The 288,358-nt window shown below is 37.5% G+C and overlaps 2 protein-coding genes across 2 annotated transcripts; one reads left to right on the top strand and one right to left on the bottom strand.

The window, feature by feature from the left end:
* The first annotated feature begins 127,436 nt into the window (after positions 1-127,436).
* Positions 127,437-235,658, top strand: ABCB5 (ATP binding cassette subfamily B member 5). Its single transcript, XM_065883968.1, is given in 30 exon segments — positions 127,437-127,489; positions 129,616-129,670; positions 131,327-131,477; positions 133,815-133,869; positions 141,477-141,668; positions 141,754-141,925; positions 144,585-144,706; positions 144,787-144,888; positions 144,890-144,956; positions 146,293-146,406; positions 146,717-146,827; positions 148,918-149,043; positions 150,326-150,529; positions 156,288-156,458; positions 175,553-175,714; positions 179,594-179,734; positions 192,424-192,567; positions 193,527-193,631; positions 193,826-193,903; positions 198,239-198,322; positions 207,803-208,006; positions 210,756-210,856; positions 211,945-212,085; positions 222,640-222,796; positions 225,784-225,814; positions 225,817-225,980; positions 227,789-227,824; positions 227,827-228,000; positions 233,659-233,805; positions 235,461-235,658. Coding segments are annotated over 30 exon segments (3,762 nt in total).
* A 23,279-nt stretch (positions 235,659-258,937) lies between these two features.
* On the bottom strand, positions 258,938-261,444 carry SP8 (Sp8 transcription factor). The gene is made up of 2 exons (XM_065884136.1): positions 261,424-261,444; positions 258,938-260,437 (listed from the first exon to the last, which is right to left on the bottom strand). The coding sequence occupies exons 1-2, from the start codon at positions 261,442-261,444 to the stop codon at positions 258,938-258,940; spliced, it is 1,521 nt and encodes a 506-aa protein (XP_065740208.1).
* Positions 261,445-288,358: the final 26,914 nt, after the last annotated feature.

Raw genomic sequence — 288,358 nt, 5'->3', positions numbered from 1 at the left:
TTCTCCTCCTCCTGGGCTGACAATTTTGGTGACTAACAATACCACCATTATCTGCAGATGTGATGTGGGCACACTGCTAATCTGTCCTTATTTCTTTAGCCCTCATATGGCATATATGAGGCTCATGTACAGTCATGTTCTCCTTCTGAATTCATAGAAGGACAGTGCAGATACAAGTCCCCAGAGGCTGGTGTCAGGTGCCAAAGAGAAAAATGGAAGAGGTAGCCCATTCCAGCAGTGATTTAAACATTAAACATTTTGATGTGTTTTTCTAACATGAATTACATATTAGCATAATTCTTAAGTACTATATATTGTACATAGCTTTAACATTTTTATAACAACCCAGCATCAGTTATTATTATGAACATGAACTACTGCAGGATCCATTGAGTTATGAAAGCTATTGAAGTGTACACAATGACATGCACTTGGGCCTGAGAATGAAACAAAAACTGACCAGGCATTTTGCATGTCATTTCAATTAATCCCTACAACCACTCCACAAGTTAGATTATACAATTTTCATTTTACACATGATAACACAGACATAGAGATTTTAAATAGCTCGCCTAAGGTTATAACGCTAATCAATAGGTTGTAAGTGGAGATTTTACATGCAGGACTCTTTGTCAAAAAAAGCCACACTCTCGATCAAGATGGCGGCATGGGAAGACGCTTAGTTCGCGTCTCCCCACAACTAGGGCACCTGCTGGACACTGGTGGGGGACATTAGAAATACAAGGAGATGGGAGGAACCCCCAAATGAACCAGTAGCACATGAGGGACTGAGTGGGGAGGGGAAGTGGAGGCTGGACAGGACCAGCGCCCCTGAGGGGTGGCTGAGATGGGGGAGGGGTTCCCATGCTTGGAGGGACCCTTAGCGGCTCAGATCAGGGGGGAGCCCGCTGAGCGTTTCCCCTGCCTAATTGGACGGGGAAGTCTGCCCTGCTCTAGGCCGGGTCTGCCCTGCTCTACGCCCTCAGAGGCCCCCTCGGGGCCGTGTTGGTCCTGGGGACGTAGGAGGAAGGCTGGGGCAGAACAGGAGAGGCAGGTGGGAGGGGCCCTCTGGGACCGGAGGAGCCAGAGAGGAGCAGAGGGCGTTTGCCCCACCCACTCAACCCCGGGAAGCCTTCTGGGCTCCCAGGTGGGGTCTCTGGCCCTTTGAGACCAGAGGCATGCCTGGGCCCCTTCTGTTCCCTAGAGCTTAAGCCCCACCTCCCACACCCCCCAGGGCCTTTTCCAGCCCTGTGGGTCCTAAGCACAGGCCCTGCTCACCATCCAAACCCCACCCCTGCTTAGGCTCCGCCCTCCACAGCCAAGGCCTTTTCCACCTTTTTTTTTTCTTCTCTTTTTTACTATTGGGGTTCTGTTTTACCTTCTGGTTATGGTTTCATCTATATTTTTATTTTTATATTCTTTCTAACATATCTGTTAGTTTCCTAGTCTAATTTTATTTCTTACTCTTTGTTATTGTTCATTTTCTTTCTTGTCGCCAGAGCAGCTTGCAGGATCTTGGTTCACGAGCTGGAGGTCAGGCCAAATCTCCTGCAGTGGGAGCTCCGAGTCCGAACCACTGGACTAACAGAGAATCTCAGACCCCAGGGAATAATCATCGGAATAACATCTCCCAGAGGTCCTCATCTTGGAGCCAAGACCGAGCTCTACCCAACAGCCTACAAACTCCAGTGTTGGAAGCCTCAGGCCAAACAACCAGTAAGACAGGTACACAATCCCACCCATCAAAAAAAACAAAAGTGAGATGACAAAAAAATATGTCACAGATGAAGGACCAAGGTAAAAAACTATAAGACCAAATAAATGAAGAGGAAATAAAGATCAGAGCAGAAATAAATGAAATAGAAATGAAGAAAACAATAGGAAAGATCAATAAAACTAAAACCTGGTTCTTTGAGAAGATAAACAAAATTGATGAACACTTAGCCAGACTCAACAAGAAAAAAACGGAGAGGTCACAAATCAATAAAATTAGAAATGAAAAAGGAGAAATCACAACTGACACCGCAGAAATACAAAGGATTATAAGAGACTACTATAAACAATTATATGCCAATAAAAATGGACAACCATGAAGAAATGGACAAATTCTTGGAAAGGTACAATTTTACAAGACTGAACCAGGAAGAATTAGAAAATATAAGCAGACCTATCACAAGTCATGAAATTGAAACTGTAATTAAAAATCTTCCAACAAACAAAAGTCCAGGACCAGGTGATTCCACCAACAAAATCTATCAAACATTTAGAGAAGAGCTAACACCAATCCTTCTCAAACTCTTCCAAAAAACTGCAGTGGGAGGAACACTCCCAAATTCATTCTACAAAGCCACCATCACTCTGATACCAAAACCAGAAAAAGATATCACAAAAAAAGAAAATTAGAGACCAATATCACTGATGAACATAAATGCAAAAATCCTCAACAAAATACTAGCAAACAGAATCCAACAGCACATTAAAAGGATCATACACCATGATCAAGTGGGATTTATCCCAGGGAAGCAAGGATTCTTTAATATACGCAAAGCAATCAATATGATACACCATATTAACAAACTGAAGAATAAAAACCATAGGATCATCTCAATAGAAAGTTCCCTCATACCCCATTGTATGCAACCCTCTCACCACCCCTAACCATTGGCAACTACTGCTCTGTTTTCTGTCCTATAGTTTTGCCTTTTCCAAAATATCATATCAATGGTGCATATAATATGTAGCCTTTTGAATTTGGCTTTTTTCACTCAGGTCAATATGTGCATCAGCAGTTTGTTCCTTTTTATTGCTGAGTTGTATTCCATTGCATGAATATACCACAGTTTATACATTCACCAGTTGAAGAACATCTGGGTTGTTTCCAGTGCTTGATGATTATGAATAAAACTGCTGTAAATATCTGTGTACAAGTTTAGAATGCACATATATTTTCATGTCTCTTGAGTAAAAACATCTAGTACTGTGATAGCTGAGTCATATGATAAGTGTATGCTTAATTTCTTTTTAACATCTTTATTGGAGGATAATTGCTTTACAATGTTGTGTTAGTTTCCGCTGTATAACAAAGTGAATCAGCTGTATGTATACATATATCCCCATATCCCCTCCCTCTTGCATCTCCCTCCCACCCTCCCTATCCCACCCCTCTAGGTGGTCACAAAGCACCGAGCTGATTTCCCTGTGCTATGCAGCTGTCCCACTAGCTATCTGTTTTACATTTGGTAGTATATATATGTCAGTGCTAATCTCTCACTAGTCCCAGCTTACCCTTCCCTCTCGCCATGTCGTCTAGTCCATTCTCTACGTCTGCATCTTTATTCCTGTCCTGTCCACTATGGAGAACAGTTTGGAGGTTCCTTAAAAAACTAAAAGTAGAACTACCATATGACCCAGCAATCCCATTACTGGGCATACCCTGAGAAAACAATAACTCAAAAAGAGTCATGTACCACAATGTTCACTGCAGCACTATTTACAATAGCCAGGACATGGAAGCAACCTAAGTGTCCATTGACAGATGAATGGATAAAGAAGATGTGGCACATATGTACAATGGAATATTACTCAGCCATAAAAAGAAACAAAATTGAGTTATTTGTAGTGAGGTGGATGGACCTAGAGTCTGTCATACAGAGTGAAGCAAGTCAGAAAGAGAAAAACAAATACCGCATGCTAATGCATATATATGGAATCAAAAAAAAAAAAGGGTTCTGAAGAACCTAGGGGCAGGACAGGAATAAAGACGCAGATGAAGAGAATGGACTTGAGGACACGGGGAGGGGGAAGGGTAAGCTGGGACGAAGTGAGAGAGTGGCATGGACATATGTACACTACCAAATGTAAAATAGATAGCTAGTGGGAAGCAGCCTCATAGCACAGGGAGATCAGCTTGGTGCTTTGTGTCCACCTAGAGGGGTGGGATGGGGGGTGGGGTGGGAGAGAGACGCAAGAGGGAGGGGATATGGGGATATCCCCCATGTATGCATATGGCTGATTCACTTTGTTGTACAACAGAAACTAACACAGTATTGTGAAGCAATTATATTCCAATAAAGATGTATTTAAAAAAAAAAGCCACACTCTATATTGCTTTCTCCCTGATGTCTGACATTAAATGGAGTTTTTAAATTTACTTTTCTTTTTAATCTCTCCCTATGTTGAAATCCTGTTTGTTGCTAACAATGTATGTGTGTTTAGTAATACCCCAAGCCTTCCTTTTTAATTTGCTGCTTCTAACAAGTAGTGAGCTAGGGAGAGCAAACAACAATTCTGTTAGATGTGTCAGGAGGAAATATGCTCTCGCCAAGGACCTGGTGTACTTGCTCTATGAGCACAGGAGTTTTAACACATGGACTATGTGAAGTCTCCTTTTGAAGTATAAGGCCTATATTTGCAAACTTCATGGTTTTCAGACAGGTTCTAAAGAGTGAAATTTACCAGAAAAGCAAATTTCAGCTAACTGAAACGTTTCCATCCACATTTATATTTCTTTCCTTCTGCTGGGAATTTTCATGAATGTTTGCTATTGTTGTTTATGATAACAGGCTTAAAAATGTAACAGAATGGTCTTAAAAGATGATACTTTTACAGATATGCTGTGTAAATGTGGTGGATTTAAATGAGTCACTTAATGATCTAACAGAATTGCTTTTAAGTTATTTTAATTTTTCCCCCATTACATGTTTCTTCAGTTAAATTAAAAATTTTCCAAATGCTTCTTACTCTTATTTTATTCAGTAATTTCATTAAAACCTCTACTGATTAAGCAAAAATAAAATATTACTGCCTTTTTGTGGATCCTTTTGAGAATATTACTAAAATATAAAATCAGTCAGTATCATGAACTATTGCTTTTATCAGAAGGAAGTGACTATACTGTTTGCAATTTCCTTTTGGATCTTTTTCTTCCCCTTAGTTGTTTTTTTTGTTATTAACTTTTTTTCAGTTATACATATAAGTAATAATGAATAATTATTAAAATTTCAAATGCTGCATTAAAGTAAGCAGAACAAGGTAGGTCATTTTCAACAATTTCAATTTTGTTCAAGTGCTATGCCAGGTTCTAAAGATCCAAAAATAAATTAAGAGATGATTCCTTTCCTCCTGACAAAAGGAAACAAAGGCAGGATAGTCTGATGGTTATGATTTACAACCGTGGAGTTAGACACATCCGACATGGAATTCTGACTCAGGCATGTGATGGCAGAGTATTTTTAGATGAGACACTCCTGAGTCTCAAATTCCTCATCCATAAAATGAGAACCAAATTAGAACAATAACAGTACGTCCCTGAAGTTGGTAGTTTTATTGCTTCAATTACCTGAGATATGGTAGGAGGGGGGGCATTGTCTGTATGGATAAGTCTGTGGATGCTAGAATTCAATTGTAACGGTTCCCTCCCTGGCTTTCCCACTCACTTGCCCTTGAAAATTTATCATATCCAAAGATCCTTTGTTTGCAAAGTAGGAATAATAATAAGTGTATTCTATAAGTTATTAGTCTGTCTGTATTCGTTCACTAAGGCTGCCACAATAAAACTCCACAGACTGGGTGGCTAAAACAACACAAATTGATTTTTTTCTCACAGTTCTAAAGGCTAGAAGCCCAAAATCAAGATTTTGGCAGGGTTGGTTCCTTCTGAGGCCTCTCTCCTTGGCTTGTAGACAGCCATCTTCTCCCTGTGTCTTCACCTGGTCTTCCCTCTGTGTCTGTGTCCTAATTTCCTCTTCTTACAAGGACACCAGTCATATTGGATTAGGGCTTACCCCGAAGACTTAATTTAACTTTAACTGCCTCTTTAAAGACCATCTCAAATACAGTGATAGGCTGAGGAACTAGGGGTTAGAACTTCAACATATGACTTGGGGATGAGGGTGGGAGACACAATTCAGCCCATAAAACTGGCCTATAAGAAACACTCAATAAATGCTGGCTGTCATTGTTGCTGCTGCTAGTTTTATTATTATGATTATCACTATCATCATCATTATTATTATTAAATAATGTATTAATCTCAAAAGGCAGTAAGGCACCAAAACTGATTTAACAGTAAGCTGTTTTCTTATAATTTTTTCACAAACAGGGCATTTTAATCATAATGACATTTAAATAGTGTTATCTGCCACATCATGTGGTTCAGGAGAATTCTAAGTTCAAGCTTCTGGTAGTTTCCACATTATTTAAAATACTAATAGGGTAAATGTCAAAGATTCAATTCATATTTAGGCCAATGGCTTCATTTTGTTCAGTGGTTGCAGAATGTACCCCAAGCCTGGTTCATCACATCACAAATAAAAGCCACTGTTTCACCATGGGAACAGGGCAAGAGGGTATGCACGGATCAGCAGAAATCTATTGGCATGACCAGGAAAACAACCCAGAGTGCATGCCCTTCCTCTAAATGAATAAATTATTTCTTACCAGATCTGTTTTTTAGAGTGAGATGCAAAAATGCTTAAGAAAAGAGTTCCCCCCCAAAGGAACAATAAGTAGAAAATTAGATTTTGCTTCCATTTTCCCTTTTTAAAGCACTTAAACTAGAAAAATGAAATTATTGACATCTATAGAAACATTTAATGTCTAAACACTTTACTCGTTATTCCTCTTATAATTTCCTTAAAAGATATTGAAACAATTTGCCCTGAGAGGATTAAGTGGGGAAAAGGCTCCATTTTATTTTCAGATATGGATACACACACTTCATTTTACCAATAAAAGTGTCAAGAATCAGCTCCATTTTGAAAATGGTTTGCTCTATAATAAATATAGATGACAGACTTATGTGTATCAATAGCCTACCTTCAAGATTCTCAAATTACTGTAATTTGTAATCATTGACATTTACATAGGAATTTAGATGATAAAGAAAAGAAAATTAAAAAGGAATGATTCTCTTCCATCAAAAATAAACTGAAGGGCTTCCCTGGTGGCGCAGTGGTTGAGAGTCCGCCTGCCAATGCAGGGGACACAGGTTCGTGCCCCGGTCCGGAAAGATCCCACATGCCGTGGAGCGGCTGGGCCCGTGAGCCATGGCCACTGAGCTGTCGCGTCCGGAGCCTGTGGTCCACAACGAGAGAGGCCACAACAGTGAGAGGCCCGCGTACCACCAATAAATAAATAAATAAATAAACTGAATATTTGAATTCATCTCCTCTGTCCACATATACTTTTTTATGAAGCCACATTAAATCAAAATAAGTACTGCTTATAAAACAAGCCCTAATGATATGTTCCTAACTTGATTCTGCTACTAGCAGAAAATAACTGAGGGAAATTTCTGTAAGCTACAGTTTTATTGGACAATATTATTTTATATTTTTATGAGTCTCATATTCAACACAGAAATCTCCAATGATTTGGATCACGATGCAGAATTTCTTGAGGTATGATTGTCCCTCTCTAGCCAAAAATAGAAAAGAAAAAAAAAATCACTAAAATAGGGCCCCTGGCAAATGCTCTAGACCTCCTGAGCTCAAAATCTGAGCCACAAAGTAACAGTCACCAGACTTCACCCCGACAGTAAACAGTAACTCTCAGAGTTGGCTCCAAACTTACACAGCTCTGCAATACATCCAGACCGAAATGATAGTGCAATTTTCCCAGCTGGAAAATTACATCAGCGATTAGGAAATAATTAAGATATACCCTGCTTCATCCTAAGGCAGGGACACCGAGCAAGACAGTGGAATTCTAGGCAAATTGTATTTGCCTCCACATTATTAAAGCAACTTTTAAATATGCCTTATTATAAGCAAATGTATTTTTTAAAGGACCTGAACAACAGAACAAATTCTACAGACACAAGGTTAACCATAGTCCCTGCCTAATAACATCTCTCTATATTTAGCATAAATACAGAGTTTTAGATTTTTGCATCAACCATAATAGCTACTCATTTTTAATTCTTACCATTGGTAAATGCTTTAAGAAAATAATCTCTTTGTTACAAGGCTGCAAGCAGGTAAAGAAATGGAAGCCCAAGAAAATTAGGTAACTAGCCTGAGGTACCACATTCAGTAAAAGGCAGGACAAGAATTTGAACACTGCTCCATGCAATTCCCCAAGCCTGTGCTGTTTCTGCTATGCTCAGCTTACAATGTTACTATCATCCTCAAATTTTTCAAGAGAGAACATGAATAAAGACGCAGAAGTTGGCTTCAAGATGGAGGAAGAGTAAGACGTGGAAAGCACCTTCCTCCCCACAAATACATCAGAAATACATCTACACGTGGAACAACTCCTACAGAACACCTACTGAACGCTGGCAGAAGACCTCAGACCTCCCAAAATGCAAGAAACTCCCCCACGTACCTGGGTAGGGCAAAAGAAAAAAGAATAAACAGAGACAAAAGAATAGGGACGGGACCTGCACCAGTGGGAGGGAGCTGTGAAGGAGGAAAGGTCTCCACACACTAAGAAGCCACTTCACGGACGGAGACTGCGGGTGGTGGAGGGTGGACGCTTCGGAGCCATGGAGGAGAGAGCAGCAACACAGATGCGGAGGGCAAAGCGGAGAGATTCCCGCACAGAGGATTGGGGCCGACCGGCACTCACCAGCCTGAGGGGTTTGTCTGCTCACGCACTGGCCGGGACGCGCGGGGGCTGAGAGATGAGGCTCTGTCTTTGGAGGTCGGATCCGAGGGAGAAGACTGGGGTTGGCTGCGGGAACACAGCCTGAAGGGGGCTAGTGCACCACAGCTAACCGGGAGGGAGTCCAGGAAAAAGTCTAGAGCTGTCAAAGAAGCTAGAGACTTTTTCTTGCCTCTTTTGTTCGTGGTGCACGAAGAGAGGGAATTAAGAGCACCGCGTAAACAAGCTCCAGAGACAGGCACGAGCCGCTGCTATCACGACGGACACCAGAGACGGGCATGAGACGCTAAGGCTGCTGCTGCAGCCACCAAGAAGCTTGTGTGCAAGCACAGGTCACCATCCACACCTCCATTCCCGGGAGCCTGTGCAGCCCGCCACTGCCAGGGTCCCGTGATCCAGGGAGAACTTCCCCGGAGATAACACATGGAGCGCCTCAGGCTGGTGCAACGTCATGTTGGCCTCTGCTGCCGCAGGCTTGCCCGGCATTCCGTACCCCTCCCTCCCCGTGGCCTGATTGAGCCAGAGCCCCCGAATCATCCACTCCTTTAACCCGGTCCAGTCTGAGGGAAGAACAGATGCCCTCAGACGACCTACACACAGAGGTGGGGCCAAATCCAAAGCTGAATCTCAGGGGCTGTGTGAACAAAGAAGAGAAAGGGAAATCTCTCCCACCAGACTCAGGAGCAGTGGTTTAAATCTCCTAAAGAACTAAAGAGAAAATTAAACCTTTACAGAAAAGCAAAAGCTTAGAGAATTCAGCACCACCAAACCAGCTTTACAACAATCAACTTGATGTACCCTGCATCACTGGAGTACCTGAATACACAACCAATCATCCCAAATTCAGGAGGGTCTTGGTGCTCTGGCCAGGCGTCAGGGCTGTGCCACTGAGGTGGGAGAGCCAAGTTCAGGACATTGGTCCACCACAGACCTCTCAGCTCCACGTAATATCAAATGGCAAAAAACTACCAGACATCTCCATCTCAATGCCAAGACCCAGCTCCACTCAACGACTAGCAAGATACAGTGCTGGACACCCTATGCCCAACAACGAGCAAGACAGGAACACAAGCCACCCATTAGCAGAGAGGCTGCCTAAAATCATACTAAGTTCAAAGACACCCCAAAACACAGCACCAGATGCAGACCTGCCCACCAGAAATAAGATCCAGCCTCATCCACCAGAACATAGGCACTAGTCCACTCCACTGGGAAGCCTACACAACCCAGTGAACCAACCTTAGACACTGGGGGTAGACACCAAAAAACAACGGGAACTAAGAACCTGCACCCTGTGAAAAAGAGACCCCAAACACAGTAAGTTAAGCAAAATGAGAAGACAGAGAAACACACAGCAGATGAAGGAGCAAGGTAAAAACGCACCACACCTAAAAAATGAAGAGGAAATAGGCAGTCTACCTGAAAAAGAATTCAGAATACTGATAGTAAAGATGATACAAAATCCTGGAAATAGAATGGAGAAAATACAAGAAACATTTAACAAGGACCTAGAAGAATTAAAGAGCAAACAATGAGGAAAACACAATAAATGAAATTAAAAATTCTCTATAAGGAATCAAGAGCAGAATAACTGAGAAAGAAGAACAGATAAGTGACCTGGAAGATAAAACAGTGGAAATAACTCATGCAGAGCAGAATAAAGAAAAAAGAATGGAAAGAATAGAGAACAGTCTCAGAGACCTCTGGGACAATATTAAATGCACCAACATTCGAATTTTAGGGGTGCCAGCAGAAGAAGAGAAGCAGAAAGGGACTGAAAAAATATTTGAAGAGATTATAGTTGAAAACTTCCCTAATATAGGAAAGGAAATAGTTAATCAAGTCCAGGAAGCACAGAGAGTCCCATACAGGATAAATCCAAGGAGAAACACACCAAGACACATATTAATCAAACTATCAAAAATTAAACACAAAGAAAAAATATTAAAAGCAGCAAGAGAAAAACAAGAAATAACACACAAGGGAATCCCCATAAGATTAACAGCTGATCTTTCAGCAGAAAGTCTACAAGCCAGAAAGGAGTGGCAGGACATATTTAAAGTGATGAAAGGGAAAAACCTACAACCAAGCTTCTCTACCCAGCAAGCATCTCATTCAAATTTGATGGAGAAATTAAAACCTTTACAGAAAAGCAAAAGCTGAGAGAATTCAGCACCACCAAACCAGCTTTACAACAAATGCTAAAGGAACTTCTCTAGGCAGGAAACACAAGAGAAGGAAAAGACATACAATAACAAATGCAAAACAATTAAGAAAATGGGAATAGGAACATACATATTGATAATTACCTTAAATGTAAATGGATTAAATGCTCCAACCAAAAGAGACAGACTGGCTGAATGGATACACAAACAAGACCTGTATATATGCTGTCTACAAGAGACCCACTTTAGACTTAGGGACACATACAAACTGAAAGTGAGGAAATGGAAAAAGATATTCCATGCAAATGGAAATCAAAAGAAAGCTGAAGTAGCAATTCTCATATCAGAAAAAATACACTTTAAAACAAAGACTATTACAAGAGACAAAGAAGGACACCACATAATGATCAAGGGATCAACCCAAGAAGAATATATAACAACTGTAAATATTTACGCACCCAACATAGGAGCATCTCAATACATAAGGCAAATACTAAAAGCCATAAAAGGGGAAATCGACAGTAACACAATCATAGTAGGGAACTTTAACACCCCACTTTCACCAATGGACAGATCATCCAAAGTGAAAATAAATAAGGAAACAAAAGCTTTAAATGCTACATTAAACAAGATCGACTTAATTGATATCTATAGGACATTCCATCTAAAAACAACAGAATACATTTTCTTCTCAAGTGCTCATGGAATATTCTCCAGGATAGATCATATCGTGGGTCACAAATCAAGCCTTGGTAAGTTTAAGAAAATTGAAATCATATCAAGCATGTTTTCCAACCATAACGCTATGAGACTAGATATCATTTACAGAAAAAAAAATCTGTAAAAAACTACACACACATGGAGGTGAAACAATACACTACTTAATAACCAAGAGATCACTGAAGAAATCAAAGAAGAAATCAAAAAATACCTAGAAACAAATGACAAAACACTACGACCCAAAACCTATGGAATGCAGCAAAAGCAGTTCTAAGAGGGAAGTTTATAGCAATACAATCCTACATTAAGAAACAAGAAGCATCTCAAATAAGCAACGTAACCATACACCTAAAGCAATTAGAGAAAGAAGAACAAAGAAACCCCAAAGTTAGCAGAAGGAAAGAAATCATAAAGATCAGATCAGAAATAAATGAAAACGAAATGAAGGAAATGATAGCAAAGATCAACAAAAATAAAAGCTGGTTCTTTGAGAAGATAAACAAAATTGATAAACCATTAGCCAGACTCATCAAGAAAAAAAGGGAGAAGACTCAAATCAATAAAATTAGAAAGGAAAAAGGAGAAGTAACAACTGACACTGCAGTACTACAAGGATCATGAGAGATTACTACAAGCAACTCTATGCCAATAAAATGGACAACCTGGAAGAAATGGACTGAATCAGGAAGAAACAGAAAATATAAACAGACCAATCATAAGCACTGAAATTGAAACTGTGATTGAAAATCTTCCAAGGAACAAAAGCCCAGGACCAGATGGCTTCACAGGTGAATTCTATCGAACATTTAGAGAAGAGCTAACACCTAAACTTCTCAAACTCTTCCAAAGTATAGCAGAGGGAGGAACGCTTCCAAACTCATTCTATAAGGCCACCATCACCCTGATACCAAAACCAGACAAAGATGTCACAAAGAAAGAAAACTACAGGCCAATATCACTGATGAACATAGATGCAAAAATCCTCAACAAAATACTAGCAAAAAGAATCCAACAGAACATTAAAAGGATCATACACCGTGATCAAGTGAGGTTTATTCTAGGAATACAAGGATTCTTCAATATAAGCAAATCAATCAATGTGATGCACCATATTAACGAACTGAAGAATAAAAACCATATGATCATCACAATAGATGCAGAAAAAGCTTTCGACAAAATTCAACACCCATTTATGATAAAAAACCCTCCAGAGAGTAGGCACAGAGGGAACTTACCTCAACATGATAAAGGCCATATATGACAAACCCACAGCCAACATTGTTCTCAGTGGTGAAAAACTGAAACCATTTCCTCTAAGATCAGAAACAAGACAAGGTTGCCCATTCTCATCACTATTATTCAACATTTTGGAAGTTTTAGCCACAGCAATCAGAGAAGAAAAAGAAATAAAAGAAATCCAAATCGGAAAACAAGAATTAAAGCTCTGACTGCTTGCAGATGACACAATACTATAAATAGAGAATCTTAAAGATGCTACCAGAAAACTACTAGAGCTAATCAATGAATTTGGTAAGGTAGCAGGATACAAAATTAATGCACAGAATTCTCCTACATTCCTATACACTAATGATGAAAAATCTGAAAGTGAAATTAAGAAAACACTCCCATTTACTATTGCAACAACAAGAATAAAATATCTAGGAATAAACCTACCTAAGGAGACAAAAGACCTGTATGCAGAAAACTATAAGACACTGATGAAAGAAATTAAAGATGATACAAACAGATGGAGAGATATACCATGTTCTTGGATTCAAAGAATCAACATTGTGAAAAAGACTCTACTACACAAAACAATCTACAGATTCAGTGCAATCCCTATCAAACTACCACTGGCATTTTTCACAGAACTAGAACAAAAAATTTCACAATTTGTATGGAAACACAAAAGACCCCGAATAGCTAAAGCAATCTTGAGAAAAAAAAAAAAAAAACGGAGCTGGAGGAATCAGGCTCTCCAACTTCAGACACTACTACAAAGCTATAGTAATCAAGACAGTATGGTACTGGCACAAAAACAGAAATATAGATCAATGGAACCGGATAGAAAGCCCAGAGATAAACCCACGCACGTATGGTCACCTTATTTTTGAAAAAGGAGGCAAGAATATACAACGGAGAAAAGACAGCCTCTTCAACAAGTGGTGCTGGGAAAACTGGACAGTTACATGTAAAAGAATGAAATTAGAACACTGCCTAACACCATACACAAAAATAAACTCAAAATGGATTAAAGACCTAAATGTAAGGCCAGACACTGTCAAACTCTTAAATGAAAACATAGGCAGAACTCTCTGTGATATAAATCACAGCAAGATCCTTTTTGACCCCCCTCCAAGAGAAATGGAAATAAAAACAAAAATAAACAAATGGGACCTAATGAAACTTAAAAGCTTTTGAACAGCAAAGGAAACCATAAACAATGCGAAAAGAAAACCTTCAGAATAGGAGAAAATATTTGCAAATGAAGCAACTAACAAAGGCTTAATCTCCAAAATTTACAAGCAGCTCATGCTGCTCAATATCAAAAAAACAAACAATCCATTCCAAAAATGGGCAGAAGACCTAAACAGACATTTCTCCAAAGAAGATATACAGATTGCCAACAAACACTTGAAAGAATGCTCATCATCATCAATCATTAGAGAAATGTAAATCAAAACTACAATGAGATATCATCTCACACCGGTCAGAATGGCCATCATCAAAAATTCTATAAACAATAAATGCTAGAGAGGCTGTAGAGAAAAGGGAAACCTCTTGCACTGTTGGTGGGAATGTGAATTGATACAGCCACTATGGAGAACAGGATGGAGGTTCCTTAACAAACTAAAAATAGAGCTACCATATGACCAAGCAATCCCACTACTGGGCATATTCCCTGAGAAAACCATAATTCAAAAAGAGTCATGTACCAAAATGTTCATTGCTGCTCTATTTACAATAGCCAGGACATGGAAGCAACCTAAGTGTCCATCAACAGTTGAATGGATAAAGAAGATGTAGCACATATATACAATGGAATATTACTCAGCCATAAAAAGAAACAAAATTGAGTTACTTGTAGTGAGCTGGATGGACCTAGAGTCTGTCATACAGAGTGAAGTAAGTCAGAAAGAGAAAAACAAATACCATATGCTAACACATATATATGGAATCTAAAAAAAAAAAAAAATGGTTCTGAAGAACCTAGGGGCAGGACAGGAATAAAGACACAGACGTGGAATGTGGACTTGAGAACACAGGGAGAGGGAGGGGTGGGTTGGGATGAGCTGAGAGAGTGGCATGGACATATATACACTACCAAATGTAGAATGGATGGCTGGTGGGAAGCAGCTGCATAGCACAGGGAGATCAGCTCGGTACTTTATGACCACCTGGAGGGGTAGGATAAGGAGGCTGGGAGGGAGACGCAAGAGGGAGAGGATATGGGGATATATGTATATGTATAGCTGATTCACTTTGTTAAAAAGCAGAAACTAACATACTATGGTAAAGCAATTATACTCCAGTAAAGATGTTAAAAATTTTTTTTTAAAAAGACAGAAGTTTGAAAAATCAATGTTGTGACTGGGGTCTGCTTTAGCACATAGGCTAAGTTATGCATACATTTGATAACATTAAATATAGGTATAACTACATGGCACATATTTTTTTTAAGATATTTTGTTTTTATAATGAGACCAGCCCTTCACTGGTTCCATCCAATACTCTACTTCTTTCTAGTTTACTAATACCAGTTTATGACATGGAAATCTCTTTATAAGAAATTGCAAAGAAAATGTGGATATGAATTCCAAAAATGTAAACAGTATTTCTTAGTCAGAATCAGAAGTTTCTTTCAGAGCAGTCTCTTTTGTCTTCTTTCCTTTATCCCACATTTACTGAATCTTTTCTATTTTGATAGTTCTGTGATTATGCATTATTAAATATCAGGTGGCTAGAAGAAGAAGAGCCTAATGTCAATTCATACCCAGTTACTATGTAACTTGGTTTGTATCTATTTTGAGTACATACAGTTCTTTTCTACATGGAGGAAAACAATGATTGTTTGTAAGCCATATATAAACTAGAATTTAAATATTAAACAAAAAAAATGAAAGTGCTATCGAATAAATTCTTAAAACTTTAGGTAGATCTAATTTTTATAACCTATAATCTGTTTCTTATAATATTTAGAAACAATACTAACATAAAAAATAACTATGTAAAAGTGGGAATTATATGCTAGAACAGTTATGGAGTTTGATTAAGTTAATCTAAAAATATATTTTGATAAAATAAACTAGAATTTATTACCTAGTAATAGACACTCCAGAGAAGTCCAAAAGGATATTACAATCTTACCCACTTTGAAACTAGGAGAGTCTACAGGAAATTTTCAGAACATCTATGTACCTAATTTTTAAATTCCCATGTAAATTTCATTCCTTTTTCAGATATAAAGAAGTACTAAAATTTATAGTTATAATAGTAAAACAAAAATATAAGAAATAGACATATAGACAAATAAAATAGAATAGAGTACCCAGACTTCCAGTCTCCAGAACTACGAGAAAATTAATTTATGTTGTTTAAGCCACTCAGTCTATGGTACTTTGTTATGGCAGCCCCAATAGGCTAATATAGGTGCCAAAACTAAAGGACAGTCTCTTTAACAAATGGTGCTGGGAAAACTAGATATCCACATGCAAAAGAATGAAGTTGGACCTTTAAATTATACTATATACAAAAATTAATGCAAAATGGAACAAAGACCTAAACATAAAACCTAAAACCATAAAATTTTTAGAATATACATGGGAAAAACTTCATGACACCGGATTTATCAAGGATGTCCTGAATATGACACCAAAAGCACAGGCAACAAAAGTAAAAATAGATTGTACTATATCAAACTTAAAAACTTCTGATCATCGAAAGACACAATCAACAGAGTAAAATGGCAACCTACCAAATGAGAGAAAATATTTGGAAATCATATATCTGATAATGGGTTAATATTCAGAACATAAAAAGAACTCCTACTACTCAACAACAACAAAATAACCTGACTAAAAAATGCACAAAGGACTTAAGTAGACATTTTTCTGAAAAATATATAAATGGCCAATAAATTTATGGAAGTATGCTTAACATCACTAATCATTAACAAAAATGAAAATCAAAAGTACAGTGCAAAATCACCTCACACCCATTAGGATGGATACTGTTAAAGAAAAAAAAAAACAACAGAAAGTAACAAGTATTGGCAAGGCTGTGCAGAAATTAGAACCCTTATGAATTATTGGTGGGAATGTAAAATGGTACAGGTGCTGAGGGAAACAGTATGTCAAATCCCTCAAGAGTTAAAAACAATTACCATATGATTGAGCAATTCCACTTCAGGGTATATATCTAAAAGAAGTGAAAGCAGAATCTCAAAAAGATATTTGTACATCCATGATCATAGCATCACTATTCATACTAGCTAAGAGATAAAACAACCCAAGTGTCCATAGGCAGATGAATGGATAAATAAGAATGTGGTATACGTATGCGATTGAGTATTATTCAGCCTTAAAAACAAAGGAAATTCTGACACATTACAATATGGGTGAACCTTGAGCACTTTATGCTTAGTGAAATAAGCCAATCACAAAAGGCAAATACTGTATGATTCCATTTAAATGAGATATCTAGAGAAGTCAAATTCATAGAGATAGAAAGTAGAAATCAGGAGATTGGGATTGATATATATACACTACTATGTATAAAACAGATAACTAACGAGAACCTACTGATAGCACAGGGAACTCTACTCGGTGCCCTGTGGTGACTTAAATAGGAAGGAAATCCAAAAAAGAGGGAATATACATATACGTATGGCTGATTCACTTTGCTGTACAGCAGAAACTGACACAGCAGTGTAAAGCAACTATACTCCAATTAAAAAAAAAGAGCAAGTAGAATGGTGGTTACCAGCAGCCTGGGTAGAGGGAAATGGACAGTTGTTGTTTAGTGGGTATAGAGTTTCAGTTTTGCAAGAAGAAAAAGTTCTAGAGACTTATTGCCTAACAAAGTGAATATACTTAACATTATTGAGCTGTAAGATGGTTAAGATGGTGTTATGCATTTTTTACTACAATAATAAAAAAATACAAGAAATCCACAGGATCCTTTTTTAAGCATAAAGTTAACATCTACCTCAATAGTGTTCCAGGAAAAGCACATTGAAAAAGAGAAAAATCTCTATAAAAGAGACCACTCCATGGTGAAATGGTCAGTGGTTTATACTCCAGATATAGATTAATCAGTCCCATTTTTACATAAAATAAGTTTAATATGTTGGGAAATGCTTCTTTGCCTTGGTCAGAGGTGGGGAGAGAGAGAATTTAGACCGAGGAAACAATGGTTCATTCAGCACTGAAGGCAGCAAGCGTTGGCCTCTTTCTCCCTCTCTTTTTGTCCTCTAAGATATTTAACAAAAGTGTGATGTCACACAGATCTTACTGAGCTGAATAACTATGGGATCCATGGTGACCTTAACATCTGAATTCACACTCCTACTCAATGGGTAGCTTTTTTCAGAACAAAGGCTTTTTTTACATATTTGCTACAAAGCACAGCAAGATATCAGGGAAAGAATATGTGACAGCTGAAGAAAATGACTACCCAGAAAAATTAATAATATGGCAATTTATGGATGAAACACACATACACACTGGCTGCACTGGCTATAATATAATTAATTTCTAGCTAATTTCCAAGGAACAATGAATCACATGTGATTTGCAAATACTGGGCTTTTTCTATCATAAACACCTACAGATGTGTTGCTATTTGGAATGTTAATATGGACACATAATAATTATCCTTTAGTCTGAAGGCACTGCTGGTAGGTCAAGAGAAAGGATTGAAGACACAGGAAGATACATCCAAGGGGGATGTGACTTTGAAAAGGAGGAAGAGTAATACACTCTGTTTCTTTTCTATTGTTTTTTTAATTCTTTCCTACAAGAAAAGTTATCACCATCACTTACAGAGTTCAAAAGACTCTACTGGATTTTTTGAAGGCTTACCATGTGCTGTGTCAGGGAAGCAGACAGGAATGTACATGACTATAAAACTAAAGTGTTGGAACCCAGCCAGCCTAGCTCTTTAACAAATGTCAAGTTCTTTTTGGTAGATATTGGAAACCTCTCATATTTAGAGGTAGAAGGGGAGGCAATAGTCCCCACCCCATCCCTCACTTCCAAAGGGTCTTTTTCAATAAGAGAAATCTCAGACCACCTTCTTCCAAAAGCAAAGGCATTTATTAGCAAGTAGTTGTGACCACTCTGAAGCTGCAGAGTTCTCTCCAACCTAAAAAATAGCCAGCAGCCCCTTGCATGGAATGCCCACTGAAAAGGGGACTCAAAGTCGAATCCTGTAGTTTGATCCCCATCTGCTAGGGCAAAGAGGTCTGCAAGTCCACCAGAGCACAAACCTGGAGTTCGGCTCCACTGACACTTCTGGGCTACTGGGTGTCTTCGCTTATATATTTGTTCAGGCCAAGGTAGTAGGTCCTGTATTACCATTCCAACCAACTGCATAACGTAAATATCATTCATTTCAATTTCACCAAAAACATTTTATTAATTAACTAATGCTAAGGCATTTATTTAGGATAAGGAACTCATCTACTAATTAACTCTCCCTAAAGTGTTGACTATAGGTAACTTGTACTTAACCACGTAGTACAGTATTTAGCATGAATTATCCCACAGACAGTATAACCAGAGGAGGAAGAACTGGAGCTGGGACTTGAATCCAAACTAAACTGAAGACTTTCTAATTGCTAAGTCCTCCAGCTTTAAGATAAATAAGAAAAGAAAAGGAGAGAAGAGTAGGAAAAAGAAAGAGGAGAGAAGAAGAGAGGAGGGGTGGGGAGGGGAGGGGAGGGGAGGGAAGGAGGAGGAAACAAAAAAGAAAAGAATGATTTTCTTTTCCCCCGTGATTTCAGCATCTATTCATGAACAATAACCAGGATGGTTGTTTTATTTGTGTAGGTGGGTGGAGTAGGTGCAAATGGGAAAATATTTCTAGCTAAGAATATCTGATTTCTACAGAAGCCTTTATGTGACTTCTTTATAAATAACTAATGTATTGGGTGATTAAACAAGAATAACTGAAAAATTTAGGAAAACATTTTCTTTCCTTCTTTTCTTCTTCCCTTCCTTCCTACCTTCCATTTTTAATTAGAAAAGTACATGTGGCCATAAACACAGATACACAAGTAAAAGCTGAGACTAGAGAGCAGAAGAATCTCTGATTGATCTGAAGGAATCTGACCTGTGACTCTATGTGGCTGGGAATTTTTTTTCTAATAGACTCTCTTGTACATAGTGGCTAGATCTAATACTTTCTCATCTCCCCTGAAACAGTCTCCAAAATTTGGAAGAAATCCTTTAGTAGTCAGCATATCAAGACACAAATCATAACATAATGAGGCAAATAAACTGATGCAAAAGTGATATTTGCACGAAGAAGCAGGTACTAAAGCCCCATACTACTGCCCCCAGCCCCACAGGCCACCACAAGATTGGTGGCGTCAACAGAGGGCCCCCTTTCACCAACCCTACACAATGTTCAGGGTTTCTAGGGGACGTTCATACTTGGGCCTGGGGCTGGAGTCATGGAACTGGAAAATATCAAGTGTTCTCCTCGTCCCCCATGTGAGATCTTGGAAACACTAACACAAAGTGACTTCATTGTGGTCATTGTCCAATCGTAACTTTGTTAAGTGTGACCAACACCTCCCAGAAAAGTGGGTTGCTAATTTTTGCCTCAGAGGAGCTGAAGAAATCCCAGATTGACAATATTCAGCACCAGCAAGGAGAGTGGTATTAACTTAAATAAGGAACAGACAATTTTCTGTTGGAGGCAAAACCCAGAACTTGTTGAAAAATTACAGGCTGTCACCATATGTTTGCTAAATTTTTGTGTTGTGTCTGCTTTGGGCCCCAAAGTAAATTCTTGATACTCAAACAATGACAAGTTAGAAAAACAACAATGGGAAACCACAATCCAGATCTGGTATTAAGGGAGAGCTGATCATCTCCCCAGCCAAAATACGGACAATGCTTTAAAAATTTAAGGAAAAAAGACAGAAATAGAATCCTACCACAGCTAACACTCTGCTCATAAAACATAGAAACAAAAATTTTTTTTTCAAGTCAGGAGATGAAACTCTCTACTTTAAAACCTAGATGACAAGCAGATGGAATTATAATGCTCCTTTTAATCCCCAACTAGCTGACTCATTGCTGAAGGGTATGGTGATGTTAGTTTATAACAGAGCCACCCACTAACACAGAAATTAGCAAGGAATGATGATTTTGCAGTGGAAGTAAAATTAAGATATAAGGGGCTAGGTCTAAAATTTCATTACTACCAGCATCAGATACTCTAAACTACTCTCTAGATAAAATCAACTAAAATCACAAACAAATATATATGTATAATTTTAATTTTAAATGTATTACTGAGTTAAAAACTAAGAAAGGAACAAAAGGATCCCCCACACAGCTGCACAGGAAACTTGGGAGACAAGCCAGATAGCTTTTCTCTCTGAGAGTTTCTGCCCAATCCTGGACAAATGAGTTTTCTCTAAAGACTGACCAGCATGCTGGGGGCAGGTGATAATGCTTAGGAATTGCTCAAAGTAGAAAATCCAATAAGGTTTCCTATCAGTAGTATAAAGGTGAAGAATAAATAAAACATGCTACCCATAAAGTGGTAGCCAAGAAGCTTACCTGTCTTAAGCCAGGACATAGGTGAGGATGAGGTAGGGGGCACAGGAAGGAGAGGAGAGGAGTATCTCTCCTGAAAATTCATAACCACAAAGTAACATTCATGGATCTATAGTTGAATTTATAACACCTCTGTTGTCTGAAAGATCTTAGGTAGAGAATAAAACTTAAATAATTTAATGAAATGCAAAGGTCATTGAAAGAAGCAAGTGAAAATCTAAGGAGAGAATTGGTGAACTGAAGGAAATATTCAAATAAATTATCCAAAATGTAGAGAAAGAAAACTATGGTAAATAAAATGAGAGGTTAAGATGGCATATGTGTAAGTGCTCCAAAGGAAATAACAGAAGAAACTGAGATGAGACAATACTAAAAGAAATTAAGGCCAAGAATTTTTCAGAAATATTGAAACACACTAATCATGAGAATGAGAAACAGCAACTATGAATTTAAAACCTGGGTGCAATTCCAAAAATTGTTAAATTTAACCAATAAAACTTTAAAACTTCTATATGGGCAAAAAACTAAGGAAAGTAAGAAAATAACAATAAAGGTGCAAGAAAGGCATTAGGGAGAAACAGAAAAGCTGAGGCAAATAGCCCGTAATAAAATGATACAACCAATCAACAGATATTACTGATCATTATAAACATGAACTAATTCTTCATGAAAAACAAATTCATCACACTAAATTAAAAAAAGTTTTAAGGGCCTGTTAAATTTTGTTTATAGGACCCATATATCATAAACAAACAAAATATTGAGAGCTAAAAGAATGGAAAAGATATAACAGGCAAATCCTAAGCAAAAGAAAGCTGGAGGAACTGTATTAAAACCAGGTAAAGTAAATATAAATGCAAAAAATATTATTAAAGATAAAAATGGTCACCATAAAACAACACTAGGGGGACCTTCAAGATGGCAGAGGAGAGAGATGTGGAGATCACCTTCTTCCCCACAAATACATCAGAAATACATCTACATGTGGAACAACTCCTACAGAACATCTACTGAACGCTGGCAAAAGAACTCAGACCTCCGAAAGGCCAGAAACTCCCCACATACCTGGGTAGGGCAAAAAAAAAAAAAGACACAAAAGAATAGGGACGGGACCTGCAACTCTGGGAAGGAGCTGTGAGGAGGAAAATTTTCCACACACTAGGAAGCCAATGGCGGGTGGCAGGGGGGGAAGCTTCAGAGCCACAGAGGAGAGCACAGCAACAGGGGTGCAGAGAGCAAAGTAGAGAGATTCCTGCACAGAGGATCAGTGCCGACCAGCACTCACCAGCCTGAGAGGCTTGTTTGCTCAGTGGCTGGGGCGAGTGGGGGCTGGGAGCTGAGGCTTGGGCTTTGGAAGTTGGATACCAGGGAGAGTACTGGGCTTGGCTGCGTGAACACAGCCTGCAGGGGCTAGTACGCCATGGCTAGCCAGGAGGGAGTCCAGGAAAAAGTATGGACCTGCCTAAGAAGCAAGAGACCATTGGTTGTGGGTGTGCAAGGAGAGGGGATTAAGAGCATGGCCTAAGCGAGCTCCAGAGACCTCCACGAGCTGCAGCTATCAGCGCAGACCCCAGAGACAGGCATGAAACGCTAAGGCTGCTGCTGCCGCCACCAAGAAGCCTGTGTGCAAGCACAGGTCACTATCCACACCTCCCCTGCTGGGAGCCTGTGCAGCCCACCACTGCCAGGGTCCCATGATCCAGGGACAACTTCCCCGGGAGAACACATGGTACGCCTCAGGCTGTTGCAACGTCACGCCGGCCTCTGCCGCCGCAGGCTCGCCCTGCATTCTGTACCCCTCTAACCCCCCAGCCTGAGTGACCCAGAGCCCCCTAATCAGCTGCTCCATTAACCCTGTCCTGTCTGGGTGAAGAACAGATGTTCTCAGGCAACCTACACGTAGAGGCGGGGCCAAATCCAAAGCTGAACCCCAGGAGCTGTGCGAACAAAGAAGAGAAAAGGAAATCTCTCCCAGCAGCCTCAGGAGCATCAGATTAAATCTCCACAATCAACTTGATGTACCTTGCATCTGTGGAATACCTGAATAGAAAAGGAATCATCCCAAAATTGAGGCGGTGGACCTTGGGAGCAACTGTAGACTTGGGGTTTGCTTTCTGCATGTAATTTGTTTCTGGTTTTATGTTTATCTTAGTTTGGTATTTAGATCTTATTATCAATGGTAGATTTGTTTACTGATTTGGTTGCTCTCTTCCATCTATTTTATATATTCTTTTCTCCTTTTTTGGAGTGTGTATTTGTATGCTTCTTTGTGTGATTTTTGTAGAGCTCTGCTTTTACCATTTGTCCTAGGGTTCTGTCTGTATGTTCTTTTTTTTTTTTTTTTAGAATAGTTTTTAGTGCTTGTTATCATTGGTGGATCTGTTTATTGGTTTGGTTGCTCTCTTCTTTCTTTCTTTTTTTATTATTTTTTATTTTTAATAATATTTTAAATTTTTTATTTTAAGAACTTTATTTCATTTTATTCATTTATTTATTTATTTTTCTCCCTTTTCTTCTGAGCCTGACATGTGGCTGAATTGGTGCTCCGGCTGGGTGTCAGGCCTGAGCCTCTTAGGTGGGAGAGCCGAGTTCAGGACATTGGTCCACCAGAGACCTCCTGGCCCCACGTAATATCAAATGGTGAAAGCTCTCCCAGAGATCTCCATCTCAACACTAAGACCCAGCTCCACTCAACAACCAGCAACCTACAGTTCTGGACACCCCATACCAAACAACTAGCAAGACAGGAATGCAACCCCACCCATTAGCAGAGAGGCTGCCTAAAATCATAATAAGGTCACAGACACTCCAAAACATACCACCGGATGTGGTCCTGCCCACCAGAAAGACAAGATCCAGCCTCATCCACCAGAACACAGGCATCAGTCCCCTCCACCAGGAAGCCTACACAACCCACTGAACCAAACTTAGCCACTGGAGGCAGACACCACAGACAACGGGATCTATGAACCTGTAGCCTGCGAAAAGGAAACCCCAAACACAGTAAGTTAAGCAAAATGAGAAGACAGAGAAACACACAGCAGATGAAGGAGCAAGGTGAAAACCCACCAGACCAAACAAATGAAGAGTAACAGGCAGTCTACCTAAAAATGAATTCAGAATACTGATAGTAAAGATGATCCAAAATCATGGAAATAGAATGGAGAAAATACAAGAAACATTGAACAAGGACCTAGAGTAACTAAAGAGCAAACAAACAATGATGAACACAATAAATGAAATTAAAAATTCTCTGGAAGGAATCAATAGCAGAATAACTGAGGCAGAAGAATGGATAAATGACCCGGAAGATAAAATAGTGGCAATAACTATTGCAGAGCAGAATAAAGAAAAAAGAATGAAAAGAATTGAGGACAGTCTCAGAGACCTCTGGGACAACATTAAATGCACCAACATTCAAACTATAGGGGTCCGAGAAGAAGAAGAGAAAAAGAAAGGGACTGAAAAAATATTTGAAGAGATTATAGAGAAAAAAATATATAATTTTTGAAGAGATTATAGAGAAAAAATATTTGAAGAGATTATAGTTGAAAACTATATATTCTCTTGAAAGACCAAATGGTGGATGGGATAAGATGGGGTCTGGAATATGCCAAAAATTGGCCATCAAGCTGCCTTGCAGATAAGCATAGAAATGCAAGTTTTCAAAGGACTTCTGAGTTCTTCCGTCATTAAACAAGGTCACAGAAAGCACATGGTAACTAATGTCAGTAAGATGTTGATATACAACCCTTGGGTGAGATAGAAAATGGCAGACAGTAAGGATAGATAGAATGGTAGAGAGGATTCACATGGTTCATACTTCAAAGAATTTTTTATGTCAATCTTACTATGGAGTAAGCAAAGAGAAGCTTAAGGTGCAATAAATATTTTTTGAGCAAAAAGTGATATAAATCTTGTTTTTGTAGGTAGCTATCTCTGCCAGAAGGCAGATCATGATGAAGAGGGTAAAAGGAACAAGATCACAGAAACTTATTAGGATATTGGGAAATGGACCCAATGAAATAGCAATGGGGAGAAAATGATGAAGCTAAATTAATGGAACATTTTGGTGTTAGAATTGAAAAGACCTGGTGGCTGGTTAGATAGAGAGAGACAGAATTTAAGGATGAGTCCAAGAAACAAGGTTTTGGAAACTGTAGGTAGCGACCTACTAACTGAGATTGAAAAATACAAGAAGTTTAAGAAGTGTGGTATTGGGAGAAAGGGAAAAAGGCACTTGGAAATGTGAACCTGGAGCGAAAGAGGAGGAGACTTGGGGCTGGAATAAAGACTTAGAAGTCCCGTGTGTGTGTGCATGTACCATGGGAGCAGATGAAGTAAAAGGACCAAGAAAATAAGTCTGAGGAGCCCCAGTATTCAAGAGTTATGACAGATATCCACTTCATTCTTTGGCTATTTTGCATGTAATGTAGGGATATTAATGCATTCACTTTGTGGTGACATTGAGAGAATTATTTTAAATGACTTTAAATGGCTATCAAATAGAGAAAATTATTATCTACAATAGGTTTAGCAGAACAAATAATAGCCATGTTTAATATCTGCACACCAAATGAGATATTAAAATTCTTGCATGATGTGTTGTGTTGCAAAACAACATGTTTTCAATGTACCTCTATCCCAGGAAATCCTCCCTTTCTTCATCTATTTTGTAGGTACAAATAATCTGGAGCAGGTGAGGGACAGGGATATTTGGAGGTAAGGGATGAATGAAAATGGCTTTTCTCCCCCTAAAGATCTTCTACCAAACACTAAGGGGAGGGGGTGCACAATACTGAGGAATTGGGAAAGGTACAATAATAAAATCTAGTAACCTCCCAAGCACTCTGCTACACTTTGGCTTTACAAAAAGTCATTCAGTCTATCTTAATAGGCAGGAAAGAAGTAAGACATTAAATACAAGTCACCTCTTTGGTTTTTTTTTAGTCTCCTAAATAAATAGAACACTACAGTAATAGGTACAACAGAAGAAAGCCAGTTCAAGATTATTCTTCCCCCATGATATTTCATTTGTGGTTTTTATATTAAGTTAAACAGGCATACATAAAATTTTTGCATTTTTTGATAAACCGTGAAAAATTCATTTGTTCATTCGTTCAATCAATCATGTTTATTGGGTGCCTACTATGTGCAGAAAGCTGAACAAAGCATTGGAAAATCAATGGCGAACACGTAAAACAAAATCTCTATGTTGATATCTAGGACTACAAACATTCTCTTAATTAATAAATAAGTAATATCTAATTAGAATGACAGGCACTACAAAGTAGAAGAGCAGGATGCAGTTACACATATTTTGCAGAGATTTCACCTAGTCTGGAGAATCAGGTAAGATTTCCTTGAGGGGACTTCCCTGGTGGCACAGGGTTAGGACTCCGTGATCCCAATGCCAGGGGCCCAGGTACGATCCCTGGTCAAGGAACTAGATCCCACATGCATGCCACAACTAAGGAGCCAGGAAGGCTTAACTAAGAAGCCCGACTCACTTTGTTATAAAGTAGAAACTAACACACCATTGTGAAGCAATTATACTCCAATAAAGACGGTAAAAAAAAAAAAAAAAGATTTCCTTGAGGTTGTGTCTTTTGAGCTGAGCTCTGGAAGATGATTAAGATTTAATGAAGTGAAAAGTTGCATGAGAACTCATCAGACAGAGGGAACAGCATGTGTAAAGACAATGAGGTGGGAACAAGCACAGTATATTCAAGAAAATGAAAGATCCAAATATGGCTGAAGCTCAGTGAAACACGAGGAAATTGGCCGAGGATGAGTCTGATGAGGCTGAAAAGGATCAGATCTTGTAGAATTCTGCATGTCAGATCAAGGATTTGGTCTTATGGTATACTGGTTAGTCTTCACATTATCTGCCCAACTCTGTTTTTCTTCAGGTTGACCCCTGCAGACTAAATTACTCAGGTTCCTTGCCCTCCATTAGATTTGGCCCACAGGAGACAATGACAGGAGAGTTGAGATTGGAGAAGAAATGAAAATCAAGGTACTCCCTCCCTGTGTCACCGGAGTATCACTGGTGGTATCCTGTCTCTCCACAATTACAGTTCTTGCTGTGTGGAGCCTCCTTGTTAGGCTAGCTCTCAGTGAGCTTTGGTAATATATCTCCTTTCCCTTGATCCTTCGATCTGAGGGATGGTAAACAACTTCTACTTATGTCTATCTTTACGTTCCTTAGTATCTCTTATTGCTCCTCCTAAATGTGACCACTGTGTCAAGTGGATCTTTTATTAAAATCTTTAAACTTGTATCATTTAAACTGATGTCCATTTCCTGCCTGAATAGTGACTGATAATTCAACAGAACAGCCAAAATCCACTTGCATTTTTCAACTGACCATTTTGCTGCAAGAAAAATGGATTGTATTGGGATTATCAAGAGTTATGTGAGGAGATCCGTTAGGAAGCTACCGCAGGAGTCCGAGGACATGATACTGGCAGCTTTAAGTAGGGTGCTGGCGATGGAGAAGAAGAAACAGGACAGACTTAGAGCTGTTGGGAAGAGAAAAAGCAAGATTTAGTCATTGATGGGATTCGTGGGTAAGAAAAAGGGAGGGTTCACTGATAACTCTTCTGAGTAACCCAAAGAAATAAAATGTTGGTTGAATAAATAAATAAATGCTGCATTAGCAAGCACATATACAATAAAAATATTTATAACATTAATAAAGATAACTGAACAATTTTGAATTAAAAAAAAATTTTTAACAGGCAAAAGAAAAAAGCCAAAAATTGTACTTTAGTACCAACCAACTTTTACAGAGTGTCTATGTGCAAGGCACTCTGAAAGGTACTCAAAAGAATCAGCATAGAAGAGTAGGTGGGAACTGGGCTCTGAAAGCAGACTACCTAGGTTTAATTCATAACCATGGATTTACAGGACAGAAGGAGGGAAAGCAAGAAAGGAGAAAAGAGTAAACAATAGGGAGAGAGAGGGAGAGGTAGTTAAATATGAAATTTTCCTCTGCCTGTCCTAGCAACCTAACTCCTTGGGATATGTAAAGTTGTAGTCCAAATGGTAAGTAACCTAGAGGGATTTTTTTAGGTGATAGGCTAATAAGAAACAACTTTTTGAATTTGAGGCCCATGAAGTGTTCTGAAATGATTTTCTATTGGCTAAAGTTAATTAACTTATTGAGCTCCCTTTTTGTATCAGGCACTATGCTAAGTGCTTTACAGATATAGAATATTAATTATCTCATTATGCTTCCAGTAACTCTATTTCCTTTCCCAGAAAGGAAATTCTGCAGACAGAAATGTATCTGAAATGTTTCTGGTTTAGTCCTACCTAATGAAAGACAGGTTTTGCTACACTCTTCTGCACACAAGACATTTAAAGCCTTCCTTTATTCTGAAATATCAATACCTTTTAAACCTTTAGTTAGAAAGGGCATTAGGAATTAATCCAAATTCTCAACCCCCTCCGTACTTCAAAGATACAGAAACTGAGTCTTAGAATACTAAGTAACTTACTCAAGGTTAAGCAACTGGAAAGTGTCTGAGATGGCACTTTAATTAAATACCCCACCATTCCCTTAAACATTCAGTAAAATGCTTAATATCTTTCCCCAGTTCTCTAGTATTATGTTTTGAAACTTTAATTATAACCAAATTTAAATCAAATTATATTTTGTTAAATTATTTTTCTTCCATCAACATTCTTTTTTGGAGATTACCTAGATGGCTATGATATTTGAACATTTAATCTAAGACAGCTAAGGAAAATAACACATTATAAGCCATGGACCTACATTATTTGCTGTGTCAACAACACATAATATTCCACTTGGAAAAGTAAATGCAACTGAAGCTGAAATTAAGTAAGCTTCTAGGAAAACCAGTGCATTTATTTTATATAAAATTGACCACAGATAAATTCATAATCTTTTATAAACTTCAGTTTTAACTGTTCTCTTAATTTTATTAAAATTGTTCATCTTTGCTCTCAGAGGGTAGGCTTGGTAGAAGTCATTTTTTAGCCATATGTTATTTGCATCCTGTGTTGTAGAGACAGCTGTGTATTGACTAAATCACCTTTCTTTTTCCTTGTGGGCACACAGCTCTCAAGGTACATTTCCCAATCTCCCCTGCCACTGTGGGTGAAGGGACAAGTAACTGAGTTCTACATAAACGAATGTGGGAAATTTTAGTTTTGAATCTCTCATTTTCCTGCCTCCAAATTATTTTTAGGCCATTGACAGAGAATATTAGAGGTAGAAGGTTCTATTTTTTTCAAGGATAATTTGCTTCTGTCTTTTTTTTTAATATAAATTTTTTTTAATTTATTATTGGCTGCGTTGGGTCTTCGTGGCTACGTGCGGGCTTTAGTTGCGGCGAGTGGGGGCTACTCTTTGTTGCGGTGCACGGGCTTCTCACTGTGGTGGCCTCTCTTGTTGCAGAGCATGGGCTCTAGGCACGTGGGCTTCAGTAGTTGTGGCACGCAGGCTCAGTAGCTGTGGCTCGCGGGCTCTAGAGCACAGGCTCAGTAGTTGTGGCGCCTGGGCTTAGTTGCTCCACGGCGTGTGGGATCTTCCCAGACCAGGGATCGAACCCGTGTGCCCTGCATTGGCAGGCAGATTCTTAACCACTATGCCACCAGGGAAGCTCCTGCTTCTGTCTTAACTATTAGCTGATGTAAACAGATCCATACAGCTTCATATTCCATCTCTCACACTCCCTTTCTTTTCCTCTCTTTTCTCTTCCTCGCTTCATCTTTTTTACAGTTCATGAGAAACTTTGTAATCCATATCCATTGTAACAGGCATTAATGCCGGCCCAGAGTCATGGGAAGGAAGCAGCTTTTATCTTTGGTGTCTCTCCATTTCTGCTTTGTTCATCTCTATTTTATGCATTATCACCTCCCTCCTCTCTCAGGCTATCAAGATCATCCTATACCTTTTCCTCACTCCCAGGCATCCCCATTATGGATCTTTCTTCTTTATCAGGGAGACTTGAAATCATATGGATCACATGTGTACATGTATATATTTGATTGCATCACTGAATAAAATTATCATTTCTTATAAAAAGAACGTTAGAAAAAAAAATTTCCCCTCATTTCCTCAATATTTCTGTTGCCAAAAACTTATTCAGAAAGCAGAGCCTTGTGTGCTAGTAATGTTCACTTATATCATGGGTCAAATGACAAATGAAATTATTATGGAACATCTATTCATTACATCAACAGAAATGGAAAATCAAAATTCCCTTGAATAGCTTAAAATCTAGGAAGGTTCTTAATTGTTTCAGGCTCCATTACAGACCACAGAAACCTGTTATACAGAAATGGACATATTACCAGCTACTCTGTGGCTTAAAAATTGTAGGATAATCTGGAGAATCAGAAGAAGCCCCAGGTATCATGCCTAAGAAAGTTCCCAGCCCAAGAATCGTTCCACTTCTGCTGTTGGGGATGTTGCATGTGCCACTAGAAAAAGTTCCTGAGCAAGAAACTGGTTACTTAAACCCATGCTTGACTCTGACATCATCTGAATAGCAGAATTATGGTCTCTATCCCTATTAGTTCCAAATTCAAGTCTCCCATGAGTGTACCAGATTGGAAGAACCCAAATGACAACTGGAACCTTATCAATAAGGATAAGTTTTGGTTTGTTTTTATTTGTTTTGTTTTATTTATTTTTTAACCTCTAGACACTGCAGTACTGGAAGTCACAGGAGTAAGAAGGTGGAATCCATGTTTAAAAAAACAATCCAGATGATCCACCACAAAGGCTTACTATGATTTTACCAGGTGAATAAAGAAGTCAAAGCACAGACTGAAGAAGTTATACTCTCCCAACTCAACCGTGAATGTTGAAAAAGACTGATTTATCTGCTGTGCTACAGAAGATCACATGTAGGAACCATATCCGAAATCACTAGAACCAAGGGAAATACGCTTTGGATTCAAACTCATTTGTTAAAAATTATGAATGTGATCCTTGAAATTATTTACACAAACATACATTATATTTCTTTAAAGCTAATACAATGCTTCAATCGTTTCCTTATTTATATTCAATCAACATTCTTTATAAAATTTGAGTCTATTCTGATATGTGTTTGCCAGAGAAACATTTAAATTCTCGTTTGCTGCTGTTACTTTGCAGTCCATAATATTTTTTTTAATTTAATATTTTAATTTAATATCTAATTTAATATTTTAAATTTAATATTTAATTTAATATTTTTTAAATTTTTTTATTTATTTTTTGGCTGTGTTGGGTCATTCTTGCTGCCCACAGGTTTTCTCTAGTTGCAGCGAGTGGGGGCTACTCTTGGTTGCAGTGCGCAGGCTTCTCATTGCGGTGGCTGCTCTTGTTGCAGAGTATGGGCTGTAGGCATGCAGGCTTCAGTAGTTGTGGCACATGGACTCAGTAGTTGTGGCTCGCAGGCTCTAGAGCGCAGGCTCAGTAGCTGTGGCGCACGGGCTTAGTTGCTATGTGGCATGTGGGATCTTCCCAGACCAGGGCTCAAACCCATGTCCCCTGCATTGGCAGGCGGATTCCTAACCACTGCGCCACCAGGGAAGCCCCAGAATTCCATAATTTTAATTAATGTATAATATTTTGGTACTGTATGCTTATTATTTTAATTTTTAATATTTTAAAATATTCCAAAGAGATTAATAAGAATATATATTTTAGGTTCCTTACTTCTTGGTTTGAACCATTTTCTCTCATTACGTGCTGACATAACATAGAGCAAATTGGGTAAATGGAAGATGAAATTATACCCATAAATACTCCTAAAATCATAAAACTCAACTTTGGCTTATTTAGGGCAAAAATTCTGGAACAGAACATAATGAAGTTTTTATTCTGCATAAAAAATCATTTTAAACATGAATAATTTCTCTGAAAACATAAAAAAAGGTATTTTCCCAGGGAAAGTATACAATATTTCCTAAATGTGAATCTTAGTAAACACTAAAAATGGTTAATTTTCTCACAATCTAATCTATTTTGAATAATGATTTCTTCAGATCTATGAGTTTTGTTAACTTTCAAATAGTCACCTAGAAAACTGAAAAGTTGACACTATCAAAAGACTAGCTGAGACAACAGGAAGCTCTGTGGTTCAATGAAAAGTCAGATGTTATTAACAAGTATGGACTGCAGCTGTAACACATGAATCATTATTATAAGGAGCTGAAAGTCTCACTGTTCAGTGCAGGAAACTATTAGTCTAATTCAACCTCAGTTAAGTGGTAAAGAGTTGGCAATGAGCCAGCTGCAGAGCTGGATGTAGTTATAGTAATAAACTAAATTTTTCCTTTATAAAACATAAGCAGCTATGGCACATTCCCACAAGGACAGACTAATCATACTGAATACAAGGACCAAAAATATAGGATTGGAAATGTCTAAATTAAAATTCTGCTAAAATTTTCTACTGTCTTCAGAAATAGAGATCTGAAAAGTCACATTAAAAAACTCAAAAAACCTTCCACAATGTTTACGTGTCAGCAGCATGGAAAATATCAGTTTCATACACCCGAACACCAAATACCACCTTATGTATAATCTTGGGTTATTGTTATTTCTGAATAGTGGGGCTATGACTGATTTTTAATAAAATTTTTGCTTAACTCTATTTTCCACAATGAACAAATATTTCTTTATAAAGAATAATCTACAAAGTAGAAAACAGCTATTTGCAACCCCTTTCAAAAATGCCAGGTTTAAAATATCAGTGAAAAAACAGAACAAAAACATTGAAGAAATAGTATTTTTCTAATTTGAACTGTAATAAAATTATTTCAATATAAATACAACAGATTTGCCCTTAGGAAGAAAATAAGGAGCACTTTTATTCACAGCATATTATTTGACTGCAAAAATCCTGTCAAACAGGTGAAGTGCTACGTTTTTCATTTTACAAAGGAGATCATAAAAGGTCTAAAGAGAATAAGGGTTTCGTCCAAGGATAGAACAACTAGTAAATGGCAAAGACAGATTTCCAAAGTCACTGCTCTATGTCATTTATGCTAATACTAAACCAATGCTAAATAAAAGGTAATTTCAATACCCTCTCCCTCAGCAAACAAAAAATCTATAAAAATATTGTAATTTTTCCTTGAAATCACATAATATAGTGGGAAATGCTTTATCTATTACGTGAGACACTCTATAACTGTTTTAAATGAAAGAGAGTCCTCCCAAGAGATGCTTTGACAATCTAGGCAATGATACAAGAAAGAGGGCAGAAGATTTCTCAGTATGCTCCTCCATTCCCAAGTAACCAATGAATTTATTCTACAGGATGTTGGATACAGATCATCTCTGCATTGTGTTCTACCCAAAGAAGAGACTCTAAAGGAAGAAATCTGGCCAAGTAAGAAAAGCTCTAAAGACTGCTTGAGGCAAATGGCATTTTGGCTGATTGGCCTCTTTAATCGTCCTTAGAGCTCCGATCAGTGTTGACTAATGTTGATGAACAACTAATCACAATATCATAGATTGACTTAACCTAACCTGGTTGATAAAAACCCCAAATACATTTCAGGGAGCATCTGAATGAACAGACATCAGTTTATAGGAGATTTTCTAGTGTAAGTTGTAACAGTCTCAAAAGAGATTAATTAATAGAAAGTACACTAGAGGGCTTCCCTGGTGGCGCAGTGGTTGAGAGTTCGCCTGCCAATGCAGGGGACACGGGTTCGTGCCCCGGTCCGGGAAGATCCAACATGCCGCAGAGCGGCTGTGCCCGTGAGCCATGGCCACTGAGCCTGCGCATCTGGAGCCTGTGCTCCACAACAGGAGAGGCCACAACAGTGAGAGGCCCGCTTACCACAAAAAATAAAAAAAGTAAATAAAAAAAAGTTTAAAAAAAGAAAGTACACTAGAGATGAAGCATTTTAATTCTGGAAATTACAATATGCATCTAACTGTTCAAGTTCAAACTTTCTTAAAACTTAAAGTCATAAAAACAACTCACTGAATTCTGCCACATCCTGATTAATACTATTCTATACACAACTGAAATAACAAATGGACTCTTTCCAGGCCATAGTTGATTCTAAACTTTAAGAGAAATCTGACTTTAAATTTTCAAATGAAAAATCCATCTTTAAAATAGTCAAAAGGCTTCACATAAATAAAGTATATTTTCTACTGACAGCCAATCACTGCCAGAAAATAGCATCTATTACCAAGGCAAATTAAACATTTAACCCAGGAACAAGCATATTTTACTTGCTGTGTTTTGGGATTATGATTAATCAAAAATTCCAAATAATGTATACTATGTGTAGTTTCTGAAACCAGTCATTTTCTGGGAGGACCTTCAAGATGGTGGAGGAGAAGGACATGGAGAGAACCTTCCTCCCCACAAATACATGCAAAATACATCTACATGTGGAACAACTCCTACAGAACATCTACTGAACTCTGGCAGAAGACTTCAGACTTCCCAAAAGGCAAGAAACTCCCCACGTACCTGCATAGGGCAAAAGAAAAAAGAAAAAACAGAGACAAAAGAATAGGGACGGGACCTGCACCAGTGAGAGGGAGCTGTGAAGGAGGAAAGGTTTCCACACACTAGGAAGCCCCTTCGCGGGTGGAGACTGCGGGTGGCAGAGGGGGGAGCTTCGGAGCCACGGAGGAGAGCGCGGCAACAGGGGTGCAGAGGGCAAAGCAGAGAGATTCCCACACAGCAGATTGGTGCCGACCAGCACTCACCAGCCTGAGAGGCTTGTCTGTTCACCTGCTGGGGTGAGCGGGGGCTGGGAGCTGAGCCTCGGGCTTTGGAGGTCAGATCCCAGGGAGAGGAATGGGGTTGGCTGGGTGACCACAGCCTGAAGGGGGCTAGTGCACCACAGTTAGCCGGAAAGGAGTCTGGGAAAAAGTCTGGACGTGCCTAAGAGGCAAGAGACCATTGTTTTGGAGTGCAGGAGGAGAGGGGATTCAGAGCACCACCTAAACGAGCTCCAGAGACAGGCACAAGCCGCAGCTACCAGCGTGGACGCCAGAGACGAGCACGTAGCGCTAACGCTGCTGCTGCAGCCACCAAGAAACATGTGTGCAAGCACAGGTCACCATCCACACCTCCCCTCCCGGGAGCCTGTGCAGCCCACCACTGCCAGGGTCCCGTGATCCAGGGACAACTTCCCCGGGAGAACACATGGCGCACCACAGGCTGTTGAAATATCACGCTGGCCTCTGCTGGCATAGGCACGCCCTGCATTCCGTACCCATCCCTCCCCCCCGGCCTGAGTGAGCCAGAGCACCCTAATCAGCTGCTACTTTAACCCTGCTCTCTCTGAGCAAAGAACACACGCCCTCAGGCAACCTACACACAGTGGCGGGACTGAATCCAAAGCTGAACCCCAGGAGCTGTGCGAACACAGAAAAAACAGGGAAATTTCTCCCAGCAGCCTCAGAAACAGCGGATTAAATCTCCACAATCAGCTTGACATAGCCTGCATCAGTAAAATACCTGGATAGACAACGAATCATCCCAAAACTGAGGCGGTGGACGTTGGGAGCAATTGTAGACTTGGAGTTTCCTTTCTGCATCTAATTTGTTTCTGCTTTTATGTTTATCTTAGTTTGGTATTTGGACTTTATCATCATTGGTAGATTTGTTTATTGATTTCGCTGCTCTCTTCCCTTTTTTTTAATATATGGATATATACATACGTTGTCCTTTTTATCTTTTTGTGAGTGTGTATGTGTATGCTTCTTTGTGTGATTTTGTCTGTATAGCTTTGCTTTTACCATTCGTCCAAGGGTTCTATCTGTCCATTTTTTTTCTTTTTTTTAAATACATTCTAATTTTTTTCATTTGTAATAATTTTTATATTTTTTAATTTAATGATTTTATTATTTTCTCTTTCTTCCCTTTTTTCTGCTGAGCTGGGTGGCTGACAGGGTCTTGGTGCTCGGGCCGGATGGCAGGCTTGTGCCTCTGAGGTGGGAGAGCCAAGTTCAGGACATTGGTCCACCAGAGACCTCCCGGCTCCACGTAATATGAAATGGTGAAAGCTCGCCAGGAGATCTCCATCTCAATGCTAAGACCCAGCTCCACTCAATGACCAGCAAGCTACAGTGCTGGACACCACATGCCAAACAACTAGCAACACAGGAACACAACCCCACCCATTAGCAGACAGGCTGCCTAAAATCATAATAAGTCCACAGACACCCCAAAACACACCACCAGACGTGGTCCTGCCCACCAGAAAGACAAGATCCAGCCTCATCCACCAGAACACAGGCATCAGTCCCCTCCACCAGGAAGCCTACACAACCCACTGAACCAAACATAGCCACTGAGGGAAGACCAAAAACAACGGGAACTATGAACCTGCGGCCTGCGAAAAGGAGACAACAAACACAGTAACTTAAGCAAAATGAGAAGACAGAGAAACACACAGCAGATGAAGGAGCAAGGTGAAAACCCACCAGACCAAACAAATGAAGAGTAATATGCAGTCTACCTGAAAAAGAATTCAGAGTACTGATAGTAAAGATGATCCAAAATCTTGGAAATAGAAAGGAGAAAATACAAGAAATGTTTAACAAGGACCTAGAATAACTGAAGAGCAAAGAAACAATGACGAACAACACCATAAGTGAAATTAAAAATTCTCTAGAAGGAATCAATAGCAGAATAACTGAGGCAGAAGAACGGATAAATGACCTGGAAGATAAAATAGTGGAAATAACTACCACAGAGCAGGATAAAGAAAAAAGAATGAAAAGAATTGAGGACAGTCTCAGAGACTTCTGGAACAACATTAAACGCACCAACATTCGAATTATAGGGGTCCCAGAAGAAGAAGAGAAAAGAAAAGGGACTGAGAAAATATTTGAAGATATTATAGTTGAAAACTTCCCTAATATGGGAAAGGAAACAGTCAGTCAAGGCCAGGAAGCACGGAGAGTCCTGTAAAGGATAAATCCAAGGAGAAACATGCCAAAACACATATTAATCAAACTATCAAAAACTAAATACAAAGAAAAAAATATTAAGAGGAACAAGGGAAAAACAACAAATATCACACAAGGGAATCCCCATAAGGTTAACAGCTGATCATTCAGCAGAAACTCTGCAACCCAGAAGGAAGTGGCAGGACAAATTTAAAGTGATAAAAGGGAAAAATCTACAACCAAGATTACTCTAACCACCAAGGACTCATTCTGATTTAATGGAGAAATTAAAGCCTTTACAGACAAGCAAAAGCTAAGAGAATTCAGCACCACCAAACCAGCTTTACAACAAATGTTAAAGGAACTTCTCTAGGCAGGAAACACAAGAGAAGGAAAAGATCTACAATAACAAACCCAAAACAATGAAGAAAATTGTAATAGGAACATACATATCAATAATTACCTTAAATGTAAATGGATTAAATGCTCCAACCAAAAGACATGGACTGGCTGAATGGATACAAAACCAAGACCTGTATATATGCTGTCTACAAGAGACTCACTTCAGACTTAGGGACACATACAGACTGAAAGTGAGGGTTGGAAAAAGATATTCCATGCAAATAGAAATCAAAACAAAGCTGAAGTAGCAATTCTCATATCAGACAAAATACGCTTTAAAATGAAGACTATTACAAGAGACAAAGAAGGACACTACATAATGATCAAGGGATTGATCGAGAAGAAGATATAATAATTGTAAATATTTATACACCCAACATAGAGGCACCTCAATACATAAGGCAAAGGCTAACAGCCATCAAAAGGGAAATCAACAGTAACACATTCACAGTAGGGGACTTTAACACCCCACCTTCACCAATGGACAGATCATCCAAAATGAAAATAAATAAGGAAACACAAGCTTTAAATGATATATTAAACAAGATGGACTTAATTGATATTTATAGGACGTTCCATCCAAAAACGACAGAATACACATTTTTCTCAAGTGCTCATGGAACATTCTACAGCATATATCATATCTTGGGTCACAAATCAAGCCTTGGTAAATTTAAGAAAATTGAAATTGTATCAAGTATCGTTTCCAACCACAACACTATGAGACTAGATATCAATTACAAGGGAAACTCTGTAAAAAGTACAAACACATGGAGGCTCAACAATACACTACTAAGTAACCAAGAGAACACTGAAGAAATCAAAGAGGAAATCAAAAAATACCTAGAAACAAATGACAACGAAAACACCATAACCCAAAGCCTATGGGATGCAGCAAAAGCAGTTCTAAGAGGGAAGTTCATAGCAATACAATCCTACCTCAAGAAACAAGAAACATCTCAAATAAACAACCTAACCTTACACCTAAAGCAATAAGAGAAAGAAGAATTAAAAAAACAAAGAGGGCTTCCCTGGTGGCCCAGTGGTAGAGAATCTGCCTGCCAGTGCAGGGGACATGGATTCGAGCCCTGGTCTGGGAAGATCCACATGCCACAGAGCAACCGGGCCTGTGAGCCACAACTGCTGAGCCTGCATGTCTGGATGCTGTGCTCCACAACAATAGAGGCCGAGATGGTGAGAGGCCTGTGCACCGCAATGAAGAGTGGCCCCCCTTGCCAGAACTAGAGAAAGCCCTTGTACAGAAACGAAGACTCAACACAGCCATAAATAAATAAATAAATAAAAATTTAAAAAAACAAAAAAAACCCCAAAGTTAGCAGAAGGAAAGAAATCATAAAGATCAGATCAGAAATAAATGAAAAAGAAATGAAGGAAATGATAGCAAAGATCAATAACAATAAAAGCTGGTTCTTTGACAACATACACAAAAGAGAGAAACCATTAGCCAGACTCATCAAGAAAAAAAGGGAGAAGTCTCAAATCAATAGAATTAGAAATGAAAAAGGAGAGGTTAACAACTGACACTGCAGAAATACAAAGGATCATAAGAGATTACTACAAGCAACCATATGCCAATAAAATGGACAACCAGGAAGAAATGGACAAATTCTTAGAAAAGCACAACCTTTCAACACTGAACCAGAAAGAAATAGAAAATATAAACAGACCAATCACAAGCACTGAAATCGAAACTGTGATTAAAAGTCTTTCACAAACAAAAGCCCAGGACCAGATGGCTTCACAGGTGAATTTTATCAAACATTTAGAGAAGAGCTAACATCTATCCTTCTCAAACTCTTCCAAAATATAGCAGAGGGAGGAACACTCCCAAACTCATTCTATGAGGCCACCATCACCCTAATGCCAAAACCAGACAAAGATGTCACAAAGAAAGAAAACTACAGTCCAATATCACTGATGAACATAGATGCAAAACTCCCCAGCAAAATACTAGCAAACAGAATCCAACAGCACATTAAAAGGATCATATACCATGATCAAGTGGGGTTTATCCCAGGAATGCAAGGATTCTTCAATATATGCAAATCAATCAATGTGATACACCATATTAACAAATTGAAGAAGAAAAACCATATGATCATCTCAATCGATGTAGAGAAAGCTTTCAACAAAATTCAACAACCATGTATGATAAAAACCCTGCCGAAGGTAGGCGTAGAGGGAACTTTCCTCAACATAAAAAAGGCCATATATGACAAACCCACAGCCAACATCGTCCTCAATGGTGAAAAACTGAAACCATTTCCTCTAAGATCAGAAACAAGGCAAGGTTGTCCACTCTCATGACAATTATTCAACATAGTTTTGGAAGTTTTAGCCACAGCAATCAGAGAAGAAAAAGAAATAAAAGGAATCCAAATCTGAAAAGAAGAAGCAAAACTGTCACTGTTTGCAGATGACATGATACTCTACATAGAGAATCCTAAAGATGCTACCAGAAAAATACCAGAGCTAATCAACGAATTTGGTAAAGTAGCAGGATACAAAATTAATGCACAGAAATTTCTTGCATTCCTATACACTAATGATGAAAACTCTGAAAGAGTAATTAAGGAAACACTCCCATTTTCCATTACAACAAAAAGAATAAAATACCTAGGAATTACGTACCAAAGAAAATAAAAGACCTGTATGCAGAAAACTATAAGACACTGATGAAAGAAATTAAAGATGATACAAACAGATGGAGAGATATACCATGTTCTTGGATTCAAAGAATCAACATTTTGAAAATGATTATACCACCCAAAGCAATCTACAAATTCACTGTAATCCCTATTAAACTACCAATGGCATTTTTCACAGAACTAGAACAAAAAACTTCACAATTTGTATGGAAACACAAAAGACCTCGAATAGCCGGAGCAATCTTGAGAAAGAAAAACAGAGCTGGAGGAATCAGGCTCGCTGACTTCAAACTATACTACAAAGCTACAGTAATCAAGACAGTATGGTACTGGCAGAAAAACAGAAATATAGATCAATGGAACCGGATAGAAAGCCCAGAGATAAAGCCACACATATACGGTCATCTTATTTTTGATAAAGGAGGCAACAATATACAATGTAGAAAAGAAAGCCTCTTCAATAAGTGGTACTCGGAAGCTGGACAGCTACATGTAAAAGAATGAAATTACAACACTCCATAACACCATACACAAATATCAACTCAAAATGGATTAAAGACCTAAATGTAAGGCCAGACACTATCAAACTCTTAGAGGAAAACATGGGCAGAAGACTCTATGACATAAATCACAGCAAGATCCTTTTGACCCACCTCCTGGAGAAATAGAAATAAAAACAAAAATAAACAAATGGGACCTAATGAAACTTAAAAGCTTTTGAACAGCAAAGGAAACCGAACAGAAGTCGAAAAGACAACCCTCGGAATGGGAGAAAATATTTGCAAATGAAGCAACTGACAAAGGATTAATCCCCCAAATTTACAAGCAGCTCATGCAGCTCAATATCAAAAAAACAAACAACCCAATCCAAAAATGGGCAGAAGACCTAAACAGACATTTCTCCAAAGAAGATATACAGATTGCCAACAAACACATGAAAGGATGCTCAACATCACTAATCATTAGAGAAATGCAAATCAAAACTACAAGGAGGTATCACCTCACACTGGTTAGAATGGCCATCATTAAAAAAATCTACAAACAATAAATGCTGGAGAGGGTGTGGAGAAAAGGGAACCCCCTTGCACTGTTGGTGGGAATGTAAACTGATACAGCCACTATGTATCAATTTGGATGTATCAGTATGGAGGATCCTTAAAAAACTAAAAATAGAACTACCATAGGACCCAGCAATCCCACTATTCGGCATATACCCTGAGAAAACCATGATTCAAAAAGAGTCATGTACCACAATGTTCACTGCAGCTCTATTTACAATAGCCAGGACATGGAAGCCACCTAAGTGTCCATTGAGTGATGAATGGATAAAAAAGCTGTGGCACATACATACAATGGAATATTACTCAGCCATAAAAAGAAACGAAATTGAGTTATTTGTAGTGAGGTGGATGGACACAGAGTCTGTCATACAGAGTGAAGTAAGTCAGAAAGAAAAACAAATACATGTGCTAACACATATATATGGAATATAAAAACAAAATAGTAGTAATGGTCATGCCTAGGGGCAAGACGGGAATGAAGACGCAGACCTACTAGAGAATGGACTTGAGGACATGGGGAGGGGGAAGAGTAAGCTGGGACAAAATGAGAGAGTGGCATGGACATATATACACTAACAAATGTAAAATAGATAGCTAGTGGGAAGCAGCCGCATAGCACAGGGAGATCAGCTCGGTGCTTTGTGACCACCTAAAGAGGTGGAAGAGAGATGGAAGAGGGAGGAGATATGGGGATATATGTATACGTATAGCTGATTTATTTTGTTATAGAGCAGAAACTAACACACCACTGTAAAGCAATTATACTCCAATAGAAATGTTTTTAAAAAATAGTCATCTTGTTAATAAAATGAACAAGGACAGAAGCTATGAAAAATGATTAGTGGAATAGAAATACAAAGCGCTATGGGAGAGAAATTTTTCTCTTTATTATCTTCTCTTCTACAAAGCAATTTGCACCCTTTCATGCCACGAATTTAACATGTATCCTTTGTTTCCAAACTGAGCCATTCCCAAATTTTGTAATTATGTTCATCCTTCTGATAGGAGAAACCCTGTGAGTGCAACGTAGAGTAGACTTTGAGGGGAAAATAATAATGAAAGACTTAGAATTCATCACACTTCAGCAATAAAAATGCATTATGTGGATCAGCCTACTCTAAATGTTTTTAAAGCCATTTAGAAATAATACCACCAATTATCAGAAGAAGGCAGATTAAAGTGAGCTGTTTCTAACCTCTCAAATTAGCAACAGCAACACCAAAAAAAATCAGGTAATTTCCAATACTAGTGCTAACCGGAGGAAATAATTGTTCTCATATATATGGTGGGAATTTAATTTGGTCTAATCTTGCTGTAAAATAAAATTGACGATATTTACCAAGAGTCTTGAAAATATTCATGTACTTTGATCTTGAATTCAACTGAGGTATGAAAATTAGAACATTTATACATGAAGATGATTGTTGCAGAACTACTTTAATAGAAAGAAAGATAAAAGAAAGAGGGGGAGGAAGAGAAAGAAAGAAAGAAAGAAAGAGAGAGAGAGAAGAAAGAAAGAAAGATGGAGGGAGAAAGAAAGAGGAAGGGAGAGAGGAAGGGAGGGAAGGAGGAAGGAAGAAGTAAAGAAGGAAAGAAAGGGAAAGAGCCAAGAGTAGATGGTATATACCCATTAAAGATATAAAATTTGGGAAAATGAATATCAAAATAAAGTTAAATATCAGGATCCTAAATTGCACACACACACACACACACAACTACAGCTTTATGAAAAAAAGAAAAAAAACTACAGACAGGAATATGTCATAATCTTAACAATGGCTGGGTTTGGATGGTGATGAGGCTATTGATAATTTTTATTTGTTACTGTTGTTTATATTTTATGTGTTCTGTTTAATAAACATGTAACTTCTAGCTAAGAAAAATAAACAAAAATAAATAAAGGAAGTGAAACGATGCAATCTAAGTAACAATGCAGTCATAAATTCAACTTCCATCCCCTTGTATGAAAGATAGCACTATTGATTCTTAAGGCTTATATATCAAATTTATAATCCCTTAACATATTGATCCACTTCATAGCATTGATCAGTAATTAAAAAGAAAGACAAAATAAAATTTAAAATTTCACGAGGTATAATGAGTTAGCAGAGAGCAAGTGACTAATTTTGTTTTGCATTTCATGTATTGTATTGAATACTACTAAATATTTGATATAACTGCAGTAATTTTTATCAGTTGGTAAAAGCCAACTCTGAAGAAAGAGTCAAGATTTGATATCTCTAATAGGAATGTTTATTTTTTACTCTTCAAATAGCAACCAAGCTCTGTTCCTTTTAGATTGAGATTTGTTCACATTGCTTAAAGCAGCAGCCTAATGCATATATAAAAGTATGGTATTAAAAAGAAAATTATTTGATCCATTTCAGGACCAAAATTGATTTATTTTAATATATACTTGTAGGGACTTCCCTGATGGTGCAGTGGTTAAGAATCCATCTGCCAATGCAGGGGATACAGGTTTGAGCCCTGGTCTGGGAAGATCTCACATGCTGTGGAGCGGAGCAACTAAGCCCATGCACCACAACTACTGAACCTGCGCTCTAGAGCCCGCAAGCCACAACTACTGAGCCCATGTGCCACAACTACTGAAGCTCACATGCCTAGAGTCCATGCTCTGCAGCAAGAGAAGCCATCGCAATAAGAAGCACACGCACTGCAATGAAAGAGTAGCCCCCACGCACCGCAACTAGAGAAAGCTCGCGCAGAGCAAGGAAGACCCAACACAGCCAAAAATAAAATAATTAATTAATTAATTCAAAATATATATATACTTGTTAAAAATTTCTGTAGATACACAGATATCTAATGATGAATACTAGTTTACTCTATGCTTTTTCATTTCTCAAGTTATATTTGTAATAATTTGATGATATTACAATTATATTCTTTTTCAGGGAAATCTAGGAAGAGCACTTTAGAATATGATTAGTAATTATTTCCACTGAAGATACTAAGCACTGAAATAGTAATTACAGCATAAAGTATTTAGGCCAAGTTAAGAATCTTCTAATAGTATTAAATAGAGACTTATGAGGTTAAATTCCTAGAGAATCATAAAACTAAGGTGGTTTATATTCCAATGATTATATCTAATGGAAATTTTTGCTAGATTTAAGATTCTCTTTCCAGGGGTTGCTTGCTTATTATTGAGCAATTAGTCTAACGTACATAACTGACTCCTTATTGCAATCTTAATCTCTACCTCTGTAACTTCCTCATAGACTTGGACTTTTTGTCATTATCTTGTGAATTTTTATGAGGGCATTTTAGTAATATTTTAAGGTTGAATTTTGCTTTGTATAAAAAAGTATGATTTTATTGTTTGATTTCACTTAATTTTCACAACTTTTGAAGGTATCACATAGATTCCTCTGCCAAGTGGCATTTTTAAAGGTTGTGTATATATAACTGACATTTGAGGTTTATTTAATGCAAATCTAGTAGTTATCAGGATGACCAGTCATGATAATCATGCTGGTAAAAATGGTTTTCAACTCCTAAGTAAGTCATTAGAGTCCTGCAGCCCAATGAAGGAGTGAAATAAAGCTCTGGGAACAGGAGCAAGTCCCCAGGGTAAGGTCATCTTGAAGTGGTAAGGGAAAAGGAAAGACAGGGATACTAGCAGTAGAGGCACTTCTCCCTCAGTCTTGAGGGGATGCTTTAGTGTTGTGTTGAAGGAACATGCTAGACTGTGATACACGGGAGCAATTCTGGCACAAACAAATGTTGATTAAGTCGCCCACTGACTCTGTGTTGTTTATACTTCAATACACAGTCTATGAGCCCCATGAAAGGAGAGGCTATGGTGCTTTTTGGATTCACATTATATCTTAGTGATATAGTAGTTCCAACTACCCTGTTGGCAACATTATTATTGAGCAAATTGATTCCACTTCATCTTTAACATGCTGTCATTGTATTTACTTTAAAATCTAGATTGTTTACATTGGTTCATATTTATTATTGCATCCCCATCCCCAGGACAGCTATATCTGGCATTAATCTGCAAGTGGCACCGGGAAACAAATACAACCACTCCATCATACACAGTCACACATACCCAAAACAGCCCTGTCAAACTCCAAGCTCAATAAGCAAATAAAATTTAAAAATCATGTAAAAATACTGCTAAAGGAAAATAGAAGGGACCTGGTCTTCAAGCTAATCAATCCTCTGTATTACATAGATAGGTATGTATATAATTAAATTTTGCTTTTTGCTTGTGATAGTGATTTCAAATTGGCCTAAAACCTTGGAGATGAACAATTCTCACCTATTCTCAAGTTTCATGTGCTAAGGATTAACTCTGAGTGCCTAGAGGTGGTGAGAATTCATCCTAAAGTAGGATTCTAGGATTTTTTTTTTTTTTTTTTGTGGTACTTGGGCCTCTCACTGCTGTGGCCTCTCCCGTTGCGGAGCACAGGATCCGGACGCACAGGCTCAGTGTCCATGGCTCACAGGCCTAGCCGCTCTGCAGCATGTGGGATCTTCCCGGACCGGGGCACGAACCCGTGTCCCCTGCATCGGCAGGTGGATTCTCAACCACTGTGCCACCAGGGAAGCCTGGATTCTAGGATTTTTAACCAGAGCATGGGCAAGGGCAATGGCAGCTTGTACCCTCCATATAACTACACTTGTCCTTTTCACATTTGAATGTTAAATTTATGAAAATAAAAAATCAAAATGTTTAACTGGAATATTTATTATAATATGCAAAGGAATGATAAGATTGAGTAATACACTTACTTCAGTACTACCTTCAATGTAGGTTCACAACTGAAAATATAATTATAATGGCTTTATACAAAAGCACTAACGTAAGGAAAAACTAGTTAGGGATAAATAATGAAAAGAAGTTTCTACAATTCAAATGCAAGAAAAGATCATTGGAGGTTGAAATACCTACAGTCTTACAGAACTGGCCATACTAGTCACGGTAGGCTAACTGCTATAACAAACAGTACCAACATCACTGAAGCTTAACACAAGATTTATTTCTTGTTCCTGTCACATTCTCTTGCAGTCATTCAGAGACCCAGGTTTCTTCTAATTAGTGACTCTACCATCCCTTAGGACCTCAAAGTTCTTCAACTTCTTCCCTGAACCCACTGCCTCCCACTGCTAAATGATGGAAGAAAGCAAGTGTGGAATAATATAAATGTTATTTACGTATATACACACACACATATATATACATATATTTATTTAGGAGTCAAGGGATGTTTCCAACATACACTGAATTCTAATTCAAAGTATATTTTTATTATTATGTGGCAAAATCTAAAGGTTTTTTTATAAAGTAAGACAATATAAAGAGAGCCATTAAATAATTAACAATACCACTACTGAATTTCACTGATGTGGCAATAGGTTTGTGAATTGGCTGAAATGTGATACCTAAGATCCCTTCCAAGTTAAAATTCTATTACTCTACTTCATGAGTCTGACTTCCCTCAAGTTCCTCAGTTTCAGGTAATCATTTACATTTAAGTCAATGTGTATTACACATGGTTTTGCTGAGGAAAAAGTTATGGGTATGCTGAGAGGACTCCCTCAGGCTTCAGCAGTCACAAGCATCTGTTACATTGATCCCTGTGTGAAGACCAATATTACCTACCATTTCCTATACATCCTCTGAGCTTGAAATAGAGAGAATTACTAAGATAAGTATACAAACAATACTTAGACCTGATTTTTTAAGTTTCATACAGCAAGATGACAGTTCCGTTTTTTACAGATCATCAAGTTTGCAAAAATCTAGAGAAATTCACAGAAAAGCAAAGTGAGGCTTTGCTTTTATCCATGGGCCATGAAATTTTGCAATATTTTTGCTCTGAAATTTTGCTTGTCTGTGAAATATTCCCAATATGTTTGACCTAATGGAATACACTCAGAAGACTGCTGCCCAAGGATTATTCATTGTTATGGGCTGAATGATGTCTCCCTAAAATCCATATGTTGCAGTCCTAACCTCCCAGTATCTCAGAATATGACTATATTTAGAGACAGGGCCTTTACAGAGTTAAATTAATTAATTAGAGTTAAATGAGCTCATTAGGTGAGCCCTAATGTCATATGACTGGTGTCCTTATAAGAAGAAGAGATCAGAACAGAGACATGCACAGAGGAAAGACCATGTGAGGATACAGAGAGAAAACAACCGTCTATAAGCTAAGAAGAGAAAACTCAAAAGAAATCAATGCCACCAATACCCTGCTCTCAGACTTTTAGCCTTCAGAACTCTGAGAAAATAAATCTCTGTTGTTTAAGCCACCTAGTGTGTGCTACTTCATTATGGCTGTCCTAGCAAGCTAACACACCCATGTTTACCTAAAATCCTGCACCTCAGTGTCTTCAAACAGATGCTCTCCCAACTCCTAGGACAACTTTGCTTTTCTCTAGAGTGGATTAAGGAAATTGTGAATGAAGATAGACATCCTATCCAAGGGACTTGAATGAAAGGTCACTTAAAATTAAAAATTATTTATGGTGGGGCCCATAGTATCCCAATTAAGATGACACTCTTCCAGGCATCAATGCAGAAACAGTCCTCTAAGGCAAGCTCTAAAATATAAGACAAAATTCCCTCTTAGAAAGTCTTTGTACCAGTAGCCTCTTCTCTTGAGAAGGACCCCTTTAAAGGACTTGATTTCAGAGCAATACTTGGGTCTAGACAGTCTTATGCTAGGGACCCCAACAATTTGCAATTTTAAATTTAGAGGCTGCTTCTCAAGGTGACCTTATCTTTTGGGCAAAATGCACCAAAGCAGAATTTGGTAAACCACACTGTTCACCAAGAACATCACTATGAACACTGTTCACTATGAACAGAGAAAGAGGAGGAACAGGTGGCTGGGAAATTTTCAATCTGTGTCCCTTAAGAAGGGATAATTTGTCTTACTGCTATCCAAAAAAGCAGAAAGAAGGAGTAAGTCCTGAATGGGAACCTTTTTAATGTTTTCTTGTAGACCACAGCAGTGTTTCAAAGAGTGATCCTCTTAGAATTCTAGATTCAGTAGATGCTCCTCACTAGAAGGGTTTCATGATCAAATGGATTTTGAAAATACTGCCCTCTCTATCACACACTTAGGGACTCACAATTTACAGAGATATATATAAGGCCCTAAGAAATCCTGCAAGTAAAAAAATAAAAAACAACCATTCAAGTCTGTAAAACCCAGAATTTCTCAAACCTACCTAACCATAAAACCTTTATTAGAATTATTAGCAAGCACCGTGTGATATACAGTTTGGGACTAAGTTTTGAACAGGGAGACATGAAGAAACCCTACTATAAAGTGATGAACCAGATGAATATACATATACTAGAGTTAGAATGTCAAAGGAACTGAAATTCCCTTCCCTTAATAATATTTAGTTGTTTTGAACAAAGCAAAAATATACCAATATTTCCGTCACGACCTCTCAAATGCTTATTTGATTATATATTTAACTGCATACACTATACTAAATGCTAAAGCACATACATGAACTTACAATTCAGCCTTATTTTTTATTTCCAAAGAATGTTTGGCATTTATTTGTAGTGGAGTTAATAGCCCCTCTGAACCGGGTTAAGAGGCAACATGAAAAACAAAGAAGGAACCTTCTGTAAGCATGACTTGACTCCAATTACTTCTAACTGAGTAAGCTAAGTAGTTCTATAAATATCTGTCAAAAATATGACTAGCTCTGAGAGGTTTGGCCCTTACCCCTTGGCAACCATTTTAGCTTTGTGATTACTTATGCCAAAAACAGTCAGCCCAAACTGTACATACTTCAGACAGAAAAGAAAAAAAAATACTTATCCAAAATGGTACCAAGTGAGGTGTTACCCTTTTCATATAAATTGATAGTTTTACAGTTTTATATGGATTATTTTCCTAACAGCCTTGACTGTAAAGGGTAGCAGAGCAAGTAAGATATATTTGAGGTGTGAAATTAATATTGGATTGATTTTTGTTTAATTTTAAAATATTTAGCCTGCATTTTTTAGAAGAACCTGCCTTTGGAGATTTATTCACATTTGTCTGAAAAAAACCAGGTATTGTCAAAGCTAGGAAATATATCCAGGGTGACTCATCACAATGGAGTAGATGAATGCTAACAATTTCTAAGTAGCAGAGACCAAACTGCTTCATTACTTCAATTAACTCCAAAGATTCATAAGCAAATGAGCCAGTTGCCACTGTTGGTTCCATGACATTTTAAGACTGTTCAGAGACAAACTGAGTCTGGCCTATTTCTTGATAAACATGTCCCAATCCCACCCAACCAAATATAACCCAGTCAAAGGAATTTCTCCAATATCTTATCATTGCTGAGGAATGACCATTCCACTTAAAAGTTCAATTAATTCTAATTACTAATTACAACATTACTATTTTGATTCATTTTAAGAAATTGTACCAGTTATAAAATCAACATGAACCTTAAATAATATATGTTCCTTTTTCACCAGTAAATCTTATAACTGACGACATCTTAAAGTAAAAGAAATAGAGTTCCATTATTTTCTTCTCTTTAGAAGTCTTTTGAACAGCATTGAATTAATGTTATGTGTTGGTTCATGACACAAAGTCATTAGTCTATATATGCACCTAGTAACAGAACACCAAAATGCACAAAGCAAAATTGATAGCAATGAAAGGCAAAAACGACACTTCAACAATAAGAGTCAGACATTTCAATAACCCACTATTGATACTGGACAGAACAGCTGGACATAAGGTCAACAAGGAAATGGGAGACTTGAATAAAACTCTAAACCAAAAAGGCCTAAGAGACATTCATAAAATATTCAATACAACAACAGAATAAACATTCTTCTCAAGTACACATGGAACATTCTCCAGGACAGACTATATGCTAGGCCATAAAGCAAACCTCAGTAATTTGAAAAGATTAAAACAATACAGAGTATGTTCTTTGACCACAATGGAATGAAATTAGAACTCAATAGCAGAAAAAATATTTGGTAAAATCACAAATACATGGAGATTAAACAAGTTACTCCTCAATAACAAATGGGTCAAAGAAGAAATCAGAAGGGAAATAATAAAATATATTGAGAAGAAAACAGAATGGAAACACAGCATAGCAAAACTTAGAGGGAAATTTATAAATGCCTAAATTAAGAAATAATAAAGATTATAAATCAATAACCTAGTCTTCCTCCTTAAAACACTGGAAAAGAAGAGCAAACAAAAACTAAAGCAAGCAGAAGAAATAATAAAGATTAGAGCAGAAACAAATAAATAGAGAACAGAAAAACAAGAGAGAGTATTAATGAAACTAAAAGCTAGTTATTTGAAAAGATCAACAAAGTTGGAAAATGTTTAGCTATATAGACTTAGAAAAAAAATAGAATACTCAAATTACTAAAATCAGTAGTGAAAGAAGGGACATTACTTCTGACATTATAGAAATAAAAAGAATTATAAAAGAATACTATAAATAATTAAATGCCAACATATTAGATAACTTAGAGGAAGTGGAAAAAATCCTGGAAAGACACCCTCTAACAAAATTGACTCAAGAAGAATACTCTGAAAAGTGAAAAATATTGTTGAAAGAAATTAAAGATGATCAAAATAATTCTCTGAAACAGAATAACAAAGTAGAAAAACTCTTACTTCCTGATTTCAAAATTTAACTACAAAGCAATAGTAATCAAGACAATGTAGGAGTGGCACAAGGATAGACATATAAATCAATGGAATATAACTGAGAGTACTGAAATGAAAACATTGTGTCTATAGTCAACTGACTTTTGACAAAGGTGCCAAGACCATTCAATGGTGAAAGAATAGTCTTTTCATCAAATGGTGCTGGGACAACTGAATAGCTATATGCAAAAAAATAAAGCTGGACACTTACCTCACACATTCACAAAAATTAACTCAAGATGGATCAAACACATAAATATAAGCGCTAATACTATATAAAACTTTTAGAAGAAAGCATGGAATAAGTCTTCAGGACCTTGGATTTGGCAATGGATTCTTAGTTTTGACATCAAAAACATGAGCTTAAAAACAGATAAATTGGACTTGATCAAAAGTAAAAACTTTTGTGCTTAAATTAAAGAACACAAAAAAGAAAGTAAAACCCCACAGAATTACAAAGAAATATATATATACATATATATACACACAAACGTGTGTTTTGCAAATCAGATATCTGACAAAGGACTCATATCTAGAATATATTTAAAAAAAAACTCTTACAACTCAATAAGACAACCTAATTTAAGCAACAGACAAAGGATCCAAATACACATTTCTCCAAGAAAGATACGACAATGGCCAATAGGCACATCAAACGATGCTCAACATCATTATTCATCAGAAAAATGCAAATCAAAACTACAGCGAAAAAAAAAAAAAAAAACTACAGCGAGATACCAATTCATCCCCACTAAGATAGCTAAAATCAAAAAGTCAGATAATAACAAGTGTCGGTGAAGATATGGAAAAACTGGAATCCTCATATACTGATAGTGGGAATGTAAAATGATGCAACCATTTTGGAAAACAGCCTGGCATTTCCTCAAACAATTAAACGCAGAGTCATCATATCACCCAGCAGTTCTACTCCTAGGTATATACTCAAGAAATACAAATATATATGCACACACACAAAATTGTACATGAGTGTTTATAGCAGCATTGTTCCTAATAGCTAAAAGGTTAGGAACAACCCAGATGTTGATCGGTGGACAAATGGATATCCAAAATGTGGTAAATTCAGTCAATGGAATATTATTTGTCCATAAAAAGGAATGAATACTAGTACATGCTACAACATGGATAAACCTTGAAAACATTATACTAAGTGAAAGAAGCCAGTCGTAAAAGTCCACATATTATATGACTTCATTCATATGAAAGTTCAGAGTAGGGAATCCCATAGAAATAGAAAGTAAATTAGTAGCCCTTAGGACAGGAAGGAACGGTATGAGGGCTAGGCAGGTGATAGCAAAGGGTACGGGGTGTCTTTTTGAGATGATGAAAATGTTCTAAAATTGACAATGATAACTGTCACATATATCTGTGAATATACTAAAAACCACTGAATTTTATACTTTAAGTGGGTGAACTGTATGATACATGAATTGTATTTCTGGAAAGCTATTTTAAAAATTAATAATAGAGCAAAAAATAGTTAATAATATGGCAAATTGATAAAAACTGACAATACAGAAAAATGTACTAATGGAATAATTAGACCATTTCACAAGCATAATGAGAGATTTGAACATATCTCTTCCAACTATTGATAAGTCAAGCAGATAAAGAATCAGCTTACTATAGAAAATTTCAACAACCTAACTAAATAATACTGAATAAATGGACCCAAATATTAGAGTATACATTTTTCTCAAGCACACATGGAACATTTACAATATCAATGATGTATAATGCCATAAAAAAGCTCCCCAAAGTTGAAAAAAATGTGTCACACAAAATCCCATTCTGTGACTAGAATGTAATTTAGAAATTAATAACAAAAAGAAAGTTAGAGCCCATATATTTAGAAACTAACTCCTTGGTCAAAGGAGAAATCATAATAGAAGTTTAAAAAATATTTCCACATATTTTATCCATTTCTAAGAAATATGAAATATGATAAGGCTATAAACACTACCTATAACACAATAAAATTTTTCACAGATAAGTATATTAGAGCTTTGCAGTTTCTCAAGAACTGCTGGGCTTACAAATACCAGTACCAAAACACAAGTAAGAATAAATTTCTATCTGATAGGAAACATGAATGGTTCTACAGGTAAAAAAGCTAACAAAGCCAAACATTTTTTTAGCTATTCTTATAAATACATAGTTCTCCATATCTATTTCCATGGGAGAACTGTCAGAGAGTTCCTGATTTTTGAGATCACTCTCCCAGCAGCAATTATTCCAAACAAAAAGATACTCGGATATGAAGAGCCTGAATAAACAAGGCTTTATAAATAAAATTCTTTTCCTAAGATTTTCCTTTCCCCACCTAAATCAGTCAAAGTTTAAGTACACCTATTTTAATAGGCCTCCCAGAAACAACATCAGAACTTCAACAAGCAGAAACAAAACAATATTTTTATTTCATGGGGCATCGGTTGACACAATGATTGCATAAATGCTACAGATATTTTATTGACCAACTTAAAATGTATTTTCCCTGGTAAAACTGGTATGTTACATACAGACAAAGTTGTACAGAACTAATACTTAAGTACAGATAATTAGGAATACTACTAAGTTAAAATATTTTTCTAAGTTATGTGGATACAACTTCCAAAGTTATTTTTAGAACAAGAGTAATTGGCTAAAATATATCCAGTATATATCTGATAGATACAACTTTAGCTACCAAACTAACATTTCTGGAGTCTAAATTGTCTTCTGACATTTAGAACAAAACTTTAAAAAAGCTAGATGCTCAAACTGTAGCTATGGAACATGGTAGAATTTTTGTTCCATACATGTATCAGAAATATGAAGTATTATATGGAATAAAAATCTAAGAAAAGTTAACAATATTGTTACTATATTAAAATTCTCAGTAATGTTTCAAGACATATGATGAGAGAATTATTTATAGAATGTATTGGTTTCCTCTGGACAATTCTCAAAGTCAGGTATATCTGTCTATTCATTGCTTTACCATCATATACACTAGAGCTTATGCTCTTAAATACCATACATGTTATGAGCACATTTCACTTCTATTTACTCTCTAATGAATGCTGCTAATAATGATGTCATGTTACCATTAACTATTTTCTTTGTACCAGGCTTTGTGTCATGTACTTTACATGATTTATCTCTAATCCTCATGGCAACATAACAAGGTATTAGTTGTTATTTCATTTTAAAGAAATCAAATCTGAGACTACAAAAGTTTTATTAGGTCATCTACCCAGTAAACACTCAATCCCTAATCTGTAGTTCTCTTGAGAGTCCAGAATCTTTCCTCCATTCCATGATTTAATTAGCATTTCCTTGCTCATCAGTCGGTTATAAAACCAAATCCAAATAAGTATGTCTATACCCAAGTGTGTGAAAAATATAATATACACTTGACAGTCTTTTAGACTCCAGAATAAAACACAAGAATTCTGTTGATCTTGGGCTACAGACTCCTGGTCTTGCTTTTGGCTGGCTGTGCCTACCAGTGAATATCCATGTGTTCCCTCAGGCTTCCTTTATGGAGTTGGGGCTGTTGATTTACTTTCAAATAGCTTCCTGTTCTCAGGAAATTGTGTGTTACACTCGGTTTTGAATAACTTTAAAAGGTGAAATGGTGCAAGTATCATTTTCAATTTATGTTTTTCCAGCCTTCAGTACCCTCTTCTAAAGCAGCAGCTCTCAAATTTTAATGTGCATAATAAAGTGTGCCGTGGGACTTGTTATAATTGCCGTACCCCAGACCTTTCTCCAAGATTCTGGCTCTGTAGGTCTGGAATGGGACTGGGGATTTTTTTTTTCCAAATGATTCTGATGCAGGTGGTGTTCAGATGACACTCTGAGGAAAAACATTGGATTTTATCCTTCTCCATGGTAAACTGAATATGATTATAATCATATTTAAATAATAAGAGTGGTGAGAAGATGCGCTCCAGGTTTGGATTAACAGATGGTTATGTTCTACTTCTGCAGCTTTCTAGCTCTGACCTATGACAAATCTCTTAAACTCACTGAGCCCCAGTGTTGTGAGGATTTAATAAGATCAAATGTTAAAGCCCTTAACCCAGTGCCTACTACTCAACAAAGCCCTCAGAAAACATTTGCACCCTGTCGTTCATTCCACCCTTTTAAAGCTCAGATCTTCGCACTCCATATCTTGTTTTCTTTCTCCTCTACAATATGACTAAGAGCAAAATACTGTCTGCTAGAAATGCTACAGCTCTAAAATGCTGTCTGTCTTCTTAAACGCCTATGCATTGAAGCAAAGCTACTACTCATTTCCTTGATGATTTATCTTCTACTCGTCACTAGTTGAATTTTCCACTGGCACCAGTTCGTTTTGACATTTTGAGCCTTCTGTGGGCAATAATGACATTTATTTGCAAAAAAAAATCATGATAGAAATTCAAAACTTAAAAAAACAATGTATAAGGTACTATGTTCCAAGCAGTAGGAATTCACCTGAGCTTTGTCATAGAGACTTACTGCTTTTCTGGTTCCTTGTGAATATGGCTGGCAGACAGCTTCAGTCATCATGGCCTGACCAGCTTTCACTCTGTCTTCAAATAGATGTAAGTTACCTTCTATTACCAGACACACTTCATGAGACATAAGTGCCTTGGAAAAGGCTAAAAGAGTACATTCTCTACACTGCGTAACAGCTGTGCTATGGAAGAGGACAGCAAAGAAATGTAAAAGGTTGGGTAGTTTATACTTTAATCTTCATGTATATACATCCTTGATATAGGGTCAGGTTCAGGTTGGTAAAATACAAAAGAATATTCTCTCATTTATTAACTTCTCACAGTCTCTGGACTTTTCATCTTAAAGAAGCTCTTAATTTAAAATGATTTTCTAATGGAAAGCAAATGATAGTAAACTTTAAGAAAGAATAGAATGGTATAGTCATTAAAACATTATTGAAGGAATATGAAATACTTGTTTGAAATGACTACTGGCATAGCCAGAAAGGTTTTTTAACCTTTCAGTTAACTTTATAGCTGTAATTCTTGTTTCTAAATTTAGATTTCACCAGCATCAACAGAAAAATATAAGAAAATTAGCCTCAGTGTAGGTTTGATATATATTTAGGATTCGTTTTGCCACCTTTCACTTATAGTTCTCCTATAGAAAAAAAATAAATATTTGGAAACAAAAATGAGATCAAATTATCTTTACTAGTACTTTATTTTGTAGCTTATTTCTTTCAGACAATAACCTACTCTCTTATTTCATCCAGAACTAAGTCTGAACCCTGGTTCTGCTGCTTCTAAGTTGTGTGCCATTGGCAATGCTACTCAGTTTCTCTGACCCTCCATTTTCTTATGTGTAATACAGAAATAACATTAATTTGCTCATAGAGTTATTGTGAGGATTAAATTAAGTAAGCATCTATGACCAATGCTGGAACATAGTGGGCACTCAACAAATAAGAATTGTTAACACACTATGGATAGTTAAAAATAAACTAAATAACAATAAAGACCAATTACAACTACAAAAGAAGACAGGCAGAGCATTTTCACACAATGTCTAGTTGTTTGACGACTAGATCATAAAAACTTAGTTGCCACAGGAAACTTAGGAAGTCAAAATGTATGCATTTCTTTAGAACCAAAAGTTTGAGCTTTTGCTGTTTTAAGGTTGAGGTCATCACATTAATCTTTGGTTTTAATGAATTTATTAGTGTTTGTTACTACAATCACTGTGTCTGAAACTCTCCCCTATGAGTTTACCTCCAGAAGAATACAGCATACCTACCACTTCATTAACGTGGAGGTCTTGAGATATGGAATATAGACTACTGTACCATGATACCTAGGATTTAAAAGCATATTTCTCTAAGAAGTATTATAACTATAATAAATTAAAGATACAATTTTCAAATTTTTAATTGTGTACAGGCAAAATTACTGAAGCTGCAAAATATGCAACAGCTTGAAGTTTAATTGCAACTGGAAAACTATGCTTTGGAAACTGTATGTGGATGGAAATATTTATGAGTTAGCACCAAGAGCTGGCACAGTACATTTGCTATGGAATAATTTTAACTGTAACCTTGTTTTACATCGCATACCTTTATGGGAGAGTTGAAGAAGTCTATACATTTACTCTGCATGCTGAGGTTTCTGTTTTTGTTTCAATTCCAGATATGCTTGAGAAGCTTTTAGTAAACTTTTTACAGGAAAATGATCAAATGAAACAAACTAGGGACATTTTCCATATAAAAATGACATGATATTTCACATGATGTATTGTTTCATATATCATCAATTTTGCACCAGATTTTGGCAAAGGAAAAGATCCTGCCTCAAGAATTTTTATTTTTTGGACCACAAGCAAAAATCCAAAAGTAAACAAAGACCAAACCAAAGAAGAAGGCATAAAACAATAAAAATCAGAACCATGACTTGCATGTAAATAGGAAAAAGAAACCATATAATAAGTTTTCTGCTCATTCTGATTATAATCAAAGTTTGTCAAAACAGAGTGGTCTTTCTCACAAAAAATTCAAAATCCCTAAGTTTACTCTTAAATATGAAAATAGCTACACTTTGGAAATATTATTAATCCTACGTGTTCACCTCTGAATGCATACCTCAAAAATACTTAATTTTAGAAATATATCTTATAGAAATATCATGGGTCTACCAAAGATGTTCACTCATATTATTAAAATAGAAAAAAATATTTAAAATCTGTATTTGTCCAAAGTAAGGAACTGATGAATGACATACATTCACAGTACATTATTCTGTAGCCATTGAAGACTTATATTGTAGGAAAATATAATGACATGGGGAAACTGGCATATGACTTTAAGTGGAAAAAAAAAATAATTAGCTGATCCTATTCTTGTTTAAAAAATGATACTTATGGGACTTCCCTGGTGGTCCAGTGGCTAGGACTCCACGCTCCCAATGCAGGGGGCTCTGGGTTCAATCCCTGGTCAGAGAGCTAGATCCCACACGCTGCAACTAAGGGTTTGCATGCCGCAACTAAGACCCGGCACAGCCACATAAATACATAAATAAAAATATTTTTTTTAAAAAAAAATTTAAAAAATGGTACTTATGCACCAGAAAAATGGTTTTTAGTTCTCTTCACCAGTGTTTTTCTCAATGTGATATAAACTTACAGTAGTTTATTTGCATTGAAATTAAATGTATTTTCTAAGATTTCTAGCAATGTATACATTATCTATATGATAATAAAGTATATAATAATTAAAAATAAAACCTATATAAATAGTGGCAAGTATCTTTTTAAAGATAAGTAGACTACTTCTCTATTGACATTTCTGCTTCCAAACTCTGTCAGAATGTCCAGGTGTGTCTAACTGAGACAAATCACTAGAAGAGCCAAGTTATGAATCAAGGAGGAAACCTGAACAAAGGCCAAAAGCAAGTTAAGAACTAGAGAACCAGAGCAAGGTTGGAATTCAGGGAACCTGAGAATGTTACACAGGTCATCCCAGTGATCAAAGGGCCAGAAGGTGAAACCCAAGAGATAGAAGGCAATTGTTTCCTGCCCAGTTCCATCTTCCACATTAAAGGGTTTCCTTCTCCCTCAGATTTTAACAGAATTCTAGGCAAGCCCTAATTTTCCTGAAATTATATTAGGAAAGGCAACTTTAAAATAAATACATGAATTATGGTCTTCTACAGATATATGCTCAGAAGTGGGATTGCAGGATCATATGGTAGCTCTATTCTTAGTTTTTTAAGGAACCTCCATACTGTTCTCCATAGTGGCTGTACCAGTTTACACTCCCACCAACAGTGCAGGAGGGTTCCCTTTTCTCCACACCCTCTCCAGCATTTACTTTGTAGATTTTTTGATGATGGCCATTCTGACTGGTGTGAGGTGATACCCCATTGTAGTTTTGATATGCATTTCTCTAATAATTAGTGATGTTAATCATTTTTTCATGTGCCTCTTGTCATGTCTTCTTTGGAGAAGTGTCTATTTAGATCTCCTGCCCATTTTTTGATTGGTTTGTTTTTTTGATATTGAGATGCACGAGCTGTTTGTATATTCTGGAGATTAATCCTTTGTCAGTTGCTTCATTTGCAAATATTTTGCCTCATTCTGAGGGTTGTCTTTTCAACTTCTTTATAGTTTCCTTTGCTGTGCAAAAGTTTTTAAGTTTCATTAGGTCCAATTTGTTTATTTTTGTTTTTACTTTCATTACTCTAGGAGTTTTAGAGTATCCAGCCTTACATTTAGATCTTTAATCCATTTTGAGTTTATTTTTGTGTATGGTGTTAGGAAGTGTTCTAATTTCATTCTTTTACATGTAGCTGTCCAGTTTTCCTAGCACCACTTATTGAAGAGACTGGCTTTTCTCCATCATATATTCTTGCCTACTTTGTCATGGATTAAGTGACCAGAGGTGCATGGGTTTTTCTCTGGACTTTCTAACCTGTTTCATTGATCTATGTTTCTGTTTTTGTGCCAGTACCATACTCTTTTGATGACTACAGCTTTGTAGTATAGTCTTAAGTCAGGGAGCCTGATTCCTCCAGCTCCATTTTTCTTTCTCAAGATTGCTTTAGCTATTCAGGGTCTTTTGTGTTTCCATACAAATTGTAATTTTTTTGTTCCAATTCTGTAAAACATGCTACTGGCAATTTGGTAGGGATTGCATTGAATCTGTAGATTGCTTTAGGTAATACAGTCATTTTGACAATACTGATTCTTCCAATCCAAGATAATGCTTTCCACCTTTTTGTGTCACCTTTGATTTCTTTCATCAATATCTTATAAGATACATGCACCCCAATGTTCATTGCAGCACTATTTACAATAGCCAGGACATGGAAGCAACCTAAATGTCCATCGACAGAGGAATGGATAAAGATGATGTGGTACACATATACAATGGAATATTACTCAGCCATAAAAAAGAACAAAATAATGCCATTTGCAGCAACATGGATGGAGACCTAGAGATTATCATACTAAGTGAAGTAAGTCAGAGAAAGACAAATATCACATGATATCACTTATATGTGGAATCTAAGAAAATGGTACAAATGAACTTATTTACAAAAGAGAAATAGAGTCACAGATGTGGAAAATAAACTTATGGTTACTGGGGGGGAAGGGGGAGGGATAAATTGGGAGATTTGGTTTGACATATACATACTACTATATATAAAATAGATAACTAGGGCTTCCCTGGTGGCGCAGTGGTTGAGAGTCCGCCTGCCAATGCAGGGGACACGGGTTCGTGCCCCAGTCCAGGAAGATCCCACATACTGTGGAGCAGCTAGGCCCGTGAGCCATGGCCGCTGAGCCTGCACGTCTGGACCCTGTGCTCCACAACGGGAGAGGCCACAACAGTGAGAGGCCCGCGTATCCCAAAAAAAAAGATAACTAATAAGGACCTACGATTATAGCACAGGGAACTCTATCAAAACTCTGTAATGGGCTATATGGGAAAAGAATCTAAAAAAGAGTGGATATATGTATATGTATAACTGATTCACCTTGCTGTACAACAGAAACTAAAACAACACTGTAAATCAACTATACTCCAATAAAAAAATTTTTTAATAAATACACGAAATTCTGGAGGAAACCAATGGCCTAAATTTAAATTCTAAACTCCAAAGCAAAACTTCAGTCTCCAATTCCAGAGTGGTTTTGGTGTGCATATTATGAAGAGAATATGAAGTTGTACACTGCTTGGGAATACACCTGCTAATGTGCCCCCAAATTATAAGGACTCTTCCAATATTACTAATAGCTATAGTGGGAGATGATTACTTAATTAATTTAAAATTTTTATCTCCAGATTAAAATAATCTCAATTCAATTAAATTTTCTTCATAGGCTGACAAGTGGTTTTGTTTCTTTAATTCAACCCTGAATTTCTCCAATTTTTCTGAAAATAAGATGTCCAAAATTGAAGCTAGCACTAGTGCATTGAATATCACAAGGATTCCATTCCCAGCACTTTTTTTTTTTTTTTTTTTTGCAGTACGCGGGCCTCTCACTGTTGTGGCCTGTCCCGTTGTGGAGCACAGGCTCCGGACACGCAGGCTCAGCAGCCATGGCTCATGGGCCCAGCCGCTCCGCAGCATGTGGGATCTTCCCGGACTGGGTCACGAACCCATGTCACCTGCATCGGCAGGCGGACTCTCAACCACTGCACCACCAGGGAAGCCCCCACTCCCAGCACTTTTATGATAATTAATCTCAGATTATGAATAGGCAACAACTTTTAGAACAACCTGTGTGTAGTTACAGATAAAACAGAACGTGTAAATCAGATGATAATTTCAACTAGTGATTGTTATTTATTAAGTTGGTAATAGTAATGATATAGTTTTATTTCATTACATCTGTGATAAAAGTATGACCCAAAGGCTGGCTCTTCAAGCAGAAGTTTTCCAGCTGGCTTCCCAGATATTCCCAGCTTTCCATAGAGTCCCATTATCCCCCACTGGCAATGCTCAAGGGTCAGAGCTTCTTCTTCAAGCATTTGACCCCTCGTCCTAAGGGTCTTTCCTTGTACTTCTTATGAGACCTCCTTCACAGCTCATTTCAGTAGAGCTACCCAAAACAGCTACTTAAAGTGCAGAGGCCACTTTTCTCTCTGTGTGGAGATCTCAGGGTACAATATATTTCACCTAGTACAGGCTGGCTACTCAATTTATCTTAGTATAGGTTAACATATAAATCCAGGATTTACAGCCATCTCCAATTATACTCGACATTTGAGCATCTGTGCTTAATCACACACCTGCTGAGCCAACCTGACTAATTTCATATAGTCCACTAGGTGGCAGAGGTGTTTACAAGGAAGTAAAGATGAACAATGCCCAAGTCTCCTTAAATAGTTCAGCAAGCAGGAAATGAAAGAGAACCTAATTCGAGAAATATATGGTATTTATAAGTTACATAATACATATGTATTAAACTGTAAAACCACACACACAAATTTGAATTTTAAACAAGATACAAAAGTCCACCACAAATAGCAACAGCTACCTGGCTCAGCTAACACTGCTTGTGTTTAATAATTATTTAAATAAAATGGGCCTCTTTTTTTTAATTCTTAAAAAAAGCTGACATTAAGAGGTAAATGGCCACTGTGTAAGGTCCCAGTTTGGCATTGATTCTGACTACAGCATTGCTCAAAATATTAAATATGGGAATGCTATAAAGATTATTAGCCAGGAAGAGGCTGAAGAGGCAGATAAAAGAAAAAATATTCATGGCTTCATTGATATTGGCCTAAGGCACCATGGAAACTTTTCTTAATTTTTCTTTTTCATTATATAATTTGTTTATGTAATTCCTAATTCTGCATGACCTGTCATTATGGAGCAATAATAGAAAATATATCCAGAGTAGGTTGTGGCTTCGCTTACAGAGGTAAAGATGAAAACCCCATTTAAAAAGAACAATGAAATAAGAAGAGTGAGGAGAAACAGAGTTACATAAAATGGCTACTCAGAGGACACAGAAGGGCACAGAATAGGAACTTCAGGTTTCAACATTCAGAAGAAGATTCGGGGTGGCCAAGGATAAGGAAATAATCACAGAGATATGGGAAAGATTGAACCCTGAAGACCTGCATCCAGACAGATATGAGGAATCAACACTTTTCTTAGCACACAAAGTAGGACTTAACAAGGTTTCTTGCAACACGAGTTGAGAGTAGCAGTAATACGTGTGTATCATACTTTGATTTTACGAATGAATCAATATTCAAAGTGATTCTTTTTTTAATGTATTCTATAAATGGGAAAACACTCAGAACCATATTGCTAAAAACATAACATGTAAGATGTCATAACAACCAAAATATCACATTATTAAATTACAATATGTAAATTGTGTAAAATCACAATATTATTAAAGCTCAAAATATTGTCATTGGAAATTAGAAAGCAGCTTGGATTCTAGAGCTCTCAATCAGAAAAAACATTGGGTCCTTTAAATTGCAGTTTAGAATAAACAAATGCAGGGAATAACCAAGGATGACTATGTAACATCTAATTATAAACTCACTATAATTAAGAGACCTTGTAAGCCTTATAAAGAATTCTACGGCTTGAAGCCATAGATTACAGGGTAAACTCAAGTAGAGATTAGTTTACTTTGTAGAAGTTATTTCAGTCCTCTGCATGTCATTTTAGCCAATTTGTCTAACACTGATTACTAACCCTCACTTTACCTGGCTTAATTTATACAAGCTAACAACACAACAGTCCTATTTTCCGACCTACAGTCTGCTGGGAATGTTTTTCCTAATTTTTGAAAGTCTTGCAAAGGCATAACAATTAAATATATTCATCCAAGCATGTAAGAAATTATTTGTATTGAAAAGCATAAAATCACATGCAATAAAGGCTAGGAAAAACTGAGATAGTTAATCACAGTTAATCTTATCTTCGAATTCAAATAATTGATGTATAGCCAACTAAAAGTGTCTGATAAGCATTACATGCAAAATTCTAATTAATGCAAAACTTTTATATTTTATTAGAAAAAAATCAAGATTTTTGATTACTCAGAAGAGTATAGCATGTTTAAGGTGTTCCACTTATTTATTCCTTTAAATTATTATTGTGTATGAATGAATTTGATTAGCACATTCACATAACTGATTTCTTACTAGAAGGAAGAAACTAGAAAAAGTAAAACCCTACCTTCCCCCCAGTGCAGAGGTGAAGAGACAGCTCTCCAGGGGTACTTGTTTTCAGTCTGACAGGAAGGAAGCATTCAGAGAATCCAATTCCTGTAGCTACTACTATCAGTCTCCACAGCCATAATGGAAGTCTCTCGCCCTTCCTTGCTTCCAGATGTCCTAAAAAGTCATAGATATGCTTTCTCATTGTTTTAAAAATGCAAAAATAAAATACATGGATTAATAAAATATACATGGTGGCCAGAAATATATATTCGCTTATATACGGTGGCCAGAAATATATATTCGCTTTTGCTTAAGTCTTAATTTGAAGGCATGTTTTCTCTCTTGTTCTGAAATAATTTCAAACTTACAGAAATGTTGCAAGAATTATACAAAGGACTCTTGTACCCTTCACTCAGATGAGTGGTCATATTTGCATAATCTCTCTCTCTCACTCTCTATTTATTTGTATGTGCATGTACACGTAAAAAAATTTCCAGAACCAACTGAGAGAAAACCTTATACATTGTACTTCATTACCCCTTTAATACTTCAGTGTGTATCTCTTGAGAAAAGGACATTTCTTACAAAGCTCTAGTACAATGAACAATTTTAGGAAATTAACATTGATGCTGTTATCTAATTCACAATCCATATTCAAATTTCACCAATTATTTAACAACATCAACTCAACAAGCAGACTTTACAAATAAATTGGACATTCTATCTTCTTTAAAATACAATGGACCGGGCTGGGGGAAGATGGCAGAAGAGTAAGACACTGAGATCACCTTCCACCCCACAGATACATCAGAAATATATCTACACGTGGAACAACTCCTACAGAACACCTACTGAACGCTGGCAGAAGACCTCAGACCTCCTAAAAGGCAACTAACTCCCCAAGTACCTGGGTAGGGCAAAAGAAAAAAAGAATAAACAGAGACAAAAGAATAGGGACGGGACCTGCACCAGCGAGAGGGAGCTGTGAAGCAGGAAAGGTTTCCACACACCAGGAAGCCCCTTCGCGGGCGGAGACTGCGGGTGGCGGAGCGGGGAAGCTTCAAAGCCGCAGAGGAGAGCACAGCAACAGGGGCGCAGAGGGCAAAGCGGAGAGATTCCCGCACAGAGGATCGGTGCCGATCGGCACTCAATAGCCCGAGAGGCTTGCCTGCTCACCGGCCGGGACAGGCGGGGCTGGGAGCTGAGGCTCAGGCTTTGGTCAGAGCGCAGGAAGAAGAGCGGCAGCGTGAACACAGACGGAAGGGGTTAGCGCACCACGGCTAGCCGGGAGGGAGGCCAGGGAAAACTCTGGAGCTGCCAAAAACGCAAGAACCGTCTTCTTCCCTCTTTGTATCCTGGTGCGCGAGGAGAAGGGATTAAGAGCGCTGCTTAAAGGCGCTCCAGACCTGCGCGAGCCGCGGTTAACAGCACGGACCTCAGAGACGGGCATGAGATGCTAATCCGCTGCTGCCGCCATTAAGAAGCCTGTGTGCAAGCAAGCACAGGTCACTATCCACACCTCCCTTCCGGGGAGCCTGGGGAGACCGCCACTGCCAGGGTCCCAGGATCCAGGGACAACTTCCCCAGGAAAACGCACGGTGTGCCTCAGGCTGGTGCAACGTCATGCTGGCCTCTGCCGCCGCAGGCTTGCCCTGCATAGTGCCCCTCCCTCCCCCCCAGCCTGAGTGAGCCAGAGCCCCCGAATCAGCGGCTCCTTTAACCCCGACCTGTCTGAGCAAAGAACAGACACCTCCCGCGAACTACACGCAGAAGCGGGGCCAAATCCAAAGCTGAGCCCCTGGAGCTGTGAGAAAAAGAAGAGAAAGGGAAATCTCTCCCAGCAGCCTCAGGAGCAGCGGATTAAGTCTCCACAATCATTGATGTACCCTGCATCTGTGGAATACCTGAATAGACAATGAATCATCCCAAATTGAGGAGGTGGACTCTGAGAGCAAGATTTATTATTTTTTCCCCTTTTCCTCTTTTTGTCAGTGTGTATGTGTATGCTTCTGTGTGAGATTTTGTCTGCATAGCTTTGCTTTCACCATTTGTCCTAGGGTTCTGTCTGTTTTGTTGTTTTTTTACTTAAAAAAAATTTTTTTTTCTTAATAATTATTTTTTATTTTAATAACTTTATTTTAAATTACTTTATATTATTTTCTTTTATCCTATTTCTTTCTTTCTTTTTACTTTTTCTTCCTTTTATTCTCAGCCGTGTGGATGAAAGGCTCTTGATGCTGCAGCCAGGAGTCAGTGCTGTGCTTCTGAGGTGGGAGAGCCAACTGTAGGACACTGGTCCACAAGAGAACTCCCAGCTCCATGAATATCAAACGGCAAAAACCTCCCAGACATCTCCATCTCAACACCAAGACCCAGCTTCACTCAATGATCACCAAGCTACAGTGCTGGACACCCTATGACAGACAACTAGCGAGACAGGAACACAACCCCACCATTAGCAGACAGGCTGCCTAAAATCATAAGTCCACAGACACCCCAAAACACACCACCAGACGTGGACCTGCCCACCGGAAAGACAAGATCCAGCCTCATCCACTGGAACACAGGCACTAGTCCCCTCCACCAGGAAGCCTACACAACCCACTGAACCAAACTTAGCCACTGGGGGCAGACACCAAAAACAACGGGAACTATGAGCCAGCAGCCTGCAAAAAGGAGACCCCAAACACAGTAAGATAAGCAAAATGAGAAGACAGAAAAACACACAGCAAATGAAGGAGCAAGATAAAAACCCACCAGACCTAACAAATGAGGAGGAAATAGGTAGTCTACCTGAAAAAGAATGATGATAGTAAAGATGATCCAAAATCTTGGAAATAGAAAGAAGAAAATGCAAGAAACATTTAACAGGACCTAGAAGAAATAAAGATGAAACAAGCAATGATGAACAACACAATAAATGAAATAAAAACTACTCTAGCAGGGATCAATAGCAGAATAACTGAGGCAGAAGAACGGATAAGTGACCTGGAAGATAAAATAGTGGAAATAACTACTGCAGAGCAGAATAAAGACAAAAGAATGAAAAGAACTGAGGACAGTCTCAGAGACCTCTGGGACAACATTAAATGCACCAACACTCAAATTTTAGGGGTTGTGGAGAAGAATACAAAAAGAAAGGGACTGAGAAAATATTTGAAGAGATTATAGTTGAAAACTTCCCTAATTTGGGAAAGGAAATAGTTAATCAAGTCCAGGAAACACAGAGAGTCCCATAAAGGATAAATCCAAGGAGAAACATGCCAAGACCCATATTAATCAAACTGTCAAAAAGTAAATACAAAGAAAACATATTAAAAGCAGCAAGGGAAAAATAACACACAAGGGAATCCCCATAAGGTTAACAGCTGATCTTTCAGCAGAAACTTTCAGCAAGCCAGAAGGGACTGGCAGAACATATTTAAAGTGATGAAGGAGAAAAGCCTGCAACGAAGATTACTCTACCCAGCAAGGATCTCATTCTGATTTGATGAAGAAATTAAAACCTTTACAGACAAGCAAAAGCTGAGAGAGTTCAGCACCACCAAACCAGCTTTACAACAAATGCTAAAGGAACTTCTCTAGACAAGAAACACAAGACAAGGAAAAGACCTATAATAACGAACCCAAAACAATTTAGAAAATGGGAATAGGAACATACATATCGATAATTACCTTAAATGTAAATGGACTAAATGCTACCACCAAAAGACACAGATTGGCTGAATGGATACAAAAACAAGACCCTTATATATGCTGCCTACAAGAGACCCACTTCAGACCTAGAGACACATACAGACTGAAAGCAAGGGGATGGAAAAAGATATTCCATGCAAATGGAAACCGAAAGAAAGCTGGAGTAGCAATTCTCATATCAGACAAAATAGACTTTAAAGTAAGGACTATTAAAAGAGGCAAAGAAGGACACTACATAATGATCAAGGGATCGATCCAAGAAGATATAACAATTGTAAATATTTATGCACCCAACATAGGAGCACCTCAATACATAAGGCAAATACTAACAGCCATAAAAGGGGAAATCGACAGTAACACATTCATAGTAGGGGACTTTAACACCCCACTTTCACCCATGGACAGATTATCCAAAATGAAAATGAATAAGGAAACACAAGCTTTAAATGATACATTTAACAAGATGGACTTAATTGATATTTATAGGACATTCCATCCAAACACAACAGAATACACATTTTTCTCAAGTGCTCATGGAACATTCTCCAGGATAGATCATAACTTGGGTCACAAATCAAGCCTTGGTAAACTTAAGAAAACTGAAATTGTATCAAGTATCTTTTCCAACCACAACGCTGTGAGACTAGATATCAATTACAGGAAAACATCCGTAAAAAATACAAACACACAGAGGCAAAACAATACACTACTTAATAACGAAGTGATCACTGAAGAAATCAAAGAGGAAATCAAAAAAAAAAAAATACCTAGAAACAAATGACAATGGAGACACAAAGACCCAAAACCTGTGGGATGCAGCAAAAGCAGTTTTAAGAGGGAAGTTTATAGCAATACAATCCTACCTTAAGAAACAGGAAACATCTCGAATAAACAACCTAACCTTGCATCTAAGGCAATAAGAGAACGAAGAACAAAAATAACCTGAAGTTAGCAGAAGAAATCATAAAGATCAGATCAGAAATAAATGAAAAAGAAATGAAGGAAATGATAGCAAAAATCAATAAAAATAAAAGCTGGTTCTTTGAGAAGATAAACAAAATTGATAAACCATTAGCCAGACACATCAAGAAAAAAAGGGAGAAGACTCAAATCAATAGAATTACAAATGAAAAAGGAGAAGTAACAACTGACACTGCAGAAAAACAAAAGATCATGAGTGATTACTACAAGCAACTCTATGCCAATAAAATGGACAACCTGGAAGAAATGGACAAATTCTTAGAAATGCACAACGTGCCAAGACTGAATCAGGAAGAAATAGAAAATATGAACAGACCAGTCACAAGCACTGAAATTGAAACTGTGATTAAAAATCTTCCAACAAACAAAAGCCCAGGACCAGATGGCTTCACGGGCGAATTCTTTCAAACATTCAGAGAAGAGCTAAGACCTATCCTTCTCAAACTCTTCCAAAATATAGCAGAGGGAGGAACACTCCCAAACTCATTCTACGAGGCCACCATCACCCTGATACCAAAACCAGACAAGAATGTCACAAAGAAAGAAAATTACGGGCCAATATCACTGATGAACATAGATGCAAAAATCCTCAACAAAATACTAGCAAACAGAATCCAACAGAACATTAAGAGGATCATACACAATGATCAAGTGGGGTTTATTCCAGGAATGCAAAGATTCTTCAATATACGCAAATCAATCAATGTGATACACCATATTAACAAATTGAAGGAGAAAAACCATATGGTAATCTCAATAGATGCAGAGAAAGCTTTTGACAAAATTCAACACCCATTTATGATAAAAACCCTCAAGAAAGTAGGCATAGAGGAAACTTTCCTCAACATAATAAACGCCATTATGACAAACCCACAGCCAACATCGTCCTCAATGGTGAAAAACTGAAAGCATTTCTACTAAGATCAGGAACAAGACAAGGTTGCCCACTCTCACCACTCTTATTCAAAATAGAAGTTTTAGCCAAGCAATCAGAGAAGAAAAGGAAATAAAAGGAATCCAAATCGGGAAAGAAGAAGTAAAGCTGTCACTGTTTGCAGATGACATGATACTATACATAGAGAATCTTAAAGATGCTACCAGAAAACTACTAGAGCTAAACAATGAATTTGGTAAAGTAGCAGGATACAAAATTAATGCACAGAAATCTCTGGCATTCCTATACACTAATGATGAAAAATCTGAAGGTGAAATCAAGAAAACACTCCCATTTACCACTGCAACAAAAAGAATAAAATATCTAGGAATAAACCTACCTAAGGAGACAAAAGACCTATATGCAGAAAATTATAAGACACTGATGAAAGAAATTAAAGATGATACAAATAGATGGAGAGATATACCATGTTCTTGAATTGGAAGAATCAACACTGTGAAAATGACTCCACTCCCCAAAGCAATCTACAGATTCAATGCAATCCCTATCAAACTACCACTGGCATTTTTCACAGAACTAGAACAAAAAATTTCACAATTTGTATGGAAACACAAAAGACTGAATAGCCAAAGCAATCTTGAGAACGAAAAATGGAGCTGGTGGAATCAGGCTCCCTGGCTTCAGACTATACTTCCAAGCTACAGTAATCAAGACAGTATGGTACTGGCACAAAAACAGAAATATAGATCAATGGAACAGGATAGAAAGCCCAGAGATAAACCCACACACATATGGTCACCATATCTTTGATAAAGGAGGCAGGAATGTACAGTGGAGAAAGGACAGCCTCTTCAGTAAGTGGTGCTGGGGAAACTGGATAGGTACATGTAAAAGTATGAGATTAGATCGCTCCCTAACACCATACACAAAAGTAAGCTCAAAATGGATTAAAGACCTAAATGTAAGGCTAGAAGCTATCAAACTCTTAGAGGAAAACATAGGCAGAACACTCTATGACATAAATCACAGCAAGATCTTTTTTGACCCACCTCCTAGAGAAATGGAAATAAAAGCAAAAATAAACAAATAGAACCTAATGAAACTTAAAAGCTTTTGCACAGCAAACGAAACCATAAACAAGACCAAAAGACAACCCTCAGAATGGGAGAAAATATTTGCAAATGAAGTAACTGACAAAGGATTAATCTCCAAAATTTACAAGCAGCTCATGCAGCTCAATATCAAAAAAACAAACAACCCAATCCAAAAATGGGCAGAAGACCTAAATAGACATTTCTCCAAAGAAGATATACAGATTGCCAACAAACACATGAAAGGATGCTCAACATCTTTAATCATTAGAGAAATGCAAATCAAAACTACAATGAGATATCATCTCACACCGGTCAGAATGGCCATCATCAAAAAATCTAGGAACAATAAATGCTGGAGAGCATGTGGAGAAAAGGGAACACTCTTGCACTGCTGGTGGGAATGTGAATTGGTACAGCTTCTATGGAGAACAGTATGGAGGTTCATTTAAAAACTACAAATAGAACTACCATATGACCCAGCAATCCCACTACTGGGCATATACCCTGAGAAAACCATAATTCAAAAAGAGTCATGTACCAAAATGTTCATTGCAGCTCTATTTACAATAGCCAGGGGGTGGAAACAACCTAAGTGTCCATCATCGGATGACTGGATAAAGATGTGGCACATATATACAATGGAATATTACTCAGCCATAAAAAGAAACGAAATTGAGCTATTTGTAATGAGGTGGATAGACCTAGAGTCTGTCATACAGAGTGAAGTAAGTCAGAAAGAGAAAGACAAATACCGTATGCTAACACATATATATGGAATCTACAGGAAAAAAAATGTCATGAAGAACCTAGGGGTAAGACAGGAATAAAGACACAGACCTACTAGAGAATGGACTTGAGGATATGGGGAGGGGGAAGGGTAAGCTGTGACAAAGTGAGAGAGTGGCATGGACATATATACACTACCAAACATAAAATAGATAGCTAGTGGGAAGCCGCATAGCACAGGGAGATCAATTCGGTGCTTTGTGACCACCTAGAGGGGTGGGATAGGGAGGGTGAGAGGGAGGGAGATGCAAGCGGGAAGAGATATGGTATCATATGTATATGTATAACTGATTCACTTTGTTATAAAGAAGAAACTAACACACCATTGTAAAGCAATTATACTCCAATAAAGATGTAAAAAAAAAAAAATACAATGGACCACCAGAAGTTATAAAGAGCCATTTTATTTCCCCGAAGGCACTAGGTACCAACATAGATTTATAACTATGAACAAACATAATAGAATGTCTTATGTCTATACAGAAAAAAAAAATTCTTTAACTATGGTAACACAGCCTAGCTACCTACTAGAAATGGGTAACTAGGAGAATATACAAATAACAGAATTAATATGTAATGAGCTCTTTTATTATATGATAGTCATGGAAGAAAAGTAGAAAGGTCCTTGTTTTTCTCTTGGAGCCTTAATGAATGAATTCAAACACATTTACAGTCTGTAGAATTCTGATCTCACAGATTCATAAAGTTAATTTGCCTACTGCCATTTTTCAAAGTTTAACAGTGTGAAGATCTTCCAGTAGCATAGCAAAGGCTAAAGAACAAGTATTTTCTCAAAGTTTGAGTACAGTACTTGTGGGAAAAGAAGACTCCCTTCTGCTGAAGCATTCTTAGGGCTTAAAGTAAAACCTACCCTTCATACCATGACAATTTACAATGAAATCACCAATATGGGAGAAATGGGATTAACAATTCAATCAATAAGGGGACTGCTAGGAGCAATCTATTTTAAAAAAGAAACAAAACACAATATTCTTTGCATGGCTGTACAGACTGCTCAAGAAACCTTGCAAGATGTCACAAAAGATAAAAGTACTCATGTTAAGGCTGATTCCAGGACAACTATACAAGATGCAGACATCATGGCCACTTCTCTGAACAGAGACTGGTGAAACAGGAAATTCCAGCAGCTTTCAGTAAAAGACAGTCAATATTTAACTTTGTAAATGCATAAATACCACATTTGATAAACGCTCTTATTAAAGTTAGAGCATTCTAGTCAAACAAATACTAGAATGAAGTTTAACCTAATGTACAATAGTAATGAGAGGGGGCATAGGGCTGTAAGGAGCAAATATGAGTGGAAATCTCAGTTCTCTTACTTCTTCACCTAAATAAAATCTTTCTTTTCTATTTAAACTTTCAGAATTTCAGCCACCACAATACCTGATTTCTCCATATCTGCAATGGACTCTCTTAAATGTTAATAAAGAAAAACAACTGAGTCTGTATCTACTGACTGCATCACAACTGTATTGTACAATATGTATGATGTATAGCTTAATATGCTCTATGTACAATGAGTTCTCAAATATTTCCAAGAAAAAAATAAAGAACCTATGCTCAGTGGGTATTTAGCCAAGGAATTTTCACCATAACTGCTACTGTACTTTAGAATTACATATATATAAATATATATATAAACTTTTCTACCAATTCAAAATTTAAAAGATTAATTTTTAAAGGTATGTCATGCTTTCCCTTTAAAAAGAGATTATGTATTTCAGTCAATTTTTCTTAGTTTAATAAGAAAAGTCATTCTTATCTATTTCTGACTCAATTTTAACAATTACTTGGGGTTTTTTGTTTAGTTTTTTTTTTTCAATTAGAGAATGCTTTTAAAAACTACTAGTTGGGAATTATGTAAACAATATTTATAATCATTTCATTTCAATCCCCTCTGTGTGGTTATGTATGGAAGTCTTTTATTTATTTTGTGCAATTACATTATATATATTTTATTAAAAATATTTTGTTTTTAACAAAATTACATTTAGCTAAATTACAGATAAAGATAAAAATTTAAAAGGGCTTGGCAGATAATTCACTTATAATGTTCATCTTATGGAAATAAGGAATTTTAAATAAAGACAGAAAAAAAAATGTCCAAATCAAATGTGATACCTCATTTGTGCATGATGTTCACATGAATAATGTGGAAGAAGAAATTTAAACACTGTATATAAATTTTAATGCTTAGTTCATTCTTAGCTTCAGTTTTAAGGATAATTAGGTTTTAATTTGAAAAATTCTTCTTTTAAAATGTATTGTCAGCTGACGCTATTACCAACAACTCTGGACTAAAATATTCCTGGAGCAATCCCACCTCCTGACAGCCCATCCTACACCCTCCCTGCCTAAATCATCCAGCTAATTCACATCTTTAAATTGTAATATTTAATCCCGAAGTCAAAGTTTTAAAAAAGAATGGCCAACTAAGAAAAAAATTCAAAACTCCTTGGAATAGGGAATGTGAAAACATGGTAAGAGCTGCTAGGCACAGATGAAGGGCTTTTTTATTTTTTATTCAGAGTAGAAAATCATTAAACACTCCAAGAAGAGTCAGAGACAGCCTTGACTTTCTATGCTGTTTTTTAAAGCTTTACTACATCTCCAAGGAAGGGAGCAGCTGCCTTTAACATTTATTTGGTGGTGATTTACTTGGAGCAAAAACTGAGGGCACCTACTGAGCAGAATAAACTAAAAGTGCAACATTCTCTTAGATTCATCTCCCCGGATTTCAAATTCCCACTTCTTCCTTCTGCTTTTCAAACTTGTATCAGTAAGAAGCACCTGGGGTAGGAGTTGACTTCACTACAAACTAGTGGGGCTTATGAGCAAAACAACCTAAATAAAACAAGATGAGTTCTCTGCTTACCAGGCTTCTTAAGCTGCTCTGACCAATTCTCTTCTCCAAAATGTACCTGCAATTTTAAGTAAACTCAAACCAATTATTTCTGTGTGCTTTCTGACTCATAAAATAAATCAAATTCCTAATATAGATCATCATTCTCTTTGCTGTGCTTTTTTCTGAAGATGAGAATCTTTACATTCTGTTTTCAAAGGTATAAATTTCATTAATGTGGGTAACTTTGTCATGGAACCATTTAGGGAGGAAAAATCTAATGAAGGATGTTCTACTGCACCTGGACTCCAAAACAGACATAGTCTGTATGAATTCCATCAGAGTATTTATCAGCATTATGTGCTAGAATCTGACAACTTGATTTTGAATTCCAACTCTAATGCAGGAAAGATCCCAGAAGACTAAATCTCTTTACCTCTGTACCTCATTCATACATCTCTTTACCTCATTCATACATAATACTTGGCTCATCATGTGGTAAGGGTGAAATTTAATATAATGTGTATAACTTTCATAGCATATAATAGTATTCAACCATGCTTCTGGCTGCAAGTACCAGAATTCCTGAGTAACTGCACGTTGAACTCATACACCAAGTTGCTGAAGGTGGGCAGTTGCACACATGGGCTCAATGACTCAACACTATGAGAGTCACATCTCAGACTCATAACCTTTTTCTTATGTTTGTAAACTCATGGTTACAAGATGACTTCCTTAGTTCTGATCATCACGTTAATGTTCTTTAGCCAGCCCCATCCCCAGGTTTCATTAACTGGAAATATGCAATCCCTACCAAATTACCAATGGCACTTTTCACAGATTTAGAACAAAAAATTTTACAATTTGTATGGAAACACCAAAGACCCCAAACAGCCAAAGCAATCTTGAGAATGAAAAACGCACCTGAAGGAATCAGGCTCCCTGACTTCAGACTATACTACAAAGCTACACTCATCAAAACAGTATGGTACTGGCACAAAAACAGAGATATAGATCAATGGAACAGGATAGAAAGCCCAGAGATAAATCCACACACCTATGGTCACCTAATCTATGACAAAGGAGGCAAGAATATACAATGGAGAAAAGACAGTCTCTTCAATAAGTGGTGCTGGGAAAACTGGACAGCTACACCTAAAAGAATGAAATTAGAACACTCCCTAACACCATACACAAAAAATAAACTCAAAGGCTTCTCTGGTGGCGCAGTGGTTGAGAGTCTGCCTGCTGATGCAAGGTACATGGGTTTGTGACCCGGTCCAGGAAGATCCCACATGCCGCGGAGTGGCTGGGCCCGTGAGCCATGGCCGCTGAGCCTGCGCGTCCGGAGCCTGTGCTCCGCAACTGGAGAGGCCACAACAGTGAGACACCCGCGTACCACAAAAAAAAAAAAAAAAAAAAACTCAAAATACATTAAAGACCTAAATGTAAGGCCGGACACTATAAAACTCTTAGAGGAAAACATAGGCAGAATACTCTTTGACGTAAATCACAGCAAGATCTTTTTTGATCCACCTCCTAGAGTAATGAAAATAAAAACGAAAATAAACAAATGGCATCTAATTAAACTTAAAGCTTTTGCCCAGCAAAGGAAACCATAAACAAAACAAAAAGACAACCCTCAGAATGGGATAAAATATTTGCAAACAAAGCAACCAACAGGGATTAATCTCTGAAATATACAAACAGCTCATGCAGCTCAATATAAAAAATAACTGGAAATAGATCACATGCTTAACTTCAAGAGAAGTGCCCAAGGGATAAGGGGTGGAAGTGGGTGTTAGAAAAAATAATTGACAGTATCTACCATATTATTTCCTTTAAAGAATTGTAAAAAGTATGTTAGTAATGCTAATACATCCCCCTAAAACAAAATATTTTTTTTCACTCTACATAGTGTACATTTATTTTTGTCCTGAGCTTATTTACTTTATCAACTCCCATAACCCTCCCTCACCCTGATCTCAGCAGCACATGATAGCATGTGTTGTTTCACAAAAGCTGATTAATTTGTCTTCTGTAAAACTTGGCACAGTCATCAGAACAATAGAGGGGACCTGTTCCAGGATCACCCTAAGGAAGAAAAAAATCAAATATATCCAATTATTTTATTTAAGCAATTTCCTAAAATTCTATTTTTTAATTACTTAATTATCAAATGAAGCAATTTAAATACAGTGTTTCTCAATGCTTTGTGACAACCTAGAAGGTTGGGATAGGGAGGGTGGGAGGGAGGCTCAATAGGGAGGGGATATGGTGATTCATATACATAGCTGATTCACTTCGGTCGGTGTACAACAGAAACTAACAGAATATTGTAAAGCAATTATAATCCGATAAAGATGTGAAAAACAATAATAAATAAATACAGTGTTTCCTTTAAATAACTACTCCGTAATTAGTTGAGTGAGGTAAGATGTCCTGCCTGAGGCTGCAAAACCTGACTCTATGCCTTGCACATTGCTTCTGCTAGCTCACACATGCTTAACCTTTATTGCCATCTTCTGGAGGATTTGCTTTCATATGCAAATAGTTAATACTGGGCCAATACAGTTCCTCTGGAACTGGGATCTGGAAACACAGGCCCATTTTGGTGTCTCAAGTTAAAATATAGGTCAAATGCCATAACCACAGAGCACCTTAGCCTGGGCCATGGAGGCAGTCACCTCAGAGTGCATTTCAGAAATAACAAAGAGAGCCACTTGCCCAGAAAAACAAGTGCCCATTCATAAGCAAAAGCTTGTATTTCCACTATTAGAGTTCCATCTTAATAGTATAAAACTGAACCATGGCAAAAAATAGGTACTACTGGAAATGGTGATCTTTTTACTGATATCAATCAACTCCACTTTAGTGTAAATGTGTTTGGAGTGCTTTCCTATTATATGATAGATCATGAATGGGGGCAGGGGTGAAGAATACAATACATGAATAACATGAATATCATATCTCTGAACATCACCTAGCACAGCCCTGCTGCCCAAGAGGTAGACAAAGAAGACATAGTTTGAATCTGGAACTGCTTAGAGGAGGGAAAGACCAAGCTGTGAAAACAAACAGAATGATAATTTGGCAGCCAAGGCATGGCATCCAAGGGACTATGGCACCACAGTTTGTAAGCAGTTCGCATCTGGGAATCTGACCTCAATTCATTGATTATCCATAATACAAGCTGAGCAGTCATGGGAAATCCAGTGATGGCAGTGGTCAAACTTCTGGTAGAGAGGCTGACCAGAGAAGTCCATCAGCATAGAGTAGCACCTCAGCCACCTAGCCAGGGCTCAAGGGTAAATACCAGTCTCTGAGCCCATGGCTATGAAAAGTAGAACAAATGCTCAGCCCTAGAGTTATTAGGGTTTTGAAAGTATATTATGACAGGAAACAGACTTAGGACAGTGCAGTTCAACCTTCTTGCTTCTCGGTTTACAAAAATGGACACAGCTGCTCACAGAATTGGCTCTGGGCACTCAGCACTTCTGTAACCCTCCATCTCCACATACCAGATGGGACGATTCAATGGAGAGAAGAAACCAGAGACTGGTTCTCTGAATGGCACACAAGGGCAGAGACAGAGGGAAGGAAGTAAGAGAAACTTGAAGCTCAAACTCAGGTCAGCAAGGGACCTACGGTTGAGCACAAGGCAGATGGCTCTCATTATGCAAGGAGGAGGCCCAATACCTATAGTGTCCTTTATTTAAAGGACATACTCGTATTGTTCAAGCATTCACTCATGAAAAAATATTTACTGAATCTGCACTACATGAGGAGCATAGTGTTCAGCACTACAGATACACCATGAACAAAATAGGTCTCTTCTGTAAACTATTACTGACATTAAGTAACAAATTCAAATCTTTTCTTACATATTGCAGTAAGTACTACACGGGAAAAGAACAGAAGGCTTGTCCTAAGAAAGCACAATAGGGCCAGGTGGCCAACTACTTTGGGTTAAGAGACCAAAAATGATCTTTCTAAGGAAGGTGTATTCCAAGAACATGCAACAGAAAAACATAAGAAATTCTTTTTTAATATTTTAAATAAATTTAAACTTTAATATTATATATCATATATGTGATAGTATAGATGTATCAATAGTAATATATAATAAGATATAAAGATACATTACTATAGAGGGATTATTGTCCAATGACAAACGGCAAACAACTAAAATCAACTTTCAAAAGACTGGTTTTGCCATGAAATAAAACACACTACTGCTGGATTCTTAAAGACATTTCCTCTCATGTAAGAGAAGACTTAACCTTTCATAAGAGACTCGGAAGATAAGGAGGGAAGAGAAAATCCCATATATGACTTATATATAGGTGTATCTACTTCTAAAACATCAATATTTAATCTTGGTTACTATTTATGCAATCTGAATATAACAGCTAAAATCTGGGCAAACAGGCAGACTCAAATAGGCACCTATGTTCAAGATCAGAGGCTACCAAGTTGATAGAAGAATTCTGAGCACTAGTGGATGCACCTAGCTCTGGTAAAAATATCAGAGTAATTTCAAATAGCATTTACAGAATAAGCAGACAAACTTATTTGGGTATAATGTACAATCAAATTCACAATGCTGTCAATTCCCAAAGGAGGGTAAGAATTCTAAACTCTGAATGACCTAACTGGAGGATAATGGGCCTACAAATTTTGCTTTTATATACAAAAGTTTGTAAGCATATAGAAGGAAATATGAAGGGGTCCTCCTGGGGTGCAGATTAAATGGTGTGTTAAATGTGTGAAAATTTCACCAAGTATACACTTATGATTTGTACTAACTTTTCTGTTTGTGTATAATATGTCAATGTCAATTAAAAGTGGTTTGTTTGGGGTTTTTTAGTCTGAGAGGGAAAAAAATCAAGTCCAGGAAAATAGACCTCTTTCATGGGACACACTAGAACAAAATCTTAAAAGGAAAATTTAGAGCAGCTTTTACAAAATTGTGAATCAGTGAGTAAGCCGTCGCCAAGCATGTTACTTATTTTAAATAATGGGAGAATATTCAAGAGGTACACAAAAGCTAATGAAATGAGAGGTCATTGTATTTATCTAAAATAAAATTTCACCTTAACTGCAGATTTTAAAAATCAGTGTCATCCTTTAATCTGTGTTCTTATCATAGCTTTATCTTCACATATGGTCTTCATTTACACACACCTGTAAAGTTTTAAATTTGCTCTTTTGCAATTTGAATCATTGATGTCTAAGGCAAGTGCTCATAAAACTATAAACACTACACTTGCATCTTTCATCTATCAAGTAAAAAATAAAAGGAACAGGATGCTTAGTCTATAAGAACAATGGAGGAAAATCTGAAGTTGTATTTACTCAACAGTTATGAAACAATCTAGGTTAAATTAAAATGTATTTCTCTTTCTCGAGACTCATTTTGCTATTCTTTTCTCTACTTTTGTATTTTGCAGATATTTTGAAACATGAAACAACTTCTTCCAAATGTTCATCCTAATTCTTTTGGGTATTTCCCATTTACTAATATATTTTTGATACCTTAATCCACTTGAAATTTTGGATTTCTAAATCACAGGTAATTATATAAGGATAAGGTTCTCTTCATTCTATCCTCATGGATTTTTCTTAGATACATACAATTGATAATGATTACTCCCTCTAAATGTATAATAGCGATGAAACTCTTGAAAAGAATTAGGGTCAAATTTAGCCCCTAAGTAGTATATCATTACTCTTAAAGAACTTTTCAAACAATAACCTAGGACATAAGTTATACAGATTCACAACAGTCATTTAGTTGTGAACAAAAGATAAAGGGAAAGAAAGGGGCAGAGTTTGCGTACAATGGAAAATCACAGTTTTCAATATCTGTGATTTTCTTAATGAATAGAGCCTTAAATTCACTGGAGAAAAAAAAAAATCCCTGAGCATTTGCTCATGCAGCGATTTGTCCCAAAAGTTACTTCACATCAGATTATACAATCCTTCATTCACTTTGTGAAACCAATTACTCATGGTCACTCAGTTTCAATTTCTTTCTTATTGGACCCTAACAGAGGCATTCACCAGGCCTATTGTTCTCAAAGGTTAAAACACCCTGTGAGCCATGACATCACTTTGAAAGTATGTCCTGGTCATAGGAACAAACTCAGCAACATGACTCCAGGAAAGGGAGGGGGGGAGACCAGAATTTTAATCTGATCTCTGCTACTATCTAGATGAGAAAAACTCAGCTAATTGTTCCATCTCAAGCCTCTGCCTCACATATAATTTTTTTAATAAAAGAGCAGTTGTCTAGCATAGCAGTTCATAAAATGTATTGCAAAGCACTAAGTTGCTTCACAAAAAGTTTGGGCAATACTGAGACCTATATAGCCCTCTTGGAAATTCACAAGGAACATTAACACAGTAAAAAGTTCTGAGAATTCCTGCAGTTCTGTTTAATTTTGTTCAACCTATACAGAATATTTTACATTTTTTACAACCTAACATCCCTAAACATCTGTGAAACCTGCACTGAGAAACTCTGCACTGGTGATTTTCGAATTATGTTCCGTAAAATCCTCTCAGGGTTTGCCAGCAACCAGAGTGAGGGGAAGCAAGGTGGTGAAGAGGAAGCAGTCAGCAAGTAGGATATTGGGTCTTCCACCCCACTTCAATCTTTCTACTTTGGGGCCTCAAAATACAATATCACTTTGAATAAAAGAATCATTACTTTAGAAATTCTTTTGTTTCTAAAATTCTCTGACTTAGAAATAATTTTCTAGTCTGAATTGACAAGTTGAGCTTATTATGGGATTACCCAGAAAGGGTCCACAGTATTTCCAAGACAGGTTCTTGTGGTAGATTGAATTATTATTCATGTCATTCCCTCCTCACCCTTGCCATGCTTTCCTAGAGGCCAAGTTCACTTCTCTGTCCCACTGATTTGGGGCTAGGTCATGTGGCCTGCTTTGGTTAATGGGATGTGAGGGTCCAATGTACTTGTGTGGTCTACCCCCTTGACCTCTCTTCACCATAAGAAGAGAAAGCCCCAGAAATTAGAAGAGACATGAAGCCCAGCTGATACCTACAAAGCAATAGCCAACCCACAGCCCTCATGCAACATGAACAAGAAATTAATGTTTATTACTGTAAGCCTCTGAAATTTGGGGATTATTTGTTGACACAGCAGAAGTTGAAACTGTAAATCAAATCTAAGTTGATCTGACTCTAAGTCATATGCCTGCAATGTTAGCCTTGAATAGCTTTGGGCTAGAAAATAAAGTTTAAGGTAGGAATTGTTAAATTCACTATTAGTTTTGCAATATATTTGTATAACTTTAAGAAAGTACAATAATGCTATATTTCCTCACTCTATACCCAGTTCCCTTTCCTCACCCTCCAAAGATAAATGTTTTACCCACCATGATTTGTAGGACAATCAATGAGTAACCAACATTGCCAATAAAATTCACTGTATATAGTTTTCAATCATGGGAATCAAATGATTTTCCCTTTGTTTATAAAGCCAAATACTGCTTTTGGGTTGGGATTTAATAAGAAAAATTCTAATATGCATTATCCATGGCTATAATTGTTTTCAGACAGCTTAATTACATCAAAATTAAAACTCAGCTAAGTTTAATCAAGCTGTAAATCAACAAGAGCATTCCCAACCAACACACATGAAAAGCAATCCAGAAAGAATTTTTTAAAAAGCTTATATTCACTTGCATCCTAAAAATTGAAACCACATCTACTAAAAACAGGTATACAGGGAATGAATAAGCTTTCACTTTTCTCAAGTTCTTTAAATTTACAGGAGACTTATATATGAAAATAATGTCCCATAGTATATGGAATGACCATGAAATTACTATACTTAATAGAAAATACAGTTGGAAAAACACTTAAAGAAAAAATTCTACTGGTGAGGTATCAACCCATGGTCATGTATAAAGAAACGAAAAATGAAAGGCTTCTGAAAGTAATCGATCCTTATGGAGTTAAACGTGTGCACAGAAGGGCCATACAATTAAAAGGAGAATTATATAAGAATGATAAGACAAAACAGCACCAAGACTTAAAATTCCTAAGCAGTGAATACTAGTAATACATGTGAACTTAGAGTTCATGATTCTTTTGAAAAAGAATGAGAAAAGGATCTGTGATCTACAGGAGGAGAGGAATTTCTCTCTTACTTAAATAATTTAAAATGATACTAACTACTATTTATTCAGCACCAAGAATGTGACAGTAAAGAGTTGAATGTAAGTAGGAGACAGCAACTTGGCACAGTAATGATACACTCATTTTACAGATGAACAAATGAAAACTTCCAGGGTTTAAGTAACATGTTCTCACAACTATTAAAAAATGGATTTGCTTAAATATAAATTAAAATGATAAACACTTAAGATTAACTAAGAAAAAAAGAATACTCAACTAAAATCAGAAACAAAAGAGAAGACATTATTATAACTAATACCACAGAAATAAAAAAGATCACAAGGGACTATTATGAAAAATTATACCAATAAACTGGACAATCTAGAAGAAAAGGATAATTTCTAGAAACATACAAGGTACCAAGACTGAATTATGAAGAAATAGAAAATATGAACAGACCTATAACTAGTCAGGAGGATGGATCAGTAATCAAAAACCTCTCAACAAGGGAAAAACCCAGGACCAGATGGATTCACTGGTGAATTCTACCAAACATTTGAAGAATTAATACCAATCCTTCTTAAACTCTTCCAAAAAACAGAAGAGGGAACCCTTCTAAACTCATTTTATGACGTCAGCATTACCCTGATACCAAAGCCAGAAAACACACTACAAAAAAGAAAACTTAAAAACCATTATCTCTGATTAATGCTGATGCAAAAATCCTGAACAAAATACTAGCAAACCAAATTCAACAGTGCATTAAAAACATGATATTTCGGCTTCCCTGGTGGCACAGTGGTTGGGAGTCTGCCTGCTGAGGCAAGGGACACAGGTTCGTGTCCCAGTCCAGGAGGATCCCACATGCCACGGAGCGGCTGGGCCCGTGGGCCATGGCTGCTGGGCCTGCGTGTCCAGAGCCTGTGCTCCACAACGGGAGAAGCCGCAGCGGTGAGAGGCCCGCGTACTGCAAAAAAACAAACAAACAACAACAAAAAAAAATGTGGTATTTATTCTTGCAATGCAAAGATGGTTCAGCATACAAAAATCAATCAAATGTAATCACCACATGAACAAAATGAAGGACAAAAAATGATCTCAGTTGATGCAGAAAAAGCCTTTGACAAAATTCAAAGGCTTTTTCTGCATCAACTGAGATCATTTTTTTAATTAATCATTTTTAATCATTTTTTAATCATTTTAATCATTTTTAATTAATGATCATAATAAAACAATTATTTATGATTTTAAAACAAACTAGAAATAGAAGGAAATAATATCAACATAATAAAGGTCATATATGAAAAGCCATATATGAAAATTTCTGCAGATCCATTGCACAACAATATGAACACACTTAACACTACTGAACTGTACACTTAAAAATGGTAAAGATGATGAATTTTATGTCATGTGTTTTTTACAACAATTTTTTAAAAGTGGAGAGAGAACTCATGACCAGTTTTTTTCACAGATGTTTTCCTGCAACATGCACTGGGAGGTGGCTGAAACGAATAAACAGTAAGCAGTCCAGGTGGAACGAAGGACGTGGTCAGATAAACAAGTATCAACAGTTATATGTGTTAAATGAGAATAACATGAGAGGAAACCAGAATTGTTACATGAGTACCAATATATACAGGAGCCTGTAGTTCAGATGTCAGGATGTGTACCTTTATAATAGATTTAAATGACTCAATGCTTTTTCTCTTCAAAGATTTAGTACTTACTTCATTATTATCACTGTATTAGTTTGCTAGGATTGCCATACAAAATACCACATTCTAGTGTTTTTACTCACAATTCTGGAGGCTGAAAGCCCAAGATCAAGATGTCAACAGGTTTGGTTTCTCCCAAGGTCTCTCTCATTGGCCTGCTGATGACCTCTTCTCAGTGCATATGCATCCCTGATGTTGCTCTCTGTATGTTGGTGTCTGTATGACACCAGTCAGATTGGATTAGGGCTCACCATAATAGCCTCACTTAACCATAATTACCTCTTTAAAAACCCTACCTCCAAATACAGTAATATCCTGAGGTAATAGGGGGTTACGACTTCAGCATAGGAATTTAGGCAGAATACAATTCAATCCTTATCAATCACACAGTTTAATCTCCTAGTTAATTGTACATGTGGTTTTTCCTAAAGAAAAACAGAAGAGCTATGGACAAATAGTTCAGGTCATATGCTGTCAACCAGGGAAAACAGGAGAATGTAATTATTTTCTGCTCTCAGCATCACCAGCCACTTACGCTTCAAACCATATTTTTGAGGCATTCACTATAGGCAATTTCACAAATTATACATTTCTACAGATGCAGCTTTTGTTTGTTTGGTTGGTTAGTTGATTGGTTAGCTATTCTACATTTTACTCAGTAGCAGGAATAAAACATCAAAAAGCAGGCTGTCAGGGCCAAGTGAAAGCTTGGAAGAACAACATCTCTATAATTCTGCAAGACTGTTCCCAAGAGATTTCACCACATCCTTGGGGAAGTCTGAAAGCAAAACTTTTCCTCAAAAGGTTTTAATATTCTGGCCTCCAGACTTACTCTGGACTGGGAAAGTCCCTAAGTATTTTTAAATGAAATTTAAAAGAACTGTAGAAATATTTCAAAAGATTTTTTTAATATTCTAAATGAAAAGGCAATTTAATTCTGACCCCTGGAAACCAGATATATTTTCTCTTTTCCAGGTTCATTTTACAGTCATTTCTATAATACACTCAACAGCCATTTATTTTCTCTTCTGAATTTTTACCTGATTTAAATTCTTAAGAAAATTATATTCTTGCACACACTGACTAATTTTCTCAGTTGTCACTGATATCAGTAAATATTTATAAAGACCAGCTGGGTAAGCTGCATTAACTAAATAAATATATTCTTGACAAAATACAGCTCAAGAGCTATTTTTAATTTAAGAGGCTAAATGGTATATTTAAGCGAATATTAATGTGCGTGTTCATTTGTTGGTTTAGTTTCTATTAATGTAAATTCACAGAATTGAGGAAAACAACCCAATTCACAGCTTTGTGTAATTTATGAAGAGCTATGTACTAAATATATTCCCTTTTCAATAATATAAGATCTGGCACATTTTTCAATCTATAAAATAGAAAAATATAGGATAATAATTTAGAACAATTTCTAAAGGGATGAGAAAATGAGATTGTTCAAATTTAAATATAATCTGAGAGACCGGTTCACCATATCCATTAGAACATCATTGTTTATACAGATTTGATGTTTCCAACCATTGTATTTTTAAACGTACAATCAAATTCATGAACTTTACACCCCAAATACTGGTTACAAAGGCCCAAATTTTTTTCCACCATTTTATCTTACAAATATTGATCTACATTAAACATTATTTTAAAAGTTACATATTTCTATTTGTAGGTTAAAGTGCTTATTAAATATTTCATTTAATCTCTCTACTACACTAATAACATTCTTAAATACTTACTACATTAAAGAAAAAAGCCATTCTAGTTCAATGGGAATATCAGCTACAGAACTGAATATCTATAATAGAACATTCAAGTGAGGTGATCAGAATGTTAAATTTCAAATAGATTGGTATAATATCAAATTTTCCTCTATCAACCTAGAGATACTGGCACACAATATTTTTCTACCTCCCTGAAAAGTTCAGGAAACAAATAAAGCAATGTCATATTAGTATTTAAAATGATAACATCAAGGAAATAGTGATGATGACCTATATGTTGCTCCCCTTTTTTTAACTTTCCTTGAAGACAAAGAAGAACCAATTTTTTATAACTCCCAGATTAGATTGGACACTGGTGTCCATTAATACAGCATAAAATAGGGGATAGGATGAGTTGAGAATAGATTGTATTTAAATGTCAACTTCCACCTAACTTTCAGAACACTGATGTCTTCTTGGCTTCTGAGATCATCCTAACAAAGTAAATATGAGAGCACTAATACGAGGAAATATTCCTGCCAGACAGTCTAAAAACATGAGAAGACAAGCCCATGACAGCCATTAAAATAAGCCTTCATTCTCTACATAAGACTTACATAAGGCAAACATTTTCATCTCCTAATTGTTTATCTGCCACCCAGTGTACTTCTGGACTATCTTTTATCATCAATTTTTTGGCCTGATGAAACATAAATTAACTTTAGTACCAGATTTCTTTTTTATTGAAATTATATACATATATATTATATATTCTTTTTTTACATTCTCTTCCATTATACGTTATTACAAGATATTGAGTATAGCTCCCTGCGATGTACAGTAGGTCTTTGTTGGTTATCTATTTTATATATATTAGTGTGTATATTTTAATCCCAAACTCGTAATTTATCCCTCCTTTCCTCCCCTTTGATAGTCATGTTTGTTTTCTATGTCTGTGAGTCTGTTTTGTAAGAAAGTTCACTTGTATCATTTTCTTAAGATTCTGCATATAAGTGATATCATATGATATTTGGCTTTCTCTGGCTGACTTACTTCACTTAGTATGATAATCTCTAGGTCCATCCATGTTGCTGCAAATGGCATTATTTCATTCTTATTTATGGCTGAGTGATATTCCATTGTGTGTATATATATATATATATATATACATATACCACATCCTCTTTATCTAGTCATCTGTCGATGGACACTTAGGTTGCTTTCATGTCTTGGCTATTGTAAACAGGGCTGCTATGAATATTGGGGTGCATGTATCTTTTCAAATTTTCTCTGGATATATGTCCAGGAGTAGGATAGCAGGATCATATGGTAGCTCTATTTTTAGTTTTTTAAGGAACCTCCATACTGTTCTCCATAGTAGCTGTACCAATTTACACTTCCATCAACAGTGTAGGAGGATTCCTTTTTCTCCACACCCTCTCTAGCATTTATTTGTAGATTTTTAATGATGGCCATTCTGACTGGTGTGAGGTGATACCTCATTGTAGTTTTGATATGTATTTCTCTAATAATTAGCAATACTGAGCATCTTTAGGTGTGTCTATGAGCCATGTGTATGTCTTCATTGGAGAAATGTCTTTTCAGATCTTCTGCCCATTTTTTTGATTGGGTTTTTTTTTGTATTTTTTGTTTTTTGATATTGAACTGTATGAGCTGTTTGTAGATTTTGGAGATTAATCCCTTGTCAGTCACATCGCTTGCAAATATTTTCTCCCATTCTATAGGTTGTCTTTTTGTTTTGTTTATGGTTTCCTTTGCTGTTCAAAAGCTTTCTAGTTTAATTACTTCCCATTTGTTTATTTTTGTTTCTATTTCCATTACTCTAGGAGATGGATCCAAAAAGATATTGCTGCAATTTATGTCGAAGAGTGTTCTATGTTTTCCTCTAGGAGTTTCAGAGTATCTGGTCTTAACATTTAGGTCTTTAATCCATTTTTACTTTATTTTTGTGTATGGTGTTAGCAAATGTTCTAATTTCATTCTTTCACATGTAGCTATCCAGTTTTCCCAGCACCACTTACTGAAGAGGCTGTCTTTTCTCCATTGTATATTCTTGTCTCCTTTGCCATAGATTAATTGACCATATCTGCGTGGGTTTATTTCTGGACTTCCTATCCTGTTCCATTGATCAACATTTCTGTTTTTGTACCAGTACCATACTGTTTTGATGACTGTAGCTTTGTAGAATAGTCTGAAATCAGGGAGCCTGATTCCTCCAGGTCCGTTTTTCTTTCTCAAGATTGCTTTCACCATTTGGGGACTTTAGTGTTTCCATACAAATTTAAAACTTTTTTATTCTAGTCTGTGAAAAATGCCATTGGTAACTTGATAGGAATTGCATAGAATCTGTGAACTGCTTTGGGTAGTATAGTCATTTTCACAATATTGATTCTTCCAGTCCAAGAATACAGTATATCTTTCTATTTGTTTGTGTCATCTTTGATTTCTTTCATCAGAGTCTTATAGTTCTCAGAGTATAGGTCTTTTGCCTCCTTAGGTAGGTTTGTTCCTAGGTATTTTATTCTTTTTGATACGATGGCAAATGGGACTGTTTCCTTAATTTCTCTTTCTGACCTTTCATTGTTAGTGTATAGAAATACAACATATTTCTGTGTATTAATTTTATCCTGCAACTTTACCAAATTCATTGATGAGCTCTAGTAGTTTTCTGGTAGCATCTTTAGGATTTTCTATGTATAGTAAGTATCATGTCATCTGCAAACAGTGACAGTTTTACTTCTTCTTTTCCAATTTGGATTCCTTTTATTTCTTTTTCTTCTCTGACTACTCTGGCTAGGACTTCCAAAACTATGTTGAATAAAAGTGGCGAGAGTGGACATCCTTTTATTATTCCTGATCTTAGAGGAAATGCTTTCAGCTTTTCACCAGTGAGTATGACGTTAGCTGTGGGTTTGTCATATATCATGTTGAAAAACACCGAGATAAAAATATGGAGCCACATAGAGTACATAAGAAGGTCAAAGAAAAATACTTTTGTATGTTTTTTGCCATTTCTTACTTTCTTGAGTGACAAGTTGATTGGATTTTATAACTGATTTCTATGCCTCTATTTCTCCATTAAAATATTAACAAGTCATCAGTGATTCTACCTTTGGTCAGAAAACCTCTCCTGCCAACACTCCTATCTAATCTTATAATGAAAAAAATTACATGTTTACATATAAGAGCTGACATGCTGACTGTGTTTGATGGTTGGCAGGAATTGGAAAGGAAACACATTATCCAACAACCACAGTACTAACAAAACAGGCTCCTTTTGCAAGATTTATCCCTAATTCTTTTGGGGTTAGAGAGCAAAATGTGATAAGAAGGATTATTGCTTCTGACACCAGTTGTATTCCACTTGTCTCTCTGTAAAGGCTCTCCTGTTATCTCAGCGATCATTTTGATGTCTGACTCTAGCCCAACTCCCGCCCTGCCCTCCAGACCAACATTTCATCTTTTCAACCTAACAGTTGACACATCCAACTGGATGTTCAGCTAACACCTCTGGCTCCAAAATGTTCAAAATGGAGCCTCTCGGGCTTCCCTGGTGGCGCAGTGGTTGGGAGTCCGCCTGCCAATGCAGGGGGGACACGGGTTCGTGCCCCGGTCTGGGAAGATCCCACATGCCTCAGAGCGGCTGGGCCCGTGAGCCATGGCCACTGAGCCTGCGCGTCTGGAGCCTGTGCTCCGCAACGGGAGAGGCCACAACAGTGAGAGGCCCGCGTACCGCAAAAAAAAAAAAAAAAATTGGAGCCTCTCATCTCTGCCCTCCATCTACTTCCCTTTCCCCTATCTTAAGAAACCTCCTTTCGTACTTTTCTGTTTCCTATTTGCCACCACTATCCGTCATCTGTCTTTGAAGTCATGTATGGGTACTTCTTCCATCTAGATGCTACATCAGCCTGTCTTTACCAAGCTAAGTTCCTATTTTTGTGTCTACTATTGTCAAAGCCCTCAGTCTCTCCTTGAAGCAATTGGTCCTATATTCTGCTATAAGATATGTCTCCCTACAGCACAGCTGTCCCAGGCTACCACTAGCCCATCTGGTGCTTTTGTACAAATCAGAAAAGACACCCCATCTTCAACACACTTGACTTATCTGTCAGGAAACCTGTCATAACATATTTACAATGACTGGTCATAATAAATATAGAAATACACAGAGTTATCTTGTGAATGGCACCCTCTAAGATTTTCAGTGGACAATCTGCACACAATACTGGGCAGCCCTTATGACCGTACCATCCCTCAACTCTACACATTTTAACAACCTCATCACCTGTGAAAATAAATGTACACCTGTCAGCCTAGTACAGGAAATTCACCATGCTTGGCGTCAGCCTGAATCTCCTGTATTATTTCCTATTTCTCACCTCCTTACATACCTGTACTCCACTCCAGCTGGCACACTTTCTCAGAACTGACTCACCTGCCTATCATCTTGCTTTTAATCCTTTGTCTCCCTGGTATGCCCTCTCTCCCTCTTTTCACCTATAAATATTCCATCTATTTTTCAAATGTCATTTCTTCCACGAAGCCGTATGTTTTTCCAACCCCAAACAGAAGTGAGCATTCTCTCCTTTGAATCTCGCTGAACTTTGTTTATACCTCAGTTACAATATGTGTAATATACTGCCTTTTATTAGAGTTATTGGCTCATTTGATTGATTCTGTACTAGATGGTAAACATCTTGAAGTTCTGGATATTATGTTCGATTTTATGTCTTCTTCAGGGTCAAATCGAGGATTTCATGCAGAATAATTTTTTTTTAATTTGTTTAATTGAACTAAATTAGTACGCCTCACTCCCAATAAATATGCATTCGATTTTTGTGGGTAAAAGTCTTCCTTATTCCTTAGGAACATTATCAATAAGGAATTTTTTTTAATTTAATTGCCAAAAAATTAGAATAAATAATAATATTTTTACTCTCCTTATCTACATCATATTCAACTTACTTCACTTCCCCATTAGCTGGATAACAGTCCATTGCTATAAGATATATAACCCATAAGTCATATGCTCACTATTTTATTTTGTTCAACCAAGCAGTGTTAAATATGATTCCTTTTTTGTCTTTGTCTTATAAAGTTAGCCTATCACTGATTATATAGGTCTCATTCCTCCAACATCTTCAGTGTAAATACATAAGAAAAGTCTATCAAAGAGAGTGGGTGACGAGGTATTTTCTTATTCAAAAAGGAGCAGATCCAGCTCACAAATAATTATGGGACAGGAAGCACCCTTAATCCTCCACCTGCTGTGACTACTGTGCCACTGTGGATTTTAAAGAGCTCAAGATCTCAACTGAATTGAGATCTATTCATTCATTTTAACATTTTGTTGTTAAAGCTATACAGAGACAGTGCTAATGAGGCATCATTATTATTTGATTCAATTCGGAAAACATAAATATGTGATAAATACATGATTTTTAAAGACTATGTCTCTCAGGCCCAAGGAACCCTAAGCATGTGTCAGAAACTGGGCCCTGGATGTCTATTAAAAATTGTGATGATCAATGACACACAGATACAAATGCAAGCAAGACTGACAATATTTATAATTTAAAATCATTTTAAAGTCCCTGCTATGCCATACTTCTTTCATTGATTGACACCAGCAACCAAATACAGACACTTGCATTCAATTGCCCTCTGAGATGAGAGCAAAGAAAAGGTTCACTTGCACCAATAAACTCATTTTCTACCTGTTTATCAACTTGAGGATACATCTTCCTTTTTTGTTTTGTCTCTTAGGAAGATCAGAATTACCTGAGATTAAACTCTTACTTTCTAGGCCCAAAAATACATATGAATGCTGGCGTTAAGGAACTCCAAGGGTGGTAATTTTCAGTCACAGGGATTTGAAGTTCACCTGTTTATCATTCCCACTCATATCTGAAATTCCTCCACAGCTTCTCTAACATGTGGTCATCTAATCTCCACTTTAATGTGTCTAGTATTAGGAAGCTCACTGTTACACAAAGACACCTTTTCCCTGAATTCAAACTTCAGAAAGCCCTTCCTAATGATGTACTGAAATCTACCTTTTTGTCTAACTTCCCTTTCATTCCTACTTCTACTATTTCTACTCTCCAGAGCTACAAAAATTTTTTTAACTCCCATTTAAATCATGTTCCTCCTCTGAATATTTAATTAAAACTGCCTTGCCCATCCTTAGATTTTAATCCTAGCTCTGCAACTTACCAGCTTTATTTGTCTTTGTATGTCTTTAAAGACACTAAAGACCCTGGAAAAGTTACTCAGTATCTTTAATCCTCAGTGTTTTCCTCTATAACAGGGAGATGAAAATAGGATCCATCTCATATGGTTTACCTTAAGGATTTCATGAGAAAAACACTTACAGAAGTGCTTAGCACATTTTCTGTACCCGCTTTGATTATTGCAAACACCTCCTGTTTTTATATGGGAAGCCCTCTTTCTCTCAGTCCATCACCATCCCTCCATTTTTGTTTTTGTTCAAATTGCTCTTTCACAATGCTTTTTCCACCTGCCCGGCAGACAAAGAGAAAATGGCAGGGATGGTGCTATGACCTCACACAATTCTAGTGACTCCTAGTAATACACTCAAGTCTCATTTGTTCCTTTGAGGTGTACCTTCTCTGTAGGCTGGAGCTCAGCACAATGTTAAAGGAGGTCACAATGCTGATTAGCACTGACCACTCCCCTCTTGGAATTTCCACTCAAGGCTCCTCATCCCAGCCATTAATCCCCTCTCAGAGCTACAGAAACTAGACTGTCACAGATACTCTTTCTCCTCCAGCTTCTCTGAGGCCCCAACAGAGAAGAAGTTAAGTAAACTCATATGCTCCATGTTCTTTTTTGTCAGGGCCCTTGCACTGGTCAGCTAATCTAACAAATTTTGTTATTGAGCTAATGAGAACTAATGGTTTAATATTTTGCCTTTCCAAGTAACAAAAAAATGCTATATTTTAGACCAACAACAGAAACTTGACATGACTTTAAGTCTTGAAGAACACTTGATTTTATCCTGTAAGTATCTTAACAACTATGCTTATAAGTTTATTTTTCTTAGTACTTTAAATTTACCTTAATTTAATGTTCTGTGTGTGTGTGTGTGTGTGTGTGTGTGTGTGTATGCTGGGCATCACAGATCCCCATATCTGTTAATAAGAAGTGGTAACTTCCTTAGAACACCAATGACGGCAATCTAAGGCAATGGTCAGAGATGGTTTTCTCAGCAAGAAATCTTGAGAATTTTTGTTCCCACAGAAGTTCACACCATATATTGCTTAGTCTAACCTTAAAACAAATTAATTCTGATCCCATGCTATGAACATACTTATACATAAAAGAGATATTTCACAACTGCTGCTGTTGCTTTTTGGAGGTGAATGTTCACTGTCAACATATGATTACCTAAAGATTAAGAAATTAACCTAAAAAGAGAAAGGAAGAGATGAAGGTCAAATGCCCTAAAGCTAGAAGTAGTGAGCCTCTCTTTCCTCAATATTTTCCAATGCTTTCTTAATGCCAGACTTCAAAATGAATCATCCAAGAAACTGAAAAGATACTTATCATCAAACAGACTTTTAACCAAAGTCAACAAAAGCACAACTTACTGGCATATTTTATGTATCTCCAAAACAGGAAGGGACTGAAATTCCTCTAAAAGTTAGACTATTCTCTGAACAGCATCCCCTCAACCTTTTGCATTTAGAGGTTGTCCATGCTAAATATGAGATCACTCTTCAAAGTAAATTTACGGTAATATGTTCAAATCGAGTTTGCTCACATTAGTGGCTGGCTTTTCTGAGAAACATCTTCTATTGGCTTGTTTTCTATTTTGAGGGAAATGGCAAATTTCAAGAAGCCTATCTTAGGGGACTTCCCTGGTGGAGCAGTGGTCAACAATCTGCCTGCCAATGCAGAGAACCTGGGCTCAAGCTCTGCTCTGGGAAGATCCTACATGCCGCTGAGCGGCTAAGCCCACGCGCCACAACTACTGAGCCTGCGCTCTAGCGCCCGGGAGCCACAACTACTAAGCCCACAGGCCTAGAGCCTGTGCTCCACAGCGGGAGAAGCCAACGCAATGAGAAGCCTGCGCACCACAAGGAAGAGTAGCCCCCGCTTGCCACAACTAGGGAAAGCCCCTGCGCGGCAACAAAGCCCCAAAGCAGCCAAAAAAAAAAAAAGAAGCTTATCTTAGAGAAATTTAAATGGAAATAAAATAAGAAAACCAATCAGTGACTTGAAGAGTTGTTTCAGCTATTAAACAAGACACTTTGGGTCTTCTGTGCCACTCACCATAAAGAAACCATTTGTGTTGATCAAGTTGATAAAGACTAAGGCATCAGTAAAGTTCATCTTTTGTTTTCACATTCAAAATTCTCATTCGTAAAACAAGGAGGAACATGATTATTACTCCACAAAAAATTGTAGAAACGACACAGACATGTCATGAACAAAAGACATTAAAGAGACCTTTTCTATGGAAATTGGATGGGGGTGTGGGTGGAAGACGTGAGCCAATAGGAATATTTAACTGGGGTCAACCAGTTAACTGGGCTTGCAATCTGATGTCAGAGATGTTTCTTAAAATAATCAAAGAATAAAATACTTAAGTATCTCACATTCTTAAATACTTTAACTTCTAAGGAGATTAAACCACATTTTGAGTCAATATTCTACACATCCTAGATGTGCCATTGTTTTCAAGAATATGACAATTTCCTAATGTAACCGAAAGTGGGGTCTGGCTGCTAGCCGCTCAAAAGCCAATAAAGAGGCCAGGTTGGTGGAAAGGAAAGTTTGCTTTATTTTGGATGATGGCAACCAGTTGCGGGGGGAGGATGGACATCTGTCCAAAGGCCGACTCCCCCTGCCCCGACAATTAGGGGGCAAGAGCTTTTATAGACAGAGGGAGGGGGCTACATGCAGAAACAATACAATCAGCTCTGCAGTCATCTTGAAATTGGTCCTCAGTGGTCTGACCAGCATCATCTTGATTGTTTTAGGTACAGTTAATCTTCAGTTCCAGGTTCGTTTGTTTCCATTCCTTTGAGGCCACTTCTCGGAACTGTGGCAGTTTATGTCATGGCTACAGCCTGGTCATAATGTAGTTAACTTCTTCTACCTGGTGGGAGTTTCATTATCTATAAGACAGCTCACAGGATATGGCTCAGAATACTATCTATACCCCTTAAGGAAGAACTGAAGGTCCTTGACTATGCTTAATGACTAAACTATTATTATTTGGTCTCCTTTGACTGTTTTCCTTTGTTTCTGCATTTTCTCACTTCTCTGATTAAACTTATTTTGGGCTAAAGTTTTTCCACAGAGAAAAGGCAGGCTGAGGACATGGGGCAGCAAGGACTATACGGTCCTGCTCCATTTCACTAACACATGTGTTATCTTACTCTCTAGAAGCCCCTCTTGACCTCAAGGTTCCCTTCCCTTTCCCCTTTAGAACATGTATCAGGGGACTTTGCACAGTTACATGCCACCTTAGGTCAGCCCCAAGTTGCTGAGACCTTAAATCTGATAAGGGATTACACAATGGCAGTAACCTATTCTTCAGCTCATCTTCTTACCCCTGACAAGTAAAGTATTGGAAAAATCCTTAGGGAGTCAGCAGTCTTTGAGTGTCACATCAACTATGCCACCTATTAGCAGTTTGACTTTGGGGAAATTACTATACTTCATACAACTTCAGCTTTTTTTTTTGGCTGCTCTGGGTCTTTGTTGCTGCACGCAAGCTTTCTCTAGTTTCACTGAGTGGGGGCTACTCTTTGTTGCAGTGCATGGGCTTCTCATTGTGGTGGTTTCTCTTGTTGTGGAGCCCAGGCTCTAGGCATGTGGGCTTCAGTAGTTGTGGTGCATGGGCTTAGTTGCTCTGCAGCATGTGGGATTTTCCCGGACCAGGGCTCGAACCCGTGTCCCCTGCATTGGCAGGCAGATTCTTAACCACGTGCCACCAGGGAAGTTTCAACTTCAGCTTTTTGAGTGTTTAATGAGAATAATACTTTGCTCATTTGCTCATTCAGGAAGTATTGGGGTCTACTAAGGCCAGACATGATCTTCAAAGCTGGAGACACCTCTTGATACCAGACCCCGCCTCTCACCTTGAGAAGTTTATGATTTAAAAGAGGATGCAGAGGACTTCCCTGGTGGTGCAGTGGTTAAGAATCCGCCTCCCAATACAGAGGACACAGGTTCAATCCCTGGTCTGGGAAGATCCCACATGCCGCGGAGCAACTAAGCCTGTGTACCACAACTACTGAGCCTGCACTCTAGAGCCCATGAGCCACAACTACTGAGCCTGCATGCCACAACTACTGAGCCCACGCGCCACAACTACTGAAGCCTGCACGCCCTAGAGCCTGCGCACCACAACTACTGAGCCCACATACCACAGCTACTGAAGCCCGCGTGCTCTAGGGCCCACGTGCTGCAACTACTGAGCCCGTGCTCTAGAGCCCATGTGCCACAGCTACTGAGCCTGCATGCCACAACTACTGAAGCCCACACGCCTAGAGCCCATGCTCCGCAACGAGAAGCCACCGCAATGAGAAGCCCGTGCACCACAACAAAGAGTAGCCCCCACTCAACATAACCAGAGAAAGCCCGTGCACAGCAACAAAAACCCAATGTAGCCAAAAGTAAGATAAAATAAAATAAAAATAAAAAATAAATATAACATTTTATATAATTTATAATAAATATTACTAGTAGAAATAATCAATATAAATATTCTATTCACGGTAAAATGTTTTATAGATTAAAAACTGACTAAAACGTATCTTACTGATAGAATATATAGCTACAAAAGCACAGCAAGTAACAACTGTACTTTATACAAATAAACAATAAAAAATTAAAGTTAACAGTAGTTAAGCCTCAATATCTTTTCACTTAAAAATACTTATACGGCTTCTATAGTTCCAGGTACTACTCTGAGAGCTTTAAAAAAACATAGTTTACAGGCACACCTCAGAGATATCGCGAGTTCAGTTCCAGACCACTGCAATAAAGTGAATATTGCAGTAAAGTGAGTCACACAAATTTTTTGGTTTCCCAGTACATATTATAAAAATTATGTTTACACTATACTGTAATCTATTAAGTATGCAACAGCATTATGTCTAAAAAATGTACATACCTTAATTTAAAAATACTTTAATGCTAAAAAATGCCAAGGCAATTATAATAGTAAGATCGAAGATTACTGATGACAGATCACCATAACAAATATAATAATGAAAACATATGAAATATTGCAAGAATTAGAAAATGTGACACAGAGACAGGAAGTGAGCAAATGCTGTTGGAAAAATGGTGCTGATAAACTTGATCAACACAGAGTTGCCACAAATCTTCTATTTGTAAAAAATCTGCGAAGCGCAATAAAGCAAATGCAATAAAATGAGGTATGCATGTGTTAACTCTCACCATAGGATTAATCACAGACTTATCACAGGACATTGTAAAAACATCCTATGAGTTAGATGCTAATATTATCCCCGTTTTTTAATAGATGAGAGGAGTAAAACAGAGAAAGTTAAGAAACTTATCCCAAGTAACACAGCTGGCAGTGGCAGAGGCAGTTTTGGAATCCATCAATCTAGTCCCTGAGTTTGCTCTATGTACTGCTTCCTTTCTAATAAAACTTTATTATTGATTAGAACATTAAAGAAGACTCACATCTTCGTATCACAATTTATATCTGCAAATTTTGACACAAGCAAATTGAGCTTGTTAGAAATAATAGCCACAAAACTCACAATGCAAAAGCTAAAATCAGTGTGACATGATATGAACAAAACAACTATGAATTAATAATTTCTGGGAATTTACACAAAAAACCGTTGATTATTTTTGAAGAAAATAAAATGAGCTTTTAAAATGACATAAGTATGCTATACGAAATAGTTATCTACAAGTAAAATAGGTTTTATGCAGTTAGCTTGTCTATATGAGTTGGGATGGACCAAGTAAAGCTATGGTAACAGATGACAAACACATTCCAATTACTTCAGTGGTTTGAAGCTGAAAAGTTTATTTTTCATTCATGCTATATGTCTACCACATTTTGGCAGGGGTTTCTGTACCCACTGTTCTCTCTTGGGACTTTCTGGAGTGTCACTGATTGAGGTGACAAGTATCATCTCTCTTATTTCTTTGGCCACGGCAAGTCATCTGGCCATGGCTACCTTCAAGCAGGTGGGGAAATACCATCAGAAACAGAGGGGAACTACTTATTAGTGAGAAGTTTTCAGTCAAGATTTATCAGCACACAGCTCCCAGATAAATACACAAAATCAGTGCTCAGATTAAAAGATAGAGAAGCAGGATGTGTCTACAGGTAGGCAGCCAACATTTTCTGCCACCATCAATGCTAGAAATAATAATAAACATGATAACAATAGCCAACATTCATTGAGAACTCACAAAATGCCAGTCACTGTGTTATGTATGCATTTAATCCCAAAATCCCACCAAGAAAGTGTTTGTCTATTTTCTAGAAAACAAAACTGAAGAATGGAGAAGTAAAATACCTTTCTAGACCTTAGAACTGGTAACTTGTTGGAGCTAGGACAATAAACTAGACAATCTGATAAATACCCCCTCTTAGAACTGCTCCCCTAGACTACTTCCCCTATAGTGTTTCTCTTCTGAATTGCACAAGATTCAGAGTTTAGAGCATTTTATTTCTGGATACTGCAGGCTTTGCAACTATATTCATCAGTGGATCTTGACTGCAAAGTAGAAACTGACCCTGGTGGTTTAGCTATAACTGGAAAAGACAACTTCCACAAAATTTTCTCATAAAGCCTGTTGCCAAGATCGTTGAGAACAGCATGTGCTTTTCCAGATTACAGTGCTAAGAAGGTCGACGTTGCTGAGGGCTGCAAGTCCTAACGAAGCAGCACGTCTCCAGGAGAGGGATATTTCCGCTGGCCTCCACAAAAGCCTGTGCAATGGTTTCTTGGGGAGCAGCTGGCTAAGACTGTTGGGAAACCACACTGAAGAGATTCATGCTGTTGCAAGGGCCATCAACAGGAAATGGTCACTAGATTGCCTTAAATCCACTGAGCTCACAGAGGGCTGCTGCTGCAACGGGCTGGACATTACCATGCTGTCCATTCACTTGAAGACTAAAGGACCCCTTCTGTTCTAAAGGGGGAGTAATTGAAGAAAAAATGAGCTTCTGCCTAAATAAATTGTATTCAAATTACTCACTTACCCACACCTGGGAATTTACACCAATCATACCAAGAAAAAAGTAACTATTACAGTGTCTGGTATCTGCGGAGCTGTAAATCTCTTCAATAGGTGCTTCTCATGGGTTGGCAGGTGCTGATGTTAAATGGCCTCTAGCAAACACATGCAAACACACACACACACATACACATACTCTCTCTGTCTCTCTCTCTCTCCCCATGTCTTCCTTTTATGCCCCAAGTTCTTTCAATTACATTGGATCTCTTTCTGCACCTCCACTGGGTCCTTTCTCTCACCCTTGGGGTACACAAAACTCTGAGGAGATCCTCAGAGCTATTAGATCAGGCACTTCATCAGGCCATGGCTGGTCTGCTACTCCAGCCCCAAGATAACCAAGGGGCTTCTAACAGTATTCCAGTCTCCCCTGGCTACACCTTGGAACCCTGGGACATGATGAACCAATTCCCTTCTGCTTGGGAGGTGGGAGTGAGGGAATACAGGGCAGGATTTGGGTCTCTCTCATTAACTCTTACCTCATCATACATTCTTTGATTTTGGCATAATCTCCATGCCTTATTACCTCAGGACTTTGGATTCTGATATCCAAAGCCAAGCACTTGGACTTTAAAGCACCTTATCTGTCTCAAGCACTTGGCTTCCAAAAATTTCATCTCGGCTCTACATTTCAAAATCCATTCATCAATCCAATTGATGTTCCTTTCAAAGCTACACATGTCCTCCCTCTGTGGGTGGTGTACAAAGAAAATTATATTACGGAAAAAAGGTAATGGGTTCCACGCTGCCCTACAGAGGAACAGGAAAGCGGGGTCAAGAACTCTGACAAATGTATCTCAAAATATCATTTGCTGGATATGTGTTCTGGAATGCTGTTGTTTCTCCTATTTTGAGGTTACTCTAATAACTGTAATAGCTACATTTATGTAGCATTTACTATGCGTCAGCACCTTAGATGACTTTACCCTCTAATCCTCACAAAACATTATGAGTTGGAACTTTTATCTCCGTTCACAGATAAGGAAAGGGAGTCTTGGATATGCTTATTAATTTGGCTAAGTTCACATAGGTAGTAGATGGTGGAGCCAGGCACTATGTGAGTCCCTGAGTGTACAAAGATTAATGATACAAAGATGAATAATACAAAGATGAATGCACCAACAAGATGTAGACATCAGACACTTAAATGGACCCTGATAGCCCATGTGGCTAGGACTGTTACTGAGGTTTACACACATAGGCAGGGCATTTGACTAGGATTATGGCTGACTTCCTAAAGACATTAAGACCTGAGGTGATTCAAGAAGGCTAAGCAGGAAGTTTAGGCAAGTGAAAGAAATGAGAGAGGAAGAAAATAAAGGGTATTTCAGGCCCAAGAAATTGAATCAACAAAAGCACAGAGGCAAGCTTAAATAGAATGATTTGCTCCTTATTGAGGCCTATTTCTCCAGTTACCTTCTGCTGTGTAACAAGCCACCTGAAAACTTAGTGTCTTATAACAGCAGTTATTTTGCTTACGAACCTGCAATTTGGACAGGGCTTTGTGGGAACCGCTTATCTCTGCACTGCCTGGCTTCATCTGGAGAGCTTAAAGGCTAGAGCTAGAATCAATGAAGGCTGTCTCATATGTGAGTTGATAATGGCAACAGCTGAGTCTGTGGCCTGATCAACCTAGCCCTGGCCTGTCCCTCTGGCTTCAGCTTCTTCACAACATGGTGGCTGGGTTACAAGGGTGAGCATCCTGAGAGAGAGTAAACCAGGTAGAAGCCATATCACGTTTTTTGACTTAGCCTTGTAGTCATGCAGTGTCACTTCTACCACCTTCTCTTTTGTCAAGACAGCCACAAAACACCATCCAGTTTCAAACAGAGGAGCAAAGACCTCAACCCTTGAGGGTGCATGGCAAAGTTTTGGAGGAGCATGTAGCACTGGAAATAGGGTTGTGATCATTTTTTCAATATACAATTGGACATAACTATAAACATGAAAGAACAATATACAATGCATATAGCCCTCTCCCATAACAATTTTGTCATTCCTGATCTAATCACACTATTAGCTGGATGAGATCACTGATTGACTCATATCTTTCTTGGAGGAGGTTAACAGCATTAAGCCAAGAAAAGAATTTAAGTCATTCACTATCCACACAATAAGTTGGGCACAGGGAGATACTGTCATCTATCCACAAAATCCAAATAACACATTCATGAACTGTAGGCAACAAGGACTCAGCTAAAAATTGTGTCCAAAGGCTTGAATTTGACTCTTCAATTAAAAGACCATTTGAACCTGTTTGTCCCAGACTGCCATGGGTGCCTCTCTTTCTCTAGGCAGTAATCTGTACGTCTTGACCAAGAATCCCTAATGATTCTGCAGTCATTTCAGGAAGGGTTTTATCATTTGTGGAAATGTCTTCAGAACGGTTTGAACACTTTTAGCTTCATCTCACTTACGGAGTACAACAATCACAGCCCCACGCCATTTAGTCCTAAAGTTGTAAGACGCTGAGGTTTCTATGCCCTACAGGGCTCAGAGTACAAGTGGCTCGGTATTTCATGCCCTGTTAATAAAATGTAAAGTGGCTTTTCTCAGGCAACTTGGAATGAAGCTAAAAAGATAAGAGCCCTCTTATCTAGAAGAATTTCGCTCTGAATTTTCAGTTTCTGTAACCATGTCCCCTCCCACTCCCATGGACTCATAAGAGACCCAGACTAGAGCACCAATGTTTTCACCACGGTCTCCCACAGTGATGAGATTAGAAATAATGGTGAGCAAATGCAGACAGGAACCCTGTTACCAAGGAATTTACATTCTAATAGGAGGGGCAGAGGTTTACCAAAGTCACACAAATATGGGGCGTAATTGAGAAGATAAATACTACGAAGGAAAAGCACCTAATGCTACGAGGAAAGGCTACGTGGGGAAGGCTTCCCTGAGGGAAGTGACAGTTGGGCTGAAGCTACAGAATGAGTATGCGTTAACCTGGAGTCCGCGGTGAGAAGGGGAAGAAAGGGACGGAAGGGCGTTCCAGACAGAACAAAATGCGCTGGGGCCTCGCAGGCCGGAGCCTGGTGAACCCCAGGACAGAAGGCACAGCACCCAGGCGCCTGGAACTGTGGGACTAGGGGAGCCTGGAGGGCCTCTGTCCTGAGGACAGTGAGAAGCCACTCACATGCTTTAAGCCGCTAGGCTTGTACATTCACTGCGGTCGGCATCACATAATTCTCAACTAGAGAAAGCCAAGCGGGAACGGCGCGGGAGCTGGCGTTGAGCGTACATGTCTTCTGCCACAGCCCACCACTTGGACACCACCGCTGCCGTCCGCTTTGTTTAACAGCACATGGCCTTCTTACCGTGAACTCCTCTGCCAGGGTCTTCAGTGGTCCACACCGCTGAGTAGGAATCCAGCCACCTCAGGACTGCAACGTCCGCGTCCGTCCGTTCGCTGTGGCGGGAAAGCGGACGCCGCCGGCGGAACCGGATGTTGAGGACACGCCCTCTGTGAGAGGAGCTCGGGCTCTCAGGGTGAACGCGGCGAGCGTTTGTGGCCTTCCGGAACGTGCTGCTCGTCTTCCCCTGTGGCTTCTGCATCATCTTGGTCCTTGGCGACACGTTTCGTGGCTTCTCTGCCTGAGGACAGGATGCCAGAGTGGTCGCCTGCGAAACTGAGAGGCTTGTGAAAGTCCGAAAAGCCAACGGCTCCACGTCTGCTTCGACCCCAGCAAGGTCCGCCTGCCTCCCGGACGGAGGTGAGGACCGACCGGTTGCCGCATGGGGCTCAAGAAGCGCCGCCTTCTCTACTCGCTGGCCGCCCTCTGCACTCTCCTCAGAGCACCTAGGTAAAGGAGCTGAAAGTCTGAAAGTTGTTTTGGTTTGTTTTGGTTTGTTCCTTTTTTCCCTCATGTTCTCAGATCTTTATTAGGTGACATTTGGGCAAAAAAGAAAATCCCTGAAACTGTCGCGCACTTGTTTCAGGACAAGTGGAATAGAGGCACCTTTGCTTGCAGACGTTTCTCTCACTGAGGTGAAAGCCTAGCTTTGATTTTTTTTTTTTTTTTCCTAAAGGGGAGCTGACTGGCTGAATACATCAGAGCACAAATTCAGATTATGTCAGAAATGGTCAAGCAGAGGAAGGCAAGTCTCTGGGGACGAGACAAGCAGAAGCCCCTCCTCTATAGGAAGACAGACAGGTGCCAGTTTTATGTTGGGCGCGGGGAAGCGGGGGAGGGGTTATCTCTGCTCTTTCCAGATCGAGATTTGGCGGGAAGGGAACATGAAAAATGGCGAAAGGACCGGGAGAAAGTAATTACACGGGGAAGAAAACCCAAATCACGCAGCTCGACGAGTCGTGATCCTTCGTTGGTACCTGACCCCAGTACCCAAACAGTTCATCTTCCTACTGCGAAATGTTCGTCACATCATTCTTCTGCTCAGAAACTTTTAGAGGCACATTCAGGAAGGAGAATAAATTCCTCCTCTTTGTTATTTCTGTTTCTATACAATCTGTCTCCTCCACAACCAACTCCCAGTCTTCCCCAAAGGAATCTTCCCCTTCACCGGAAGTCAGTATTTGTTTCCACCTCCTTGCTTGTGCTCATGTCACTACTCCTCGTAGGAATCAGCTTGCTCTCTTCCTACCTTGGTCAGCTCTTACTCATCATGAGAACATCATCTTAGTCACAATCTGTGGAAACTTCCACAGCGACTCCAGTTTACATTTATTTCTCTCAGATCTTACAGCTCCTGTTACCTATACCCTTCCTATTTGCAATCAGTCACGAATGAATGCACACTCCTTTGCTACTCTGTAACTATTCACATAGGTGTGTCTTGTCTCTTCCAAGAAAAACACAAGATCCTTGTCAGGAGCCACACGTGTTTAATCTCTTGATGAACATTATAGAGTTCACCTGAGTGGGCAATTCCATTTCGTAAGCAACAGTGACATCTAGTGGTTGAAAGTTTGCATAGATTCTTCTGACTTTTTAATAGTTGCATTTATAAGGAGAACGATATAGATTAAGTAATGAACCCAAATGATTCCTATCAATTACGCTTGCTCATGAAGGGACTTCAAATGCAAATTTATGATCTCTGCCTTCCCAGTGCTTTCCCCGCTCTCCTGTGGTCCAGTGGCCCACAAACTGCTGGTAAGGGGTCCCTGCATGTGCTCCTTGCAAACCACAACTTCCCTTTCCCGTAGGAAGATCACTTGAAGCTTTCATGGTGATTATGCGATTTTTAATTCTGTGCTTCCTGTTGAGATAGAGGTTTATGTGCATAAATATTTATTTTGGAAATAAAATATGTAATTGAGGAAGAAACTTGAGATGACAAATATGATAGCCAGAGTAGAAACTCATTTCAAAGCCAAATGGGAGAGGCACTGTGGTGTAGAGGAAAGCTTGTGGACTTTGGCTTCTGAGGGACTTGGGATCAAATGCCAGGTCTTTCCGTTAAAGTCATGTGGTAGTTATGACAACTAACGTCTCTGGGACTCATCCCAAACAATGAAGATGACATATACCTTGCCAAGCTGCTTTGGAGAGGATTAAATAGAATCATGCACCAAAAAATTCTGGTCCAGAGTAGGTAGTCAATAAATGATAGCTACTATTATTATTATTTACATTTTGCTAAGAATTATTATCATCATGTTTCCAATTTGACATCTTTTAAAAACAAAATCCTGGTTTTTAAATTTAGGAACATCAGTAACTGATTTTGATTCTGATTAAAATTACCTCATCTCTCTTGGTTTCAGAGGCTTCAGCTATAGAAAAATGAGTCTGGGAAAACTACTTTAAATCTCTGAAAATGAAATAGAAATTTTAATCTACCATAGACATCAAAATTTGAATAGTAATGAAGGGTTTAGAAGAACTGAAGCAGACTGAAATTATCTTTATATAGAGAACTTGAAAAACAACCTCTTTAGCTCAAGTTATAAATTGTGAGACAACCTGGATTTCTGGAGGGAGAAAAAAGCACTAGGAATAAATATGTAAACAAGTTTATCACAAGAAAATATTAAGTACTTATATGGAATCTTAAAAAAAAATGGTTCTGATGAACCTAGGCTCAGGATAGCAATAAAGACTCAGACGTAGAGAATGGACTTGAGGACACAGGGAGGGGGAAGGGTAAACTGGGATGAAGTGAGAGAGTGGCATGGACATATATACACTACCAAATGTAAAACAGATAGCTAGTGGGAAGCAGCCGCATAGCACAGGGAGATCAGCTGGGTGCTTTGTGACCACCTAGAGGGGTGGGAGGGAGGGAGACGCTAGAGGGAAGAGATATGGGAACATATGTATAAGCTGATTCACTTTGTTATACAGCAGAAACTAGCACAACATTGTAAAGCAATTATACGCCAATAAATAGGTAAAAAATAATGATATTAGAAACATTGGGAAAAAAAATATTAAGTACTGACTTGTGTGGCCCCCCTGTGGGCAAAATGTGAATAACACCCTTTTTAAATGTATGTGGTTTTTTTTTTAGAAAATATCGTTTGAGCTTTACCTGAACCCTAAGGTAAAGCAAGAACTTGTTTCAAAAGTTTACCCTTTTTACCTATTATATGGAACTTGGAAAACTTTTTTCCATATAAGGGATGTTATATATGGTGATTTATTTCGCTGTCAATCCCAGATTAATGCCACAGTTAAGCCTCAACTATACAGCCCCACAAATTGTATTAGCCCAGGTAGCAACAATGGACAGTGATGTTTCTTCAAGAGTGTCAAAGAACAATAGAATTTCTGGGTTTGAAGAAATTTGAGATCTCTATTCTAAATTCCAACTGAGCATACCAAAAACACACCTTCCCCCAGTTGCTGCCCTAGCAAAGGGAGCAAATAATCCCCTCTCCACCTAGATCAGACATAACTCTCTTCTCCTGCTGAGAATTATAAGAGAAACAGCAAGTCATGGACAGAAGACCTGGTCTCAAATTCTCACTCTTTTTTCTGTTATAGGAGAAGGGAGTAGAGAGTGGGGATTATCATCCCAAAATCCCATAAGGTTAAACAAAGGTCTCTTTTGTGCTCACATTAATGACCACTGCAGGGTGACTGCAACTGCATTCCAAGTCTTTTTTATTCTGTGAACTTGACTGAAATAGCAGCCACTGACAGGGACATGGTAGTCTGGTGGCAGAAGGAAAAAATAAATTGACCAATGAAATGCCTGAAAATTTCTGCTTGGAAGTGGCATGGGCCTCTTGCACTCACACTCCTCAATCAAAGCAAGTTATAGGGCCAAGCCTGATGTCAATAGAAAAGTAAGTATACTCCTCTCATGGGATAGAGCTCCAGAGAAGGGCAAAGTAGGGAAGGTCAGCAAATATTTTGAACAAATACTGAAATATATTGTCTTATGTGACTGTAAACAGATCACCTGTGGTCTCTTAGTCCTAAGACTCAACCCCAAAATTGCCAGTAACAATCCTCTCCAGCCTAAGCTCAGGATTGTGGTAAAGATCAAGTAAGACTATGGATATATTTTTATGTGTGTGTCTGTTATTTTATCCTTTTCCAGAGATTCTGTACAGTAAGTCTCATGTGGAACTCTACTGTCTCTATTTTTTAAATGTTCCTGTGCATCTCAGAACCCAGAGAGCTTTTAGAAAATGCATAGTTCTGGGCCTTATATAAGCCAAAGATTCTGAATCACCAGGACTGGAATGGAGTTCCAGATATTGTTTTTGGTTTTTTTTGTTTTGTTTTTTTTTGTGGTACGCGAGCCTCTCACTGTTGTGGCCTCTCCTGTTGTGGAGCACAGGCTCCGGACGGGCAGGTTCAGTGGCCATGGATCACGGGACCAGCCGCTCCGCGGCATGTGGGATCTTCCCGGACCGGGGCACAAACCTGTGTCCCTTGCATCGGCAGGCGGACACTCAACCACTGCGCCACCAGGGAAGCCCCAGATATTGTATTTTTAAAAGCTCCTCTGAGATTCTGACTTAAGACCAGGCAGGAAAACCTGAGCTATAGATCCTTTTCAACAACAAAATCCTGCAACCTGTAGTCAATAACTTCCCCTTTTTTTTCAGGGAGCAGGGAATTTTTATTGATTGCTTATATAACTTTCTGTTAGAAACTTCATTTTTTGTATCAATCTAATACAGATTGAGTTGACTAATGTTAACCAGGGAAGAACAGGTATTGATTTGTTCATAAGAAAGTCGTAATGAAAGTTTGCTCAGCTGGGGAAAGAGATGGGTGACAAAAAGTAAAGAGGAAAAGTAAAGGGGAGAGATACTTAAAGTGACTATATAGCACTGAGTGCAGAAATAACAGTAATGACAGCACCTATGTATTCTGTGATCACAGGCTCTGGCTTAACATGAAGCCTCATGATAGCCTTATGAAGTAGGAAATATTATACCTATATTAATCTGGGTGCCAGAAAAGTTGAGTCACACAGAAATGGTAAAGCATGATTCACATTCAAGTCTGTCTAACTTCAAAGCCACAGCAGTACCCAGATGTCAGTGTCACATACGCCTTCCAGGAAATTCCATCAAAGAGGCCACAAAAGGAGGGGGAGCAAAGAGTAACAAAATCGTCAAGGAAGTAGTATTTGCCAGGTGGCAACATCTCAGTGATCTCCCCTCATTGCTGTGTCCCAGAGGCTTCCGCTCCACTTCCAGACTTCCCTTTCTGCCACTGTCACTGTGAAGGCAACACTCAGACTGATGACCACAAGTGTTGCCACACTTTGTCATTTACTGTGTGCTTTCACAACTATCTCATTTACTATCCTCAAAAACAGTATTCATCAAAATGCAGAAGCCAAGATTGAAGTGATTTATCTACATCAGTATTTCCAAATGTAAGTATTATTGGTCTGGATAATTTCTGTTGCAGGGGCTGTGTCCTATGCATTGCCTGATGTTTAGCAGCAACCATGGATTCTACTAGATGAACTACCACCCCCAATTATAACAAAATGTTTTCAGATATTGCCAGATGTTCTCTGGAGGAGGAAGGGGGGGGGCGGCACAAAATTACCTCTGGTTCAGAACCACTGGCCTAAAGTGATACAACAAACAGGTAGAAATTACTGTCAAACCCACACCTTCTGGCTACAAACTAATGTATATTCCATTGCATCCCTGAAGCCTCCCTAGAAACATAAAATTTTGGAGCCCAGAGTTTTTAGTAACATCCAGGAAACTCCTTTGTTTAGCTACTGAGCAAGCTAAAGCATAGAGATATGAGGTGACTCTCACAATTTTATGGCTCAAAATCATTTAAAAATAATTTTAAGCATTCCTAAGGTAGTTGTGAAAAGTCGTGTTACTGATGCCCATCATTTGATAAGGGCACATCTTGTCCTATGGCTACATCTGTTAGCTATCACATCCCTCACAGAAGAGTACATCTGTCATGCCAGTCTTTGGATCATGACTCTCCTTCACTTTCCACCCCACACTCCCCACAGGATCCAGCAGTGCTGATTGAGTTACCAAATTAGAATAGTGACTTAATGGCATTGATTCTTATGGATGAGCTTCCTTAAACTAAGATTTTTTTTTTAATCAGCCAATAAACAACATCTGATAGCAAACAAAAAACTAGCTGGGGTATCTTTCTTTACAAAATCCAGGGACCTCTATGAGACTTATAGACACAAGGTGTTTTAACAGTGGAGAAATTGAGGTCATTCCCAGAGAGAGAAAGCTTCATTGGAACAGCAGACTTGTCCAAGAGACGTTATTCTGTTCCCCACTCAGAACATGCCTCCAGTTGGAGGTTATTTCCTCATAATCATTTTTGACCCTTTGCTGAGATCAAGAAGAATATTTATTCTTATCATTTTAACATCTAATATAGTCTTTACTAGCCTTGGAGCAACTTGAAGACAAAGGCTCTCCTTCGTTTATTATATACTACACTCTCAATAAGCAACACAAACTAGGTGGCCAATAAATATTTATTAGGCAGCTTAAAAAGAAAAATTAGGGCTTCCTGATTGACTTTCATGATCCCAGTATCCATCAGGAAGCATTTTTCTTCTCCAGATGAGATGGACCCAGAGATAGAAGAAGCTTATGAAAAGTTTTGTTTGGAATCAGAGCATAGGTGAAAACAGTAAAATTAAATTTCAGCACATCAATTTTATAAAGCAGTTTAGGTTATGGTGATTTAGCAGAACACAGGAAAGCAAGAAAATGTGTCACACATACCAAATTAAGGATGTTGAGTTATGTTACTAATGTATGCAACTTTAATTTTAACACTCTCTGCCAAAATAAACTTTATTCCCTATAACTTAAAAAAAAAAAAACTTTCAGAATTCTGCCTCTTTGTTCCCACCCAGGAAAACCTACAGGTAAGATCATCCTAATCCAGTGAGCACCTTGGGGTTTCTAACACGAGTGCTTTGGCCCACCAGACTTTCATATCTACTCGTAGGGTGAGACTTGGGTAAAATAAACTAGTCCCTAGTCCCAGCAAACCCAGAGACTTTGTTTTTTTGCTTAAACTATTTGGCCCTGGATTTCTGTCAGTTGTAACCTAGAGTCCTAACTAATATGTTAGGAATATTCAACTTTTAACACATAAAATTTGCAGAGTAAACCAGGTAGGTAACCTTGTTCAGACTACCAGTGCTAAAACAATTCTTGCCATACCATTGTTGCCTTTGATGTTGAGGCCTTTCGGTCACCTACAGAAGTTCCTATGGTGCTAGAAGCCAGACTTCCAAGAAACATAAAATCTGTTGTAGGTGTTCCAGGAAGGTAAAAGGAAAACCACGTTTCTGACCAGATGAGGACGTTTGGAAAATGGAGGAATGCCGTGCTCAAAGAGCCTTTCTTCTAAGCTTCTCTGACTCTCCCCTCCTGTCCCTTTTGTCTACATTCTGATATACTCCACGCCTGAGCCCTTTACCCAGTCCCACTTTTCTCAGAGATTCTTTAGATAGCATTAGCTCTGTGTGAGAAAGTATCCCGTTCATCAAGAAACTAACCCAATCTTAGCTCCTCCCCTCACCTTCATGCCTGTAGTGGCAGCTGTTGAGATGTAGCCATTCCTTAGATTTACAAGTTTCTCAAGCAGGTCTTCTCCATCCTTAACTCATGATATTCAATTCTTTGCTGCTCCAATTATTACTTCTTTGGTCACACACAGAATTTCAGAACAGATGGACCTGGATGCCAAATGTTGCTGTAAAGTTTAACGTTTTTCTTGCTCTAAATTTAAAATGTCACTATAATACTCAGTCTCTGAAGAATTTAAAGCTATTGTTTTTAAAAAGTGCCCTATAACTCCTGGAGAAGTAGTAGTACATTAACACATTACCTAAAAATAGAGTTAGTATATAGAAAACCACCCACCCACATATGCTACAAGTACATCTAATATATGAATACAAGAATTGGTCTTGTTTTATAGCAATAGCACAAGAACTTATATGTTAGTCATGTATTTTTATTTTCTTTATTTTCTGATGCTTTGACACCTTGGGGCCTTATTGACCCTAGAGGGACTACCCGTCTATGGTTAGCTAATTCCTAGAGATAGCAGACAATTCATCCTGGAGTACTCCTTTTATATGCAAGCCATATAAAATCCAGAGCTCATACCTTTAGCCATCTCCTTTATTAGGCTATCACATGCTGAGCAAGCCACTATCCTGCCCTAATCACCACAAGGAAGGTAAGGTGCCAAGACAACTAGAGACAGCCCCTACACCCCAGAGTCCACTGAAATTATTCACGCTGGCCAATTCTAAGCCTGCTTATCCTGCTTTGCCTTGCCTTTTTCACAGAAACTACAGTAAAGGCTCTTGCACACAGTTTCCTCTGCCTGCTTTCCAACTCTGGTGCTTTCTTGGGTGGCACTGATGGAGAAGTATGCTTCATGTTTCTAGGGATCTGTGGGTATGAACTTCTTCCTTCATGAAAGTCATTTATGTGTCTATATGTCTTACCATATCTGAGTAAAATAAATCCTGGGTACATTTAAAAATACATCCTAATCCTATTAACTATTCAGCAAAATAGCTTCTAGTAGTAAATGTATTATTAATCTAATATTTTCTACAATATTCAGAGGTTTCCTTGTGAAACATTTTCTTTTTAAGTAAGACTTCAAGAGAGGAAAATTCAACCCCACTGAGACTATTTTGGAATGAATCACTTCCATATTCTTTAGGAAAAACTCAGTAATAAAGTTTATTGAGTTGGATTAGTGGTCTAATAATCTCTATAATCTCTTTTTGATATGAATAAAATACTGTGAGTCACCTAAGGAAAAATAATTTTCCCTTTTGTAGATTAGAAGTGATTTCAGAAATTTTTACAAAACTCAAGGGGAAAGGCATTGCTTCGAACAACTTCCCTAATTGTTCATTCAGAACTGGTGGTTTATCTTGTAATTTATTTAGGAAGGAGCTATTAAGAAGCAAGTGACCCTCACATGTGACTAGCTAGTGTTTCCTCCCCTGGAGGAAATTAATCTTGAGACAAATTATGCATTTTCTTTTAGTTGGTGTTTAAATGAGAATGGAGTTCATGGCCTGGATGTGGACAAAATATATTTATAAATGCCTGGCTGCCTGGCTGGGAGATTTTACACACAAGAGCTACATTAATGTAACCTTTCATAATTCATATTATGAAATAAAAACATCATTGTCCCAGAGAAGTTATTTTTCCTCCATTTAGAAGAGGAACTTGAAAAACATTCTGTATATAAAAACAACCAGGGGTAGAGCCAGGTGCCCATTCCTTTATGCAATGGACCTCAAACTCTAATTTGAATAAAATCACTTGTAGAGCTTATTAAAGATGTGTATTCATGGGCCATACTCTCCAGAGATTCTAATTCAAAAGTCTGAAGAGAGGGTCAAGAATCTGCATTTTTATCAAGAAGTCTGTATCCTGACACAGGTGTTCCAAGAATCACAATATAATATTCACAGGGAAACCACTAGCCTGCTTTGCCTGCTTTAGAAGACTCATTGTTGAGCCATGTATGCAGTCAGCTGCCAGCTTTTGGGTTCTAAAGTATCTCCTAGTAGCAGCTTCTCTCTAAACATCGGGTTGATAATATTAAGTTCATGTATATAGTATATATACATTTATAGGTAGGTAGATCTAGATACCTAGATATAGATGTGTTACTGATACCACCTCATCTGATCCAGACATAAATGGGTAAAATTTCCAGCTCAGTCACTTACTGACTATCCAAGTCAGACCAAGTTAAACACTTTGAATCTGCTTCCTCATTTTTTAAATGGAATTATAATGCCACTTCACAAAATTGTGATGAGGATTAAAGGAGCATTTGTATATAATGCATTTAACCTAGTACCCAGCAAAGAACAAGGATAGGAGTGGAGACAATACAACCAACCGATTGATGTTTTATACATTTGTAAAGAAATTGTTGTATGGTTTCCAGAGCTCTTTCAAACACATCATTTAATTATATCCTCACAATGTGCATGTGAAGTAGAGGGTACAGATTATTGTTCCAGTTTTAAAATGAAGTTTAATCTTAGTCTACTGCCATGATCATTTGATCATAGGCTCAGTGGGAAAAAATGAGCCTCAAAGTGGTTGAGAGAGTAGGAGTTTCTTTTGCCTTTTGAAGTCAGGGAATTAGTGTGCCCCTTAATGCTTCTTAAAACTTCAGAGCTCAAGGTGAATTTCAAATCTGTAGAATGGCAGAGTAGTAGTGGTTAAGAGCATAGCTTTTGGAGTAGACAAATTTGGCTCTGCCACTTTAATAGTGGTGTTAACTTGACAATGTTATTTAAGTCTTCTAAGCCTCAATAGCTTCTTATAAAAATGAGACTAATAATGCAATGATTAAATAAGATAATTTTCACAATAGCAATAATAATATCTAATATTTATTGACGCCTCCATAAAATATTTTGTACAGTGTATAGCAGAGTAATGCTCAGAATAGAGCTAGTATATAAGAAACCACCCACCCACACATGCTACAGGTACTGCTAATGTATAGGAACGGTTATTACTGTTACTAACAAAGAGTAAAGCAATAAATTTTTTATTAGTGTGAACAGATAGCTAATGGATGAATTATTAGTCAGTATTATAACCACTTACTTTATTAGGAAACAGAGAAAACATGAGGAAACTATGTAGCTAGGCCCAGATCACAAAATGACTCCATGGCAGGGTCAGATTTCTGCCCTGTCCAAGACCTTGTCTCTTCTCCAGGGATCACTGCGATCCTTTCATTTTACTCAAAAGAAAGACTTTCACTTGGAGAATTCCCTTGTAGAGTTCCATGGCTTTATACCAAATGTTTGGGATCTGGAAAATTACCTTATATACTCTGATGTTTAATATTCTGAGTTTCTGTTAAACATGGAGTTTTTGCTGAGTTAAAGGCCCACACAGTTCTTACAGGTTCCAGTTTGGAACCAACCCTAAATCTTTTGTGGCTTTGAGTTAGTCTTGGCAAAACACTTCCAGAGTGGGAGGATTTTTTAATGGGTTTCTTTAAAGAGTCACTTTAAAGCATTCATTTAGGCTCAAACCAAAGTAAACTGACCAATCTATTCCCATGGATTTTAGAGGAACAAGGGTTAGAATTCAGAGGAAATGTGGTAAGCAAAGCCTACTGAGAATTTGGTTGATACTGCAGGCCATTAAGTGACCATGGTGTCACTAAAAGGAACTTTCTCACAAAGGAATTTTCTCACAAAAGTTCCTACTGTGTTATGCTCCCATAATATTAGAAGTGTTTTGAATATATATCTGTATATATACACACATAATATTTATACTTTGTACCAATGCCAAAGGTTGTCATAAAGTTGATATTTTGCTGAATATCAAACTTCCAGTATAAAAGAATAACTCTAAAAAATTTTTATTGACTATAGCAGTGAAAATTTAAAAGTCTAACATGACAGTGAAGAACCATAATTTTCCAAACACTGTCAGCTGCTAATAGCTCCTACAGTTATTACAGAGCACATCTGCCTTAGTAGATATTTTTCTAAGTAAAAGACAAAGATATTTTCCCACAATATTTTTTTTCCCTCTTCTCCATAGTTTTTATATTCTTTGTTAGATCTGAAAATTGTATATGACTTTGGAGCTTTTTCACCCTCAGGAATATTTGAGATGGGAAACTGATATTCTGCTCTTAATTCTTTCTCATAAGTTATGAAGAATGGGGCTTTTTTTTCCTGAAAGAACTCATGGCTCAAATATATTTTAAAAGTTAAAAAATATGTCTTACATTGGTGACATTGTTTAGTATTAGAATGAATGTTAGTATCCAATAATTCTATAAAGATTAAAAGAATAATACCATTTTATTTCTATTGTACTCTATCTTTAAAATAATGTAATAATTGTTTTTAATAGTTTTCCTAAATCTATCTAGCTAAAGTACCTTCTCTTCTTTTAACATTCAGTCAAATTTCTTACTTTGTTAACTCTTATCTTTTTTTAATTGAGATATAATTGACATACAGCATTGTGTAAGTTTAAGGTGTACAACATGTTGATTTGATACCTTTATATATTGCAATATGATTACCACTGTAGCATTAGCTAACACCTCTAACACATCATTTGTAAAGATACAAATGAGAACATTTAAGATCTAATCTCTTAGCAACTTTAAAGCATATAATACATGATTGTTGACTATTGTCACACTACTGTGCATTAGATCTTCAGAACTTATTTATCTTCTAACCACAAATTTGTACCCTTTGGCTATCATCTCCATCTCCCCATTTCTCCCACTTCCCAGCCCTTGTAAATAGCCATACTACCCTGTTTCTATGAATTAGCTTTTTTAGATTTCACATACAGCATACCTCAGAGATATTGCAGGTTTGGTTCCAGACCATTGCAATAAAGCAAGTCACACAAATTTTTGGTTTCCCAAAAATTATGAAAGTTATGTTTACACGGTACTAGAGTGTATTAAACGTGCTATGGTATTATATCTTTAAAAACATGTACATACCTTAATTAAATAATACTTCATTACTAAAAATGCTAACCATCATCTGGGCCTTCAGCAAGTTGTAATGTTTTTGCAATACTGTGATCAGATATAACTGATCATAGGTCACCATAACAAAATACAATAATAATGAAAAGGTTTGAAATATCACAAGAATTACCAAATGTGAAACAGAGACATGAAGTGAGCAAATGCTCTTGGAAAAAAAATGGCACTGATAGACTTGCTCAACACAGGATTGCAACAAAACTTCAATTTGTAAAAAACTCAGTATCTGCAAAGTGCAATAAAGCTAAGTGCAGTAAAACGAGGCATGCCTATATAAGTAAGATCATGCAGTATTTGTCTTTGTCTGACATCTCATTTGGCATAATGGGTCCATCCATGTTGTTAAAAATAGCAAGATTTCCTCCTTTTCCATGGAGGAAAATATTCCATTGTATACATATACCACATCTTGTTTATCCATTTATCCATTGATGGACACTTAAGTTGTTTCCATATTTTGGCTATTGTGAGTAATGCTGCAATAAACATGAGGTGCAGATATCTCTTCAATATGCTGGGTTTTTTTTCCTTTGTATATCTACCCAAAAGTGGGATTGCTGAATCATTATGGCAGTTCTACATTTAATATTTTGAGCAACCTCCATACTGGCTTTAGTATCAGGGTAATGCTGGTTTTGTAAAATGAGTGTGGGTGGGTTCCCTACTCTTCAAATTTTGGAAGAGTATGAGAAGGATTGGCATTAATTCTTCTCTAAGTGCTTGGTAAAATTTACAGGGAAACCATGTGTTCCTGGCCTTTTCTTTCTTGGGAGGTTTTTGATTACTGATTGAATATTCTTACTTATTATTGGTCTGTTCAGATCTTCTACTTCTTCATGATTCTTGATTGGTTGTCATGAATCTTGATAGATTGTATATTCTAGGAATTTATCCATTTGTTCTAGGTTATCTAGTTTGTTGGTATGTAATTTTTCATAGTAGACTCTTATGATCTTTTGTATTTTGTGTTATTGATTGTAATAACTCCTTTCATTTCTGATTTTATTTATCTGAGTCTTTCTTCTCTTTTTCTCAGTTAGTCTACCTAATGGTTTGTCAGTTTTGTTTATTTATTTATTTTTTTGGCCACACTGCACGGCAGGCGGGATCTTAGTTTCCCTGACCAGGGATCGAACCCACGCCCCCTGCAGTGGAACTGCAGAGTCTTAACCACTGGACCACCAGGGAAGTCCCAATTTTGTTTATCTTTTTAAAAAATCAACCCTTAGTTTCTTTTTTTCTGTTGTTTTTCTAGTCTCAATGTCATTTATTTACATTCTGATCTTTCTTATTTCCTTCCTTCTACTAGCTTTAGGCATAGTTTGTTCTTTTTCTAGTTCCTTGAAGTGTACAGTTAGGTTGTCTATTTGAGATTTTTCATTGTCTTAGTGTAGGCATTTATCATTATAATCTTCTCTCTTAGAACTACTTTTGCTGCATCCTATAAATTTTGGTATGTTGTGTTTCCATTTTCATTTCTTTCAAGACTTTTTAAATTTCCCTTTTGATTTCTTCTTTGATTCAATGTTTGTTTAGGGGTATGTTGTCTTAATTTCCACATATTTGTGAATTTTCAAGTTTTCTTCCGTTATTGATTTCTAGTTTCATACTATTATGGTCCAAAAAAATACTTGGTATTTCAGTCTTCTTAAATTTGCTAAGACTTGTTTTGTGAGCTAACATATGATACATCCTGGAGAATGTTCCGTGCATGCTTGAGAAGAATGTGTATTCTGCTGCTGTCGGATGGACTGTTCTGTGTATGTCTGATAGGTTCATTTGGTCTAAAGTAAAATTCTAGTCCAATATCTCCTTATTAATTTTCTGTCTGGATTATCTATCCACTGTTGAAAGTGAAATACTGAAGTTCCCTACTATTATTATATTGTTCTCTGTTTCTCCCTTTAGATCTGTTAGTATTTGCTTAATATATTTAGGTGCTCCAATGTTAGGTGTATACATATTTACAATTGTTATATCCTCTTGATGAATTGACTTCTTTATCGTTATATAATGATTACCTTCTTTGTCTCTTGTTACAATTTTTACTTAAAGTCCATTTTGTCTGATATAAATGTGGCTAACCCTGTTCTCTTTTGATTTCCATTTGCATGGAATATCTTTTTCCATCCCTTCACTTTGCCCCTTGTGTGTCCTTAAAGGTGAAGTGAATCTCTTGTAGGCATATACTTGGGTCTTGCATTTTTTTCTTTATTCTGTCAGCCACTTTATGCCTTTTGATTGGAGAATTTAATCTGTTTACATTTTAGTAATTATTGATAGGTGAGGACTTACTAATGCCATCTTATTGTTTTCTGGCTATTTTGTAGTTCCATTGCTTCTCTCTTACTCTCTTGCTAGCTTCCTTTGTGAATTCATGATTATCATAGTGGTATGCTTTAATTCCCTTCTCTTTATCTGTTGTGTATCTACTGTAGGTTTTTACTCTCTCGTTGCCATGAGGGTTATTTAAAACATCTTTTGCCAGTTATTTTAAGCTGATAACAACCTAACTTTGATCACGTCTAGAAACTCTACCCTTTTACTCCTTCCCCCCTTTTATGTTTTAATGTAATAATTTAACTCTTTTTATTGTATTGCATATCCATTAACTAATTATTGTAGCTATGGTTATTTTAATACTTTTGTCCTTTAACCTTTATACTTAGAGTTAAGTAGTGCCACCATATTACAGTGTTGGACTATTCTGAATTTGACTATATACTTAACTTTACCTGTGGTTTTTATATTTTTATATATTTACATGTTACTAATTAATGTCCTTTTATTTCAGCTTTAAGAACTCCTGTCAGCATAGGCAGGTCTTGTGGTGATGAATTCCCTCAGCTTTTGTTTGTCTGGGAAAGTTTTTCTCTCTCCTTCATTTATGAATGACAGGTTTGCCAAGGTATTCTTGGTTGGCAGTTTTCTTCTTTCAGTGCTTTGAATATATCATCCCACTTTCTCCTGGCCTGCAAGGTTTCTGCTGAAAAATCTGCTGTTAGCCTTATGAGAGGGTTCCCTTATACATAAGGAATTTCTTTTGTCTTGCTGCTTTTAAAATTCTCTCTTTGTCTTTGATTTTAGACAATTTTATCATAATATGTCTTGGAGAAGATCATTTTGAGTTGAAATTGCTTGTAAACTAATGTGCCTCATGAACTAGAATGTCCAATCTCTCCCCAGATTTGGGAAGTTCACAGTCATTATTTCTTAAAATAAGCTTTCTACCCCTTTCTCCCTCTCTTCTCCTTCTATGACTCTAATAACACATAGATTATTTCTCTTGATAGTATCCTATAGTTCATGTAAGCCTTCTTCACCTTCACTCTTTTTCATTCATTCATTTATCATTTTATTTTCATTTTTTCTTTGTTATCCTCTGGGTGGTAATTTCAAATGACCTGTCTTCTACTTCATAGATCCTTCCTTCTCCTTCATTGATAGGCTGTTGACAGTTTCTATTTCATTTTTTCCATTCATTGCATTCTTCATCTCCAGAATTAGTTTGGTTCTCTTTTTATGATTTTTGTTTCTTGTATACTTCTCATTTGTTCATGTATTGTATCCCTGATTTTGTTGAATTGTCTTTCTGTTTTCTAGTAGCTCACTGAGCTTCCTTAAAACAGTTATTTTGAATTCTTTATCAGGGAACTCTCAGACCTTCATTTCTTTGGGATCACTTACTGGAAAATTATTGTGTTCCTTTGGTAGTGTCCAGTTTCCTTGATTTTTTATATTTCTTGAAGTCTTACATTGCTGTCTTTGCATTTGAAGAAGCAGCCACCTCTTCTAGTCTTTACTGACTGACTTCAGGAGAGAAATATACTCTCCATCAGCCCTGTTAGGGATTCTGAGGTTTTCTTAGACCTTTTCTGTGGGTATGTCTACTCCACACTTCTTACTCCCTCTTGGAGGGAAATTCTTAAGACTGTATGCCTTCTCTTGATCCTGCAAAGCCAGACCAGGTTCTGACAGCTTCTCATTTTCTTTATTTTCCTAGGGCACTTCTCAGTTTTGTGTGCTTTTTCCCAATCCTGTAAACTTGGGTCAGCTTTCTACACATGTGCATACATGCTCCCTAGCTATTTGCAAAGCCTTGCTTCCACCATCCTCAGGCGTGTACACAGGGAGCCGGCCACAGGGTTGGGAGGTAGTAGAGTGTGGGTGAGGCATGCAGAATGTTGGGGGTACCCACGGGCCAATTGGGGAGATCTGTAGGCAAGGTATCTGAAGCAGCTTAAGAGCTGGCTTCTTGATGGAGTCTGCCATATGGCTAGTAGGATCTGCATCCCTTCGATATGTGCCATTCTGAGCTCTGACTGCTATTATCCCAGCTACTCCCTGTCCCTTAGTCATGCAACACACCTCAGTGTTCTAGATGGGGCAAGAAAGGAATTGGTATCTTTAACGGCCTCCTGCATAGCTGAGAAAGTTAAACTATTCCTCTTACCGTCTTCAATCCATTCAATCTCAGATTTTTGCTCCGACAGTGAAAGGAACTTTTCCGCTGGACTACCCCCAGACATCTCCAAAGGCACTCTTGTCTGTGAGTGATTGTCTAAATCAGTGTTTTTTGGATGGAAGATGGTAGAAAGCTCCTACTTCACCATTTTGATATCTAACTCTGCCTTCACCTGTATTTTTTAAATCATGATGTTACACTGACATCTTGTGGTAATTGATATGGCTTGTTTGTCCTAAACTGACAAAATTAAGCAAGTAGTGACATAATTCAAAAAGGAAGAGAGATATTATTGAGTTGTAGACATTGTGCTTAGTGCTGTAGTAAGAATTAAATAGCTTGCCCAAAGTTATATGTGTGGGGAATCCAGAATTTGACTTTAGGTAGTTTGACTCTAGCAGTGTGCTTTCCAACATGATAGTGACTAGCCATATGTGGCTTTTTTAATTTAAATTATGTAAAGCTAGAAATTCATTTCCCTTAACAGCCACATTACAAGTGCTCAATAGCTACACATGCCTAGTGAGTACCATCTTGGACAATGTAGAGAATATCTCCATTTTTCCAGAAACCTTTATTGGACAGCCCTAGAAGCAAAACTTGACATCTCTACTACACCACTTCATCTGTGCTTTTATATAACATTGTCAGAGTATTAAAGCAAGTTTATTCTCAAAATTTTAATTAGTCCTTCTCTGCAGATGACTATTACAAGTATGTATCTAGCTTGGCAATTTTCCTAATTATCAGTGCCACATTTCCATCTGTATGGCAGATTTGTTCACTTGGACACTCTAATATAAACCCAAACTTTCATTTTTAAACAGAATGTCACTTTTTCCCCCAAACCAGCTTCCTCTCCTCACTTCCCCATTTCCATCTTTCCTACTCTTTTATTCCCAGTCTCTGAAGTTTAGTCATTGAACTTTTATTTTTGATTCCTTCTTTCTTGTCCTCTGAATCTGTATCTTGTCAACCTTTCCTTAAAAATATCTCTCAAATATGACTTTCTTACTGCTATCAAACTAGACCATAATGGGTCTGCCTGAATCTTGTCTTTTCCCAAGTCCTTACAGTCAACCCTTGACATCAGATTAAATATATCAAATATCAATGGCCCTGTCACTCTCATTCTCAGAAAATTATAATAATTGCCTGAAAAATTGGGCAGTGCCTTCTACAATCTTATCTACATTATCTCTTTCTTGATTTTGGCATGAACTGTTCATTCTAACCAGACCGATCTCATGCCTCTATTGTGAAATAATTCACCTTTGCATTCCTGAAATTATGTTCTTGTTCCTCCTCCACAAATCTCCATTTATTGACATCTTAACCACCCTCCAAAGACTAACCTCAGGGCCCTTCTCATCTGTGGTAAAACCATTTAGGTCATAATGTTCTTTGTAGATGCTGGAATAGTCACTCTATGTACTATTCATCACATAACTTCCTGTCTTGCTGGGTGTGATAGTCAGGATTCTCCAGAAAAACCTATTTTTGTCTATATCTATATCTATCTGTATCTGTCTATCTAGAGAGACAGAGATTGGAAATGGGGAGCACTGATTTTTAGAAATTGGCTCACATGAATGTGGTGGCTGGCAAGCCCAAAATCCTCAGAGCAAGCTAGGAGGTTAGAAATTCTAGCAAGAAGTTGAAATTTTGAGTCTGAAGACAGTCCTTGAAGTAGAATTATTTCCTTTTTAGAGGACCTCAGTCTTCTCTCTTAGGGCTTTAACAGATTAGATGATGCCCACCCACGTTATGAAGGGTAATCTGCTATACTCAAAATCTACCAACTTAAATGTCAATCACAACTAAAAAAATACCTTCACAACACCCTTTAGATTGGTGTTTAATCAAAAAACTGGGTGCCATTGCCTAGCCAAACTGACACATAAAATAAACCATCACATCAGATATATATAACTTTGGAGCTCTTATATATAATTCTCAACTCTGCAATCTAGGTAGACATGTGGAGGGAAGAAGATAACAGCATTTGAGGAAATGCAGTAAGACAAAGTATAAATATTAGAGGATATGTAAACAATTGGAGCTTTTTTTTTTTAATTTTATTAGAGTATAGTTGCTTTACAATGTTGTGTTAGTTTCTACTGCAGCAAAGTGAATCAGCTATACGTATACATGTATCCCCTCTTTTTTGGATTTCCTTCCCATTTAGGTCACTACAGAGCATCGAGTACAGTTCCCTGTGTTATACAGTAGGTTCTCATTAGTTACCTATTTTATACATAGTATCAATAGTGTACATATGTCAATCCCAATCTCCCAATTCCTTGCACCCCCCCCTTTCCCCCTTGATATCCATATATTTGTTCTCTCCGCCTGTATCTCTACTTCTGCTTTGCAAATAAGATCATCTATACCATTTTTCAAGATTCCACATATATGCATTAATATATGATATTTGCTTTTCTCTTTCTGACTTACTTCACTCTGTAATGACAGTCTCTAGGTCCATCCACGTCTCTACAAATGACCCAATTTCGGCTTTTTATGGCTGAGTAATATTCGATTGTATATATCTACCACATCTTCTTTATCCATTGCTCTGTCGATGGACGTTTAGGTTGCTTTCATGTCCTGGCTATTGTAAATAGTGCTTCAATGAACATTGGAGTGCATGTATTTTTTTGAATTATGGTTTTCTCTGGATACATGCCCAGGCAAGGGATTGCTGGACCATATGGTAGCTCTATTTTTAGTTTTTTAAGAAACCACCATACTGTCCTCCATAGTGGCTGTACCAATTTATATTTCCACCAACAGTGAAGGAGGGTTTCTTTTTCTCCATAACCTCTCCAGCATTTATTATTTGTAGACTTTTTAATGATGGCTATTCTGACTGATGTGAGGTGATGCCTCATTGTAGTGTTCATTTGCATTTCTCTAATAATTAGCAATATTGAGCATCTTTTTGTGTGCATATTGGCCATCTGTATGTCTTCTTTGGAGAAATGTCTTTTTATGTCTCCTGCCCATTTTTTGATTAGGTTGTTTGTTTTTTTATGTTAAGCTGTATGAACTGTATGTTTGTATATTTTGGAAATTAATCCCTTGCCAGTAGCATTGTTTGCAAATATTTTCTCCCAGACCACAGGATGTCTGTTTTGTTTATGGTTTCCTTTGCTGTGCGAAAGCTTTTCCATTTAATTAAGTCCCACTTGTTTATTTTTGTTTTTATTTCCATTACTTTAGGAGAGGGATCCAAAAAAAATATGCTGAAATTTATGTCAAAGAGTGTTCTGCCTATGTTTTCCTCTAGGAGTGTTAGAGTATCTGGTCTTAGCATTTAGGTCTTCAATCCATTTTGAGTTTCTTTTTGTATATGGTGTTAGAGAATGTTGTAATTTCATTCCTTTACATGTAGCTGCCAGTTTTCCCAGCACCACTTATTGAACATACTGTCTTTTCTCCATTGTATATTCTTGCCTCCTTTGTCATAGATTAATTGACCATAAGTGTGTGGGTTTATTTCTGGACTTTCTATAAGCATGCCCATTCTGGCCACTTTTATTCAACATACATTTGGAAGTCCTAGCCACAGCAATCAGAGAAGAAAAAGAAATAAAAGGAATCAAAAATTGGAAAAGAAGTAAAACTGTCCCTGTTCACAGATGATATGACACCATACATAGAAAATCGTAACATACTACCAGAAAACTATTGATACTACAGTCATCAACGAATTTGGTAAAGTTTCAGGATACAAAATTAATACACAGAAATCTGTTGCATTTTTATACACAAACAACAAAAGATCATAAAGAAAAATTAACTATATCACATCTTATACACTGGAATATTACTCAGCCATAAAAAAAGAATGCAATTTGCAGCAACATGGATGGACCCAGGGGTTATCATAGTAAGTGAAGTAAGTCAGACAGAGAAATATATAATTAATATGTGGAATCTTAAATGATACAAATGAACTTATATACAAAACAGAAATAGACCCACAGACAGAAAACAAACTTATGGTTACCAAAGGGAAAGGGTGGGGGAGGGATAAATTAGGAGTTGGGGATTAACATATACACACTGCTATATATAAAATAGTTAACCAACAAGGACCTACTGTATAATACAGGGAACTCTACTCAATATTCTGTAATAACCTACAAGGGAAAAGAGTCTAATATATACGTATGTGTAACTGAGTCACTTTGCTGTACATCTGAAACTAATACAGCATTGTAAATCAGCTATACTTCAATTTAAAAAAAGAAAGAAATTAAGAAAACAATCCAATTTGCCACCACATAAAAAAAAATACCTAGGAATAAACCTACCTAAGGAAGCAAAAGATCTGAAAACTATATATGCTGATGAAAGAAATCAAAGATGACACAAACAGATGGAAGGATATTCCGTATTCTTGGATTAGAAGAATCAACGTTGTTAAAATGACCATACTGCCGAAAGCAATCTACAGATGCAATGCAACCCCTATCTAATTACCAATGGCATTTTTCACAGTATCAGAAAAAAAGTTCTTTTAATTTCTATGGAAACACAAAAGACCTTGAAGAGCCAAAATAATCTTGAGAAAGAAGAGTGGAGCCAGAGGAATCATGCTCCCTGACTTCAGACTATACTACAAAGCTACAGCAATCAAAACATTATGGTACTGGCATAAAAACAGATATTTAAATCAATGGAACAGGATTTACCACAATTTTCTTTTTAATTTAAATTATACAAGGGGGCTTCCCTGGTGGCGCAGTGGTTGGGGGTCCACCTGCTGATGCAGGGGACGCGGGTTCGTGCCCCAGTCCAGGAGAACCCCACATGCTGCGGAGCAACGTGAACCATGGCCACTGGGCCTGCACATCTGGAGCCTGTGCTCTGCAACGGGAGAAGCCACAGCAGTGAGAGGCCCACATACCACAAAATAAATAAATAGATAGATAGATAGATAGATAAATTATACAAGGTCCCAGGTGTTGCTGATTCTGCTGGTCTTAGGACCACACTGAGTAGTGAGGCTGCAGTATGGAGAAAAACTGTGTGTGAGTTCCTTAGGAGATGGGAAAATATCTTTTTATTTTTATAAACTAGCAGCCACATCATATAAGCTCAAAATTTGTTTTAATGAATTCATGAAGGAATAGGTAAATAAATATAATCTAATAGGGTAACTATGAGTTGTAATACAAGTCAGAATGCTTCAATGAACATAATACAGCTTTGAGCAAAGTTCAGAAAGAAATCAGAGAAGGAGGTGATTATTTACAGGTAACAACAGTGAGATAATTAAATGAATGCTTTTCATATAGGATTAATCAATGAATATTTGTTGTGCAAATGTGCCATTGACATTGAAAAGATTTATTTTACTTATTATAATTACTAACTCAGCTAACTAAAAAATATTATGGGACTAAACAATAGAAAACTGGGTATATAGACACTACCCATCTTTAAAAAGAGTGTTTTTTTAGATTTCATATATGTGCATTAGCACATGGTATTTGTTTTTCTCTTTCTGACTTACTTCACTCTGTATGACAGACTCTAAGTCCATCCACCTCATTACAAATAACTCAATTTCATTCCTGTTTATAGCTGAGTAATATTCCATTGTATATATGTGCCACATCTTCTTTATCCATTCATCTCTCGATGGACACTTAGGTCACTTCCATGTCCTGGCAATTGTAAATAGTGCTGCAATGAACATAGTGGTACATGAATCTTTTTGAACTATGGTTTTCTCAGGCTACATTCCCAGTATTGGGATTGCTGGGTCATATGGTAGCTGTAATTTTACTTTTTTAAGGAACCTCCATATTGTTCTCCAAGGTGGCTATATCAATTTACATTCCCACCAACAGTGCAGGAGGGTTCCCTTTCCTCCACACCTTCTCCAACATTTATTGTTTATAGATTTTTTAATGATGGCCATTCTGACTAGTGTGAGGTGATATCTCATTGTGGTTTTGATTTGCATTTCTCTAATGATTATTGATGTTGAGCATCTTTTCATGTGTTTGTTGGCAATCTGTATGTCTTTGGAGAAATGTCTATTTAGGTCTTCCGCCCATTTTTGGATTGGGTTGTTTGTTTTTTTGATATTGAGCTGTGTGAGCTGCTTGTATATTTTGCAGATTAATCCTTTGTCAGTTGCTTCATTTGCAAATATTTTCTCCCATTCTGAGGGTTGTCTTTTGGTCTTGTTTATTGTTTCCTCTGCTGTGCAAAAGCTTTTAAGTTTCATTAGGTCCCATTTGTTTATTTTTTATTTTATTTCCATTACTCTAGGAGGTAGGTCAAAAGATCTTAAAAAAACAGTGCTGATGAACCTAGTGGCAGGGCAGGAAAAAAGACGCAGACGTAGAGAACGGGCTTGAGGACAAGGGGAAGGAGAAGCTGGGACAACGTGAGAGAGTAGCATTGACATATATACACTACCAAATGTAAAATAGTTGGCTAGTGGGAAGCTGCTGCATAGCACAGAGTGATCAGCTAGATGCTTTGTGATGACCTAAAAGGGTGGGATAGGGAGGATGGGAGGGAGGCTCAAGAGGGAGGGGATATGGGGATATATGTATACTTATAGCTTATTCACTTTGTTGTACAACAGAAACTAACAACATTGTAAAGAAATTATACTCCAATAAAGATATAAAAAATAACGATAAAAAATTTTCAAAAAGAAAAGCCATCTGAGAACTAAAAATAAATAAATCTAAATTGTAACGAACTAAAAAAAATTTTTTAATTAAAAAAAAAGAGTGTTTATTTGCCTCAATGAATTTTCTTTGCTCACTTTGTTACTCAAGTACAGTATGACAAGAACACAATGTGCTTTACCTGGAAATTCACCATTGTTGTAATCAGATATTAAGGCGTGATCAGAAAATAAGCTTAGCAAAACACGGTTCTGAAAGAGCAGTTAGTTATTTGTTGAGGGGGGAAATTACACATAATTTTGGTGTAAATGAAGAGATCATGCACTTACCAAGGTAGGCCTAAATTGTTTTGGTTCCTTTTTATGAATTTATGAGTTTTATTATATAACTGTTAATTTCTATAAAGTGTAATGATTGATAGTGTTTAATTACTTACATATACGTTAAATAACAGGAGATGGTATAACATCAGTACAGCAATTATGAAGATTTCTTGTATGAAGTTATGACCATTGGTTTCCAAAACAGGAAGCATATGCCAATGTATATGTATCATGTCTTCTTCTCAAGTGCTAAAACCATTTCTGACTCATTGTGATCATTTCTTCATGGAGAAACATACTATTTGAAAGTGTATTTTACAGGTTTTTACAAAGGCTTAGGAAGTATTTAATTAATTACTAATTTCACTCTAGAGTTTAAATTTGTATTTGTTATAATCATCCTAATATAGGTAATATGTTACATGGTCTAACAAATCAGATTGAGGCAAAAACATCTCTGCATGTTTGCAATGAAATGATAGTTTATATTGATAATTGCAACTTAAGACAAGCTAAGATCCTAAAGTATCATCTAAAGGAATAAGACATTATGTTTAATATAATTTTAATAATGAGGTTTTTTACTATTCTAATTTTTAAGAGCGGTTAATTCATATATGGTAGAAGCTCTAACTGCCTTATATTTGGTGAACTAAAAACTTTAGTCCTTCAAGCTGCTGGCTAACAGAAACTACTGCATCAGTTTTTTTACAGAGAAAACTAAGCAATAGTTAATTTAAAGATTTTCATCAGTAACAATAAAATCAGGGTCAGAATAGGAATAAAATCTAATGTTCTGGGAAAACATGCATTTTTCATGGAGTCTGGATTTCCTCCTTTTATTCCATTTCTAGAATTTTATTAGCTCCAAATCTAAGCCCAGAGTTAAGCAAAGAAGTTATAAATTCATAAAAAACTCTGAGTTGGTGAGTTAGGTAACCAGAAACTTCATTTGGAGTGGGGGGCAGGGTGAAATTCAGAAGCATGCTTTTTTAGACGCTGTTAGGGATGTAAAGAATGCTTTATATCGACTAAGTGATAAAAATTCACATCATCATGATATACTTGTTAATATTTTATTTCAGAAGCGTTACATTGTAAATAAGATGGCAAATTCTGAAAGAGTTGAAGAAATGCAAGAAAATTATCAGAGAAATAGGTAAGCTTTGCCTAAATTCTACAAAAGCTGTTCTGCAACTTCAAATACACCTTACCCTTTTCTCAGCTGTAGCAAAAATGTTTATACTTTTTTTCCAAAAATAGCAGGGCTGTTTGCATTTTGCTGGACTTCAACATAATCAGTGTTACAAGTGGTTTAATAGTAAATTTAGGAAGTGTAATAGCTACAGGATTTACTGATTTAGTATTTACTTCAGATATTTATTCTTCTGAATTTCTTATAGTTTACCAGCATATAGAGAGAAAATACTTGAATATTTATGTTTTAGTTCTCCACGAATCCTTCATTCCATGTGGTACATAACAAAATATTGGATTCTGATTATTTTTTCAGTAAATAGGTGTCTATGTGTGTGTTCATATGTGTGTTATAAAATTTCCTACACCTATAATTCATTAATTTAGAGATTTAAAATGGAAATGATTTAAAATCTTTAATTTCCACTTTTACCATAATAATTGTGTTATGTTTTGATGTATAAACTGTAAAACAGTAGTGAACCCCTCTAGATCACTAGTTATTTAATATTCCTGAAACAAAATTTATCAAAACAAGATAACTTACTAGGTCTTAAGCTTTAAAATCCACATCTGGGTAGGGAGAAGGGCTTGTAGCCTTTATAATCTTGAAGGAATATTTTTTTGTCATCTATGAATCATCTCAGAGAAAGCTGACCCAATACATAAGTAAATTATTAACTTCAGATGGAATAAAATTAAGTGACTTGTCATTTATCAAAGCCACCAGAACAATATGTTATAAAGCTGAAGAAAAGACTTGGAAGTTCATCCTTCTGTGACGTCTCTCTTGGAAAATTTAATCTGATCCCCTATACCCTTCTTTTAAAGTTTCATAATCTTATATGTATGTGTGTGTGTGTGTGTGTGTATAATTGACAGATTACAGATTTTCTGAAATCAATGGACAAAAATTTACATTCTTCATCTGGAACTCCTTGAAATGTGAGCTAAGAAATGAAATTTTCAATGGGGGACCAAATTCTCAGTACATTTGTTTAATGTGTGTTTAATAGAACTTCTTTCATTTAAACCTCTCAGTTGCTCTTGAGTAATTTGTTACAAAGGGTTTGAAAATTCTAATCTACCACCTCATACCCATTAGGAAGGCTACTATTAAAAATATAGTAATAAAATAAAACAGAAAATATGAAGTATTGTTGAGGATATAGAGAAATTGGAACACTTGTGCAGGGTTGGTGGGAATATAAAATGATGCAGCTACTATGGAAAACAGTATGGTGATTCCTCAAGAAATTAAAAATAGAATTACCACATGATCCAGCTTTTCTACTCTTGGATACAAAAGAATTGATAACAAGGACTTAGAGAGATATTTGTATACCCATATTCATAGCAGCATTATTCACAATAGCCAAAAAGTAGAAGAAACCTAAGTGTTCATTGCTGGTGAATGAATGAACAAAGTGTGGGATATATATATATATACACACACAATGGAATAGTATTCAGCCTTAAAAAGGAGGAAAATTCTGACATGTGCTACAACATGGATAAGACTTGAAGGCATTATGCTAAGCGAGATAAGCCCTTCATAAAAAAAACAAAATACTGTATGATTCCACTAAAATGAAGTACCTATAGAAGTCAGATTCCTAGAGACAGAAAGTACAATGATGATTGCCAATGGCTATGGGGGATGAGTTATTTAATGGGTATAGAGTTTCAGTTTGGCAAGATAAGAGTTCTATGGGTGGGTGATGGTGAAGGTAGCACAACGGTGCGATTGTACTTAATACCACTGAACTACACACTTAAAAATAGTTAAGATGGTAAGTTCTATGTTATGTGTCTTTTATCACAATAAAAAAAAAATTCTACTCCAGATGTGTGTTTTCAGTTGTTACCTAAATAATGTAGAGACAACCAGTGATGACTTAAACTTTCCCAGTGATTATACTAAAAATCTTTGTACTGTCTATCATTAAGTTTGCTTTTAAAATGTCAGTGTTGATATGAACTGGTTACCAATGTGTGAAATTTGACACTTCAACACAATTTTAATTAGAAAATTTTGCAAATTATATTCACATGGTAATCTTTCCATTGTAAACATTTGTTTTCCAGAAAACTGCAAGAACTGCCCAAAGTAAGACAGCAAGTTGTTGGACCTATTGAGAAAGTAAGTGAAATTAGTTAGAAAATATGTCTATGTATCAGAAAATTTTAGAGAATTGTCAGAAGTGCATAGAATGGTTGTTTTTGTTTGATAATTTACATCTATTTGGGGAAAAGGGGAATTTTAAGAAAAGAATTCATTAAACTATTATTTCCAATAGGAAAAATATCAATATATATAAATAACCCATAAGTTCCACAATAAGAGATAATAAAAATAACATAATATCCATACAATGATCCAATTTTGCCCAAAAAAGCATGTATATGTGTGTATGTGTTTGCAGGCAAGTGTGTGTGTGTGTGCTGCATAAATGTTATCAGAGGTTATTTCTCAGTAGTGGGGAATTATGAGTGACTCTTCCTATTGTATGTTTACATTTCAGTATTTTCCAATCATAATACATTGAAATGAGTTGCTTTTATTATTTTTAAAATGTTATAAATCCTTTTAAAATAAAAAAAATCACATAAATATTTTATAAATCCTATGCATCAAAAAGTGTGGCAGCACAATTCTTTGGGACTATGTTCAAGGAACATTTTCAGACGTGTTCCTAAAACATCACCTCCACCGACCCTAATCTCTATGTCAGCCTGGTTGTCATTGTCATTAGAAATACATAGGCAGCAGTGCCTGTTTTTTCAAAAGTCAAAAATTTAAAAACTTGGAAAGTAGCAGAGCATGACAAGCTTTATCAAGGAGATAACACACTATTCTAGGGGAAGGTGGAGGAGCAGATACCTTCTTATCGTCTGTAGTACTGAGTACAATGCTATGGCAGTTACTCCATAAATATTTATTAGCTATTGCATGAGTGAATGGAAAAACATGAAATTTTCTCAATATCCATTCATAAAATATGTACTAAGTTCCTTTTGCTGCTATTCAAATCTAATTTTATTTCAATACCTTATATGTTTTATCTTGACCTCTCTCAGTAAGATAAGTAATCCACTTTTTCAAGTTTTGTTCATGTTTTGGTTTTGGAATAGTGCTGTAGGGACCCATTATAGCATAGAATACAAAGTGTTCACTATTTGACCTTCAGGCATTCCTTTCTCATTCCAAACAGCCTTAAAATTATCATAGACCCTTACTTACAGGATAGATGTTGTCCTGGATACAAAAAATTTGAGGAATTTAAAATAAGGATGAAAAATACGATTCATTACATTTGGTGAACTAATTTTTACTAGATAGTTACTGTTCTCTGCACTTAGTTGTGTCATTGATGTTACGTTGATACACCTAGGGCACTGAAAATTTGAAGATCAACTTTCATAAGGCAAGATATTTCATTAAGCCAAGATATTGTCATTACAGACTTTTCAAATATCATAATTTATTTCAGAATCAACCAAATGGAAGGAAGTTTCTGATTTATATGCACAACTGACCTGACTTGTGTCACAGATCTACAATTTGTACTGATTTTTCTACCTTATTTTTCAATAGTTTCTCCAAAGTACATTGTAAATCTTTAAGATCAGGGGCTTTTTTTTACTTTATATATAAATACTTATCCATGATCTTATACATTTATTTGCCCTCTTAATTTGTAAAATAACATTTACTTGATGGCAAAAACTGTAGGTTGGTTTTTGGTGTTTGTTTTTAACAGCTGTCATGCTACCATGTTTTATTTGTTTTCCTCAGTTTCGCTTTGCTGATGGACTGGACATCACACTCATGATCCTAGGATTACTAGCATCACTAGTAAATGGGGCCTGTCTTCCTGTAATGTCACTGATTTTAGGAGAAATGAGTGACAGCCTTATCAGTGGATGTCTAGTCAAAACCAACACAAGTGAGTACAATATTTACTTTTCTATATTGCTTTTATTTCTATATTGCTTTTATTCTATACTTTTCTATATTCTATATTGCTATAGTCTATAGGGACTCAAAAGCATTAAATAAAACAAACATTAAACTCATAATACAGATTATTTTCTTGTCAAACAATATCTATATAATATTTAAGTCCTTTATACTTCTGTATTGCCAGGGACCAAAGAACCAAAATCTGTATTTGTCAAAATTCTTCAAAGAAATAGAACCAATACAATGTGTGTGTGTGTGTGTGTGTCTGTGTGTGTGTTTATGTAGAGAGAGAGGGAGAGAGAGACAGATTTTAAGAAATTGGTTCACACAATTATGGAAGCTGGCAAGTCCAAAATCTGTAAGGTGAGTTGGCAGGCTGGAGACCGTCTGTGCCCTGTGGCCTCTCCCGCTGCAGAGCACAGGCTCGGGACGGGCAGGCTCAGCAGCCATGGCTTATGGGCCCAGCAGCTCCACGGCATGTGGGATCTTCCCAGACCGGGGCATGAACCCGTGTCCCCTGCATCGGCTGGTGGACTCTCAACCACTGCGCCACCAGGGAAGCCCCCTATTTGACTTTAAATACTAATTCATACCCTCTTATTTTCCACCCAAAGCCTAATTTTTCAAATGCCCTAGTCTTGTTTAGGTGAATAAATCCATAGCTTCCATCTTCCATGTGTCTTCCTGTCTACACAGTTATTAATTTTTTGATATTTTAATGACAGAAGGTAACGATGCCACTTCGTTAAACAAATGGAACTGCCAATTCATTGAGCAGATATTTATTGATTGCTAAATATGTCTCTCTCTCTCTCTCTCTCTCTCTCTCTCTCTCTCTCTGTGAATGAGTGAGTGAAGAAAGGGAAGGAGGGAGGGAGGGAAGGAGGGCAGGAGGGAGAAAGAATAAACCTAGCAACCTAAGGCAGTCTGTTTAGGAGTACTCCTTTGGTTAGGTTTGCTCTATAATTGATTGCTTTGTCAGTTTTAGATAGAATAGTCAATACATACCTGACTGATACTACTGAATTTTAATTTTGTTTTTGTTTAAGCCTTCTCCATGTTTCTTGAGTTTCATTGTGTGTTTTTTCAAATGTAATGAACACATAAAGAGGTTGATGAAGATTTAGATAAATGTATGGATATTACTGGTATAACATTATTAAAGAGAAGTGAAGATATTAAGGCATATGTCGTCAACCTTCTAGCATTTGTTTTCTAAAGAATAACAGAGGAAGATTTTTTTGCTCCTACCATTGAAAATATGAATAGTAACTATCATATTGATCAGAGGCCCATTTTTATGCCAGCACCGAACTTCTGCACATTCTACGTCTATTAATATAATCTCCAAAATGACATTATGTCATTTTAGTGTGACTGTAGGAACCACTTTTAGAAACAATATGTATTCTCTTTATTAACTCAGTTAAATTTCATTAAAACTTTCTACTGAGTTTTAATACTTCTATGTCAATTCTGATATTTGTGATAAGCTGCTTTAAAAATGCTTCCTGCCACAATTCCAAAAATGGAACAAAGGAAAAATGATTGTTTGCACATAAATAAAGATCATAGACATCATCATATGTGATGATACTGTGGTTATGTAAGATACGAAGAACATGTTGTCTGCAATTTATTACAAATGTTTATTATGGCCAATTAAGAAAGAAAATTATGATAGTTGATATCAACCACTGTTTTGTGCTTCTGGTAAAATTACAACCTTGGTATACTAATTAATGTATGAAGTAGATTTTGCTAGAATATATATAGAAGAGTTTACATTGCAAACTGGTAAACCAAGGATTATTTAAATACCATTTTATGATGTTGCTATCCTTGTTATACCCAACAAATTTCGATGAGCTTCTTTTAAATTTTTCTTGTGACTCCTACCTCTACAACTTTCATTTGTGTTCTTGCTTTTCTTGGACTTTCTAAATTACTCCCTGGAGTATCTCAAACTGAATTCTAAATGCATCATTTTGACAGGAAAGGAAAATTCTATTACTATTACTTACGTACCTGTTACCTGAAATCAGAGATGTCCTAAAGAATTCTTTCCACTTATGAGCTACATGGTTAATATTTCCTTATAATTTTTCATGTTGCATGTGTGCTTCTTGAGACCGGAGAGAACAATTTCAAATTTTAGGTTAAAGAATAGAAAATAAGATGATCATTAACCAGTGTGTAGTCATTAAGTCCATTTTCTTGAGAAGGGACCATATTTGGTTTGGAGGGCTATGTATAAAAGACATCATGGCCAATTATAAATTTATTAATTTCCTTTATAATTAAAAAAACTTTTTTACAGCAAATTATTGGAACTGTACTCAGTCTCAAGAGAAGGTGAATGAAGATATGATTGTGTAAGTCCAAATGAAATGTTAATATCATATTCATTGCATGCTGCTTTATTCAATATTTATAAGGAAGAAAGCTGAAATGTTTGATCATTAATATTGCATATAAATGAGTAAAGCAAACATGTCCTCTTCTTTTGTTTGGTATAGAAAATATAATTACACAATTATAATTGTGTAACTATAATTTTTTCTCTACTTGAAAGGTATATAAGTTCATATGCTTTCAGTTTTGACAAAATTGTCATCAATAGAAATGTTGTTTTGGGATTTGCATTTTTATATAAATTTTGTTTCCTAGAACTGAAGGTACATAACCTAGAGGTTAAATGACTACTTTTTCCTTTTTAAAATTTTTTCTTACAAAACTTACAGAAAAATGCCACTTCTGTAAACTTTAAAAGCCAGGAAGATGTGTGCAACAAATAGTAAAATTAAAAAATAAATAAAAAGAGTAAAGTTTTATTCAGGCTAATTTTGGAGACTAATTATTCAGACTATTATAGTAAAGTTGTATTCAGACTACAAATTGTAAAGTCTGAAATAGATAATTTATAGGGACATTTTGTTTTTGTTGGCTTGTATATTAAGCAATATGCTTTACTTTGTCACATGTGTTGAGTTTGTTAGAGAAATGCAAACTTACTGAGTATATTCGCTGGATTTCAGTAGTGTCTCACTGAAACTAACAGAGTCTTATCAGACCTAAGTGATCTCTTAATCTTTTCCCCAAAAAATGAAGCCTCCATCCTACGCAACCCCAAGAGACATCCATCACATTGTAGTGACACCCTCTGGGCCATAATTCTTGACCTTCCACACTGTTAGCCACAGCCTCATGTGACTACTTAATCTTCAATTAATTAGATAAAATTGAAAATTCAGTTTCTCATTCTCAGTCACTTGCCAAGTGCTCAAGTCACATATGGCTGGCTGCCATATTGTACAGCACAAATATGGAACATTTTCTTCATCACAGAACATTCTATTGGACAGTGCTGCTCTGGACTACAGTGTGAATAATGCTGCCTCAAGTTGTGCTTTGCTGTAGTCTCAACTTTCTTTGAGGGAAAGTTTCTATTTTTTAGCACTTTTTACATAAAGTGTATTTATGTTGCATCTTTTAAAAATTCCTGATTAGGATCCAGGAACTGCCTTCTGCTGAATTCTAGTCTTACAATATTAAAGCAGGGTTCTGATGTTATAATCATTAAGTATGAGTTTCTTACAAAAAAGTTTGGAACTTTTAAAAATAGGGGCATCTATCTTAAAAACAGATAATAAAAGGGAGAATAAGGTATGTCTATGTAATCTATGTATGGTTATTAAGAGATTACTAAACTTATAAGGAAACATTCTTAACGTTTATAATGTTGTATTTGTTATGCTGTTGTTTCTCAAACCAGTGTACTGTTTTGGAAATATTTGAGGTATATGGTGAAGGAGGGTTCCATAGTCAAAATGGTTCAGAAAACACTGTATATGACAGCCTCCTTGGATACACTTAGGACAGATAAGCATACTTAAGGCTCAATATAATCAAAGTTTTCCAAACCTGTTTGACTATGGAAACTAAACATCCTGCTGAGCTAATGTTTTGATGAACACATTTCTGGGAAACCTTGTTTTATATAACTTTTTTGGTGGGGATAAGATAATACCTCTTACATCTATAATAATCAAGAACTGAAAATTTTTATTTTACCTATTTTCCAAATACAATGACTCATGGTTTTATGTAATTTTAATGTTTTAATGTTGTCTGTGCCTTTGTCTTACTTATCAGACAATTATTCTGAAAATAAGATTCCTCCTTTGCAATCAATCCGCATTTCCACCCCAGACCCAAGCAACTTCTTATCTGCTATCTTTAAAGCTTTGCATTTTTTAGACATTACATGTGCTTGGAAACATACATGTAGGGTTTTGCACCTGGCTTCTTTTATTAAGTGTAATGATTTCGAGGTTCATCCATGTTATGATGTATATCAGTAGTTTATTCCTTTTTATTGCTTAATAATAATCCATTGCAAGGATATATCATATTTTGTTTATCTGTTCACCAGATGATGGATTTCTGGAGTGTTTCCATTTCTTTGCTATTTAAAAATAATCTATGAACACTGATATATAAATCTTTGTGTGGACATATGTTTTTATTTCTCTTGGGTAGATACCTAGGAGTAGAATTGCTGGGTCACGTGGTAAGTTTATGTTTACCTTTTAAGAAACTGCCAAACTGTTTTCCAAAGTGGATATATCATTTTACTTTCCCACCACGATGTGTAAGTGTTCCAGTTTCTCCACATCTTCACCAACACTTGTTATTGTCTTTTTTATTATAGCTGTTGTGTAGGTATGACGTGGTATCGTATTGTGACTTTAATTTGCATTTCCCTAATGAGCATTTTTTTATATACTTTTTAAGCATTCATATATTTCTTTGGTGAAGCGCATATTAAGATATTTTGCCTGTTTTATTGTGTTGTTTGTCTTAATGTTGAATTCTGAAAGTTCTTTGTAAATTCTAGATACAAGTTCTTTGTCAGATATATGATTGGCATATATTTTCTCCTAATGTGTGGCTAGTCTTTTCAGTTTCTTAAAGATTTCTTTTGAAACAGAAAAGTTTTAAATTTTGATTAGGTACAGTTTACCAAGTGTTTCTTTTATGGATTTTCCTTTTGGATTTAAGAATTCTTTGCATAGGATCGTGAAGATTCTCGTCTACATTTTCTTCTAGAAATTTCAACATTTTAGCTCAGACACTTAGGTCTATGATCCATTTTGAGTTCATTTTTGTGACTGTTGTGAGGTAAGGGCCTCACTTCTTCTTTGCACTTCTTTTTTTCATTTGTCCCAGACTGTTTCTTGAAAAAACTATTTTTTCTACATTGAATTGCCTTGGCACCTTTGCTAAAATTCACATGCCCATAAATGTAAGGGCTAGCTTCTGTTCTCTCATTTTTGTTGCATTTATTGACAGTCTATCCTTATGCTGGTATCACACTGCCTTGAGTACTATAGTTTTATTAGAGTTTAAATAAATAAATAAATAAATTTTTAAAAATCAGGAAATGAAAGTCCCCCAACTTCAATCTTCTTTTTAGACATTTCATTTCCACATATATTTCTACACATATTTTGGGATTACTCTTCAACTTCTGCAAAATAGCCTGCTGGGAGTTTGACAGGGATTAATTGAATCTATAGATTAATTTGGGAAGATTGTCATCTTAACAACATTGAGTCTTCCAATTCATTTATTCAGATCTTCCTTAATTTCTGCCAACAATATTTTGTAATTTTCGGTGTACAAGTCTTTATTTTCTCCTTTACATTTGATCTTTAACCCAGTTTTCTCTTACAATATTGCAAACATTTTCCCCACAACATTAAAAAAAGTTCAGTAAGATTTCTATTAAACCTATAGTGTTCTATGCTGTCCTTGAACAGTCCCTCTTATTAGAAAACAGTCAATTATCGTTATTGTAATAATTATGTTCTATTAAAGTCATCATGAACACTGAATGAGCAAATACTGAACCATTGCTTCCTGGTTTCTATGAACCTCCAGTCACAACATTTTCATCAATCGATTATCATTGAACTCACGGTCATCAGCACTATAACTCATGTCTGAACGACGCTTAACTAACACATGTATTTTCATGTGCCATAGGGCACATCACTGCTTCCTTGGACTTAGGAACACTAGACAGCACTTCAGCATGCTTCTTGAGAGTCGTTTTAAACAGTGAAAACATCAACAAAAGGCACAAAAATTAGAAAAACTTGCCACTACCTAGATGACAAAAATGACACTTGTTTACAGTATGAGGGCACAAACAAAAAAGCATAGTGTTGCCTTGTTCAGCCTGAGCTGGGAGTACCTGTGTTGGGTGACTCAAAATTTTTGCCACTCTACACATGTCCATAAATAACAATGAAAACAACAAAAATTGATTTTTGGATTACAAATAAATTTCATTGAGCAGGCACATTTGCCAACACAGAATCTGGGAATAATGAGACTCAAGTGTATGGTCCTCTGTGCTTTTCTTGGTACTTAACTCTCCTGGATTTCCAACTACCTCATTGGCCACTTCTCAGCTTTCTTTATTGGCTCTTTGCCTTCATCTTAAACTCTACCATGTTTGGAGAGTCCCTGAGCTCAGTCCTTTGTCCTCTTTTTTATCTATACTTTATTCTGTGTCCCTGTGGATGATCTCAGCCAATACTTTGTTTTAATTGCCACCTATAAGCTGGTGACTTTCAAATTTCCATCTCCAGCCTATACCCCTCTCCAGCACCTCCGTCTCTCATTTTCAACTTCTTACTTGATAACCACTTTGATGTTTAATATGCATGTCAGACTTATGTCTAAATCAAAACACTTGATATCTCCTGCAAATCTGTCCCTGTCTCAGTCTCCCACATCTGTAAATGGCACCCCATTCACTTAGTTGCTGAAAACAAAATCTAAGGAGTTATCCTTACTTTCTTCCCTTCCTGCATTCCTCACATCCATTACATTAGCAATTCTTGTTTGTTGTTGTATTTCCAAAATATATCTAGAATCTGTCTACTTCTTGGCAATCAGCTTCTACCATCTACATCCAAGCTTCCATCCTTCTCACCTTGACCACTGCAATAACCTCCTAAGTAAACTGTCTGTTTTGCTTTGTTGTAACCTCCATCCATTCTCCACAGAGGACCCAGACTAATATTTTTAAAAGTTGAATAGATAAGAACATTCTACGCTTAAATGGTCTTATGTTTCTCTTGGAAGAAAACCTGTACAACGCACCATAGCTAAGAGCCCTATGATATGCCAAATTCTCCAGCCTCATAATTTCATAACTCTTTGGACTTCTTTTCTTCTGGGAACATGCTAAGCTCTTTCCTGCCTCTGACCTTACTACTTGCTGTTCTCTGTCCCTGGAATGCTCTTCTTCTTGCGTTTTTATGGCTGGCTCCATTTCTCCTTTTGGATCCCAGCCATAATATCATTTCCTCAAAGAAATTTTTCTTAATCACTCTTTTTATCTTCACTAGCTCTCCCAACTCACCTTTACCCACCAGTTATTCCATGACTTATCACCCTGTTTACTTTGCACATAAAACAACCTAAAATTCTTTTTCTTTGTGTGTTGTCTGTCTCCTCACACAGGAATGTAAACTCTTCATGAATAGGGACTTCTTATCTTGCTCTTGACTGTATTTATTTCTAGAACTTCATACTAGTGGGCACCCAGTATAGGTCTATTAAATGATTACATTTCTTTTTCTTTTTAACTGAAGTAACATTGGTTTATAATGTTATATAAGTTTCATTATAATTATAACAAAACATTATAATTCAACTTCTGTATACTACAGCATACTCACCACCAAAAGTTTAGCTTCCATTCATCACCACACAGTTGACCCCCTTCACCCATTTCACCCTCTTCCCATTCCCTTCCCCTCTGGTAATCACTACTCTGTTCTCTGTATCTATGTGTTAGTTTTTTGTTTTGCTTTGTTTGTTCATTTATTTTGCTTTTTAAAAATATTCCATATATGAGTGAAATCATGCAGTATTTGTCTATCCCCATCTGACTTATTTCACTTAGCATAATATCCTCAAGGTCCATCCATGTTGCTGCAGATGGAAAGATTTTTTTCTTTTTTATGGCTGAGTAGTATTCCTGTGTGTGTGTGTGTGTGTATACCACATCTTCTTTAGCCATTCATCCATCGGTGGGCACTTAGATTGTTTTCATATCTTGGCTTTATATATTTTTGGATGTAAATAATGCTGTAATGAATGTAGAGGTGCATATATCTTTTCAAATTAGTGGTTTTGACTTCTTCAGATAAATACCCAGATTGGAATAGCTGGATCATATGATAGTTCTATTCTTAATTTTTTGAGGAATCTCCATACTGTTTTCCATAGTAGTTTCACCAATTTAAATTCCCACCAGCAGTGCACAAGGGTTCCCTTTTCTCCACATCCTCGCCAACACTTGTAATTTCTTGTCTTTGTATAATAGCCATTCTGATGGAAGTGAGGTGATATCTCATTGTGGGTTTTTTTTTGTTTTGTTTTGTTTTTTGCGGTACGTGGGCCTCTCACTGTTGTGGCTTCTCCCGTTGCGGAGCACAGTCTCTGGACGCACAGGCTCAGTGGCCATGGCTCACGGGCCCAGCCACTCCGCGGCATGTGTGATCTTCCCAGACCGGGGCACGAACCCGTGTCCCCTGCATCAGCAAGCAGACTCTCAACCACTGCGCCACCAGGGAAGCCCTCATTGTGGTTTTGATTTACATTTCCCTGATGATTAGTGATGTTGAACATCTTTTCATGTGTCTCTTGGCCATCTGTATGCATTCTCTGGAAAAATGTGTACTGAGATCCTCTGCCTATTTTTTAGTTGGGTTGTTTGTTTTTTTCTTGTTGATGTTTATGAATTCTTTATATATTTTGGATGTTAACCCTTTATCGGATATATGACTTGCAGATATCTTCCTCCGTTCAGTAGGTCATCTTTTCATTTTGTTGATAATTTCCTTTGTTGTACAAAACATTTTAGTTTGGTGTAGTCCCATTTGTTTATTTGAAAGGTTGTCTGATTCTAAGAATTTATCCATTTCTTCTAGGTTGTCCAATTTGTTGGCAAATAGCTGTTCGTTATATTCTCTTATAATCCTTTGTATTTCTGTGGTATCTTGTGATTTCTCCTCTTTTGTTTCTGATTTTGTTTATCTGAGCCTTCTCTTTTTTCTTAGTGAGTCTAGCTAAAGGTCTGTCCATTTCGTTTATCTTTTCAAAGAACCAGCTCTTAGTTTCATTGATCTTTTCCATTGTCTTTTTAGTCTTTATTTCATTTATTTCTGCTCTGATTTTTATTATCTCTTTCCTTCTACAGACTTTGGGCTTCATTTGTTTTCTTTTTCTAGTTCCTTTAGGTGTTAAGCTAGATTATTTATTTAAGATTTTTCTTGTTTATAGGCCTACTTCCCCTTAGTACCCCTTAGTATCACATTTGCTGCATTCCATAGGTTTTGTTATGAAATGACTACATTTCTTATCTGGTCTCCAACTGGTAGCTATTTAGAATGTTTTCAATTTTATGTATTATAATTAATGCTATAATGAACAGTCATTTAGATTAATCTTTGTACATATTTCCTTAGGGTAAATTCCTTAAGTTGAATTTTGGATTTTAAGTATATGTATTTAAAGAGTTTTATAAAATGCTTTTGACTACTATCATTTCTTTACCCTCCTTTTCCACATACAGCTATCATAATTACATCAATGTAACATTTTCAAATGAAAGTATTAAAAATATGGACAGAAGCTGTAAGTAGCAAATATGTTTTGAAATGCTAATCTTTGCTAATAGTATAAGAGAGACATACTCTAAACGTCTTACAAGGGTAACCTAGATTCCTACATCAGCATACTTCAGTCTTTCTCATGGTGGTTTATTTTTAGTTATCTTATAGGCTTTAGCCCAAATACTCTTAATCAAATATTATGACAGATTTCATTTTTTTGGTAACAAGGGAAAAAAGTTGTGCTTCAGTCTCACTAAAATTTACAATAATCTTTTTTTCAGGTTGATCCTGTATTATGTTGGAATAGGAGTTACTGCCTTGGTTTTTGGCTACATACAGATTTCCTTTGGGGTTATGACTGCAGCTCGACAGACCAAGAGAATTCAAAAACAGTTTTTTCATTCAATTTTGTCTCAGGACACCAGCTGGTTTGACAGTTGTGGCATCGGTGAACTTAATACTCGCATGACTGAGTAAGAGGATGGATATGCATTTTATCAACTTTGTTCTCATATATGATGTATAAATGACTTAACTGCATTTATTTTCTTGTTTCAGTGACATCAACAAAATCATTGATGGTATTGGAGACAAGATTGCTCTGTTGTTTCAAAACATGTCTACCTTTTCTGTTGGCCTGGCGATTGGTTTGGTGAAGGGCTGGAAACTCACCCTGGTGACTCTGTCCACATCACCTCTTATAATTGCTTCAGCAGCCATGTTTTCTAGGGTAGGCAAGATGACTAATGTAGTGTTAACTGGAAGCAGGAATGTGAACTAGATATTTTACTGAGTTTGTATAAAAAAGAAGGCATTTCTATTTTTTTTCCTGTGTCCCAAAATAGGAAGGAATATTAACTACCTTTCTATCTTCAAGTTATTTGGCTACAGTGAGGTTTGGTTTTAATACCTTACTAACATTTTAAAACATTCCACTTCATTTAGAACCTAATGCCATTTCAAATAATAGCATGGATAAAGCTTTATGCTGTTATACATTGAATGCTGGGAAAGCCTTGTGTTGTCTAAATTCCCAGATAAATGTGTTTCAGTTCATTTCACTAGAACAGAATGAGACAATCCTAAAACAGTAAACACCTGAGCTATTATGTGACTATTTTATGTCAGCCATTTCAAGTTTATATTTTTATAAAGCTCTGAATTAACATTTAAAATGTCTGCTAATGTATATTTTTGTGTAGTATGTAAATCTCTTTCAATTTTTTAAAACAAACTTTGTATTTACATTTAAATTATATTTTTAGCACTGTTATACTGTATTAATCTTAATCTCTTTACAAGATATTAATCTATTTACAGCCTGGTTTTGAAACCAATGCTCTTTGTGCAAGGCAAAATATATATATCTCTGCCAATATAGTTCTACCAATGTGTATACCCATTTCCTAGATTGGAGGCACAGTGTATTCTTAAGAGATGGAGTTTTGTTTTGTTTTGGGGTTTTTTTGGAGTTAAAAAATTTTCAAAGCCAGTTGTTCTTTATGGAAGTCAAAGCCATAAAATTCGCTGAGTTTATTTGCTAGCAACATACAAATTCAACCAAACAAGAATTTTCAGCAACAAAAATATTCTGTGTTTGAATAATTCCTTCACAATAGACTTGCAGATCTTTATTTAGCATGACTTCTAGTGTTGACCTTGTAACCCTTGTCAAAATCTTCATCCCCAGCTTATTTGAAATGAGGACCCCCCAGTAGGAAGATTACCCACAATATGTTACTAAAATCAGAGACTTAACTGCCCAAGAAGTGAAGTGGACAATGAGATTTAAAAGGACAGCAGTGGGGAAACTAAAGTCTGCTATTGTTGTTAACTAATTGCAAGTAGGAAGCAAGTAAAGTCAAAATTATCTAAATGACTAAAGAAGCCAGGCTGGATGGTTTCTAGCATCCTTCAGTTCAATTTAATTGGGCAAACACATATTGAATACTGGCTATGTACAAGGTTTTGTGCTATGTGCAGCTTCCCCTCCAGTGATAGCTGTCTTTATTAAGTGAAATCAGTAAATAATGAGTATTACTCAGTTTATACTACCTTCTGCTTTAACAAACATCTGTGCATGTCTTACATAAAATTAGTTCCAATTATGTGGAATGTATTTTGAAAATGGATAGATTTGTTATATGAGCAAGCTGTAGTTACAGACTCACAACTCTGAAGACAATTTCCTTTCTTCCTTTCATTGAATTCTTATGCTAATTACTAAATTAAATCCTTTACCAATTAAAGGAATAGTAAGTGGGGTGTATAATAAAGAAAAAGGCACATTCTGTATTAAAATTTTTGATAAATCTGGTAAACCTGACGAATATCACCAAGAATGATAGTCTCCTCTCTCTCTCTCTCTCTCTCTCCCTCTCTCGCTCGCTCTCTCTCTCTCTCTCTCTCTCTCTCTCTCTGTCTCTCTCTAAAATCTCACATTTTACTATGTGGCGATACAGCATTTACTAGGCAGGCTGCATTATATAGTATTAGTTTCAGGAGTCATATTCCTCTTCATGCCACAACTCTGTGACTCATACTCTCTGGAAGTCTTGTTTTTTACATAATAACAAATCAAATCAAGTCACATCAGGCACACTGATTTCCAGGGTGCACATAAGAACTGTGGCCCTAATATCCTTCTCCAAATCAAATTTTTCCAAATTGTATTAATATAGATACTCATTTTCTAAGCTTTTAAAAGCACAGAGAAAAAACAGTGAAGCTCTATTAGAAGGAAAAATAGAGATTTAGACTCTAGGTTACGTTAAGCTAAGCTTGTTCACTGCGGTGAGGCTTTAAAAAGTCAATACCTGTGACCATTGGTTTCCTCATTTGCAAACTGATGGGGTTAGAATAAGTGATAAGTACCTTTTCAATAGTAAAATGTTGTTATTCTAGATTCTACCTGAATTGAATTCTCTGCACCTTGTTACTACCCCAGGTTATTCTTTTTTTTTTTTTTTTTCCTGATAATCAATCACACTTTAATTTTTTACTGGGGTATAATTTACAATGTTTTGTTAGTTTCAGGTGTAAAGCAACATGAATCTGTTATACATATATCTACTCTTTTTTAGCTTCTTTTCCCATATAGGCCATTACAGAGTATTGAGTAGAGTTCCCTGTGCTATACAGCAGGTCCTCATTAGTTATCTATTTTATATATAGTAGTGTGTATGTGTCATTCCCAATCTTCCAATTTATCCCTCCCTTCCCCTTCCCCCTTGGTAACCATAAGTTTATTTTTTATCTGTAACTCTACTTCTGTTTTGTAGATAAGTTCATTTGTTGCCTTTTTTTAGATTCCACATATATGTGATATCATATGATATTTGTCCATCCCAGGTTATTCTTTGGTTAACTGTGGTCTTTGTTTATTACAGATAGTTATCTCATTGTCCAGTAAGGAATTAAATGCTTATTCCAAAGCTGGGGCTGTAGCAGAAGTCTTGTCATCACTCTGAACAGTCATAGCCTTTGGGGCCCAGGAAAAAGAAATTCAAAGGTCTGTTCCTTTAATTATGATAATATCTGTTTGGTTTTATTTTCCCCCAAGGCTATTATATTGTGTTTTGTCTTTTTAAGATATACTCAGAATCTAAAAGATGCAAAGAATGTTGGCATGAAAAAAGCTATAGCTTCGAAACTCTCTCTTGGTGCTGTGTACTTCTTTATGAATGGAACCTACTTTTTGGTATGGAACCTCCTTGATTCTTAGTGGAGAACCTGATTATACCATCGGAACTCTCCTTGCTGTAAGTCTTATTTGAGAACAAAGGTAACTGGCCTGGATAATATTTTCTTACCTAGAATTTATTAAAAATTTCTCTCTGAATGACTGAATGTTTGAAGATGAGTGTTTTTAATAAACAAATATTTGTTTCCTTCAAATGATTTGTATGTACCTTTAAATTATAGTTATACATTGGCAGGATTTACTCATCCTGCATGCTTAGTGTCTTCTAAAAGCATGATGTTTTTAAAAGAATCATAATTGAATTCTCCACTGGGAGATAGAGTTGTCTTAATCCAGAAGTCAAAAAGAGCAGCCCCTAGTGAGACTGCTTCCTTTCCATCTTGCTGAGATAAGAGAGAGCTCTACATTCACCTTGCTAAATGTTTTCTTCTGGAAATATTCTGTAGATTGGAATCTCCTGCTCTCCCTCTGTCCTTTCAGCATACAATAATTTTAAAAACAGACTATACACAGCTCTGTCCAACATCAATTTAGAGTTTTTTAAACTCTTAATGGTTATACGTTAAATTGTAATTTTTTCAGTTATGCTCCCAAGTTTCAATAATAAACAGATCAGCTCAGGATTAAGAACCATTTGTCTTGCTGAACTAAATTGATCTGGTCTGTATACTTTAGTTCTCATTTGGCCTTCCCATTGTATGTAGATTTCTTTTCTGTCAACTAAAGTCATCTTTTGAACTTGAGACTTTCATTTTTAAGTCTTTAAGCTATTCATTTATTTCTGATAAATGAAACTTGAGCATGAGGAATTTTTAGCACATTTTTCCTCCTCAATTTATGTGTGACTGTAGGTGTATGACTTGCTAAGCTTTAGCTTCCTCATCTATAAGACAGGGAAAATAGCACTTAGCCTGTGGGGTTCTTTGCTTATTTGACTTTTGGCAGAGATGTGTCTGTCTGAAAATGAACAGGTGTCCACTAATATATGAATTCAGAAAAGTTTGGGAAAAAATAGTACAGCATCTCTAAGACAATGAAATCTATAATATCCTTTTCTTTAAAGTTAAGGAGTTAACCAGCATGCAGGGAAGTACAGCTCACCTCCTTACCCACCCAGGTTCATGTATGTTCAGCACTCCTCAGTAAGCAGATTTTTCTGCTCAGCTTCCCAACAGGTAATAACGACAAGATTAGGGGACAATTAGAAGTCGTTCAACATTAGGAAAAGGCCAACTGCACTTGGATTAACTAATATTTCCTTTTTTGGCAGCATCTTCCATTCTTTCCTACCTAATTTCTCTAATATACCTCTGAGTCTCAACCAAGTATACACTTCATTCTGTTGTCCCTCTTATATAACTGTGAAGGATAAATATTATTTTTTGTTCCTGTAGGTTTTTATTAGTGTAATCCATAGTAGTTATTGCATTGGAGCAGCAACCCCTAGCTTTGAAACCTTCATTATAGCCAGAGGAGCCGCCTTTAATATTTTCCACATTATTGATAAGGTAAGACTCCTAACTGCCTTGAAAGATAACTATCATTACTGCAAGAAGGAAACCAAAAAACAGGCACTTTCATTTCACTTAAAAAGATGGGCAAAATCCATGTTGCCCAGTTGGCTATGGAAAGACAGATTATTTTAACTCTTCAACAAGGAGATTGTGTTTTATTGAAACTTCATATCTAACTCAATGCACTTCTAAAGCAGAAAGGAGAACACTGTAAAAGAAAACCCATCTTTATACTACTTTTAGGATATAGAGAGTGCCAGCCTAGTTTCTCTAAGATTTATAATGTCCTCTTTGTTTTTCCAAGAAAACTGCTATAGATAAGTTTTCAACAACAGGCTATAAATTGGAATGCATAGAAGGAAATGTGGAATTTAAAAATGTTTCTTTCAGTTATCCATCAAGACCATCTATCAAAGTAAGTAAAATTTAATTATGGAAATGTACAGTTTTCTAATATTACCTTCCACTGGCTAGGATCTCCTCATATGAGATTGTTTAGGATCACTTTGACCAAGATTTGGCTACTTTGTTTAGAGACTAGAGGGGAGAGAGAGAGAGACAGAGAAAGAGAGGGAGGGAGGAAGAGAGAGAGGAAGGAAAGAAGGAAGGATAGATTCGTAATGGACAAATAACTCTAGAAGAGCTAGTTACATTTTGCAGCCTCCTCTCTATATTGACCTGACTAAAGCATTTTTGACTTCCTGGAATTCCTTCACTCTGGATTTGGGAGCACAGCAAAAATGTCTTGGATTGATGTTGCCACCTACTGGTGGTCCCTGGATGTTTTCCCACTCAGCATAGATAACTCATTTGAACTTTCTAAAGTTTCTAACCTGGGGGAATTGTGCATATATTGTGTCTTTCCATTATCCCTTTCCTAGGACTTTTACTACACCAGCATTTTTGCCTCAGTTTCTTTCTCTCTCACTTTTACACAGGCACACACACACTCAGCATAAAGTGCATCCTTCTCCCTCTATCATTCAGCCTTTGACAAATTCAAATTTCAAATTTCAAAATTAAAAATGTGTCTGTCTCTTCTATTGTCTTCATCCTTTCATCTTATTAGTGTATTTATCTAAAAAGGTAGTTACTGTTAAAGATTGCAAAGAGTACTTCCTAATAAAACACCTGCTTTATAGAAAAAGGATGACATGATTTTAAGTGAAATTGGTAAAATTACTGATGCCATCAACCTTCAATGTCTTTTAAAGTGTCCAAATATCTCCTGCATAATTTGCATCAAAAAAATATATACCTACTCCTACTTCCTTATTTTTCTCTAAGTCTTTGATTGAAATTCTTTTTTTCAAAGCTCTATTTTTTTAAATTTTGTTACTTAATTACCATTATTGGAATAGTGTTGTCTTCTATCATTTTTCTTAACATAAATAGAGCATTATAATTCCATTTTGCAACTACATTTGGGTTGGCTTCCTGAAGACTTAAGCACGCTTCTGTCGTTACATTGTATGGGTTTTAAACAAGTATTTTTTAAATGAACATTTAAAACATAGGCTTTTTTGTTAAATTGAAAAATAAATAATTCCCCCCCCCAAAAGTCCACCCACTTTAAATAAACAAAACACAGATTCTTCCAAAGAAAGAACAGATGCGAATTCTAGAGTAAAAGTGCAGGTGGGAGAGGAGGTACTCTCACTGGGGGTCCCTGATTTGTCACCTCCTTTAGAGAATTTTTCTGTGCTTGGCCCTTTGAAGGTTTTACATTTGGTTTGTTTACAGAGTCTCTTTCTTTACAAATGAGGAGATCAAAGTGAAAGAATCCAAGGGGATATTCCCATGTTTTGGGAAAATGTAAGCAAAGATAGGTGAGAGTTTCTCAACAGGATTACTTTGTCATTTTGGGAAGGTAATTTTTTGTGAGGTTTCTCTCATATTGCAGGTCCCTGGGACACTAAATGCTGGTAACAACCCTCAGTTATTGAGAAAATTGTAAAAGTACTCCCCCTAAGTTGAAATGTCCCTGTGAGATCCACCGCTAGAAAAAGAGGCTTTCTAGTGGTGAAATCCTATTCGTAGGAGTTGCTAAGAAGTCTGCCCATTGTTTTAGTTTGGAGTCTGTTTTGCAACAATGTTACATATATTCTAAGAAAGAACTTCCTTAAATAGCTCACAGGGATATCTGGCAAGATTTCATTCAATTGTTGCAAGTTAGAAGATATAACTTTCACTAACTTGCTAGTCATGAAATTCACATAAATTATTTTGGTTGAAAATATGAAAAAACGGTTCCTGTGGCTAGTTAATCATCTTTAAGTACTCAATTTAGATCTCCTCTTTATATAGAGAGATGATTAGCATTTTTCTCCAAATTTTTATAGGTTATTATACACATACATTGAAACAAACGTAATAAGATCTAAATTTGTTTTTAAGTGCCAGAGAATTTTTTCCTGTTTATAATTATACATTACATTTCTGAAGATAGGTAAATCATATTCTTATCCTAGTTTTATGGAATTTTTTCCCCATACTTTCCAATAGATTCTGAAAGGTCTGAATCTCAGAATTAAGTCTGGAGAGACAGTAGCCTTGGTTGGCCTCAACAGCAGTGGGAAGAGTACAGCAGTCCAACTTTTGCAGAGGTTATATGATCCTGATGACGACTTTGTAAGTGCACCTAGCAAGATCACACGCAGTCCACACGACGAAATTTGGAAATTCCACCTATTACAGAGAGTTTACAGCTGTGTCAACTTTTAATTTTTAACAGTGGAACTGGGAGAGAAACCATATTGTTTTCTTTCCTGCATATTCATTCATTCAACAAATATTTATTGAGCACCTACAAAGTGCCAGACGTTCTTCTAGGTGGAATACATTGGTGGGAATATATTGGTGAACAAAGCATAAAAACCTCTCTTCCCTCATCAAGTTTACATTCTAACAAGTAGAGACAGACAATAAATAAAATAAGTAAATTATATAATATGTTAGAAGATAATAAATGCTATAGAGAAAAATAAAATAGTAATTTGTAGTACGCAGAACTTATCAATAATTTGTTTTTCAAAACATCCCAAAAGAATAATATCTGTAGAAAATATACTGTCTCATTTCTTTCTGTCATCCATATGTTGCACTTAACTTTCTCACCCTTGTAAACAGCATAGAGAACAAGACTGTGATAGTCACAGAAGCATAATTCTTAATGCTTCTATTCAATTTTTCAACTGTTATTTTTAAAAGAAAATCTACTCTTCTAAAACTTAAATTTGATTTCTTAAGTCTTCATTTGGAGTTTACTAGACTCATGTATCCATGCTAATATTGAATAAATAAATTACTGGATTAGCATTCCTTACATAAAGCAGTTGCATAGAATATCCATGCCCAGACAGAATACCAGTTGGTGTGAAATACCAGAGTTATAATTATCAAACCTTGGCTTCTGTCATTGGAATATGTTGGGATAATAGGTAATGGTACTATCTGTGGAGAAGACAATGTTCATTTAATATTATTTATAGCAGTGAATAGAATGCACTTTTACCTTTTGCAGAGGAGTGGGCTGTTGAAAGGAAGGAAGGATGTTTCCTAGAAAAAAAGTGCAAAGGTAAAATAACAAAACTGCAGTGTTTTACATGTGTTTATATGATAATATTTGTGGCTCCTAGAGTATATATCCTCATAATACCTAATTTGTGGATCGTAGAGTAAAGATATTCAGGTAGTTTGGCCAAATTTTAAGTCATTTTTTTTAGGTTTTATTAATTCCCAACTACCAGAAAAAGTCTATTGGCATTATACATGCTATAAATATTTTATCAAAATATAGTCATTGTTTCCTGAAATAACCTGCTTCTCAGCTTATGTTCTGCAGTAGTACAAAGGACTCTAATCCAATGCAGTGAAAGGCATCACAACGTGATCCATTCCTTTGGATTCACAGATCACGGTGGATGGTAACGACATCAGAACTTTAAATGTGCAGCATTATCGAGAACATTTTGGAGTGGTCAGCCAAGAGCCTGTTTTGTTTGGGACCACCATTAATAACAATATTAGATATGGACGAGATGGCATGACTGATGAAGACATTGAGAAAGCAGCAAAGGAAGGAAATGCTTATGATTTTATAATGGAGTTCCCCATGGTAAGTACACTATGTAGCCTATATCCTTAGCTTAAGTGTAAAGCACTGAAATATTCCAAAATAAGTTCAATAACAATAACATCTACAGAGTAGGGGGAGTGTGATTCATTTTTGCATTGTCCTAGGTGACACATCTGAAAATGAGAGAGCGTGGTAACAACCAAAAGAAGAAATACATCCTTGAAAGGTCCAATTTTTAATCTGTTTAGTTCTTACTAGTTCTCACTGCAAATGGAAAAGAAAAAATAAGGGATATGTTAAAATATAACAAAAATATGAAACAAAATCATCAGTGCAAGCTGAGGGATAGCATGTATCTGCAAAAATGTTGGTTTGCAACGCCATCTTGTGGCTAAGTGTGGGAATATCACACACAGTGCTTAGATCGGTTCTGTGATAAGGCAAAGGAAAAATACCATTGACTTTAGAAGTACATGGAGCTAATATTGGACAAGACATGTGAAATGATAGTTGGAAAGAGATACAGTAAACTATAATTTTGGGTATTAGGACATATAGGATCCTAATGGCTATTTAAAGTTGATAGAGAGCTCTAAAAATATTTCTTTCTCAAAGTATTTGTTCATCAGCATCCTCTGAAATTGTTGTGGGGAGAACCTCGTGAAATATGAAAGGATGAGATTTGAAATTAAAAACACAAATAAAGGGCTTCCCTGGTGGTGCAGTGGTTGAGAGTCCACCTGCCGATGTAGGGGACACGGGTTCGTGCCCCGGTCCAGGAAGATCCCACATGCCGCGGCATGGCTGGGCCCGAGCCATGGTCGCTGGGCCTGCGTGTCCGGAGCCTGTGCACCACAACGGGAGAGGCCACAACAGTGAGAGGCCCGTGTACCGCAAAAAAAAAAAAAAAAAAAAAACACAAATAAAATTCCAACATCCCAGAAGGCGACCATAGCAAAAAAAGTTTGTTTTAATGGATATATTTTACAAACTACACTCCATAGGTCATAATAATTTTGTTATTTTTTGTTTATTTCATAAAAACTTATGTTTGCCATTCATTACCACCTATCCCCATTATTTAGGGTCATAATTAGGACAGAAAACATTAAAGGCTTGAGGTCATTCTTTGCCGTGTGGTTTGGGAAAACAAAGACTTCCTTTCTTTGACCTTTTGACACTTTCAGTGACTTCCTTTCCTCAAAACACCAACGATCTTCAGTTTCCCACCTGGAATTAGAAAGTTTTCTGGTGCCTCTTAAGTCATTCCCTTTTACTAAAAGTCCAATATTTACACAAAGATGTCACTTGCTATAAATCTAATAGCAAACCCTAAAGATATAATCCAAAGAACAAATTAAAGATGCTGGGTTATTATGATAGAAACTAAATTCCACAGCCATGGTTAACCAGGGAAATAAGAATAAGCATAATAATAAATAAAAGTTACAGAAGTGGTTAATTCGTATAGGTGAAAATTTAGGGAAAGCTATACTCAGAAATAAATACCATTACTCCTTCTATGATATACACATATTTTTGAATTAGGATTAACTGATACTTGCTAGCCTTTTCCCATAAACAGCCATAAAACTGGCCAAAATATATGAGACATAGGACAATTGTTTCCAAGCACTGGATAAGAGGTATCACAAAACTGTGATTCCTGAGGGAAAGGAAACTCATTAAGAAAGTCCATGAATTTTCAGCATACTTCCCGGGAACAAATTTCTGACCATATCTCTGTAAAATGGAAACCAGAGAGAACATGGCAGTCCCACAGAGCTAAAAGGCAGAGATAGAATTTCAGGGCAGCTTAAGCAACTGGAGAGGCAAAATGAGAGAGCTGTGGACATGAGGTAGGAGGCAGAAGTCCATGTAGACATCCCTTGGGAATCCTTCTCTGAGGATAAGATTACCCGTGGCTTACCACAGAGCAGCTGCTACAAAGCCGAGAGTACAGCCGAGATAGTAGAAGTCAAGCAGTATAGTGGAGATGTTGAAAACACAACCCAGCCATCGTGGAGAGGTCACATTAACACCATTTTTAATACCTCAGGCATATAGCTGAGACACCAAAAAAAGTCACACCTTAGGGGTAAAGACCACACCTTAGAGTAAGGCTGACTCTAGACCTGCTCTAACAAATCCTAAAATCAAGCCATGACAAGATCCCTAAAGGAGATAGAACTTGGATGTTGGGTCCTGCCAAGTTTTGAGACTTTCTATAGATTAACCCCAACAAAGCATAAAACCAAGATTACATAGTTCAAGATGATCAAGCAATATTTGAATTGCCTATGAGGATAAGAATCAACATTTTCTTAAGAAAACAGAATTCAGAGTCTCTTCAACATTCATGCACAGAATTCAGTACATATTCTACAATACCTAGATGTGCAAAGAAACAGGAAACTATGATCCATAGGCAAAAAAAACAACAACTAAATGTTTATGCACTTAAGAAAAACTTCAAAATGCAAGAAGAAAAACTGGTACATCTGAAAGGAGAAAGAGACAAATCCACATTTTTTTTTTTTGTTTTTTTTTTTTTTGTTTTTTTTGCAGTACGCGGGCCTCTCACTGTTGTGGCCTCTCCCGTTGCGGAGCACAGGCTCCGGACGCGCAGGCTCAGCGGCCATGGCTCACGGGTCCAGCCGCTCCACGGCATGTGGGATCTTCCCGGACCGGGGCACGAACCCGTGTCCCCTGCATCGGCAGGCAGACTCTCAACCACTGCGCCACCAGGGAAGCCCCAAATCCACATTTTTAGCTGAAGGCTTTAGTACTTGATAGAACAAGCAGGCAAAAAAATCACTAAGGATATAGATAACCTGAACAATACTATCAACCAACTAGCTCTAACTGATATTTATAGAACACCCCACCCAATAACAGCAGAAAACATTTCTCTCAAGTGCACATGGACTGTTCACTGAGCTAAACAATATTCTTTTTTTGTTTTTAACATCTTTATTGGAGTATAATTGCTTTACAATGGTGTGTTAGTTTCTGCTTTATAACAAACTGAATCAAGTGTATATATACATATATCCCCATATCTCCTCCCTCTTGAGTCTCCTTCCCACCCGTCTAGGTGGACACAAAGCACGGAGCTGATCTCCCTGTGCTATGTGGCTGCTTCCCACTAGCTATCGATTTTACCATTGGAAGAAAAAACTTATAATTTCAAAGGAAACATGTAAAGTATGTTCTTGGGCCATAACAGAATTAAAATGTAGAAATCGATAACAGAAATATATCTGGAAAATCCACAAATATTTGAAAATTAAAGAACCTACTTCTACATAACCTATGGCTCAAAGAGGAAGTTTCAAGGAAAATTAAAAACTATTTTGAAGTAAATGAAAATGCAAGATATCAGTATTTGTGGAATACAGTTGATCCTTGAACAACATGAGTTTGAACTGTATGTGTTCACTTATACATGGATTCCTTTTTCAATAAATACATACTGTAGTACTACACGACCCACAGCTGGTTGAATTCAAGGATGTGGACACAGAAGACCGACTGTAAAGTTATACTTGGTTTTTGTTTTGTTTGTTTGTTTGTTTGTTTTGCGGTACGCGAGCCTCTCACTGCTGTGGCCTCTCCCGCTGCGGAACACAGGCTCCGGACGCGCAGGCTCAGCGGCCATGGCTCACGGGCCCAGCCGCTCCGCGGCATGCGGGATCTTCCCGGGCCGGGGCACGAACCCGTGTCCCCTGCATTGGCAGGAGGACTCTCAACCACTGCACCACCAGGGAAGCCCTATATTTGGTTTTTAACTGCACGGGTGTTGGTGCCCCTAACACCTACATTGTTCAAGCGTCAACGTACAGTTAAAGCACTGCTTTAAGAGAAACTTACAGCATTATGTGCTTACTTTAGAAAAGAAAAAGATCTAAAATCTGTAAACTAAGTTTCCACCTTGAGAAACTAGAGTAAGAAGAGCAAATCAAACCCAAAGCAAGTACAAGGGAAATAATAAAGACTAGAGCAGAAATCAGTGAAATCAAAACCAGAAAAACATTAGAAACAGTCATTGAAACCAAAAGCTGACAAGGCAAGACACAGAGTGAAAGAAAATATTCAATACATAGACCTGACAACGGATGTGCACCCAGAATATATAAAGAACTTTGCAAAATGGTAATTAGACCAAAAAATAAAATAAAATAAAAACTGGACAAAAACTTGAACAGACATTTCAGCAAAAAATAATCAAATGAGAAAATATACATGAAAAATATTCAACATTATTAGTCATCAGGGAAATCCCAAGTAAAACCACAATGAGATACCATTTCACATTCAATGGAATGGCCAGAATTAAAAGGAATAACAATGGTAACTTCTGGTTAGGATATAAAGCAGTTGGATCTCTCTTTCATTCTGAATAAAGTGAAACTGGTACAATCATTTTAGAAAGAAATTTGACAGTTTACTATAATGTTAAACATAATACTTATGACTCAGCATTCTATTCCTACATATTTTTCCAAAAGGAATGAAAATATGACTACAAGAATATCATGTAAATGAATGTTCATAACAGCTTTGTTCATAATATTCAAAAAGTGGAAATAACCCAAATGTTCATCAGCAGCTGAATGTATAATCAAATTGTGATTTATGTAGGATTGCCAGATGAAATACAGAATTTTCAGTAAAATTTGAATCTCAGATAAATAATAATTTTTAGTATGAGTATATCCCAAGTATTGTATGAAATATACTAAAAAAGTATTCCATTGTTTACATGAAAATCAAAATTAACTGAGCTCCCTGGTTCTTGGTGTGTTTTTGTTTTTGCTAAATCTGGCAACCCAAGATAGATGCACATTGTGAATAAATAGGAGTGAATTACTGATACACACAACATGGATGAATCTCAAAAATTTTATGCTAGATAAATGAAACAGACCAAAAAAGTACACAATGCAATTATATCAAGGCTGCAGTATACAAGATTAATATACAAAAGTCACTTTTCTATATACCAACAATGAACAAGTAGAATTGGACATTAAAAACACAATACCATTTATATTAGGACTCCAAGAAATGAAATACTTCGGTATAAATCTAACAAGATACATACAAGATTTATATAAACTACAAAACTCTGACAAATAAAATCAAAGAATTAAATAAATGGAGAGATAGTCCATATTCATGGAAAGGAAGAGGTCAATATTGTCAAAACGTCAGTTCTTCCAACTTGATCTATAGATTCTATGCAATCTGAATCGAAATCCCAGCAAGTTATTTTGTGGATATCAACAAACTGATTCTCAAGTTTATGTGGAAAGGCAAAAGACCAAGAATAGCCAACACGATGTTGAAGAAGAACAAAGTTAAAGGACTACACTATCCAACTTTCCAAGACTTATTATAAAGCTACAGTAATCAAGGCAGTACAGTATTGGTGAAAGAAAAACAAATAGATCAATTCAACAGAGTCCAGATAGTGTTTCTTTTAAAGATACCAGTGCATTCAAAAAATGTCTTTAAAACTTTGAAAATCGGTTCAGATTATTATTAATCTTCCTTAAAATCCTTGATTATCCTATGTTCTCATTCTTTTAGTCCTAGCCAAATTTTTCTTAGGGCTTCTCTTCACTACACTCTTTTAAAATAGTTTTTACAAAGAACAAATCATAAGTCAATACCAGCCAGACTGAAGTAGAGATTAAGTTGGCATTAAAACACAACTGTGATTGCCATTTCCTGTTCTAATCATCTAACCATGCTGCCTTCTGTTTCTGTTTTCTTTCCTATTTTTCATTAGAAATTTAATACCTTGGTAGGGGAAAAAGGAGTTCAAATGAGTGGAGGACAGAAACAGAGAATCGCGATTGCTCAAGCTTTAGTTCAATACCCGAAGACCCTGATCTTAGATGAGGCTACCTCTGCCCTAGATACAGAAAGCGAATCAGTGGTTCAAGCCACACTGGAGAAGGTAAGTGAGAAGATTCATTTATTATTTTCATATTCCTCGTTCAACATTATTTTTAAATACAAGAAAGTATAGCTCAATAGCGGATTATTTATTAATTTCAGAGCCCTCCTTAAGGTATGGATGCAGTGATTTGGAAGAAAGAACAAGATGCTATACTTAGTGTTAAAAATATATATGAGGCTCACATCCAAGCAAGCATCCCATATATACCTCCATTCCAACAGGTCTGCACTTTCCACCTCCCCAGAGTAATTCCACACCCCTACCACCATCACAATTATAATCGCATCCACCCTTTGTCTCTTCCATATACACCCGTGGGATTTTCTTCTCTGGCCATTTTTTCCTCTTTGGGCAACCCTAGAGTATTCATTTTAACTTAATTTCACTTTTAGTGGAGAAGCATACAGTGTGGTTTCTCTTGACCTTGAACCATCCTCCTTCAACAGCCCTGGGGCCCTCACACTGACTTCCTGCTCATTGCAAGCTGTTGCACATGCTTCATGGCCACAATGCAGAATTGGCCCTTTACCATATTGCACTGCATCAGGGAGGGTAGTTAGTGGTGGTGATATGAAAAGCCACAGAATACTTTTTTCAGTGGCCGAACACTCTTTTAAATCATAACCTTCAAACTCTTCAGAAGGCTTAATGGAACTTTTTACTTTGTGCTTGTCTGAAAATGGGTTGTGTTTTTCTCTCTAAGAAAATTACAGGCTTTTCTTTTTAAACACTGATTTTGTGTGACCAGAAATGGATACTGGCAGCCAGACTGCCCACTGCTTATTGAAAAATCTATTAGTTACTATTATCAACTTACAGATCAGATTTTATAAGTTTTTACCGTTGTTTCCATCTCAAATGATGAGAGTGCCACATGTTGCTCATGATATTTCTTATTTTCATAAAATAAGCAAGTGATATGAAAATCCATGTTCATTGTGGACACTTTGCCAGTTTGGTTCATTTTGGTGGAGAAGAAACGATGATTCCCTCAAAAGCATGTCTCATACTTTATTCATTTTTTTATACTTAGTAACTAGGACAGCGCTCTATTTATAGAATACACTCAAATTGTGTTTATTAACTGTGATGTTTAGTTACTTAGGGCTTGAATGTACTGAAAAATGATTACACTTAACCATCTCAAATTACAGTTTTTCTAGTTTTATTGAGATATAATTGATATACATATATAAGATTTTTTTAAAATACTGTAATAGGCTGTGAAGTTGTTTAGAGGTTAAATGTTGTACCCATTGTCTTTTCATCCAATATGTTAATCACTTCAGGCAATCAAAACTTGTTCAGACTTTTAAAATAAACAGTTGCTTAGTGACATGATAAACTAATAAATATTTTTTTCCTACTGGTTGAAATGAAATCTATATCATAAGTGAAAAGAAAAGAATACAAAATGTTTGTAAACTATTATTCCAAGTATATATTTTTAAAATTCAATTATGTTATTTTCCAGTTTTTAAAGGGTGTAATTAAATCAACATTGTAGAGATGTATGGGTGTGAAACTGCTTTAAATAGACTTTGCTGATCTTTTATGGAGTGAGGGTAAATGGTAGCAAATGAGGTGACAAGTAGTGCAGTAAACTCATGAAATACATATGCTTCAGTATATAATTGACTTGTGGTGAAGAGGCGAGTTAAAATACAGGCAAGGAAATGAACACTCTAGTGCCATGACAGTCCTGTACACCCACTACACAGATGGTGGTTGCAGAACCAAGTCTTTAAAGAGGTCCCCACCTAAGGAGGTTAGGGCATTCAACAGGTCTTGTTTCTGCTCATCTGTCTAAGAACTCTCAGACGCTGTGGCATGACATGGCCTAACCCACAGCAGTTGACAGATTGTTTTATAGCTCAAAATACCATGTAAACCACTAACCAACAAAGAGGGAACAATAAAATGTATTATTTCTTACTGGTGAATGCTGCATCCACCTCCCTCCACAGCCAGCCTTCAGATATCCTCCCAGCCCCTCCTCTCCATTACCTCATTGTCTTCCTTTCATATGAAACTCTAGAATCAGTAGAACTAATCTATAGTGATAAAAAAAAATCAAATCAATAGTTTACTGGGGCAGGGGGTGGGTTTTGATTGAAAAGGGGCATGGGGGAAATATCACTCTTGTTCTCACTTGGATTATTGCAATAGCTGTTTCTCATGCCCGCTTCAATCTGTTCTCAACACCGCAGCCAGACGACGTTACTAAAATGTAAATTTGATCATGTCGTTCTTCTGCTTCAAATCCTTCAATGCCTCCTTATCTCACTTCTTACTCTAAGTAAAAACCAAATTCCTTACAGTAGCTACAAGGTTCTATGGAGTTGGGCACCAAGCTCCTCCTGGAACCTGACACCCTACCACTCTACCCCACATTGGCTGCCCCTTAAACATACCTTAACACTTTTTATCAGCTAACATACTATATATGTATTTGTTTATTTTGTTATCTCCCTTTCTCCACTGGAATATCTACTCTTTGTTGTCAAGGCATTAATTGGTTAACTGCAGCATACCCAGCGTTAGAACAATGCCTGGCCACTATTAGACAGCCAATAAATATTTGTTGAACAGTATCTGGATGAGTGTGATACAGAATAGTTCCAAGGCCTGAAGTGCTCTTTTCTGGACTTCTTAGTTTAGGCTTGCTGCAATCTAGTTTTGCTTCACTAATCTTGTTCAAGAGGAGGACTTAGGATTAGTGGATAAAGATCTATACTGCAAGCTATGGAGTTCCACTCTGCTACTTGTTTAGACCCAGCATGCCAATGCAGCAGGCTTCCAGGTTATCCTACCATGAGGAGTCGTGGCAGTGAACACCTGCAGGCCCCTGGGGAAGCAGAGGAAGCCCACACTGATTTTAGGATAAAGCCTGTAAAAGCTCTTTGAAATGTTAAAAGTAGTATGCAAATCTACGGAATAATTATTATGAAGGGGATTCAGCTACACCACATTAATGGAGTACCTTTAAAAAGACCCTTTGCTAATTATGAAAGATGGGTTTCCATCACAGCTTTATTCTTTGAAGAGACCGAGCTGCTTTGTTGCAGCCCTCATAGGCTTTTCTTTATCATCACTTCTCTTTCTCATGTGATGCATTGTTTGTCTTCCTCTGAGGTGACTTACATTATGTTTATACCACTTGGAGAATTAATAAGTAAATTGGTATATTACATTAAGCTGTGGGTTACCTTATTATATTAAGCCCAAGAAGTGGTTATCCAAAGCTGAAGTTAGGTTAATTATTACACACACACACACACACACACACTCATACATGTTTTGGTGTGTCTGTCAGATATCTTACTTTCTCTTTATATATGGAATTGGGAATGTTTTAGATTTTTTCTTTTTCTTTTCCTTTTTTTTTTTTTTTTTTTTTACCATTTGTAGCAATACTATAATAGTTGGAAACAGAAAGGGGATTGCTGCAAGGGGATTTCCTTGGCTGGAATTTAGCCAGAACAAAGGCAACACAGAGAATACCTCATCCCAAAGCATCATAGGACATTTTACAAGCTTGCTTAATCAAGCTCACGTTTATAAGGCTTGGTGTTAAATTATAGGCCACTAACTTCTTCTAGGATAGCACTTCTCCCCCTTTGATAGATCAGGGTCCCATTGAGAATCTGACTAAGAAAGGGAAAAATAAACCACTGTAACTCTTCTGAAAAATCTAAAAGTGCACTTGTACAGAAAGATTTATATATAATATTGAGGGGTTCGCAGACCCCCTGAAGCCATTCGTAAGTCATTATTTTAGGTGTAATAAAGGAACAAATGAACAATAATAACTAATCCTTACAAGAACCCAATGTGATTCGTACATTTATTCTCCTATATTACAGATGTGCAAACTGAAGCACAGAGATTGAGTAGTAGCTAGGAAGCAATGAAGTCAGAACCTGGACCCAGACAGTCAGCCCTCTAGCGCATTCATAGAACCACCATGGTATATTGCCTCAAGATTATACACCTGCTAGGGTTTGAAGCTAAATTTGAAACCATATCGCTCTTAAACCAGCCTCTTATAGACTTACTTATATGACCCAGCAACTCCACTTCTGGACATGTAACCAAAAAAATTGAAAGGAGAGACTCAAACAGATACGTGTGTATACCAATGTTCACAGTAGCATCATTCACAATAGCTGAAAGGTAGAAACAATGCAAATGTCCATTGACAGATGAATGGATGAACAAAATGTGGTATGTACATACAATGGAATAGTACTCAGTCTTAAAACGGAAGGAAGTTCTGATGCATGCTACAAGATGGATGACCCTAGAAGGCATATGCTAACTGAAATAAGACAGACACAAAAAGACAAATATTGTATGATTACACTTATATGAGATACCTAGAATAGTAAAATTCATAGACAGAAAGTAGAATAGAAGTTACCAGGGGCTAAGGGAAGGGAGAATCAGGAGTTATGGTTTAAAGGGTACAGAGTTTCAGTATAGGATGAAGAAAAAGTTCTGGAGTGGTGATGGTTACACAACAATGTGAATATACATGAAACCACTAAAGTACACTTAAAAATGTTAAAATTGCTTTAAAATTTTATGTTATTTTACCACACAAAAAAAGAATGATCTAAGCCTGAGCATAAAAGGATAGTGACACAGAAGGAATTGACCTCTCAGATCCAGGAGGACCCTACCCTTAAAAATGGTTAGAATGACAGCACAGCAAATACAGCCAATATTTTATAATAGCTTTATATGGAGTATAATCTATAAAAATATTGAATCACTATGTTGTACAACTGAAACTGATATAATATTGTAAGTCAGGTATATGTCAATAAAAAATAGTTTTAATGGTTAGAATGGTAAATTTCATGTTATCTGTACTTTACCAGCATTAAAAAAAAAAACTATTTTCTATACAAAATGACACTGCCTTCTTAGAAAAGAAACTCAAACTGTACCCCAAATAGAAGCTGCTATGTAGGACTGTAATAGACTTGTTTTTGTCCCCTTAAGCTGCTTATTTTGACCCTGTTGTATATATAGCTAGTAAATTTTTCTTCCACAAATGAATTTAAATCATTATTACTTAGCAGGACATTTCAGTCTTTAAAAAACATAGGAAAAAAACTAAAAAATATACAGCAAGTTATTTTCCCATGATACGGATACTTATCTTAGTGATTTCTGTGAATTTAAATTATTCCTAAGCTTTGTCCTCCCCCACAAATAAGGAAAACTCCTATATAAAATATTGATTATCCTAACTCTTACCAAATAAGACATCTTTAATGTATTGTTTATTGGTCAGCACTCTGAGCTAGGTAAGACAGTATTGCCTCCTAGAAGAAAGATGAGCTAATTATTGTAGTGTTTTTTTATTCACTGTTTACTTCATCATTTGCTTTTTGTTGTAAACTTCTCCACAAATAATAGCTTTTTAATAAATTTAAGAGAAGGAAAATGGTATTAAGTGACTATAAATAATTTTATTATCTTCAGTTGTTTGTTAAGTTTTTTAGAAGTGAGAATGAAGAGATTCCAGGCTATAAAAAGAAAACATTGTACTATAGTGTACGATTCCAAGTTCCTAATTAGGTAGTACACATGGCTTCAACTCAGCAAAGAGTTTAGATTTTGAATGTGTTTTCTTTTCTAAAGGGTCTTAACCTAAGCATGCATACATATTCACATGCAAGTTGAAAGGAAGAGATTGGTGAGGAAGTGAGTCCCTTATTAAATATAGCTTCTAAGTGCCTGAAATTTTTCTTTTTGTCACCATGTTTTACAAAAGAAAAAGCATTCTCAGACAGGCGTAGTGATGTGATAGTAATTCCATATTGTTCAGCTACGGTACCAATATTGACCCAGAAGAATGCCAAGCCAATTGGCTTTCAACATCATAATGATGTAGTTAAGACACCAAAAATCCTGTATTCCCCATATAACTACCATAGAGACTTTCTTATAGCAGATGATCAGTTAAAATTTGGTAGCTAAAAGACGTGGAAATTTGTTAAAGAGTAGTGAGAGATATGCCAGACTGTATTTTTGAAGTATTGGGTTACTAGGGTTTTCCAGGAGCCTCTTGAGGTATGAAAGAAGGTGGGGAGGTGAGGTAGATGAGCAGGTAGGGCTGCACCTCCCCCCACCCCCGCCATCAACAATTCATATAGAGGAGTTACTCATTAACCTGTATGGTTTATTTACATATATCAAGTTTCCACATGTGCTTTCATTTGATGAAAGGATTTTTCATCTTAAAAAAAAAAGAGTTTGAAGACCATAGGACTGCATCATGGAGCAAATGTTATCAGTGGGCCCCAAGTCCACCTGAGGCAAATTTCTAGGAGGCAGTCAGTGGGAACTTGTGGTCCCATAGGTTTCCCACCTCATGCTTTCTGTGAGACACTAGAACTCTTTGTTTCCAGGCTTCTCCAGAGAGTATATTACCCCTGTTAACTGACCCAGCAGTCAAATGCAGGCCCTCTCAAATGCTCACAGCTTTGCATTGTTCTCCTTTCTTTTCCTGTTGCCCACACTTATTCAAGGCCCATGGCCACCAATGGTGAGAAGCTAGCTGGTCTCCTCAGGCCCTTATCTCTGCCCTAGCAATTCTGGGAGGAATGTTTTAAAGCACCCTCTATTTCAAAATCCAAGCTAATTACCTGATGATTTATGGTTGTGCATGGAATGGTGAAGTAATCTGAAAATGCCAGCAGTGTCAAGTAGAGATCTTCCTGTTGACCTTTCTTCGGTCATATAACTAATTGTTTGGCTTTTAGCTTTGTATAAACTGTGAAGGAGGAGAGGAGATGCTAGGAAATCCTTTCAAATTGGTACTTTCTACAAGAAATAATAGCAACAAAGACATATTGAAAATCTATCACACCTAGGCATCTGAGGAAAACAGTGGAATGGATTGCACTACCTTCCTTATCTTTACAGTAATTCTTGCTAAAAGACAAAGCATATGCTCTAATTTCTTTGATCAGTTTTCTAAGAGGCCTTGGCTTCCCAAATCTCTTCTCTGTTTTAAATCTGAAATGATTAGTTTGGAAATTGTTTTTTCCCCTATGGCTATTATATCAGTTTTAGGTCACACATATGATGTAGTGAAGTTGTATTCTTGTAGTGTACTTTATTGTACCTTAAGTGTGTATGGTACTTGTAGGCTCATTTGATAGGCCTTTGGAGCAGTTTTTCCCTTGTAAAATATTAGGTATTTCTGTAACTTATTTCATATACTCAGACACTAATTCATAATATAACAAATTAAATTGTAACATAACAAAGACTTTATTCAAATGTTTGTAGTTTAGGCCAGGAGCCTGGCAGCATAACGATGATACAAATGGGTAAGCTCAGGCCGTTCCCGTCTGGGGAACATCAATGCACACTAAGGCACAAATGTAGAAATGGTCATCACTTATTGTCAGTTTTCAGGTGTCAGACAACAGTATGAACTTTTGCAAAATAAGTAAACCTGCACCATGTGTAATGCCTAATAAGTGAAGAAATATGAGAATATATGTGTATAAAAATGCCTGTGAGCCCCTCTTTGAAGAAGAGAAGGGCTAGAATAGTACAAACCTGCACCAGGAAACCTTGTGATTCTGATTCTGTCACAAGAGGCTGCACACCATTCTCCACCTTTTCTAGTTGCAATCTCCTAATTGTTTGATTTTACAGCATTCTCTCTCCCCACATTCTCCTTTGAGTATGATGTGTTATATGTGCCCTTTTACATTTTTAAATTAAACTTCATATGCATTAATTTGTTTTAAGAAATGTTTGCTAGTACTGTGAAAACCATTGAGCTAATTGGTAACATAGCTTCATCAATAAGGTTTGAGCTCTGTTTGCTTTTAGGAAATAATATTTGTAACCTCAAGGAAATCTAATTGAATCAATGGGAGAGATATGGGCCAGGAGCCTGGGTGTCTGGGTGTTTTCACTTTTGCAGTGATAGTTCTTCTAATGCATTCCCACTCAACAACAGTGTTCTTAACATTCTCTTTTAAGGCACTGTAATTAAGTCCTAGGGTCTCCAAGACCCAAAATAGAATTCAAACTTCAAGTTTGAATGAGAGAAGGGGAATCAGTATAGGCTGAATGTCTTACCCCTAAAAACTAGGCACATCAGACAAACCCAAACTGAGGGACCTTCTATCAAGTATGTGACAGGTATTCCTCAAAACTGTCAAGTACCTCAAAAATAAGAACTATCTGAAAAATTGTCCCAGCCAAGAGGAGCCTAAGGAGACATGATGACTAAATGCAATGTGATATTCTGGAGAGGATTCTGGAACAGAAAAAGGATAATAGGTAAAAATTAAGGATATCTGAATAAAGTTTGGAGTCTAGTTAGTAATTAGTTTTATATTATTTTGTTAGTTGTAACAAAAGCACTATAGAAATCTCAGATGTTGACCCTGGAGTATACTATGTGCAGGGTACATGGATATTGTACTACCTTTGCAAATTTTTTATAAGTCTAAAATTATTCTAAAATAAAAATTTTATTTAAAAAAACTAAAACGAAAAAGCTAACTACATTTTTTACTAATTTTTCATACCATTCATAAGAATGTTTCTATATAAGCAAGGCTTAGAATTACCACATAAAAGTAAATAAGAGACTGAGGAAAACAAAAAGCAAAGAATAAAAACTCATTCCCCAAACATTATCCAGTCATCAGTTTAATAAAATGTCTATGTATTTGGCAATATGAAAAATAAAGGAAGCACTAAGCATTGTAGTACTTAGACCTCTCTTCTACTGCAGAGTATGTTACACATAAATATCATCTATAGAAATTCACATATGTCCATTATCAGACCTTGCTGAAGTTAAGAAAAAGAAATCTTCCTACCTACAATGCAGTTAATTGCTCCTCAATCCGCTTTTTCATTATATTTACATAACATTCATTAAAATGTCTCAGTCTCATTGGGGATTCTTGCAGAACTTCAAGAATGGCCAGCTGGGTTGCTGTATACCGATGTTTCTTTTGTTTGACTTTCTTTTTCTTAACAGTTTTTTTGAGGTTTAATTGACTTACAATAAACTGCACATACTAGAGTATACAATTGGAAAAGTTTGGGCATATATGTATACCTGTGAAGCCATCACCACAGTCAAGCTTGTCAACCAATCACTCCCAAAAAATTTTACATGCTTTTTGTAATCACTGCATCCCAACCTTCCCAATGCTTCTTCCCTGACTCTTAACAGCCACTGATTTGTTTACTGCCACTATAGACTAGTGTGTATTTTCTAGAGCTTTATGTAAATGAAATCGGACAGTATGTATCCTGTTCTGTCTGGCTCCTTTCACTAAGCATTAATTGTTTTGAGACTCGTGCATGTTGTGGAATGTATTAGTAGTTCCTTCCTTTTTTGTTGATGAATGGTATTCCATTATATGGATATACCACAGTTTGAGCTATTGGTATTGATGCCCACTTGAGTTATTTGGTTTGTTTGCAGGTTTTAAATATTATAGGTAAGGCTGCTCTGAACATTCACGTGTAAGTCTTTCTGTGGACATGAGCTTTTATTTCTCTTGGGTAAATACCTAGGATTTGAATGGGTGAATCTTATGATAAGAGTATGTTTAACTTTTTAATTAAGTGCAAACCTATTTTCCTTTTACGTTCCTATAATATATGAGAATTCCAGCTACTCCACATACTTGTCAATACTTGACATATCCAGGAATTTTGATTTTAGAAATATGTAGTGGTGTCTTATTTTTCTTTTAATCTGAGTTATCCCGATGACTAATTATGTTGAGCATTTTTATGTGCTTATTGACCATCCATATCTCTTCTTTGTTAAAGTGTCTGTTCACATGTTATTCTCATACCATTTTTTGATTGGTCATTTGTTTTCTTGTCTTTGAGTTTTGAGAGTTCTTTATATATTCTTTACATTATGGATATAAGGATTTTATCAGATAACTGATTGGAAAATATTTCTTCTCATCTGAGACTTGTCTTTCCATCCTCTTACGAGGATCTTCCAAAGAACAGAAGTCTTTGATTTTGAAGAAGTTCAATTTATCATTTTTTCTTTTGTAAATCAAGCTTTTAGTGTTCTGTTTGAGAAATCTTTGCCAAATCCAAGATCACAAATATTTTCCCCTATGTTTTCTTCTACCAGTATTATAGTTTTAGTTTTACATTTAGGTTTATGATGAATTTTGTGTTAATTTCTGTTCATGGTGTTTTGTATGGTGAGAAGTTTGTTTCGTTGTTGTTTTGTTTTATTTTGTTTGCACATTGCAGTTGTTCCAGCAATATTTGTTGAAAGGACTGTTTTTCTGCATGGAACTGCCTTTACACATTTGTAGAAAATCAGTTTGTCCACATATGTATGGGTCTATCTTTGGACTCTCTGTTATACTGATGTCTCTATGGCTTATTTTCCTTCTTTATATATAATTGATTTCTGCTTGGATCTTTATTATTTCCTTTCTTCTGCTTACTTTAAATTTAACTTGCTCTTCCCTCTTTGTTTTCTTAGGTTGAATCTGAGGTCATTTACTTGAGAAGTGTTATTTGGTTTCCAAGCATTTGGGGATTTTCCAGAGATGTTTCTATATTGAATTCTAATTTAACAATTTTGTGGTCAGAGAACATACTTTGTATGACTTGAGTTTTTAAAAATTTATTAAGACTTGCTTTATGACACAAAATATGGTCTATCTTGGTAAATATTCTATGTAGACTTGGAAATGATGTGCATTTGCTGTTGTTGGGTGAAGTGTTCTATGAATATCAATTATGTGAAGTCAGTTAATAGTGTTATTCAAGTCTTCCTTATCCTTATAGATTCTCTGTGTACTTGTTCTATAAATTATTGAGAGAGGGATATTGAATTCTCCAACTATTATTGTAGATTGGATTTGTCCTTGCAGTTGTATCCATTTTGGTGTCATGTAGTTTGGATCTCTGTTATGATGGGCATAAACATTCAGGATTGTCAGGTCCTCTTGATGAATTGATCCCTCTATCGTTATGAAGTAAACTTCTCTACTCTGGTTATGTCCTTTGCTCCTCAGTCTTCTTTTTCTGATACTCATATAGCCCACGCCAGCTCTCTTTTACTTAGAGTTATGATGGTATGTCTTTTTCCATCCTTTTAATGTAGACTTATTTGTGTCTTTATTTTTAAAATGTGTTTCTTGTAGGTGGCATACAGTTGGTTCTTGGCTTTGTATTCAGTCTGACAATCCTTGACTTAATTGGAGTATTTAGACCATTTACATTTAATGTGATTATTGATATGAATTAATTTAAATAGATCATCTTTGCTATTTTTCTGCCGTTGCTCCTGTTTTCCTCGTGTTCTCCCTTCACTTGGATTACCTGAGTACTTTTTATGATTCCTTTTCATCTCTTTTGTAACTTCATTTGCTATAACTCTTTGTTATTTCAGTGATGGGTTTAGGATTTATAGTATATACCTTTAACTTATCACCATCTACCTCTCATAGAGTAAAAAGAACTTACATTAGTATACTTCCGTTCCTCCATTTCTGGCCTTCAAGCTATTATTATTATAATTATCTAATTATCTAATAGTAATATACATGTGTTATAAACTTATACATGTATTATAAACGCAATGCTACATTGTTTTCACTGTTGTTTTCTTTTTTTTGCTTAAATCATCATTTATTTTTAAAGAGATTTAAATAATAAGGAAAAAATGATATAATTTACCATTTCCAGTGCTATTTATTTGTTTAATGTCATTGTCTGCTAAATTTTACATCTGTTTTAGTTCTGGAGCAGTCTCCATTAATTGATTTTTCTCCTTGTTATTAGTTGTATTTTCTAGCTTTTTTGCACGCCTGGCCATTTTTTATTGGGTGTCAAAAATTGCGAATTGGGCTTTTCTGGTGGCGCAGTGGTTTAGAGTCCGCCTGCCGATGCAGGGGACACGGGTTCATGCCCCGGTCCGGGAAGATCGCACATGCCGTGGAGCGGTTGGGCCCGTGAGCCATGGCCGCTGAGCCTGCGTGTCTGGAGCTTGTGCTCCGCAACGGGAGAGGCCACAACAGTGAGAGGCCCGCGTACCCCAAAAAAAAAAAAAAAAAAAAAAAATTGTGAATTTTACCTTGTAGGGTTCTGGTTATTTTTATATTCTTAGAAATATTCTTGACTTTTGCTGAGAGATGCAACTTTTACTTAGAAACAAGTTGACATTTTTTCTTTGCTTTTAATTTTTGTTAGGCTAGACCAGAGCTATTTTTAGTCTAAAGCAAAGTATTCTCCACTATGGAGGCAGGACTCTTTTGAGTACTCTACCCAATGCCCCCGTGAATTATAAAGTTTCGCAGTCATGCTGGTTGGAACAGGTATGATACCCTCTAATCCTTTCAGGTGCCTCCTTCTCTAGCCTTGAGTAGTTTCCACATTCTTCTACAGTCAGTTCTCCATTGAATGCTTGAGAGGGATCCTCTAAAGATTTCCCAAGTTCTCTCTGCATTTTTTTCCTCTCCAGCACTCTTCTCTGTGAACTCTTGCTGTCTTGGTCTTCCCAGACCCTTAACCCCACCTCCTTAACTCAGCAAGTCAACCAACTCCGCTTGCATTCCTCCTCCACACACTGCACCCTGAAAATTCTTTCAAGGAAATAAACTGGGGCAATTGTAGTACTCAGTGTTTCAAGGGGTCACTGTGCTTCATTGCCTAATAAATATTCAGTGTTTTGAAAACCATTTTTCCAGTTGTTTTCTTGGTTTCAGGTGGGAGAATAAATCTTATCCTTGATACTCCATCTTGGTTCAAAGGAAAATTCTGTCTTTTATTTTATACAATTGACTGTTCATTTTTTGAGGCACTGCCTTGGTATTCTCCTTTCCCAATATATTTATTTCTTATATTTTACAAAACTCAGAAATCACCCATTTTTTAAATCATACAGTATAAACTGTTAGAGAGTAGAGTTTATAAATATTATTTAAATGAAGTATATATTATAGAATTGAAAATAGCTCTTTGGTATGCATGCTCAGTATTGTAAGATCACTATTAAGGATCAGTAATTTTCATCATTACCTGCATTTCAACACAAGGAGTTTAAATAGTTCTACTTTCTTCATGTGTAAAACTGTTTACAGAAGTGTACAAAAAGAGTAGGCCGAATGAAAAGCCTACACTTAGTGCTGGTGTAAGGTACAGGAAAAGAAAACTTGTAGGGTATAAGAAGCAGTCAATGCAAAGGGCTTTAGTCACATTAACAGGAAGACATCTCACAGAGATGCAGCGGAGTTTGTGGACTTAAAGCATTCAAAGGACCTGAGTGTGCGTTTCAGCATTACCACCCGCCTGCTATGTGGACTGACATCCATTACATAACTTCCTGAGCCTCAGTTTCTCTATCTCTTAGAGGAAAATAAGCATACTTTCCAAATCAGCTCATGGGACAGTGTGAGCAAAACCAAACAGAGAACTGTTGGTTATAGAACCTTTTAAACTCTAACATTCTTTAAAATGTAAGATATTTTCAAAAGTAATAATTATTTTTGCCATCCGTAGTTAATAATTAATCACATATATATATATAAATTAAGTTGTCTTAAGGAGTAAAAAGAGAAAAAAAGCAATAAAAACAGTTCAAACTATTATGTCTGTAGCTATTTACCACAGCATCAACATTTTTACCTTGATTATTTTGTAACCTCTCAAATCTCAAAAACATGATAAAATAGCTTGTATGGAATAAATAGAATCTAAGGGTTTAGAAAGACCTTAAAAGTCCTGAAACCATATGTAAATACAGAGTGATGGATAATTTGTAAAGAACAAATTTCATTTATATACACCTTTCCCCTGTTCAGAAACTTCCCATAAATACTGTTCCATACAGAAGAAACACTCTTTAGAATTGCTTTACATTAACTAGCACTAAATTCTATTCCTAGCTCCATGACCTTCCATTCTTCAAACAACTCTGCTACATGTGAACCTCAATATTCTTCACAAATCCATGCCCTTTTTTTAATTGAAGTATAGTTGATTTACAATGTTGTGTTAGTTTCTGGTGTACAGCAAAGTGATTCAGATATATGTATATGTGTGTGTGTGTATATATATATTCTTTTTCAGATTCTTTTCCATTATAGTTTATTACAAGATATTGAATATTGTTTCCTGTGCTATACAGTGGGATCTGGTTGTTTATCTATTTTATATATAATAGTTTGTATCTGCTAATCCCAAACTCCTAATTTATCCCTTCCCCCCACTTTACCCTTTGGTAACCATAAGTTTGTTTTCTATTTCTGTGAGTCTGTTTCTGTTTTGTAAATAAGTTCATTTGTATCAATTTTTAGATTCCACATGTAAGTGATATCATATGATATTTATCTTTCTTTGTCTGGCTTATTTCACGTAGTTTGATAATCTTTAGGTCCATCCATGTTGCTGCAAATAGCATTATTTCATTCTTTTTTATGGCTGAGTAATATTCCATTGTATATGTGCACCTATCCATTCACCTGTTGAATGCATGCCCTTTTAAGCCCAACTGCCTGATTTGCTGTAGCCTCTATCATAATTACCCCTCATCTTTTTCTCCCTGGCAAACTTCTATTCTTTCATTAAGACCCTACTCAAAATCATCTATTTGACAATCTTCATTCAAATAGACAGTTAATCACTTCTGTGCTCCTGTGGTATTTTTATATAACTTCAATTACAGATTTATTACTTTATGCTGTAATTATTTTTCTGCCTCCCCTATTAGCTCTCTCAAAGTTAAAGACCTTGACTTATCTTTGGGCTTGCTCTCAGTAAATAGTCAAGTGTCTGCAGCCTGAAGACAGTTAATAGTATGAAAGCTATTATTTACTGCAAACTTTCCATGTTTGAGGCATGGTACCAAGAATATTAATCTGTGCAATAACCCTAAAATATAGGTAGCATAATTTTCCCCGTTTAACAAATGAGGAAACTAAGACTCAGGCAAGTTAAGCAACTAGTCTAAGATTGCAGACCCCCAAAAATGGCAGAAACAAGACTCAAACCTAGAAACTGTGACTCTAGAGAACAGAAATGATGAAAAAATTATTGAAAATTAAGATTTCCTCTATAAACATGGTACTCTTTATGGTCTACATATGAGATTGCTTACCACTTGTACTTAATTAGCATGTAATACAATAACAGTTATGTCCATCATTATATATGTCAGAGTTACTGTATTGTGAGTTTTACTTGAAACAGTGGACTCCATTCCTAGTCTGTTGCTTGCTTAGCTATTCATGCAGTGTGATGATCTGCTTTCAGACTAAAAAAATCAAGGAGAATTTGGTGCCAGTCATATTGTCTCATTATCTTGTATTTTTAAAAAAGAGGTCTGAAACACAGGTAGGGCTGCTGAGGGCAGAAGTAACTATCTATTCTATCTACTCTATGTGACAGGAGATGTAGGTTAACTGTAATACAAATTTAGATGCTTTGAATAATAATTACAGTCTGATTATTAGAATGTTATTGAGATCATGACAAAAAGGAATCCTACCTTGGATAGATGTTAAATTTTCTTTTTTTTTCTTTTTATCTACCTGTTTAAAGAGCTCTCTTAATATCTATGCTTGAGACAAACCAGCTAGGTACACCCACATGGAAACCTTTTTACCTTTAACAATGATCAGGGCCAGCTACATGATTGTAGGGCCCTAGTGAAAATGAAAATATGGGCCCTCCTGCTCAAAAATTATTAAGAATTACAAGATGGCAACAGCAGAGCAGTAAACCAAGAGTGGGACCCTTCTAAGCATGGGGCCCTGAGCAACTGCATAGTTCATACACCCATGAAGCTGGTTCTGCCAGTGATCTCTTTACTGCCACCACAACTAGGAGGAACTTTAGATGACTGTGATACAGTGACCTAGCCCCTCCTATGAACTTTAGGCATCATTCCTCATTACTAACCCAAATTATAACATTCTTGGTTGTTGGTTGGCTGAGTACAAAATGCACATGCATGTTGGTTGGCTTGAGTACAAAATGTGCATGCAAAATGCGCATGCATACACATCAAGTATGTATATGTCTATGCATATATTGAATATGTTTATATATGTGCATGTATTCCTGACATAAATATATGTGTGCATACATATATATGATATTTACAGATAAGTCTGTTTCAAGAGCCAAACTTAGTAACAATATTTGCTTAATGCAGAAACCTAGGTTTGATAAGTTATATATAGTGTCTTCATTCCCAATCCTATTTCCCTGGGTATTTTTTAAAATTAATGCCCAGGTAGAATATTCGATATACATAGTAAGCATTCCTCTACTGCTATTTGGAACCTGAGTGGTATATATGATTTCTCTTTAACTTTCCTGACCCTAGACCATAAATTCAAATGATTTTAAGTTATAATTACATCTCCCAGTTGTCCTGAAAAATTTCCAGTTTGCCCCTTTTGTCCCACTCAAGAATGTCCTTCTTTTGATGATACTTTAGATGATCACATTAATATTAGCCAAATATATCAGAATATAACTTTCATTCTTTTTTTATTTTAAATAAGGTGCTGTAAATATAATAGTTAAAAAGGCCTTTAATCAAAACAGTGTATTTTCAGTTTTTCATAATAGCACCTACTTTTTGCTCATGAGCATATAGATATTACTCATAAAAACAAAAGCTATTAAAAATGGAATATATTTTTCCAAATTGTTTTAGCTTTCTTTTAAACAAAAATGCAATACATATACATTAAATAAAATTGAGAAAATTGAAACAAGAAGAATACAACACATAGGCCCAATAGTTAAATATAGGCACTCTTAGTATTTTGCTACATTACTAGATAGGTATTTTTTTCTATGGATAGTTTTTTTTTTTAACTTAGTTATAACATGATGCAACTTTTTTTCCTGTATTTTTTCCATATAACATTATATCATAAATCTGTTTCCACAGTATTATTTAATCTTAATAATTATTGTTTTCAAGTTTCCTTCTCTTATAGATTTGGAATAGAAGAGTTTGAAAGAAATACTTATCTCCTTCATCAACTACTGCAATGGAGAGACCCTTTTTAGAGAATAGAGAACATCATACCAGATTCTAGTATACCAGTCTTTCCCATGACTGGCTGAAGCCTTGAGCAAGCTTCTAAAGTTTTCTGAGCTCCAATTTCCTTCTCTGTAATAGATAAGGATAAAATATGAGAATGATAAAAATAAATAGCAGTAATAATAATTGTAATAATATTAACTGTCAGTCCTTGAATATCCAGAAATTTTTAGTGTGCCTGTAGTATGCCAAACGTATCAGTTATTGTGCTAAGCATTTACAAAAAATATATTACCTTAGGAATAATTAAGACAATCTTGTAGAGTAGCAATAAAGCTAGAAGACTTAGATTAGTATATATAAAGACCTATAGACAAACTGAATAGTAGAACAATATACAGAAACAGACCCAAAATAATGGTCACCTGATTTAATAACAAAAACTTCTCTGTAGTGCAATAGAGAAAGGATTTTTTTTTCCAAAAAATGCTGCTGGGACAATTGGTTAACTACATAGGGAAATGTCCATTGACTCCTACTTGGCACCACACACAAAAGTCAATTCCAGATGAATTATAGATCTAAATATGAAAGGCAAAATGATAAAGATTGTAAAAGATGAAAAACATTCACGTGACGTTGGAGTAGATAAAGATTTCTTAAACAGGACACAATATAAATTATTAGAGAAAAGTTGATAAATTGGACTTCATTTAAATTTTATTCATCAAAAGACACCATTAAGAGAGCGAAAACAACAGTATAGGTGGGAAAAATAATTGTAATACATAGTATCTGACAAAGTCCTCATATATAGAATATATAAACAACTTCTGAAAATTGACAAGAAAAAGATAGTTCCAAAAGAAAAACAAACAAAAACATACAGTTCACAGGAGAGAATATCCAAATTGCCACTAATGATATGAAAAGTTTTTCAATTTTATCAGTCACCAGGAAAGTGCAAATAAAAGCCACAATATGACAGTATTCACCTGCCAGACAAAGAAAATACCAAGTGTTGGTGAGAATATAGAGTAAACGTAACTCTCTTTCACTGTTGGAAAACATTTATAAACTGGGACAACCACTTTGAAAAGCTGTTTGGCAGAATCTAAAATAACTGAGCATATGACTCAATAATTCCCCTCCTAGGTATACATCTACTAGAATTGGGGACATATGTTCACCAAGTAAATATGTGTAGGAATCTATTCATAATAGGAAAACCCTGAAACTACCCAAATGTCAATGACCAGTAGAATGGAAAATAAATTGTGGTATCTTCACACAATGCAATACTATTCAGCAATAAGAATGGTCTCCAATGATATAAAACAAAATGGATGAATCTCAAAAACATAATGTTAAACAAAAATGCCTGGACATAGAAGGGTATGTACTGTATAATTCCATTTATATAAAAGAAAAAAAACTAAACAAAATAAATCTAAGCTGTTAGAAGTTAGGAGGGTGGTTACCGGGTGTAGGTGAGTGGTAACAGTGATTAGAAGAGAGCTTGAAGAGGGTTTCAGGGTGCTGGTAATGATCTGTTTTGTAATCTGGGTACTATGCATCTGGATGTAATTGGTTTGTGAAAGTGCATTATCTGTACACTTATGTGTACTGTTCCGTATGTATTAATATAAAATATTTGTTAAAAAGTCAAAAACATATTATCTTGAATCTGTACCCCATTTTAGAGATGAAAAAATAAGAAATAATAAGTTTAAGTTACTTAAACTTAGTTATTTTTAGTTACTAATAGCCAGGCAGTTGTTAGGTGGCTCAGATTAAATGGTCTTTAGTTTCCTTTCTGGTTCTAAGATACTGTGGTTTTATAAATCCACCAATTTGGAATCTAACTTCCTGCCTTTTTATTTTAATTTCTGTTGGCCTCCCTAATCAAAGTTTTCAAACTTCTATATCCAGAGGTAAGATTCTTTGATACTCAAATAATACTATAAGAAGTTTTCCTGAATATTCAGAGTTTGTTATTTCTGCTAATTTATATTTATTTTCTATGCTTATTGTTTTATAGGCAAGGAAATGTCAGACTACAATTGTGGTAGCTCACCGGCTTTCCACTATTCGAAGTGTAGATATGATTGTGACTATAAAAGATGGGATGGTGGTGGAAAAAGGAACACATGCTGAACTAATGGCAAAACAGGGTCTATATTATTCACTTGCAATGTCACAGGTAATGTTTACATGACATAATGTATGTTTGCAGATTTTTTTTGACTTTTCAGAAATCACGCCATGCTAGAAAATAGAAGTCTTGAATTATAATCTTAGGTTTCACAAGGCAACCAAGGTTTATTTATAGTTCCTTAGTGAAGAAATTCAGTGAGTCTAATATCCTCAGCATTGTGCAAGACAATGATGAAAGTTAAAGAACTAATTGTTACATAGTACCTAATATTTGCCAGGCACACTACAAATAGGCTTCAAATCTTGTATGTGGCAGATCCAGAGCAATCTAACTCTATATTCCGTGATCTTTTTGTTAAAACACAAAGAAATATAACACACAATCCCTACTTAAACACTTAAAACTTAGCTACAGAGGCAAAATGCAGAATCATGCATACAGATGTTACAAGTTATAGAAATAAGAAGCAAGATTGATGGGGATATAGGGAACTAGATTAGCCATGGAAGTATTCATGAAGAAATCTTGAAGGCAAGAAGGTAGGAGGGGGATTTCCCTGGTGGCGCAGTGGTTAAGAATCCGCCTGCCAATGCAGGGGACACGGGTTCAATCCCTGGTCTGGGAAGATCCCACATGCTGTGGAGCAACTAAGCCCGTGCGCCACAACTACTGAGCCTGCATGCTGCAATTACTGAGGCCTGTGCACCTAGAGCCCATGCTCCACAACAAGAGAAGCCACCACAATGAGAAGCCCATGCACCGTAACAAAGAGTAACCCCCACTCGCCACAACTAGAGAAAGCCCGTGCGCAGCAAGGAAGACCCAATGCAGCCAAAAATAGATAAATAAAATTTTAAAAATTATAAAGGTAAGAGGTGGAAAAGGAGGAGAAATCTAGGTAATGTGGAAGTAATAAGGAACTTGGTTTGTAACTAAACAGAAAGGAGACCAGCCTGCCACGAGTAATGAGTATTGGGGGAATAATGGAAAATTTGGATAATAAAGGTCAGATTATGAAAAGGCTGAGACTTCCTGTGTCGGAAGCACCTACCCCAGTGCTTGGCACACTCAAAATCTATCTGCTGAATGAAAGGATGCACACATATATCCATACTGTGTATACACCAAATTCTCACAGGGAGACCAGAAAGCTCATATTAGGCAATGAAGAGGAGGCACGATAATCCTGGAGGCACACTGACAAACTCCTGTTTTTGAGGATCCACATGTTTGCATGCATATGACCTAGCCTACTGAATTTCACATGGTTCTTTCATTAGGGTGCATTAACATAAGTGATAGTGATTAGGCTCTAGCTCTCTTCTTCATTCTGCCTTCATCTCTTGGTCTGGAAGGCAGCCTTCTTTCCAAGGGGTCTTCTGCAGACAACTAATATCAACCATTTTTGGTTTATTTTACTTCTTCAACTTTCTGATTATATTTTTGATATCAATATTATTATTTCACAAATTAGGAAATTTAGAAAGTTATGAGTCTCCATCTCATCAAACTTAGAATTTCAAACCCCAGCTTTCTCCACAATTCTAGAATGAAGGACTTTTAAACACATCCTCTAAAGCAATGATAATAAAAAAAATTAAAAGTTTGAAAATGTAATCTTACATTGATTTAAAAACTGCTTGATTCCGATTTTATTTTATATTAGGCTATATTTTTCTTTAAAAATAAAATGTACATGTTATTTGCCAGTTGAATTTTCATGATTTTCATTCCACGGTAGAATTAATAATTTATGAAGTTATTAAGTTCAGTATCTTCAAACTAATAGTTGTAACAATAAAAGGAAATAACTGTGGTCAAATTAACACTACTTTGAGATTTTAAAAAACTACTACACTTAGATCTTTCTTTGAAGCAACACTTCTTTATTTTTCATTATAACTAAACCAAAACTCTATTTTTAGGTTTTAGGTGAAAGAGTTCCACAACATAAGGAAAACAAAAATGGAGTGTTTGTGGTATAAGTGTATAAAAATTTAAAATACCATATTCAAAATGGATTAGTACTCTCTGATTACCTAAAATAATGTTCATTCTGATATAATAATACAATTTTAAATATTAATACTCAATGAACAGCTCTAATATTCTGGGAAATATATAGTAAACATAACATACGTGATATCTACATAAACAGTACCACATTTCTGAAACTCTGGATGCATTTATTTGCCACTATTGCCTATAGTGTCCAAATGAATCAATTTATGACAATTCATGATTTTCATAAGTATTACAAAGTTAATGCTGCTAAGAAAATCAATCCCAAAAAGCAGCATAGGAAAATGGTTACAGTCACAAGCTCTGGAGACACAGCAAGTTGAAATCCTTACTCTGCCACTTAATAGTTTTAGGACTGTGGGTAAGTTGTTTAAATTCTCTGTGCCTCAGTTTTCTAAACTGTAAAGTGAGGAAAGTAATAACATATTAATTAATTACATTGAGTATTAAATGAGTTCAATTATGTAAAGTACTAGAATTATTGTTAGCATAATAAATTTTATTATATTACCATTCTTAGCATTAGCATTTGTTATCCAATCAAACTTTTAAGGAAAGTTCAAACCATAGTTATTGCTGTAATCAGGTACAGATTCAATGCTGTAATTATTTATCTAGGATGTACATAATTATTTACAGATATAGTGAGTCTGTGAGCTTCCTTTAGTAAGTTTTCACACAAAAATGAAATAAAAACAGGTAGAGATACATACATACCAAAACTTCTTGTCATTCTTATTTTGTCTAGCAGCCTTCTCAGGAAAAGGAATTGTCTTTGATCTGTTAAAGCACCTCTTTAGAAAATTTTATTATGAGAAGTAAAAATTGTATTTTAAACTTGCCACAAAGTAAATAGCTCCTGAAAAAATGCCAAATAAAAAATTTCTTTCTCGGTAGAGAAATTTACTGAAAAGAAAGGAAGTGATAGCATAAAGGAATGTCTGATTAAAGATATTAGGATAGCTGGTTAAAGTTCATGGTAGTTTGAAATGCCTGATTAACAGTTGTTACTCTTGTTAAAGAATCACAGTGTCCCTGGGAAGCCTTCTGTGTACATACTCTCCCTTGCACCTAAAACTATCTAAGTCTTTCCATCTCTACTCCCCACCACGGTCAGGGCCACCATCACCCTAACTGGCCTCTTCATTTCTGTCTTCTCCCCTCCTCCCATCTCTTCACGAGGAAGTCACAAATTTACTCGCACCACATTCAGATGAACAGAGAATATGTAACTCCTTTATTTCACTGAAACTGGTCTTATTTCTTGGAGTAGCAAGAAAAACAAAAACAAGACTTAGAGCAATCTGGTTTAGAACTTTATCCTATTCTATGATTTAAGCAGCTTTAAGGTTAACTTGATGGCTTCGGAATTTCTCATTCTTTTGGAGATGGCCCCGCCAATTTTGCATTTTGGTCAGATTGGAATGGGCAGCAGTGGCAAGCCTGGAAAATGTTATTGTCTCCTGAGATCTATCTCAGGCCCAGGACCAACCTCACATTTAACTGCCTTGCTATATGTTATCAATTTGTAAACTCCAGAGAAGGCTGGGAAGAAGGGATGAGAGAGAGGGTATATTTGAGTCATCTCCCTCACAAACTCCTTTTACTAAGATCTGTCCTTGCTAGTGGAATAATTGTTTTGAATTAAGACATTGTTTTCTCTAGTTAATTGTACAGGTCTTTGGGGGAAAAGGCACAATAAAAGCTATTGTTACTCAGTAACATTTTAGTATGAGTTGGACTTACTGTCTCTGTATCGAGTCTGAAAACTTTAGCAAGAACTGCTCAGGAATACACCACTTTCAATAACAGAGGCAGTACAATTTTAGAGGGATGCTTAATAAAGTTGCTTTGAATTTTTAAGGCATTCTTCTAGTGGTAACATGTATATTCTTCATCTAGGATATTAAAAAAGCTGATGAACAGATGAACTCAATGGCATATTCTACTGAAAAAGATATCAGCTCAATTCCTCTGTGCTCTATGAATAGCATCAAGTCAGACTTTACTGACAAGTCTGAGGAATCCATCCAAAATAAAGAGGTAATGGTTCAACTATCAACAAGTTACCAACATGTTGGTAACTTGTTACCAACTATCATGTTACCAACTATCTAACTAACTAACTAACCTCAGACACCATGAAATCTCTCATCCAGCCCCTGAATATTAGCTTCTGTCTTCCTAACCACCAGTTTCCACATCATCCCACTCCTCTCTTTGGTCCACTATTTCCTCCCAAACTGGAATTCCCTTCTTCTCCTTGGGTCTGACAGATACTTGAGGTTGACCGCCCATTAACTATTCCTACCATCTTCCTACCCACTCTTCTCGGTCTCATCTGCCAATTATCAGCCTGAAGCCCTGGGATTATCTGCCCCAAACCTCCTCCTCTGCCCTTCTCTGGCATTACAGTCTACTGCTTTTAATTCTAGATTCAGTACTTTCCATTTAGGTACGTGGTAATACATAGCATTCACACTTTATATATATATATATATATATATATATATATATATATATATATTTTTTTTTTTTTTTTTTTTTTTGCGGTACGTGGGCCTCTCACTGTTGTGGCCTCTCCCATTGCGGAGCACAGGCTCTGGACGTGCAGGCTTAGCAGCCATGGCTCACAGGCCCAGCTGCTCTGCAGCATGTGGGATCTTCCTGGACTGGGGCTCCAACCCGTGTCCCCCGCATTGGCAGGCGGACTCTCAACCACTGCGCCACCAGGGAAGCCCCTATATTTTTTCTTATCTATTAATTTTCTTTAAAATATGCACTACCAAACATAAGGTAGATAGCTAGTGGGAAGCAGCCGCATAGCACACGGAGATCAGCTCGGTGCTTTGTGACCGCCTGGAGGGGTGGGATAGGGAGGGTGGGAGGGAGGGAGACGCAAGAGGGAAGAGATATGGGAACATATGTATATGTATAACTGATTCACTTTGTTATAAAGCAGAAACTAACACACCATTGTAAAGCAATTATACGCTAGTAAAGATGTAAAAAAAAAAATACTATGTATAAAAAATAAATAAATAGGGCTTCCCTGGTGGCTCAGTGGTTGAGAGTCTGCCTGCCCATGCAGGGGACACGGGTTTGTGCCCCGGTCCGGGAAGATCCCTCATGCCGCGGAGCTGCTGGGCCCGTGAGCCATGGCTGCTGAGCCTGTGCATCTGGAGCCTGTGCTCTGCAACGGGAGAGGCCACAACAGCGAAAGGCCCGCATACCCCGCCTCCCCCCAAAAAATAAATAAATAAATAAAATGCATTTGAAAGCCCAATAATAATAATAATAATTTACATAAACAAGCAAAGAAAAATATTAAGTAAATAATAGCATAGATAATTTGCCATATGGCAAAAGGCCTGAGTATAAGAATACAGTAAAAGGGTTTGTACCATATTGTAAAAACACTGTGTGAAAACATCTATTAATAGCTGTTGGACCTGCCACCGTAATTGCTGCAAACAAAATGAAAATCTACCTCAAAGTCAGCAAATTCACTAGGTCTATAAAGTGGATTTTCAAAACCTAAGAAAGGTGAAATTCATAAAATTAAAAAGCAATTTCCAGACTTTAGAGAAAATGGTAGGGTAAATATACACTCTGATACAACTGCTCTGCTCCATACACACAGGAATGATACATAAAACATAAAAAGAGAAAAGCCAATTAGACATACCCAGGCTCCAAAACAAGATCTCTACCAACCAGAAATAGAGCAAAAGTACAAAGTGGTGAGCTGTGCTACAGTCATGGACTTACTCTTAACAGGAGGCTGCAAACTTGGTTACCAGTGCCTGGAGCTATAGCGAGTACAAAGCTGAGAGCCTGGAAGTGTAGTATTAACAACCAAGAACTGAAACAAGCCAAGCACCAGCTCCATGGCCATATTTGTAAAGGGTTCTTTCAGCCTGTGGTATTGCAGTGAAAAGTGAACAAGGAAATGAAGGGACTATAAAAATGAATAACGAGGGCTTCCCTGGTGGCGCAGTGGTTGAGAGTCCGCCTGCCGATGCAGGGGATACGGGTTCGTGCCCCAGTCCGGGAAGATCCCACGTGCTGCGGAGCAGTTAGGCCCGTGAGCCATGGCCGCTGAGCCTGTGCGTCCGGAGCCTGTGCTCCAAAACAGGAGAGGCCACAACAGTGAGAGGCCCGCGTACCGCAAAAAAAAAAAAAAAAAAATTTAAAAAGTGAATAACGAAATGAAAAATGTGAAACAGGATTTTAGAATAGTTAATGGGAGGTTATATTAGTCTGGGATGAGTCAGGAGACAGAAACCACACAATGATTTGAACAGAGAAAGTTTAGTGTAATGAATCATTAGGGAATTGGAGTAATAGGAATTGGCTAGTGGAAATTAAGAGAACTCTAAAGAATGCAGAGGTCATAATAAAAAGTACCAACTACCACCCCTGGGGTGAAAAGAGACCCAAGGAAGAGCACTCATTATTGCCCGAAACTGAAGCGGAGATACAGGCCTTACTGCAAAGTGCACAGCTTTGGCTCACTGGATAGCAGAGAAGATGCCCAGGTACCTCACTGGTGGAGCTTGCTTGAAATCTGTCCTCCAAGGTGCCAAGGGAGACCTTCCACAGGGAGGTTCTGAGCTTCAGAACCCACTAGGTGCCAGAAGAAGCTACTGGGCACTGCTGAAACCAGGGGCTGGAGAAATTGTCTTCTGCAGGAGTCAAGGCAGTTCTGTGTATAAGAGGTGCAGACATCAGCGACCTGGCTGAAACATAAGCCTGTGCTGTCTGGGCCCCATGGTTACACTTCTAATGGGTCAGCCAAGAGCTGGAGAAAGCGCTTGATGGCCAAACACAGAAGAAAATCGCACTCTACAGGCACCCAACTCTGAAAAAACTGTGCAGGCAAATCAGCGGAGAGAAAAGTTCATCTTGCAGGAGCTTTCCCAGTAAGCTACCGGTAAGAGCAGGAAGAATAATCCCCTCCTACAATGTCTTTCCAGCAGCCTCTACTGATGGAGCTTGACATCTTACCAACTGGTAAAAGAGAAAAGTTTATCAGACAAAAGGGTGAATTTGGACCTGAGAAGCAAAAAATCAGTAACCAGGACAGAGCTGGTATTATTTTGAACAGGGGAATCAGCAAACATAAGGGCCTGGAATTGGGAGCCACAGTGACTAAGGAGGAGAGAGGTGAGCAGAGAAGTGTATGAGATACTCAGGGACCAGATCATGTAGCACCCTGTAGGACATAAAAACAATTTTGGATTCTGTTTTTACTCTAACAGAAAGTCATTGGGGGTTTTTTAACCAGTGGTTCATGACTCACAGGAATTAACCTGAATGGGCAAAAAAAAAAATCACAACTATACTTGATAGAAATTTAATTTACTTTAATTATGAATATAAACAACAGACTACATTAGTATTACCAAGGCCTGTGATGTCACCAATGAAAATCACAGAAATATTTATATCACATTATAGTTATTACAGATATCTTAGAATATCTTTTTTTTTTTTTTGGCCATGCCATGCAGTATGCGGGATCTAAGTTCCCCAACCAGGGATCTAACCCATCCTCCCTGAAGTGGAAGCACAGAGCCCTAATCCACCAGGGAATTCCCCAGAATATCTTTATATTCATCACTATTAGATCTTGTTATTTAATGTGCCAATAATGAAGCACATAACTATATCAGAGCTTTGAATTTTTTGTTAAACATTTAAAATATTATATCTCAATATAATTGGCTTTCTTTGAGATATGTTATTTGGTACATTGTTATAAATTCTTCTAGGAAGGATTCCATAGACTTCATCAGTTTTCTGAAGGGGTCCATGACACAAACAGGTTAAGATCTCTAATGACCCACATGGGAAAGGAATCTAAAAAAGAGTAGATATATGTATATGTAGAACTGATTCACTTTGCTATACACCTGAAACTAACACAACATTGTAAATCAACTATACTCAAATTTAAAAAAAATTTTTTTAATCTACTTAAAAAAACAAAACTGTTGCATGCGAGGGTCTTATTCAGAAGAGTGCATGAACTGAGTTGCTTGATGTGGCTGCTGTGTGGAGAATGGTACTTGGGAGCCAAAGTGGGATCAGGGAGAGCAGAGCAGAGAAGAGATGATAGTGGTGAAAACAAATGGCCTGATATGCCTGACTAAAGCAGTCTAAGGAGAAATAAAGAATAGATGGAGGAGCAACTAGGACAGGAGATTGAGACCCAGGATACTGCAAAATTTAAATTCAGGTAGAAAAGCAGTAGCCAGAACAGGACACCTAAAGAATGGCTGGAAAATAAAAAGAAAGCTAAGATTGTGTGGCATCATAGAAGCCAACTAAGAAAAGTACTACAAAAAGAAGAATAGATCATTTACGTCAATTGCTGTGGAAACCAGATGAAATTAGAGATTTCTACTTCCAGCCAAGATAGGTTAACAGGGACGAGATTTACCTTCCCGCTTGACACACCTAATAAACTAGAAAAAAGTATGTGAAACAGTTTTCTAACATTGGACATCAGGCATAACAAGACAGTGATCCCTGAGGAAAGGGAAACAAATGAAATGAATCTTATCATTGACCCAGGTTACTGTCAAGTTATAAGCCTAAGAGCTGGAATGGGAACCTAGGCAGAGCACAAGAGGCCAAAGTAGGCAGTCTTCAGAGCAAAGAAGTAGAGGGAAGAGAGCTGCTCAGAGAGAGAGCGTTCTCCTTTGCAGAGGTTCTCCCTGACTCTTCATCTGAGTACTAATTAGTGCATTTACTGAGAAAACTGACAAAGGCAAAGGAAAGTTTAAGAAGGAATAATTCTTGGAGCTCACAAAGGGCCAGGAATAGTTCTTATTAAACCAACCAAAGTGAGGAATCTCTAAATTCATGGGGAATTTAGTTGAATCTTAAGAAAAGTATTAACTCAGCGTAGGAAAATTATTCCCAGACTAAACTCAGCTCTGAGCCCAGCAAGCAAGGCCCAACAGCAAATTTCAAAAGTATCAAACTGTTTCCAAGTAATTTAAATGTGTTCCAGAACAAGGTTCAATAATATGTATAAGAATTCAAAAATAACCAATGAGTAAAATTTACAATGTCTGGCATCTAATCAAAAATCTCCAGGCAAGAAAAACAGCAGGAAAATAGTACCCAAAATGAAGAAAAAAAATCACTCAATAGAAATAGACCCAGAAATGACATACTTGATAGAAATAGTAGGAACATTAAACAATTATTATAACTATATTTTATATGTTCCCAAAGGAGAGAGGGAACCAAAAATCATTTGAACAAATAATGAAAAAAATTTTCCAAATTTGATGAAAACTGAAAACCCACAGATCTAAGAAGCTCAATAGATTCCAAGCGCCAGAAACACAAGGAACACTACGCCAAGGCACACCATAGTCAAATTGCTTAAAAACAGTGATAAGAAAAATTATAAAGCATCCAGAGAAAATCATCACAATTTGTATAAAGGAAAAAACAAGAAATATCACAGAGTTCTCATTAGAAACAATGCAAACCATAAGACAATAGAGCAATATCTTTAAAGTAATGAAAGGAAAAAAACTCAAATTAGAATACTACCTGCAGAAAAATACCTTTCAAAAATGAAGGCAACATGCAGAATTTTTACGTAAAAGAAGGCTAAAACAATTTATCACCTGTAGATGTAGTGCAAACTACAAGAAATGTTAAAGGAAGTCCTTTAGGCAAAAGAAAATGGTACCAGGTGGAAATCTGAATCTATACAAAGGAATGAAGAGTATCAAAATGTTCTATCTAGGGGCTTCCCTGGTGGCGCAGTGGTTGAGAGTCCGCCTGCCGATGCGGGAGACACGGGTTCGTGCCCCGGTCTGGGAGGATACCACATGCCGCAGAGCGGCTGGGCCTGTGTGCCATGGCCGCTGAGCCTGCGCATCCGGAGCCTGTGCTCCGCAGCGGGAGAGGCCGCAGCGGTGAGAGGCCCACATACCGCAAAAAAAAAAAAAAAAAAAATGTTCTACCTATACAAAGGAATGAAGAGTATCAATAATGTTTTTTAAATAATCTACTTTAAAGAAAAAAAGCATTATAGTGTGGGGTAAAGGCAAAAATGTATAAAAACAATAGCCAAAAGACTGGAAATGGAAGTGTTCTATTCAAGGTTCTTAAATGGTATATACTATTATATTACTTGAAGGTAGACTGTAATGTTAGTGGCAGTCAAAGTATATTCCAGAGCAAAAAAGTTACCCGGGATAAAGAAGGTTATTTGAAAATTATAAAAGGATCCACCTATCAAGAACTGAAAAAAGAAACAGACAAATTCACAATTATATTCACAGATTTTAATACCCTCTCTTAAATATTGATAGAATAGGTAGATAAAAATTCAACTGGGATATAGATGACTTTAATAGCACTGTCAACTAACTTGACAACAACCAAGCTGACAACCAACTAACAGACATTTATGCAAGAATCCACCTATCAACAGAAAAATACACATTCTTTTCAAATGTACCTGAAACATTTACCAAGATAGATCATAACACAAGTCTCAACAAACTTTAAAAATTTCAAGTAATGCAAAGTATATTACCTGACCAAAATAGAATTAAATCAGAAATCAAGAATAAAAGTGAAAAAAAACAAACAAAAAAAAAAAGAATAAAAGTGGCCTTGGAAATCTTGAAATATTTGGAAGCTAAATAACTCACTTCTAAATAATACACGATCAAAGAAGATATCAAAAGAGAAATTCAAAAGTATTTTGAACTGAATGAAAATAAAAACCAAACATAATCAAAACATGTGGTATGAAGATTAAAGTGGTACTGAGAAAGAAATTTATACTACTAATCACCTATATTATATTAAAAAGAAAGATCTCAAATGAATAAACTTCCCCTTTAAGAAACTAGAAAGGGGCTTCCCTGGTGGCGCAGTGGTTGAGAGTCTGCCTGCCGATGCAGGCGACACGGATTCGTGTCCCGGTCTGGGAAGATCCCACATGCCGCGGAGTGGCTGGGCCCGTGAGCCATGGCCGCTGAGCCTGCACATCCGGAGCCTGTGCTCCGCAACGGGAGAGGCCACAACAGTGAGAGGCCCGCATACTGCAAGAAAAAAAAAAAAAAAAGAAACTAAAAGGAAGAAAATAATTATAAAGAAGAAACATCAATGAAATCCAAACCTGCTTCTTTGAGAACATCAATAAACTGAAAAGCTCTGGACTGACTGAGCAAATGAAAAGAGAGAAGACACAAATTACCAATATTAAGAATGAGAATGGTGATATCACTACAGATTCTACAGCTGTTAAAAGAATAATAAAGTAATCTTATGGAAACTAATCCTACAACTCCAATGAAATGGACAAATTCTTTGAAGGACACAAACTACCAAAGCCTACTCAAGAATAAAATAATAGCTGGAATAATCTTATATCAATTAAAAATAAATTGAATTTGAAGTTAAAACCTTTTTCATAAAGAAAACTGAAGGCCCAGGTGGTTTTACTTGTGAATTCTATGAAGTAGAAAATTGAAGAGGAAGAAGATTCCATTCTGAGCACAATATTACTCTGATATCAAAATTAGAGCTATTACAAGAAAAGAAAATTATAGACAAATATCCTTTATGAAAACAGATGGAAAAATTGTTAACAAAATTTTAGCAAATCTAACCAACAATATATGAAAAGAATAATACATCATCACCAAGTAGGGTTTATCCAAGGAGTGCAAGCTTGGTTTAAAGTTCAGTAATTAATGTAATTTCCCTTACTAAAAATATAAAAGAAAAAACTATCTAATCATCTCAATCAAAGCAGAAAGCTCATTTGGCAAAATGCACCATCCATTCCTGATAACTCTCAGGAAACTAGGAATTTAAAGAAATTCCCTCAACCTGATAGAGGGAATCAACCAAAAATCTACAGCTGACAATATACTAAATGGTGAAAGATCAGGAATGAGGCAAGTATGTACACTTTCACCACTTCTACTCAACTGAAAGTTCCAGCCTGTGCGATAGGGCCAGAAAATAAAAGGCATACAGATAGAAAAGAAAGATATAAAACTGTCTTTATTCACAAACAACATAATTACAACATGATTATCATTCTGTGGAATCCACAAGAAAAGGTACTATGGTGTCACACCAAAAAAAGGTACTACAACTGATAACTGAGTTTGGCTGACAACTGATCAGAATATGTGATCAATATATAAAAATCAACTCTAATTCTATAATCTAAAAACAAAAAGTAGGAAAATGAAATTCAACAGTGTCATGTACAGTAGTATCAAAAATATTAAATACTTGGGGATAAATTTGATAAAGATTATAAGACCCCCACGCTGAAATATATAAAATATTACTAAGAAAAATGGAAGCAGACCTAAATAGAGAGAAATACCACGTATGTGAATTAAAAAATTCAATATTATTAAGATGTCAGTTCTCCCCAGATTGGTCTATAGGTTCAAGGCAATCCCAGTAAACATCTTAGCAGGCTTTTTTGCAGAATTTGACAATCTGATTCTAGATGGAAATTCAAAAGGATAAAATGGGTAAAACAACTTTTAAAAAGAACAAAGTTGTAGGATTTATAATTCCTAATTCCAATTTTTAATACAAAGCTATAGTAATCAAAATAATGTGCTATTGGAACAAAAATAGACAAATAGATCAATAGAGCAGAATAGAGTGTCAAGAAATAGACCCACACACATATGGTCAACTGTTTAGACGAAAGTGGCAAAGGCAGTTCAATAGAGAATGTATAGTCTTTTTAAGAAATGATGCTGAAAGAATTACATATCTATTCAAAAGACTCATCCTCAATCCATACCTCAAAGCACAGATGAAAATTAACTATAAATGGAATACAGACCTTACTGAAAAACCTAAAGTTAGAAACTTTTCATAAGAAAATACAGTAGAAAATCTTCATTACTTTGAATTAAGCAAAGATTTCCTAGCTATAAACACCAAAAACACAATTCATAAAAGAAAAAAATTGATAAATTAGACTTCACCAAAATCCATAAAATTGCTATTTGTAAAACTTCTTTTTTTTGGCTGCACCACATGGATCTTAGTTCCCTGACCAGGGATCGAACCTGGACTCCAGCTGTGAAAGCGCTGAGTCTTAACCACTGGACCGCCAGGGAATTCCCTGTAAAACTTTTTAAGAAATGAAAACATAGGCCATAAACTGGAAGAAAATATTTGTGTCACATATGTGATAAAGGACTGTGTCCAGAATATACAAAGAACTCCCAAAGCACAGTAATAAAAATACCAATAACCCAATTGAAAAATGGGCAGAAGATTTTAATAGACATTTTGCCAAAGAAGATATGCATATGGGAAATGAGCACACAAAAAAATGCCTAAAATCATTAGGCATTAGAGAAATGCAAATTAAATCATAACCGAGATGTCATGATACACCTGTTAGAATGATTATATCTAAAAAGACTGTACCAAGTATTGGTGATGATGTGGAGCATCTAGAACTCCACATTTTGTTGGTGGGAATAAAAAATTAGTAATCCCACTTCAGAAAATCATTTAGCAGTTTCTTAAAAAGTTAAACATATACCTACTATGATCCAGCCACTCCTTTTCTAGGTTTTTACCCAAGAGAAATGAAAGCATATGTTCACACAAAGTCTTGTATGTGGGTATTTATAGTAGCTTTATTTGTAATAGCCCCAAACTTGGAATGACCCAAACTTATGTCAACAGATAAATTTGGGTATATCCATACAATGGAATACTACTCAGCAATGAAAATGAATGAAATATTAATTCATGCAACAGAATGAATAAATCTCAAAGTAATTATGTTGAGCAAAAGAATCCAGACGAAAAGAGCACATACTATGTGATTCCATTTATTAAAAGAAAACTCTAGAAATTGCAAAACAATCTATAGTGACAGAAAACACATGAGTGGTTTTAGTGGAAGAGCACTGGCAGCTGAGCGGTATGGAAGAAACGGAATACAAAAGCAGGAGAAAACTTACAGGGGTAATGGATATGTTCATTATGTTGACTGTGGTGAAGGTTTCATGGGTGTGTAGTTATGTCTAAACTTTTCAAATTGTACATTTTAAATATGTGCAGCTTATTGCATGAAAATTATAATGCAATAAAGCTCTAAAATATATCAGATTAAATTTTTAAATCTTTAAGAGATTTGTTTAGCTTTTTTAAATGTTTTCATATCTCTTTACAAAATGCCTCTAATTTCATATATTTTTATATCAAATTCTGTTAAAACATGCTATAACCTGTAACACAGTTAGGTAGCACAGAGTCCTTCATGATTTTACTAAAAATTTTCATTTTGTTTTGATCCTATTTCATTTTATTCTTTTCTATCTTATAACTTTATTTAAGTAATACCCATTTTTTTCCATCTGTTTTATATTTTTAGAGGCAAAAGGGTAGATTATTCTGTAGGAGCAGGACAGCCCTCCTACATTTACTGGCTCTGTAATTTACTGGTGTTGTTCCTAGGACATGCTAAGCCTTAGTTTCCTTACAAAATGAGGTAATTTTATAAAGAATTTGACAAAAAAGAAAATCTGTGTTTAGTGCTTCACAAAGAGTTGGAATGGAACTTTTAAAATTTCTGTATATTTTGTTGGACAGTGACCTAACTGAAAAATAAGGCTCTTTATGATGTTAATCTTCAGAAAACTTCAGAAAGAAAGATAATAGGTAATCAAATTATTAAGTAACCCCAGGTTTAGCCAATCCTGAAAATAGACTTTAAAGGCTTTAGAATTTTAAAAGTTCTTTTGTTCAAACAATGGAGTTTCTATTATAGTTGCCAGACTAAAATTAAAGCAAGAATTATAAACTATTTTATAGTCTTTCCTGACGTCTTTCTCTGGTTATTAGGTTCATAAACGCCATTACTTCAAGAGTGAATGCCGTGAGGAAGTTTTAACACATGAAATGCCTAGTAGTTCGCTGTCTACTTGCCTATTCAAAATAATTACTCACTACAAAATTGTTCATAAGATTTTTTAAGTTTCTGAAATAAATCCTCTACATATTCCAGACAAGAGTAAGGGGAATTCACCATTGTGTTATTTATCCTCTGATTATTGTGACCACTACCTCCCCATAGCACCCTCCATGGATCCCAGGAAAGACTGGCAGATACCAGAGCTACTTGCAGTGTTCTTTCTCTGTATAAGATCTGGGATTTTGCATAATATTATCCTTCCTTTTATAATAACATCAGCAACAGCTAACATTTATTGGGTACTTACTGTTTGCAAATACTGAGTTAAGCTTAATTCTAAAAACAATCCTCAGGCTTCCCTGGTGGCTCAGTGGTTAAGAAACCACCTGCCAATGCAGGGGACACAGGTTCAAACCCTGGTCAGGGAAGATCCCACACGCTGTGGAGCAACTAAGCCCATGCACCACAACTACTGAGCCTGTGCTCTAGAGCCCACGAGCCACAATCACTGAAGCCCACGCACCTAGAGCCGTTGCTCTGCAATGAGAGAAGCCACAGCAATGAGAAGCCCACGCACCGCAATGAAGAGTAGCCCCCACTCACCACAACTAGAGAAAGCCCATGCGCAGCAACGAAGACCCAATGCAGCCAAAATTAAATAAATAAATTTAATAAAATAAAATAAAAACAATCCTCTACTCAGCCATAAAAAGGAATGAAATAATGCCATTTGCAGCAACATGGATGTACCTAGAGATTATTTTACTAAGTGAAGTAAATCAGACAGAGAAAGACAAATATCATATGATATCACTTATATGTGGAATCTAAAAGAATGATACAAATGAACTTATTTACGAAACAGAAACAGACTCACAAACTTACAGTTACCAAAGGGGAAAGGTGGGCGGTGAGGGATAAATTAGGAGTTTGGGATCATATACTCATATACTCACTGCTATACATAAAATAGATAATCAACAAGGACCTACTGTATAGCACAGGGAACTCTACTCAATATTCTGTAATGACCTATATGGGAAAAGAATCTGAAAAAGAATGGTTATATGCATAACTGAATCACTTTGCTGTACACCTGAAACTAACACAACATTGTAAATCAACTATCCTCCAATATAAAATAAAATTTTTATTTTAAATCCTGTAAGATAGGAACTGATACCTTCCTCAGAAAGATGAGGAAACTGAGGCTTGGTGATTGTAAATAATATGTTCAGATATTGCAACATTTAACTTACAAATAGGAACCCCAAAACAAGCTTTTCACCAAGATATTAGAAAAATATTTCCATAAATAAGTTACAAAGCTAGAAAATTTTCAAGCTTAAAATGCTAGAAAAACTTTTATCTTTGTCTCTGCTTAGTTCCTATCTAGATTTTGTCCTATGCTAGAGCATGATATGCAATCCAGTTTAACAAGTGTACAGGAAAATATGCCTGTCATTTCTTCTGTGAGTCTTAGCTCTCAGAACATGTGGGTTAATTTGTACTTTTTTAATGATAGTGACTGAGTGAAATGCGAAAAGGTGATAAGTTGCACAAATAGTCACTTTTGTGTAAAAATTATTTTATGTTTTGAGATCTTTATCAGTAATATGGGCAGTAAAATTTTTCTAAGAAAAATTCTACTTTCTATTCTGTTACCTATTTGACATTTTACATTATAGATTTATTCGAGATTGGCTAACTTCTCTAGGTTCCATTATGCTCTCAAACTGGGGTTATAACCAAGGTATTTTATTTATAGACAAGTCTTCCTGAAGTTTCTCTTTAAAAAATTTTTTAATTAAACAAGTCTGAATGGCCTTCTGTGGTTCTGGGGACATTGGCTTCTGTTCTAAATGGAACTGTTCATCCAGTATTTTCCATCATCTTTGCAAAAATTGTAACTGTAAGTAAAATTTATTTGCTAATATTTTTAACAATTTTAAACAAAGTGTAACCTGAGAGAACAGACTTGGTATACTTTGACCCAGCAAGGGGAAAATTGGGACGTGTAGTAGGTCACCCCTAGTGTGGAATCCATGATAGAAAGGTTAACTAATGTTCTCAGGGGATAAGCCAGCCTCTATTGTGAAGTGTTTGGCTGGACCTTGTTGACTGGGCAATCAGTAAAGAAATTGCTTTGTTTTCTAATTCTGACTCCAGTGCTGTATCAGCATTCCAAAGCACTGAAGTAATAAAAGAGACAAATACGACCACTCTTTCTTTCAACTGGTCTGAACAATGGGCATTTTTTATTACCAGCCAGCTCAGAGAGAGGAAATAATGAGAGTTTGGGATTGTGCTGGGGAACCCAGGAGAGCTGATGAATTCATGGATCTTATTAGAGCCACCTTAAGTCTTCAGTCTCCTGGACTGTTGCTACACTGTGTCAACATAGATGCCAGTATATGTATCACTACTAATTTTAGGAACAATTTCTGGAGAAATTTATAAAGGTCTCATATTGCAGGTAGTACTCTGAATAGAGGAATATCAAGAAACCTGAGTTATGAGAAGTTATTAGAAATAATAACTCAATCAGAAAACTAATTTCAATAGTTTCTTTGAAAATATGTGGTGATATTAATAGCAGATAGCGGACTCATTTGTCTGATCCTATATTTACATAGCTTAAGTGAGAGAATTAAGAGTGAATTATTTTTTTTATTGAAGTAGTGAATTTTTTTTTATGTAATGAATGTAAAGGATAGAATAATGGTGCATCTTTTCCCCAGAAATGTGTGGAAATTACTATGTTGAAATTCATTTTTAAAATCCTGATGAATAGACATTTTAGTTTTTTCTCCTTCTTTTATAATATATTCTCCTCTAATCACCTGATTTAAAAAATCTATTCCTTTTCAGATGTTTGAAAATGATGATAAAACCACATTAAAGCATGATGCAGAAATTTATTCCATGATATTTTTAATTTTGGATATTATTTGCTTTGTCAGTTATTTCATTCAAGTAAACTTTTAATGAATTAAACAAATATGTACGTGATTACTGTTTTATGTCATCCTATTTGAGTTAAAAAAGGTAACTAAATATAATAACTAAATAAAATACAAATATGTAAATATAGTAACTAAATGTTTCAAAGAAATAGATAAGACAGTTCAAAATAAATGCAGATTTTTGTTTGTTTGTTTCTTTTCCAGGGATTATTTTATGGCAGAGCAGGGGAAATTTTAACCATGAGATTAAGACACTTGGCATTTAAAGCCATGTTATATCAGGTCATTGTTTAGTTGGGCTTTTTTCTTATTTTATTTTAAATGTGTTTTAAAATAGTCTAGCTTTTAGTTTTTCTTCACATCAATTTCTTGACATAAGCTTTCCTTTGATCATTTAAAAGCATCCTTTTTTGTGTACCAAGCAGCAACTGTATTAGAATTCTTGTACTGTATTTTCTAACAGAAGCAAGTCCAAAATTGTTATGTTCAAAAATGCAGTTTATAGAAAACAAGGTTTAGAGCCCACTCCCTGTTCCTTGCATTTATCTTGATAAATCTCTTTTAATGTAGTTGTTCTAGAATCAGAATGGAGGCTAAATTAAAACTGAAAAGGCGTGTTAAGAACTACAGTATCTTGGGAAACATGTTTAAAAAGAGTTAATTTCTATAGTTCTCATCCATCTGCACAGTTTAAGTTTTTTCATTGCTGACTTCTTAAGGCAGCCATTCTCTGAATTCAGATAACATCAGTCTAGCTGGCAGGTTGGCTTGCCACAGCTGATCATTCACACCTGTGAAATAACTAAAACTAGGTGTATCAAATAGTAATCTTGAAAAGTGAGTCTTGGGGGCAAATGGCAGGAATGTCTCAGACTGGCACCTCTAAAATTCTTTCAGAAGGCCAAGGTATATTGGGTTACCCTGAAAGCCAGTAATCATTTGAAGCCCTTTGCCACACTTTCTGTCACCAGAGCTCACCGTGTAGGGGCAAATAGCTTCCTGCCAGGGTCATTTCTTTTCAAAAGTAGAGTTACTGTCACTCCAGCCGAGTTGTCAAAACCAGTTTTTACGTCTTGTGACTTTCAGCAGTAGTGCTCAAAGGACTGCTGAGTAAACAAAACTCCGCCTTTATGTGCTCTTAGAGGACAGCAAGATATAAAATGAAGCGAGTGGGACGTTTCCCATAGCAACTTAATGCTCTGAAGCAGTTGGTGCCTAACTGCTTCTCTCAAAAAGGTCCTGTCAGAGACAACTGCCGACACTCCTTAATCCAGAAAAACAAAAATCTACTTGAAGGGTCATAAAATGATTTAATGACTGCACATCTTGTCTCACTCACATTAAGCTTGTACTTTTGGGGGGGTTTTATGAACAATTTATGTCTTTACCTCAAATCTTTGATGAAATTAGGTGGGATTTTAATTAACTAATACTATGTTTCACACAACAATTTTGGTCATTTTTGTTTTTTGTGTATTTATGTTTTTACACATTCAAGGACATTTATTTTCAATTTTCAGGAACTTTTGAAAATGTTTCCTGAATGTCTTAAATAAAAGAGTATAAACTTTAACTTTTCCAATCATTACTTTGAACTTTCTTTCTAGAGGATTACAGGATGCTTTTGGTGGAGGAGTCCCAATGCCACAAGCCAGTTAAACCAGTGAATATTGTTAATCAGATATCCTGATGGCTGATACTGGATCTTACTCCTTTGCCTAGCATTAGCCACGTGAACAGTAGGACAGTAACATTCTTGGATTAAGTAGCTTCTGCCCATAAGAATACAGCAATCTGTAAACCATAAACTCTTCTTCAAAACACATAGAAAGACAAACAGACAGAAACTCTGTGCTATTCAGCAGATGTTATTAAATTCTCCCATAAATTCACCTGAGCCCCTTTCAGCTTACCATTTGTTTTCCCTCTTCATTCTTTAACACTCTTTTTGCTTATTTGCTTTCTTAAATTGAAAGAAAAGAGTAATGTATTTGGCCTTTTCTCAATAAATGTCTTAACGAATTTCACTTTTCTCTGTAGTAAGGGAAGTTCCTAATGTACAGTTTCGCCCTAACTCCTATTACCTGTTTGGTTTTTTTTTTCCCTAAGATAAGATATTTTAAGTCTTAGAAATCATGCTGAAACTTGCAGTGCTTTTAATAACCATTTTGAAACCTCAGTTGAAATAGAGGTATTTATGGAATCAGGTGTGGTCTTTTTGTAGGTATAAAATCTCTATTTTATTTGATGACTTGAGATCCCTCCAGTTGAAAAGAATGTTCTAATTGTTGCTGACTTCAATGGTTATAAATAATCCATTGCTTATTGTGTTTAAAGCTAAATTTATATTTCTTAATGATAAATATTGACCTATAAATCTATTAGGTTTTTTAAAAGATATGAAGTTTTTTTTTGCCTATTTCTCTCTAAATTGGATTGGCTAGGGCTTCTGTGGAGGGTCACTAAATCATAAGATGATGGCATTAGTGGAGATCACTAAGGAATCTCAAAAAGCTACTTCCAAAAGGATTTGAGGTAACAAATCCTGAAGCAGGAAAAACATGTCAGGAAACTCAGCTGTAACGTTTCAGTTAGATGGGAGGCAGAACAGGATAGTTGATTAAAAACTCTGGCATCTGGTTGCCTAGGTTTAAATCCTGGCCTCAGTTCTTTCCAGCTATGTGGCCTTGGGCAAGTTACTTAATCTCTCAGTACCTCTGTTTCCTCATATATAAAATATGGATAGTCATAGTATCCATCTCATAGAGTTGTGATGATTAAATGAGAAAAGACATACCACGCACTTATGATAGTGCTACTGTAATTTTTTATTTCTAATAGAATTATTGGCAGGAAAAAAATGGATTTACTAGTATCAGAAAACCTGCTAGCCTAGCTTATAATCATTTTACCATCAGGAAGAGAAGAAGCAAGCTAATTTTAACTCAATACCAGCTGTGCTCCAGAAACTCTGCTAAGTGTTTTTTTTTTTTTTTTTTTTTTTTTTTTTCTCGGTATGTGGGATCTTCCCGGACCGGGGCACGAACCCGTGTCCCCTGCATCAGCAGGCGGGCTCTCAACCACTGCGCCACCAGGGAAGCCCCTCTGCTAAGTGTTTTAGCATATAATGCCTATGGTGGAAAACAATCTCTAGAGTGCATAATTGCTGACTTGTTGAAAAGCAGTTTTGGATATCTTGCTGACTGAACATCAGAGAAAGACTAAGACTAGTCATATATGTATCCTTTGCCTTGCGTATTATAGCAATTACTATACTATAGAATCAGGAATGTAATAGTAAGTGATAAATTCTTTTTCTACATTTTTACTTTATATTGTATCTAGAAATTCTTTGTGTATTCCATGTCATGTTGAAATATAGAAAGAATTATGCAATGTAAAATATATATATATATTTTAGTATACAATAAAAAACAGGTAATGTCTTCTAGATCAAGAGTGCTGTAGTTACTGTCATTGCTGATGTGTGTTCATGGTATGTTAGGCTCTTGACTCGGGTTGTATTCTCAAAGTGGCTACTGTGTAGTGCATATCATGATCTCTATAAGATGCCCTTCAGGTGTCTAGGACCCTAAACTCTTTGGGACATCTTTCCAATCCAGGGATTTAAAGAGTAGTGATGTCATGCCAGGGTTGTAATTCCCCTGGCCGCTGCCGTATTCCTCCACAGGGGCTTCCTTCTCACACAACTGCATGACTAATGCACAGCCTTCTATCTCTCTTGCTTTTGTTTCCTTAGTTGGCAAAAATGTGTAACCTGGGCATCAGGGCCCTGGCTGGGTTGTAGTAAGCCAACAGTCCTTTTGCTCTTCACTCACTAAAAATCAGTCATTTTTTTGGAGACAGTCTGCATGTAGTTTAATCCACAAGAGATATAACTAGTTTGAGTGCATGGGAGGAAACAGTCAATAACTAATAAAAGGAAATCAGCATTCCTCAAGTTGAGAGGTGCTAAGAAGTGCTATCTCTATTTGCTGTTGAAAATGAAATTGGTTATAACATTAGGCTTTTATTGCTTGTATTTTTGACCTGTCTCCTTCAAATTGCATGCTTTGTGGCTGCAGGGTTTTTACAGCAGCCTTTCTGCATCTTTAGCTTCCCACAAGGCCCAGTACTTATAAGATCTAAGGGGGAATATGAAGTGTCAGGGAAAATCTCACCTATCTGGGTCCTGAAGAGAAGGAGACAGACTTATTTTTTATCATTTATATGTTTAGACAGAAAGGTTTGGAAATATTTCTAAACTGTGTTGTGCATTACTTTACTTTTTAGGTAAAATCTGCTCTCCACAAATTACTTGTGGAGTAAAATTACAAATTATTTTGTGGTTCGAAATGACCATTTTAAACATTGATTATTATACAATATTGCAGCATGGTAATGAGTCCAAGCTGTTGGGCTTAAGTTCTTCAGTTTGTATCTAAATATAGATCTTTGTGAAGTAAGAAACAAAAGTTATTTGATCCATAGTTTTTACAAGAATTAAGTGCCTGTGAGTAAGGAGGCAGGGAAATGGCTTCTAAGTTAATGTAGCAAAATCGCAAGTCAGAAAAGGATCTTTTTGATGACCATATGTTAATTCCCTTTTTTCTCTAGGATATCTCCTGGTTTGATGGTAAGGAAAACAGCACAGGAGCCTTGACAACAATATTAGCCATAGATACAGCACAACTTCAAGGAGTACGTATATTGCTTTTATTTTTAATTAATTAATTTATTTATTTTTGGCTGCGTTGGGTCTTCGTTGCTGTGCGCGGGCTTTCTCTGGTTGTGGAGAGCGGGGGCTACTCTTCATTGGGGTGCGTGGGCTTCTAATTTCGGTGCCTTCTCTTATTGCGGAGCATGGGCTTTAGGCTCGCGGCCTTCAGTAGCTGTGGGGTGCGAGCTCCAGAGCTCAGGCTCAGTAGTCATGGCTCAGGGGCTTAGTTGCTCCACAGCATGTGGGATCTTCCCGGATCAGGGTTTGAACCCATGTCCCCTGAATTGGCCAGCAGATTCTTAACCACTGTGCCACCAGGAAAGTCCCTGCTTTTATTTTTAAATGGTGTATGTATATGGTATGCATGCATGCATGTACACACATGTGTTTGTGCATATATGTGAGCTATGCTGAGATGACCCACATCATTAAGGAGACCAGATATGTCTCAGGGCTAACAGGAAGCTCTCAGTGAAAGATATAAAGAAGCCTTTCAGTTCTGGACATTTTTAACCAAAAATAAAGGAGATTTAGGACATGTAATAGGATAACCAGAGGACTAAAGAAGATACCAAGAGTGAGTTAGAGAAAAGAGCTCAGAATTAAATAGTAAGATAAGCAAAAGTAACAAAATGAAAACACACACACGTAACTTAGAAGTTTTAATGAAAGAATGAAGTTTAGTTTTTCCTTCCCCCCAGAAAATAAAATCTTATTTAGCATAATATGTAACATGTTAAATTCATATGCATCTGGAAATGATTCTGTGCTAGTTGTTATACAGATCAAGTTAAAGAGATATGTGTGATCATGACTGGTCACAATACGTATAAATAAAATTCATGTTTATGAACCATATTCAAAATCAATGACAGAATGACCAGCATAATGTACGTCAAAGTGACACTTAAATATTTATGGGGAGTAGAGTAGTGTGGAAGAGATGAAGAGTAATTCATTAGTTTTCTTCCAATTATTTTAATAAAATTAACCTGTATATTACAAGCAGGATTTCAACTATAATTGAGAAAAGGAATGCAAAACAAGATTTCCCACTTTTAAGTGAGGTAAAGTTTTTGATCTCTTAAAATAAGAACTCTGCAAGAATTATAGACTTTCCTTTTTCCTTATCATTCATGTGGGAGAAAAGGAAAGTCAATGATGCACCTCTGAATGACAGAAAAATCTTAAAAGTATTTTTTTGTTGGTTAGAAATACTGAAATGTTGATTACAGCATTGCTACCAGAGCAACAAATTGTCAACTGAAACAGCTCTTCAAAACTGTATTTTCTTTTGGAAGCTATTTCCACAGGACATGGCCACTATTCTAATTTTTGTAACTTTTGCAAGACTTCTTTGTTCAATATATACATATAAGGATAGATTTATATTACTAGAGAATAAAACAAGTTGGTTACAATTATGAATATTCACATGCTTCTGTATTGGTTTGGAAAACTAATTTTATGATGTAGAAAGAGCTCAAGAGGAAAGGGGGCATCATCTTCATCTCTTCCTGAAATTTTTTTTGATAATTTTGAAAACAAGACTCTAAATTTCACTAGATAGTATTTAAATTTTAAAGTAAGGCTGAGGAGCTGGATTTTACTTGTATAAGTGGGAAGAAAATGATGGATAAAATTTCACTTAATAGTTAACTAATGAGCATAGCATTAATCTTCCATAGCACAATAGAATGAGATAAATAACAACATCTGTGTTCAGAAATTCAATGGTTCACTACTTTTGGCAGAAGTATCAATCCCTATAATTCCCTTTGAATCCCCATTCTACAAAACTTGGTTTTTTTTCCTTTGCTGTGTGCATGTTTTTCTCTTACTACCTATCATCATTCAGATCTTTTAAGAATCCAGTGAAATAGTATTCTTACTGTAAGCTATACTTGATACGTGAGACATCTCTTTTAGTATTTACTTAAATGAAAAGAACAAATTAGTACTAACGACGAACATTACCCTCCGAATACCCATTAGTCTTTTCTAATACATAATGTTGTCTCTCATCAAGAAAAATTAATGGGAATATTTGTCAGTGTGATTCCTTATAAGCCTTTGACTAATACTATTTGAATCATTTGAAAATTTCCTGTTTCTGTTAGTAAATGTTGGTCTCATGATAACTTCTGGGCAAGTCAAATCATTTTCATTAAATAAGAAGTAGTAGCTAAACACTAGATGGGTGGAATACTGATGGCACATTTAAAGTTGAAGAATTTGGAAAGCATAGCAACCAAAGAAGGATTCCAAGAATAAGACTGTGTCTACTGGCATATAATTCACATAAACCCTTGCTTTGCCATATATAGGTAGATTCATGTCTAACTTGAATGGATTCTCTTTCTATCGAAGGAAGATTATTTACTAATCCTATTTGTCCACTATTTCTTTTATCACAAAGACACACCACACTAGAGATGAATCAGTAAACAATAATTTGGGGTCATATATCCTATCATATCAACTTAAGATATTTCCATCTCAGTTTCTTCATCATGTAATTTCAGTTACATGTTATTTTATCAAATGTATTAGGGTGAATGTTTATAAACTAGCCCTTTAATAACAGTAAATTTTATTCTGAAGCCCTTACTAATCACCAAAAATATAAACTCCTGGCTATTTTTAGATGTTCTGATACTTTGAGAGTCATGAGAAAAACATGTTAGTGAAATAAGGTTATAGGACAAAATGATTCTTGAAATAGTTGATTGAGTACAACCAATTTAACTGGTATTATTTCAGCCCAAGGTAATGGCTTACTGCCAGTACATCTGTCAACAGACTATTTTCTGTGTAGTATGTAGTTTTATTAAAGGTATAAAGCCATTTAAAATTCTTTGGGAGACTGAATTTCACAAAGTTACAAAGTATTATTTCTGTATATTTTAGCAACCCCTTTTCATCAACCAGAAGTCTTACCTCACTTTTGTCCACATGAAAGTGTGTGATTGATGCCACAGTGTACACTTGATATACCGACACACACAATGTTAGTTCCAAGAATTCTCATCAGAACTACAGTTACATTGCCCCAAGAAATAAAAATTTCCTTTATTAATTCCTAGAGCCCAGTGAAATGATTAGGTAGAGCTAGGGTATCATTACATGGACAATGGTGACCTCACTTTTTAGTTTAACTTTTTGACATGGAAAGTGTATAAAACAGCTTAACATTACTTATAATTCAAACAATGTGAGTAGTCATTGAAATCACTTTACCACAGTATAAGGTTGGCATATAATTGCTGTTTTGCATTACAATTTTAGGTTGAATTAATTGAGACATTATCAAGTCTACAGCAAAAGCTAATATCCAAAACCATGAATAATGAATAATACAGTGAATAACAATAGGCCTTAAACACCTTACATTTTCACAAACTTTGTAAATTTGTCCAACTAAACCTTTTTGTTTTTTCTGCTCTACAGATATTTTTGCCACCATCAGTTATAATACATCTTAGCAGATTACACTTCAGGTTATATTCATCTAGTTTATCTCTCAACTTCTTTGAAAATATTCTCACCTTCAGTTGTTCCACACAGACTATTCATAGCAGCTAATTTTAAAGTCACTTCAAACTCAGTATCGACTCCTCAAAAAAACCAACAGTTGAGCAGTATCAGTAACATATGTCAACCCATCAAGAGCCAGGGAAAACTACTCAAAATGACCTACCTTGGTTTTCAGTTGACGATTGATATTGCTGTCGTTTTTCTCAACTTTTTGAGCAGTTCTCATCAAAACGCTAATCATCTGATATTAGTTTATGCTCTCTGAACACATTTCTTCCACTGTTGCAATCAAACATGATTTAATTAACTCACGATATGTGAGTGACTTTCTTTGCTTAGCTAATAAATGAGCCACTCAGAAACTTACTTTAGATTCAGCCTTGTTTTCACTTTTTAGTTTTATGAAGAAATTCTGCTGTGTTATTCCATTTTGTGTTATTTCCATTCCATTTGTTTCCCATTTCTAATTTTTATAAATGTTACTTTCCTGTGAATTAGGAATTTTGTGATGCATGCTTAGTCTGCTAATGTCGACCTGTTTTGTATATTTTTAAGACTGTATAGTCTCATGGCATAATAAACACAGCACTGTGACATCTAATTAGAACACAAAGTGATCCACAGTCCATTGTGCCTTCCTTAAAAGCAGGACATCCAAAGTCCACTTTTCTCTTCCTTTCTTGTCTTTAGATGATGGGCATACAATGGTAATTTTAAAAACTAGAATGAAATATCACAGTACAGCAACACACAGGGCACTCAACATGCTGCCAAATTATATACAATATCATCACACTGAGCAGCAGTACAAAGCAAGGAGAGCGGCACATATGGTTTCTCTAGCAACCCCTCAACTCCATCATTATAGTCCTAAGACAGCTATAGTCAATAGGTAAACAAAGAGGCATGGCTGTGTTACAATAAAACTTTTTTTATGAATACTGACATTTGAATTTGTAGAATTTTTATGTGGGTCGTTTTCATTTATTTTCATTATGTCTTAACTCTTTGAATGTATGTTATACAATGATAATAACTTTAAATGTCATTGTCTGTCTGGGTGAGTTTCAACTGATTGATTTTTATGCTCATTATGGGTCATTTTTGGTGCTTTTTTCATACCTAGTAATTTTTGAGTAGATGCCACACATGTGAATTTAACATTTCGGGGTGCTAAATATTTTTGTATTTCTAGAAATATTCTTATTTTGTTCTGGGATGCAGTTAAGTTACTTGGGAACAGTTTGATCTTGCGGGGGGGGTCTTGATTTTAAGATTTATTAAGCAGGACTGGAGCCAACAACTGAGGCAAGACCCTTCAATATACTTTACCCAATGACCAGTGAATCATGAGGTTATTCAGTCAGACTGGTATGACCAAGCAGATGGTCTTCGTATGACTAACCCTCACACATGCATTGTTCAGTTGAATACTCAAGGAGGACCCTCTGCAGATATCCAGATTTCTCTTTTTGTATACCTCTCTCTTCTTCAGTGTTCTGTGCTGCAAACTCTAGCTTCCTTGGCCTCTCCAGACTCAGCTTTGTCTACTCCACTTACAGAGTCTGTTAGGCTCTATCTCAGTTTACCCTTCCTATCCTGAAGCCTGGAAGCTCTTTTAAGGGGTAAACTGTGGCAAACATAAGGCTCACCTCGTTTGTTTCCCATTTCACCCTTGGTTGCCTTAGGTCTAGTATCTTGAAAACTATTGGTTCATATATTTTGTCTATTTTTTATTTGTTTCAGATGGGAGGACAAATCCATTCCCTCTCTTCATGTTAGCCAGAAGCAGAAATCCTGCTATATAGAATTTTATTTCTACAATTGCTTACTGAGTAGCTTTCCATTTATTTTCTTATGGCAGCCATTCCTCTGGAACTTTCTTATCAAAGTTGTATTACCCACATTTAGCATAGTATTTGGACACAGTAGATACTCCATAAATAATTGTTATCTGTAGAACTATTTAATTATGACTTTCTGCTCTTGATTTCCAAGGGAAAATTCTATCTTCATGCACGTTGATAAAGAATCTAAAGAAGTTTAATTTCCTCTGATTCCAGTTCTAAATTCTTTCCAGAGCTACACTATTCCTCTAGGTCTTTAAGGCAATTTTAAATTTTCTTTTAGTTCTTGTAGTATTTTTCAAGGCCAGATGTCTGTTGTTTTCTGTTAATTCTTCCTGGAACAGGAAAGATATATTCAGATCCTTCTTATCCTACTACCATCACCAAAAGGCAGGGTTTGTGGCCTGTCCATGGCTGCGTTGACTGAATATTTCAGTTTCTGGTAGCTTAAACTAAAATGCCATTTAGAAAGGTATATGATCTTACTTTCAAGAAGCAGATTAGTACAAGAGTGAATAAATCAAGCTTATTGAATAAGCAAGGTTATGCAAGTGCAAGTCACTTTATAGAAAGTTCTTATGTCCCAAACAAAAAGCTCAAATACAAGACCGTTCCATTAAAAATTTGGCAAGTTTACACTTGGATGTTTTGAGACATGAGGTTGGTTTGCATACTCCTTAGACTAATTTTAAGTGACTCTCAAATGTTCATCTGATGTGCCTCTGATAATTCCCTCTACCTCTTTTTCCAACACGCCGCATAATTTTATACTCAAAAACTACAATCCTCAGCATGCTTTCTGTCTTTACTTTTCCTGTCTTTCACCTTTTTAATTCATTTTCTTTTGATTTCCTGTAAAGAGCTGTAATCTTAAAGTAAATAGGATAAAAACAGAGGAAGGTGGTGAAAAAAGGAACTATATTATGGCCGCCTAATAGGAAATAACCAAACAGAAAAGGATAACTGTTTCCTGGATATGTTTTCCACTTTTGTTAATATAGATATCGTGCCAAAAACTGAGATCTGAAAAAGGAAAAGTCACTGACCTCAAAATAAGAAAGTACAAAGTGGAAATTAATGAATGTATAAAGGCCTAAAAACATAGCTATCAAGTAATTGATGGCAAGTAATTTCTTAGTAATATTTAGATAAATTTTACATTAAAAGAACAGTGACTATCTTATTCTTAACAAAACTTGATTGTAATTTTTAAAAATACTTCTATTTTACAGCAAAAAATATATATGTTTATGTGGCTGTAGGAGCATTCCATAGTTAATCTGATGTGGGGTGGGACCTTCAACAGTACAAGTAGTTAAGTTCCACAGCCTCTTCATCCAGCTATCTGACCTATATAACTTTGAAACTCATGGTGAGGGTGGGAGGAGAGGAGCAAGTACAGTATATTAGTTTGTAAGGGCTGCCACAACGAAGTACCACAGACTGAGTGGCTTAAACAACAGGAATTTATTTCCTCATGGTTCTAGAGCTTAGAAGTCCAAGATCAAGGTGTTGGCATGGTTGGTTTCATTCTGAGTCCTCTCACCTTGACTTATAGTTTTCTTCGTGTTGTGTACTCACATGGTCTTTCTCTATGCAAGCATGTCTGCAACCAAATTTCCTTTTCTTATAAGGACACCAGTCATATTGGAGTAGGGCTCACCCTCAAAACCTCATTTTAATCTAATTACTTCTTTAAAGACCTTATCTCCGGGCTTCCCTGGTGGCGCAGTGGTTGAGAGTCCGCCTGCCGATGCAGGGGACACGGGTTCATGCCCCGGTCCGGGAAGATCCCACATGCCGTGGAGCGGCTGGGCCCGTGAGCCATGGCCGCTGGGCCTGCGCGTCCGGAGCCTGTGCTCCGCAACGGGAGAGACCACAACAGTGAGAGGCCCATGTACTGCAAAAAAAAAAAAAAAAAAAAAAAAAAAAGACCTTATCTCCAAATACAGTCACATTCTGAGGAACTGGGAGTCAGGACCTCAACATATGAATTTGGGTGGGGGGTGTAGAACCATTCAGTCCATAATATACAGCATCATTTATCTCTGCATCATCCTTAAACTCTCAAGAGGCAGAGTGTAAGCAAGCATTAGTACCAAATGACATTTTTATTTCAGCCTCATAGCTCAGAGTTAGTGTATAACGCCCTAAAGCATGTAAAATGGGTTACCTGTCTGAGTTTTCAGTATTTAGTGGTTTGTTTGGTGTTTGTTATTGTTATTTGTTTTTACTTTTTTGGAGTTTTCTTTGATAGTTCAGTGAAAAAATGGGAAAATAGTGGATCATTATCAGATACGGTCTTGAAACTAAAACCACAAAAGTTTTTTAGGAATAAGTCAGAGCCCTGTGGAGAAAGAGGGCTTTCTATTGTTATTTTAATGATGATACTAATTTGGGGGATACTTCAGTGAATATTGATATCACCTTTTAGAGAAGCAATTTGACAATGTCTATGAAGAATGTAAGAGTATATACCCTTTAACATATAACTCCAGGCTAGGAATTTAACATTAGGAAATAAAAGATGAGCACAAATATTTTGCACAAAGATGTTCATTACATCTTTGCTTTTAATAGTGAAAAATTGGAAGCAATCTACTAGATATTTTTTGAAGACTATTTAGTGACCCAGGAAAAAGCTTGCTGTATAATGTAAAGGGATAAAAGCAGGATACAAAGCTGAATACACACAATAATCCTAATCTGAATGTGTGTATGTATTTATGTCTGGAAGGATGTAATTTTTAACATTATTTAGACCTTTTCCAATGGCCATGTTTTCATGATCAGAACAAAACATACGTTTGAAAATGTGAACTGATATCTTGGTTGATTATAGCTGTGTTCCTAGGTAAATAGGTGTTTCATTTTTTCATCACAGCATAAAGGAATTTAACATTTCAGTTTATTACTTAACATGTGTCCCACTGAAAGTTAATTCATAAGACATGCAGTTCTCGTAAAGCAGTTATGAAGATATTTCTACTTAATTTAAGATTTTTTTCCAAATTTCTTTTAAGTTACCTCATACCATAATGTTTCCAACTCCTTTTCTGTCTTGATATTGCCTCTTTAGACCTTTGCTGAGTGAAACCAAGTTATAAAGTGCAGAAAAGGGAATGCAAGATATCATATCCAAAGTATATACTTCAATGAATATCCTCAATCATTCCATTCAGCACTACTACAGTGTAGTGGCTAAAAAGTACCGTCTCTTTTTCAGTGTAAGGGGAAGGGGCAGGGTTGGTTTTGGAGCCCACATATGGTAAGTTGGGCATCCATGTGAGGCAGCAGCCTCATGTGGGAAAGCCAAGCCAGAGAAGAGTGAGGAGGGTATGCATGCAGGGGAGAGACAGGGGTCATGATAGCAGATTGGTCACGATCTGCATGATAGCAGAGAGATTGATCAAGGAACTCTGGTAAAGAAAATGGGAGCCAGGCTTCTCACTGTTGAAGAAGGGGATAACAAATATTAGAAGGGAGAAAGCTGGAAATAACCTTGTGTTTTTGGATCGGAACTGGAGGTATTGGTATGAACTCATGGATTTCAAGAAATGTAAATAGAGAAATAAATATAGATTTCAATATGTGCATGCATCTATGTGCACGCACGCACACACACACACTCCCCAGTTCTATCTACTAACATTCCACTGATAATGAGCACAACTAGCACCATATATTGATTTTTTTTTAATTAAAAAAATTTTTTTCTTCATATAGTAAGTCCTAAATAACATTCTCCACTAACAGGAACTGGGACTTCTTGGAGAAATGACAGATTTCAGGTGTAGGGCCTGGAAAATCTTTTTGTGCCAGAAAGTAAGAACATATTCAAAAATAATAGGAACATATCAAAGGACAATATGAGACATAATATAGACAAAACATAATGACTCCTTAGTAGTGGACATTTTTAAACTATATTATTTAATCTCTAAGTATAAATTCAAAATAAAAATCTATGTATAAATCCTAAAAAAGAAAGCTTATCTTATTTTGCAAGAATCTATAATAGCAATTCTTGTAAATTTAAAATGAACTGACTTTTTTCCAAAATATGTCTGATTATAGGCAACAGGTTCAAGGGTTGGTGTCTTAACACAAAATGCAACAAACATGGGACTTTCAGTTATCATTTCCTTCATATATGGATGGGAAATGACACTCTTGATTCTGAGTATTGCTCCAGTACTTGCTCTGACAGGAATGATTGAAATGGCAGCAATGACTGGATTTGCCAACAAGGATAAGCAAGAACTTAAGCATGCTGGAAAGGTAAAATAAAGACTGTTATTCCCATCATAACCTTTTAAGAGAAAATCAATAAGAGCTCCTATCCTTACAATACATAACTTCCTTTCTTAGGAATCTGTAAAGTGATGTATATGTATTGAAATTCATACAGATCAGTTTAAGATGGGGTGTAGATAATGTCATAGCAATAGGGTGCATAATTTAGAGCATAGGCTCTGGAATCAAACTGGCTGAATTAGAATCCAGATTCTACCACTAACAAATGTGTGATCTGAGCAAGTTACATCAACCCTTCTGGACTTCAGTTTCTTCCTCTGTAAAGTGGAAATAAAATAGTATCCCCTTACAGATCTTTATGACTATTACAGAAAACACTTAGTCTTATTAGTATATGCAATAGTATCTGGAAAACAGTAAGCACTCAGTAATGTCAGCCATTATTACTGTTACCAAATCGTGGGGGAATTTGTTAACATTGTGATTCCACATTCTCTGATTATTGAATAATTGGATGTCTTGAATAATTCTGGGTATTTTATTTTTCAAAATAAAGAGGAAATATAATAGTTACTAAATTCAAGGCAAGGTACTGCTATTGGTAGTGCCTAAAACAAAGCTTTAGAGGCAAGGACCATTTTTAAAATGATCAAAATGAACAATGTATTTACTTGGAAAATTTTTTGACATATATAAGTTTCTCAGGATCAATCATATTCATAAAAATAATCATTGTAGTAGCGATTTAGAGAAACATTAGTAGTGTAGTACCATAATATCTAAAAGTTGAAAGAGATGTCATTTGATCCAGCCACTCACCCAAAGTAGAAATCTCTTGTACAACATCCCTGTTGAGCGTATATCCATCTTTTATCCACCATTTTCTCCAGTGGCAGGCAGTGCATTACTTTCCCAGGCTGCTGCCTACCCCTTAGATGGTAGGAAGTTCTTTTTTTTTATTTTTTTGGTGGCCTTCTATCCTTCTCTTCTTGGCTTTCATCTTGATTGAGGTCCAAAACCTGCTTCTCGTGACGCTATGAAGCTGCATCATGTAAATGCCAAGTCTTCTCTTGGTCACCCAGCCCCAGCTCCTCTCTTGATATCGTTTCAAAGATCTATATCACATTGGTGAAAGGCCTGAATATAAAGATGATTTTAATATCATTATGGTCTGTATCACAGTGATTGTATCATATTATAAATAGCATGAATATTCATGAATAAGGATCCAACCAAGCACAGGACTCATAGAAATCTGGTTTTCATGACCCTTGGACTTTTCCACCTTTCCTGCACTAGATAAAGACCCTTGGAATGTCTGCTTGAGCAGTACAGTCTGAACTACATAGCATATATTTGCTTCAGAAACACAGAAAATTTGTTCAGCCCTCCATGTGAGCAAATTATCACAATTTCCACGTTAATCTGGCCGTAATTAATTATATTTTATTCATCTTAATTTTTATGTCATGAGCTTTAGTTGCTTATGTGCTGTTTGATTTTTTTCCTTTTTGTATTATTAAAGTAACCTCAGAGTATACAATCAATAACTGCAATCAAATAAGCAATGTGTCCTTTCCCACTAGCTTTTCAATCAGTCACTTTACCAAACACCAAAACTTAGAATAGGGACCAATAAAACCTATTGGTCCTTCTTTGGTTGCATGTGTAGATTTGGAAAAATCATCAAATGTTTTATTTTTCAGGTTTTAAATGACCATATTAGTAAAAAATAAATAAAATGACCATATTAGTTTTTTAAAAAGGACTATTTTCTAAGGTTCTGTTTTCAGTCCTTTCTTTATTGTGAAAAATGATCACAAGACTTTTTCATCATTTCTTTTTGTTTTCCTCAAGATTTCAGCATTCTCTTCGATTTTCCTCATGCACTACAAAATGTTACAGATGGAGATTTCTTTGAGTTCATTTTGAAATTATGAGAATTTAGAGCAGAATCCAGGTGTCCTGACTATGGTCTACATATCCAGTTTTCTCCCGTAACCCAAGTTCTCCTTCAAACAACCTTGGGTATCCACCTAGGTCTTCATCTGTCCCACAGTCCACTCTGCCAGCCTGGAAAGAGAATGTGGAAGCAGAAAGTTTCTCTTTCAAGTCAACATGTGTTCTCATGTCCAAGAAGTTATTCTGAGCCAAAAGTCTCCTCCATTTTTAATCCCCCTTCTTTTTGAAAACTAAATAACTATGAAGAAGCATTACATTTGACCTAAATATCTTTTTAAGTTCACAGACATCAAAATGAAAAACAGCTATACAATATCTTATACACAATTCAAAAGCCACACTCCATGTTACTTTACAGCAGTGTTCCTGAGAACTTTGGTTGCTATTTGCATTTCTGTGCTAGAATAAAATAATTATTTACTTGATTCTCTCTTCTGTCTTCTTCTTAAATGAGCTCATAATTCATAGGACAGCTCCTTTGCATAATTACATACGGACATAATGCTCACTAATGTTTGATCCCTCTGCTTATGGAACTAGTTTAAATAGAAACTCAATGAAGACTTAAAGAGGGCTAAATTTAGACCAGTGGACTAAATCTTTTCAAAAGGAATTTTCCTTGAGCTTATTATCCTAATATATTATTTTCCTGTCTTATTTTGAGGAAGGAAAAAAAAGAAGCTAAGAAAACTCATCCGAAAAACTTATTGACTTAATGTACTTAATATGTCCCCGTTGTGACTGTAACTCACAACCAGAAGTTTAGCCATTACTAATTTTATTTCTCTATTTTATTATCTTGTTTTATAATATAGCAACCGAAACTGTGGAGAATATACGCACTACAGTGTCATTAACAAGAGAAAAAGCCTTCGGGCAAATGTATGAGGAGACGCTTCAGACTCAGCACAGGTGATTGTAGATTCATACTGACTGTGTTAACTATAGTTTGTTCCTATAAAGGCAGCACTCCTGGGTGACTACAGTGGTTTGCCTGCCAACTCATTTGCTCTGGAATCTTTCCTAGTAATGGCATAGCGTAATTCCTTATATGACTCCACCAAGAGGAAACTAGAAAGAGGAGTTGAGAGCAAGCACGTTTAGAATATATGTTTTAGGTCCTCCCACAATGCCATGAACTATAACAAAGTGCATATTTTTCTTATTTCCATGAAACATGATTGAGGAAATAACATATTTAAGAAAGAAAATAATATTGCTTAGCCCTTTATATTGAATCTCTATAAAGAGTTCACATTTTAAAATGAATATATGCACAACAAATGTGATCAATTCTTTTAATTTTAAACTAGTCCTCCTTACCACATTTACTTAGTGATACTCTTTGTATTACTTTATCAGAAAGAAAGCTTTGTACTCTTTTACACTCATGCTTGTGGTTGGTACCGCCATTTAATTCCCACTATTCTATTAGTGCAACATTAGGATAGAAAATATTTTTAAACCAAATCTCTTTAACTCTTTCAGTAACTATCCTTTCACAGACCTTGTCTATTCATTTGAAAATACATAGAGGCAGCTTTGTTACATTGAACTATAGAGCATATACCTATAGAGAAAATCATTATATTTATCGTTTTCTCTATAATAATTCTCAGTAGTTAAAAAGTCATTTTCTCGGGGCTTCCCTGGTGGCGCAGTGGTTGAGAGTCTGCCTTCTGATGCAGGGGACACGGGTTCATGCCCCAGTCCCAGAAGATCCCACATGCCGCGGGAGCGGCTGGGCCCGTGAGCCATGGCCGCTGAGCCTGCACGTCTGGAGCCTGTGCTCCGCAACGGGAGAGGCCACAACAGTGAGAGGCCCGCGTACCGCAAAAAAAAAAAAAGAAAAAAAAGTCATTTTCTCTTTAATAATTAGAAAAAGTGTACACCCCCTAAATGATAACATGTCTTACCTTCTGTATTCATTACTCTACATTTATTTAAAGGACCTTACTATACCTCATGCCCCATTATCTAGTAAATTCTGTGCATTTCAGAAATACCTTGAAGAAAGCACAGATCATTGGAATCTGTTACTCATTCAGCCATGCCTTTTTATATTTTGCCTATGCAGCGTGTTTTCGATTTGGAGCTTATTTAATTCAAGCAGGACGAATGACCCCAGAGGGCATGTTCAGGTAAGGTGGACAAATATATAAACCCTGTAAATGGGTTATGTACTTAAATTAACCAGAAAGATGTCTAGTTTAGAGTGTATTATCATTTAAATCATATATGTGCAAAAGACATGTTGGGGAAATTTTAAAATTTTTTGTTATTTAATATCTATTGATATAAGTGCAGTCAAGCTGGTAAAATACTGATATAACACAGGTACTCTGAGTTAAACTCCCAGATGAATTGCTTCCTACTTCAGTTTACTAGACCTGGGAATGTAGGGGTAAAATATGCCGTCTTGGGCTTCCCTGGTGGCGCAGTGGTTGAGAGTCCGCCTGCCAATGCAGGGGACACGGGTTCATGCCCTGGTCCGGGAAGATCCCACATGCCACAGAGTGGCTGGGCCTGTGAGCCATGGCCGCCGAGCCTGCACGTCCGGAGCCTGTGCTCTGCAACGGGAGAGGCCGCAGCAGTGAGAGGCCCGCGTCCCGCAAAAAAAAAAAAAAAAAAAGCCTTCTTGTTATCCATTATCTTCCAAGGTGGAGATGGCTTTATCAAGTGTGACTGTAAATCAGTGAGGTAAGTTCCTTGCTAAGCAAATACTCCAGGAGAAACACATGTAAATGAGTACTTCTCTTCAGAAAAGTCACATTGAGAATTGATCATGGCATCCCAATGAGGCTGCCTCTTCCCAAAGCATTTGTTGGTGCTTCTATTTGGAACTCTGTTCACATAGTTATGAATTTCTTTACTTCACATAAACACCTAAATTCAAATTCTGAAATTAGAAAAATTTATCTTGGGTATTAATTCTGAGCTTCTTAAGTCTCCCTAAAATGTCAGATTGTTACTAATCTGTATCATAAATGTCACTGCTAAGTGTTTAGAGCTAGAGAAATCCATACAATATTTGACTCCAAAAAGTAACGTTATTTTCCTTTTAAGAAGCCCACCAAAACATACACATCAAAGCAAGGATCAGCCTCTTCAATATAATGACTTGGGAGGTTACACCTGTTTCAAGGATACTTCCATTTGGCAAAAAATGTCAGGAACTCCTCTTTGGGATTTACCTCTCAACACTCAGACACATTCTTTTGAATATCCTTATTGGTGGCACAAATTTGTACTTTGAGGATATATTCAATTGGAAGAAATGACCAAAAGTCATTTGAAGCCAAATAATTTCAGAATAACTTGGAATAATTTTCAGTTCCTCTTCATGTGTTTATTTGTTTGTTTTTTTATCTATCAAACATTAACTGAGTTCCCAGGAAGTTTCTTTGCTAGGCACTCAGAAGGAAAGCATCCACAGTTCACCAACCTAATATTTTTGAATCTATGGGGCCACTTAGAGGTTTCATGAAGCAGATTTTCTTATAAAATGGAATATCTGTAGGTAAAATGTCAACAGGAATTTTAGGCTCCCTGTATTACCATGTTTTCCTACCCTCTAAAACAGTGTGCAGTACTGTCCGTGTGAACATATAAATCACAATTATGACATTTAGCCCTGGACTTCATTCTGATTACACAGACTAGTTTACAGAGATAAATTAACAAGAAACCAAATGTAGAATCACCTAAATTACTTCATTCAGTTCACCAGCCTGCACTAAATTAGCAAGTTGTTTCTTTGGTTCTTATGAAATGCAGGCAATCACAAGCTTAAAAATTGATTGTATTCCAAAAGTTTGCTTGCAAGCCAATTGTTTGAAACTCAGAACATGTCTTCCTTACGTTGCTCTAAACTTTCTGCAGCCATCTTTAAATCCCCAGTGTCCCATTCCTTCATATAACTGTTCCTTGGTATTAGTAGAGAGCAAGCCAATTAAATATATTTATACTAATGTAGGATGTCTGATGATTTTATCAATTCTCACAGAAGAATTTTCATTTATAAAAGCAATTATAATCCCAGTTACTTTCTAATGAAATTAGCTGAAGATAGTGTAACAAAGCAATCAAGATAGAATCACCTCATTTTCCCATCACCAAACTCACTAGGGTACCACTGACTCACCATGCCTGCCATCTCCATGCAAGAACTAAGGTCCTTGTCTGCAATAGGTTCCTGCAGTCATCTCTTCACATCAGTTTCTGTCACTACTATTTCTTTGCTTTATAATCACCTGTCATAAGAAAAAGAAATCTCTCCCATGACCTTAAGTCCCCTTCTGCCTACTTTCAATGTCTCTGTTCTCCTTTGCAGCAAAACAAATTCTAGAGTAGCCTATTCTTGTTATCTACACCTTTTCATCTCCAACCTCTCCTAAACTCATTCTAGTCAAGCCTTGATTCCCACCATTCCACTAGAAAGACTCATTATCAAGGTCACCGCTGACCTCCATCTTGCCCACCCATGACCCATCCAGTGTCCGGTTTTCCCATCTCATTTAACTTGACCTCTCAGCAGCATTTTATACTCTCCTTCCTGAAACATTTTCTTCTCTAGGCTTTTTCTCCTTTGTTATTGGCCCCTCCTCCTCTATTTCCTTTACGGGCTCCTGATTTTCTGCTGGGCCTCCACGTGTTGGGGGGCTTTAGGGTTCTCAGTGCTTTTCATCCACACACTCTAATTGGTAATTTCATCCAATCTAATGGTTTTTTAAATATTACCTGTATCTTGATGACTCCCTTCTGTGTATTTCCAACTCTGACCCCACTCCTAAATACCACATGCTTATCCAACTACCTACTGGACATCTCCACTTAGGTATCTAATCATATCTTAATGTGTCCAGAACACAATTTGAAGTTTTTCCTTCCCAAAGTGTCTCTTCTCCAAGACTTCTCCATCTTAATAAACAGCACCACCATCTATGCAGTTGCTCGGCCCAAAAATCTAAGAGTCATCCCTTATTTCTTCTCTTGCCTTCACCCACCACATACAGCACCAAGTCTTAACAGCTGTAACTCCAAAATACTTCTTACCATCTCTACCCATGTTACCTTCCGTTTTATCTCTTTGCCTGTCTTGACTGGACCACTGCAACTACCTGCTCACTGATGTCCCTGTACTCACTCTCTTGCTTCCCTGTAATCCATTCTCCACACAGTAGCTAGGCTAATCTTTTAAAACACAAATCCAATTCCATCAATTTACTAAAATACTGTAATGAATTCCCATTGAAATTTGAATAAAACCAAATTCCTTACTCTGACCTGAAAGCTCTACACATTTGGGCCTCTGCCTTCCTTTCTAACCTCATCTACCATTGTCTTTTTTTGTGATCTGCACATCAGACCCCTACTTGCATTTCTGTCCCTAGAACTCTCTTCTTAGTGTTTTTGCACTTGCTCTTTCCTCTGTCTGGAATAATCATTCAGTTCTTTACTGGGCTGCCTCTTTCTCACCATCCAAGCCTCTGCTCCTAAGTCCACTCCTCAGAGGGACTTTTGCTGATGGCTCAAAGTAGTCCTCTTAGCCCTTCTCCTCATCACTCTCTATCCCATTACCATGGTTTAGTTTGTGTATAGCACTTACCACTATGTGAAATTATCTTTTTTGTTTCCAGATTTATTGAGTGCATAGACTGTAAGCTCAGTCAGAGCAGAGCTTAGCCTGTTTTGGTCACTGATGTTTCCCTAGAGCCAAAAACAAGAGCTTGGAACATCATAGGCATGCAATAAATATTCACTGAATAAAAGACTGAACCAAAAATAAAGGGAGAGACTTGGAGTGGTGCATAATTAAGCAGTCCAGTCATTCCTGGAAATGTATTCCCAGATTCAACTTTTCCACATCACTCCTGTTTTTTACAGATTCTTCTCTTTTTCTTCCCTTCTACATCCAAGTGCTTTGGCATAAGTCAAAGACAGCCATTTATAGAAAAGTAGAATGTTTGTAGCTGGGAGTCTACTTCTCCGTACTGAGATTTGTTTAGGTTAAAACTAAGCAAAGAATTTTCTTAGTTAAAGAATGATACAACTTCAAAATCATGCAATCACTATCATGCCTGCAAATGACATCAGGCAGGACATTTCTTGAATGGGGCCTCTCAAGGCTGCCAACAATTCTGTTTCATATGATAATCACTATAACACCAAACTTGATTGAGTCCTTACTTAGTATTAAGGATTTATAATACATTTTCTGCTTAATCTTCTCCACTACCCTGTGAAATACTATGATTCCCATTGTACAGATGGGGAAAATTAACACTCAAGGAAGTTACCTAACTTGCCCAAAGTCAGTTAATCAGCAAGTGGCAGAGCACAGATTCAAGTTCGTGACTCAAGATGCTAGGGGCTTTGCTTAGTTGACATTTATTTTTATTAATTATTATTACTAATTCTGTGACAAACTTTCATAGAACCTTTCTATAAAATTATTGTTTTTTTAAAAATTCTTGTGTAGTTTTCCATTTAAATATCCAGAGCTGGGCTGATTCTTACCATAAATGGAACAAGTAACTTGCTTAATATTAGTTTATGACCCTAAAATATAGAAGAATCAAAAGGCCCCCATACAAAAATTCCTCCTCCTGCTGGACTACCATACATCCTGAATTTTTTTCATTAAATTCATTGAAAAAGGTCGTTTCTGGAGACATAAGAATTTTAGCTGTCAGAACATATGTAGGACTGTTAACATGAGAGCAACGATTAATGAACAGTAATCACACTGGTATTTCCTAGTGCCCTGAGGGAAGGAAGAAACAAGGAGCTATCTGAGCTTAGACCACAAGTATCATTTTTGATTTGAGTTTCATTCAACCAGACTACAAACAAAGTAAGGATACCCATACTTTTATAGTATGGACAAAGAAGAGAGGCTCTGGGAAATATGGGTATGGGGCTGTGCAAAATGTGAACAGATGAGATTTGTCTTCAGTAGCAAAATCTTCAGTTTTCTTAGCGACCCAAAGTGGTCCCCAGCTACCATAAACATGTCACAAGTGTCCCTTTAGACACACTAAACTACACCTGGCCTAAAGGACGCTATGCCTTCCAAAATCTAAGGACAGAGACAGCTTTCTATATAATCAGCTAATTGAATGGAAGATTTTACAAAGAAAACTCTCTCCTACTAGAACCCTCCTTACATGAAAAGAACTTTGTGCCATTCTCTAAATCAATGGTTTCCCAACTCGTCAATCGAGGAGCTGGTTAAACATGCAGATACCTGGAGCTCACCCTACAGATCTAACCCAGAGATCTGTAGATCTGGTGTAGGGCCAGGAAACTACGTTTTACCAAACATCCCAGACTGTTCTGAGGCACAGAATCTGAAGATCACTCTTTAAGAAATATGAGCATAGGGACTGAATTCCAGGCTGCTCTCCATAGCTACTTGAAACCTCAGGGTTTTCTTTTGGCCATTACCAGAAACTTTTCTAGAATTATATAAGAATTGGGGAAGTCATATTTTAGTTTATTGTATAAAATAAAGATGCTTTATTCACTCTATAAAATGTGAATGTATTTTCATGATTTATAGCTACCAGGATGGATAAGCTGTCTCTCTTTCAGAAATGACAGTGTGCCTTATAGAAGGAGATGCACAAAGGGAGTTTTAACAGCAGAATCCCTTGATGTGCTCATAAAGTTACGTTATCAGCAAAGCTACTTAACCAAAACCTTAGCTTTTTCTTCTAAAAAAAATAGGCAACATACATTTCTTATGGTAGAAACTGTCTCCATCCATCTCTATTATTGTAGAAGTTTCTCTGAAATGAGCATTTTTTAAAAGGTGGTAACATTTTCCCTCTGCTGCCTTGCAGCCAATGCATAGGCATTCAGAAAATCTCTTACTTACGTTCTCATACACATACATGTAGTAAAAATCTCCCCTTCTGCTTCTGTTAGCCCTGGCAACACTTTGGATTTACTTCAGTCTAAATGTACAGACTTTGAGAAATACAACATAAGTTTATTTTCTCCCATCTGAATTTTAGTGCCTTTAGGTTAGTTTCTAGCTAACTTGCCTTTTGCAGTATAGTCCAGAAACCATTAGTGCCCAGCAGAGGTTTCTGTTATTCTCCATACTCCCGCGTCAGAACTTTCCTCTCTCTGTTTCTTCCTTCTTTGCTACACATATTAGCAGGAAGCTAAGTAGAGCAGATGGGTAAGAAAGAATCAAAGCATGACAGCCTTCAGTACAGTAATTATAAAAGCCACAGCTTTGAAAACTGCCTGATAAGCAGAGAGCCAAGCAGCTTATGTGTTGTGGCCTAGTCCTCCAAAAATCCAAATGCAGTTCTTGACAGGAAATCATATTGAACTTTGAATATTTAATGTGGTTATTGGCCAAAAGAACAATAGGTGGGTTTTCAGTGAATATTAATAGTAGGTTAACAGCTTGGAATAAAAAAGGATAGAAAGCAAGCTAGGTCTCCACCATCATCTTTGCTCTGGTAGGCCAGGCAGCCGTGGAACTGTGTTCACATAATTAGGAAAACAACCTTAGTTAGCCAAAACAAGGAAAACAGGAAAGTCTTCTTTCAGTGTTCATTGCCATGGCAGCCACCCAGCTTCTGCCAGGCTCCTCCCCAGAGATTATGCAGAGGTTAGGAGGAAAAGATAAGGAGACCAGATAGAGGGATCAACCATTGAAGGGATCTAAAGGAGACAAATCAAGGGGGATTTGCTATCTAGGGTCCTCTGAAGATTCTAAAATGGGAAACAAGTGGTAACAAACCCCAACATGCAGGGAGAGACAGTTCAGGTCAGCTTTCCACTAGAAGGAGCACTGTGTAAGGGAAAACAGTTAACAAGGAGGTTCAAGTTCCAGTCCTACAGTTTCATAGCTCTGTGATTCTGGGCAAATTGCTTATTTCTCTGAGATAAAGAGTCTCCTTATTTATTAAAAAGTGATGTGTGTGCCTTACTCCTAGGTGATCAAATGGTAACATGTATACAAAAACATTCTGTAAAACCCAAAGTACCAAATAAATATAAGTTGTATATTTTCTCTCTCCCTTCCGTTGAGAAAGGGATTTATGGTGAAAAGAAAAGGATCTTTGTACTGTTATATGGATGTTAGGGGAAAAGAGTATGAGTATGGGAATAATTGTAATGGCCACCCCTGTGAGGAAAGATACTCTGTCTTCCAGTCAAAAAAAAGAAACTTACTGAGTGGGGACTTCAGAAGTTGTGGTGTGACCTGCTATGCTAATCTACATCCATAGAAATGTGAGAACTTACTTTCCAACAGAAAGTGTCCCATTAACTTTCAGTTCTATGAGAGGAATAACAATAACTTAAACACTTAATGAGTACTATACTAAACACTTTATATTATTAATGTATTTAATTCTCACAACAACCCCATAAGATGTAGATAGTCTTGTTATCTCCAATTGTCAGTAAGGAAGCAGAAGCACAAAGAACATGCACAGGGTCACAGAACTAGCAAATAAATGGTGGAGTTTGGATGTAGTCCCAGTGATCTGGCTTCAGAATCCAGTCTCTGAACTGCCCAGTATACTTCCTCTTAGAATAAGTCACCAAAGGTATACAAGCTAGATATGGGAGCAGGGTTAAGGGGAGACAAATAGACCTGAACCAGTAACTATGCTGGGTATTTCTATTTGGATCAATTGTATTAAAATTAGGATTGTTCATTTCTATGCTTTTTTACGTTGTTCCCAGCCAAAAGATCCTTTAAAAGTTCTAATTCGGGCTTATCTGGTGGCGTGGTGGTTAAGAATCCGGCTGCCTATGCAGGAGACACGGGTTCGAACCCTGGTCCGGGAAGATCCCACATGCCGCGGAGGAACTAAGCCCGTGTGCCGCAACTACTGAGCCTGTGCTCTAGAGCCTGCGAGCCACGACTAATGAAGCCCGCACGCCTAGAGCCCATGCTCTGCAACAAGAGAAGCCACAGCAATGAGAAGACCGCATACCACAATGAAGAGTAGTAGCCCCTGCTCGCTGCAACTAGAGAAAGCCCACGCGCAGCAGTGAAGACCCAATGCAGCCAAAAATAAATAAATAAAATAAATACATTTATTTAAAAAAAAATTCTAATTCTATTTCAGCAGCAATGATGGGCAAGGGGATTTCCCCACTGCTTGAAAATGCTTGGAAGGATCATTGTAGTAATGGTGCAGTGACAACGGCCCCATGAACCCATGAAGAATCCATAAAACTAGGAAAGAAGAAGCCTAGCACGTGAAAACCCTCTCCAGACCTCTTTCTGCTCAATATTCTCTTTCCTCAACCCCAGCCAACCTGGAGGTTTTTGCTATAAATTCAGTAAAGCAGTATAAACTCAGTGTAAATCCATATAAGGATAAACTATAGATAAGATTTCTTCTTCCGTGGACAATTTAAATTAAGAAAGTTGTAGAAGTTAAATTTTAGGTTTTTGAATTCCTGCTTTACATATTTATGGTTCAAGAATTATTTCAACATGAAAATCATTTCTGAACGGTGGAATGTTTCTTGTAATCTTATTTGGGCGTGAAGGGGCTATATAAGCATTTATGATAGGTTAATACTTTGACAAATGTGTTACTAGTGACTTTAAAACATTCATCATTATAGTAAATCATTCCTCTTTGTATATCCCAAATGGGTGAAATTCCCAAGACCAACATTGGCATGGGAAGTCGGCCTGAACATTTCTCTGGAGTAAGCTCTTGGCTCAGATGCCTCCAGGAGGTTGGACCAATTTGAAGGATCTGGTTTAACTCTCTCATGGAGTTAGAGCACTGGTTATTGTGCAATAAATACTTTCTAAGTGGAAGTGAAATGCAACTTAGTTCACTCTAGCTAATTGGGCCAGACTAGGTTAGGACAGATTCTATAGCAGACCAGCTTTGGCCTCTTTATAAAGAACCCACCTGGGGAAAAAGTATAAAGGAGATTAATGTCCCTGACTCAACCTCCAGATAGTCCCATCACCACAAAGTTAGGTTCCTCAATGTAATCCTCATCAATGTCAACCCCCATCCCACTTAGCCTCCCCTCAACATATACACAATAAAGACAGCATCAGGGCTTTTAGCTGGTACTCTCCCTTCTCTGCTAAAACTTTTCTTCTTGCTCTATTGTGCATCCTTTGGATCATTTACCTCTCACAGAAACAAGTTCTCCCTTCTACCCTTCTCAGTAAATTTCATTTTATGGGAGACCTAACAAAGACATTGGCCTTTGTACATTTATGCCAAATGATGATTTTAATGACACAAATTTTACGACAGGTAGATATTTTGGCACATCTCAAATCAGAGGAAAATGGTATTTTCTTAGTTGTTCTGAGAAGCCTCCATCCCTGTGGGACTAGAATCCAAGTCTCCTGACTCATAATCCAATTCTCTTCCCATCTTACCTGCTGACTCTTGGATCAGACTGAGGCTGGAGTCTGATTCAGCCTGTTTTTTTTTTTCCTTGCATTAAAAAAAAAAAAACCTCTGATGTGTAACCTAAATTCAATAACCACTTCTGATATTTATAGCTGAGTATTAAGTATGTTGAATGGCATTTTGAGCTCTAAATAATTTTACTAAATATTAGTACTAAATCTGCCTTGACATCACAGAACTAGTGGCTACAAAATTTTAGTGTCTCACATCCCAGTAAACTGGTTGTTTGTATATTTTTATACTGTGTTTGACATTTGTAAAGACAACAGGATTCAAGATCTGAGGTCTGTGTCACTGAAGAGATTGCATCAAAATCCAGCGCTTAGTAGGTCCCATCTCTGAAGAAGTTCACAAGGAGACCAGTGTGTTTACCTTGCTGTGATCCAGCAGAGCAAACAAACAACTGGGTTCTGTGATGTCTTTTTACTGCCTAATGTTTAAATATTGCCAGTGAAACGGAATTATACCTTTAGCTCTGCCACTGAGGTGCATTATATTTCATTCTAGTAATATGTTTTCATGGCTAAAATGAAAAAGGAAATGAGAGGAAAATATTTAACCATGGCCACATGATATGCCACATTTCTGTGAACAATCTGTGTGCTTCCAAACATCATTTGCACACTTACATTTTATAACTAACATATTTTAAGACTGAGATCATAATCTATAGCAGACCAAAGATCAAAGCTCTTCTTCCAGCCTGGCTAAGGTATATTTTAGTCAGATATTGTTTTGAGGACCTTAACAAAGTACAATCTCCATGCTTTGCTTTCTTTAAATCATGTAGCACTTCAGACAGATAACCAATCATCTGACATCAGTTATCTGTTCTAACTACATTATATGCAAAAAAAGAAAAAAAAACATTCATATCTACTGTGTAAATTCAGATCTCACTACTGGTGACACATTCTTCCTATTGTTAGTTGAATTCTCTGTTAAATCTCCAAGCAAATGAGCCTTATATCAAGGAGGCTAAGAAGTTTTATATTCATTAGTTAGAGCCTTTGAGCTATCTTTCTAATTGGAAAAGAAATTTTTAAGATTACCTGAGCTCCAAAGGTTATTTTGGTGTACAAGGCAAGGGATGATCACTATGTGGTAGAAAATTACAAAAGAGATATTGTTAGGCCTTCAGCATTGATGGTATTTTCTGGGCCAAAAGATTATATTCCAGTGCCTGATTTTTCCTTCGCTTTCACAGCTCTTGTTTGAAAACAGACCTAATTGAGATTCAAATGCTTTATATTTTGATAGAGTTTTTACTGCAATTGCATATGGAGCTATGACCATTGGAGAAACACTTGTTTTGGCACCTGAATATTCGAGAGCCAAATCTGGGGCTGCACATCTGTTTGCTTTGTTGGAAAAGAAACCAACTATAGACAGCTATAGTCAAGAATGGAAAAAACCCGTAAGCACAACTCTGATTTTAAATATCCACTTATTATTAATTGTCTATACGCATGCTCTCTAAATAGAGACTTAAATGAAGGCATTATCTGATAACTGCAAAAGAGAATGCTATAAAGAATTAAAAGCTTGTATAAATAATTGTTACGGCTACAAAGGGAGAAAGGGGGTCTTAATCAAATTTTCACCTCTGTTACTAAAATGTACAGACTTTATATTTTAAAATATGTGCTTCTAGTTTATTTATTTGCCTGATGCCATGAGAATATTCTGGAACAAATTATTGATTTATATATTTCATTTTACTTAGACTGCAAAAGTTTTAGTCTGGGATAAAGATTTGCATTAGGATTTATTCATTTTTTTCCTCTGATAACAAATGCAAAGTAAATAGTGCCCTGCAACTTCAGATGCCATCTTTCATGGGAAATATATCTGCAAACAAAAGAGAGAAAAAGGGAACTATATTTATTAAATTATTAAATATTAAAACACATGCACATATTTAGTCACAAACTCTAAAAGACTGTGAATATTAAAAGGGAAGCAATAGGAAGATCGTATAATTTCAAAATAAGTCTCTCAATAGTAGTCTTATACATTAAACATATATTCAATTTTTCTAGACATTTTAAATTTAAAAGAATAGCTATTAGGTATATACTTAAAAGAAAATTTTCATTTAAGAGTATTTCCCTCTAGAATTTTAACAGTAGATTTATATGTACGATAGCTTAAAATAGTACATTATCACTAGAACTTCATAATTATTAAAAGGAATGCTGGTTGTTAGAAACAAAAAGACCATGAAATTCTCAAAATAGAATACTCTAAGATACATTATTGTCAAAAGAAGATTTTATACTTGTCTTTTGGAAAGTAAAGTATGTAGGAAACTTTTTTAATCTTAGAATTTAGATATTTAATATTACTACTCATTTCTTTCTAAACATTACAATAGAGGGATTGAGCATCTCATTGATAAATGTCCTCATAGAACTGTATACAAGACATAGAATGTGGAAATGTTCCTTATAAAGACTACAAAATTGTTATTTAATCTTTACTTTATTTAATATATGTATACTTCTAAATATCAGTTCCTATGCTTTAAAAAAGTTAAAGTCTGGTAAAACAAAATTGGCAAATATTGATAGTTATTGAAGCTGGGAGATAGGCATATAGCAGTCCGTTACATATTATTCTCTCTACTTTTATAGAAGTTTGAAATATTCCATAACAAAATGTTTAAAATAGTAGGAATAAATTTTTAAAGGTATTAAGTCTAGAAATTTAGAACATCTCTCTATGCCTTTCCAAAAGGCACCAGAGCATACACAGAAATAATTGCACTCTCATTATTCTGCAGTATCCTGATGTTATTTTAAAAACTTTTTTTTCACAAATAATATTCATGTGTTGTAGTGGGCAAAACAAAAAGCATTGAATAAGCTTAAAATAAGCTACTACTAAACTTAATATTTTGGCATATATCCTTCCAGGAAATATTTTTTTCTAATTCTAGACCTCTTAACCATATGTTAACATTTCTTTCCTTTGACAACAGAATAATTTCATTGTCAAACAGTTTTTGGTACTCCTTCCCTCCACCTACCCCCGCCTCCTACCTATATACTGGGCTTGGAATATGCTGAGCATGACTATTAAACCTGACTACTTAAAATGCAGTTGATTGAGGGCAAACATGAAGTTCAAAAGAACCTAAAATCTTATGAACCAAATACTTAAATGGAAAGTTAATCATCATTTACTGATCATTCTGGAAAGTCTTTTATAAACATCCCTGGTGTACATAAGTATTGGTTTACAAATTACCAACCACTAAAGAGAAAGAAGCATAGAGAGAAAGATAAACTTTTAAGCAAGTGTCACTGCCAAAAAATGATCAATTAACATAAATCTGAATTCAAAATATAATGTATATTAACTGTAAAACATGGTCCAACCTACAAAAATAACATTTATAGGGGCTTCCCTGGTGGCGCAGTGGTTGAGAGTCCACCTGCTGATGCAGGGGACGTGGGTTTGTGCCCCGGTCCGGGAAGATCCCACATGCCGCGGAGTGGCTGGGCCCGTGAGCCATGGCCGCTGAGCCTGCACGTCCGGAGCCTGTGCCTTGCAACGGGAGAGGCCACAACCGTGAGAGGCCCGCGTACCGCAAAAAGAAAAACAACAGAAAAACATATGTACAGTTGATGAGGACCCCAGCTATGCTGAATTAAGCAATAAATGTCTATAAAGCACAAACTACTTTTTTTTTAATGTATTTATTTAGAGCAGCTGGTCAAACAGCTAATTTACAGATTGCACTGTGACTGGGTACTGAAGCCAAAGGAAACTAGTGATTTTAGGAACTTGGTGAAGTCCCGTAGTGAAGACAAGAACTACAGATATAAAAATCTCAACAGAAAAAAAAAAAAAAAAATCTCAACAGAAGTGACAGAAACAAATATGCAGTCAGCAACTCTATAGAAAGGAATACAATGTTTAAAATTAAAATGGTTGGACTTCCCTGGTGGCGCAGTGGTTAAGAATCCGCCTGCCAATGCAGGAGACACGGGTTCGAGCCCTGGTCCAGGAAGATCCCAGATGCTGCGGAGCAACTAAGCCCTTGCGCAGCAACTACTGAGCCTGTGCTCTAGACCCCCGCGAGCCACAACTACTGAGTCCATGTGCCACAACTACTGAAGCCCGCTCACTCTAGGGCCCACAACAAGAAAAGCCACCACAATGAGAAGCCTGCACTCCGCAACGAAGAGCAGCCCCACCTCACCGCAACTAGAGAAAGCCTGTGCACAGCAACAAAGACCCAATGCAGCCAAAAATAAATAAATTTATTTTAAAAATAATAAAATTAAAATGGTTGTGGAAACATGCACAATTTTCAGAAAGCACTCAGCCAATGTGCTATAATTTGTTACAGCCTTTCTAAGTCATCCTCTAAACACTGCCAGCTTTCTTTCACAGGACACATATGAAGGGAATATAGAGTTCCGAGAGTCTCTTTCTTCTATCCATGCCGCCCAGATGTTCTAATCCTTCACAGTTTATCCCTCAGCATTGAGAAAGGGAAGACTGTAGCATTTGTTGGGAGCAGTGGCTGTGGGAAAAGCATTTCTGTCCAACTTCTGCAGAGATTTTATGACCCAGTGAAAGGGCAAGTGGTAAGACTGAATTCAAATACAACTTATCTGGGGGTTAGTGGGGCTATTCTTAAACATTCCCTTGGGCTTAAGCATCCTTGCTGATTTGGGGAGGGCAAACAGTGCAGTAGTTAAAAAAAAAAATCTCTATGCCTTAACTAAGAGGATAAGCAAACCAATAACAGAAATGATGGATAGGACTTTGAGGCTAAGATGAAAGCTCCAAAGATTCTTCAACCATTATAGAGCAGAAATTTTGATCTTTTAAGCCATGGAATTCTCTTAGAATACAGGTGTTGGAAGATGGGTGTAATATCAACATCTGGGCTCTTTTGTCACTCTGTTCTGCCTCCCTGGTTCAGGCTTCCTGCTATTCACTCTGGCCATCTCCACCTCCCAACTCTCAAAACCTTAGACATGATTAGAGCTTCTTTCAATCAGCTCCGTTAAGTTCTGCATCCTGATCTCAAAAAAATGCAACCTCTCCCTCCTTTGAACTCCAAGGACTGTTTTTCTCACCTGGCACTTTTCTTACTTTAACTTGTATTCAGATTTTCAATTATTCTCTCCCCACAACCACCACCAAATTACACACACACAAAGACAATTTCCTGTTCTGCCTTCTCCTACCCCCACAAAAAACCATAAGTCCATAAAAGTCAAAAATTGTCATGTTAGTCATCCTTCTGCTGCAATTTACAGTCTTTTCCCCATCACAGAGTCTCAAAGACTCTTTGAAAAATGGAACAGTCCAAAATGGCTGCCTTGTTACAAGAGAAAACAATGAGTTAACAATGAGTATGAAAATCAGGCGACATTCACCTATTTGCACATAGCATAGCACACTCCCTCCTTTAAACTTTCCAATGAGTTCCCACCACAGTTACAATAAACCAGAGTCCATACCATCAAATCAAGGTCGTTCATGATCTGGCCCCTGCCTCTCTCTCCAAACTCCTCTCCTACCCCTCCTAGCTCATTATGCACTGTGTGTCAGTCTCACTGGCTTCTTTATGTCCTTTAAACACACTGTGGACCTTTGTTCTTGCTATTCCCCTGCTTCGAATGTTCTTACTCTAACTTCTTTGCCAATGTCTTCTCATCATTCATGTCTCAGTCTAAATGCTACTTCCTTAGATAGAATATAATGCATCCCGTCGCCCCCTTCCCAAATCCTCACCACACCCTTAGTCACCCTCTATCCCATTATCTTGTCTTCATGACACTTTCTTTTTTCTGATGTTATTGTTTGTGTGCTTATTGCCTGCCTCTCTCCACCAGAATATAAGCTACAGGAGGGTAAGAGCTTTGTCTTGTTTATTCCTGTTTCCCCAGTGTCTGAAGAGTCCCCATCACATAATAGGTATGCTCATCAAATGTCACTTGAATTTTGTTATACGTCCATGTGAATAAACATGGCTTTGTACAAAATGACTTATTTCTGCATGTGGACTACTGTATCAATCTGCACCTACTCTCTCACCAGGCTTTAATAAAGTGGGGTCCTGTTGCAGTGGAGGTTGGTATTTTTTTATCTGACTTCAATACAGAGCACCAGACGTTATTCTAGACTGTGAGCAGGTCTCTAGAATATATAGCCATTCCTAGAAATGTCAAGTAAGTTTAGGAGTCTGTACTTTAGTCAGTTACATGCTGTCTGCTTCTATACAACATATGATTTATGAACCTTCCTTGGGTAACATTATACTATGAAACAGCTTGAATTCCTAACCTTCTTGTTATGATTTGTATATGTTTGAATACCGTGAACCGGAACATGATACAGTTGTTGGATCTTCACATACCATTTTCCGTTCTGCTTTTGGCAGCTCTTTGATGGTGTGGATGCAAAGGAATTGAACGTACAGTACAGTGGCTCTGTTCCCAAATAGCAATCATTTCTCAAGAGCCTGTGCTATTCAACTGTAGCATTGCTGAGAACATTGCCTATGGTGATAACAGCTGTGTCGTGCCATTGAATGAGATAAAAGAAGTAGCAAATGCAGCGAATATCCACTCTTTTATTGAGAGTCTCCCTGAGGTAAGAAAAAGTCTGAAATCTTGAACTACAAAGCTGTCAAGTAAGCCCAAGTATTTTATTGGGCCTAAGTGGTTATTTTTATGTGCTCCATGGATTATACAATTTAGTTATTTCTAGCAGCTAATATAAAGTTAGATATAAAAAGCAAAATTTGAGATTTTTGTGTGACTATTTTTTCCAAGACCAAACTGTATTAATATTCACTGAATTAATTTTCATATTTTGATTCTATACCTTCTATTCATTTATACTCTGCCATGTCTACACCACCATCATCCGCCTCTGGACAATCTTAGTAGCTTTTTAAGCTATTTTCCTGCTTCCAGTCTTGCCCCTTTCTAATTCTTCCTCACAGCAACTGGAAGGATCTTTTAAAAACATAAAGTAAATCATACCCCTCCCTGCTTAAAACCTCCTAATGGCATCCTTTGCATGAAGAATGAAGTCAAAACTCCTTATGTGGCTGGCAAGGCCTTCGATGATCTGGCCCTGCTTGCCTCTCCAGCGCCTTGCACATCATGTGCTCCCTCTGCTCCAGCAACACTGGCTTCCTTCTGTCTCATCAGTTGGCCAAGTTCTTCCCTACCACAGGACATTTACATTTGCTATTTCTTCAGCTGGGGCCTCCCTTCCTCTGGCTCTTTGAAGAGCCAGCTCCTTAACTTTCAAGATCTTTCAGACGTCACTCTTGCAGAGGCCTTCCTTGGCCACCTTATTTGAAAGAGTCCCCACCAGCCCTTATAGCCTATCACATAGTCTTAAGGGCACTCATCACAGTCTAAAATTACCCTGGTGCTTATTGACTTGTTTAGGGCCTCCTTTTCCCACTCAAGTGTTAAGTAAATGCCTGCCATTTTTGTGACCTTTCTGTATTGGCTGTGATGGCTGACACAAAATCTCAGAAAAGTTAAAAATCTTGGCTAACTGTAGAGAAGCCTTTAGCATAGCAAGCATTGATACAAATCCAGAAGTAGTGCATAGAGACACTGTAACTGCCCCTTAAAATTCTTGCAATATCTGTTTAAACCTACATATACACATAGATAAAATAAAAATACAGATACCTACTTTTGATTGGAAACAACTTTTATAATGTGATTTTCTAGCTCTCTTTAAAAGGAAATGCCAAAGTTTAGTAAGCATTATATCAAACAACTAATCTAGTGCCCTGTTCTTTGGGGGAGGATACTCGTCACCATACTTTCTTTTATACTACTAGATCTTCCCTCACCATCTCCTGTCCACACTAATTGATGCCTCTAACTATAAATGGGCCTTTAATACAATTTCCCTAACTCCAGTAAGGTTCTTCATTACTACCTATAATAGAAGGAGTAACATATTTTTATCAATATTGTGACCCTTTGTCTTTCCCTTTTTTTACTAAGGCATTCATTGCGTTATTGATTCAGGGTCAGATTATTATCCACATACTCCTGATTGATAGGTTTTTTTCTTTAATTTATACATGGTAAAATGCTATCCATTTTATATTTGTACCATTTGACTTTTGTCCTTAAATTGCTTATTATCTTTCATTCTTTTCATTATACTATTTCTCAGATTCACCCAAAACTACATACTGCAGAGATTCAGTGTCCTTTTTACAATAAACTTTGAGAATCAAGATGATGTTATTTCCAAAAGAAAGAATAGCTTGTTTCTCAGTGTTTTTTTTTTGTTTTTTTTGTTTGTTTGGTTTTTTTTTTTGCAGTACGCGGGCCTCTCACTGTTGTGGCCTCTCCCGCTGCGGAGCACAGGCTGCAGACATGCAGGCTCAGCAGCCATGGCTCACGGGCCCAGCCGCTCCGCAGCATGTGGGATCTTCCCCGACCGGGGCAAGAACCCGTGTCCCCTGCACCGGCAGGCGGACTCTCAACCACTGCGCCTCCAGGGAAGCCCGTTTCTCAGTGTTTTAAACTTTAGTTTACCTTCATATCACTGTTACCCCTAAAATATATACAACCATAGAGAAATCTGGTGCCAAAATATCATTCTGGAATAGGACAGTGGAACTACTAGTCTAGCAGCAATGAAAATGACCATTTGGAGTGAAGAGAAGATAGGGAATTTGGGGGATCACTTAGGAGCTATTTCCAGGGTTAAGTTATGAAGACCTGAATTAATAATTATAAAGTGAAGTAAAACAAGGAAAAGGATGTAAAAGATGTCATAAAAGTGGATTGTCAGGACTTAGCTTAAGGTTGTCTGTAGAAAGTGAGCAAGAAAGTACATAATACACTGGGCAGCTTGCTGGAATAAAAACACACAGAGCATATGGTGAGAGTACAGAAGAAGGAATGACAAAGTCTCCTTTTTTTTTTTTTTAACCGTGCAAAAAAACCGTTATTAACATTTTGAACAGGTTCGGCTATTACTAAAACTGGTAACTTCTAATCTTAAATTGGGGCAAATGGCTAGAGTGCAGAGTGATGCCATCATTGGGCATTATGAATGCAAGACTGAATAATTAACAGCCACCCCGCAGACGGAGGACCAGGTGCAGGGTCGACTCTTTCTGGATGCTGTAATCAGAAGGAGTGTGGCCATCTTCCAGCTGTTTGCCTGCAAAGATGAGCCTCTGATGATCAGGGGGGATGCCTTCTTTATCCTCGATCTTGGCCTTCATGTTCTCGATGGTGTCACTGGAGCTCAGAGAAAACCACACAGAGGATGTTGCTTTGAATTGGGTTTTGAAGAATGAGTAGTTCACTAGGCAGAGAGGGGACAACACCATTCTTAGGAGGCAGAATAAGCTCATGAAGAAACACATATATGTGAAAGGGTTTTAGGTATTTTGGGGAAAATAAATTTAAAATTCTGAGCATAAAGCATAAACTTGGGAATTGAGAAGAAGAAGCCAAACAAAATATGCACATGGACTAAATGCGAAGGTTCTGATTTACCAGGCTACGTTTGGAAATGGGAAACCGCTAGACATTTTTAGGCAGAGAACTGACATGATCAAATTTTTAAAGAAAATAATTGCATTTGAAACTCAGCCTTTTGTTTGCTCATGCAAGAGGCTCTGTGGTCTCTGTGGCAATGGCATACACTGCATGAAAGGGGCAAGTCCTGGTACATTACAACAGTCTAGATGAGAGAAATTCAGGTCCACATTTTCCTTCCCCCAGTTCCAATTTCCAAAAGTTCTTAAACTCCATGCCCTCCTCTCCCCTTCACGCACAAAGACCATGTGTTTGATGTCAGTTTGTTGGGTGGCCAAAATGATGTGAGGCTTTATGAAATCTTTATTAGTCCTACTTAGAATGAATTGTCAAATATTTCTACAGAAATATTCATATATTTGATTACTGGTTGCTACCCAGCCCTTTCTGGGGGTGTTAAATAATATATATCACATATTAAATATATAATATATAGTATGTACAATTTACAGTATATTTTCTTCTAAAGTAAAAAAAAAAATAGACTTCTTAAACAAATATAGCCCTGTGGGTTTCAGATAAAGGATTATGGACCTATCTGGCAGATCAAGGCAGGAGGGTGAATAGCAGAGCATCAACTCAGAGCATGCTAAGGGTAACACATCTATGGTATGTGCCATGGAGATAACCTGCAGGCATTTGGAAATATCAGCCTGGAAGACGAGTTGGCATAACACTGACTTGGTCTTGAGGATCCTCGGAGAAACACAGCAGGTGTAGATGTCCCCTAGCGGCCACAATTTCACAGGGTGGCAGCTCTCAGTCAAGCCACATGATGTCTCCCACTGGAACCACCCTGAAACTCCTTTCCAGGGCCTGCAGGGAATCTCCAGAATGCAGTTGGTTTAGGACTAGACTCTTTCTGATGTTCCCTCCAGGATCCAACTGGTATTTAGACCCAGGTTCACATTGAACAGCCATTACCCCTTCAGTGTCTCATAAAACAGGTGATTTTAGGGCACTCACTATCCCAGTGTTTACCAGAAAATTTAGATTTTCAGTTTAAACAGGAAAGAATGAAAGCCTATGGTTCTTCATTAAAAACAAACAAAAACCTTCAGTTTAAGTGTCTGAATATGTTTTGGGGTTGCTATTGAGACGACGTGTATAGTCACATTTATAATCTGTTCTGCTTAATGATGGGCAAAAACATCTGAACTGTATTTTCAACCAATTCATTCTTGAGACTTACATCTCCCTGCAAGCCAGAGAAGGCCAAGAGATGCAAAGTGATTTCTAAGCTAGTATTGTATCTTCTTCAGCTATAATAGAGGAATCCACATACATTTACAATTTAAGCTGGACTGGCAGAAAGAGCTACAAGCCCATTATCATTCCCACCCAATCCTCTCTCAATTTTTGGCTTAAGATTGAATTCTCTTAATGAGATGGGAACTTTGCAGTGTGTGGAAATGAACTACAGAGTTTTACCTGATTATCTGTTGCCCTATGATTCCAATTTTAATAAAATGCATTTTAGGAGGAAGAGACCCAGCGTGCTAGCAATCCCAGATAAAAATCACAGAGGAGCTAGCTAAAGTCTGTTTTCTTCATAGAGCATTCACTTCAGAAAGGATGCTTTTACTGGGCGTTAGTAATTCAGATACCCATTGTTTGATATAAAGTAAGCAACTGAGCATTTTAAGTTGAAAAATGAACTTTGACATGAAGCAGACACATTTGTTATAAAGTTATATCATAGGCTCTCTGGAAACCCACTCTGCTGGAAAGGCACCTCCTGAAGGCAGCCAGGTATGGAGGGAAAGCAATTGAATCAGGCTTTTCCAGGGCACTAACATAAATAGCACATCAGTCATGTGCTGCATCTTCTCTATAATGCTGCTACAGGATCCACCTTTAGAAGGCTGTACACTTGGACTCACTTTCCCAGTGGAGCTCATCCATCCACACATCCTTGTCTGGGTACCAATGGCATGTATTTCTCAGACAACTGGCAAGGGCTACTAGAAAGCAGTATGAAACCTTGGAGGGAAGCAGAGTTAACAGGACAACCTAGAAAGCAAGTGGGAGCCTGCTTGCTAATCCATTGTGATTTAGGATGGCTTCAGGATAAGTGAAAAACTTCCTTTACCCTTCCGTGGAGGGTAATACTGAAAAAGGGGTCATTAGTATGTAGGAGAGTGTAGAAACATTGTGAAGTGCTAAATGTCACTATCATGGCCTGAAAAGGTGAATGGACTGTCTCAAGATGTCAGCCTAACTTACTGCTAGGATGATACCTGCACCTCTGAGAAGGGCATCACGGTATCTGGAGAGATGTGCCCATAGAGGGTTGGTGAAAGTCAAAGTTAAGGAACCCAATGATTTCCTTTAAAACGATACTTTAAATCATTTTGATCTGAAAACAGAAGACAATTTAACTTAATGGGGAAAGATTTGTGCTTACTGGGAACTTTTTTTCCCTAATAATTTTTTTTCTTATGCTTTAATTTGAACAATTCCTTTGTAGAAGCACAATGGCAAAGGTCTACTGTTTGTGATCAGATTAGATATGTAAATGAGATGGTAGTGTTTACTGCTGGTTTAGCATTTATTAGCAACAAAGCCCAAGAATAGATTTTAGTACTTGTTGGGACACAAATTTTAGAGAGTAGCAAAATTTGAAATATTTAGATGGCTCTCGCCTACAGTTGCCATGTTAATTTAAATAACCAAGCCTTGCTTTCTTAATTACACGTTCCTGTAATAGAAATACAACACACAAGTTGGACTGAAAGGAACACAGCTTTCTGGTGGCCAGAAACAAAGACTAGCTATTGCAAGGGCTCTTCTCCAAAAACCAAAAATTTTGTTGTTGGATGAGGCCACTTCAGCCCTTGATAATGAGAGTGAAAAGGTAACATCCTCTTCTTTCATCTCAGGATGTAATATGACGTATGAGAGTGGAGTATTGTGGAAGAAATGAAGCTCAGTTTGGGGAAGAAAGGCCTGGAGAGAATTGTAGTCATAGGGTCACCAGTTGTAATTAAGGTTTTGGCCTTTATAAAAAGGTTAGAGGCTGGTGGGGAGGTGGGAGAGAGTTGGGACACAGGGCATCTCATGTTTTAGAAAGGTTTTCTCATTTGAATTGGTCTCATTATCAAAAGGGACCCAATTCTTGAAATGTTTCTCCACTCAAGGAAAAAGCCCAATGAAAATTACTTTCCTGTTTTATTATTATTTTAATGATGCCAAACAAAATAATAAGGCAATCTACATATATAAAAGAGTGATCTACACTGCAATGTTGGAGCCTGCTACTCTACCTTCTATAGACTATTAGCTCTGTTTGAGAAGGAAACAAGGAGGCAAACAGACATGTAACGATAAACCTACACTGCAAGGTCCTTCAGATGTTTAATTTTACTATGTCCTTGTCCCCTAATAGTTCTTGCATGTAGCATGTTCTTATTTGTTAAATGAATGTTGGTTGAATGAATTATAATCTTTCATATTTATCAAGTGCTTATTATATACTACTATCTCACAACAACTTGATGAATTAGCTTATTTTATGCTCATTTTACAGATCAGCACACTAAGGCTTAGAAAAGTTAAGAAACTTCCCTAAATTTTAATAGATGGTGTCTGACCTAAGATCCCATGTGATTAATCACCACACAATTGCTATTTGTAGATGATTATCATTCTTTATTTCCAAGGAGACAGTGTGTTATGAAAGAAAAAAATGGGACTTTTGGAACCAGACATATTTGGGCTGTAATCCTGGATTCATCAGTTACTAGCAGTGTGGCCTAGGTCCAGGGACCTGGACTTTTCAAATCTTGGTTTACTCATCAGGGAAATGAAAATAATCCTCACAGAGTTACTGAAAGAATTTAAATGAAATATCCATCATTGGAATATTTTATATACTCAGCAAATATTGGTTTTCACCCTCCACTTTCATTTCTTTTTTGTTGTTGTTTGTTTTCTGGCCATGCTTCATGGCATGCAGGATCTTAGTTCCCCAACCAGGGACTGAACCCATGCCCCCTGCAGTGGAAGTGCAGAGTCCTAACCACTGGACTGCCAGGGAATTCCCTCATTTCTTCTTATATAGCATTATAACCTCATTGTAGCTGAGATGCTGCTTTAGCCAGGACAGTTTTACAACTAAATATTAAAAAAAAAAGAAAGAAAAAACCAACACAAACAAATAAAAAAATAAAACTGTGAGAAGAAATGAAGTAAGTAAATTAGACAATTCCACTTGGGTATGGAAATACTACTTTCCGGCTTTGACTTTGGAACCACTTACTTACACACAAATAACCACCTAATTTTTATTCATTGTCACGAAAGCTCTTCAAATTAAAAGTATTACTTAATGTGTCTATAATTACTTTTTCTAGATTTCTATTGAGTAGGGTATTTCACAAAGTAGGGTAGTTTCCTTGGAGATAAGCAAATACACAATGAATGTTATTAGATTACCTAAATTAATTTGACTTGCGCAAGTTTATTAGCATTTAACCCAAGGTAGCAATCACAGGTCCTTCTCTCTTCCAGGTGGTTCAGCATGCCCTTGATAAGGCCAGTAAGGGGAGGACATGCCTAGTTGTGGCTCACAGACTCTCCACGATACAGAATGCAGATCTGATAGTGGTTCTGCACAGTGGAAAAATAAAGGAACAAGGAACTCATCAAGAGCTCCTGAGAAATCGAGACATATATTTTAAATTAGTAAATGCACAGTCAGTGCAGTGATGCTGTTGGAGTTAACACATATTTTGATCTTTGTGTAATGCAAAGAATAATTAGTAGGAATTAGGAATTACTTAATAATTATTTGGCATGCTTTGATCTCCTTTACTGCATGTATCAATAGAATCATGCTATTCAAGTACAGACATGTTCTGTTTACACACCATCTTCCCTTCAGATTTTTTTTTTTTTTTTTTTTTGCGGTACGCGGGCCTCTCAATGTTGTGGCCTCTCCTGCTGCAGAGCACAGTCTCCGGACGCACAGGCCCCGCGGCCATGGCTCATGGACCCAGCCGCTCCGCGGCATGTGGGATCCTCCCGGACCGGGGCACGAACCGGTGTCCCGTGCCTCGGCAGGCGGACTCGCAACAACTGCGCCACCAGGGAAGCCCCCCTTCAGATTTTTAAAAGGAAACAAAAATTACTAAATTCATTTAAGTGAGATAATCCCTGTATCCCTCACTTTATAAAAAGCACATTTGCTTATAAAGCAATTTGCTGCAAAGTGAATATTTTCCTTTCAACTTCCACTATGAAATTGGGAATATATTCCCAGAGGGAAAAATTACCCAGTTAACTAAATTAAAAGATTTTAGCAAAGAGAGAGTAAGATGTAGTTGGGCCTGTGGCATTGCAGGGAGAATGATTTTAATTTGGAACTTCCCAAATTTTGTAGCAAATTAGAGTACTTTGAGGTAGTCCTTCACTCCAGACCATAGGACGTTCTCTCATAATATCTCTCAATGCTTCTTTCAGTGAATATCCACTGTTTCCCAAGATTCCATTATATTCCTTTGTCAGGGGGATAGGGAGGATTACAGTGTAAAATTTCTGGCAGAATTAAGTAGTTATCTTCCACTTCAGTAAGTGAAATGCCTTACATGATCCATTCTGAAGATTCCATTATTCCAAGCTTTCTGTTAGGCAGAATAAGTCACAAGCTTACCCGTGTATGAACACTTAGTTACTTAAAATAAGAGCTACCTTTATTACGGGTGAAAATTTTTAAATGCCTTTCTCTATCATTATTCAATCAAGTAATTTGTTTAAACTTTATATGTACTTTATTCTATGTAATATATGTATAATTTTAAAATTCTGTGTAAATAACAATATTGGTAAACTGAATCATGTTTTCCATTTACTTAAATATGTCATTTCATCTAATGATTTATCTCCATCCTTAATTGTATTTTCTTCCATTTACAGTGATACTTACAGCCAGCCTCTCTAAAGCACCCTCTGCCAGTAATCTGAAATCTTGTGAAAAAAATTAAAACCATTTGTGTCTTATGCCACTTTTTATAAAATGCAAAATAAAAATAGGCTTAGGGGATTGAGAACCAGATTATTGTTTAAAAGCATTGGCACTGAAAGCCTGTGGCCCCTTTGCTATGTGTGGATATAGAGCCCTTGGTGTTTTCTCTTTCCAGAGTAGGGTGGGAAGGAGGGAAAGGGCAATATGATACGGATATGCTTAATTCCTCAGAGGAGGAGCAGCCCAGGCCCAAGTCTGTAATGCCTCCTAGATTAGCAAATACCTGTAATGCCTACTTTCCCCTTGAGCCTATCCATGGCAATCCTACTGTCATACCTACAGATGTCAGAGAAACACTTTCCTTTCTAATTAATAGACCTGTCTAATTTTTTATTTGCATTTTTATTTCAAAAGATTTTAAAGGATGCTCCACATCAGCATTCTCTTAAAGTCACTGCCTTCATGGGAACAAGCAACCATGCTGAGAATTAGGGTCCCAGATAGTCTACAAGGATCTGTGGGGTTATCAGCTGATGAAGGCAGAAAATAAGTAGAGACCAGCTGCTTTTAGGGACTGCCGCAGTTTAAAAGTTTAAAGTTGCTGTACTGTTCTTAAAATGGTTTTAAAATATATCATTTTATTTAAAACACTAGTTTTAATAGAACCAAGGCACCCCATCCCCAAAATTATTCCAGCCAGCTATGGAATTACTTCAGTGAGGTCAGATTTTAGGAATATTTGTAGAAACTTTTTCAAAATGAACTACCATTTACACATACCTTATCAGTTTTGTAAGTCTGACTTTTTAATCTGTATACTTTTTCTTAAATCAGGGTATTCTATAACTGGAAAAGAAGCTAAGTTAGGAACTGAGATTTTTATCTTAAAAAATTGAAATGAAAAGGTACTTTAGGGCTTCCCTGGTGGCGCAGTGGTTTAGAGTCTGCCTGCCGATGCAGGGGATGTGGGTTCGTGCCTCGGTCTGGGAAGATCCCACATGCCGCGGAGCGGCTGGTCCCGTGAGCCACGGCCGCTGAGCCTGTGCATCCGGAGCCTGTGCTCCGCAACGGGAGAGGCCACAACAGTGAGAGGCCCGCGTACCACAAAAAAAAAAAAAAAAAAAAAAAAAAAAAAAAAGAGGTACTTAGCAGATTTAAGTCTAGGTTTTAAATTTTAAATCACTCCTTAAAGCTCTTATAAATTAATTATTAAATAATAATATGTTTAGGTTTATAGTTCCCAACTTGATATTTCTGTAAGGGCTGTAAGTAATGAATGCTGCATTATTCAGGGCACCAAATCAGCACATTTAGCTGATTCAGCATTATCTTCTTATAGTGCCTTAGATATTGTAGATATTAAATAAATACTAGGTGGCTCAGCTCAGAAGGACGTCTCTCATAGCAGGTACACGTTATTGATACAGAAATGAGGCTTACATTTTACTGAAAGGATGAGCTGGTGAGCTGCAAATTGTTTTTGCTTCAACAGTCGCATATTGCCATCCCTTTGTCACGGGTATTATCCATCACTGGTGACCCATTGGATGGTTAGCTTTTATTCTAGACTAGCCTAAGTCCACAAAGATGTTTTCTTTCCACTCACACGCAATTTTAATTTTACTTTAACTAACTTCAATTTTAATTTAATTAATTATGGTCTTTTATCATAGTGATTGAGTTGGTTTAATTTATTTAATTTTGAAATAATTTGGCACTTGAGTGTACCTTGCCAAATCCCTTTTAGATCCTTGTGGGCCTAACTTCCCACAAGACTTCTATTATATTATTACTAGGCATTCACTAGTCTTGAGGACTTCCTGGTCTCAGGAAAACACTGACTTCTGCCGTCATGATTCATAGCCTCATACTCATTTAGGCTGACCTCAGTCCAAACTTGTCCAAGCACTCTTGCCCTCTGCTTCTACTTGACCTTTGGGCTTGGATATGTTACAAGAGACAAAAAGGAAGCACCAGTGGAGGGGGGTGGTGTGGGCAGGGGAAGATGGGCAGTGGGGTGGGTACAGGAGAACCTCTAAATACCTGGCCTGGAAAGTCCTAAATATAGTGAAGGCAGCAAACCAGGGAGGTCAGGATCCATCAGAGTCATCCTTTAAATGTTAGTATGTTATAGTAGCTCTCAGCCATCGCCACATCTTGTCCTTTGCACCACCCTTCCTTCCTGGAAAGGAGAGCTGTTCACTGAGTCTTAAAATAATTGAAACACCAATGAGGGTACCAGTGAAACTGAACCAATGTAGCAAGGAAAAGGCACAGATATTAACAAAAAGAAATAAGCCACTATGTCACACCTCTTTTATAACTAACCCAACCAACCTACCTTATATCTTATCATTCCTTCAAACAAGCTGTGGTGTGTTTTTATGTTAAGTCAACTTAGGTCATAGCTAATAACCTGGTTTTTAGCCTACTCAATGTGTCAGTTTCATCGTATGTATAGCGTGCTTTGCATATGACCTATTATATGAAAATATTTCCTGTTAGTGTCCACCTGTGTATTCATTGTTCTAATTTGAGCTCTTATTCCCAGAGGGCTACTGAAGTGGAATCATAAGTTGACTGGAAAGTTCACTCATAAGAACTCATGAAGGGAAGAAACTGGGAAAATTGGAAGTAATAAAACAGAAATTGAAAAGCTCATTTAAAAGCCATAATTATAAAAAAATGCATGGATCATCAAATATCTACATAGTACGTCAAGTAACACAGCTTGCCACCTTTTAGCAAAACCACACTGATAAAGCCTGTATTACTTTTCTATTGCTGCTGTAACAAATTACCACAAACTTAGTGGATTAAAACAGCACACATTTATTATCCTATAGTTCTAGAGGACAAAAGTCTAAAATCAGTCTCTGAGGGCTCTAGAGAAAAATCTATTCCTTGTTCTTTTCCCACGTTCCTCAGCGTGCATCCTGAGGATATCTGATTCCTTCATCATACCTCCATCCATCTCTCTCTGCTTTCCTCTCTTACTCTTATAAGGACCCATGCGATTACATTGGGCCCACGTAGGAAATCCAGGATAATTTTCCCATCTCAAGATTCTTAATCACATCTGCAAAGACCCTTTTGACATGTGGATATCTTTGGGAGGCCCAGCTTACTACAAAGCATTCAAACTTTTATTCCATTGAAAAGAAAAGACAATTTTTCTTAGATTTCCACTGAATAAAAGCTAGAAAAGAACCCTGAAAACATCCAATCGAACATCATCGTTATATGTTGATGAGAGAGCAAAAACTCACAAATCTTGCCTCCAAGCCCTGTGCTATTTCCACTGCTACCCATCCTCATTGCTAGGCAAGGATTTGGAATGCGTTTGTCTTTCTCCCTTCACTTTTGCTACTGGATTCTGCTGTTGCTGGTATTTGCTTTTATCCTGAGACTAGATTTATTAAATAGAAGTTTATACTAAGTTCTACTTTCTTAACCTTTTTCTCTTTCCACTAAAATGCTTTATGCATTAGCAAGTAAAAATAGCATCCTTAATACTGTAAATATATGAGCTTTCACACACTTCTGACTCAGTATACTTTTGAATTTTCCTAAAACCATTTTAAACTACTGCTTCTAATCAGAGCTAATTTTTTTGTGTGAAATTTTTCACATAGGCATGGGATAAGCACTTTATGTACATTGTCTCTTTAGTCCTTATATCAACCCTATAATGACAAATATTAACATTATCTTACTTTAAAGAGAAGAAAACTGAAGCTTAAGGGAATTAAGTAATTTGTTGAGGCCTGGGCTTTGGTATTCACAGCGTTATCTAACTCCAGAGCCCACAGTCTCCATCATAGTACCAAGTACTTCTGTCCACAATTTATTCAGGAAGATGGCTAGCCAAACAGAGTATAGTCATTGCTCACAGGAGTATATCAATGTGAGGATCAAAGTAAAGTTTTGCCAGCAGTTACGTAGTCTAATAAAATTAACAAGCCACACCCTAAAAGTATTCTCTATATCCACACTGCTGAAACAAGTTTGAATTCAGCCCAAGTTACGAGATATGTTTTTCCTTTTGTGCTTACTTACATGTATAAGTGTTGTGGATTTGGACACGTTTTACCTGGTAAAATTGTAGAAATATGAGAATTCCAAGCTAAAAAAATTTTGAAATAGTCACACTTCTTAGACAAAAGCGTAGTATCTGTGATTATAATGTCTATGGAAATATGCTGGAAAGCATCACCAATGTAATTGAGTTTGTTAGGCATGTTTTCTTAATGATTTATACGTAATTATCAAGGTCCAATTTAATCCTTCTAAAATGTTTTACTTTTTAAACTGCTTGAGGATCTGTTTATTGAGATTTCAGAAAAGCAAAAGTTAGACAATTAGGTGTGAAATTCTGTAAATGAATGCAATCACTGCTGCATTATTAAACTGAGGGAAAGAATGATCTTGTAAACTGATCTGTGTTTTTGTAGATGTAGTAAATGATGGAATGCTATTCTTTATAAGCCAAGTAAAATTTGCTATTGAATGGAGGTATTTTGTTTGATCATCAACTTTACTACAATCCAGTAATGTAATACATGGCTAAAATATTTTCTTCCCAGTTGAAAATCAAGAAGAGATTCTAGGAAAAGAGTTGAAGTTGTTAAATTACCAGAACATTCTGGACAATTGTAAAGCAAAAAAGAAAGAGAGAGAGCAAGAGAAAGAATGAACTAGAGAAAGAAGAAAAACCTATTTGAAAATACTCAAACAATAAAGAATGAAATACACTCAAGCAATCAGCTTAGGATTGGAAGGAAAAAATATTCTACCATCAAATCCTCAGAAAACCTAAAAAAGGTGTACAAATTTAAATGTAAAATTCTTACTTCCATGGCCCCAGGTAAAGCAGAATTACACCTTTGCCTACATTAGTTTCATAAATTCCTTTAGTCCCCAGTTTCCTAGGGCTAAATCCCTTGAGAAGAGATAGGTTAACAGCAACATATAAGCCAAAAAGGAAAAGCCTGGCTCTCACAGGATGGTATGTACAGGACACCAAAGGAAAACAGGAGCAAGAGGGGGTCACCAAATAAGAGCAAGGTCGACAGGGCTCCCAAGGAGGGAGACAGGGAAAAAAAAACCTCCAAAGTAACAAAGAGAATGCTTTCTATTATAAAATGAAATGTTCCTGTCAGTAGTAGTAGCAATAATAAGATCAATAATATAAAATAAGCTAGATTCATAAGTTCTAGTTTTTGTATCCAATATATAGTTTTTATATAGAACTTATAAAATTAAGTTCACACTGAGTACTCATCTATCAGGCACTACAATTGAGCCTTATAGGCATTAACTTACTGACGGTAAAATTCACTCTTTTATTCAAATTTTACCAAATGCGGAAACTGAGGCACAGAGTAATTAAGGAATCTTCCCAAGGTCGAACACCAAGGAAGTGACAGAATGAGGATTCAGCTCAGAAAATCTGACTCTGTAACCCACACTCAACTAACCCATTAGCCCTCTAAGATGGAACCGGAGGTGGTAAAGTAGAACTTTTGAATTATTTACATAGAAAACAACTTGCACTGTGCCTCCGCCTTACACTGCAGACATACAAAGGTGCACGGTTCCTCTTTGGTTAACATTCTGATGTGAAGCTGAATTTTTTTTTCTGCCCACCCACACTGAAAAAAATTCTCGTACACAACCCAATTACAATTCGGAAGGGTTAGAAATATAGCTGCTCTGGCAATAGCACATTTTCCCCACAAGTGTTCAGTTTTCTCTACCTTCAGACACACACACTCACAAGTGTAGAGGAAGATTAGACCCTGAGATCTACATAGATTGTTTCTCTCACTGTTGAATCACCCCTGCTATCTTATTTTCAGGGTGTTTATCATAACTCTTTTGTTCCATTTGCAGCCCACTTGCTGATGCATCATTTCTCTCTTTGCGTAAGATAAAAAAGATCTTGATAGCTATGTTATACAAAAACTAAGACAGATTTACAAATGTTGCAACTAAAAAAAAAACGTAGTAACATATGCATTGGGTAATGTATTGGCTAAGGTGGAGCCATCAAAAGTGGTTCAGGTTTGCTCAACTATATATACTGAGGCTCCTGTTCATAAGAACAACTTTCCAAATACTGTACAATAAATACTGCTTCAGTAATAAAATTATTTTAAAAGGGATATTTAATGACGGACTATAAAATTCCATCTATTTCCATACTGATGGAAGGTCTATGACATTAACCTAGACAAAACATTCGGAACCCAGCATACACAGAATAAGCAAGAGAAGTACAAAACATCACAAAATGTTAATCATTAACTTCTGAAATGTGAAGGACAACAATCCCGTGGTTCTTCGCTGATGTTATGTATTTCAAGTTGCTCCTTAAGTGAATATTGGAATCTTCAGAGAAACTCCAGTCTCATCAGAAAAGAGTTAACCTTACTCCTTTTCTCCACATTCATTTTTACCAAGGTAGATTACAAAGCCAAAGATAAAAGACACTTTCTTTGATTTACTCAGATAAAATTCTTCTAAAATGTGTAACATTTTAGTAGAGCATACAAACTAAGGACTCAAAAGTACACCTCTAGCTCTAAATCTTAAGTCTATTTATAGGTGTCAGAGAGGTGTTGATTTGAGATTAACATATTCTTAAATGAAGATCTATAGCCTGCATCAAATTCTCAAAGGGGTTTATTAACAACAACAAAATTGAGAATCATTGTTCTAGACCAGAATTAAAAAACAAAACCCAAAAAACTATCTCCAAAACCAGCCACTTTAAATATAGGATTCATAAATAAAAGTTGTAAATCTGAGCATGGATAGAATAATTAATGAAGTCCAATAAGTGTTCACCTATTTTCTTTGCTGTAGTATACTTTTAAAAAGGCATAAAAAAAAAAAAAAAAAAGGCATAGGCTCTTGTATCCTTTTTTTTTTTTTTTGGTGTATTCAGAATTTCCTATATATAGTTAAAAGAAGAAAGAGAAGTTACTTTTACAAAAGTCTATTTAGCAACATCAGTGAGCTCTATTAGTTTGTTATACGCAATAGAATATTTAAATTTACTTAATAATCAAGTAACTTTATTTGGAGGACAAACTAAATTAACCTCTGTCCCCTTGTAACAATTTTAGATCAAAATAGATTGGGCTTAATTCCAAGTAAGTACACATAGACTCACAGACCAAGGTTTAAGTTATTTTAACACAGTTTGAGCATTTTAAAATTATAATGCTATAATGCCTACATATTATTAAATTTTTAAATAGAGTCCTAAGGTCAGAATGATGGGGTGATTTTTTATTTTTTTCAAATGATCATTTTTTCCTTAAAGAAAGAACACAAGAAACATTTTACTTCTGTTTTACAATTTTAAGTAAGTTCTCCAATTATGACTGTGATTCACGATCATGCTTAAGGGTTATTTTTAACCCAAAGTACTGAACACAAAGTAGGCTGTTGACTTGTTTTTAAAATTTTTTGAACAACAGCAAATGTATCATTTAAAATGTCACTATGGGTCTTCCCTGGTGGCGCAGTGGTTGAGAGTCCGCCTGCCGATGCAGGGGACACGGGTTCGTGCCCCGGTCTGGGAAGATCCCACATGCCGCGGAGTGGCTGGGCCCGTGAGCCATGGCCGCTGAGCCTGCGCGTCCGGAGCCTGTGTTCCGCAACGCCAGAGGCCACAGCAGTGAGGCCCGCGTACCGCAAAAAAAAAATCACTATGAGATACAGTTTACTCTACTACAAGCTGAGGCTATATTAGAGATACGGTATATGTCCAATCTACTTACCCTCTTCTTCCTTCTCTTCTCCCAACAATTCAAGAGTGACAGCCTCTTTAGTGGCTGTATTTAAGCATTCCTTTCAAGGGCTAATGAATATGTCATGCAGGTATTACTTCAAGCTTGTTAAAGAATAACTTATGTAGAATTATGTAAAACCTTTTTAAGAAACTTAGAATTAATTAGTGATTAAGTAGACATAACTTTACTCTTGGACGTTATTTCTCCAACAGTCATAAAATATCAACATTTTAAAACAGATCTTTTCGTCCCGCTAAGACAGCTGATTCAAATCAGACTCATTATGTATGGTGGCCATGAATGAATTACCTCTCTTTAAAGGTCAATTCTGTGGCTTCATGCAGCCAGGGGCCAAAACATCTGGCTAATTCAGTTAAAAAAGTAAACTATAAAAATCATGTCATTTTTGGGGGGTATCCTATAGACTCATTGATTGAATCTTTTTTTTTTTTAACTTTTCAACCAGTTACAGCTAACATGTTCAAGTGAATCTATATTTAGTACCATGTGACAGTGGTGTCCACTCTCAGTTGGGAAATACAACAGATTGTTTCCCAAAATTCTTTTGTAAAATGATAACACATATTATGTTCCATTTTGCCCACTTACGGTAATTAATCTGGTACTAACAAATGGAAACCGATCTGCAGGTTTCAGTTTACTGGAACTGTATGGTGCAAAGCCTTAAAAGGAGTTTCTGCTTCCAGAGCCAGCACTCTTTCCCCACAATGTTCTCCATTGGCCCAGATCATCTGCTTGATTTTGCAACCAAGTGGACCCTCATTCAAAAGGTCATAACCATGGAAGGACAATTCACAAAAGAGGGAATAAAAATAGCAAATAAAGATGTGGAAGAAAAGGTTAGGGATCTAAAATATACAACTTAAAGCAATAATGAGATTCATTTCTTCCTTATTAAGTGAACAAAGAATTCAGTGCACTTAAGGCTGGTTCTTTCAACAGCTGTTTCCTGAAGTATAAACTGCTACAGGGATAGTAATCTGGTCATCCCTATCTAGAGCCTTTAAAATGTTCTTATCCCTCAAGAATTCCCTCCGCTTTTAGTATCCTAAGGAAATAATCAGAAATTAGAACAAAAAGTCATGTAAAAGGATGTTCAGTCATTTGGAAACAGCTAAATGCCCAGTATTGGGGAAGTAGTAAAATTTTGATATATGAGGTCCATACCATTTAAAATTGTGTTTGCAGATAATTTTTAATAGTGGGGGGAATTTATTTTAATATTAATGGGAAAAAAGTAGGTTATACTCTTGTACATACATGTAAGAAAAAAGTCACTTGGAAAAAAGATTATAAGACATAATTGTTGTTTCTCAGAAGTGGCTTTAAGGTAATTTGTTTTCTCTGCTTCTTCACAATTCCTTGTACTTTCTAGGATATCTTCAGTGAGCATCTAAGAGTCTCCAAAAAAATGAAGTTGAAAACTTCTGTTGAAATGGAAAATCTTTGGATTAGGATGGAGGTATTATGAGTTGACAAATTTGCATTTGTATGTGAAGGCCTCCCTTAAAATTCACAGAGGTAATTACATTTTTAAAAATACTTATTAATCAAAATGAATATCTAATTAGTTTTATAAAACAAAGTAAAGTGGGGAAAAAAAGTAGGGCAGTTTGTGGAAACTTGCTTACAATTTAATTTTCAGGGAGTGCTACCATCAAGGGAGCCTCCAAAGTAAATTTTCCTATACTTCCCACTTACCCATTTCTTCTGGACACTTACAGTAACAGGTGTATTGCCTGGTAAAAGCAGCTACCTTTAAAGCCTGGGTTTTTGATAAATTCCCTGTTTATGGATAAAAGACTGCCTGTATTGTTCTTAATGATTTACCTGATTGGCATACATGGCCTGTAAATATTGTTTTTACTTACCCTTTGAGCTGTATGAAAGCAAGATGGATAAACCTCAGATGCCAGGTTCATTCTCCCCCTCACTTCTTATTAGCCTGTATCGTGTCTAAGCTACACAGAATTTTACTCATTATTTCTGGGGATAATCACAATAATTATCAAAAGATAGGAAATTGTTAGAAAAATTAAATTAATAGTATAAATGAATCACAAGAAAGAAAACTCTTACATTAGGATAATGGATTGCTTCTTGAGAAAATGTCATGAATAAACAAGTGGCTATGGGCTTCCCTGGTGGTGCAGTGGTTGGGAATCTGCCTGCCAATGCAGGGGACACGGGTTCAAGCCCTGGTCTGGGAGGATCCCACATGCCGCGGAGCAACTAGCCCTGTGAGCCACAATTACTGAGCCTGCGTGTCTGGAGCCTGTGCTCCTCAACAAGAGAGGCCGCAATAGTGAAGAGGTCCGTGTACCGCGATGAAGAGTGGCCCCGCTTGCCGCAACTGGAGAAAGCCCTCGCACAGAAACGAAGACCCAACACAGCCAAAAATAAATAAATAAAGTAAAGAATTATTCTGCCTTCCTCACTGAATTACTTATTAAAAAAAAAAAGACCAAAACTTTAATATTAAATAAAACCCTATAAAAAAATAATAAGTGGCTATTACCTTTATGTCCTAAATAGCACTACTTGCACAGAAGGAAAAACAAACTCTCCTGGTACAGAGAACTTTAACTTCTGGTTATTTAGTTGTAATCAATGGAATACCTGGCAACTGAATTTCATATGCAGTACTGCTACTACAACTTATACATGACTTCTGGAAATATAGGAATCCACATTTATGCAGTTTAAGTAAGAGCAATTAAACTGGGGGTAGTGTAAAATATCTACGGAATCGAATTTGCAAAAGCAAAACTTCAGTATAGGGTCCTAACTGCATGAAACTAATGAATAGAAATTAGGGTGATTTTTTAGATACCTCCTTTTTTATAGCATTAATATTAAAAAGAAGAATGCACACATCAGTATAATATTACTTTCTTGAAAGCTAGATAAATGTAGTTTCTTAGTATGGCAAGGTAGTACTAGCATTCTAAAAGTGTAAAGCCCAGATTGAAGCCAAACAAGCTGAAAAATAAGAAACAGAAAAGAGTGATAGGAAAATCAATTTTATATTTTCACCCTACAGGTAACAAGTAACTTTTAACTTCATTATGTCTTGCATTTCCCTTTTAAATAGTACAGCATGCTATCCTTAGCATGTTCATGAACAGGCATGAGTTACTTTGTTTGTATATTGTCTTCTGTTTTTAGATTTGTCCCTATAGATACATGAATTTCATTCAAAAAATGAAAAAAAAATGAAAAATCAGGACGTCCAGTTAAATCTGAATTTTAAAAAAAAACATCAAATCACGTTTAGTATAATTACATCCCAAATATTGCATGGGGCATACTCATGCTATAAAAATTATTTGTTGTTTATCTAAAATTCAAATATAACTGCGTTTCCTGTGTTTTATCCAACAACTCTATGTAGAGTGAAAATACATTTTAAATAAAGGATACTTTCCTTTTTTCTGAAACTCCTTATAATCTCACTTAAACAAGACAAAGACCCATGCAAGTGTATTGCTCCATGGAGCGTAGAGACACATTTATTTGTGCTTAAAAAAAAAAAAAAAAAAAGACTCAACCATTAAGTTTTAAAGCTTTCTATATTCTGACAAACTCAGTTCCTTAGTAAAAATGATCCTAAAATTTAACCTCAAAAATATGGAGGAAATAAATAGAAACATTAGATTATTCATATTTTGTAGTACAATAATGAGTAAATAAGTCATTTTAAATTGTAGAACAAAAAATAGGTCTAGGCTATAAGTAGAACATTGCTAAGAATAAATTTTTGATAATTTTAAGTGAAACTGTCAACCATTCAAAATTTAATCTGATGCTTCCATACATAAAATAAAAAATGAAAACTGAACTAGATATGTTTTCTTAGATTTTAATTAACTATGAAAGAAATAAAAAACTTTTTATTCTAAGACACTATATTTTAAAAACCTTCCTGAGGAATATCTTTCTACATAACTTGCTAATGTAGTACGTAGCCTCTGCATAGGCAAGTTGGCTATAAGAAGTTGAGCAAAAAGAAGTCAGCATTTTCCTAAGCTGCAGTCTACCACTGACTGATGTGCAGTGCAACATTTGTTGCCTTTAATTCTTTATTTTAAAAAATTATATACAATATAGATTTCCTGGGTTTGACAAATATACCATCATAATGTAAGATGTTAATAATAGAGAAAACTACTAGAGCTCACTATACTATTTTTACAACTTTTCTGTAAATCTAAAATTATTCCAAAATGAAAAGTTTACTTTAAAACAATGAAGTAAAATTGCTACTTCTTTTGGAGTATAAAGTAATAAGTCATTCTAAACCACTTTACAGACATAAATGCCATTCCTCTACAACAGGGATCACTATTATACCCCTCGTTTGAAGCTAAAATTTTCTCTACAAAACAACAGGTGAATTTTAAGAATGGAACACTTCACTGATTCTGATTTTCCTGGGTATACATATTAAAACATTCAAATGAACATGTCACTAAGCAAAGTATGTTCAAATTTAATCATTACACCATATACTAAATTAATGATATCATATGATTTCTACAAAGTATATGCAACTGAAGAATATATAATGTTCTGTTGACAGAATATTTACAAGGTTGTTTTACTGCTTCCTATTCATTACAATTACAACATTCAATTGTGATAATAAACTAAAATATGTCACTATTGAGGGTATAGGAAATATATGTGTACAGTCCTCTACTTAACCACTACAGGTTTTTTTTTTTTACCACTACAGTTTTAAATCAAATATTTACTGGGAGAAAGAGCAAAACTTAGTTTGCCTCATAGTACAAAGGCTATTGAATTGTCACCTACAAGAACCTTATTTTCTTAAAGTTTGGGAGAAATAGAATTTAATGTTATAAAAATGATTATTTTCTCTTAAATTGAGACTTCATATATCTATAGTCAAATTCTGTTACAGTATGTATAACTTGATAATATTCATTCACTAAATCAATGTGAATAACTTAAATTCATTTCTACCTACTAGGTTCCCCCTCCCTTACAAAGGCCATTGTTTGTTTAATTGAAAGGGGAAAGTGCTTATAAAAACAACAAAACAAACAAACAAAAAAATAAGGGACAGGTATGTAAGAGAGAAACGAAGCATTGAAGAAGAATGAGCACAAAACTTCCTGAAATGATGGGAAACCTGATGATAGGGTACCTGAATAATTAGGGACATTAAATTGGGTGCAAAATTGGGCAGTACAAATCCCTTATTTTCAGTTGAACTAGACAATCACCTGAACTCTGGGGGAGGCGGAGGGCACGACATCTACTTTCTTTCTTCTAGTTCAGTGCTTAAAATGGAGTGGCTAAAAAACTTAAAGCTGGAAGGATCAGTCGCCTCAAAGCTGTAAAGATAACCCTAGATAAAGTATTGAGGGTTTTTTCCAACGTTCACATGGAGTACAGGGTGAAATGAGCATAATGTAAATCAACTCATTGTTTGGGCCCTTTCAGATTAGTTGCCAAGAGAGGAGTGAAAACTTGATAAGCAGGCTCCAGTTTCTATGTGTTGATTTAGAAATCTTAAAACTTGTGGGAGCTCAATTCATTTAAAGGAAGAAATTTAAAGGGAAGAAAAGTAAACAAGGAAAATGCTAAGCAATGAAACACTGATGTATAAAGGATTTTCTTTAAAGAAGAAAACTATAAAGAGTTCCCCTGTGCTTTTAAATTACAAATTTAGATTTCTTTGATTTAAGCTAAGAGTCTGATTTTAAAATGTCTGTCAAAATGTCGTGATCCATTTAAATATTCAAACTGTTGATGCTGTTTCTTATCTATCTTAGGGGGAAAGTAAATATAAATCAAAATCTTAAAGAAGCCCACAGTTTCAAATAGGTAGATGGCTATTTTGAATGAAGCAGCAATGCATTATGGTTTTTAGCCTCCCCCTCCCCCACAGAAAGTACATTTCTGAACTGCAAACCAGGTAGGTTCAGAACACTGATTGTAGCAGTTCCAGGTCTTGACCCTTTTTCTCAGAAAGCAAGCAAAAAAGCACTAATTCACTAAAATAAGTGAAGAGAGATAGCAAGACTAAGTCCAGGTACTTGGTGGCAAATCCCAGGTGGCTTGTCTGCCTTTTTCCAGGAAAATGCAGCCTCCACTTTCATCAATGTGTACTTTGTCTTGATAGGAATGCATATTTAATCATCAAAGCAAAAATTTTTTACACTCAGACATAACATCCTTTAGTGGAGATTTTTAAAGTACTTTTAAGCCACGAATAAAACTTAAATTTAAAAAGTGACACCAAACTGCTTTGCAGGGGCAAGAAAGGTGAGGGCAGGGAAGGATTATCCACTCGTAGATTTTGAAAGACGCTTGTAGCTTACTTGTGAAGCTTCATTTACCATTGAGGTACAGGGGAAATGCTGTTCCTGGTGACAGCGCAGTGGGAATTCCCACTCCAACAACCCATGAAATGTTACTGCATAATTATTCACCTTCTGAGGCCCATTAGAACTTATCAGCAGAGAAAGAAATTTAATTTAAACTCACCCCTCTGTGCTAAAGAATGACCGGGACATGAGATCAAAGCCCAAAGCTCTGTCCTCCAGTGGTTTGCAACACCTAGGCACAATAGGGTGAGAGAACGCGACATTCCAGCGCTTCCCGGCTTTCCGGACCCTGGAGAGAGGGGTGGAGGTGGGGGTCTCATCACCGGCTGGTTTGAGGGGGGAGGGTGATGGAGGCTCCGGAGGTGGATGTGTCAAATATATCCTGCAGCTCCAGGAGGCCAGACTGCTTCTACTGGAAGGCTCCAGGGGCTTGGCGCGCGAGGCCCTCACTGCAGACCAGATAGGCCATTCCCCTCCCTTCCCTGCTACTGGGATTGGGGTCAGTGGAGCCCGTGGATTTAACCACAAGCGGGAATGGCTGGAGCCATATCACACTCAGGTGTGCAGCTCTGAGAACTCTTGAGTATTAAGGAAGATGCTTATACTGCAGCGCATCACAGGGTGCCTTAAACGCGTATAGAAGGTGCATGCATAAGCAAAAATACATGCCAAGTTGAATCCCTGGCATATCTAGAGAGTACAAAGTGGAACCCATAGATCCAAACCTGCACGATGAGCTTTCAAGACCAGAGGGCCCAAGTCCTAGAGCCGCCTAAGAGAGTCAGGGGCAGGGAGAGGCTTCCTGGGAGAGGGCTCTGTTCCTCAGGCCCCCCCGCGCCCCCGCAGGGAGCGGCAGGTACGTTTTCAAAGTAAAGATCTTTAAAGGGAGTACGATACTCTTTCCGAGAGATTGATCCATCCTCCCCTTCCTTCAGATGTCACCAAAATACGGGGCCTGGAGAATGTGGCTAGCGCTCCCCAAATATCCAGCTGCCCGAAGGGTGGAGGGGCAAGAAGGGAAGGGAAGAAAGCCCAAGAGAGGTTGTTGGGATTTAGGTACAACTTGGTAAAGACAAGTTGAGTTCTGTTCAACAGGTACAGTGATTATATGTCTATATCTACCTATCGGTAAGATTCTCCCCTAGATAGTCCCTTAAGTGGCTAAACTGTTCTTTTGATTCCTGAAATCAAAAATCACAGCCAATCAGACTTGACTCTGCTTCCCTTAAGATAACAGTGTGAGAAAAGGTGCACAAGTTCCTGGCAAACCCATAATAAAATGACAGGAAGAACACTTCCTGCCGACGGAGGACGCTGCAGTTTGTTGATCTGCCACGGGGGAGGAAAGGGGGAGGAGGCGGGTGAGAGTGAACAAAGTAGTTTGGCCAAGAAAAGAGAACAGTCGTTGCTAAAGCCAGGAGAGAAATATCCAACAAGTTCGGGAAGAACACCCTCAGCCCGTCCACGCCGCGGCAGGCCCGGGTGGCACCGGCAAGACGCAGAACTTGGCCTATCAGCCCGGGATAGGGTGGGACAGAGGCCCCAGGGTCCAGGCGCTCGGATGGCCAAGGACAGAGGAAGGATGCTTGGGGATTCGGAGAGAAAAAGAAGGGAAGGGAATCCCCCCATCGCTATCCGGCCCGAGTATCTTTTTTTTTTTTTTTTTTTGCCGTACGCGGGCCTGTCACTGTTGCGGCCTCTCCCGTTGCGGAGCACAGGCTCCGGACGCGCAGGCTCAGCGGCCAAGGCTCACGGACTCAGCCGCTCCAAGGCATGTGGGATCTTCTGGGAGCGGGGCACGAACCCGTGTCCCCTGCATCGACAGGCGGACTCTCAACCACTGCGCCACCAGGCAAGCCCCTCGAGTGTCTTTTGAGCTGGGAGGTGAGCGCGGGGGAGGCTCACCGCGGCGATTCCCACGGTGGGTTTTGGTGGAGCCAGAGAGGCTCCGGGAAGCGCGGGCTGCTCGGGCTGGTGTCGCCTGCGGCGGGCGCGCTGCAGCGCGGTCGCGGGGCACGTGGTGGCGCTCGCAGTCCGCGCAGCGGGCGGAGGCGGCCGCGACGCCTTTGTGTGCGCTGGCACCGCGCGGGGCGGCTTGTCCAGCAGCACGAGGGGGACTGCGGGAGGGGACCGGGGCTCGCGGGTAGACCCGACTGCCGCCCCACCCTTCACTGCAACCCTCGGGCGGACGACGCGCCTCGCCTCCTCCGAACTCTTCCCGGGGGTCTCGGAGGGTCATTTTGAGAGCAGCCGGCACGTCCAGAAGGGAGAGGAAAGAGGAGGTAGCGTTTAGAAAGGCTGGGAAATTCTCCTGGGCTCAAAACCTACCCTTGAACTCAATGGAACAGAGAATGAGGGGAACTTTGGGCAGCCCAGACCTCCGCCTCGAACCCCGCAAGGGATGCAGAGGGCGCCTCCACCCTTCCCTCCTGCGCAGCAAGAAATGCTTGTCTGAGGAGTAAAGTTAGGGAGTGGGCTTAAAAGAAGCCCCAATAAGATGGACTTGAAAGAACACCATGAAAAGCGGCAGTTTTGAGCGGGCGCTTTATTTCTTGTTCCCAGTCACTCCCCACGCCCCACCAGCTCTCCTCGCTGTCTCTAGCGCTCTAGAAGCCCCGACTGTCATTAGGAACCAAAGTAAAATGTATAATGCTGCTTCCTCACCGCCAGGAGACTCCGCAGAAAATTAAATTAAATTAAACACGCGCCCAGGGACGAAAAGAAACAGATTCCACCACCCCACCCCACCCCCAAGCAAATCAACACTTCTGCGCGCAGGGAATACAGCGAACCTAAAGAGATGGCCACTGACGCGCATCCCCTTAAACCTCAGCCGCTGGAGCCCAGGACAGCAAGGAATTATCGGCTTTCCTTTAATCCGGAAGCAGGGAATAAATAGGGCGAAAGCAAATTCTGAATCTTACTTTTTAAACAACAGCAACAATTGTATATCGAGCAAAGTCTTCAAAGGATGCCACCCAGAACTACAGTCCTAACTTAAAAATGAGTACACTTCACTCCTGTTGATCCCTTAATACGATTTTCTTTAAAGACAGTGATAGAATTAATCTGCTGGGGCATTTTTTAAAGAAGGGGGGGGAAGCAAACAACTATAGAAACCATATTTTTAAAAGAGAGAGAGGAGACTTGATCATACCTGAGTTTTTCTTAGGGGTGTAGGAAGAAATAATAATTCCTGTCTGTTTGGACAGAAGCAGCAAAAGGCAGCAGGAAATTAAAAGCCCCAGTTTATTCAAAATACCTGCATCAAATTAACCCCTCTTTGAGGCTATTTGTATGAAAAATTGAGCAAAATGTAGAACTTCTTTCATAATAATATTCATCTTTACCATTTTAGGCAACCAGAGAATAATCAAATCTACTTTTTTTTCTGTAAAGTCCCTACCTTAATTTACCAGCCTAAAAGATCATCTGACCTTTGAGCTAATCCTCTAAAATAAAATATTTGTTTAAAAAATTCCTCCAGTGGCCTTCTGTAACATTCCATTCAATAATCAAACCAAAAGATCCACGGGGAGATGAAAATGTTGATGGCAGGATTATCGATCTGTCCGCCCAGGAGTCCAGTCTCATCACGTGCTTGTCTTTTTTAATTTCAGCATTCTGTCCCCACGGGAACCTCAGTTGAGAAGTTATACCAAGATTGGAGTTAAGAGGACAGCGGAAGGAGGGCAAACCCATCCAGGAACTTTTTCTAATATCAGTTGTTATAGGAGAGGGATGAGGAAAACTCATCACATTTGTTTAAATTAAGTTTTAGCCTAAAATATTTTTGTTGATAGCCCAACCTTAACAAATCACAGTCACGTCCCTAAGCAAAAGACATCATCCAAAAAGAAGTTGGACCAGAACAGGAAAAAGCAGGATAAGGAAGAAACACTCAAGCTTGGGGAAGAAATGAGACAGGTTAACAGAAAAGCTGGACTGAGCTGCAGTCCTATTCTAGTCTCCAGAGGGTGGACTGATATATGCTGGCCTGACCTCTGGGTCAACAACTAGTTTAACTCTACCTTGATCTGTAAGACTGGAAGCTGGTCCCTTGGTTCAAAGTGAGACCAAGACTTTGGCTTCATTTGAGTGAGCCTGCAGGCACTGTTAAGAGGTGCTTTAGCACAGATAAAGCAGGAAGAAACCACAATTTTGCACTTCATCCTCTATCCTCCAAAAAGATGTTCATCCCCAAAAGGGAACCCTGCCCACCCTGCAGAAAATGAATCTAGAAATATTGCTCAATAACCAACAATACAAAATAAACCAAAGGTAGAACAGAGAGGAGGAGCCAAAGGAAGAAAGTGAAAGTTTGAACATCTATGCTACAGAAAAATCTGTCCCCGTTCATCCACCCCAAAGAAATCTTCTTCCAGACAATATCTCTCCTTGTCATCACCCACTTCGTAAATCAAATGTGATTCTGTATAATACAACTGATATTATAAATGTACCAAGCTGCTTTCTGCTTACCTGCCACTACATTTAACTCGTTCAGAACTGTTTTCTCCAAATCCCTCAGCTCTGCAACTTTCAATAAAAAAGAAGCAACACTTAAATTGTGTTCTGTGTGTGATTCCTAGGAAGAAAGTGATGAAGGAGACTATTTTACTTTTTAAAAACATTATTTAGAGCTATAGTAGAGCAAAGAATCAGAGCTAACTTGCTTGCCTAAAACCATAGGATTGGAAGTCTCAAATATCAGCATAGGCAACAGGATTAAGGCACTCTGCTACTTGGGCACAAACTGCATTATTCTAAAATATTTTATCCCTAGTTGTTTTTTTTCTTCTGAATTTACAGTATTTATAGCATTCTATTTTCACTTCCATTTCTATGGATCATAAAGACTATATAAATTTCATTGGAAAATTTTTAGTTCAAGATGCACACCGAGACTGAACTTAGGGTGGGGGAATGCAAACAGAAAGAAAGAAGCTAAACTTATGAGAATCTGAACACTCTAACTTTTTATTGTTTGTTTCAAAATAATAATATTAATCTAATAGTGAAATAGTTTGATAAAACAACAATCAACATTTAAAGTATTTTATGTTTCAAAGTATGGCTCAAGGAACATCCATTGCTTAAATGCACTTAGACATAACAAGACAATATTTTTTTATTGGCATCATTGACACCTATGGACAGTAGCCTAGTAGATAGATTAAGGTTTAACCTTCCTTTTCTTTGGTGGCTGTTTAGAGACTTTAAAAGAACAGATAACTCATTTCAACAGGAATCTACTACTGATATTTACCTCTACATAATCTTTAGCTAAGACATGGAATGCCAAAAACCAGCTTTTGTTAGCCTGACCTCCTCCACCCCCTAACAACAAAAGTTATCCCCAAACCCATGTTTTTATTTTAGATGTATTGATCTTCTAGTGTAAGATATGGCCTTTTAAATACCAAATGCAAATCAATGGCCAACAACCTGAATCCTTCTGGAGAGTGAGAAGAAGCAGAACAGAGAAATTTCTTTAAATTGTTTGGTGACTTTGTACAAATTTTAAGAGGTCAGTAAATTCTGATGCTTGGAGCTAAATCTACTGGTAAATAATTAATTACATTTCTTAGACACTACAGTCTTTATCTTGGTAAATAGAGAAAACACAGCTTTGCCAAATATAGCATTCCATCTAAGTAATATCTTAAAGGCAAAGTATTTAAATATTACCACAAACAGGATTATATTTTGTTTAAATTAGACATTTAACTGAAGATAAATGCAAATGTCCATAGTTTAAAAAGGAAAAAAAATACAAATTAACTGACCTAGTCTTTTATCTGAGTTTATTAATACCATTTAAAATATTACAAATAAATCAATTACATTTCATGCATTTAAAATGCAAGTCTAAAATGTTCCAGAGAAAGGCTTTTCATTTCAATGTGAAATATCCAAATTATTTCAACATTACAATGAGCAATTAGTTTGCAGAATCTGCAAACATTTAAATGTAGTGTCAGGAGTGTTTATTAACAGTTAACAATATTACCTTTAGGAAATACACAAAGGCCAAAATTAGTTGAGATTCACTTGGACAATTTATTTAACACATGGGTTTTGGCAGACCCAGTTATTATGAAATATAGGTGAACGCTCACTTTAACTATGCCTGAACTGCCAGCAAATGCAAATAAGTACATGCTCCATTAAATTAAGTGTCATCCCACATTTATCAAATATTGTCTTAGTTACAGTTTGATACCTATCTAAATTCATACTCGAGCAAAACTAGGCCCGGAAAGTGCGTTTGTGGCTCTGCACCTCCAGAAGTGAGTTCAATAAACCTGCAGCTCATCAGAACTGCAAGAATAACTCTTAATATTTTCTTGTGACAAAAAAAAAAAATCAAGTTTACTTCAATATATTTTCAAATATTTACTGGAAGTAATGTACAAGAAAAATACTATACAAAATCGTCTCCTGGACAACTGCACCTCGCACCCATACATTGGTGGAGTTATAGTTAATTGATACCTAATCTAGAACGATTCTCCAGTTGTACAAACCATTAGGTTCAGATATATCTTACAATTTTTTTTTCTATTTTCCCTTTTGGCATTTAAACTACAGCCTCGTCTGAAATAAACGACAGCTTCTTCACTTCTTTATAAGTTTGAATCACACACACAAAAAAAGTTTAACCCTAAGAATCTTCAACGAATTGCAAAAATTTACAGAAATGGGTACTATACAAATTGACGGCTAGACTAGCAAAAAAAAAAAAAAAAAGGAGATTATGCTCGGGAGTGGTGAAAACGAGGTAGAGAAAAGGACAAACACGGAGATAGTTAATCTGGTCTCACCGGAAAGGGGTATTTTTGCATAAGAAAAAGACACCTACCCTCACCCCCACCCCCAGCCCCAACCCATAAGTTAAGTTAATGCGATCAAAATAACTTTGGGATCAATATTAGCAAAGTTTCGAGAGAAAGACTTGCTCACTGCTAGAGGAAAAGCTATCTAGAAGGGAAACCAAATTGGAAGGATGCTGTTTTTTTATTTTCTTTAGTTTTTTTTTTTCTTTTTCACTAAAAAAAAAAGTTATAAAGATAAAAGAAGGCTGCTGCATCGATTCACCAAGACTGCCCTTAGCTGAAACTTGCTTCGGTTCCACCCCAGGGAACAAAGAAAAAGAGGCAGAGCTGACGTCGGAGAGCTAAACTAGGAAACTCTGGTCTCGGTGCCGCCAGATGGGCTCCCGACGGCTCTGCGCAGGACAGGCAGCGGCGCGCAGCGGCAGGGCAGGGCGCTCCGCAGCCTAGACACCCAAGACTGAGGTTCTGGTACCAAGTCGCTAGCCCGGGGGGGGGGGGGCGGGGGGAGGCCATGGGTGGGCCTACTGCCTCGCCCTCCCCACGGCGCTGCTCAACCTTGCTCAGCCTAGTTGTTACCGCACGTGCGGAGGCCCCCGGTCTCCCAGGCACTGGATCGGTCCAGCTCTACCTCCAGTTGCCGCTTTCCTCTAAAAGATGTGCCCGTCAAAGCTGGGGATGATGGAGGGAGGACGAGAAGGAGAGGACCAGAATTAAAGGCCCCGCAAGACGCTGGCTTGGGCTGTACTGGGCTCCGACAGTGTCACCCGGTGGAGAGAGACAGCCAGGGCCCAGGAGAGCAACGCGTGTTACTTACATGTCCACATTCCCTTTACAAAGTTGTCACTGAGGGAGTTAAAAGAGAGAGGGATACGGACAGAAAGAGACAGAGAGAGTGAGCAGGGTGCACTGTAGAGAGGCTGGAACTGAGGCCAGGACCCACAGGGCCCAAGCGGACCAAGGTGGGAGGGGGAAGGCGAGAGGGGCAGGGGCGGGGTGCGCGTCACTCCAGGCCGTTGCGGTGCCCAGGCTCGGGGGGCTGCAGCAGCTCCGGAGAGTGGCAGGGCGGGCTGCCCGCGGCGCTGTGCTCGCTGTCGGTGTCGCTGCCCTTCTTGCCGCCGCTGCCTGACCCCGCCGAGCCGCCGCCGCCGCCGCTGTGCGTCTTCACGTGCTTGCTGAGGTGGTCGCTGCGCATGAAGCGCTTGTTGCAGACAGGGCAGGCGAAGCGCTTCTCGCCGGTGTGGGTCCGCAGGTGCCGCTGCAGCTCGTCGGAGCGCGTGAAGCGCTTGCCGCAGAAGAGCCAGTTGCACACGAAGGGCCGCTCGCCCGTGTGCCAGCGCAGGTGCGCCTTGAGGTGCGACGTCTTGCCGTACACCTTGCCGCAGCCCGGGATGTGGCAGCTGTGCAGGCCCTTGCGCCGCAGGCTCGCCCCGGCCGGACCCAGCCGCTCCGCCTCCTGGCAGTTGGGGCAGTCGCAGGTGGCGCGGCCGGAGTAGCGGCGGGCGGAAGAGCGCGGGGAGCCCCCCAGCGGCGCAGACGGCCCCGCGCTTAGCATGGAGCCCGCAGCTCCGGCCAGCGGCGATGGGGCCGAGTCCGGGTAGGAGCCGGGCAGCACCGGCTTGAAGCCGTCCATGAGGTGCTGCCCGGCGGGGCTGAGCAGGTGTGAAGAGGCGCCGCTGCTGAACGCTGAGTGGCTCAGGCCTGAGTAATCCGAGTTGTAGCCTCCGAGCGGCGAGTGCAGCGAGGTTTGGAGCCCCCCGGCGGCGGGGTGCAGCGAGCCGGGCAGCGCCGCCGCGCCGTTCGGGTTCTGCACGTCGATCCAGCCCGCGCCCACGTCCCACCAGCTGGAGGCGCCGGCCGAGCCCACGTCGCCGGCGGCGCCCAGGCCGGGGTGCGAGGGCTTGAACCACGACTCGTATGGGTGCGCCATGCCCACGCGCGGGTAGATGCCCTGCAGCCCGTCCACAGAGGTGTGCACCTTGGAGATGAACACTGGCTGGTGGGAGCCGTCCTGCGAGTGCGCGGAGGAGCCGCCGCCGCCGCCGCCGCCCCCGCCGCCGCCGCCCCCCGACACGCCAGGGGCCTGAAACACCGAGTAGTCGTTTGCGAAGGGAGAGCTCGAGGCGGCGGCGGCGGCTGCCGCGGCAGCGGCGGCAGCACTGCTGGAGGTTAGGGAGAAGGCGCTAGAGCCCGGCGAGCCGCCGCAGCTGAACGAGTCGGTCACCAGGGCCGCAGCCGCAGCCGCAGCCGCCGCGGCAGCCGCCGCGGCCGAGGACGAGCCGCCGTTCCTGGAGGGGCCCGACACGCCGAAGCTCGAGAGACTGGAGCCCACTACGTTGCAGCTGCCGGAGGAGGAGGACGAGGAACGTTTCCAGGGGTGGAAGCCTTTGCCGAAGGAAGATGAGCTGTCCGAGAGGGAGGAGGGAGACGGGCTGGGGCTGCCGATCTTATTACAGGTAGCAGCAAGCATGGCCAAAGGAGTCGATCCCAACCTCGGTTCTTCCTGAGAGAAGGAGGAGAGGAGAAGGGGTGGGGGAGGGGAGGGGAGGTGGGCAAAGGGCCAGTGGGGGAGGGAGGAAGGAAATGTGCATTAGTCCTCCGGTAGCCTCCAAAACGCCCCACTGCACCCCATTTCTCGCTGCGGCGCGGCGCCACCAACTCACCTGGCTCCCCCAACAGCCCCGGCGCCCGGCTGTTTTCTACTCTACGGGAGGGGACAAGTTTGGCTGCCGGCGTCTGATTCGGGAGCAAAGCGCCATGCTAAAGAAGAGTTTGACAAGTATTCTCAGCTAAAACGCACACAAGGCCCCAGGCACTTCGAAACAAACAAGCAAGCAAAAAGTCCAGATTGGGGAGGAAGGAAGATTCCTTTGCGGAGAAGCCTGGGGAAAAACCATTGGATTGCTTTTAAGAGCGCTACCCCTGTAATCCACAGAAGAGCTTTGAAAATCCTGTTCCGGTCCCCAGAAACCCATCCTGGGTTGTTTCTCCCAGCCCAAAAGACGTCAAACTATAGGGCTGGCTCGCTGTTCCTGATTTTCTTTAAAAAAAAAAAAAAGAAATCTACAATAGTAAAAAAGAGAAAGAGAGACGGGTTCAACGTACCTGCAAGACAAGGCGGGCTGCGGAATTTTCTAAGGGGAAGAGGGAAAATCTGCAGTTTGCCCAGGCGGAAAAACTTGCTCTCTTTACCCTCGAAATCGTCGCACGTAAAATGGGCTGGGCGCACGTCTCCCGGGCGGGGAGAGGCCGGGCGCTGCGAGGTGGCTTGTCTAAATGCCCTTCGAACCTTTTCCTGCTCTGAAAAAAGTGACTCTGCCCCCCTCTGCCCCCCTTTCTTTTCTCCAAACTCACTTGTATTTAAAGGGGGGAAAAAAAGCTCTCAATTGAGACTGATAGCCCGTGGCCTGGCCGGGGCGACTTTAACCCCCTCCGATCGGCAATAAAAGGAAACTAATTAAACCAGCAAGAGAAAATCCTGAGACTCACCCCTAGAAGTGAAGTTGCCATCACACAAAAGTGCCCTCCTCCTCTCAGAGGATCTTTTTTATATTGATAAATCAGAGGCAGTGTTTTTTTTAGAGGTGTGCAATACAATGATCAGTTCCGCCCATTCCACCACAATTGTAGCTCCCTCTCCGGCTTTGAAGTGCCGCGGAGGCGCGGCCAGCCAATCTGCGGCCTCGCCGGGCCGCGCCGCGCGCGCGCCGTGAGGTCATCGGCGCCGCCGCCGGCCGCCTCGCGGGGGTGGGGGGGGGTGTTTGGAGCGGGAGCGGCGCGGGTGACTGTGTGTGTGTTGCAAAGCGGTTGTGTGTGTGTGTATAACAGTGTAACTGTGTACAAGTGTGACCAAGCTGAGAAGAAGACAGTGCAGACTGAGGGATGGGATGGGGGGAGGTTGGGAGCAAGAGTATAGCAGTGTAACGTTGACGGGGGGAGGGGAGGGACAGTGCAGAGAGGGAGAGGGGGTTGTGAGTGACAGTTTAGCTGCATGTGTGACAAAGGGGGGTAAGAGGGACGGACCAGTAAAGTGTTGAGGGGAAGGGTGTGAGTGTAGTGTAACTGTGAGTGACAAACCTCGGGAGAGAAGAGGGACAGTGCAGTAAAGTGTGCGTGGACGGGGGAAGTGGTGTCTCAGTGTGTTTGGTGTTGGGGGAGAGGAAGGAGTGTGAATATGGGTGTTTGTGTGAAAAGGGGGAGGGTGGATGAGTGTGTGTCCGCTTGATGTGGGAGAGACGAAGGCTGTGTGAATGTGTGAGAGAAGGGGGGAATCGTGTGTGCTTGTGTGTGTCTGTGCCACAGAACTGGGGGTGGAGAACAGGAACAGTGCAGTAAAGTGCACATACGTAAAAGAGAGACATGGTGATTTGAAGAGTGAAACTGCGAAGTTGAGTGAGGCTGAATAAATAAATATTCACAAACGCTATCACTGTCGCCAACTTCCTCTGGTTTCCTGTAGCTCAAACCTTGAGTGATTTTTTCCTCCCTTAATTTCATGGATACTATCACTACATTTTAATAGAAAATCGTATTAATACCTTCCTCTCCTTTCCTGGCTCTACAGCCGAAGGGTAGAAATTTAGGGAGGCTGAGGGGTATTTTTTTAAGAGAGTTAGGGCTTGTGTGCGCCTGCGTCAAAGAGTTGTTACTTTGCTGCGGTAGCTTTTTTTTTTTCTTCTGAGGTGGGATTCGGCTTTGGAAGTGCAAGTCTCACTCTAGGGGAGAGGGTGTGTTTGTCCCGTGGCGATGAGTAAATTTCAATACAAAAGGATTAGATAGAGAAGGGGGTGGGAGAGTATTGTTTTTTCTGGGGGTGAGAAATTGAGCATTTTATGGTATTTAGGAGTTTTCGCAGGAAATCCCGCCGCCTCTTTCTGAGAAAAAAAATCAGGATTTTGATTGAAATCTTTGAGTTTTATTTATCTGAGAATAGAAACAAGCTGTTGACAAATCGTGGACCACATGTATGGAGGCGTCTGTGTCTAATGGCGTTTGGGCCAGATATCTGTGAGTGTGTATGCATGTCAATAGACAGTTCAAATTTGGTGGGTTTTAGAACTTGCTTGCCATTTGTGTTATTAGTTGCCTTCAGAAATGTAATTACAATTTCACTGCCACCACAAGGGAACATCATAAACTACAGAAAGCACCATACCAGTGTAACAAAAAGTCCACAGCCCTTGGAGCCCTATTGAATATTCATATGTTTAAAAAAAGTAATTCACATTTTTAAGCAGTTGCAAATGCTCCCAGAAATCTAATTTTAAGTCGGAGTTGATTTAAATGATACTAGCTGAGAGAAGTGTTTTGTTTTGACTGGGGAAACGTGTTAATTTTATTATTGTTTTTGAACCTTCCTCAAGTACGTCACAGCTTCTGGAGATGTCAAAAAAAAAAAAATCCTCCTGGGGTTTACTGAACTCCAAAGTCAGGTTGTAGCATTTGTTTCATGGAGCAGAGTTGAGGCTGATGTTCGTGGTATGAGAGTGTGTGTTTCTGACCCCTTTTTAACAGTGTTGGGATATTGACTGTATATCATATATATCTATTGATTAAGGGGGTAAGGTACACTCTTATACTTTGAAGTAAGTGTGAAGTAAATTAATGAACTGCTTTCTTTCTCTGAAGGCTGACGCTTACCATAAATGTCGTGTTTCTCCCTGCAAGCCACTCTGAATGATTTTAGCGTGTTGAGAAGGCGTGACAGGCCAGCCCAGAAGGAGGAAGGGGTGGGGGAAAGGAGGGAACTCTGTTTAACAAATAAAAGAGAATTAACTTCATTGCTTTGGTCTCCTTCTATAATGATATTCATTTTAAGAACCTAATATACAGTTGTTCAAATTTGGGGTTTAATTCTAATCAATACCATCATCCTCAAAGGTGGAGGAAAAAAAGGTTTGAGGGAAGACTCTCTTCTATGAATAGTTATTTATTTTATCTTTTTATCCTCCTATCTCTGGTAGGAAGTGAGGCAGGACTATTGAAAAGTTAAATACTGATTCTGAGAGTAAACAGAGGCATTAACCACTGTTTCCTTAAAAATGCTAGGAATTAGAAAAACTCAGCATCATGTGATTACACTTTTGAGTATCTACCTCTAAGATTTCATTTATATAAATTCACTTTAGAATCGTATGTAATTCTGCCTATAACAATGCATCACAGTGTTGGTATGGATTTAATGAACACACTGGATTTCTCAGTTTGCGTAAGGTTGGCTCGCAGCAGATTTTCACAAAGGTTTGCACGTGCATCTTTCTTCATTATGGAATAATATATTTATGTTTTCATGTATATGTGTATTCCATTTTTTCCCATTTTTAAGTTAGGTGTTTATTTTATAGTAGTAGTGTCAAAGGTTTTTTCTCATCCTACCCCCCCCACCCCAAAAGAAGTGGTTAGTGTTTGTCATAAGGCATAAGACAGCAGAATTTAAAAGGCAAGACAAAGAGAATTATATAATTGACCAAAAATTAAAACAATAATCTTGCTTCTGGTTTCAGTGAAACTGGTCTTAATAGCAGCTCTTTCTCCACTTTGCAGAAGTGACTCTATTATTTTTGAATCGCCCACAGGAGGGAACATCTGTAATCCATTGTAGATAGAGCCTGTCCAGCAAAGCATTTCATGGCACATCCAGTTCAGTTTACCTTTGGTGATATTGATCACTGCTCTTGAGTATTATACCATAATAATATGGAGGTTTGGAAGGGGAAGAAAGACAGGAAGTGCAGCCTTTCTAACATTAATTAAAAGTTTCCCCACCCCATATGAAGTTTAAGTGCTGGCAGGGAGAGGGGGTAGATGGATATTCTGCTGTTTCTTGCAAACCTGTGAGATCCACTTTCAATAAAGCTAAAATCTATTAGCATTCTGTATGCATCTGCAGCATAAATTTCATTTGAATTTCAAATTTAATAAACCAGGAGGTTTTTAATCATCCCTGGTTTTATTTGTTTGATATTAACATGCTTATTGACCGGGTCTGGTGACCAGTTTGATCATTACAGGACAGCAAAAAGTTAATTAAAACGACCACAGCCCCTTAATCATATCATCTGTCTCATCCATGTCGCTCTCTTTATTACCGGTGATGATGGATAGTCTCCCAGATTAATTTCTCTGTTTCTTCGATTTGGACAACAGCTTTTGGGACCTAATTTACATCCTGGGAACAACTTGCTCAAGTATATCTAACACCTTGCAGCTACAATATACATCAACATCTCCTTAGATGGAGTGGAGAAGGGGAGCCTTTTTGCAGCCGGGTTTGAAGACTAATCAATGCTCCAATCTGGAGCTCTTACGCTTTCACAACCAAAGAAATGGAAGGTCCAAAAAAAATTAGAGGCCTCGATCCCTGCTTTTCCTTTTCGGGGAGTGGGGAATGAAATATGCCTCTGCTGTTTGGTTAAATAGATTAAAATGTGTAGATAGAACGACAAGTAAATAAAACCATTTGTAACCATTAAGTACAAGTGGGGATTTATAGTTGAAAACATCAAAGTTATCCAGGCTTTCAAGTGTCCGGCCACACATCTACACCAAATAAGGTTTTGAACGTATTAAGTGTGGTCTGGTAAATACACAGCGCTGAAAAAGCCTAATAGGAAAAAAAACAAAGTACACATGAACTATATAGGCGCCTGTCTCTGCTGGGTACGTTTAAACCGGGCTCTTCGCATCTGGCTTTCCTGAGCGTTGGCAGGGACGCGCAAGCTCTGGAAGCTGACCGGCCAGTGCTTGCTGAAGACCCAGGTGCCCTGGTGGGTGCCTCTCCCCAAATAGGGAGACAGTCCCCAATCCCTGGCCACTGTGCGGGGACCTCGTGCGCGGACTCGTTGGCTATTAAATAAAGCCTGAAGTAGGGTGGGGAGAGAGCCGAGCGCCGCCGGCGGCTGCGGGGAGGAGCGGTCTGGGCCAGGTTGGGGGTGTCTCCTCGCCCGGAGCTCTCTAGTCAAAGTTTCTTTCCTGCTGAAAAGAAAATCTGGCCAGGCATGGACCTGTGGATTCCTGAGGAGTGCCCTTTTGCTGTCCATTCCTGCTTTCGGGCAGCTTTACTAGGAAGTTGCCTAACATTTCCTGGGAAGGGAGGTAATAAAAGCCCCTCGCTGGTGGCAGATTGTTGAGCTGTAGGTGGGAAGGGATCAGTCAGCCAGAGCCCAGAGAGGGCTGTATTTTCCTGATTGGAAAATGGGAACTTCCATACTGAACAATAGCCCCTATTAGTGAGGCTATTCGGTTTCAAACTATCCGGCCACGTTTACAGCCGAGTCCTTACTTTCCTGGTACTGCTTAATTGGATGCATTTGTTGACCACAGCGAAGCAGTAGTGACTCTTGATCTACTTGCATAGGATCTCCGGCTAGATGCAAAGCCTTGCCTTGGTGACTCTTTTTAAATAAATAGGACTGCTTGAGAAAGCACATTATTTCTTAATTGACTCGATCCCTCCCACCATCACACTGCTTAATATTTATTCTTTTTCTCTGACGCTTCGAAACATTCAAAAGTTAGGGACATTTTAATTGAAAGAGACATCTAACTTAGGGTATTACATCCTTTGATTCCCTTAGCTAGGGCATTCAAATTGCCTATATTCAGAAAGACAAGGGAGAGTTTTCCAGTATATCAATTATATGAATGTATTGGTAAATTCATAGATAGGAAAAATATGAAGATATTTAGCCAAATAGGTATTTCTTCCTGTAGTAAGGGGAGAAAAATCATAATTCCTTATTTGTTATATGCATGCATAATGTTCATATCCTCATAGTATGTTGATATGATCGTGTGCTAGGTCTACAGGCAGACGTGTACTCTATGGTATATGTCGTATTCATCTCCCTGACAGCCCACAGATGAAATTGATAATTAATTCTACAGCACTTCATATTTCTCTTTCATCACGTAAATGAAGGAAACACATGTAGGGAAAAGAGAGTTTGCTCATTTGGGGGTGGTGTGTGTGTGTGTGTGTGTGTGTATTCTTGTTGTGCAAGGCAGGAGAGAGAAAGAGAGAGGCTTAGACATTCAGACAAGTTTGTCCCTGATTTTTTCCTAGAGTGGATTTGTTTCGGCTGTTTTCTCTTTTGGTATTATACATCACTTTCTCACAGCTAACACACAGACTTAAAAACTACTAAATTCTTATCCTCAACAATATTGATTTCTTTTCATTCTCTTCTGTTACTAGAGGAGGTAATGCTCCCAGATTACCCCGTCGTCTCCACCAGACGGGTGACAATTGCAATCGCAGTTTCGGGAAGATAAATGTTACTCTGGGAATTGTGTTTAATTACAAATAATCTAGGAGCTGCACCGGGTCTCTAGGTTTAACTGCACATGTGTTCACATCATTGTACAAGGTTTACAAATGGGTGATATTTGTGAAAGGGGATACATTTTGCTTTTCTAAAATCAGGGGACAAACTAGGATGCCCCCACTTGGGGTTTGTCTCAGAGATAACACAGACCAAAAAACACCAATAACAAAAAGTTGGGGCCTCAGAGTACTTGAAAGCGTAAGAAAATTTTTTTCCATTGACATTTACCTTCAGATCAATTTTATGAAAATGAAAACCTGAAAATAAACCAGTCTTTGTTGAGTTCTTAAAATCTCTTAACGTAAAACCATTTTTGTAGAGAGCATTTCTGAACTCACAGATTCAATTTTCTTTTTTTTCCTCGCAGCCCTGTAGATTTTCACTGAAATAGCCCAATGGTTATTTTTTACAGTTCCTCTTGTAACTCAGCTGCTACCTTTGTGTGTCTGATTCTTTGCTTCTACGGCAGCTCAATTAGTGTTGTTTGTGTGTGTGCTCGCTTTTTTTTCTAATAGTCTTATTAACAAAAAAAAAAAAAAAAAAGGTGGCGAACAGGTTATTCTCTTAACCTGACCTGGCTGTAAGAGTAAGATGAGCAGCACTGAACAGATGTCCCCATTTAAGCCGTTCTTTTCCCACATGCCTGCTGGATATTGCAGGCGCGCAGGAAGCTCGCTTCAAACCTGGCCCATTTCAGGCCATAATGGCCACGTTATTTCGGCCCAGTGAACACGAACAAAATCGCGTGCTTTAGAATCATTCGACTCTGAGTCCAGGAAAAGCAGGGGGTGTGGTGGCAGTGGGGGTGGCTAGGGAGGGGTGTGTATGAGGGGGAGCTGGGGTGGGGAGCCGATTTCATCTCGGATCGCAGGAAGAGAACTTGCTCAAAAGAATTTTTCCCCAGCAAATATGGTATAATTTACAGCGCAACTTAATAATCCGAGGGGCAATGCAAAAGCCCTTTGCGTTGTAAACCGCTTCTAATTACCTGCCAGAGCAATTAGCTGACTATCACGAAGAAATTAGATCGCTCAATGTAGCATAAATAATGCGAATAATTTTGTAAGAAGAATGGAAAGCGAGACCTGGTGTTTCTTTATAAGGAAATAACACCTCGTACTGTACGAGCCCTCCATGAACACATATTAATGTCCAGGCATGCATGGCAATGAGTCCGAGCAGGAGCCCTCTGGCTGCGGTTCAGCACTTTTTCCGTTTACGTATGCGGGGTGAAAGTCGGTTTCCAGGCGTTCGATCTCCAGTCTTCCAGCTCACAGTAATTAACACATAGCGACTTCAATGGGAAAACCTGTTTTCCAGATGATTTTTACAATGCAGCTTTATGTCTCATTTGGCAGTTTAAATAGCTGGAGTTGTTTTCTGGCTTCATCTCTACTATCATCTGTTGAGCATATTTTGCTTAGTATATTGAATCCCACCCAAAACTTGGGTACAGGCTTTCTCTAACTTTTTTTTTTTTTTTTGAAGAAGTGGGGATATCAGAAGTCACTCTGAGGACACTAGGGCAAAGAATGCTTGTGGGGACGTGAAAGATATCTGCTTTTCCGAATGAGGTTGTACAGTATATTGGAATATTTTTTGTGTGCCTCACTTTAACTTTTTATTTAAAAATCTACCTCAGTCATTTTATATATATAACTCATTTCTCTTGACTGAGTGATTCCTATAGGGGGATTCATATGGTGAGTTCACAAATTTCTAAAAGATTTTTAAAGAGTAAACAGAAAACCCAATTTTGGAGGAAAGCTGACCGTGCATTTAGGTGTCTGATAACACCATCAAGCTCTTTGGAATTTACTGGGTTTGTAAGTCACAAAGGAGAAAACAGATTCAAAGATGTTTGGAAATCGAATATGTGCGCCAACAGCTACACACACACACACACACACACACACACACACACACACACACACAAGCTGTTGCTCACAGCTCTATGCGTTCCAGTGCCGCCAAAGTGAAGGGAGTCACGGGTCCCTCTTTCCCTTGTGAAAGAGATGGGTCATACGTTTGGGTCAAGTTGAATCGGCCTGCAGAGCTTCCGTGGTAATCGAACTGGACGTCTGCACTGGTCACTGCAAAGGGTGTCTTGTGAACCCTGGAGTAGCTTGGTCCCGCACAGCCGTCGGGGTGAGTCCCGCCCCCGCAGACCCTAGTGGATTAGGGTTAGCGCCGCCACACCCCCATACCCCGCTCCTCCCTACGCATCGCCCAGGTCATGTGTGAGCATCTTTCATGCCTGTTTTCAGTGAATTTTTGCAGGACTTCCCAGTGGTCTTGGCCCGAACAGCCTCACATGCCCAGTGTCCTCCTTCTGAGAAGACAGAGACGGTTTGGCTTGTGACTGGAGAGTTCTAGATGGAAACGGAAGGAACCTCGGTGATTAATTTCGTCAACGCAGCCTACAAATTGGGTTACTGCTGCTTACGGCATCACGTCTATGCAGTCCTCCTCCCTCTTCAGACAGGCGCTAGCCACCTCAGGCTCATTTCCAGGAGCTCAGGGCTGCAGGGTTAGCGGGAAGGATGGATACAAGCCTACAGAGAGGGGGACCCACTTAGCAGATACCGCCCCCACTCTAGAAGGTGTTGGAAATAAAATATCTACAGCAATTCTAGGAAATTCGTGACATGATGCGCTAAACACTTGAGTTCAAGGGCGTCTACCTTACCCGCGCGGTCCCCCTTCCAAATCCAGACAGAAACGCCCATCTCGACTAAAGGAGGGGGCACGTTTTCATTGAAGGCTTGACAAGTAACGACTTCTGTACTCAGCAGAGGTTACTTTTCAAGAGGAAATAAAATCTTGATTCTTGCTTATGGATTCTGGAAAAGTAATAGTTTGCTCAGATACTGAGAACGCAATTTTCCACAATCGCCTCACCGGAACGTAACCGACTCACGGAATTGCATTTTGCAGATCGGTTTCTCCCTAACACTTAGCACCACCCCTCCCCCAACGTCGCTGTGAAGATTCTCTCTCTTAAATAACAAGGACCCTGCTGGCCACCAAGGAGGGCTGCTGCCCCATTTTAATTCAAAACAAGACCAGGACTGCAGGGTTTAGAGAGTGGGAGAGTGAGGTTCCAACTTCTTCTTCTTGAAATGTCTGCACTTAACCCACAATAGCTTTCTCAAATTTTTTGCAGTTTCTTAAGGTGAGATAAATAAGCTGAACTAATTATTGTCATGTCTGTAATTGCTCTAAAAACATTTTCCAAAGGGGCCTCATAAGGCAAACACATAGCTCTTTGATCAACACTGAAGAGAGCAAACATTGGAAGGACCAAAGCCCACTACTTTGGAGTCTACACTCTACATTTACAGCCCTGAAATGGAATGGCCATTACCTTCAAAAGGGCAGCTATTAACGGCAGAACGTTCTCATTTTTCTGTAGGTGGTACTTCAAGTAGTTTTTTTAAGATGACACCTATCCTAACAGAGGCATAACCCCCGCCTCACCTCAGCCTCACCACCGTGAAGCTGGAAAAAACAGTTGCTGCAAATTGAAACGATTGACTAGTACTGTCCAAGGTCAGTTTATTTGAAACTTTCTGTATAAAAATGTTGGAAGAACTAAGGAATCCACTTCAAAACTTTTTCTGCTCTGGTTCAAGAAGAAGCTTCAGAGAACAAAAGGCAGACAAAACTGATTTCTGCAATTCTGGCATACTTACCAATTGGAACTCTTGTAGCAAACTAATAAAAGCCAAAGTCAAAGCAAAAGAAGCATTGTTTGTTGTTGCTAAAAGACACCCGCACTATCGATTTTGACTGGTATTATGGCATTAAAAAGAGTGTTTTGCTCAATTTCAGTGTTTCAACAGATTTTAGCAGATTGAACTGAAAATAGGCCAATTGATATACATAAAGTTTCAAAATAAACCTTAGACAGATATGCACAACTTGTTTTATTAGGCGATTTGCTGTTGATTGACCAGCTGAGTATTGACCAAAACTGTTCTTTCTCGTAAGCTTCGGTGATTCGAATTTCCTTCCCCTTAGGTACCTAAGATTTAAGAACAGAAATTCCAGAACGGTCAGAAATAAGTAGGAAAATTGTAGGTTTAGAAATCTGCGGGAGGAAATTAAAGTCAGCTTTAATTGTTGACTTTAAAAAGGCCTGATCTGTGCAAGTTCATAACTCAGCTGGAGGGGAGAACCTCGCGGATATCACGTAATGCGTCGCCAGCCACCACGCTTTGCGCAGGGGCAAGACTCGCGGAGGCCGCCGTAGCCACAGGAAGCCGCGAAGATCCCTGCGTTCCCGCGATTAATTGTCCGGGCAACCGCAGAGGTGCTCCCGCTCTTGCACGTATCCCCGGGGTGTTTTGCCCTCCAGAGGGTACTTTTGGTTTCATGTCCCTTCTCTGTGCTGTGGCCATCTAAGGGTTCGGGAGACAGGCAAGGAAAAACCCAAGACTGTAGCCGAGGGGTGGGGTAGGGGGATTAGGAGGAAACGCTCCCCCTCACATCCGCCTGCAAAGGTGGCAACCGCCCAGCGTTTTTCCGCAGCTGAAGCTCCCCAAGAAGTCAGCTTAGTATCCCGTCCTTGGGGACTCTAGGATAAAAGGTGAGTAGTGGACAACTTTCCCCACTCGTCGCAGTGGGGAAAAAATGAGCGACGGTTGTCTGGGAGGCGGTCAAGAAGACCTTGCAAACGAGGGGTCGTCGGGCTTCCCGGCAGCCTTCCGGAGCCTGGAGCCGGGAGCTCTGACTGACCGGCACCCAGCAGTCACAGAATCTGCACTCCCCCTTCTTTTCTCCCCTCGCCCCCGCCCCCACCGCGTTTGCCGCCCGTCCCGGGACCCGCGCGCCAGCCAGTGCCGGCCTAGCGCGCAGGCCCGCGCCGCCTCGCACCTTCTGGCCCCGGGCGCAGGCCGCCCGCCGGGGGGCACACGCGTCCCCGCCCGCCCGCGCGGTCCGGGCTGCGGCGGCAGCCGAAGCGGGAGGCGGAGGCGCGGGCGCAGGGTTTCGCCGCGGCCCGGCCCCGCCCCGCCCCACCCTCCGGCCCTCCCCTCCGCTTAGCCGCGCTCTCCCGCCGAGCGCCGCCGCCGGCTCCGCGCTCGGTCCGGCTCGGACGCCGCCGGCCTCCGCGGCTCCCCGGCCTGGAAGGATGTGTCGGCTCCCGCCAAGGGGGAGGCACCATCCCGCCCCGCGGCGGTCATTTCGCGGGGACTCCCGGGCCGTCCACAGAAGCCTCTTTCCGCGGGCCGGACGGGACGGGAGTCGGGTGTGAGGCGGCGGCTCCCTACCCCGGCACTCAGCCGCCCGCCCCGCTCCTCCTCTTTCCCTCCCCGGTCCCTCCTCCTCTCCCACCCCCCGAGAGTTCGCACACCCCGCGGGCGGGAAGGTGCCGCCCTCGGGGCGGACAAAGGGGCAGGCCGGGCGGAAGGGGGTTGCGGCCGGCACGCGCGGCCGCGGGAGGGGCCCGCCGCGCCCTGGCCGTCGACCTGACTCCTGCTGGGCGGCCGGCGCGGCCTGGGGGCGGAGAGAGGTGGGCGGTGAGGCCGGGGCGGGGTGCCCACCCCCCGCCGCTGGGGCCGCAGGGGTGTGGGAGGGGGTCGCGGACAGGTCAGGGGGCCTGGGACCCATCCCACCCGGGAGGTGGTTGAACCTCCTGCTCCCCTCGTCTCCTCCTCCAGGTTTTGACCCGACTGGATGTAAAAGCTCCTTTGGAAAATTTATATTCTCGTTTCTCTGTCAGCGATAATACATCAGAATCACCCAAAGGGCTAGTTAAACGCAGATTGCTGGGCCCCATCGCCAGAGCTTCTGCTTAAGTAGGTCTGGGGTGGGGACGGCTAATTTGCATTTCCAAGTAGTTCCCACGTGATGCTGAGCTGCAGATTCGGGTACCGCACTTGAGAATCACTGCTACACCATTCCTTCCTCACCACTCTTCCCGTAGAAGTGGGGAGAGGATCTTCCACAGGGATTGCCAAATGCACTGCTTGTGTTCTCACTGCCAAGGCAGTCTTACCTCCTGAAGGTAAGCTGTATATCGAGTATGAATGGGATTTTCTTGCCAGAAGCTCTAAATTTGAGACTGACCAAATGCTGCAGTGTAATCCTAGCGCCAGTGGTGCTTGAGAAAGTGAGGCTGCATAGATGTGAACGCCATAGTTCAGTTGGTCATTTCCCCACACTGAAAGCCTGAACCAGAGAGATGGGTCCTGCCGCTCCAGCACAAATTCAAAAGGGAATCAAGTAATTCCCTTTTGGTATAAAGACAATCTCCTGTCTGCTTTTCTTTATAAATTTTTGATTTTTTTCTGTCCTATATTCTCCATATTTTTGTTTTATATTTTACTGAGGGACCTAAAAGTGTTAAAACAGGGCACAAGAACTAGGTAAGCAGAAAAGATATTGGAAAGAAACTTTTTTAAAAAGCCACATTACTGTTGAAAATTTCTCTGTTGTTTTTTAAAAGCATATCTATGTATTTAAAGGGAACATAATTAATCTTATCATTTTAAATGCACCCCCTGCACTCTCAAATCTGATTCCGCCAAAAAATTTATTTGAAAATCTAGTGTGAAATGTATTTTGACATTCCAATCCAGTGAGAGTTAGTTGAGGAAAACTCCCGAAAAAGAGACATGCTAAAGTTTTCTTATCCCCAGTTGGCGGTGTTAATCATCTGGTTTGAGCCTTGTAGGTTTCATTGTCAAATACTTGGGTTCTCTCAAAGGGAAGAAAGTTGGGGACTTGCATTCACTGTTTTTAAAGAGGAGATTAAACACAAAATCGATTTAATGGAGCATCTGTAATCTTAAATACAAGAAGTCAAGAGCTAAAGCTATAATAGAAAGGTTAGCTTTCCTCCGTTGTTCACACACTCTAACTCATATTTTTGGAACTTAATTATCAATGAAAGCCACTACATCAGTGCAATACAGTATAGGCAAATTACAAGAACCTTTTACTTCTCCCAACTGGGTTTAAATTGCAAATCTTAACAGTGAACAGTGTGCTTTTGGCACTGAATATTCAATACAGTGAAATGTGTTTTAAGTGAACCACCCAAGGGCCCAGGAACATTTGCTTAATAATGATACTTTGCAATTCTATAGGGCCTTTCAGGCAAAGATCTCAAGTGGAATGCTCTTTAACTATACCCTGCATGGGAAACCTTGGGAATATTTTAAAGTGCTCACTTAAGGTCTAGTGGAAAGAATCTTTAGTATAGATTTCACAGTATGGTTTTAAGAAATGAGGTACTGCCGAATTTTCGATCTCAGGGGTATCATATTCATGGGGGTTTGATGGGTACTGAATATTTATTAGTTATTTAATGTGAAGCTTAAAGTGTATATTTCCTCAAACTTTATATTTTGAAAAATTTCAGACCTACAGAAAAGTTGAAATAATAGTACAATGAAACATTTCAGTGAACACCCATATTCGTTTCATCTAGGTTAACATTGTTAACATTTTGTGACAATTGCTTAGGTTCTCTCCCTCTCTCTCCCCCTTTAGATAGATAGATAGATAGATAGGTGTCAACATACTGTATCTAAATAGGTAGATATGGATATAGAATAAAATTGTTTTGTTGTTTGTATCTTCATGTACATGCACATAGTTCTGTCCCTACCCATTTACATTATGAACATCATGGCACTTCACTCTTAAATGCTTCAGCACACTTCTGGTAAAAGGACATTCTTTTGTCTACCTATAATGCCTATATAGAATATATTCCTATTGTTGATTTTTAAAAAGCTTTCTGTTGACTTTATTTTTGAGTTCAGAATGTCCATAAATTTTATCAGTGTTGTCTATGAATTTAGGAAACGAGATTTAAGCCAATGCTGGCATAAACAATCTAAAATACTATTGTATTACATAGGTGTCTTGGGAATTGAAGAACCTGATTAAAGAATTATTATAGAAACAATATATACTAAGTATTTTGAAATCAGATTTCAAAAACAATTCAAGAAACAGAAGACCTTTTTGACATGCTATGGAACACGAGACGAACATTTATATTCCAATCCAAGCCCCTCTCCCCCGCAAATTTAATCTGCTTTTACCTTAATTAATGTTTGATCTAAATTTGCAGAATAATTGTCTTAATTATCCACTTCATTTTGCTAGCTAGTGTAGACTTGACCAAACTGAAAATAGCATTGGCAGTTATGTACTTTGAGAAGTGTATGCAGACAATTTACATAATTTAGCCAAAATGGCCAATTAATTGGTGTAATTATGAATGTCTAGACTTGGCCTTTATGGGTAAGCAGAAGAAGTAAACCCACTCCTCTTTCCAATGGTTGCCCTCCCCTAGCTTTAAAGATCCATATTTTTCTGGTATTGAATATTTTTACATTCCTAATTTAAAATATTCTCATATTTTTTATAATATAGGCGTGTTAATTAAAAGTAATTATCCAAAGGCTGTCAAGTACATCTTCTTGCCTCTTACAAGTGCTTGAATTATGGTATAACTTAATGTGTGATTTATCCCACTTTTGGAAATGTATATAATTACATATTTACCTCTGTAGTGTTAGTGCCTTATACTTAATATTCACTCATTAGCATCATTCTCTCTTCTATAGAAAGTCAACTTCTAACTGCGTGAAATTCCTGGACCTTAAAGCCATCTTACAAATAAATGTTGATGAATTTTTGCAGTTTTTCAGATGTGAAATTCGTACAGCTTTATGTAAGAATTAGCGGGAACTTTAAATTTTATACATACCATTACCTCCTTGGGTTAGAACCACTGTGAGTTTAACTATTTAAATGTAATTTAATGTTTTCTTTTATTCTTATGTAAATAGCTCACATTTTTGAACATGTCTCTCTACTATATTTCAATAAAATCTTTATCTTCTAAAGCTATTTGTCAAGGCAAAGCAAAAGTGCTGATGGTTGTGTTAATCCTATTAAGCCAAGAACTGCAGTATGAATAATTTTAATCAGAATTTAAGCTTCAGAAATGTACAACCTAAATTTTAAAACATGTTTTTTGACAACTAGTAATGGTTATTGTCTCTGTCCCTGGGAAATTTCTTAGTACTAGCTAACGTAAAGAAATTGAAAATAAAAGTACTTTTACAATTGATATACTTGTCCATACATTGGAGAAGCTATACGTATAATGAATACTGACTTATAAATTGGGAAAACTGGTTTCTATTTCCAGTTTCCCCACTGATTCTCTGTATTAGGTTAGGTGACATATCACTTAACCTGCTTGAGCCTCAGGTTTTTCATTTCTAAAATAGGGCTATTACTTGCCCTGCCAACTCCACAAGATGGCTCTGAGGCTCCAATGAGATAAGGTATCTGAAATAGCCCTTTTTACGGAGCACCTACTGTAGGGAAAAAAAATCCCCCAAAACAAAAAAAATAATCAATAGATGCCTGATTTCAAGATATTTACAGTCACTGAGTAGGAGAGGAAAAGTGCAGGAAGTCACCAGCACAACATATGGTAGAGAATTGAATATGTGTTTAATGAGTTGTACAAATCATTACTTTGGGTCAGTAGGGAGTTTCAAGAAGACAAAACCTAAGGGTCTTTGGTGGATTATAAGAAGATACATGTAACAGATGTGGAACATTCTGAAGATTAAAATTTTCATTTTTCAGATTTTTGTTGGGTAAACCTAAGACACATCTAGAGCTGCCCTTATTATTTGACACATGTGATAAAGCTATAGATGGAGCTGTAGCATATAATATATACATATGTATATATATATATACACACACATATAATTAAAAGGTAATAATGAGTTAGGGAAAAACTAATTGTTGGTGTTTTGCTTGGATTATCGGGTAAAATGGTGTTCTGAGACTTAATCTGTAAATACTACCTTGTACCAGTATCTTGTATACATAAAAAAGACAGCTGGCTTAATTTTTTTTTTTCATTGAAGTAAATGGGGCTCCGAGACTGTCATTCTCTTTTTTTTTTTTTTTTTTTGTCATTCTCTTTTGTTTGTCAGGGGTGAGGTCCTGCCCACTTTGGGACACTGCTCTACATCTGTCATTCCATTCACCAATGAGTCTCAAAGTCAGGACACTACAGCTGTCCTGTTCTTTTCAACCTTTTCTGTGATGGAAGAGATGAGATGACTGGCTGGCTGGTCAAAGGCTTTATCGCATATTCAGTACTTCTGTACAAGTACTATCCTGTAATAGTATTGTTCGCCCCTTTATTTGTAGAGCAGAACTTTTCAGTCTAAAAGGTCATTGGAATGTTTATTTTACTATGTGTCCCTATTTAATTATTTTGCTTTGAGTTGTGTTTGTTAATAAAGCAATGGTGTCAAACTGTTAGCCATAATTTATGTTCTACCATGCACATTCGTGTATTTGCATAGCCAGGAATAGTTAGTGAATGGAAGAGGAAAGGACAAGGTTCAGGTTAGGTTTCCTTCCAAATAAGGACTAATCTGTTGACTTCCCACATAAGACATGTGGACATAAGCAAAGAGTCTTTTGTGTTTGGAAGTAGCAAATTCTACTAATTCGGAATTAATGGCTTGGATTTGTCAGAGGAACTTGAATATAGAGAATCAAATGATTTTTCTATCGGTTGATGACTAGGCTCGTTCTGGCTAAACTCTGCAGCTTTGAGTTGAATGGAATTGGTGGAGACAAAATCAAAGTTCATTTGCACTTTCTTTTTCCTTGGCTGGTGTGTGGTTGTGTGTTTGAATTAGTTTTTAATCATCCCAAAATTTTTGATGGAAAAGTAGTAATTCTAATTTCTTGCCCCAGAAATTTAGATCACTCTACAGGTGGATTTGGGGCAGTTCCAATGACACAGACTTTAGAGCCAACAAACAGCACACCAAGTTCCTAGGAAGACTCTAAATACAAATTGTGGGAGAAATACATGAATTCTGAAGATATTTTCCATTTAGAAATTCAAAATTATTTTCTAGACCTAAGAGTATTTTGCCCAAGAACACCATGCCCAGCTACTTACCTTCCAGAGACTTAGTGACATAAATAACTAAGAATATGAGATTTCTACACACACTAATACATACCCAGAGATTTGAGCAGAGTAACTAGAATTAAAACTAAATAAAACACTAAATAAGAAAAAAAAAAAGAAAAGAACTTTATTACTTCTTTTTAATTATTGAGAAAAAATGAGAAGACTTTTTGTTATTTGGAAGATTAGTCTGTCAGCTATTACAACTGTATTGTAGATTTTAGCAAGATGGGAGTCATTTAACCTAAACCTAGCTGTGACTGCATCCGGACTTCAGCTTCAAGTAACTCTTAGGTTTGCCTGTTCTTTTTCTTTCAGCTTCGTTTCTATTCTAAACTGTTAAATGTTCACCAGCAGAGAAATCAGAAAATTGCCTTAATTACTCTATTATGTTCTACCCAAATCCCCAGGAAGCATTGTAATAAGGCATCTGCGAGGGTGCTATCTGATAGTCCTTGCTCAATTGCCATGAACTTGAATGCATAATCTTGAAGCATGGCCATCACATCCTTTGCGTTCTCCCTTGAGTCTCAGTTGTTTTTAACCTTGGCTGTACTGTCATACTCTCTTGAGAAGGTTTCGGAAATCTTGATGTCTGGGCCTGACACTAAGAGGTTGATTTAATTCGTCTGGAATGTGGCCTGGGGATTGGGATTTTGAAAACTCCTCCAAAGAGTTTTGACAGATGATTCTAATTTACAGCTGAGTTAGGAAACCATGGACTCAAGGGTGGACTGTTTGGAGTATGCTCAAGAGCTTACTTAAGGAGTTTGGCAGCTCCTCTCCAGGTCTTTCCTGCAGGTCTTCAGTTAGAGCTGACAATCCCAAATATCTACAGGAGAGAAGCAGGTAGGGTAAGTTACATAAATTCAGAATGCGGCCAAAGTAAACAGGATTCAGAGCCCTGTAGTTTAGACACTTTTCTCATTTAATTACCTTAATATCCGGCACTAAATGACTCCATTTGTGTTAAAACTGCTGCCTTAGATTTTAAACTCTTTTTTTTTGAACGGAAGTGTGACTGGCCTACAATAATATGTTAGTTGCAGGTGTACAACATGTTGGTTCTTTATTTCTGTACATTACAGAATGATCACCATGATAGGTCTAATTACCGTCCATCACCATAAAAAAGCTGTTACTATGTTATTGACTATATTCCCCATGCTATACAGTTCACCCCCGTAACTCATTTAGTTTTCAACTGGAAGTTTGTACTTCTTAATTTCCTTCACCTGTTTCACTTATCTCCCATCCCTCTCCCTTCTGGCAATTACCTGTTTGTTCTCTATATCTATGAATCTGTTTCTGTTTTCTTATGTTTGTTCGTTTTTTCAGATTTACATGTAAGTGAAATCATGCTGTATTTGTCTTTGTCTTATTTCACTTAGTATGATACACTCTAGGTCCATTCATATTGTCACAAATGGCAAGATTTCATTCTTTTTTATGGCTGAGTAATATTCCATTGTGTATAAATATACCACATCTTCTTCATCCCTTCACCTATTGATGGACACTTTAGGTTGCTTCCATATCTTGGCTATTTTAAATATACTGCAGTGAACATAGGGGTACACATATCTTTTCGTATTAGTGTTTTTGTTTTCTTTGGGAGAATACCCAGAAGTGGAATTTCTGGATCCTATGGTAGTTCTATTTTTATTTTTTTTAAGGAAATTCCACACTCTTTTCTATAGTGGCTGCACCAATTTATAATCCCACCAACAGTGCACAAGGGTTCCCTTATCTCACCAACCCTTGTTATTTGTTGTCTTTTTGATGATAGCCATTTTGACAGGTGTGATATCTCATCGTGGTTTTGATTTGCATTTCCCTGATGATTAGTGATGTTGAGCATCTTTTCATGTGTGTATTGGACATCTGTATGTCTTCTTTGAAAAATGTCTATTTGGGTCCTCTGCCCATTTTTAAAATTTGTTTCTTTTTTGATGTTGAGTTGTATGAGTTCTTTGTATGTTTTGGATATCAACCCCTTATCAAATATATTATTTGTAGGGATCTTCTACCATTCAATAGGCCATTTTTTCATTTTCTTGATAGTATCCTTCACTGTGCAAAGCTTTTTAGTTTGATGTAGTCCTATTTGTTTATTTGTTTTCCTTCCCTGAGGAGACAGATGTAAAAAATATATTGCTAAGACTAATGTCAAAGAGCATACTGCCTGTGTTTTCTGCTAGGAGTTTTATGGTTTCATGTCTTACATTTAAGTCTTTAATCTGTTTTGAGTTCTTTTTGTGTGGTATGAGAAAGTAGTTTAGTTTGATTCTTTTGTGTGTAGCTGTCCAGGTTTCCCAGCATCATTTATTGAAGGGGCTGTCTTTTCCCCACTGTATATTCTTGATCCCTTTGTTGTAGATTAAATGACCATAGAAGTGTGGGTTTGTTTCTGGGCTCTCTATTCTGTTCTCTCAATCTATGTCTGTTTTTGTGCCAGTATTATATGGTTTTGGTTACTGTAGCTTTGTACTGTAGTTTGAAATCAGGGAGCAAATTCTTCTTTCTCAAGATTATTTTGGCTATTCAGGGTCTTTTTTGTTTCCATACAAATTTTAGAATTTGTTCTAGTTCTGTGAAAAATGCCATTGGTATTTTGATAGGGACAGCATTGAATCTGTAGATTACTTTTGGTGGTATGGCCATTTGAACAATATTAGTTCTTCCAATCTATGAATATGGTGTATCTTTCCATTTGTTTGTATCATCTTAGGTATTAGCATAGGTTGTTTATTTGACATTTTTCTGATTTCCAGAAGTAGGCTTGTATCACTTATAAACTTTCCTCTTAGAACTGCTTTTGCTCTGTCCCATAAATTTTGGATTATTGTGTTCCCATTTTCATTTGTCTCCAGGTTTTTTTTTTTTCTTTGATTTCTTTAGTGATCCATTCATTGTTTAGAAGCATATTGTTTAGTCTCCATGTGTTGTGTTTTTTGCAGTTTTTTTCTTGTAGTTGATTTCTAGTCTCAAACTGTTGTGTTCAGAAAAGATGCTTGATATGATTTTGGTCTTCTTAAATTTACTGAGAGTTGTTTTGTGGCCTATCATGTGATCTATATTGGAGAATGTTATGTGTGCACTTGAAAAGAATGTGTATTCTGCTCCTTTTAGATGTAATGTTCTAGGGCTTCCCTGGTGGCACAGTGGTTGAGAGTCTGCCTGCTGATGCAGGGGACATGGGTCCGTGCCTTGGTCCGGGAAGATCCCACATGCTGCGGAGCGGCTGGGCCCATGAGCCATGGCCACTGAGCCTGCACGTCCGGAGCCTGTGCTCCTCAGTGGGAGAGGCCACAACAGTGAGAGGCCCGTGTACTGCAAAAAAAAAAAAAAAAAAAGATGTAATGTTCTATATATATATCTATTAATTTTATCTGTTCTAATGTGTTGTTTTAGATTTTAAACTCTTAAAAGGCATTGTTCTTTCCATATATAATACCATGTACCTGGAAGCACTTTGTAGATATATTTAAATAATAGTTATTTCAGCTCTCTTTCATCGTACCCCTCCCCGACACATGTACAATAAATTCAGCCTAATGTTGTTATTATTGTATTAGGGGAAAAAAGTCGTAAGTTGAATATTTCTCCATTGATAGTTACAGGGAAAGGAATCCTCTCTCAGAACTTTATCTGTAGAAACCTACTCTTGTACTCTTGATCTTTTTAAAAAATTCTTATAAATTCTTTATAATAATTCTTATAAACTCCTGTATAAATTCTTATTATAATTTTCCAGTTAATCCTCTGAGGTGTTTTTGGGCAGTCTACTGGTAATCATAATTTTGTCTCTCCTTTAATCATAGTTTACAATTTCTTATTTGCATTTCATTTTGAAAGTGGAAAGTTTGTAAGTTTGGCACTAAAACCTTACTTGAATGGATGTGAGGCTGTTTTGGTTTTTTGTTTCCAATTTGTGTCACTGTTTATACAATTTAATGTAGAAATATTGTTGATTACAGACTGCTGCATCAGTTTCTGTTATTATGTAGTATGTAGAAAATTAACTTTTCTAAAATGTGAAAAATTTTAAATTCTGGAATATATCTAACCCCAGAGTCAAAGAATGTGGACTGTATTTATTCCTTTACCTTGATGTGTTTAGTTTTTTACCTCTTTACATTCCTATTTACTGTCTAAATCCCTACTTAATAATTTTTATTGAAAATCTAATCTAAAATTATAACTATTTTGTGCATGCATTTGGCACTAAGTTCTTTTCTAGTCATGATTGGGTTGATTTTTCTACTTTTCATGATGGTGAAGTTGATTCTGCCATATTTCTTCAGCAGAGGAAACAGCCACCAATTGCGACAAAAGCTTTATGTATTGAAGGAGAAAAATTGTACTCAAAAGAATAAAGTTGACTAAAGTTTGCCTTTATCCAAATATATTTAAATCCCTCATATAGACTCTGAAAACTAGCATGAAATACTTTTATCCTCCTTCACCTAACTAAAGGCCACTGGGAAGCTATACAGCTGTATAGCAGGTAGTCATAACAATCAAATTATATACTTAATCTAGTCAGTTAACTACTGGTGATGATGATTATTTTAAATTGCAGCTATACTCATCATGTTGGTTTCTTTTTAATGAATAAAGACAACAAATCTAATTCCATTATCAAAAGCTACCTCGATGTAAATAGTTTCTGAAGTAAATGAGATTTAGGGACTTCTAGTTAAATATAGCACATTGAACATGTATTCTTTCTTGTCTTCTCTTCAGAAACCTATCAAAATAATAATGGAAGAACATGAGAGAGCAAAGTAGAACCAGAAAGTAAACCAAGAAAAAAATAGTCATGGAATCCAGGAAACAATCCAAGCAAAGAAAATAGGTGAAGGAAAGAGTGACAAATGGGTAATTAGGTTTAGAGAGAGCCACCAATCTGTATTGAAACAGGAAGCTATGGGAGGGAGGATTTCAAGAAAAAATACAGAAGTAATGGATTATTTGATGTGCATAAACCTTTAGAAAAATTGATGAACATTTGACAAATGTTATAGCCTTTGGGGAAAAGATAGCCATAAGCACATAGAAAACTAAATCAATGTGAAATCAATGAAATTAATACCTACAGGAAAAAGAAAAAAGCTTAATGAGAGAGGAAACATAATAAGAAAATACCACTTGGCTCAATAGTAAACGATATTTATGTAGTTGTAATATAGTAAATATCAATTATTGATCTAAAATTTTTGATGTAATTATATTGGGTGGATGGGGGAGATAAATGTGTATTTTTTTGGAAGGGAGGTGAGGTGGTATAAGAGATCTCAATCATCATTCATATCATCCATGTTAGAAAATCAATAGGTGATATGAAAAAATTTTATATACTTACAATTTGAAAATATGTACTTAATTACTAAAAGTGGTTTCTTTGGGCTGTAGCATTTTTTTGGGGGGATGGTGGACAGAAGTGGGAATGGGATAGGGAAGCCTTGTTAATAGTATTTGATTTGTACACCATGTACATGTATTACATAGAGAAAAATTAAAATTAATTTCAAGAAATACCTTTAAAAAAACCCCAAACATGTGGCTTGAATAAACACCCTCAAACTAATCTTTCACTTCCAAAGCAGTTAACATGTATATGTGTGATTTTGTTTTTAAGCCTTCCCAACTCAAAATATGCTTTTCAGGTTGTTATTTTTGGGAATGCAAAGTTAAAGGCCTCAGAAACTCAGTTCAATGGGCTCAGAGTTCTAATCAAACAATTAAAAAAAGAAACAGGTTATAACAGTGAAGGAGATAATTTACTTGCAGTTTTTATTGCACCTCTTTGATTTCTTAGTGGTGAAGTACAATGGAGTCAAGGTTCCTGGGTTTGAACAAGCTCTATTTCTGATTATGTGGTCTCGGGCTAGTAGTTTTACTTCTCTAAGCATCAGTTTCTTCTCTAAAAATCGGATGATAAGAGTATCTCATAGGGCAGTTGTGAGGATTAAATGAAAGGAAGTATATTACTTAGCAAAGTGTTTGGAACATCACAGGCATTACTTACTGCTGACTGCTTTTACTCTTCCTTTCCTTTCCCTTTTTCTTTCTTCCTAGAAAACAGAATATTCTCTAACAGCTCTATTAATATGCATTGTCTTCTACCACTGAGTAACTAGATGCTTTTTAACTTGCCCTGTTAGATAGTTGTCTGTTTATCTCTAGCTACATCTTTTTTTTTTTTTTTTTTTTTGCGGTACGCTGGCCTCTCACCGCTGCGGCCCCTCCCGCTGCGGAGCACAGGTTCTGGACGCACAGGCCCAGCGGCCATGGCCCATGGGCCCAGCCGCTCCGCGGCCTGTGGGATCCTCCCGGACCGGGGCACGAACCCGCGTCCCCTGCACCGGCAGGCGGACCCCCAACCACTGCGCCACCAGGGAAGCCCTACATCTATTTTTATAAGCACATGAATTATGGACCATTGTATGATGTACAACTGAATTAATTTCTTAATGTGTCTTAATTATATGTTATGCAAGAACAGGTAACTAGTTTCTGATGTTCTGAGGGAGTAAATTATCTATGACTTTCATTTGTCAAGCTTAAATTGCTATATGTATAAAATGCTATTAAACCTTTGAGTAATTTATTATCCCCATTTGACAGATGAGAAAACTGAGGTTTGAAGAAGGTATATAATTTTTATAGGCTATATAGTTTATATCTTTAAAAAGGCACTTTGTTCTGTTATAGTATAATACTTTATATGCCTTAATTCATTTTGATTTCATCATTTTAGCACTATCATAAGTGCTGCTGACTAGCTAATAAAACAATGTTTCAAAACTTGAATATGCAGTTAGTGATAACTTTGTGCCACAAATTGGATAACATTTTTGAATCCTAAAGAGCTGTAGGGCTACCCTTGGTTGCTGCAGGGTCAGTAAGGCTTTTCCCCATTGATTACTTTGATTGGTTTATTTGTACATTTATTCATTCAATAATTATGGAGTGCTCACTGTATGATAGGCACACTGCTTGGGGCTGGGCATCCATAGTGGAAAAGGTATGGTTTTTACCCTCAAGCAGTCCAGTAGAGAGATCTGTCTGTATGCATTTGCAGCACAATGCTGTCAAGGACATAAAGCAAATGTGAACAAGGCTCCCAGAATACTAGCACCTAGGTGTATCCAGAGAAAGTCAGACCTGGTTTAGGCCAATCCCTCCTAGACTTTCTGGGAGCACAGGACCGCTCCTCTGGAACTTGTCCTCCTCTCTCTGAGAAGTGACCCCAGGCAGATTGCATTGGCATTACCCTTTAAAAAAACTTTTCTCAGGGAAAGGGCCATGACATTTTCTGCTCCTTTCTGGCAATAGCCCTTTTGACTACCTGCCCCCCTGCCCCAAGCCCCCCAGTTTCTCTCGGATCTTCTACTATGAGGGTCGATATTCTAATCTCAATCTTAATCTTAATGAATGGGCCTCTAGTTGCTAAGGCTCTTGGCTTGTTGGCTTTGGATACCAATTTTCGAGTGAATAGCAGACTGGGATTAGTTTTCTGGGGTCCAGCTCATGGAGGCACTTGGCAAACATGACTACAAACTCTATGCTCCATCACTACATTATACTACCTCTGACTCCACATTTTCAGTGTCTCTATAAATAGGAGGAATATGGGATTTCCATAATGATCCCCTAATGACTTGCATTAGCTTGTTTGTGTTGCTCTGGTCTGTCCATTGTCCTTGTGACTGCCTGATATTGGAATGTTACAGATAGGTGTAGTGTGACCACAATGGTTGATATATCATCCAAAAATTTAAGGTGGAGTGTACTGGCTAAGAGTACAGTGATGTGAATGTTGGCTCTTGTTCACAGTCATCTTGGGTGAATTACTTAACTCTCTGTGTGCAGTTCCCTTATCTGTGAAAGAAGAGTATAGTAGTATTAATTTCATACAGTTGTGAAGAATAAACCATTCTAAGTACCTAAGGCAGACTGTTTGGCTTTACTGTTTGCTGTATCCTTGCTGGGCATGAATTTTTGCAGAGAATACAAGTAGGCAGAGGTTGCTAGCACTTCTTCTGTATCTTCCCTCTATTGTGGTTGATCAGAGGATTGTGCCCTTTCTCCAGCACGTCTCACTTTGGTATTTGCCTCATTTCCAGAGACTGGATCTACAGATGGAGACTTTCCTACTGTCCTTCCATCCCTGAAATTGCAGTTACTGTGAGATTTTATAAGTAAGTCTTGGGGATATATTAATTGGGATATTGGGAACTTGTTGAATTTCACTTGTCTGGTGGTTATTTCCCAGGAGTCCTTTCATATTTTTATTTGAACTTGCATCCACAAGTATATCATAGCACCAAGCGAAAATTTATACAGAGCCTCAAAAATTGTGAATAGGTTAGTAACATCATTCCCAAAAGTGTGTGTTTAAATGTTATTTTATATAGTATGGAGTACCTAATAATTAAGAGTATGACAAATATTGCTTTTTCTCTTTTATATAAACAAAAGTAATGGATTGTTGTGACTCTGAAAATACAAAAGTAATTTTTTTGCAAGTAAGAATAGTGTGGAATATTTTTATTGAATCATATGTATATCTTAATCATAGATTCCATAAAAATCCCAACTTTTTTTTTTTTTTTTTGCGGTACGCGGGCCTCTCACTGTTGTGGCCTCTCCCGTTGCGGAGCACAGGCTCTGGACGTGCAGGCTTAGCGGCCATGGCTCACAGGCCCAGCTGCTCCGCAGCATGTGGGATCTTCCCGGACCGGGGCACAAACCCGTGTCCCCTGCATCGGCAGGTGGACTCTCAACCACTGCGCCACCAGGGAAGCCCCCCAAATCCCAACATTTTAATGCTAAAATTTCAGCTACAAAAATGATCATTTGCTTACTTATATTTTGATAATAGATATTTTACATCTCTTTAAGAATTTTTTCTCTTAACAGTTTTTACTAATTATATAATTTTTTTAAAGCTTTAATCAGCAAGCATAATTTTCTAAATATCTGCTTAGGTTTTTTTCCAGTTTTATTGAGAAATAATTGAATATATCACTGTATAAGTTTAAGGTGTACAACATGATTGTTTGATTTACATATATTGTGAAATGATTACCACAATAGATCTAGTTAACATCCATCATCTCACATAGATTTAAAAAAAAAATCTCCCTGTGATGACAATGCTTAGGACCTACTCTTAACAACTTTCCTATATATCATACCCCTTTGTTAACTGCCGTCACCATGTTGCACATTATATCCCTAGTATTTATTTATCTTATAAGTGGACGTTTATACCTTTTGACCACCTTTCTCCAATTCCCCATCCCTCCACCCCCACTTTTGGTAACCACAAGTCTAATCTCTTTTCCTATGAGTTTGGTGTTTGGTTTTTCGTTTTATAGGTTCCACATATAAATGAGATCACACAGTATTTGTCTTTCTCTGACTTATTTCATTTTGCATAATGCCTTCAAGATCCATCTATGTTGTTGCAAATGGTAGAACTTCCTTGTTTTTTATGGCTGAGTAATATCAATATCACAACTTCTTTATCCATTCATCCATTGATGAATCCGTAGGTTATTTCTCTGTCTTGGTTATTGTAAATAATGCTTCTATGAACATGGGGACACAGATATCTTTTTGAGTTAGTGCTTTTATTTCCTTTGGATATATTCCCAGAAGTGGAATTGCTGGATCATATGGTAGTTCTATTTTTAATTTTTTGAGGAACCTCCATACTGTTTTCCATAGTAGATGTATAAGTTAATAATCCCACAGTAGTGCACAAGGGTTTCCTTTCCTGCATATCCATGCCAGCATTTGTTATCTCTTGCCTTTTTAATGATGGCCATTCTAACAGGCATGAGGTAATATCTCATTGTGGTTTTAAGCTTTAAGAATTTTTTAAAACAGAATTTTTCATGGACAACTCTTTGACCTTTATTTTTTTTGGCCATGCCTTGTGGCACACGGGACCTTACTTCCCAGACCAGGGATTGAACCTATGCCCCCTGCAGTGGACACACCGAGTCTTAACCACTAGACTGCCAGGGAAGTCCCTTCATGAGACAACTCTTAAAGAAAGAATATTTGATGCAAAATTTGAAATACTTGTTCC

The sequence above is a fragment of the Phocoena phocoena genome, chromosome 9 (assembly GCF_963924675.1).
Source record: "Phocoena phocoena chromosome 9, mPhoPho1.1, whole genome shotgun sequence".
Lineage (NCBI taxonomy): Eukaryota > Metazoa > Chordata > Mammalia > Artiodactyla > Phocoenidae > Phocoena > Phocoena phocoena.
Note: the sequence above shows the minus strand (reverse complement) of the source record. Positions and strands in the feature narration are given on the sequence as shown.

Bases quoted from the DNA above. Each gene is read 5' to 3' on its own strand.
- SP8 (XM_065884136.1), bottom strand. From the start codon at position 261,444: ATGGCAACTTCACTTCTAGGG. The intron at 260,438-261,423 runs GTGAGTCTCAGG...TCCTTCTCTCAG, and splicing joins TGGCAACTTCACTTCTAGGG to GAAGAACCGAGGTTGGGATC.